General features: G+C 42.6%; 1 protein-coding gene across 3 annotated transcripts; it reads right to left on the bottom strand.

The window, feature by feature from the left end:
• Nucleotides 1–16,377: 16,377 nt before the first annotated feature.
• On the bottom strand, nt 16,378–202,880 carry Col14a1 (collagen type XIV alpha 1 chain). 3 transcript variants are annotated; one of them, XM_038343529.1, is made up of 48 exons: nt 202,671–202,880; nt 183,684–183,808; nt 177,110–177,226; nt 173,313–173,456; nt 169,410–169,499; nt 153,974–154,129; nt 153,015–153,134; nt 150,234–150,398; nt 144,465–144,626; nt 140,699–140,850; nt 139,486–139,615; nt 137,808–137,953; nt 136,116–136,245; nt 133,352–133,491; nt 127,330–127,456; nt 125,108–125,247; nt 124,028–124,160; nt 122,688–122,747; nt 119,452–119,603; nt 113,175–113,304; nt 111,251–111,373; nt 108,861–109,010; nt 107,367–107,483; nt 99,743–99,889; nt 95,022–95,078; nt 91,208–91,347; nt 90,417–90,540; nt 89,967–90,110; nt 88,576–88,740; nt 87,941–87,979; nt 85,992–86,130; nt 84,910–85,052; nt 84,040–84,149; nt 80,807–80,965; nt 72,737–72,814; nt 69,827–69,913; nt 68,551–68,604; nt 63,972–64,067; nt 62,778–62,831; nt 62,425–62,478; nt 48,789–48,842; nt 48,228–48,299; nt 40,427–40,462; nt 39,520–39,586; nt 36,239–36,427; nt 20,951–21,028; nt 18,843–18,998; nt 16,378–17,278 (listed from the first exon to the last, which is right to left on the bottom strand). In XM_038343529.1, exons 2-48 carry the CDS (start codon nt 183,769–183,771, stop codon nt 17,199–17,201), a joined length of 5,394 nt encoding a protein of 1,797 aa, XP_038199457.1. In that variant the 5' UTR covers nt 183,772–183,808; nt 202,671–202,880; the 3' UTR covers nt 16,378–17,198. The 3 variants fall into 3 exon arrangements, with proteins under 3 accessions (XP_038199457.1, XP_038199458.1, XP_038199459.1); XM_038343530.1 differs by having other exon boundaries at nt 119,461–119,603; XM_038343531.1 differs by lacking the exon at nt 16,378–17,278 and adding an exon at nt 17,528–18,094.
• Between the last annotated feature and the right edge of the window lie 36,213 nt (nt 202,881–239,093).

The following is a 239,093-nucleotide window of genomic DNA, read 5'->3' as shown; positions in this document are numbered from 1 at the left end:
AACAAAACAACACAGCAAACTCCCTCCAGTGCTTTCTGCCCTTCATCTCTGCCCTTCCAGGCTGGAGGTAGACTCCGTCATCCGCCATGTGCCTCTTCTCCTATGCTACAGTTGACGGAGTTGTTTAGCCACCTTCTGAGATGGAGCGAGGGGCAGCCAAGAACAAGGCTGTGTCAGGACTCTCCTGGAAAACATTCCCTTGTGGGATAGGACAAGTAGTGAGATCAAGACCTTCAGAGCTTAGAAGACACAGAGGGATTTTCAGCCAAGCTGTGCAGGGTGGAATATGAACTGGATTCCCTCTTTAGGGAAGTGTCAGCTTTCCAAGACAGACATTAAGGCTTCATGCAGCGCACGCCTGTCTGCACTCTATGCGCTACCATACAGTTCCTGAGCTTCAGTCAAGAGGCTGGAGGTTGAAACATAAAAACACACACAGAGACAGCACAGACAGAAAGAGACACGGACCTCTAGTCACTGGTAAGAAGCCCCCTATTCAATAGCACCACGGAGGATCATATACCCAACAGTCAAATGGACCAACAGGTGAAAACCTTATCCTCTGATCCTCAAGGCTAGACAACATGTGCTCGTGAAGCAGAGCTGGTAAACAACTTTGACACAGCCTTTAGTAACTCAAATCAGAAGGAAAGTAAAGGTCACTATCAGGGAAGAGCAGCTGGAGGCCAGGACTCCAAATGATCCCAACAGCTTCATGTCAACATAGGTATGAGCACCTGCAGAGATAGCATTCCTCTTCTCTGCCCAGGGCATCTGCACAGAAGGCCAAGTAGTTTTGCAGCCTCACTACTTTTGGGGGCTTCACCTTGGAAGAACAGGAATCTGAGATGGCATCAGGAAAACAGATGGTCAGCTCCAGCTCAGGGCCAGTTTTTAGTAGGCCACCAGCCAGTAAGTTTCAGTATGTTTTTCACATGAAGGAAGCTTTAATAGGGCCCCTGAAGAGACAAGCGTTTGTAACCAGGCCATTTGGATGACAAAGTACTCTTTGATTTCAAACAAGCCTGACTTAGCTCTGCTTTTGCTACCTTCAGGCTTCAGTTCCAAAGTTAATTCCTAGTAAGCCCTGTCGGATAGTGGCTTGAGAAGACGGTTGTGTTATGGGGGGCACCTGTGCTTTCCAGGCTGCTGGAGCTGGGCTCCACACCTCAGGCTGCACGAAACCCTTGCAAATAGATCCTTTGAAATTCCGTGCCATTTGGCTGCTTCTGCAGCAATCACAAACCGAGAGGAGTCTGTCCAGCTCTTCAGAGGGAAGGAAAATTCACAGAATCCAAATAAAATATTTGGATAGCTTGTTAAGACAATATTGCCAGCAATTTTTCCCATTAGTACACTGTTACCCGCATGGTGTGGAGGCAAAGCCAGGAAAGCATGGCTAAAATGTGAATGCCCTTGTTCTTCAGAAAGTTGACCTAGAAGTCGAAACTCTGAAGTGCTGAGTAAGCAGCGTGCCAGTCTGTGTCGTGCTACCTTTCTGCTCGGTCATCCAGGCGGCATTTTTGACCCAATACTCACTAACCAGAGCTGTTTGCCTGAGATGCATATGTAGGTGAAATAGTTCCTCCTGCTGTGGACACCTCAAGTGAAGGCAGGCAGGTAAGATAAAATCATAATACGGAAGTCAAACCTAAGTTACACATAGTTACATGGTAGACTTTAAGTGTGAGATCTCTGAGCTGTCACCACAGTAACCCTACATAATGACCATCCCCAAACAATATATTTTATTCATAAATGCATGAGACACAGATGGAGTTCCGCTGACTGCAGCTAGGCTTAGTGGGCACTACTGCACCATTTGGTGTAGATTCAAGTCTTGTCCCTGTGTCCCTGGTTATTCTTGCGTCAGCCTCAGGGAAGACAGAGAGATGATGAGTAAGCTGACGCTTGTCAAACCTGTGTTATATGTGTTAGTGGCCACTGACTGTTGTAGGTCACAGTCATGGGCTTGGGAAGTCTTCTCATGGGATGAAAGGGGTGCAAAGGGTGGATGGTTTTGTATTTAATTTTACTCAAAATGAAATAAGAAGAAGGCTAAGAAGCACCAAGAATGTCACAAGTAAGGCATATTACAATGTACAAGAACATCTGAGCGAAAACTTCAAGGAGGGACATTTATCTGGGAAAAGAAGATTCGAGGCATACAGGAGTGACTAGTGCAAGCATCCTAAGGCAGAGGAACATCCAACATCTTCAGAGAACAGAGGTTGAAATGACCAGCCATGAGGCAAGTAGTGGAGACAGAGTTGAGGTAAGGACTGTTGTAAAGCGATGTAAGAACTTTGAAGCAAGACAAGACTTACCTTGGAAAGACTGTCATGGCTGAAGGATCAATAATTGACTATAGGGAAGCAAGGACAGAAGCAGAGAGACTTGTCGGAAGCGAAGGGAGGCATCTTGGGCCAAGGTAACTGCAGAGGGTAGGGGAGAGGCGGCTGGGTTAGACCAGTGAGTTGGGAATGAGGAAGATAAGATGACTGTACATAGATCCATCTTCACCCTCCTGGTAACCCAAAGCTCACCTAGAGCTTTGCCAGGATATACCATTAAGAGGAAAGGAGGAAGAGAAGGAAGCAGATCAATCAGGCCAAACTAACAGAGACCCGAGCAAGATGTAACAAGATCTCCTCACATCCGACCTCGCACACCATGTGCTGTCCCTGAGTTTGACATAGTTCTGACTCGTAAACCCGAGACAACTGGGGTACCATCAGGAGCAGCCAGAGGCCAAAGGCAGCAGACTTATTCACTTACCTGGAAGTGGCCTGTGAACATATCAGCTTAGAATTGGCACTATACAGAGATGGACTGTATAGTGCAACTTAATAAAGATGTGTGTGTGTGTCTGTGTATCTGTTTGTGATATCTGTGTGTGTGTGTGTGTCGTATGCTAGTTGAAATCCATCAGCGCTGACAGTCCTAACAAAGTAAACTCAGCAATAGTGTTGTCTGCACATCCCCAATGCACACAATTCTATTCTAAGCCCTACAGGGAATAGAAGGTGAGAAACTCCAGCCCTCAAAGAGAGCTCCCGGTGCACAGAGGACTACTGACTTGAAAACAGAATTTGTAATACATTATTTATTATGAAAGAAAACTGAGGATAGTGAAAAAAAGAATGAACAGAAACCATGCTGAGGAAGGTCTCTGAGGCCCTGCCTGCCTCCGATTTTACAATATAAAGTGCTGGGGCCTCATTTTATAGTGCTTTTTAAAGCGCTAGAAAACTAAAATGGTGCCCTTTGACTTTGAATATTGGATTAATGACAAGTCAAGTTTAGTTCCTAAGCTATTTTGGCTATTCCCAGTTCCTGATGTCACAGCGTACATGCACGTCCATGAGTCAATCTGTTACATCGTAGATGGAGAACCAGTGGGAAACTCAGCAAAGTCCTCTCCCTTCAGTTGGTCTCTTGTTTCACTGATAGTCCCTGTCACTAACTTCTCTCCTTGTCCCTTAAGTGTCATGATCTCTGAGGTTCTGCCCCACATAGACTCTCCTTGGTCAGTTACCTCTACATATGCATTATTAGCTGTTAGGATGTAATACCTTCAGATCTGCACAGCCTCTCCTGAGATACAGGCTTGTCTTTCTACCAGGCTTCTCTAACTGAATATTTCCTAAGCCTCTCAAATAAGGTATCTATCATATGAGAAACCCAACCTTTGCCTCCACCTGTGTCTTTTCTGTTTGTCATTTGCAGAAGTCAGAAACTTGGAATACTTGCTAAATTGATCATGAAGAATTTGCCATATCCATAGTGAAAAGTCATCTGTTGCTGGTAACAAGTCACCATGAGCTTAGCATCTTAAAGCTACACACATTTATTGTCTCTCCATTGTTGTGGGCAGGTGCCTGGGCGTGGTTATCAGGGTCCTTTAAGAGCCTATGAAGGCCTGGCCGTGGTGGCGCACACCTTTAATCCCAGCACTCGGGAGGCAGAGGCAGGCAGATCTCTGTGAGTTCAAGGCCAGCCTGGTGTATAAGAGTTAGTTCCAGGACAGGCTCCAAAGCTATAGAGAAACCCTGCCTCGAAAAATAAAACAAAACAAACAAAAAAAGTCTATGAAGAAATTCTTGAATTCTTTGGGGTCAGAGTGTTAGCTGAGTGATTGCGGTAGGACCCACTTAAGCTCATTCTGGTTGATTATAAAAATCTTTCAGGAGCCCAAGCATCCTATGCTATGATCCACTCTTCTCCATGTTCTTGGGGTCCTCTGTATTCATTGCAAATGAGAAAGTGACAATTGGAAACCATGCCACACTTTTCACCCTCCTTCATTGTGAAGCCACTTTGCTAGCAAGAAGGCCTCTTGCAGCCATACAGAAGCAGTCTGGGAAGTGAAACCTAATTTGTATCCTAAGAGCAGAGAAAATAAATTTAGCTATGTCCAGTCAGTCTCAGACATGGAACCAATAGGCAGCGGTTTACTGCCTCCACTTGAGGGTCTCTGTGTGAAGTGAGGGTAATGAGAACTCCAGAATCATGGAGTTGAGAAGGCAAGGGAGCAGCGGTAAAGCTGGCACATTCCAAGGAGAGCAGAGCAGGTGAGGGTCTCCAAGCCCGTACGTCGGCATGAGCTGCAGTCTGCCTATCTGTAGAGCACAAGTGTGAATATGGGGCCGGGCGTGTAGCTCAGTGGTAGCTTGACCTCACCAGTCTAGAGTATGTGGGGCCCTGGGCTCAATCTCTGACATCATACAAATATCATAAATGTACAACTGGCAGCCTTTTTACCAGTCAACTATGTCTGGAAAAGCGATAGCCAAAATCACTAGCCTGCTGCTTCCACCCTGCCAAGGTGCTGGGAGCATAGACTGTCCAGTGAGCTGCCAGCTGTTTTCCCTCTCCAGCCTTGAAAGTCGTCTTTAGCAGGTACAGCTGCCGTTCCTTCCCTCTGAAATCAGCCCTGGGTATGGACGGTGCCGTCTTAGAAGAGCCAACTTCCCCAGAGCTGTAAAATAAATCGCATCGCTGCTTACATAGGGAGCACGAGAACTGTATCAGCTTTAGAGCTTTCCTATGGTTTCCAGTCTCCAGATCTGGGAGCTGGTAGATAAGAGATACCCTCAAGAGGAACGGACATAGATGCTGCGGTGACACCCCAGAAATACAGCAGACACACCATGGCAGGGAAGTTGCAATAGGTGGGCCCTTCTACTTGTCTTGCCCAAATTTGTAAAAGGAACTTTGTATGTGACATTCAATTCTGTCTGCCTCAAAACTTCCCAATTCTTAGGCCCAATGGAAAGGTGTGTATGAAAAAAGATAGGAAAAGGGGAAATGTGTGAACATTTGAAAAGCCCAATTTTCTTGACTAAGCAATAAATACATTCAAGTACCAGTGATTTTTTTTTTATAATGAAAGACGATTTGATTAATAATGTATAGGACATCAATTTTAGAACAAAATCAGGATATCATCTTATTAAAATTCACTGAATTGGGGTCAGTTGACTGCTGAAAACTGAAGAGAAATATGTTTATTATTTATACTTCTCTTTCTGCCTTACTTGTTATTTATACTTTAAAAACACTCAGTGCTCAATTTTGATATTTAAAAATAGTTAAGATATTTTTATTGTGTATCTTTCATTATAAAAATTTTAAGCTAGGTAAATAACATGCACTGTTACTATATTAGTCATGCACATTTTTTAATCAGCAAGAAAAAATTAACAAGAACACCAAAGCATAGCTATTCATATTACCATCTGTTTTTTATCACAATAAAATACAGAGAAAAATCAAACCATCAGTACATTCATAAGTACTGCCAAAGCAAACTATCCAACCAGTCCTGGCAGAGTGCTGAGCCTGCTGCCCCAACCTGTGTTTAAAGATGTCCAGCATCTTTCTAACTATCAATGGGTTACTTTTTTCTCCACTTCATCCCTATCGTAATGATAGTATTAAAAAGAATATATTCTCTTGTGAAGTTGAGTTGCATTCTGTAACCTTATGTAGTTTTTTCCAATAATACCCAAGGTTTTGAGAGCACAAACCTGTTGCAAAATATATTTTCAAACACTACAGAAATAACTAAATGTAACGTATAAATCATTTCTTAAAAAACAAGTATTTCCCTCAATCCCAAACACAAGAGGCAATCACAGCCACTCCAGAAATAAGCAAGACTGAACATTTGGCATTTTTAGTATAAATTTTTTAATCTGGATAGGTGAGAATAAGAAATTAATATATTTCCCTAATGAAATTACCCAGCCAGATAAAGAAAAGCCATTATAAGTATAGTCATTTATTTATTTTGTGTTCGGGATGTCCTAAAGAGGCTAGCAGTCTCTAAACTGAGTTTGAACCCTTCCTATCCTTAGTGTTTTTAACGCCACACCAGATTTGAATCGATAGCTATGCTTTCTTACACCAAATATTTTGGTTGTACCTTGGAAACCTCCACTGTTCACTTGAATGTCACTTCTTGGTGAGAACAGGCCCCAAGAGATTAAGCCCGGACTGGCAGTCCGAGCCTCCATGAGTCATCCCAGCCCTCCATCCCATTTCCCCCTCCGCTAATAATCATGCACCTCCTCTGGAGAGAGCAGGAACCTTGGGGATAGCGTCGTATTTGAACAGAATCCTCCTCCTTCCTCACATTTCTGCCTCCTTCTGAAATCACCAGTCACCCCAGTTTCTCAGGCTTCAAATCCTGAAGCCCTGCTTGCCTTTTCCGTATTTCTATCCCATATCCCATCAGACATCGTGTTCCACCCGTAATCCCTCTTAGACTGTCCACAGAGAATCCATTATAGCCCCACCCTGACACTGCTGTTATCCGCCCCCTTATCTCTGAAATAGAGCGGCAGGCAGCATAGTATATCGAGGGAAGGGCTCAAAAACTATGGAAATAAATCATTCACAATGAAAATCCCTGCTTCGCCTCTTCCTGTTTCTACATAGAGTCCCATGCTCTCCTTGCTTTCTGTATTCTAACACTTCAAATGAAGGGAATGCTTACCTTGATCTCTGGCAATCAACCTGCTGCAATGTGCCCAGAATCTAAGCTCACGTGGGAGTTCCTCACTGAATGTTCCTCCTCACCCCAGTCCACCTTATACGTGTCAAAACTGCTCCCCAGTAATAGTTCCAATTAGTCAGTTCACTCCTTGGCTTAAAACCATCCACTGACAGAATTCTTGTTGCCCTTAGGTAAAAATCTGAACATTTTAGCATGGAACAGAGAGAGCACCTTTCAGAATCTGGTGGTGGAGGTTTGAACAAAAATGGTTCCAAAGGTCCACAGCGAGTGACACTAAAAGGTACGGCCTTGTTGGAGTAGGTGTGGCTTTGTTGAAGGAAGTATGTCACTAGGGGGTGGGCTCTGAGGTCTCAGGGGCTGGAGCCTGGACAGAATGTCACTGTCACTTCCTGCTGCCTGCAGATCCAGATGTAGAACTCTCAGCCACCTCTCCAGCACCACGTCGGCCTCCATGCCACCACGCTTCCCAGCATGACAAGAATGAACTCAAACCCCGAAATCTAAGCCAGTCCCAATGCAATGTTTTCCTTTACAAGAGTTGCTGTAGCCGTGGTGTCTCTTCAGCCATAGAAACCCTAACTGTGACGCTGGCCCAAGCTGTCATCCCTACTTCCCTTAGAACACAAATCAAGGAGTCCCTGCGACATAATTCTTGTCTTATTCCTTAGCACCCTAAAGTGGCTTGTTGTAGACTATATTTTCAGGTGTGTGATTTTTTGTTTACGCTGCATTTGTTTAACTCAGTGTTACTGTGCCTGCCTAAAACACCTGATGGTCCTAATAAAGAGCTGAACGGCCACTAGCGAGGCAGGAGTAAGGATAGGCAGGACTGGTGGGCAGAGAGGATAAATAGAAAGAGAACTCAGAGGAGGAGAACAAGGAGCAAAGAGGACAGCAGGGCCTGCCACCCAGCTACACACAACAAGCAAAAGAGAAAGAAGTAAAGAAAGATACACAGAACTAGAGAAAGATAAAGCCCAGAGGCAAAAGGTAGTCAGGATAATTTAAGTTAAAAGCTGGCAAGAAACAAGCCAGGCTAAGACTAGGCGTTCAGAACTAAGAATAAGCCTCCCTGTGTGATTTATTTGGGAGCTGGGTAGTGGGCCCCCCAAAAGCCAAAAGCATAAAGTAACCCCACAATATTTGGCCGCCCATGTTGGACACCAATCGTCCTCTCTTTTGGTTGTCTGCCTTTTAAGCTACAGCTATCCTAGTCAGCAACTACAATTCCGCCATTATTAGCAGCGGCTAGGCCGCAAGAGCCGCAGCCTGAAGAAATTCTGTCCCTTCAGACACGGACTCTTTCAAAACTCCTAAGAGAACTTGTCTAAATCTCTGTTTCACTAAAGAACTCAAGATTCAAAGGTTGAGGTAGAATCCTGCTTCCCAGACAGGCTGAATAGCAAGCAGCTCACCTACCTCAACTCCTCATGCCTCCCAAGAAGTTCTCACCACGCTGTTTCTTCTCGCCCCTTCTTATAAACCCTTCTCCACGGGCTCCTTCCTACTTCCTGTCAGCTAGCTGCTGACTCAGCCTCCAGACCACAGGTGAATTTTATTTCATCAAACACATCTTTGCATCATTAAACAAAGTGTTCCAGAGCATAAACAAAAGTAACACACTTTAAAATAATATTCTCCAACAGTGGCAGAACCCATGGCAGATGATGATTAAAAGTTTGGTGGCTGGAATTTGCATGCAGGAAGAAATGAATACATGCACACACAACTGGATAAACTTAAGGGAAGATAAGATTAAAACATTTCCCCCACATCCTGAAATGTTTAACAAAACTGAATTCGCAAGCTGCTATAGAAACAGACCTTTCATTTCTTGTCTCCAATATTTTCTGCCTTCGGTCTAAGGAAAAATGTCCCTGCTTTAAGTAGAGGGTGTGATCTGGCTCATATTCTTCAGAAATGCATCCCAAAATGAGGTGCTTCTGAGAAATATCCCACATGTTTATGGAGCCTTTTTCCGGTGACGAACAGCTGAAACACATTGAAGGTTGTATACCATATGGGAGACCAGATGTTAAGAGTTGCCTAGAAAGTGGGACTCTGTTACTGTGAAGAGAAGGAAGGGTTCAGAGATGACAGCATATGAGAAAGGGGTGGGCATTGAGTGTGAGTCTAGGCAGGTCCTTCAACCCGGGTGAGGCAAAGGGCTCTCTAATGGAAAGCATAGTATGTCAAAGACACAGAATAGAGAGAACATGGATGAAAATTTTTTGCAATGGTTTCACTGCAGCTGTTATTGCAAAATCTTTGGTGGAGAGGTGTATTCCTATTTTTTTCTTTTAAATAATTTTATTATTATTGTTTACATCCTGACTGGTTTCTCCTCCCTGCCTAGTAACGCCCCGCCTTTCCTCTGCCTCCCACCCATCCTCTCCTCCTCCGTTTCTCTTCAGAAAAGGGCAGGCCTCCCATGGATATCAACCAAACATAGCATATCAAGTTGCAATAAGGCTAGGTACCTCCTCTTTTATTAAGGCTGGACAAAGGAACACAGCATGAGAAATAGGGTCCCAAAAGTCAGCAAAAGAGCCAGAAACAACTCTTGCTCCCACTGTTAGGGACCAAGCTACACAACTGTAACATATGCAGAGGGCCTGTGTCAGTCCCCTGAAGGCTCCCTGGTTGTCAGTTCAATGTCTTTGAGCCCCTATGAGCCCAGGTTAGTTGATTCTGTGGGTTTCTATGATGTCCTTGAACCCTCCGGCTCCTACAATCCTTCTTCCCCTTCTTCTGCAGGTTTCCCTGAGATCCGCCTAATATTTGGCTGTGGGTCTCTGCATCTGTTTCCATCCATGCTGGATGAAGCCTGTCTGATGACAATTGGGCTAGGTCCCAACTGACCACAGCAGAATATCATTAGGCATCATCATATTGACATTCTTTTCATAATTTTTTCCAGTCATGATCTCTGGGCTATCTAGCCTCTGGATCCTGGCCCTTGAAGCAGTATCAGGGGTGGCCTCTCTCCTGGGGCATGGGTCTCAGGCTGGGATAGTCATTGATTGGCAACTCTCATAATTTCTGTACCAAATTCACTCCAGCACATCTTGTAGGCAGGACAAATTGTAGGTCAATGATTAGGTGGCTGGGTTGATGTCCCAATCCCTCCACTGGTTACAAGAGACAGTTAGTCCGAGTTACAAATCCCCTATTGCTAGTAATCTTACGTGGGGTCACCCTTGTGGATTCCTATGAGTTTCCATTGCAATGGGTTTCTACCTCAACTCAAAATATCTCTTGCTCCCAATCGACTCTTCCAATCCTGCCCAACCTTCACACTCTCCACACCACACGATGTCTTCTGATTCCCACCCATCCCCAGCCCAGCCACGGAATCTATTCTTTTTCCTTCTCAGGGAGTTCCATTTAAACCTCCTCAAGCCCTTCTTGTTAGTTTCTCTAGATCTGTGGATTGTGGCATGGTTATCCTTTTTACAGCTAATAAACACTTAGAAGTGAATACATATCATATTTGTCTTTCTGGGTCTGGGTTACCTCACTCAGGATGACTTTTTCTAGTTCCATTCATTTGTCTGAAAATTTCACTATGTCATTGTTTTTAACAGCTGAGCAGTACTCCATTGTGTAAATGTACCACATTTTCTTTATCCATTCTTTGGTTGAGGGACATCCAGGCTGTTTCCAGTTTCTGGCTATTATGAATAAAGCTGCTGTGAACATAGTTGAACAAGTGTCCTTGTGGTAGGATGGAGCATCCTTTGGGTGTATGCCCAGGAGTGGGAGTGCTTTGAGGTAGATCAATTCCCAGTTTTCTGAGGAGCCACCACATTGATTTACAAAGTGGCTGCATGAGTTTGCACCCCCAACACAATGAAGTATTCTACTTGCTCCACATCCTCTCCAGCAGGAACTGTCATTTGTGGTTTTGATCTTAGCCACTCTGACAGGTGTAAGATGGACTCTCCAAGTCGTTTTGATTTGCATTTTCCTGATAACTAAGGATGGTGAACATTCCTTTAGATGTTTCTTGGCCATTTGAGATTTCTCTGTTGAGAATTCTGTTTAGACTACGCTGCATTTTTAATTGGATTATTTGGGTTTTTATGTCTAGTTTCTAAAGTTCTTTATATATTTTAAAAATTCTCCCTGTCAGATGCAGAGTTGGTGAAGGTATTTTCCCTTTTTTGTAGGCTGTTGTTTTCTCCTGTTGACAGTGTCCTTTGCCTTATAGAAGCTTTTCAGTTTCAGGAGGTACCATTTATTAATTGTTAATCTTAGGTCTGTGCTAGTGCCAGTGTTCTGTCCAGGAAGTGGTCTCCTGTGCCAGTGCATTCAAAGCTAGTTCCCACTTTCTCTTCTATCGGGTACACTGTATCTGGATTTATGATGAGATCCTTGATTCACTTGGACTTTAGTTTTGTGCAGGATGATAAATACAAATCTATTTGCATTCTTCTACATGCCAACATCCAGTTAGGCTAGCACCATGTTTTGAAGATTCTTTCTTTTTCTTTCCTTTTTTTTTTTTTTTTTTTTTTTTGCATTGTATGATTTGGTCTTTGTCAACTCAGGTCTACTTAGGTATGTGGATTTATGTCTGGATCTTTGATTTGATTCCAATGATCTACCTGTCTGTTTCTATGCCCAAACCATTCTGTTTTTATTACCATAGCTCTGTAGTAGATAGAGCTTGAAATCAGGGATGGAGATAGAGAGGTACATTCCAATATAAGTAAAAACAAATATGAATAATCAAAGTTAGATAGTTTGTGTCAGCAAAACTGAAAGTGAGAAATCCCCCAAGTGATCGCACACATTCTTCCTACCTTGTCACGCAGCTTTCAGCCTGCATGCTGAGAATTCTTAAATGTTTATCTCTGATCGTGATTTCTGTCCCAAGCTTCAACTTGCTTACTTAATGCCTGACAAGTCAAATTTATCTCCTAAAATGAACTCTGCAGTCTCTCTGCTTCAAACCTTTGATTCTCAGCTGAACAAAATTATCTCATTTACTCTGTTGTTAATGCCAGTACTGTCTAGCCTAACATGACTTTCTTCATCTCCGCTCGTGTTGACTAGCAAGCCACTGATTTCAACAGCCAACATGACCTTTATTGTCTGTCAGTGGTCACTACAATGGTTTAAGGATTGTTTGCTTGTTTGCTCTGATCCCCTCCGATCCATTCTTCACCACAGGATGGTTTCAAACTGCTATGTCTCAAGTGGCTGTCTACTCACTGCCTGTGATCCTTGTCTGTATGTGCTGTGTGTGTTTATGGGCGTGTGTGTGTATGTGTGTGTGTGTGTGTGTGTGTGTGTGTTTGGAGGGCAGAGCATACATCAGTTCTCAAGTCAGACAGCTGAAAGGGAATCTTTGGAAACACGTCCGAGTCTTGGGATCTTCGCATCCCTAGGTTCCACTTCCACTTTTTTGCCATTTTAAGAATTACCAACCCACAGAGCCAAGTAGTGTCTGCCAGTTAGGAGGGCATCATATCTTCTGCCAGGATGTCTGGATTTAAACTCTATCTGTGGGTCTTTGGGTAATTAAGTTAGTTTTTCTGTGCTTCTGCATCTGCATTGGGAAAATCAAGATGCTTTCAACTAGCTCTTGGATTTCCACAAGGCTCAGATAAGCTACAGCTGAAGAGGCGGCCTTAGCACACCGTGCCACCCATCCCGGCTCTCTTCTGCTTTGTTGGCTTAATTGTACTTCTTTCATATTGAAAAATGCTCACTGGGTCGTCTTACGTCAATGACACCTGAGCACAAACACAATGCATTGCTTCCATCAGGATTAGAAAGGGGAGTCTAAATGCCATCTTTTCTGCTGCCATGACAACCATCGAAGGTGCACGTTGAGACTAGGAATGTCTAATGTAGAAGCTGTACAGAATCCTAGATCAAGATATGCCAAGCAGCTGCCCTGAAGATCGAGAAATAACTGTTTATCACTCTAAGCTCCCATGATGCTTTTTTTCTTTGCCATTAAGATTTGTCAGCACACAAAATACAACAGTAGGGTAAGAGTATGTATCTGCTGGCAACATGACCAAATTTGAACTGTCAGTGTGTGCATTGGGTTTTTAACTAATTATTTTGTGCTTCTTCCAACTTAACTTGACAATGCATACAGCGTCCTTTGGGGGCAGGCCTTTATTTAGAGCTAAGAGCACAAACTCAAATGATAGCTTCGGAACAAAAAGCCCAGAAATGTGGCCAATGGAAGAGCTATTTGCCTTATATTAACTTCAAACACATAGAAGACTGTTTAGTTTTGCCTTTGACAGCGTCTGGATTGATTCCAGTGGGATTCAATTTAAATTCTAAGCCACTAATTGCATGCTTTGGTCTCCAGGTTTATCTGGTGCCCTCTTCCACTGACTTTTATCAACTGGTTTCCTCTCATGTGACAAGTTGGTCCATACAGAGGACACTGAACTCTGGGCTTCCCCGCTCCACCAGCATTCTGCTTATCTCCATGTCTCCGCTTATTGGTCAGAGGCATTTTAGGTCCACTCAATTAGAAGCATTTGCTGCTGTATTCCTCTCTCTTTCTTGCTCCCCCCCCTCAGCACTTTTCCTGTCTCTATGTCATGGATGAGTTCTAATTATATCACTGGTCTACTCATGCACTTTTGTTCTTTCTCCATAAGGAAGGAACGGAAGCTCCATGAGGTCATAGTTCACATCTCTCTTGTTCTTGTTTTCATCCTCGGAACTAAAAGAGCAATGTTAGGCATAGAAAGATGAAGCCATTTTTTTTCTCATTTTTTTTTATTAAAAATTTCCATCTCCTCCCCTCCTCCTCCCCCTTCCCTCCCCTCCCTTCCAACCATACCTCCACTCCCTCCCTCTCCAGGCCAAAGAGCCATCAGGGTTCCCTTCACTATGTTAAGTCCAAGAAAAAAAAGAAAGAAAGAAAAAAAAAAGAAATGAGGTCAATATCAGCAATCACCAAAACAGTGAGTGACTGGGCACTGATGGCCTACAGTCTTCTGCTTAATTCAACTTTACTACACAAATACTTTACACTACACAACTTTACTACACAGATATGCCATATTATGCTGGATCAATAATAAATATATCACTGCTGCATTTCTAGAAAAAAAAAAAGAAAGATGAAGCCAGAAAGAAAAGGCAAAGAAGAAAGAGGGAACAAAGTCATCCTGGAGTTAGAGTCTTTCTGAGATTAAAAAATAATAATAAAACTGTATTCTAAAATGACTATTATATTCTCAACACAAACAGAAATTCTAACAAACATGATGAAAATTCTGAGCAGTAATGTTTTCTTCTCATAATAAGATAGATGTCCTATTACTTTCAGAAAATGCCCTACATCTATAAAGAGAGAAGTACATTCCCACCAAGATAAGCGAGTCTGTAAAAAAAGCTCTTGAAAATCAGCTTGTATTACAGTCCATGTATTATAAACACACAAATCCAGAATTGTCATTACACCTTCTATTCTGAACATTTCACTCAATAAAAAGCTGATATGCTGGCTCCAAGCAATGACACATACTAAGCAAATGAGACTTTGCTGTTGCTTACGCAAATGTATTCAGGTCACCAAACAATATCAAAGCCAGGATATTTTTGTGCAACCCGAGAATGGCGTGAATGGATTAGAGCCTCTAATGGTGTCATCATCCATAAAAACTGAGTCTTTGCAGTGACATAGTGGACCATTTCTTCTCACCTAGCTCATCTAAAACACAGAGAGTATTCATCTCGATAGTCACCATTAACTGTCCCAGACTGAGGACCTCGAAAGAGAGCTGTTACGAAGCAATGTGTTAGCCTCCCAGCCACTTAAGATGGAGGAGTTCCCCCAGGGGATCCTAAGTCAGACTCTGTGGATTTGCTATATGCTATCAAGGGTTCCTCTTCCTCACTGGTCCTATTTTTCTGCCATAAATTTCAGCCAGGACTTAACGATGGATATGGGCTACTCGCTCACTGACTTCTTCCTCTGCACCAGGAAGCTATTTGTCTGGATCCACAAAGACACACACAGAAAGCTGCTGGTTGGATCCTCTGTTATCCAGAAGATGCCTTCTTTCTAGTAACAGGAACCAAATGAAGTAATGGGATGCTGAGGAGGAGGACAGAGGGTGAGAAAACGTGACCCGACAAACACTCTGCTCCTCATGAGTCTTTTCCTGATCCAGGCAGAACATACATTTGGCTGACATGAAGCCACCCAACTTTCTTAAAATGGTTGTTAGAGGGGCCATGCAACTGGGGAATGGGGGCTTACAGAAAGATATAGTTTTCTTTCCTGATTTCAACCAGAAATAAAAGAACTTGCGGTGGTTTGAAAGAAAATGGCCCCCAAAGGGAGTGGCCCTATTAGGAGGTGTGGAGTGGGTGTGGTCTTTTTGGAGTCTGTGTGACCTTGTTGGAAGAAGTGTATCACTATGGAGGTGGGCTTTGAGGTCTCATATATGCTTAGGCCATACCCAGCACCTCAGACCACTTCCTGTTGCCTTCAGATTCAAAATGTAGCTCCTTCTCTATTCTCAACTTCTCCAGCACCAAGTCTGCCTGCATGTTGCCATGTTCCGCAATGATGACAATGGACTGAACTTACTGGAACCTTAGCCACCCAACTAAATATTTTCCTTTGTAAGGGTTGCTGTGGTCATGGTGTCTCCTCACGGCAACTGAAACCTTCACTAAGACAGAAATCAAATTATTTTTTTAGTACTTTGATTTTCCTTCAAAAGAAAGTGAGAGAACTTCTAGTTTAAGGGCTAGAGTGTGTGGGATTCAATTTAATTTCCTCTTTACCATCTAGAGTGGACGTTCTCAACCAGTGGATCACAACCCCCTTTTTGTGGGGATGGGGGTGTCAAATACACCTTTCAGTGGGGTCACCTAAGGCCATCAGGAAATGTGAATGTTTACATTACAATTCATAACAGTAGCAAAATTACAGTTACGAAGTAACAATGAAAATAGTTTTATGGTGGGGGTCAACACAACATGAGGAACTGTGTTAAAGCGTCAAAGCATTAGGAAGCCAGAGTGCCACTGCTCTAGAGATGTTTTAGGAATGTCCTCATACTAGAAGACAGAGGAGTTCTTTGGTCAACCGCTGTGTTATCAAGCAGAATTAATATATTTGTGTTGCTTTCACTGCCTGGTAAATTATAAGTGATATTAAAATGATGCCAGGCTCTGCGCTCATTAGTTTGGGTAAGATTTCTCCTCCACTGAAGGTGAGGGAAGGGATGAAGGAGTGGGAATTGGAATGTTACCTACAGGGCCACGGCTGTTTCTCTTCAGATGGGCACACAAATAGAAACACAAAAGTTGAAGGTGACATTCAGAAATACACTGAAAAGAATCCACACAGATTGTATTAAGTTTTTTTTATTTGCTTATAAAAAAGAATAAAAACAAGTCTTCAAAAACATATTTGCATTTACAAAGTAATCCCTGTAGTCAAGGGGAGGCAAGCTCTGAAACACACTGCTGGACAATTATTCATTTAAAAAAAAAAAGGGTCTCTTTTGCATCGGAGCTGGTAGGAAGTGATTATTTTACATGGATCAAAAACTTCTGGAAATTAGAATCTGTTTCTTTAATTATAAAATTCAGAAAGGCAATAGTCTAGTTCTGATTTCTGAATACCCGTGAAACCAGTTACTGAGTGATCTAAGAACTGGGCAGATCAATTTCAACAAAAACGAGGTAGTTTCCTCAGTGATGGCGGTATTTTTAATCATCAGCAAGGTCGTTGCCATGGGTACAGTTAAGTGGCACTATCCATGGACCTCCAAATTCATGCTTCTGCGACTGGGGCCCTAATTCCCTCCAATGTAACCACACCTCTCTCGTTTATTTTATAAATTGAAACGATCTAACAGAGAAGAGATCCTGGGGTTCAATTTATCCTTTCCGATTCCTCTCTCACAGTCTTTGGAAGACCATCAAATTAACTGGCATGCAATTCAAACAGCAAAGGGACAGGACTGCAACTGTGTCCCCAAAAGGGGATGGTTTCAAAATACAAGTTTTCAAAGCAACAATTAACGTTACCCATAGAGGAAATATCGGCCGATGACACGAGCCCTGCCTCCCCCTACAAAGTAGCATACAACCGTGTGACAACATCTTGTAAGTTAAAGCTCCGGAAGAGGGCCTGCCACTGCTCCTCAGACATCTCCTGAGGCCGTCAGATGCTCGAGCTCCACAGATCCATGGCCTCCTGCTCGTCCTGGACCGGGGTGAACTCAGGCTGATCCGGATGGGACACTAAAGAGGAAAAGTGGGGGTGGGGTGGGGGACCTGATGGGACCCAGGAACCAGAAATGGATACTCTCCCCTATCTGAGTCCTTAGAGCAATACAGATTTGGTTGGTAAACCACAGAGGTGCCCTGCATGAGGAGAAAGCACTCACTGCCGTGCCCCCATGCCACTGCCCCATGAGGCTTCATCGTTAGTACTAGGAGCAAAGGAAAAGACAAACTAGAAAAAAAAATGTTAGAAAACTAGAAGCGTGACCAGTTGTTTAAATAGTATACATTTTATTTACAAAAGAAACCCTGCAACGAAGTAGAATCATAAAAGAAAATATAAAATTAAGAACCCAATCTTGTGTTACAAGCCCGTCACCAGGAGAGAAGGGGAAGAGGGTGATCAAGAGAAGAAGGTGAAATGGAGAGCCAGGAGGGCAGGTGCTCATCATCTTGTAGGGTAGGCAAGAGGGACATACAGTTAAGTTACTGTTACAGAGCCTCAGTATAGAGGAGGTTGGGATGAAGTCTTGACGCACAGTCAGAGAACTCCATTCAGAATGATGTGGGATGTCAGTTTCTATTACAGTTGACTTATATGTCTTTGTTACGTGTTGATGTTATCACTCATCGTGTTTGGAGCATGATAGGCAGGGGACCTGAACATGGTGAGGTGGGGAAGGATGGAGGCAAGAGAGGGGTGACCATGGTTAAGGGCAGGAGCTTAGCAGTGGTGGTGAACAGGTTCTGTATCCATAGCTAAATGCCCAGGTCAACTCAACCAAAGTGCCAGATCAGCCCTTTAGCGCTGGTAATCATTGTACGGGATGAGATCTGAAGGGACGGGGGACAGATTTGAGAGGGCAAGGAGGGAAAAGATGAACAGAGAAATAGACATCAACAAAACTTTGACCAATTTCTCAGACAACTAAGGTTAAATTTCTCTTAAAGCAGAAGAATTTCCACGCACTGATGACGCTGGGCACTGGCCTAAAGCTGTCTTTGAACCTCTCTCTCCGTGACTCAGCAAGGCCCTAGCTGGAGTACTGCTGCTGTTTGTGGGTGCTGTCTTCTGTCGGACTCTCAGTCTAACGCTTATTGATGAAGCAAAGACATGTCTATTTTTATTCTTCAGATCTCCCTGGTCATGTGGCGGGCAAGATGCCCTCTGAAAGGATTGTGGGGCCGGTCTAAAACTAAAAGTGAAAATTCACAGGATGATCATGGCCACACCATGACAGGAACACCATGGAGACACTAACATGTTCAACCACACGTGACAAATGACCCAGTAGGAGGCCAAGTCTATGTGGATTACCATTTGGCAAATATTCGACCACTATGCTACATCCCCTGCCCAGGGATCAGTACTGAGAAGCAAAGGAAACTTGAATGTGGTGGTTATTTGAATCTTCCCCCTGGGGGATTTAAGTAGAGTGGACAGTAAATTGCACTCTACAGACAGGGGCTGAGGCGTCCAGCCTCTGCTGTCCTCTGCTACCCATTGAATTTCAAGCCCTCCCTCCACAGGTTAGTAAGAACCACTGCACAACTGCACAGCCCGCAAGCGGCTGGTACTTACCTCCAACACCGTAGGCAGAACACGACGATGGGTCACAATATCCAGGCTGGCCAGAAGGACCCTGTGGTCCAGGCACTCCCAGGTGGCCTGGGGGACCCCTTGGTCCAGGAGAGCCAGGTGGCCCAGGACTGCCAGGACGACTTTCCCCTGAGGGTCCTGTGAAGCGACCAACAGTGAAGAGTTCGTCATTTACTACAATCGAGCGACTTTGGAGACCACCGTGAAGTAAGTTGTTTTTCAAAGACGCAACAATGAGGAGACTCATCCACTCTACTCATTGTGTGATTTTTCCTAGAGTCCCTGAGTAAAGAATCATACCATAATCACGTGTTCTCCTCAGAGACAGTACTTGTAATCAACTCCAGCATCAGAGAGCAAAATGAATTCTTCTCCACGTCCTCTTGAGCATTAAAGGGAAAGGAGGAGGCCATTCTCAAAAACCTCATTTTCTCACTGGTGCTCTTGTTTTCCAATACAACTCCTCACGAATCCAATGTGTAGGCCTCCCCATATGTACACGCACATGAACACGTTCAAACCATAACCTCATAAAGCTAAAATTGTTGTGTAAATTAGTACCGGCCTAGGTTTTCAGCTAATTAAATTAGTCTAGGGCCAAAAACATTATCCTGGAAAAGACAAATGGAAAGTAGTTTAAAATTGGACCCAGGACATTAGTCTAAATTGATTTAGGCCATCTTACATCAATTAAAAACTTTGAATAGAAATAAGGGGTGATTAAACATTTTTTTGAATTCAAGAAATTTGTTGGGTTTGGTTTTTTTTGGTTTGCATGCCTATTGAATTGAGGCCTGGCTTTCCTCTTAAAAGACATTTTCAACTAGAAATAAAAACCATTCAACTACATAGGGAGAGGAAGGGGCTCCGGAAGTCCCACCCCTAGCTGAGCAGCGATTGGAAATGGATGGTTGCTGTGAGAGAAGTCAGCTTTCTTCAGGGAAGTGGCCCCTGAGAGGCTCCCCACACTCTTGTGGATGTTCCTGCTTCTGCAGCACTCGGGGGACTCGGCGGGTTTCTTTTTTTAAGAGCACATGAAGTTGGGAAAGGAAAAGTGATGTGTAGGGAGTAGGTAGGGCAGGGATCTGAGAGGGGAAGGAGATGGATTTGATCCTAATCAATTATGTGTATGTGTGAAATATTAAAGCTATAAAAAAATTACAATCCCACTCAACTAACATTGAAACGAGACACAGACACAAGTACCGCTTGCTGCTTGAATAATGTGAACCTACAAGGGCATTCAGTTTCCGTCCGTCAGTTCTCACAGACCACCAAAGACATGACGTCAAACATGATGTCAGTTCCTCACACAGCCGCTAGAAGTAAAAGTGCCTACCATCAAGACGGACCTTTTGATCTTGGGCTATCATTTAAAGACATGGTCTAAAATCACCGCTACACTGAAAAGAAAAATCTGTACACATTTGACTCCCTAGGGCCAATAAGGGTTGTAAATACAACAGGACACAAGCTCATGTTTCCGGTGACAACTCAGCTCATCTGGAGATAATTTGAAAAACATGATATTGTACTCAAAACTTCCACAAAGCTCATTTGGCAGGACAACCACAGCAGGAACTAACAATGTTCTCCAAATCCCCTTGTGTTTCGCTGGATTTCACGCTTCCCTTACAGTTCAGCTGAGGCTGTGTGACTAGTTCCCATCAGAGGAGTAGGACTGGATATTAGACATCCACCATATTTAGGAAACGGAGATTGGTGGGCCTTCTTCATTTTTTTTTTCTTGGAGGGTGTAGAACTCACAAGGTCTAACATGGCAGAGTCTTTACCGCAAACACCGGGAAGTGTGCAAATGTGTGGTAAAGGTTCATTGTATCACCAGGCCCTTGGGACTAATGTGTTACTGTAGCCTCGTCTAACTCATCCGATCAAAATGAACCCAAATGTACTGTAGCATAGACTGACATCAGAGGTGGATTGTAACCAGCGCATTGGCCTTTCAATAAAATAAATGAGAAATGCAGTTATTCCTGTTGATACAAGGGTAGAATACAGTTATTTTCTTCACCTATGAAGTGATCATAAAGATTTATATCTTATCACTGTTGTTAGGTAGAAAGATTTACCTGCTGGTCCAGGGGGACCTCTTGGGCCTTGAGTTCCAATGCCTGGATTGCCTTTCTCTCCTTTAAGACCGGTTAGACCTGTTTTTAAAAAGGGAGGGCAACAGAAATTCTCTTCAGAATCAAATCTTGGAAGTTCAATTTTCAGACGTTACAAAAGTTCTTTTCCAGTGAGGACAATGAAGTTGGTTTAGGGATACAGGTATCAAAGGATTTTAGGTTAGATTCTGACATGGCGAGATTATACAAAAGATTCCAGAAGATCAGCCCTGTGATCTTCTGCTCTTCCTCCTGCCTACTGAAGTGGCTCAGCCGGCCAGGCACCAACTGGTCATAGAAACCACGAATGGACACGTCTAACATTTTCCTTTTGGTCCACCCCATAACACATCTGCAGAAGGCATGAGTTATAATTAAACAACAAACTTCTGAAGAGCATGACTTTCCATTAAGAATTTGGAAGCTTTGGGGAAGCCTGGGTTTGATTTGGCTGATTCAGTCCCATAAAAAAATCTAAATCAATTTGGGCTTCTTTTCCACTGGGTAGACCTTTTATTCCAAACAATTTACAGGTTTCTTTTTTAAACCATGCTCTGACTAGGTAGCCCTGACTGGCCTGGAACTCACCCTGTAGACCAGGCTGGCCTTGAACTCACAGAGATCTGCTTGCTTCTACCTCCTGAGTGCTGGGGTAAAAGGTGTACACCACAGCACTTGGCTCAGTTTTCAGTATTCTTAACAAAGGACACATTTACACAGGTTAAACAACAACAACAACAAAGAGACGTATTCTCTGACACATCATTATCCAGTCATATTCTATGAGACCACTGGATGGGTGACAGCAGCTTTAGGTGTCCCTGCCTCAAACCAAGACAGGTTAGCATTACATTAGAATCAGATCCCATAGCTCAGAGGACTCAGTGTCTCAGCTATAACAATGCTTTGAAAGATTGGAGGGCAAAATAGCATCTCTCTTTAACAAAGTTTACTGAGAAATTATGTCAAACTGGCTGAGACTAGAAGAAAATGTCTATAAATTAGAGTGGCAAACTTGAGAGGTAGGAGTACTATAAAGGATTTTCAAGTTCAAAGTACAGTAACTTTTTCCTTAGCATAAATACAATACATATTCACTGTAGACAAATTTGAAATCATAATAATCAAGAATTCTGACAGATGAGAATAATGTTTTAACATACTAGCTTCTAAGTTTTAAAAGGAAAAGGTACAGTGTTTGTTCTGGAAATAATGAGGAAGGATGGAGGTAGCTAGCGATACACAGTCTTTAAATGATGCAAATATTAATGAATGACTATGCAGCTTGGATAGATTCTGTAATCCTAGTAATTATCTCCTGGGGTCAAAATACCATGGCATCTCTGAAATAAAAATCTTTTCTTTCTGGGCAGCTGTTTACCAATGAGTCGACTATGGCAGCACTTCCCAACCCCCATCCCTGATGCACACAGCCTGGGTAGTGCTACGTGAACCCAACAAAGGTCAGGGTTTCTATCACCAACCCAGGCAAAGGCTCCACACCCTCTCTGTATGCATCCAGTTGAGATCTGGCAATCCATTCGGAAGCCCACAGGGAGGCAAAGATTTCTCTGAGGTAAACCTGTCCTCTCTGAGCTTTAATGGCACGTAACTAACTCCAGGAGCCTTCGTTTCAGGCTCAGCGACTAACCAAGCTGCCAGACGAAAGCCACCCTACACAAGTGTGCTTGGTTACTTTTGTGTCACAATGACCAAAATACTGACCAGAGCACGTTCAAGGAGGAAAGGTTTGTTGAGGCTCACAGTTTTGGGAGTTTGGGTGCTGAGGACAGTGGACCCCCAGACCCTTGATTTCCTGTAAGCAGCTTGTTTTCCTATCCTTGCAGCTGTTCTGAGCACAAGACCCTGATGGCAGGGGCGTGGTTTCTGGTGGCTTGCAGCTGAAGGATCTCGAGAGCTAGGGCATGGCCATTCGTCAGGGAAGGCTCTATATAAGCTACCCTGAAACACAACAAAGCTGGCCTTCTTGACATTTTTGGGGAATTCAAGGATGACCCATGTCTCTGTCTCTGTCTGTCTCTGTGTGTTTCAATCTACAGCCCCTTGCCCAGCTCATGAACTGTACCGTGAGCACAGAACAGGTAGTGCCTTACATTTGGGTCCTTTGCAGTGGAAAGGTATGGCAGAATTTATGGTGGCAGCAATATGTAGCAGGGCCTGCTCACACTGTGGTGAATCAGGAACCAGGGGTAGATATAACCTCCAAAGCCCTACCCGACTCCTAAAGTCTCTACTGTCTTCAAAACTGCACTCACTGCAAGCGGCATCCAAACACAGAAATCATGAATCTCTGGAGACACTGCAGATCCAAACCGCTTGCAGGCTATCTACTGCGTAACTAGAGTTAGTCCTTTTCATCTGATAGGGGTCCCTACTTGTAAATGCTTTTGTCCTAAAATGTATCTTGGTATTTAGTGACAATCCCTGTTCTTCTGTCAGAAATCACACGACTTTCCCTGCAGGGAGCCTCTGAGTGTGAAGGAATTAGAACATAATAAAACCCTCTGATGACTAAAGCTAGGCCTGCTCCTCATTATCCTCTACTGTGACTCAGCGACCTCTTGTGACCTTATGCTACCAGATCATCTGAACTCGCTCTCAGCAGAAGACACAGATTAGCTTGAAGGGGCCTCCAGGAAGGTACCCTCAGGAGCAGCTCTGCAATTTCCTGAGTTATTTACAAGAAAGGAAAAGGCAAGGGGTGTTAAAAGTAACCACTCTGGTTACTTTGATTTTTTTTTAAATCTATAGAGAAAAGCAGGTATAATTGGTGCCGTTTGCAATGTAAATAATAGCAACTGAGAGAAAACCTTATAAAAATATTCAGCCCATTGAAATGGCTCAGAAAAGATGAAGACTGCAAAAATACAAATCCATATTGGTAGGGAAAATTGGGTTTTATTGTCCTTGAAGTTATTTTATATTCCATACTCATAGTATAGGCTAATATGTTAATATTTGCCTGTGTACATATATGATTCCCATAATGGGGATTATCCATGCTCATCACACCTGAGCTTAACTGTAGGTCTCATTCATTCTCTCTCTCTCTCTCTCTCTCTCTCTCTCTCTCTCTCTCTCTCTCTCTCTCTCTCTCTCTCTCTCCCCCCACCCCACATGTAAAAATTAATGAGGATTGAAATTAAAGGGCAAGTTATACACAGATGTGGTGAGACCTGGAGATGCCTTTGTATGCTTTATAACCTGGTTAAAAAACAGAAGAATCAAGCATCCTAAAACATGAGTCTGCAGCTGCTCATCAGGTGATTAAGTCCAAAGCTGGGTACGAAGAAATTCTTTACAGAAAAAACACAGTCACAGTTGACAAAAGAGATTTTTGCAAGGACCCAAGGTGAGGCCACTTGATAATGAGATGGGGCCACCCAAGCTAGGTGCCAGCACCTTTCTAGGAGATGCTGGGATTCCTTAGTACAGGAAATATTGCCTTCTGAATCTCCTTTGCCCCTGTTTGCCTCTACCACTGTTCCTCACTGTTTCTCCCTTTGTTGAGACAGCGTCTCGCTACATAGAACTGGCTGACATGAAATTCACTGTGTAGACCAGACTGGCCTCAGACTCACAGAGTTCTACATGTCTCGACTTCCAAGTGTTGGCATTAAAGGTGTGCATCAACATGCCTAGCTATTCCTCATGTTTAAAGTCCCAACTCAATCCTTCAGAATTGTAACAAGCAGAGCCGCAGTGTATCCAAGAGATCAAGGGCTACCCATCTTATCTGGAGTTCCATTCCAACACTTTCTTGTAAATTTAAAAAAGTGTTTGTTGCATCAACTAACAGATGAATGGATGAACTTTCTGCCCTTGTGGCTTTCTCATGGCCTTTGCTATTTCTGATGCATCACATTGTTTATTCGCATTTCCATCGTGTCCCTAGACTAAAAGGCTTTTGACTTTGGCATCATACTTTATTGAGCACTCTTGAATCAGACCAAATAAAAGCCTCACAATGAAGAGGCGGCCCTGTATATACAGGACGACACCTAAGTGAAGGTATGTTTAGATCAGCATGCAAATATGTGTACTAAGCAAGCAAGATCTCTGGAGGATGAATAGTCAAAATTCCTTAGGTTGAGGCTTCAACTCTAATCCTCCCACTTTTAAATTCTGTAAAACTGATTTTTAAAAATCTAGTCCCTGCTGGGTGGTGGTGGTGGTACACATTTTTAAACCCAGCACTTGGGAGGCAGAGACAAGCAGATATCTGTGAGTTCAAGGACAACCTGGTCTACAAAGTGAGTTCCAGGACAGCCAAAAATGTTACACAGAGAAACCATGTCTTGGAAAAGTATCTAGTCCCCTATATGCCTGTAATCCTAACATTTGGTTTACAGATAGAATGATCATAAGTTCAAGACCAGCCACAGTGACACAATGAGTTTGAGACAGTCCGGGCTATATGAGACAATGCCTCCAAAATAAAATTAAATTTTATATTATATATAAATTTAATAAAATTCTGTGTAATTCATATCCATCATAAAATATTTTAAAATGATTGTTGAACTAGTGGGTGAATGATTGACATGTCAAGTTCCATTGTAGGCTTTGATAAGGAAAATGTGGCTGGCAGTGCATCAGGTATTCATATAAGCTATTTCACTAGGTCATAAACACCATGTGGTTTGCATCTGTAAGCTCATTTTCAGTCTTCACAAGAACCAATAGGGCTGATGCTGATACTATCCCTGAAAGAGGGTTATAAAACCGAGGCCAAGTTACCTGTCCTTAAGTAGGACAAAAGAACACAAAACCAATGTATTGGCGCCTCTCCACCTGGTGCTAGTCCTGTAGCCTATGGTTGTCCTCATTTAGGTTGTGCTTTCTCAACTGTCTGCCAAAGGGTCTGCCTGTCCTCCCTTCCACCAACTCAGCAATCAGCCTTGAGTCTAGTACCCTGTTTCCTCTTGCTCACTTTGCCCTCTGCTCTGAGCAAGACGCAGGGCTGAATTCAAAAGAATTTAACTTACACTGACTACACGCCCTGCCCTGTGTCTGGCCCTTTGTTGTCTGTTTCCTATTTTCTTTGGCCCGTTGGCCTTCAACTTGGAATATTTTATTCAGTTCTGTGCCCTTGGCCACCCCAAGCACTCTAGGCAGAGATCTCAGGCAACTCTAAGGAGCAGATTCCCCTTCTTCCTGAGCCGAAACATTGGGAGAAACTCCTGGGATTTCTGCCTGGGCAGATATGCAAGGCCTGGGGAATGCTTTCCATGTCGTTATATGAAAAGCCAGAGACTGTGAAGCAAGACTTCAGCTGTGTTATATTTGTCTGTTGCCTGGGAAATGCTGGCAGTGAGATCCAAGTGTGGTCTGTTCTTCATGTGGTGTGGGTCCCAATGCCTGAAAGGTACAAGGTACTTAGTAGCCACTTACAAGAAGGCAGGGTGACTGATTCAGGTCCATGAGTGTCCGATTCATTTTCCTAAGCTCTCATGCTTCTGTGTTGGTTCACAGGATTAGTTAAGATCATACAGAGCTCTATATTTTATGCGAAAGTATAAACACGTATACAGAAAATATGGGATTGTTTTAGGTGTAAATAAGCCCAGCAAAAGTATTTCCTGTTGTCATTTAGATGTTAGCAGCTGGCTATTTCCAATGCTGTTATAATTCAGGACCCTGCCAGGGAAATACAAACCACTCTAGGGCTCTTTGGGAAAGTGAATTTCACAGAGACAGAATTTCAAAAATATGATGGCATTGGAGGGCCTTAAAAGCTACAATGGAGATGTGGCCTATAAATTAACAAGAGCAAGAAGTCTCTATTAATCACTAAAGCGCAGGGACAATAGAAAAAGATGGTGTGGGGAGAGACACAGCCAGAGGAGGAGAGAAGAAGGAAGAGAAGGTCCACAGCGGTCACCAGGTACCAGTCTACTGGAGCGCTGTAGATTACCTGCTCACAGCTACAGGTACATGGATGGCAGAAAGGAACACACATCATGTCAGGTAGCGGGAAACCCAGCTTTCTGCTCACGAGTTTTGGATACTCACACTATGACCCCCGTGGGTACGTACAAATGCCAGAGCAAAGGCCACTCTGTCACTTTCATCTCCAGAACATTAACATCCTTCCTTTAATGATGCTACATCATCTGCAGCACAAATCATCAACAGCTCACGTTACTTATAATTGGTGGGAAAAACTGAACCAACTATGAAAGCTTACAAAATGAATATTTTAGGCTCAGCATGAATCGCCAACCAATCAGTGACATTTAGATGACAGTTTGGTCTCCATGCCTTGTAGAACTGAACTGAAAAAATGATGCAATGGTGCCTACCCCCGGGGATGAAAGAGAACTATATAAGGGGGTTGGGATAAGATCAAAGTCTGCAGAATTTAAAATGAAAATGCTTTTAAAGTCAACAGGACTCCTTTTTGAATAAGCGCATTTTGTGTATGAGGACTCTCATTATGTTTTCCAGGTTTTGGAGAACTTCAGAAAAGTCAAGCTCTTTGCTGTATTTACCTAGTAATCTCATGCCAGTATTATATCTAGAGCAAAATAAAGTTGGAAGGGCCAATGCACATGCCTTCTCTATGTATGTTTTAGTCCATTTTTTAAAAAAGTACATTCTGGGATACACTTACTTCGTCATTATTATATTTATTTTTTGAGACCCCATGTTCAAAGACCCACAAAAAATAGTTGATCACAGCTAAATAACTTTAATTATATCATATAAGTTTGGATTTCTTATATTTCTAGTGCACTTATTTATTATGTTCAAGCCCTGGAAATCTAGAAGATGGAAAATATAGCTTAACAAAAAAGAATTCCTTTGTTTCTGCCTCTGTTCCTCCTTTCCTTCCCTCCTTCCTGTTGTACACTCCCACTGCTAATATCCATTGTAATAAAACCTCCTTAAAAACAACCTGAATGTGACACTCACAGCATTCACCTATAGCAATGTTCCATTGACACGGTGTCTCAGACACACACACACACACACACACACTCTATAACTGTTTGTGGTATGTTTGTACACTGTGTGAAGGTGCATTGCTGTGATTGGTGGAATAGAAAGCTGAATGGCCAATAGCTAGGCAGGAGACATAGGAAGGATTTCTGGGGAGAGAAAGGAAAAGCAGGAGGAATCTATATGTACAGGAGAAGCCAAGAGACACAGAGAAGAAATAGGAGGTACAAGATGGAAGAAAGGTAACACCACATGATAGAATGTAGATTAAAATAAATGGGTTAATTTAAGTTATAAGAGCTAGTTAGGAGCGAGCCTAAGCTATAGGCTGAGCTTTCATAAATAATAAGAAGTCTCCATTCATTATTTAGGAGTTGGCTAATGAGCCAGAAAAAAACTCATTACACATAATGGCATGGGCTTCTACTCTTATCACGATGCTCAATGAGTGATTGAGAAGTGGCAGTCACAGACTGGAGAAATGACTCAGTTATTAAAGGCTATGCTCAAAACAAAAATATAAGAGAAATGGCAGTCATAAAGCGAGCCAACAGCCAATCAACGCCATTTATCATTTATGGTTTATGAAAGAACTATTGTATTTCAGGTAGTTTGGGGAACTGAAACATGCATTCTATTTGGCCTTTGATGGACACATGGTCTCCTTGGTGAGACAGAATTAACAAAAGTGAATTCATTAAAATCCAATTCAAGATAGTGAATTCCACCTGGCTGCTAAATGGTGCATGCTACACACTAATGAGGTAGGCATTAGTCTATAGATTTATTAAATATTTGTTTGGAACTGCTCTGTAGATGCTAAGGTTTTTAAATTTTTAAAAAATAAAGAAATAATTATATTGGCTTCCATGCCAAAAAAAGAGAGAGGCTTTTATATGTACTGCTTTACAGCTTTTGTTATGGCAGAAAAGACATAACTTAATCTGATTTCAATTTGACAGTGGCCTTTGTTTAACCTTCTTGCATTTGGAGAAAGGTTTTGTCTCGATTACAATGCATCTCAGAAACGGGATTATAAAAGATGGTGATATATATTAAAAAATCTATCCTGTCTTATATTTCCTTGAAGTGCTTAAACCCACATATTCTACCTCCTCTAAGAAGCTACATCTGCTATTGAATGGTTTGAAAGGCCACAAGAGAGAAAAACACACGTGAAGGGTGAAGGCTGGCACACTGGACTGACCCCCCCTTCTCCACCCCTTCATTTCTAAGTGTATCAGAAGTCACACCCTGTGCGGGAGAGGGGAGAGGGTCACACTACTGGACAGAAGCATTATGCTTAGGTTTGAGCTGGAAGGGTGATGAATTAAATCGTGGCTCATAACTGTCTTCTTTGCCTTGCTCCAAAACGGACGACACACGCTCTCTGTACTTGAGTATGAGCTGTGCTTTCTGCTTCCCAACGCTGTCTTGGATAGATGATGGTAGAAATAAGAGCTTGAATTTCCAAAACTAAGTCCAGAAAGACACTGTGAAGTTCCTGCATCTCTACTGTTCATTACTGGCTCTGAGGACAGGAACGGCCATGCTGTGCACCACTTCTGTGGAGAGTTCCCAACCACAGATTCCCCTCCCTCTTCTCCCAGCCCCTCCCCACCCATCTCCCTTCTCTCCGAGATCCTCTATACCTCCATTTCCCTTCAGAAACGAGTGTGTTTCCCAGGGATACAAAACAAACAAGACATAACAAGTAACAACAAGACTAGGCACATCTCCTCATATCAAGGTCCAACAAGGCAACCCAAAAAGGGTTCCAAAAGCAGGCAAAAGAACCAGAGCCACTCTTATTCCCACTATAAGGAGGACCACAAGAACACCAAGCTACACAACCATAACTAATATGCAGAGGACCTTGGCCAGACCATACCATACAGGCTCTCTGATTAGCACTTCAGTCTCCGGGAGCCCCTAGAAGTCCTCGTTATTTGATTATGTGGGCCATGTTCTCTGGTGTCCTTGACCCCTCTGGCTCCTACAGTCATTCCCCCTCCCCCTGGGATTCCCTTAGCTCCGCCTAATTAATGTTTGACTGTGGCAGGGGAGACACCATGATCAGTCGATTCTCAATAGCAAAGATTCTCAATAGCAAATAAACAACTAACATGTGCCATGCAACTGAATAGCAATAGCAACATAAAAAATAACCACAGGCAGTCATAATTATTCAACTGCCAAACGGCAAATCATAGTGAACCTTATGTACACACTCTCTAATCAAGTTGATCTGTCCTATAAAGGTCCTTTATTCCAGAACCAAACCAGGATAAACGGGCCGTTAAGAATTCTCACAAGGATCCCTACCATTGTTACAGTCTTGGCTGAGAGTTACTGCTGTGTTTTCATTCTGATTAATAACCGGCACCATCTGCCAAGCTTCTCTGCAGCTCTCACAGTTAACTTTTAAACCACAGGACTGCTGAATGCAAGAAACCTCCCCAGCATCAGATCCAGGGCTCTGCTTCCTAACAGTTTATTGAATGAGTTATGGACATAGGTTATCTTTGTATGGGGCAGCAATCCCTGCCTTCATGCCATTCCTTGATCTCTTGGATGGACTGTCATTTACTGGAGCAAGGTCACGTTATTCAGTTTGTGTTTGCTTGGGAACGTTCCCTTGGTCCAGTCACTGATGACTATGTGCATGGCAATCATGCATTTCGTGTCTTAGCAGACCTTCACTGTGAACAAATACTGAATAATGACATCCCAAATGGGAACTTTAGAAAGTTTCCGTGTTCCTAGGAAGTAGTCCAGATTCCCCATCCAGACCCAGCAAGTGTTAATCGTATCACTCCCTCTCACCTCACCTTTCCTTCTGCTGGTTTCTGTCTTTTACTCAGAGTGCCACCTATACCAGCTACCGGAAGCAGTGAGCCTTGGTAATGCCATCCCTGGGAGATGGTCCTGATGTAGGGAAATTTCTGTTTAGTGAGATGATATAAGTACAGTGTGTTCATACACAGAGGAAAAAAATCACTTCAGTGAAATATAGACCCCAGGTCACCTGGTTCCCTTGTTCTCAGTGACTTTGAACAATAAGTAATTCGTTTTAGACTCCAGGTCCTGGTCCCCTTGTTGTTCTCAGTGACTTTGCACAATTAGTAATTCATACTTGGTGCAGTTTCATCACCTAAGAGAGAGCTTGGCCAGGTGTAATGATGTACTCTGTAATTTCAGCGCTTAGGAAGGCTGGGAGTCCAAAACTTGCCCCAGCTACATAGCAAGTTAAAGCCAGCCAAGGCAACATTAAGACCCTGTCTCAAAACAAAACAAAATAGGCTTGGGAACAGCTCAGTCAGTAGAGTGCTTGCTTTGTAAACACAAAGATCTGAGTTGGATTTACAGAACTCAAGGAAGAAGAATGAAGAGAAGACAAAGAAGAGAAGGAGGAGGAGGAAGAAGAGGGTAGCAGTAGTAAGTGGTGGCATGCACTAGAAATCGCAGTACTGGAGAGGCAGACACAGAGGATCCCTGGAGTTTGCTGATCAACCAGCTTCGCTTAATTGGCAAGGCCAGTGAGATGTCTCAAAGGTGTGTGAGTTGGTACCTGATTAACACATGCAGCTCTTGTCTGGCCTCCACTTATACCTGCACACACATGTATGTGTACCTGCAAACACATGCATACACATACATGAACACATACACACATGCACACACAAAGGAGGGTCTAATCCAAGGCTGGAATGCACACACATGAAGCGTACACACACACACACACAAAGAGAGAGAGAGAGAGAGAGAGAGAGAGAGAGAGAGAGAGAGAGAGAGAGAGAGAGAGAGAGAGAGAGGTCTAGTCCATGGCTAAAATGTTCTCGATGATTAAACACCTTTCTGGCATATGGAAGACCCAGGATTTGACCTTCAACATCACAAAAATAATGGGACTAATACTGATCTTATAAGGTTTTGATTTTTAATGAATATCATACTAGCAAATAACACATGGTATTTTTTCCATATACACCAGCACTCTTTCTTATCAAAGCCCACAGTTACATATTCCTCTAACTCCTGAAACCATTTACTTTCTACAATTTCAAGGCATCTGCCATCCCCCAGCCTATAAACTCAGTAGCAGCTCACCCTCTTCCCTCTCTGAACCATTCCCCAACGTTTTAAATAAGGTAGTGTGTACGCCGGTATATGACAATAGTAGGTAGAGGTGTTTGATGCTGAATAAGTTATAGCCACAAATAATAGTATTATCTCTCACATGGAGAAGCCACAAAACCCTACACAATTCCTGTACTAAATAAAGTTTTGATGATTTATTATGAAAAGCAAAGCAAATATGCAGTTCAGCTGTCACTGATATAAAGTAAAAAATGAAACTATTGAGTTGGACGGTGCATCTGATCCAACTATTTTTGAAGAATCATCGGAATTGGAGGAACTGTCAAGAAGACAGAATTTGGGAGATTTTATTAATTCTTTCTGAGAAAATTAAAAATACCTTATTCCAAGTAAATAACTCATATCAAGTAAATAAAGAATCTCATTGTTGACCTGGTTAGATTCTGCTTTCAATTCAAGACACCGGTGTGGATACAAACATTTCAACAACTGGAGTAAGAAAATGGACAGATGAATTGATGGTCAAGGGGATCTAGGTGGAATCATCCAAGCCAATGACCAAAGAGGCCTGCAGGGTCAGAAGGGTCAGCACATGACTGGCAGTTCAGGGAATCAAGGAGGAAGGTGAAGTTTGATCCAGAGCAGTACAGGGCATTATAAGAGGAACTAAGCAAGCATAGGAAACGTTAATCCACAAGAAAAACAGTTTTCTCTTATTGGAAGATGGTAAGAAAAGGCAGGGGGAAACCAGGCTATATAACAACAGCATAATGAAGGCCCTGAAGTTCTGAGTGCCAGCAGCGGGGGAAACCAGCAAAGGAGGGTGTGAAGGAAACCTCAGCTGCACGGTCTCTTTGGATCCTCCCATTCTGAGGTCTCTCTGCATGTTACAATCTAAGAGAGAAGAGAGCTGGCAGAATATTGCTCCACATAAGTTTTGAGTATGACTTTCTAGACTGAAATGAGACAAAGCTTCAAGGAGGAGAGAGACAGCAACCAGAATAAGCAAAAATCGTCTCTGAGTTATAAGGAGAGCTGCAGAGAGCCATGCATGCAGCATTGCTTAGACCAAGGCAGCGTCTGTCATTTTCTTCTGTTCTCTGAACACAAAGAATGTTTGGCCAGTTCTCAAAGGAAGGAGTTAAGCAGAGATACCATTCTAAGCATTCTTCAAACTGAGATAATCAAATCCAAGATCTCCTGCGATGGTTAATGTGCGAATTTGACACAACCTAGAATCACCTGGGAAAAGAATACCAACAAGGGACTGTCTAGCTCAGCTCCGCCTATGGGCATGTCTATGGGGGACTGTCTAGCTCAGCTCTGCCTATGGGCATGTCTGTGAGGGACTATCTTGGTTGCCTTAGTTGCTGTGGGAAAACTCAGCCTGAAAGTGGGTTCCCTAGTTTAGGTTCTTGACCATATAACAGTGTAGAAAGCTGGTTGTATGTGTGCATTCATTTCTCTCGCGGCTCCTTACTGTGGAAGTGGAGTGACTAGCTATTTTAACTTCCAATTTCCCTGCAGTGTGAGCTAAAATAAGGAGTCTTTCTCTGCTAAATTACTCAGTGAAAGAATATTTTATCACACCATCAGAAAAGAGACTAAACCACTCCCCCCGGGGGGAGGGGCTTTTAATGAAAGCAGAAAACAGAGTAAGACTGCTTTTCCACTTACTCCAGCTTCACGTACTTGCATGGCTACTATACCAGCATTCCACGTCAGCCCTCTCCCACCCTGGCTGTTCTGGACTCTCTCTGCAGATCAGGCTGGCCTGGAGCTCAGAGATTTACCTGCCTCTGCCTCTAAGTGCTGGGATTAAAAGTGTGCCCCGCCATACCTTGTTCACTCACATATCTCTCTGATGTGCCCTTCTGTATGCTGTACTAGGTCTTATTATCATTGGTTAATAAAGAAGCAAATTTGGCCAATAGCCAGGCAGAAAAGAACCAGGCAGGAAATCTAAGCAAAGATAAAGGGAAAAAGAAGGTGGAGTCTGAGAGATGCCAACAGTCACCAGGGAAGCAAGGCATGAGGTAAAAAGCTACACGCCTGTGGTAAAATACAGAATAATAGGAATGGATTAATTTAAGTTGCAAGAGTTAGTTAACAGTAAGTCTGAGCTAAAAGACCGAACAGTTTGTAATTAATACTAAACCTCAGAGTGGTTATTCAGGAACTGGCAGGCAAGACAGAAACATCCAGTTACATATTTCTATATATTTTACTGTACAGCATGTTTTTAGAAGCTTGAAATACTTTGACAGAGAAACCAAATGGGGGACTTCTGATGAAAAACTAGCCAGATTAAGAAAGCTGTGAGTCTTCAGCCTCTGCCAGAGAGTGAATTTCATTTGAGTACTATTCCAGAGACTGTTCATCAGCCATGTTTTTTTATCCTGCTTTCATAGTTTATTATATTTCTGACTAACAATACTTATTTTTCCTCACTATGAAGTAGTGTTGTCATAAGATGGTCTTACTCAGCATCATGATGGTCATAATTGATGCAACAGTGAAAAAAAAATACCTCCTCTGTTTCTTATTACCAGTCCTGACGCTGACTGACTGAGCCCAGTTTGGCTTCAGTGCCCTCATATGCTTTCTTTTATATAAAACGGGAGGGTCAGAGAACAGATGGATGAGGACTTCGGTTTCAATTCAATTACACACACACACACACACACACACACACACACACACACAGCGCACGCACATGAATGGAGCTGTGGAAATTCATATACCCAACAGTTGTCTAGCCACCATTTGAAAACTCCTGGGTAATTTTTCCTTCTTTGAATCACTCAGTTATCTTGCTGTATAGGAAAGACTCAGTTTGGCAAGAGCAGAGAAAGGGTTTCCATAAAGAGCAAAGCAACTTGTCTCTTGCTGGGAGTGGATCAGGCACTGGCTCTACACTCTGTGAGTCACTGGTTCTCCATCCTCAACACCACTGAAGGGTGCTCTGCTGCCAGAAAGAGATTCCCTCCGGGTGTCCAGACCTTTAGGGCATTGGAAGGCCTTAGCCCTTCTTTCTGATTCTGAGTACTGCTTGACAATCAGAACCAGATACTAATCAATGTGACAGCCTTGTAGGAAGCAGAGCTAAAAGCATTGTGCACATTGTCACAACATGGTGACTCTCACTCTCAAGAATTTAGCTGTCAACTAACGTCAGAGGCACACACAACTGGGAATAAGAGGCAGTAAGTGTACCACCTCTCCAGGGGTGGCAATATTTCTAGTCTGGGGTGATCAGGGCGAGGTTCATGCACAGGGCAGCATTAACCTGAACCTTGTACTAAGAGTAAGATGCAAGGGAGCAGGAGGTGGGGAGGGAGTGGGAACTGAGGTAGGTATGTAAAATGAGAAAATATCATTTTTTAAAAATTAATTAATTAAAAAAGAACAAGATGGAAGGAGGATTTTTCTAGAGGTAGAAAAATCCTTTTCTGTGATACCAAAGCCCCTACAGGTAAAGCTCAGGGAAGACCACAGAAATGCCTGAGGATTGAGACAACTGTTGCAAGACTGTCTCCTCTGGACGTGCCAGGGATGCTGCACCCATGAGCTCTCAACAATACGGTCGCTTGCACAAGACCACACCAGCCGACATACCAATCTGAATGAGGGAAAAGTTGACAAGACCCTACTCCTAAATGAAAGCAGGAAGTTAAGCGACTGCCAAGGTAGGGAAAACCAGTTTTTTTCACTAATGAGCGCTGTGGTAGGTGCCCCAATCCTAGGCTGCCAGCCCTAAACATATATCCACATGGGCAAGCCTAACTGGGCTCGGTAAGCTGTATATATCTGTGTGTCTTTATTTATTGTAGAAGAGGTCGTGAATTTGAGAGGCTCTAATGGGGGGACAAGGGAGAGGAGGGAGGTGTGAAAAAGACACAAACAGTGTACTCATATACACAATTCTCAAATAACTAAACAAAGCCTCTTGGCGGTGAGTTGGGGCTTCTGGTCCTCCTCTGTCACTCAAGCAGGTGAACTCTGGTTAACAGGTATGTTCCTTCATTTCCTCAATCTCGGGACATATAATAAATTTAGTAATACAGGGAGAATTAATCTGGTTCTGTTGTTTCAGTCCCTGTCACTGTATAAGCACCACGGTCACACTCTGGTCCACCGTCCCCTCCTCTGGGGATAGCCTGTGAGAGAAGTGGCCCAGCTTACCTCGTTCTCCTGGGGTCCCCGGCACACCTGCATTACCCGGGAAGCCTGGGGCACCTGGAGGTCCTTGGTCTCCAGGGGTTCCAGGTGAACCTGGTCTCCCAGGCTCCCCGGGAGGGCCCTGGATGGTCCGGATGGATGAGGAATGACTGGGAATCTGGTTGAGAATGGCCGTGTACCTGGCCATGTGACCTGAGCAACGACAGATAAATGAACTGTCACACATTGAAAGGGGAAGCTGGGGTGTCACTCTTGAAACCTCCAAACAGTTCTGTCCGATGTCCGCTGAGGAAAAGGCACACCCTTCTTGATTTGTAACTTAGAATTTTTTTGCATTTTATCCTGGATGTTATTAATGGCTTGGCTTCACTCAAGTCGCATGTCATGTGTTTGGAATTCCACACTTCGCGTCAGCATCGCCATGAACATCACTGAACAGGAGTCATAAATTTCTTCATCACCCCAACACTTATCTGACCCCTGATCCCTCACCAGGCTTCCTTTCTCCCCAGCAATTTCCCTCTACATTACTTACTTGTCTTTGTTCCAACTCACAAAGCTTGCTCCACCCTCTTGCTCTCAAATTCCCGGACAAGACCTATGTCTGCACTCAACTCTGGTTGCCAAGACCGTTTTTTCAAGAATCTTTGCTGTGCCCTAGCTGCAAACTGCCCCTGTCCTGGGTTCAGACAGACAGACAGACAGACAGATAGATAGTTAGAAGAGATAACAAAACCCTGATGCTCTGGAAACCCCTTAACTCAGTGACAGTAGGAAGAATGCATTTTAACAATTACCCATAACGTCCTACTACTAGAAATACTTCATTTTCCAGCATCTTCGAAAGTGAGATTTCTCCATATAGGTCACTATAATTCATCTCCTTTTAAGAAATGAGCGGTTTATTTATTACTCCAGTGTATAGGGTCACCCACTCTTTTTGTGGCTTTTTTTTTTTTTGGTTTCCTTGTTTTTGGGAGGCAAGGAGATCTCATGTATCTCATGCTGGCCTTTACTAGCTTGTCGCTGAGGGTGGCCTTGAACTTCTCATCTTCCTGTCTCCACAACCACAGTGGTAGGATTACAGGCATGCATCACTAAGCCTCGTTCACAAAGTGCTGGGGATCAAACCTAGGACCTCACACATGTAAGGCCAGCACTCTTCCAACTGAGCTACATCCTCAGACGTATTTACTTCCCTTTTCATACTTAAATCTAAATAAAAGCAGCAATCATATCTTGGGAGGTACATATAAATACAGCCAATGCATTCTTTCCTTAACATTAACCATGCCTGTGATCCAGGAGGCTCTCCTGATTCAACCAGCAGGCATGTCTGCTGCTGTTTGAGCAGGTGAAGCATCCGTCTTTCCCACTTCCCATATTGACAGGAGCTGGCATTTATCACGTCTGCAGCTGCTGTCACTCTGCCGTCTCTCCATTTCCCACCTAACTCTTTTTGACATCATTCTTGCGATCTACTAAGAACTAAAACCCAGATGATCAAGCTTGTGCGGAAGCATATGCCAGCCCATAAACGGGGTTCTGGGTGAGAGTTTAAGCAGCACAGAGGAAAGCAGAGCTGGGTTCAGGGAGCAGCCAAGGGGTGGCAGATGTTGCCATTTCCTCCTATCACAGCTGCTGTGGCAGATCCACCCCCACACCACCCCCTCCACCACCACCATGCCACAGTTTTCGTCTGGCTCTTGGCTCCTTTCTGACTCCACTCCTAGAAGCCACTCATTGAGTCTTGAGAATTTCTAAGGGAGAAAACTCAGCTTTGAGAGCAGATTTTAAAACGTCACAAAGCCAAGGTTTTCATCCTCAAGCAAAAATAAGGCATCAGATACGGTGACTTAGTCTTCCCATTGTGTGTAGGAGGCCACAGTGCATTTTCATACAAACTCGATCTTCCACTCATTTACAGTGTCCGTTTGAGAGTAAGAAACCTATGAAATAACGCAGAGCTTATATGAGCTCTGGGTGCATCCTACTCTAACAGAGACTAAAGTCCAGTTTTTCTTGTAGCATGTATTGTTTTTAAAGACCTCATTTTGTCACTAATTGGAACTGTTTAGTTTCATTGGTAAATTTTCTCTTCCACACACACCGGCTGTGGGCACTACAGAATTGAATCGAATTGAATTTGGATTGAATACAGCATACAGAGAAAACAACTGGGCTTGATGATAGTGGTTTGCCCTCCTTCTGCTACTGATCATTTTGCCTGAATGAAAACCCCCCATCTCTCCATCCACACCTCCCCAGGGCAGGACCTGGGTTGATCCCAAAGGAACAGGTGGAATTTGGGGTCTTGCCAACGGACCTCGGCACTTACTGGGTTACACTGGCCCGACTCCCAAACTCCTCTAGGTTAAAGTAAATACAACCGTGAGACAGATAAGGTAACTGCCCTGAAAGTGTCATCCTTGGAGGAGGAGGTTGCTATCAGCGTGGGGAGTGCTGGGCAGGAGAGCTTGGCGAGAGCTGGGTGGCTCTGAGAGGAATTTTTGTTTTTACTTGGCCTCAGATATTCTGGAACGAAATACATTCATGGCAAACAGGAGGACCCACCCTAGTAACCTTGTGGTTAGATGTTTGAGACAAAATATATAAAATAAGCAGGCATGTGTATAAAACGGGTGAGTACAGGAATCTGTTGTTGAAATAAATGCTGCTGAAACGTTCAGGTCTGGAAATAAATGGGTGGAATAAATGTTGTAACGAGTACTCTCGGCTATGATTTTAGGAATGGTGCCCAGCTGTCATATCCGATGTCCCATCAACCCTACGTATACGTGTATACTTTGGCTTGGCATACAGCCTAAGGAATCAAAGGAGGGGCCTTGGGCTGACCAAAGGTAATGGATATACACCGGATAAGAAAGGGAAAGTGATTAAAATATGTGAACCAGTAGAAACCAGCACTGTGGTCATCTTGATTCTGATACAGTCTAGTAGTCTTCAAGTGCTTAACACTTAAGAAAGGATTTATCCACTTGATGGGAGAAGGAGGAATGGGAGATCGAATTGGAGCAGTCAAGTTAAATGTTCTTTTGCAAACCAAGGGCTCTTGGATGAAGGGCATGGGAGTCTGGCTCCTGCGCCATGATTGGAAAGCTCTGGAGCAATCTATTGGGCTGGTAGGTGGTTCAGCGAGGGGGCTTGTAAAGCTATGTGTATTCAGCAAAGCTTCCGAGGGGTCTTCCTGGGTTTCTCTAGTCCTGGGAATGGGGGCTTCATTTGGGCAGGAACAAGACACAGTGACCAGTGTGTGTACTTACTCTGGATGAGCTGCTCACACACTTGGCGTGCCACTGCCCTCACCATGGCCTGAGATTGCAGGTCTCCCTAGATGGGAAGAAAGTACATTCCTCAAACACAGCCATATGTGCAGCCATACAGCTGGGGCCATAGCTGACCTGACCCATGGCTCCCAAGACTCTAGGCTCTTAGTGGCAGGGAGGGCTAACTTCTGTTGTTAATGCAGAAGAGGCAAATTGTATTCCTGATTCAAGGTTTCTCAAAAGTCTTTGCTTATTAGACTTACAAGCTCAAATAAATATTTTGGGTCCAGGATTGTAAAAACAAATATTAACGATATTTAAATATACTCATACATAGCTAATGCCTTCTCAAGTGATGGTTCACTTAATGCTAATAACAACTCATAGATAGAAAAATTATTAAGCCATGTTATAGCTATTATAATTAAATTAATTATAATAATTAATTAATATATGCTGAATTAATATATAGTATTAAATTCACTGCCTAGGTTTTTGCAGGGGGAAAAAAAACCTGTTGAACCTGAGACAGGTGCTGCTCCTACCAGTCAAGAGCGCTGAATTTCTACAGGGAGTGAGCACTGAAATTAAGGTGATTTGAATTACAGGATCTGTTCTGTGAGTCTATGTATTTCCATCTCAGGTCCACTTTGTAGGTTAGGTTGAGTGCGATTCTTCCTGTGTTTATCCATAAGGAGTGGAGCCCAAGTGCAGCAGGTACAGGGCTGGAAATCCTCTCCTGGCCCCCGACCCAGCCCGATGTTTTCCCTGGGAAATGTGCTTCTAAATGAAAGACCGTTGGGACAGCAATGAATCCTGCAGTTGGCAGCGACCGTCACTCAATAGGCGGAGGCAAGAGCTGCGTGCAGCCACCTATAACCAGCAGCACCCTCAGAAGACTTACTCGTTCACCTCGCTCTCCCTTTGGTCCAGGGACACCCTGTAAAAGTGAAGAGGAAAAATTTCAAGTTACCCAGGTTGCTGCGCTGAACTGAGTCATGAGAACGGGCCTTTCTGTAGTGGACAAAGGCATTTTTCCCAAACTTCCGTGAAAATGGTGGGGAACAACCTGTGGCCCCACCAAGCAGAACGGCTTATTTGTGCACACTAAGTGTCTGGATCTTTCCCGGAGAGATGCGGCAGCTTGGAGCCACGGAAGTGGAATGGCACAACTATGTCTTCCCCAATGATACCCTCCCAGCACCACGCAGTGTGTGGACCTCTATAAAGTGCATCATGATTCCGCAAGCCCCTTCTGAAGAAAAGCATATCTATAAGGAAGGCAAAGAATTCCTCTCAACCTAGCAGTCAGAGGAACTGATGAGATCCATGAAAGTCCACGGCCTCAACCTGCTTCCTCTCCAGTGACGGCATGAGGCTCTGGAACATCAGAGCTCAAGTGTGCCTGCGTCCTCAGCTTTACTACTTTTGACAGTAAGAAACTTTACTATTACTGTAACATATTTACTGAAAAAAAACCCACAATGTTTTCAGTGTTTCTGCAATAAAGTTATGCTATAATGGGAAGCAGGTGTCTTCAGAAGGCTGTCATATTTCTGTGTCTACTCACAGGCAATATGGATACGACAGCAACATTTCCGTCATTCCTCCTGGGAGTGTGGACAGAATCCACGAGTGGAATATGCCACATTGTCAGAAGGGTTCCACTTGCTACTTCAATCTCACTGGGTCTCAAAGCAAACACAGTGTGGAATCCGAACTCTGCTGTGATAAGTCGCCCACGCTCAAAATTCTTGGTTCCTTTCATAGGGCCCCGGGAATGCCATGAGTTGTAGTGTGTGCACAGGTGGGCAGCAGAAAGACGTCTTCCCCAGTTGATTTCAAGCTACACACACACAGTCATAGTTGAGGTGGGCAGGGGAAGGGACCAGTAGTGACCTCTCTTGAGCACGTGGCAGCAGCCCACTAATTCTCTTGTCTCTTTTCCATCTGTGCCCTTCCTATTCTATTACACACACACAAAATCACACACACACACACACACACACCCCTATATTTCTTCTCATAGTTATTCCTCCTGTGTTTAGCATCTCATCTCAGGGCATTTGCAGAATTTAGGCCTCCCTTCCACTCTACCAAGCACACAGTTACTCGTGTCTTGCTTCCCCAAAGCCACCAGCACATGACTCAGGAAGCCCAGGGACTTGACTTATGGCAGCTCTCCTTCCTTTCTAACTCACTCAGTGATGCTTAAAAACATGACAAAGTCCAAGTCCTTAAATATAAAAAAACAAATAAACTTTCATAGTTTGGTTCCAAGCTCCTTATGTCTTGCTCCTGAAAATTCCACCTTCTCCTTCTCACAGGTGTGGTCTATTATAGATATGAAAACTTGATATGGGAGAAAAATACTAACTGTAGATCTTATAGATTAAGTGTCATCAGCAAGGATATTTCAATATAGTGATTAGAGAATCAACTCTCCAACACTAAATCTTTATCACTGTATATGTTTAATGAGTTAACACATGGATTTCATGATTAGAGGTTTCTAAAAACTACCATAGACTTCATTTTCTCAAATAACTGAGCTTGATTATGCAAATCCTTGCATAAAGCTGTCATTGCCTACATCCAATATTAAACTGAAATCTGGGACTGACCTTGCATTTTCTTTTATCTTGCTAAGGCAACAATGATAAAATATTGACTACATTTTTCGACTATAAGAGGAAATATATTCTTTACTCTGCCACTAGATAACGTTCCAAGATTGCAAACTGGATCCAGAATCAGCTAAGCACAAGAGAATTTTCCTTTAAAACACATGTGTGTCCCATGTGGAACATTCCAGAATCTTGGTATTGCTATATAGATGCTCACTTGTAAAGTCTTTCAATGCTGGTTGTGTTTGAAAAACTTGGGAGCTGGAGAGATGGCTCTGGGGTTACGAGAGCACACTGCTCTTCTATAGGACCCTAGTTGGGGTCTCACAGGGTGAACCACCTGTAACTCCAACTCCAGGGAATCTGGTGTCCTCTTCTAGCCTGCAAGCTCTACACTCATGTGTGCAAACCCACACATATATACACACAATTAAGCATAAAACCTTAAGACATCTTTTTAGATAAGAAGAGGAAGGGTAGGTGGGCACCAAGTCACATCCCCAGCCAAAGAGAACCATTGACAATCAATAGCTTTTGAGAGAGAAAGTGTCAATTTTCTTTAAAAGGGGAGCCTCTGATAAGCTGGGTGCACTCAATCAGGAAACCTCACATCTAACAATAAACAGACAACACAAACTGATGGGTATATGGTTTTTTAAAAGACACAGAGTTGTGTGGGTAGAAAAGCGAGAGTGGATCTGGGAAGAGTTGGAGGAGAAGGTGAATATAATCAAACATAGAAAATTCTCAAAAGACTAATAAAAGTAAAATAAATAAAAAGTTTTAAGAAGAACAAATATTAGGGGGAAAATGTAAGTTTTTGGCTCATCAATCCATTTAAAGCCTTGTGTTTCCTCACAAAGCAGGGCTGTTCAAGGAAGAGAATCTCTCGAGTGGAAGGCTCACGACACCCTGATGGTCTGGAGACAGGTGGACAAAGGATTCCTTTGTAAATTCCTTATAAAAGGATTCCAGCTTCTAGAAAGAAAGTAGCTCCTGAGCTCCACAAGGCTGGGTCGTGTCTAGCTAAGTGATTTCCATATGCCTATCTCCAGAGACTGTCTGGGACGTGGCAGGGGCTCACACATTCGCATTAACTGAATGAATGAGTGGTTGGGTTTCATTTCAAGTCTGCATTACTAAGCAACCTGCACTTTGCTTCAACAGCCTGGATAGAAAAGACACTGAAGAAAAATAGTGAGAATACACTACAGTGTATTGCTCAAGGGCTTGGAGAAAGTGCTAGTTCTGTTGAAAAATACCCAACTTTCACAAGAAAACTTGTTTTTAAAATTAATATTTATGCATCTCTCTCTCTCTCTCTCTCTCTCTCTCTCTCTCTCTCTCTCTCTCTCTCTCTCTCTTTCTCTCCTCTTCCCTCCCATCTTCCGCCCCAACCCCTTACCCAATAAGGCCTAAATTCATTTTGTAAATAAATTCACAAGCTATGCCTTCTTCCCTTGGCACTCGTCACCCCTGCTTTCACAAGAACAAAACCCCAGAGAAGGCAATGCCTACTTACAGGTCCTAATGGAGACAAGACGTATTTATGACACCATCAGGTAAAAGAAGAAACAATTCTGGGGGCATTAAATATAAGCCAAAACCCAGCAATAAAAGAAAACTAACACTTTAAGATATTTCAAAATTATAAATGTTAATAAGGTATATTTGGGTTGCTTTTGCTAGCCACTGTTCTGGGTCCTTCTTAGGTATTTCACTCAGTTAGCCCTCCCAATAGCTTTGTAAGGTAGTTCTTTTTATCTTTAATACTCCTGTGAGATTAATTCATGCAGTCCTTGTAACAACTGCAAGGGACGCTCCCAGTTACAAATTAAGAAAACCATGCACAGAGAGTTCAGATCATTTGCCCAAGATCACACAATAAGGGACGTAGAAGAGCTGGAACCCGAGGCCAATTTGTAGACTTCTGGACCTGGTCCTCTCTGCTACTTGGCTGGAAGAGGATGCTGTTCACAACAGCCATGTGCCAGAATCTTCTAGTCCAATTAAAAAAAAAAACATTTTTCCCATTACAAACAAAAACAAGCAGGCACGCCACTACCCACCCCCCCACACACACACACACTTAACACTAGGAATTCAGAGTGAAGTCCTAACTTGAGCTATTTAAAAAATTGATTTTGAGCAGTGCAGGGTGGCTCACGTATTTGCAACCATAGTACTGAGGCAGCAGCATTGCCCTGAGTTCAAGCCTAACCTGACTACACAGTGAGATCTTGTGTTTAAAAAAAAGTATTTTGTCTTCAACTCTTCAATTTCAATGCCAGCATGCCTTTCCACATTTCCTTTGCTGTCATTTATTATCTTAGCATGTTTGAAAATATTTCATATTTAAAGAAAGAAATTAGAGCAAACTTGGTTGTTGAGGAAAACAAACAGCATTAGCTACTGGCAGTTTCTGGTATAAAGAGATGGATGTGTTTAATTAGGCCTGAAATTTCCCAAACTCAGGCTCATGATGCCTGTTATTAAGTAGTTAAAAGACACAGCTATGCAGTCTCAATGAAAGATCTTTTTAGTGAAATATTAGCACAGCAAGTAATTATTTTTGATTCCAACTTCTCTGACATATTTCCTTTGATTTTTGCAAAGTAAAAACAAAAAACAAAATAAAAATTCCTGAGCACATGAAGGCCCATAACTCCACCAAAGTATGCTTTGAAGGGAAACACATAGTCCCTGTAGATGGAGGCAGGAAAAGGCGGCGTATTTTCCCTTCAACTTTAGGAACACTTGAAATGTAAAGAAATACAGTAGCTACATTCATACATTCATAGAAGGTTGGGGCTAAAAGGGAGAGCCCCATCTCATGGTCCAAGTCCCACATGCTGAAGAAGCCTGTTATACAAAATCCAACCTCAGCAGGCCTCAGAGATCTTCAGTGACCTGACCTCGAACCAGTAATAGTAACTTAGCCTTTCTGAAAGCAGCCTAAAAGAACACAAATGCCTGGTGCTCTCTTTTCCTCTCCTTCCCTACCCCTGTCCCCCATCCTTTTCTCCTCCCTTCTCTTTCTTCTTCTCCTACTCGTCACAAATATGTAGAAAGCATTCTATGTCTCAGATGACAAAGAGATATACAATCACAACAATAAAATCCCTGACTTCCAGAAGCTATCTTATAGTTACGAGACAGACAGCAGGAACCAGAAGATGTGACTGACTGCCTGGGACCGGAGGATTTACCGAAGATGTAGTAGGCTAGAAAATTTGGTTCAGTTTGTGGCTCCTATTGACAGGTAGATCTGTGCCAAAGCCCCCACTAGACACCGGGTATTTGGACATTTTATACAGGGCTCTTTAAATGATGGGCTTACCGACCCGAAACACGTGGCCTCGGCAGTAAGAAGGGCCTTCGCCAGCCTCATTATGCGCGTGACCCATGGCAGGGAGGCACTACATTGAAGCCAATGTCCAGGGAGAAATTAGAAGCCTGGCAGTGGCCGTGTTCATTTGCCTGGAGGAGCTGGTGGAAGAAGCTAGAGAGCAGGAGAGCAAGCATCGCTGGCAGCAACCGTAGGAAACACCCTGCCATTTTCTGCAGCACAGTCTGTCCTTGTTGGTTCCTTTCCCTCATTTTCCTAGACAGATATCTATGGGAAATCAATCAAGGCCTTAACAGCACAACATGGAGCCTGCTTTAATAATCATACCAGCCTGGCAGCCGGCAGGCGTGTGGGAGCTGGCGGCCTGGACACAGGGAAGAACTTGGATTCTAGTGCAGAGAACAACTTGCTTTGGATGGGGAAATACATGAGCGGACTGTGGCATCCCTACCAAGCCACTACAGACCAGTTCCGGCTTCTGGTAAGAGGCCGTGGTATGAGGCCTCTCTTGCTGCCACCAAACGCCATCCTTTGTTGATGGGTGGTAAAACTAATAAGAAGTGATTTATTTGTGGAGAATGCATTGATATTTAGTATGTCTCAGATGCACGCTAGGCCAGGCCAGTAAGTGAAGAAGCATTGTCTGTATCAATACATTCTGGCCTTGCTCTGTCCCTTCCTACCCTGTTTAAATTCTCCCAAGACCTTGGTGCCTGATCCTCCTTCTGTCCCTTTTTATCCCAACCCCTTGGCTCAGGACCAACCATGGTTTGTATTCTCATAGTTTAGGCAAGAAACCTTAATTCTGGGAGACATCAATAAGAAAGAAAGGCCCCCTTCTCCTCCTGCTTAGTGTATGTAACTATGGTAAAGCAACTTCTTCCTGGTGTCCTACTGCATTTGGGATGCTGCAACCTCTTTGATGCCCTAAGTGCTGCCATGGTTCTGCTGCATGGAGCATGCGCTATCTCTGAAACTGCTTTGATGGAAGGACTTAGGCTCCCTAAGTCCCGATGATAAATTCGGAATTTCTGGTACTCTAAACCATATCTTGAGGAAGGCTTTCTGGTGTGGAATGGATGAGTAGATGAGCAGAGATTGACATGGAAGGAAAGATGAGAGAGGGGCAAGGAAGGAAAGAGAGAGAATAAAGAGAAACAGAGAAGCAGTCTATGTGCTTACTTGTAATAGCGTGTGTGTGTGTGTGTGTGTGTGTGTGTGTGTTTCCAAACACAGGATCAAAAGTGGCAATGCCTTTTTGATTCAAGAAAATGTCTGAAGACGAGCTCATTCAACTTCTTCTGTGACCCAATACTCGTTTGATTTGAAGGCAGAAGTCAGGAGTGTTTCAGACAATGGGAAGACAGCTGGGGTACAAACACAACTCTGTAAAGTGACTAAAGATCGTTTCTGAGGATGAGCAAACCGTGATGTAGTTAGGGTTTCTGGGTGTGTCCCAAGTGCGTCTAGGTATGTGTCGTGTGCACCACAGTGTCCTTTCTAATCCACCCCAGTGTTTCTGTTGTGCCTTTTCCCCTATGACAATTGGAAAAGGTTCCCCACCTACCCCACATGTCCAAGTCGAATCCAAGAACTTGTGAGCATGTCACTTTATGAAGTCAGAGGGACTTTACAACGAGAACTTAATTAAGGACTTAGGAATTATCTAGGGAGATTTTACAGACTGGTCCTTAAAGGCAAGGACCTTTCCCACCTATGGAAGAGACAGGACTGTGGAAAATGGTACTGAAAGATGACATGTTACTGGAATTGGAGATGGAAGTGGCCACAAACCAAGGCATGTGGCCAACATGTAGAAGAAGCTAGGAGAAGTTAAGCAACTAGATTCTTCCCAAGAGCCTTCAGAAAGGAAATTCCAGCACCTTGCTCTTAACCCAGTGAGATCAGCAGCAAACTTCCATCCTGTGGAACTACAGGATGATAGCGTTGTCCCGCTCTGAGACACTGAGGTAGCGGGAACTTGTTAGGCAGCAACAGAATTCTAATTCCTACCCGCCTCTGCACCTTTCCGTCACACATCACACCCAGCAGGTTTGCAGCGGGACAGAGTTTTCAACAGTAGAGCTGCTTGAGTTTCCTGGTCACTCCGTTCAGCACAGATGCTGCCAGAATGCTGACGGCTAAGCCTACAGTGAGCGTCTTGCAAGTCAAGTGAAGTGTGGTTCTCGTGGGGGCGACACTGCATCCCTTGGTTCCTGACCCTTTTCCACTGGTCATATTTAAATGCCTGTGAAGAGTCTGTCTGGGCTTGTGAAAAAGGGGAAACAGGTCTACTCTTTGCACTTCCATTTGTGCTGTTTGCTTATGTGTGCATGTGCTTTACTGTGCTTTCTGACTGAATATAAGGTCTGACTGAATATAAAAATATATTCCCATTTGCATTAAAACCTTGATTTCTCCAATTTTATTTTTTTTCCTTCCCGGGAGACAAGCTTGATTGACACTTAGCTGTTTCATCCAACCTTCACGGCTGGTACTGAGTTCACTTGTGCAAACCCAAAACAAGCCACAGGGACACGTTTGAGCACCAGCATGGCTGACTATTCTGGTAGGACCATTTAACCTTACCCATAGCATATGGACAACCTGATCTTAAAACTCTAACCGCTCTCAGTCATGGAATCCTGAATAAGCATCCTTTATATAATGTTTGGGCATATAAACAACGACAGGACATATATCCTGACCCGCTACCATAAAGTACTCACAGGCGGCCCCGAGGCTCCTTGTGGTCCCATGCTCCCTGTGATCCCTGGGACACCAGGGGCTCCAGGAATGCCCTAAAATAGAAGTAAGAAATGGGACAGATGAAGATTCGTATATAAGACGGATCATAGCCAGCTTTCAAACAGGGATAACAACGCATGCCCCAACAGCTTCCCTTTCCCCCCAGTGTTTCAGGAGTCGCTCATTCCTGAGCCCAATGACCAAATACAGTTCTTAAGTTTCTGTAGAACTGGTCAGGTGTGGTTCTACTGATTCCGAGTCTTATTTATAGGTAACAACAGCATAAATGCAGATGATCTGACAGAAGATTGGCTCAGTGAATAATCAACGCCTTGGTCACTTTTAAAGGGTGCTTGCTCTAGGTCTATAGCAACAGACAAACTATTGTTAAATAACAGTCCCTTCCTCCCCCCCCAAAAAAAAGGCAGCAGGAAAGCATGGCGGAAGCAGAAGATTTCTACAAAACAAACAAACAAACAAACAAACAACAAAAAAGATGCTTTAAAGCAGAATGTATTGCAGAAGTTTTTAGAAATACTCACAATTGGCCCAGGTGGCCCTGGAGGACCAGAAGAACCATCCTTTCCAGGAAATCCCTGAGGAAAAGAAACGGTGTGTCACCCAAGTGGTTGCTAGATGGCTTTCAGAAGAGACTCGTCAAGTTCCTTTCAACATCTGAGGGACCAGTCCTGCCACCTGCTCTGGACTACCACGGATGTGTTGCTGTTCAGTTCCTGTGGGACTTGTTCTTGGAAAGTGGTTTGTGTCTGTTGGCTCCAATAAGTGGCCCAAGTGCGAGGATTGTAGGTGTGAGAAATGCCACTTACAAACTTAAATAGGAACTTATTTTCAGAAAGTTTATTAAACTAAACATGACAAATAAATAAGTTCAATTCTTTTAAATTAATATCCAGACCAAAAAAAAAGTGGATTCTAGTCTTTCAAGACCTACAAGTCTTGGGTAAGGAGTATGCCCTCTAGGATGTCTATATTGCAATAAAGGAAGTGCAATTATCTGCAATACATAGCTCTTGAGATGCAGATTGGAGGAGAATGTGGGTGGGGTGGCCAGCTGTGGTGACAGGTTTGATCTGGGAAAGTTTCACTGAGTGTCTACTGTAGTGGGTCACCACTGGGTACATACTTGCTTCCCATTCCATTTCTTAAGAGTATAAAACAAACAAAAACCTAAAACAGTCCTCCCCGACCCCCCCAAAAACCAAATGATGTCCCTTAGAAACTCCTCTCTCCAAGACATTGGATAAGTGTATATGTGCTATTTTTATGAGTGTAAAAGACAGCCGGGCGGTGGTGGCACATGCCTTTAATCCCAGCACTCAGGAGGCAGAGGCAGGCAGACCTCTGTGAGTTCAAGGCCAGCCTGGTTTACAAGAGCTATTTCCAGGACAGGCTCCAAAGCTACACAGAGAAACCCTATCTCGAAAAACCAAAAATAAATATATATATATACAATTAACAGTTGGGATGGATTACTCTTAGCACAGTTGTGAATGCCGGCCTTTCTGATGCAGTTGGCATGAAAGGGAATCTTCAATCTAAATGTTATAAGTTCATAAAAATTTTCACAATACCACCTCCTACTTCAGGGACAAATAAACTTCTCACCATGAGATTTCATACAGGAACCCTCTGTCCCAGCCCAAGCCACCTTGACTAGCGAGTGTCCCTGCTACATCTCTCCACTCCGTTTCTGACAATTCCCCCAACTTCTGCAGGAGGCCGTTCTTCCCCTCTCCTAGCTCACAAGAAGCAATCTGATCTGCACAAGGAATCTCCGTGGGCATCATCTCCTCCACCTCAAAGTACCAAGAAGGCTGTGAACGGGTGTGAGGAGGGACAGTCCGGACAGCCACAGAGAGATGGCACAGACTCGGTGTGTAGGAGAACGCTAGGCAAGCCAGGCCCTTTCATCCTGTTCTCAGCCCTTACGATGCCAACGAGGCTTAGCACAAAAGGCCGCCAGGGGGGTTGAACCTCACCTCTATTTCAGGTTTCCCTTTTTTGCCTGGCACATTGCTTGGCTTTATTTTGCAGCCTCCTCAAAATCTAGTTGGAGCCCATGCCTGAGTACTGGCCAGGACAGAGGGCCCGTTCCAGCCCTGGATCACGGACAGTTCCTGTGAGGGATCCTCTGCTTTCTAGTCCCCTCCTGCAGCAACTTTAGAGACGGAAGAGTTCTCCAAGGCATAAAGACAGCGGAAAGATTACAGGAGACAGAGGCTCCTTCGCTCTTTCACCCCGCCCCCTTGCTGGTTGCTCTGAGTTGTGGAGAAGAAATAGCCACGATTTGACTTGATTTTATTGCGCTGCATTATATAAAGCCGCTTATATGTTAGGGTCATTATGGCCATTATCCGAGACTGATACATATGGTATTGCTGTTGTCATTTTATAATATTTCTGGGTTTTCACTTTAGTCAGCATTATTAGAGTTAGAACCCGGCATGACGGTACGCAGCTGTAATCTCAACACTTAGGGCAGGGTCTGGGACATGACGAGTTTGAGGCTAGTCTGGGCTATATGGTGAGGCTTTGTCTTGGGGGAAAGGTCTGAGAGAGCTCTAAGGGTAAGTCCTGACACAGACTGTTACACACATACACACACGCACCTGTATGCACACCTTCCTTGGATCTGTTAATCAAACAACAAAAACTCATTTTGCTATAAGGGTGGCAAATAACTTATTTTAGCAGCACGTGATGACGGTTCGGGAGACTGAGGCAGGACGATTGTAGGAAAGTTTGAAACCAGTCTTGGATGCAGAGTAAGATCAAGAAAGCCCAATGAGGTTTTGTGGCAAACGAATTATCGTAAATGGAATTTAAACGCAGCATTTCCTGGGGAAAGGACATACATAAACCAGAATATGTGACAGGCAGGACCTCACAGCCCAACAACCCCATTTCATAAGTGAGAAAAGCTGAATGTAAGAAAGGACAGAAAAATCTTCATGTAAAAATGTTTTAATTTTTAAAAAAAATTATTTATGTGAATGCTTGTGCTTGTGTGTGTGTGTGTGTGTGTGTGTGTGTGCATGTGCGCATGCGTGTGTGCGCTACCTGTGTGGAGGCACTCTTGGAGGGAAAGAGGAGGACACCAGACCTCCTGGAGCTGGAGTTACAGCATGGCTGGGGGAAGGGCTTATGAAGTCCACCCTTTGCTGAAATGGCTGCCTGAGATGGGAAGAGAGTACATTTCCTCAGGGATGTAACCCGCAGAGGCTACCCATACCCCTGTAGGTGGTCCCACACCATTCACAAAAAGCAACAGCAAGTTGCCCAGTGGGGGGAGGAGCTGAAAATAGAGTGCACAAGTGGAGGGGGTGAAGGGGAGAGATTTGACCAAAACACATTGCATTGATGTATGAAATTCTCAATCAAAGGTAAAATGTGAAAGAAAATTTAACATTTTCATATAACCAAGGTGGACTCTCAGCACATAAAAAAAACATTTTTGAAAGGATTCCTCTTGGTTCCTGCCTTCAAGGTCTTCTAGTGCCCGACAAGGAGAAGCAGCCTGGGTCAGGACGGCCCCCTTGCAGCAAGCTCCTTCCCTGCCTCAGCTCTCACAGTGCCCAGAAGAGCTCTAATTCAGAGACGGGCTTATTCAAAAGGAGAGTGGAGCCATGACATATTTTCTAAGAGGAGAATAGCATAAAACTGCATTATTCCTCAGAAGACTGGCAGGAAATAATGCATTTACACCCTGTTCCTCGCCACAGGGGGAGGAGTGTGAAAAGGGAGCAGTCTGTCTGGGCTCTGCCCTTAGCTGACACAAGCTAGCATTCGCCTGATTTATAGTCACAATAGGCTCAGCTGGGAGCTAGCCCAGGGAAACGCGGTTTTTACTTGAGAGCTCAGTTGGGTTCACAGTGAGAAAGATGTTTGTTAGTTCCGCGTTCTAAGCCTAGGCAACGTGTTCAGGTGCTGACAGCTGATTCCTGCATTGAAGGCAGAATGTATGTGCTACACAGCTGATATTCCTAATTCCCATCTGCTGCACAAAACAGCCATTGGTAAAAGCTTCCAGAAGTACTCCACTCATGTTCAACAAGGAAGTGTAGGTTGGAGTTACACCGAGTCTGGCTATGGGAGAGAAGGAAATGCTGGTGCCATTCCTTCACGGTACTTTTCATGGTTCTCACGGGGCTGGGGGTTAACCCAGGGCTTTGCACACACCAAGCAAGCACTCCGTGGCTGAGCCGCATGCCCAGCCGTTCCTATTATTCTCAGACACACTCATCTAACTTGACTCATCTAACTTCGGAAGCCGAAATTCCATTGCACTAGCTCTTGGGGGCAGTTTCTTAGAAGCAGACCTACATCTCTGGATGACTGATTTCTTCCTGAATCGATCTTGGAGAAAAATCTGAAAGGCAGGGCAAGGAGGGATGGAGGATAAGGAAGCCAGGTATAAAAGTAGCCATCTCAAGTCTGGTCTGTCCGAGCCCATGGAGGAGCACTGGCGTGTGAATTACACATAGGAGTCAGCTCAGGCTAAGATTTTACATACCCATATAGTTAGCTATGGCCCAGGGGCTGACATGTCATTTCCAAGGATAACTGTCTAGGGAAAGGAAAAGTTTTCGGCAGCTGTGGGATGTAGCACATTTGCCAAAGGAAGCGGATCTGGATACCCGCAGTACCCAATACAGTGGATTTTAAATCTGATCTTAACCATAAGGCCCAGAGGTGATCACAGTGGATTTTTAGTCTGACATTTTCTTTCATGCACTAAAACATTTGAACAAATGAACAACTGAATATTCGTTTTTAAGGCTGCTGTGAGTTTCCTATTTCTATCACCCCCCCCCATTAAATTTTACATATAAAGTGAAAGAATGTTAGCCTTTAACATCATATTAGAAACAAAGTCAAAGGCATTTTTCTCACCCATCTTCTTAATAATCCTAGATAGAAAATAAAAGCTATTCACAACTTTGACTTCACATTTTTTTAAAAAAAATTAGAATCATCACCAGTCAATTTATCTCTACAATAGTTTTGTTTTTGTAAGCTTCTGACTTACCACACATTGAGAAATACTTGCGCGGTTGTAACATGCTAGGCATTCTGTCAGGTTTAGATTGGCAGCACAAAGAATAAGTACAAAGTTTTGTGAACTGTCAGACAATGGAATGTTATCAGCAGCATCGATGCTCACGGGAGTTCCAAGGGGACGTGAGGGGACATGAAGGACAAGCAGCTGACACTGACTGCAGGTATGGGGGTGGTCGTGAACGGGACACAGGGCAGCATTTATAGAAGAGCAAACATCTAGACCAACTGAAGGTGAGTGGTTGATCGGCAGTTATGATTCACCAGACTAGCTTTAATATATATAATTCAGTTTTAATAAAGGAAAGAAAAGGGAACTTACAAATCCAAGGTTCCAGCGAGGAGCGCAGGAAAACAAAGAGCAGGCGGGCCACAGGCCCGCAAGATTTTATAAGTCAATATTAGCCTAAGGGGGACACGCCTTTAGCCGAGGGGGACACGCCTTACAACACAAGGTGATTGGCTAGGCTTCCCCTTCGACCATCGATCTCAAAATAGTTGGACCTTGCTGCGGTTTGAATTATTTTGTCCCCAAAACGCATGTCTTAGAAACCAAAATTCCCTTTGCATCTCTATTGAGAGATAGGCCCTATAAGGGGCAGTTAGGTCATGGGGTTCTGACCCTGTGGATGATAAACACGGTCGTGAAGGAAATGATCTTGTTAGAACAATGAGTCACTCTCACTCTTGTTCACGACTGTGAACGTGGCTTCTGTCATGTTATGCCTCAGGCAATGTGACCTCACACAGTGTGGCCTAGATCTTGGACTTCCAAGCCTTGAGATCCATGACCCCATTAATCTACTTTTACAAATCATCTGGCCTTAAATGTTCTGCTACAGCGCCTTCAACATCAACAGATGCGCTCAGCTGTCATTTTCCTCTCCAGGTACCCCAGTATTCCCTGATACAACCCGCTAGGAGAAAAATCTGTTACCTCTTTCTTATTAGGGCAAAGATCAGGTCCCCTTTCTCCCGCTCTATCTCAGGAAAGCAACAAGCCCGGTGAAATAAAACTTTTGGAAAATGTGGGTACTTTATAAGATGCATTTTTTAAAAAGTGCATGAAGTCAGCCAACCGTAAACAGACATGTTTGTTGACATGGCTTCAAACATTTTTTTGCCTTTTTGATATTCCTACCTTAAAATACTAATATATCCCCATGGCCCACATTAAAATAATTCTTGCTATTAAAAACTTAAAAGGATTTTTATAATTTGCTTTGGAAATATTTGGCTATGAACAAATTACTAAGCTATGATTGGCTTTGATTTACCAGCAACAAAAAAATCTAATTTACAATTTGCTTTCATCATAACTAATATTCCAATGAACATTAAATGTGCTTCTACATAAAAACTGCAGGCAGCATCATTGGATATTTACTAATTTCCATTTATACTTTTCTTTTGCATACATTAGAGCAAATGTAGATGTCTAATATATTTATAGTTTCTAGGCCAGAGCCTGCAGCATGTGTAGGATGAAACCCACCTACCCACAGCTACACTTGAAACTGATGTTAAAGTCAGAAGCCAGGTGTATGTGTTTACGAACCACTCAGCAACATCTTACAGAACTACTGACTCACTAGTGAGGCTTGCATACCATTTCCGAAGCCTGCAATGGCAGATCATGGGCGTAAGCTGTAAGATTCTGAAATAGGGCTGATTGTGAAGGTCTCTTGATTGCTGGAGTAGGCTCTGTGGGCCGCCTGGATTCACTGAGTTGTCAAGAAGCGAGGGCTAGACCATCCTATGATGCATGATTTCAATCCTGTGGTCTGGTTCTGGACTGCCAAGACTAGTATGGTAGCTGGCCTCTAGAAATAAGGCTGCTACTTATTGTAAAGGATTACTAGTAACTACCAGACAAAAAGGCCAAGCAGCCCAAAGCTACAAGCTATGCAAACACTGGCTTGGGACAGAGATTAAAAACCAGTCCTTATACATTGTACCATGCTAGGTCTCATTGGAGAACTTGCAGCAACACAAAATACATTAAAACTATGTGTGTTATGCATAGTGTATGCGTGCACATTGATAAATATGCATATATGCACCATTTAATATGCTATTTAATGCAATGTAGAAGAATATAATTGTATAGATTTTTAATATCTCATACTTATAACTTCAGATAATTAAAAAATAGCACATCAGCAATATTGTGCCAAAGAACTGAATTGGGCATACAATAGACCTTTTATAAGAGACTATTCAGTGATTCTAAAGCTTAGATAGGTATAGAATCATTAGACTTTCTAAGTCTAAACATTGCTACGTTTTGTCTAAAGGGCTTTCTGCACCTGAATATCTGAGGTTAAAACACTGGATCTGTGCATTAAACAAAACAAACATCACCTGATGACGGAGGTACTAGATCGGTTGGTTTACAACAATTTAAACATCTGGCCCTTCCCTGAATGACAACATTCCAAGAGGAAGGCAAAGTCAATAGTCAAGAATGGGTTTCATCAGAGCCCCTAAGAGCAGGAGGCTAAAGACCCCCCCCCCAAAGCTCCTCCCTCTCAAATGTGCACAGATGAACCGTTATCCAAGTAAAAGGCTAAGAGGCTAGAACCACGGCTTTATAAATGATCAATTCCTGCCTTATTAAGTGAAATTGGATTCCAAAGTACAAGGTGTGACATCTTCGTTGTTAGAGTTCTGTTACTTAAATGTCTTCTTGGAAGATCTTCTCAGCCACAAAACTTCACAGTAATCCTTACATTCAGAATTTTATGGAATAAGAAGGCACACTGCTGGACCCAAAGAAATGAGCTGAACTCCTGGCTCCTGCACCACCTACTTCTGACCACTGTGTAGTTCCTCCCACTTTCAGACCTTCAGGTTCTGCCTAGAGCAATGGGGGTGCCATTGCCTAGCATTCATAGATCTCCTGGGAGTTAAGGAAGGAAACACCAGACATCTGCATAGATCCCATTCTTGGTGGTGTGGTTTACTGACATTTTAACAAAAATCAACAGCCAAGTCCCAATTGCATAAACTACCCTCACTGTAGTTAACTGCGCAAATGTTTTCCTGAGATTTTATAAAAGTCCTTCTGGAGCTGGACCCACAAAGAAGACGATCCAATCCTTCTGGCTACCAGTTTTGTGGTAATAGCTTACTCTGCCCTTTCTGAGGGAGGAAGATGCCCGGGGGGCTCATTATCATGAACCTAGTATTTCAAAAAGTATTTTTTTAGATGACTCGTTCATCACTGCCTACTATTCATGACAGGAATGAAATTCATCCAAAGAGTTGACTCAAGCGCATTTTAAGTCCAACTCATTTTTGATGAAACAGAACATTCCACACAATATGGTCTTTGTGTATCTCAAAGCCACAAAATGAAGAAGCATGCTTCAAGGGTCCTTTCCAGGCAGAATGAAAATTAAAAAAAAAAAAAACCCTTACACTTTCTTTACTTTTTGTATTTCTTTACCATCTTCTAAGACATCTTAATTTACATGGGCATTAGAAAAAGTTCTGACCCATTAGGCTGACCTCAAAAACAGTGGATGCCAATAATATTGTCTTAAGATCATATCAATAGAAATGCTTCATATGAATGAATCTCCACAACGACTCCATATAGTGCAGGATTATGCTTTGACTGACAGGTGCTGAAGGTGAGTCTTGGCAACATGAAGTATCTGGGCCCACACCATACAGCCCTAGATTTAAACCTGGTTAGCATTGAAGGTGTGTACCCATCCGCACAGAGCTTTTCATCCACATGCAAGTTCAACAGGGTCCAGGGGCAGAACACACTCTGCAACCGTTCATCCTTTATAGATACAGAAGGCCAGCTATTGCTGAACCCTGAGGGGAAGGGGAGCAGAGCAGAAAGAAGGACCCCAACACAGATGTGCCCTGAATTAAAAAACAAACACACCCTGCACATTGAGGAACTGCTCCCCAACAGGTAAAAATATGTTTCCTCCTCATTAGTATACGTTCTTTCTCTCAGGTTTTGGTAAAGACAAGTTGGAAGATAGGAATAATTCCAAAATTTTTATTTAGGTGTTGGCCAGAAAATTGGACTTTGGAGGAACTGGAACTCAGAAGTAAGAAAGAGGCTGTCTTTCATTTTTCTTTTCTCTGTGCTATTTTTAATTCTTTCACGACCTAGCTATCCAATCTGTCATCTACTTATCTATCTCGCATTTAGTAATAATCTATCTCTCTCCTTAGGTCTATCTTTATCATCTGTCTCTCTATCTTTATTCTCTATCAACTATCTTCCTATATTTATATAATTTTCTCTCTAATATATTATATTTTATTTCTATAATTGATCTCTCTTCCTCTTTCTACTCCTGTATTTATCTGGCCCTATTCTCTATCTATCTATCTATCTATCTATCTATCTATCTATCTATCTATCTACTTACCTAGCTGCCTTACATCTGTCTTCTATCTGATTTCCCTAAGGACCATCTGAATGTGTAGGATGGAGACTGAGAAAGCTACCACACACCAAGAAGAGCTTGAAGATCACTTGAAAGGCCCTGTACTCAGACACCAAGAAAAGAAGCAGGCAGGCGGAGGGAAGATGGGTGAGGGTCCAAGATTTATAGGAAAAAGAAGGAAAGGATCAGAATGTTTTAATTGGAATGGCTCAGAGTAAAACCTGGATGCCTGAGCGCATTAGCTGCAAGTTTAAGTTTGCACCGTCACCTTCAACAAGCTAGTCCGTTGGCTTCCGCGGCCCGGGCGGAAACTTACTCCGGGAAGTCTAGCTAGACTTGCTTATGGCTTCAGGCCCAGAGTTGAATAAGACTTGTCTCCAAGAGTCCAAGATTCCCCTTGGGAAAAGCCAGAATAAGCTGGAAAGAGGGGAAGAGGTTATATTTTCTCTTTTTTATTCTTTCTTAAGACCTTCTCCCCTCTCAGTAAATTCAGAGGCAATGTTGGCACCAGAGTCATAAAAGAGGTCTCTCTTTTCCTAAGCTAACAACCAGGTGATGGTGTGAGGCTTGGCCCATAAGATAAGAACTTCTAAACGGGACTGTTCACTCTCGGCAGAGTGCCGTGATAACAGCTATTGTTGATAGCATCCTACAGCAGAACAGGGAGAATCAGGAAGTGTCTGTGCTCAGTATTCTTTAAGTAGCCCCATATCTACCAATGCCCAGCCAGTCAGACCTGGTGCTCCATGTATCCTGAGAGCGTTCTCAACCTATGTCTGTCTACTTCTTTCCAAACTGGTACCCGCAAAGTCGTTCCTCAGACCTTTAGCACCCTTGAGCCTTCAGATCACCTGACTAAATAGATCAGGGTCCCCCAAGTGACTCCGCTTTAACCAATCCTTCTTCCTGCCTCCTCTGCTGCCTCTGAAAGACTCATTGTTTTCTGTGCCCAGGAGAGGAAGCATGTGAGCCTGCCATGCCTTTCCCTTCTATAGGTGGTCTGCAGATTGCTCTCTTTAGCGACTAAAAGTATTCCTGCTTTTATAATCTTCTCTGCAGAGGATGACGGGGAAACTCTCTTCAAGCTCAGGGGAGGGGGTGGGGGTGGCGTGGTGCAGGCACTCAGATAAGACACGGCTGAGGGAGAAAATGTGTCTTGTTCTTCCTTCATGCAGAGCTGTTACATCATAGTTCCACGGCCCTGCAATTTTATTTCATGTGAATGGTATCTCCTTAATTTTATGCCAGGTGGCAGTCTTCAAATAACTTTCCTAAGGTAATAGTCACCGGATCCACACAACCTTCTTTAAAAGACGTGTGGTTCCATACTGAATGAGTTTCCCTCACAATCAGATTTTAAAAAGAACTCCATTCCCATCCCAGAGGATTTCATAATCAGCATCAGACACAGCCTCAAAACTTGATTTCCAAATAGAGGAAGAGGGGAAAACAAAAGCCAAGAGTGGATAGCTTATCACTTTGTGATAGCGCTAAACTTTTACTACTAAAGTTGAACACATGAAAATACAAAAATTTTAAAAGTCTGATTTTAAACATGGATTTTAGGAGAAATAAACCAAAGGACTAAAACCAAAGCACTCAAACACTAACCTAACAGGTTTGGTTCTGAGCTCTTCGCCAAGACTGGGCTCTACGCATAGATAAATCAAATAAACTCGCTCAACCAAATCTTCAGACTTGCTGTTTCCAGGGCCTCAGGAATCATGAAGGAATCTAGCTGTGTAACCACACAGAATCTTAGCCTATGTGCCCGGCCAAAACATATAAATATTTCTGGCCACTCCTCCCACATGCACAGGAACCCTACATAAATCTAACTCTGAGAGAAGGCCTTCCTCAGATGCGCTAGCCTAAACATGCTCTATTGCCCGGTCCATTTGGTAAACAGAGACTGCACTGAGATTCTATATAAGTGTCAGTATGCTGTTAAAGGGGGGTTAAGAAGAGATTTCAAATACCATATCTCTATACCCATAAAAAAAGATGAATTTCTTCTTTTTTTCAATACTGGAAATTGAAACTAGGGCTCCATGCATACTAGCCAAGGACTCAACCACTGAAATGTATTTTAATTCTCCATTTTGAGAGAAGGAGTCACTAAGTTGTCCAGATTGACCTTGAGCTCACACTGTGGCATAGCCCAAGATGGCCTTTGACTTGCAATCCTCCTGTCTCAGCCTCCTAGGATTGCAAGCCTGTTTCCCCATTTTCATATACTTGAGCAGATGGGTGAGAGGAAGCTACAGTCAGGCCTGACAGAGTAGAGAAGTCAGCATTCTAATAAGTGTTAGCCTCCTAAAGTCTATCGGCTCCCAGGGAATGCCATGCCTGTTGATCTTTATTGAAGAAAACGCAAGTGCTTGGCGCTCCCTCTAATTCGGAGATTAGAGAAATGGAGGGTTCCTCCCAAGTCCAAACCAGTGATCATTTAGGGAGACAAACCCCGAAGGGATACACGCTTAGGTCATAAGACATGAAGCAGTCAAGCTGGTACAGACTTAGTTGCTCCCTCCCTATTGTCTAGCTTTCATGGTGCTAGAAGGTGCCGTGTAGGCTGTAGGGAAGAAAAGTCATCAACACTCCGATCCAGCTGTGAACTCTGCAAGCTACAATAAAGACTGGCCTGACAAAATACACCACCCATTGGGGCTGGAGAGATGGCTCAGAGGTTAAGAGCATTGCCTGCTCTTCCAAAGGTCCTGAGTTCAATTCCCAGCAACCACATGGTGGCTCACAACCATCTGTAATGGGGTCTGGTGCCCTCTTCTGGCGTGCAGGCATACAGACAGAATATTGCATACATAATAAATAAATAAATAAATAAATATTTAAAAAAAAATACACCACCCATGCATGTGATGGCAAGCATGAATGTTACTAGGGTAACCAACTATTTCCTGTTTGGATTTAAGCCCACGCGACAGGATGGAACTCAGGCCTGCTATTGTATACCGGACCAAGAACCCATGGCTAGATAGACCATAGACCCTAGGGTAGAACCCACTACTATTATCTTGCTAAGTGGACTCAGTATCAAAGTGTTTTATAAATATATATCTCTATGCCCATAGATTAGTTCGACACATAACGATCATCAGAGAAGTTTCATTTTGCAGTAGATGCCAATGAAGACGGATGAACAAGTGGCCAAAATGCAGAGAGTAAACGATTGTGGTGTCCAGATCTAAACTGAGTATCTTTGTCACACTCCTTCCGCACAAGGCTCAGGGGACATCATGGAAGGGGAGACAGAAAGATTGGGATAGCCCGACAATGGGGAAGACTGTTAGAAAATAATGTTTTCTGGAACGTGCCAGGCCTGTGGGCCACACAACCTCATAGCAGGTTTAGTGCTTAAGACTTACACATTATCAAGCCAGTCAGAATTTCAATGCATTTCGTGGAGGGGCTTACAGAGCCCCACTCCTAGCTGAGGGGCTATTGGGAGTTGATGGGTGCTGGAGAAGAGAAAGTTTTGTTAGGGATGAGGCCTCTGGTAGGCTGCCCATGATCCAGGGAAGGGTCCTGTACCCACGCATATACAGGCCACACTAACTGAACTCAGTAGATTAAAACAAGAGGCTACGAGCATTGGTGTTGAATATCGGGAAGAGCTGAAGGGGTGAAGTGGGAAAATGATATCACCAAAATATATTGTCTACGTATATGAAATTACCAAAGAATAAATAAAAACATGTTTTTAAAAAATCAAATAGCTTTTTTTTTTTCCTCTTAGAAATGCAGTGGATTTTTATTTCCTTCACGTTAAAGTTCAAAGTTTTAGGTAAAAATAAAATCAATGTTTTAAACAATTCAGATTGCATCCCACAATAAACGTGCATACCTGTGCATTGTAGACATGTACATACATGCTGACAGTCGCACACACGGGTTTACGATCTCTAGCCCAACATACCATATTAAAGACACCCCACTGTTTCCACGTTCCTTCTTTATATAAACAGCTCTCCATGTTTGCAATGGTTTTCTTCTCCTCACCCACCTGGCCACCTCTGCCTTTCAATCAGGCAGCAGCCTAAAGGGCACCTCCACGGAGAGTCCTCAGACCCTGCAAGCCTGGCTTGATTTCCCAATCTTCTGTTCTGACAGGTCCCTGAGCCCATTGTACCACGTGACACAGTTTTAAATTTGAATTTCCCCCCAATAAATTATAACCCTCCAACCCTGCCTTGGTCAAAACTTGTCAACAAAACAAATGTATTTCAACTTATGCCTCGCTTGGTGATTTTTGTACTTATTTTGCTGCTGTCTGTTTGAGCCAGTGAAAAGAAGAGATAACTAAAATATACTAAGCCAATGGGAATTCCTTTATAAGCCATACTACTTTTCTTTTAGGTCTGTACTTTAAGGATTTAAAACAAAAACAAAAAAACCCTAGAAAAATCTACTAAGTCAATAGATGCAATTTAGTGCAAATAAGAATCAGACTTGGGAGCATTCAGAATGGGACACTGCCAACTGGGGTAAGTTTGATGAAAGAAATGGACATAGAAGATGTGGCTGAACGGAAATAGACACAAAATAGACAGAAAGGAGACTGACGAAAGGAAATTCGCAGACCCCGACTCAGCGGCTGCAGCAAAGTGACCAGGCACGAAATCTGCCTTGCCACAACCAATATTTCACAAGTTCTTACCCTCTGGCCTGGTGAGCCATCACGTCCTGGTGAACCCACACCTCCAGGGACACCCTAGGGAGATCAAGAACAGAAAAGAGTCAGAGTTGTAGAAACAGCTGCCTGCTTCCCTGGGACAGACCAGGGCCTCCACACAAAGCCATTGTCACAGTGGGAACCCCCTTGTGACACAAAACTGAGACCCAGAAGCTCCTACTGAGAAATCAGTGTTCCCAGCCTCAATCATTTTGACTTCCAGACAGGTCAATGAACAATGGCAGATGTCATTAACGGACAGCCCTGACAAGGTCACAGCTGGTGTAAGAAGCTGAAGGCTTTAGTCGTTGGCAAAAGACTAACAGCAAAAATAATACCTGTGGACCAGGAAGGCCAGCATCTCCTTTATCTCCTTTGTCACCGGGCATACCCTGAGTGTCCAAAAGTTCAGAGTCAGATTCACAGACATAAGTCCTCAGTCCCTCCGCCCACCCACCCCCTGTTATTCTCAACAGTAAACTGCCTTGGCAATAACACCCACAGGTCATATTTCACTTCTTACATACGCTAAGCCATCATGTAAACATTCCTACAGAACTGAATGTGCACGTCCAAGAACAATTCCAACGCACCATGTGCAGCCCCAGATGGCCAAGCTGATAATGCTAACACATGCGGGGGAGAGAGCTCTTCAATATTTAAATGTTATACGTAGTTCACGATTTAACGATCACATATATTTCTGTGAGTTAAATTTCTTTTCAAAGATACCAAATATTTTAGAATAGCCATTTAATGCCTACAACTAAAATGCTAAAATTCACTCAGTGAACTAGATTCTCGTGGCAGTAGCAACAAGAAAGTATATGATGCCTTTGATTATTCTGTGTGCACAATGGCTGCACTTTAATAGTAAATTGGCATAAAAGCTGTTACTTTCTAGATGTTAAAAGTTCAGTCAAAGGGAGGGGAGGTAGATCAGTGGGTAAAGTGCATGAGGACTTTGATCCTCGGGGGTCCATATTAAAAACAAAAATCTGACCATGATAGCATATGCTTGCAATCCCAACACTAGGGTGGGGCACTGGAGACAGGTGGGTCCCTGGGCCTTCCTGGACAGGGTAGCCTAGACTATTCATCATGTTTTAGGCCAATGAAGGCAATGCTTTGTAGGTGACTCCTGAGGGTGACACCAAGGCTGACTCTTGCCTCTTCTTGCATACATGCACACATGCACCCGCATCCCATGTGCACAGTGCATGCACACGCAGATGTGCACACACACACACAAACAACAACTGCACAAAGGAATCTCGATGAACAAGCAAAGGCTGCCCTTGTTGACCCTGCCATCCTCCTCAGGTGTGACTATGCTTACTCCCTAGCCATGTACCTGTTTGTTAAAAGACCCCCATCACTGAGTAAACAATGGATTGTGGGCTGAGTTAATGTATGGTCAGTCAGTCATGATTTTCTCAGGGACTGAGACCCATTGGCACAACACAGAATATAAAAGCTCATTCTACATGCAAAACAGATAACAATAAAACCCTTCTGTGCACACAACTCACAGGCATGCCTTGAATGGACAGACCACTGGGCCCTTGGGGTCCAGGAGGACCCTGGGGTCCTGCAGGACCTGTTTCCCCTCGAGGGCCCTCTGGTCCCTAGAAGCAAGAGAGAAAAATTATTCCAGAAGTTAGAGTCTCTAGTACCTGAAAGACATCTCTGCATACAACACTTATTTCTTATTTCTTATTACAACTACTAAGATATGAAACACTCAGAGGGTTAGCAAGACACCAAGCTTCAAAAGATTTACCTCCCGGGTAAACTGTCATCAGTAAGCTATAAGAATAAATACAGCAGGATTTCATCAGCTATATTAATTTTGTTTCTGCAAATAAGAATGCCGTGCCAGTTATATGAGCAAGTAGTCCCCCACAAATGCCTAACATTTCCCCAAAGAGAAAGCACTGCGGGACCACCCTCCTGGTTCAGGAAGGAATCTAGACAAACAGGCTCCTTAGACATCCTCCCTGCTCTCAGTTCCTGCCCCAGTGAGCCTCAACCTCTCTCTGAGAACTTTATGTCAGGCCCGTTTCCTCCCCCACCTCCCCGCAATACTCCAGGGCAGTTCATCTGCAGCACCAAGTGCCTCTAACCCAAACCATCCTGCCTTTCATCCAGGGTCAGACATCCCTTCCACATCAGTAGCTCCCACTTCGTCCAGTTCCTACTGGGCTTTAAACAACTCAACGAGTAACCTTAGTCTCAGAATATCTATTTATGCTCAATTTCTTCTTCCCTGTTTTGAGCACAGCAAAGGCCATTCCTTGATTAAATTGATCTCCTATGCCTGCATAGCATATTAGTCTAGTGGATATGCTATAGTTGTGCATATTAATGCAATCCTACATGGTACCTCTTCTCACGGGATACCGACCATGCATGTGCCATATAGGAATCGATGGTAAGAACATCTAGATCCTCAAATGTGTGTGTGTGTGTGTGTGTGTGTGTGTGTGTTGAAGACATTCGAAGTCCTTTCTTCTAACTCTTTGAAATAGAAAATATGCTACTGTTACCTATAGACCTTATGTGCAGTGGAATATTAGAAGCTCTTTTCCCTATAACTTACATATTAACCAATTATGCCTCATTCTTCATCCCCACCCCTAAGCCTTGGGTAACCACTATTTCACTCTTAATTTTTTGCAAAATGTTTAGATCCCATACATACATAAAACCATTCATGACTTTCTCTGCCTGGCTTATTTCATAATTATTTCATAATTATCTCTAGGTCCATCCATGTTTTCACAAATGACCAGATTTGACCTGTTCTTACCCACTTGTCTTTTGATGATCAGTTGAGTTTTTTCCACTTTTTAATCTATAGTGAATTCTTTTGCAATAAACCCAACGGTATATATGTTTCTTCAACATACTTATTTCTTTCGTACATATAATTTTGTGTGTATAATTTGTAAATTGCCCCAAATGTAAAATTGCTCAATGTATTACTTGAGTCCAAGAATATGGAAAAAAAAAAAACATCCTAGTGGAATAAACTGTAGTTAAGTCATCAGAACAGACTTAAGTTTCCTTAAGATTTAGTGTATGGGCAAAATCACATGGAAAGGTCCAGAAGAAGCTTGAGGAAACGCGGGGCCGTGTCCCGCCACCCGGCAGCGGCTAGCTTTACACCCGAAATAATTACACGGAAACTGTATTCTTTTAAATACTGCCTGGCCCATAGTTTCAGCCTCTTATTGGCTAATTCTCACATCTTCCTTTAACCCATATTTAGTAATCTGGGTAGCACCACGAGGTGTGGCTTACCAGGAGAGATCTTAACCTGTGTCCATCTCGGAGAGGCGCAGCATGGAGACTCACTATGGAGACTGCCTGAAGCGTCTCCCCAACTCTACTTCCTTGTTCCCACAATTCTGTTCTGTCTGTCTCTTAAAGGGCCAAAGCAGTTTTCTTTATTAATTAACCAATGAAAGAAACATAGACAGATAACTCTCCTCCATCACATGTTCATCGATAAGGTTGCAAAAAGTGTATTGAAAGAGGCTGGAACGATGGTTCGGTGTTTCAGAGCACTGTTTGCTCTTTCAGAGAACTCAAGCTCGGTTCCCAGTATCCACATGGTAGCTCCCAAATGTCTGTAACTCTAGTTCCAGGGGATCTAATGGCTTCTCCTGGTGCCCACAGGCATCAGACATGTACATGGTGCATAAATGTGTATGGAGGCAAAATACGCATACGCAAGCAAATACAATCAAATTAAAATTAAATATTTTTTTAAGCTACACATTGACAGTAGAAACTGATTAAAATTACATGACAATTAGAGTGAAGAGGAAAAAAGCCTGGGACAGAATATGAAAAAGTCAAGAAGTTAGTACCAGAGCAAAGATAGAATGGCAAAGCAGAAACAAATTCCAATAGAGAGCTGGCCAAATGAGTCAACTATTGCCGCGATCTCAAGGGAGATAAACATTAAACAAAAGCCTATGGACCTCATCACATGTGGTGACTTCAGTGAGAACAGCTTCACAGGGCTCGGAGATCAGAGATCACGTGTGATTTGAGAACTGTGCAGGAAATGAGACTGTAGAACATCAGATTATAACTATCCTTATAAGAAGCTTGCAAGGTATGAGGAAGAGGGCAGGAACATTAAAAATGTGATGTGCTTGAGAAGGGGCAACTTACACAGAATGTTTAACGGTAACAGTCTAGTGCTATATCATTCTGTATTGTCGAAGAGTAGGGAAGAAAGTAGGTGGCCCATTTTATTCTTTAAAATAGAAAACAGACTAGAAGAGACCAGTGATCATTGCTTTCCAAACCAAATTCTTATCCATTTGGTGTTAGAAATGAAAAAAGATTACATGTCGGGACTTCTCCTAAATGTCTATGTGTACAAGGTATAGTTTATCTGTCCTCATACTGTCCACAAGGGTGGCTATGTGATTCTCTGTTGTCCAAAATCCACTGCATCACAGTATTGGGTTTTGTTTTGTTTTGTTTTGTTTTTTGTCAAAACTGCCACACAGAAATAACCATACTAGCAACAATCCTGTGTGGGTGGATAATTATTAGAGAAAATGGGCTACCAAATATCAGAATTAATTTTTAGTCATCATTAGAACCATTGTCCACTGAGAATGTTGGAAAATTTATTGAGGTCTTGCTGGGGGAGGCCCTGAGAGGCAGAAACCCACAAGCATAGGAGCTTCTGGGTTCCGCCATGGGTGACCCAGAGAAAGAGCCAGAGAAAGCCTGTTGAGAGGAGGCATTCAACTCTGGCCTTTCTTACAGCATGGTTAGAGATGGAGACAAGTAAGGGCCAGAGAGCCTGTCTCAAAAGATGAAACAGATAAACCACAAAGGATAGGTCCCATAGTCTTTGAATTGGATAATGATTGATTGATTGGCTCCAGCTTTCTTTCATTTATCTCTTTTTCTTGCTCACTTCTTGTCCTACCTTGCATCATCTGGTTCCAATTTTAAAGCCAAACTCTTTTTTAGTGTAATGGTCTCTTCTAGATGAATAAACAGGGTGTAAATCTAATATTTTAAAGCACTAAATCAGTAAGACAGATGGTGTGGAAATTGTGAGAAGCAATGTCACAAGAATGAGAACTGAGTTAGAAAGGGCCTGGGGGGGCTGGAGAGATAGATGGGTCAGTGATTAAGAGCACTGGCTTCTCTTGCAGAGGACCTGGGTTTGATTCCCACTGCTGACATGGTGGCTCACAACCGCCTATAACTCCAGTTCCAAGGGATCTGATGCCTTTTTCTGGACTTGACAGTGACTGCACACAAGTGGTGCACAGACATACATGCAAAACACCCATACACATAAAATAAAATCTTTTAGGAAGGAGAGGCCGTGACTATGATGCCAACAATGGCCAAACCATGGTCCATGACTGTACGTTTTAAATAAGCATCAATCCAGCATAGACTCTCAGGAAATTCATCTCAGAACAGATGTGTAGAATGAATCAGAAAGCCAAGGCACTGGACATAGGAGATCAGTTAAAGATTCTCCAGAATCCAAAGGAAAGAGGATGAGGCCTGAACTCAATTAGTAGCTGGGCTCCTGCCAGTCCTCTGGATGCCTTTGTGCAAAGGAGAAAATTGTGTTTTGATGTGGGCTGGCATGACCTGGTCATTTTGGCTGGCCGATGCAAGACCTGGACCCTCATACTTGGTGGCCTTGGGTACTCAGAATAGAATGCAAAGCTCGCTGTTGGATTAGACATAATGCAAAACCGGAAGAGGAATGCAAAATGTGGGAAATTTTGGAAGGGACAGAGGCAGAACTGTGACTATGTGATTCTGCTTAAGACAAATTTCTGTTACCCATGCAGAGAGCGAAGCATGCACCTGAGAAGGCCCACCTTGCAGACCAAGCCAACCAGAACACGGGCATTCTTGTCTGCCCAAACAATCTTCCATTTGGCTGAGTTGTTAAATACTTGTTTGGGTTTAAAAGCACACATCTGCATTCTAAGTCAAAATTGTTAGCCCCAAGTGTCACAAACACATTGAGATGCTGTCAGTCACAAGGATAAATGAAGTGCCATCTAACTCCAACGTGATGGCTAGTTGAGATAAAGACGTTACCTTTGGACCCTGTTCACCTTGTTGGCCTTTAGGTCCTCGGAGTCCTGGACCACCCTGGCAAACAGATGTTAAGTATTAGCTCAAGAACAAATCTCAAAACAACATACTTTATTCATCTTTCTTCATAATATGGGATTAGGTCATGGCTATTTTATATGAAGCCCACACATTGTGTACCAGTAAATGTGCATCACGATCTTCAACTGGAAACTCCCCACCCAGTTCTGCTCCTTCCTGTAGATCATTTCAGAGCCTCCGCAAACCTTGGCTGCCACATCCTTTTAAGCCTTAAAAATTCTTATATGACTTGCTTATTTAGAGCTTTATATAATGCTACTTTTGCTCACATATAAAAGAATAAAATATTCAGTTGGCATGGAATTATGTGTATTATATACCATAACTTCATAAAAAAATCAATGAAAAATCAACAATTCAGCTTCATCTATTTATACAGAACTAAAAACACTTTAGTGTTTCTGAAATCACAATCATTTGTATTTCTTCCCAATATGTTCTGACATGTTGATGTACTATTATAGTGGCAATTTCATTTATTAGACATATCTATTTACACAGCAGACATGTGAATATGTTCATGTTTGTAAACACACATCTAAAGACAGTGCATGTATCCTCTGAATATTTTAATTGGCTAACACATTTAAATAAATATATTTGCAAAAGCAAATATAGAATTACAATCAATAGAAAAGAGTATTACTAAAAATGATAGATCACTTAAAATAAATACAGTGCAGATGATGTCTTTCAATTTACTTAGGTTTTGCTCTTACTAAAGTCTGGCCAGAAAAACTTTCTCTATAAATAGAGATGTGGTGGACAGTGTTAGTAAGGGTGACATCAGACAGCTTCTTCTTCAGTTGAACAAAAGGGCTGAAGATCATGGAAGCTGACTTAACGCTCTCCCTGTGTAACTCCAATTTATGTCAAGAGATGTGCAGCTTTACTTGAAAATGGCTGGACAGCATCAACAAAACACACAAATTTTGAAAGAGTGGGCACCAAAAGGATACGCTGATCCTCTAAACTGAGGGCCAATGACTGAAACTCACACTGAAGATAAACCACAGGGGCTTAAAGCAATGGAAAAAATGGATGGAAAGGCAGACAACGATCGTCTTGTAGATGTGTCTAAGTTCACTACCTAAGATTCAGGGGGTGACAGCCAGAGCTCAGTAGGCAGCGAGAGGGAAACCCCAAGGTGATGGTTACGCTATTCAAGAGCATTCAAGGCTGAGCTAGTAAGACTTACTGGGGGGCCAGCTGGTCCTAGAGCCACTTCGTTAGTTTCTGAGCAAGAGCAGGAACGTGGGAGGTCTGGGCAAGCCTCTTCATCCCTCTGAGTAGGAAAGTAAAGGGTAATTATGAACAAGACAGTATACATAAATTGCTTAACTAAGTCTCAGAAGACACTTTAGGAGATGTTTTACAATTTTAAATGAACATTATGCTATAAGGCCGCCAACTACACCATCTTCTCTGTACAGAGACAGCATGGGCACATATGGGTCGTTGATTATCCCACCTAGAGAATGATTCGCTATAACTGGCTTAGAAATCCAAACGAAGAAACGAGGTCAGAAGAGAACAGAGGGTATTTTCGGTTTCTACCTTATTAATCTAGAATAGCAATGCCCTTTGAACTAAAGGCCTTAAACCCTTTCATTATGCTGCATTGCTTTTCTGTTTTAGAGAACGAAAGAAACCTTGTTGAAAGGCCCAGTCGAAACTACTGCATGTGAATTAAAACAAAGAACTAAGTCTGCTTAAGCACACCTGTGTCCTGTGATAATCCCATCAGGGTTTGTAGCTGACACTAAGGAAACACTGTGGACCTAGAGCTTCAGGGTAGGGGTCATTTTTCTCCTCTCTTGGGATCGTTGCTGACACGCGACAGGAGAAAATGACTGGCAATGTCAGGCTGAATAAATCCAAGTGAGCTGCCCGAATGCAGGCGGAGCGAGGCAGAGTGCCTGGTAGCAGCCTCGTACAATTTTTCAATATCCCGTTTGGAGCAGCTGCCAAAACGACCGCAGCACTGCAGTAAGAAACTCCAGGACTTAGAGTCCACCAGTCCCCATGAGGAGATGGGAAGTGGCTTCATTATTGAAGACCTCGCAGGACAGGGAGGTGGAGAGGAACAGAGCACAGACAATAAATACTAAGATATATTCAAAACAAAAACCCACACACAGTTGAACAAGTGACCTAAATACCCTTTACATCCTTTTCTTTAAATGGTAGACAATAGGAAAGATTTCCATTCAAATCTCCTGCTGGCATAGCTCATCTGCTCTAATATTTGATTGGTTAGATTAAAACGTAAATCGAAGTATTACGAAAGATCTCCCAAATGAATTTGGCACCAGGCTTCCTGTTCCAAGACTCAGGAGTGTTCTTGCTCCTGTTGAGGATGTGCATTCCAGGTATGGAACTTATAAGCCTGCAGTGACTAAAGCAATGAGAAAGATCATGAAAGGGGCTTGGTCCTTCCTAGGAGAACTGGTGAGGACATCTTTGCTTTGCTTGACACAACATGAGATTCTGTTTCCTCTTCCTTTTCCCAACCTATCTTTTTTTTTATGTCTAACACTAAGATGTCTTGTTCAATTCACTACTAGTTTAGAGACTTTCTTTGATGAAGAAACAATGGGTTACTTGCTTCCCCCAAACTGGTCCCCAGGACTTTACTGCCTGTAATAAATGTTTTAATCTGGATCTAAAATCAAATCCTCTGGATTTCGTGAAGACTTGACTGTGTTCATTCTATGAGTTTAATTAGTGAGACATGCTAACTGTCCAGCTACAGGGGTCTCCTGTGCCAGTTTGCTTTCTATGAGGATCCTACGAGATGGATCTCCCCTGTCCATTTGTAAACATATAGCTACAACTTTATGAGAGAATAATGGGAAATGCTTAGTTTTCTAGTAGTGTCAAATAGATTATATAGATTATGACTACAGTTCTAAATCTGTGTGACAGGATAGCCTGGGGGCAGTCTATTAAATTTATATTGACACCGAATGTTTTAAAAATTCAATAAAAATAAAGCATCATTTGGCATCCACTGGACTTCAAGTGAGCAACAAGCTCAAGACAGCTCGGAGCTTCATTCTGGGCATGGTGATGCTACCTTGTAAACCCAGGACTTGGGAGGCAAAGGCAGGAGGTCAGAGTTCAAGGTCATCTGTGTTCTAGCTTCACCTCTGCCGTTGTGATAAAACACTCTGAACAAACCAACTTAGGGGAGGAGAGGGTCTACATCAGCAGACTTCAAGAGACGTCAGAGCAGGACCTTGACTCTGAAACCAGGCAGCAAGTCTGCTCATTGGTTCGTTGGCAGCCCTATGTCTACCCTGAGAGGACCTAGTTTGCAGAGTTCGGGACTTGCTGGGTTAGGACTGCCTTTAGTGAGCTTGGTTCTTCCAAAATTAACAGTCAAGACAACTCCCGATATATATGCCCTCAGGATAGTATGAACTAGATGACTCCTCTCTCAGGTGACTGCAGGCTGTGTCCAGGTGACAATCAAATCTAAATAGGCTGTCTAGTTAGTTTCAATACAGCAAATCAGTGTGTAGAAGGAAGTGAGGAACAGGCACATGCTGACCTCCGGATATGGAAACACTGCCATGTTCAGTAGACATACACGTCTCATTAATATGTAATCATCATTAATCAAGAATCAAACAAAATGTCTTATTTCCCATTCAATTCGTGCATATTACACTTCCATGGCTGACAACTAAACCCTTCATAGGTGGAACTTTGAAGTATTTCCTTTGGCGTGGGAAGCTTTGGGAAGCAGGGCGTTTGGAAGCATCTGGAGTATGTATCAACAACATCTGTGAGACACAGCTCAAACCACATTGTCATATGTGAAGGCCTCATTGATTTCTTCTTGTCTATTTAACACAGTTCAAACCACATGGTCATATGTGATGGCCTCATTGATTTCTTCTTGTCTGTCTGACACAGCTCAAACCACATGGTCATATGTGATGGCCTCATTGATTTCTTCTTGTCTGTCTATTTATTAAAACTTCCTGACTTTAATTAGCATCACAAAAGGAGTTGCCAATAGTATGAATATTGAGAAACAACCCCTCATTTCCAAAGCAATCACAGATTTTAATTTTTAGAGAAGTGAAAGAATTCTTACCAGGCCGGGAAGTTCACAGCATCTGTCTTTATTGGCCCACGTTGTAGAGCAAATGATATCAAACATCTGTAACTGGAACTGATTCAGAAAGACAGTTGTCACTCAACAAGGTAAACACGGAGAAAATGTATCCATAGTTATAGCTGCTTCATCAGAGATAAAATACAAAAATATTTGTAACATACTATTCCAGAAAGTAAATTTAAAAGTAAAGTCAATTTTTAATTAAACTTAATTTTAAGTTTAATCTTGCCCCTGAGACTCAATGTTCTAACTTTCTGTCTGCAGTTGCTCCATCTACTGTCTAAATCCTCCTCCCTATCATAACTTCCCCTTCTCAGACCAACTACAAAAAAACTTAGTTCCATGGTCAAAGCCTTCCTTGGAAGCCCCTCTTGCCTCCCAAATGACCTGTAATCATAGATTACTCTAGATGACTTCATAGATCACGTCTTATCCACAATTCAGTGGTTGGTATTATCATTTCCTTAAATTCCTCAAGGTAAGGAGAAATGCTCACCTCTGAGTCACTTAGCATAGTTTGTACCACACAATAAGCATGCAGAAAGTCTGAAGAACTAACTCTTAGTTCATTCCTTTGTTCAGTTGTTCTTACTGTAAGCAAGGTATTCTATAGCCTTTTCTGGGATGATAGTAAAATCAGAAAACAAAACAGTCTTGTGTTGGAAAAACTTATAAAGAATATTAATATGAATATAACATGATATTCATATAAAATTATACTAATTATTGTTATATGATTTAGTTAATATATTATATAAATTTTAGATGTACTTAATTTAATTTATTAATTTAGTTATATGAATGTATGATACAATCTATATATTATGTTAAATATCAATATTCTATATAAATATTGTACTCAGAGAGGTGTTGTGAGAGAGTCACAGTGAGTCCCATTGGGGCGTGGACTTGCTGTGTTTTATTTAAGCCACTCTGTAAATATTAAGTCTTCTTTCACTCACATATGTTGGTATAATACAGGGTACAAGGTGAAATATACATAAATATCTCTGAAACAATAGTGAGGACTAACACTAACTTAATTACCTAATTATTTCTACTTATTTCTTTCTACATTATTTTGAAATACTTAAGCAGGGCATTAATAACAGAACTGGGAAGATGATAATATTTTCCGTTCATTTCATTCAACCTTCCTTCAGCAAGCAATGCATTCAATAAGGCCATAAATATGGCATCCAAAGAATGCTGCTCATCCTTGGCCCAGAGCCCTCCGGGTGGGAATGACAGTGTTCAAGGAGCTAGCACTTTTGAAACAGGCTACTGAACGCTTGGGAAGTCTCACCAAAGAGCCACTTCTAACAGGAAGGAAATGAAAGCAGGCTTTCTGTCCTCATAACTGTGTACATGACTGGACCGTTTATCCTAACAAATCAACAGAATAACTTCTGGGTTTGAAAACAGCCTCATTATTCAAAACATCTTACTTTATGAACTTATGCATAGCAGTGTATTATTTGTCAAAGTACAAGTAAAGCATATAGCTTTGGTTCCCTTAGATATTTTAACATGCAGGCCCCAAATGTATAATATATGAACCAGAACAGGGCAGCCATATGACAAATAATGAGCAACAACAACAACAAAAAAAAAACTTAAAAATGAAAATATTTCCAAAAGCATGCTACAGAAGACTTTGGTTAATAGAGATATGATAGCAAGAAATAGTTCAGCGAGTACCAGGATTGGAGCCTGTGAAGCCAGACTCCTGGGGTGAGGATCCTGACTTCAGCCCTAATAAGTTGAGTTATTTAGAAGAAATTAGCTTCTGTCTTGAACTCTCATTTTTCTCATTTGTAAAAGTGTTTGAGCTGACATGGGTTGAACTCCCCTTGTCTGAATATGTGAAGCTTTCTGATGGTTGAAATGATGCCATGAACGGGAAGTTCTACATCTGGCCTGGCTGGGTGGGTTGCATATAAAATGCAGGCACATTAACGATGTCTAAGGCTCCTGCTGAGTCTGTGTAAAGGACATACACAAAGCATAAATAGATCTAGTGTGTAGGCTTGGATTCCGTCCTCAAAATATCTCATTGTGTATATTCAAATAGTCCAAAATTCCAAATACTTTGATTCCAAGTATTTCAGATAAGGGATGATAAATTTTATTAGCTATTCATATGTTTCTTGGGAAGACCAAATGAGCTAATAAGGAGATAATATTTAGAACAGTGCCTGAAACACAACTGCAATAAATAACAAATATCATTTTAAAACTCTATACGTGACGCTCTCATGATTGACTTTTAAAATATAGAAGACAAAACTGTCGAATCAATATAAAAAGGATAGTAGCAAGGGTCGAGAGAGAATAGCTTTCTTCTAAAGTATTATTTACTTTTAACATTTTGTTTGGAAAAAATAATCTTAGCAACAAGCAATATCAGCCAATAGGCTTTGAAACTTTGTTCTGTGCCAGGTACCGTTCTAGGCACTCTATGTCTATCATTTCTCCTCAGACCATTACCATGGAGCACAGCGCTGGTAATGTCCACTTTGTAGCCCAGGTCAGTAGGTCTAAGTAATTGAAGTACATCATGAAAGTTCTATCCCAGTTGAGAGTTGAACAGCACAACCAATGTGTGGTCTAACAAGTGTGGTTTATTTTGTAATGAGTGGATCTTTGGGTAAATGCTTACAATGAATTTTGAATGTCATTGCATTCGAGAACATTATTCAGTGGGTCTCATTACAGCAGCATCAGCTAAAGTCAGCTACGTCTGGAAATCATTCGTGCATTAAGAAATTTAACATTCCTGGGTAAAGTCTTCCTGTCAAAATATTTCAGGCAATGGAAAGATTTACATAAAGCAAAAGCCCTTCACCACCCCTAGTATGCATCAGGCTTTCTTGAAGTTTTTCCAATAAACACTCAACACTCAGCCACTATTACTGCATAATGTCAACCTATAAACCTTTGCCTAGCTCTCTATCCTGCAGAGTGATTAGGATTTGTATGAGCTCAATTTATCTACGGGAGGGATCAAACATCCACTAAGTACTTAATGAAGCCACTGCTATCATTTGAGGAATGCTACTACGTGGGCTGCCTTTTCTTTCGCAAGCTAGATGAAATCAGCAGCTTTATTGCTGAGTACAACACATTTATTCATCGTCGTTTTTGTATTTGTGATAGCTTAGATTCCCTAGCCTGGACTTGGGACTTCTTTTTCAAGGCAGATTTCTGCAGACAGATTAAACAGCAGCAGCAAAATTTAAATAGGCGCCTGGCTTTTATTCCAAAAGCAATGGCATGCATAGCTGTACAGCTTACACAAGGGATAACACAACACAGCAACACTGTGTCAAAACATCTCATATGTGGGGGCCTTGGGATGCAAAACAACATGACTCAAAAGAAGTCATAGCTCGGGCAGTTAATCCAAGAGACCACTCCCTTTTACTTAACTAACCCCCCCAAACATAAAAGATAGAGATTTTTAAAGACACAAGGAAGGACATGTAACCTTCTGCGTTTATACTTCATAATTTCTCTAAATGGAATACTTAGCCAATTACAAATGCTCATTTTCCATCACTGGACATTTTGTCTGGGTGTAGTTACAAAGGCAAGTCATTTGGGGTCAAATGTTAGGAAGAAAATAAGATTAAAATATTTCTTGCCAGTTGAGTCATTTTGATCCATGAATGGGAATTTCAAAGTTCTCTTGGCTTCACTCTCCTCTCAGTACCAAACTTTCTGCTCTGAATTTTTCTTGACTCATGCAAGAGTGGTTATGCATTTGTCCAAACAGAAAGAGCTCTGTGTATAAAGTGCATAGGTAGAGCTGCAGAGACCTAAGCATCTTCCGTTTCTCATTAGGTGCCCAACTTTTCATTGACCTCATTAACAAAGCAAGAAATACTTAACATCTGCCATGGGTACAGCTTGGAGCTTTGACTTACTTTGAATTTATTAAAATTTGGAAAACCCATGACATTCTAATTAAATTCTGAGATGAAAATTAAGAACCTTTATATCTGTTGCTAGAAATTTGAACATTGAGGTAAGGAATATTTTGAGGGTAATATTTGGCCACAATTATTTGCAAGTTTGTAACTCAAATCGTGAGTCTTTGACACTGTGAAAGAATAGATTAGGCACGTGATCCCTGGATCAGACTAGACTTGCTTCTCTGTCTGAAGATCCATAGAGTTAGAGTCTGCTCTAGTGGAAGACAATGTCGGAATGGAAGGCAGACAACCCTGGGGAGGGCATATAGAGTCTCATATCTCAATTTCATTTTTTGAAACAGGAGCTCTCATTGGCTTCAAGCCTCAGTTTTAGCATCAATAGAGGGAAGATAGTATGAGTAACTTTTTTTTTTACATTTTAGAAGATTAAATTAATATTTCAGGGTAGCACACATTCCCCCAGACCACAGCAGACATACCTATCAGCTACTGTTATAACTTAAGGATTTTTTTTTTTTAAAAAAAGCAGCATATGGAAAAGCTCCTTTTAAAAATTTGGCATTTGTTGTTTGTTTGTTTCTGTTTTGTTTTGTTTTGTTTTGTTTTGTTTTGAGACAGCGTTTCTCTATAATTTTTAGAACCTGTCCCGGAACTCACTCTGTAGACCAGGCTGGTCTTGAACTCACAAAGATTCGCCTGTCTCTTCCTCCAAGTGCTGGAATTAAAGACATGTGCTGCCGCCACCACCCGGCACAGCACTTGCTTTCTTAATGTCCTGCTTTATATTTTAGTTACTTGTATGTTTTAGATATTAGTCCTCTGTTGAATGTGTAGTTGGTTAGAAAAAAAATCTTTTCCTATTCTTTAGCTTGTCATTTTTTTCAAATGATGGTTTGCTTATAAATTATGGTTTGTTATCTTGTTTCTACAGGTTCTCTCTATCTTTCTCTCTCTTTCTGTGTGTGTGTATATACCTGTATGTGTTTCTTGAGTCTTTTTGTTTGTTTTTTTTTTTGGTTTGTCCTATCATGCTTTGTTTGTTTTATTTTTGTCTTATTATTGATGTTCTGGAAAGCTCTTTGTATTCTAATGGGTAAGAGAGAAAAAGGGTGTGGGTATGGGTGGGTGGAAAAGTGGGGAGGACCTGGAGGGAGTTGGAAAAGGGGAAACCGTGACCAGAATATATGTCTGAAGGTAAGCCTGTTTTCAATACAGAAAAAAATTTAGCAGTTGGCTATTGAAGAATCATCAGCCAGTCTACTGTTGAATTCGACACCAAAAACTTCTACTCAGTGAATAAAATTATAGGTGGCTCCTTACATATTTCTCTTTTATTTCAATTGCAGGAGGCTGAATAAATGCCAATTGAATAACTGCCTAAGTGTTAGATTAAAAAAAAGTAGAAGAGAGACTTTAAGAAACGTAGCTACATGCCAGAAGTTCAAACTATTTCTAGAATCATCCAAAAAAAAAAAAAAAAAAGTAACTAGCAAACCTCTCAGAGGAAAGCCTGGGAGGGAGCGGCAGTTACTTCTCTTTCCACATGTGTTCTGACAGCTAAGCTAAGCCTGTTTATTTAGTTAGCTTCCCTGGGAACGGCCACTGCCATAGAATCCAGCGTTTCTGAGCATACGTTGTTTTTGTTAAGACTGTGAGCAGTTTCTATACAGGAGTCACTGTGTCCCTGACTCCTTTTCCTTCACTCAACTATGGTTGGAGAGGACACGTTTTCTAGAGAGGCAGAATCTGGAGTCTTCTAACGTTTTGAATTATTGCAAGTTTGGCAGGTGACGCTGACCTGTGAGCTAATATTATAATTATTCCTCCTGAATTATCTGAACTGTGCCTCTTACACACACACACACACACACACACACACACACGCAGCCTGGAATTATCTGAGCTGTACCCCACACATCCCTCCTCCTGGGTTTATCTGAACTATGCCCCTTACACACACACACACACACACACACACACACAGCCTGGAATTATCTGAGCTGTACCCCACACATCCCTCCTCCTGGGTTTATCTGAACTATGCCCCTTACACACACACACACACACACACACACACACACACACCACCTGCAATTATCTGAACTATGCCCCTTACACAGCCCCTTCCTAGGATTATCTGAACTATACCCTCTTACACATGCCTTTTTTCTGTGATTATTCAAACTGTGCCCCTTACACATTTCTTTTTGCGGGTTATCAGAGGAAGGGCAACATTGAGATAGGTATTTTTTTGAAACCGAAATCCCAAGGCCAGGACTTCTCACACGTGGTGCTGACACCATCAAGCAACCCCTCCCCCAAAGGAAGACTGACTTCTCAATTGCATTTTTACGATCTAACCTAATATTATCCAATTCAGCATAAGCAAATTCTTTAGTAAGTGGGATGACTAAAAATCTATTTAGTAGCCCTTCATAGACTTCTAGATTATCAGGGAAGCTATGGCTTTTTGTCCTAGTAGCCTTACAAAGAGCTCTTTAGTTATTGGCATCTATAAATTCCCCCTTTGTCTACTACTGGCTACAAGCTGCCACAAACAGCCCTCTGTTTAACTGCATTTCTTTGGTGTCCCAAAGTGAAAAATCACCATCAGTCCGTCTGAGACGGACAGGTTTTAGAAATCAATTTTTTTAATATTTAATTAGTTATGCACATAGGGTATATTATTACACATGGTGTAATTTAAAACACAATTACTATTAAGTTGTAATTATACACTACAAATAGGGGGAGAATGGGATGTGTGTAAGAGATTGCAGTCAATGCCACACATGGGGTCTACTACAGACAACACCTTTTAAGAAGAGAAATTATGCCAATCAAATAGTCTGGCTCTAGGGATGTAATTCAGTCAGAGGTCTTGGTGTGGTATTCACAAGGTCCTAGGTTCAAGTCTCTGGACCACAAACAAAACCCTGTGTGTGAGAAACAGTCCATTTCTGTTCACGTTCTGGCAAGAGTTCCTCGGCCACTCATTCTGCTTGTAGGACTATGTTAGACACTGACGTGGTTTTGAAAGGACGCCCATGCTATTGTGTTATCTTAGGGAATTTATGCTGTCTAGAGAGACAAGAATAAATGAAAAAGTAAACAGATGTGACTGTCAACAACCAAGCTGTAAATGAGCATTTACTTGTCTGTGAAAGACGGGGTGGAAGATAGGAAATTTGTTGTTGTGAAAAATTTCACTTCTCCAATAATATGGCTGATCACTTTTGTGCACTACTATCAGGGACTTTAGATGCATCATTCCTAGAATGAAGAAAATCACAGTAGTTCTCAGTGATTGTTGATCCAGCATATTCTTATTTTACTAATTCTATATTTTTACACTCTCTGAAGAACAGTTTCTGGTGTTATAAAAAGAAGAAATATAGGGAAGAATAGTCAGAGTTCTTTTTTTAAAATGTTCCTAGCTCTACAAGGACTAAAATGAGAGAGAGCTACTAATTACCTGTAAACATCTGCTGTTAAAATAAAACCCTGTAGACACTCTTCTTTTTTGTGGGTAGTGATTGAAAGGAATGTGATTTCTGTGCTCATTAAAAGTCTCCCAGACTTAAATTCCATTTTAGTAATGTAAAAATTATTTTAGGATTGTTACATAAATAATAACTAGTAATTAAAGGGAAAACCACATTACTGATAGTGAAAATAGTTTTAAAATATACAAATCTAACCCAAATCATAGACATTAGCCACTTTCCTAGGTATAACGTTGAGAAACTTTGTTAAGAATTTGCATTTTCTTGCATTAATTTGTACACATGCAGTTTTGAATTCCAATAACAAACCACTTAAGTCACAAATAAGGTACGGAATACTACAATATTCAAATCCTAAAATGTATTTAGATAATTAACTAGCCTGGTTCCTGAAGCATTCTCTTTATAATATACCAGAAACCTACTGCCTTGAACATTCATGTTTGCTTAAAGAATCACCATCTATCTATAGGTCTGTCTGTCCATCCATCTATCCATCCATCCATATCATTGCTACATTCCCTCCCTTGAAACGAGCTGAATGTGTATGAAAGGAATTTTCCCCGTAACAGACACACAGTTTTACTTCCTTATCTACTTACTGGTGCAGAGTTTCCATTGGGTCCTCTTGACCTGACCATTCTCCCCAGTACTTCCACACCATCCGACGTGATATTGGAGGATGCGTTGATTGCCTTCTGGCCCACTTCCTTACAGTCAACGACCACTTTGGCCAAAGTCTTGCTGATAACAACATGGAGCTAGGTAAAAGAAAAGATGTTTTAGGAAGTCCTATGCAGGGAGAAGGATCAACCAATTTGTGTAATTGTTTAACTCATTGTTAAAAATCAGAGAGAAGGGAAAGAATTCTGGCTCTGCATCCTTCGCTAGACCTTGAGTGCTTGATGGCTCAGCACTCAAGAATCAGGTCTTTAAGCCGGGCGGTGGTGGCGCACGCCTTTAATCCCAGCCCTCGGGAGGCAGAGGCAGGCGGATCTCTGAGTTCGAGGCCAGCCTGGTCTACAAGAGCTAGTTCCAGGACAGGCTCTAGAAACTACAGGGAAACCCTGTCTCGAAAAACCAAAAAAAAAAAAAAAGAATCAGCTCTTTAAAATACTTCTCTCTGCTGAAAATGGGTCACTTTTCAATAGAGATTTTAGCTTACTTTTTTCTGCTGTTTTAAGTTAGTATTGTATGTTATCATGGAATTTTATATGTGTCTTTTTAGTTAGTTAGTTCTAATCTGTTTCCTTCCCCCTCTGTCTTCTCCTGTTCACCCCAACTCCTTGCAGCTGGAAGGAGGCGCAAGAATGAAGGACACTGCCGAGCGGTGGTGGCGCACGCCTTTAATCCCAGCACTCGGGAGGCAGAGGCAGGTGGATCTCTGTGAGTTCGAGACCAGCCTGGTCTACAAGAGCTAGTTCCAGGACAGGCTCCAAAGCTACAGAGAAACCCTGTCTCGAAAAAACAAAAACAAAAACAAAAACAAAACAAAAAAAAAAGAATGAAGGACACTTTCTTCAGGGTTAGGAAGGGAAGCATTGGAATACAAGTGAGAGGAAGCCCTTTGACTTAGTGTCTGATGCCGTTTTCTCAAACGACAATCTCAAAGACATGCAGGACACAGTTTCAGCAGTCACGGTTCTTCGTGAGGGTTTGGAAAAGGCAGATCTTTTGAACCTCTATGTAAGCATATTGTAGATAAACCAGGTAACCACATTGTATCCAAATTTACGCATAAAAGTGTCTGGGCCCACTGTACATTTTGATTTGGACTGAGTTTGCTTCATGGATACTATTTACCTGTGACAGATTAATGAAAGGAAAGTAAAATCCATACTCCAATGATAATTTTGCTCCCAAGGAAAGCAACTCCATGAAGAGGCTTGGGTGATGTGAAGCAAGGTTATAAAAGCTCTATCAGCTAACACCGTGCTCAAATCATGAGCAGACTCAGCGCGCCAATGACGTGATGTCTTTTATAGTAAGACAGTTTAACTTTTCAGATTTTGTTCGATGTTGTTTTGTCCAAAGGTTAAAGAAAAGATGAAAGTACATGGGATCCTACCTATATTTATTTAATGTTTTAAGATACATCCGTGTAAAAAGCAATTCCAGTCAGTAGAGCAGTTCATTAGAAATTTTCCCTCTCAAACAGCAACTGTTCGTTAGTCAAACAGAGACCATTCGTGGGGAAATGCCACCACATGGCTTGCTCCTGGCTAACGTTGTCATTTACAAGAGTGGAAAATGGCTTCTGTGTGTCCCAGAGGTTAATCTCATATTTAAAAGAGCATATTGCTTTACAAAGGACATTGAACCATTTTCAAAACTAGTTTGCGTCTTTGGTTACACATATAAGCGGTTATTCCAGTTATATCATGACTAACACTTCAAAGCAGATTTTGGACTATATTTTATATCCAAAGTGTAATAGACATAGCTAACTAATAATCATCAGGAAAGAAGCTGCTTGTTTAATTGTAATGCTTTGAACAAATAAAATCTGATCTGTGAGAACTCAACTTTACTGACACCTCCGATCAATAGCTACATGCTGTCTCAGTTTATCACAGGGTTGGCCTCTCCTTTGATTTTGTTTCTTGTTTAGTTTTACTAACACATAAGCCAGAGGGAAGAGGGAAGTATTTCTTTATGCAGCTTTTAAAAACTTAAAGGTTCATACATTTAAAGTCAATCAGTAACAAACCTCACGTGTGGCTCCTTGAGTTCCGGTCAGGGAAATAAAGCCTCACACTGCCTAAGACACGTAAAGAGTTCCATGAAGTGAGAACACTTGCTCACGCCTAAGCCACAGGTGGTGGTGACAATGACTCTTTTGACACAGATGGATGTGGTAAATGCTTTTCATCTCCTCTACACTTTTCCCTGGCTGCTTTGCAACGCTCTCCACACAACTAAGAAAAGCATCACACCAGGATTCTAATGAATTTCAAAGACCTGTTAATGGAACTTTTAATTAGTAAGCCTTCATTTCTAGCCTGCCCAGTCACACACACACACTTTTCAGATAGGTATGCAAGCCTATCAAACAAGAAATAGTAAGTTTTCGCATGTAATCCTTCTTAATTATACAGTATGCAGTAAAGATACCAAAACCAACAACAACAAAAGAATAGAAAGTTCCAGTTGGCTAGAGAGACCAGGAATCCTTCCCCCCCCCTCTCTGTACATGTTCCATAATGTGTGTATTGTCAGAGAACAACTTTGTGGAATTGATTTTCTGTTTCCATCTTTCACATGGGTTGCAGGGATCAAACTCAGGTCATTAAGCCTGCAATCTTTACTACATTACATGCAATGCAGCACTGAGCACTGGTCTAACTACTAATGCAGTGCTTTCTTCTCAAAAAGGGAATCGGGACCAAATCTGTCATCATCTCCTGCAGCCTACCATATATGCACATTCCAGCGTCCCAGCTCAGAATCTTGGGTGTTATTATCAAGTCCTGGAGGAAGAAATTCTTACTCTATTTAAATTCTGAAATCCTAAGCTCCATGAATTTTAAGAAATATCTCTCTGAGCTGGGCATAGTGGAGCATTCCTATAATCCCAGAACTCAGGAGGCAGAGGTTGGTGGATCTCTGAGTGTTTGAGTTCCAGGAGAGCCAAGGCTAGGTATTTAGAGACACTGTCTCAAAAAACAAAACACAACCAAAAATAAAACAAAACAAATGAAACAGCAAACAAAAACAATCACACACACACACACACACACACACACACGCACACGCACACGCACACACGCACACACACACACGCACATTTTCTGTTCCTCTTTCTAACAGAAAATGGAATTAGATCCTCACTAACCTTGTGAAAGCTTCCATAGAACATTTTCCTGATGTCAGGTCCTTCAAAAGTAACAGTTTGAAAATCTCCAGTATAGTCATAGTTGAAATAAGTCAGAGTTTTCCCTCCATCTAGTCAAATAAAGAAAAGTCAAAATATTTCAGAAATCCTTAAATTGGTGGATAACTTTTTCCTAAAATTCAACTTGACAGAAAATAATGAATCCATCATTTAGAAATCACATCTAAAACAAAAGGAGAGAAATGAGACACTGAACAGTCCTCAGGTGGTTACAGGCTTTCGGGAGGCTAAAGTACTTGTCTCCAGGACGTGACGATGGCGAGACCAGGAACCCGCATGTTCCCTTCCCTCACACCTCTCTGCCTAAACTCGTATACACGTCATCTCTGCAGAGAGGTCATCAGAGCTCAGAGTAAAAGAAGACAATGAGAGAGGACATTATCAATAAACATTAGGAAAGAAAAGCTGGGCACTTCGTCTTACTAGCCCACTACGGACAGTTGCCTTCCCAGGACGTGACACATTACCACACTGATGTCTGCTTTGTTATGAACACACAGAGGCAAGCATCCTCATCTCCGGTCCTTTGTCCTTTAATAATTTTCATTATTAAAACTAAAGTTTTTTTATATTAACAGTGCTTCCCCTTACTTACTATTCATCTGAGCCTAAGGTTTGAATAAAGCGGGAACTCAACAATGACCATTTCTTGAAAGAACAGGTTAATAAGAGGAATGAATCAATGATTTCATAGTTCATTGCGTGTTGTTTATACATTGCATAAGTTATGTTGCAACATGAGAGGGCAAGATGGCATGCCACATGCGTGATCGTGTATGTAGCAAATGTGACACACATAAATATACTTACTGTCTAAAATGATCCCAACCAGTGGGTCAGAATTTTTATTTAAAATCTCCCAAAGAGCAAATGGCTCCTGTGGAGTGTCAGGAAGAATCCGGAACAGGAAACTCATTGTATAGTCAGATGGCAGCCCTTCCGGATGCAGATACCTGAAGATGGAATGAAAATAATGCCCTCTTGTAACTTAAAAAAGTCACCCTGTGCCCATAGAGTCACATATTTTCACCACAGAAGCTTTGAAAGACAGAAGGAGACCACCACAAATTCCCATCAGATCACTGTTTAGGTTCCCTGGCTCTCCAGTTTGGGAGAGTTTTCCCTGCTTCCTCCCCCCAATTCACTTTGGGAGCGCTTGTATTAGAGACGTACACTATGGCATCCATGATTTCCCATGGCTCCAGGTATGTAAACTCGGCTCATCCGGCTTGCATAGCAAACACATTTATCAGCTGAGTCATCTCCCTGCCCCAACTGTGGATTTCATGCCAAGTCATGGGTGTCTCTAAACTTTCATTTCAGAGTTTCAGAGCTGTTTAGAGGCTTGAGACTTAGTACAAGTCAGGATTCATGGTCCATCCTATTACCATGTCAGGATTCATGGTCCACCCTATTACCATGTGTGTATCCATTATATTTACATGCCTTCACAGATGATACCATGCTAAGCTTCACCCAGCATTATAGGAGGGGTCTGATGTTTTGGGTTAATTTTTCAACAATTTTATGTTCTGTGTATAGATGCTTTGTAGGTCTGTGAACACACATGTGTGTGTCTATTGCCCAGAGGAGTCAGAAGAAGTCACCAGATTCCCTGGAAGTGGAGTTACAGAGTTGTGATCTGTTAAGTGGGTGCTGGGAATTGAACCCAGGTCCTCTGGCATAGCAGTTTAGTGCCCTTAATTGCTGGCTGAGCTACATTTTCAGTCCCAGGGCTGTTTTTAAATAAAGAACTATAAACATCATTTTCTCTAAACATCATAGAAAACCTTGCCAGAAACTATTACAGTAAATTACAAATTGACATCATTTTTCTATTGAGATACAATAAACATATAATTAACTTTAGCATCTTGCCAGAAAAAACATACTTGGTTGGCTGGGAAACCAGAGCATCTTTGTGGATTTGATAGCACGGGAACAAATTGAAGGTGCCAGGTTCCATAGAAACTCCTTCTACTGCAGAAAAATCCTTTTCAACTAAACCAAACATTTCCATCATCTTAAATCCTAAGGTGATGAGAGAGGATATAAGAACAAACAAGAACTTAAATTATTTTAAATTTTCTACTAAATGGTTAAACACAGACAGATGTACCCCAAACAAATATTAATCAATAATTGTATTTAAAATGTGACAATGATAAGGATTTGCTGAATCCATAGATTGCTTTTGGTAGAATGACATTTTTACTATTTTTAATATACTAATCCTACTCATCCATGAGCATGGGAGATCATTCCACCTTCTGATATCTTCAGTTTCATTTTGCAATATCTTAAGGTTTTTGCCCTGCAAGTATTCACTTATTTGATCAGAGTTACCCCTTGGTATTTTTTATAGGCTACTGTGAAAGATATTGTACCCCTCATTTCTTTCTTAGTATGTTTGTCATTTGTCTGTACAAGGGTTACTTTTTTTTTTTTTTTTAGTTATTTTGTATCCAACTACTTTGATAAAAAGTGTTTATCAGCTACAGAAGTTTCCTGGTGTAACTTTTGGGTTACTGATATATGTAATAATATTGTCTACAAATAAAGATACTTTGACTTCTTCCCTTCCTATTTGCATCCCTTTTATCTCCATAAGTGTTCCATAAGCAAGATATAATCCTTGTAACAAGAGAGGTTAAGTGTAGAGCAAGGGACTAAAGAAACGGATCTCCCTAGGAAGGGAGATTAAGAAATTTGGATGGATGAGGAGAACAGAAGTGGGAGGACTGAATGGGGAAGCGGAGGGAAGAAGGGAGCAGAGGAGTTGGATACAGAGAGGAACAGCTGCAAGTGAGGACCACTGGAGGAGTCATGTGGAAACTTAAAGCAGTAGAAGCTTCGCGCGCGCGCGCGCGCGCGCGCGTGTGTGTGTGTGTGTGTGTCTGTCTGTCTGTCTGTCTGTCTGTGTCTGTGTGGTGTGGGACAATTGTCTGTATTCTGTCAATTATATGTTAAATAAGCACTGATTAGTCAGTAGCCAATGGAATCTCACTGGAGACACCCTTGGTTTTGTTAATTTGCATACTCCCTCTCTGTCATTTGGTTAGTTTGGATAAAGGTTCCTCTATTTTGTTGATTTTCTCAAAGAACCAACTCTTTGTCTCATTGATTCTTTGTATTGTTGTCTTTGTTTCTATTTTGTTGATTTCAGCTCTCAATTTGATTATTTCCTGTCCTCCTGGGTGAGTTTGCTTCATTTTGTTCTATAGCTTCCAGGTGTTCTGTTAACTCACTATCGCGGCCTTTTCCCAACTTCTTTATGTAGTCATTTAGGCTATGAACTTTCCTCTTAACACTGCTTTTATTGTGTCCCATAAGTTTGGGTATGTTGTGTGGTCATTTTCATTGAATTTTAGTCACTGGAAACACTCTTAAGGCCAGTCCCCATGTTCAATAGCAGATGCCAAAACATATGTCTTGTCAGGGATTCCCCCCCCCCCCGCAAAAAAAAAACCCAACAATAACAACAACAAAAAACCTTACAAGTCCTTTGCATTTATATTAAGATATATTAAGACTTCTGTTTTTTGTGGGATTCCTGTGTATAAAAACGTGTGTGTCTCTCTTTGCACCTATATGTGCCTCTTTTTCTCATGTTCGTTTGTTTTGTCCCATTTGTCCTTATTTGTTTGTTGTTGTTATATCTTATTTTATTTTATTATTGTTCTTTAGATGCCTATTTGTTCTGAGACAGGCACAGTGTGGGTTTCAGATGGGAGGGGAGGAGGGAAGATCTCGGAGAAGTTGGGGGATGGGAAACCATCATCAGAATATAGCATATGAGAAAGGTTATTTTCAATAGAGGAAACAGTGTGACGGTGCATACCTGCCAGGTCAGTTCCGTCCTTGTGCACCATTGGGCAGGCTGGAAAACAAGGCAAGCCGGGTAAAAGCCTAACTCATGTATCTTCCAAGCATATGGTTTCACTGTAACATTAACACAGCCTTTCCTAAGCGTCCCACACCTGAACTCTAATACATCGTGGCTGTGGTTACATAATATCCCATTCAGACTAAAGGGCCACACCTTCCAAACCACTCTCCATTAAATCAAGGGATGTCACTTGAAAGCACAAGTTGAGAGATGTTTTGATTAAGACATCTTTGAAAATGATTTCCTACATTTTGTTTTAAGACAAGGTCTCGCTATGTAACCTTATCTGATACTAAGTATTCCAAATTGGCCTCAGACTTGGGGCTATCATCCAGTCCCCCACTCCTGTGTTTAATACAAATTGTCATCAGCTTGGGAAGATTTTCATCAACCTAAACCTCTAAAGGGAGGCGAGAAGACATTTACCTCATATACTCAAAACCACAGGACTTGACACCTGCATGCTAAATAGCCCTGGGAGCCAATAGTGCTTCCTCAGGTCTAGATGGGACTCCTTAATCAACCAGCATTAGCTAATTCAGATTTTAAACAACACCCAGTAGTAATACGAGTTCTAAAGAACTAACTTGCTGATGCGGTTTCACAGACAAAAGTAATTAATTCATCTTCAATTTTCTTGAAGGCATCAAAGTCATCCACAAAGAAGACATGGCGTGCGCTGGGTTTGCTGCCAATCCGAACCAACTCCGCATAATCGGCATCGGCCACACCAATGGCAAAGATGTTGTAACCTAGGAACGACAGCGAGCAGACTTTTGATTACTTTAAGCTTCACAAAACACAAACAAGGCAAGATGCTGGATAGCCAGATGTCTAAAATGTGCTCCTTTCGGAAGCTCATTGGGAGTGGCTAATTCATTTCTTACCATTCAGCAGAATTCTTCATGCGTGTATTTCATTATCTGAGAATTACTCCATCATCCGCTGAAGAAACTTTTCCATTTTTAAAAAAATAAACTCAACAAACCAAGAGCCTTAGCTGGTGCATAAGCCAGAAAGGTTCCCATTTGAGCAACATATTTACAGTTGCATATTTTTATTAGTTATTCTGACATCTGAGGCATGAGATCCTATTTAAACAGTAATGGTTTGGTTTGGGTTTGCTGTTGTTGGGGTTTTTTTCCCCTTCAGAAGTACAACTGGAGTTCCAGCACCCTAAACTGGGTCACCATGTAAAAACTGACACATCGGTATTAAACTACTGTAGGCATATCGTCTCAGTTTCTTTCCTGTGACAAAATATCTTGAAAAATGTCACTTTAAGGGAGAAGGGGTCACGGTCAATCATGGCAGGGATGGCAGGGATGTCACAGCAGCCAGAGCATGAGGGAGCTGATCACATTGCATCCCTCATGGGGAACTGAGAGCAAAGAATGCCCATATGCTAATAAACTCACTCCAGCCTTTCAGGTCAGGGCTCAGCCTGCGAAATGGCCCCACCCACCTGCAGCTTGAGCCGTCCCACCTCCATTAACCCGACCAAGAAGACCCCTCACAGGCACATCCAAAGGACAACCTAGTCTAGAGCTTCTGTCATTGAGACTCCCTTTCCAGATGAGTCTAGAGTATATCAAATTCACAGCAAACAGAAATCATCATATATATTTCATATAACTGACTCTCCACAGCCATTCTGCAAGAATTCTTATTTTACAGATCAGGAGACAGGGGACTTTCTATAATGAGCCCCTTCCTCTCCTTGGCCCTTCAGAGGGGTCCTTCCAATAGTATGAATAGTAGCGAGAATCAATACTGGAGTTCCTTAGACAGGGAACCCTGCCATAGCAAATCATATATTTCTCTCCAATAAAAACATCTAATTACAGAATTGTAAATATATGCAATTTCTAAAAACCATCTGATCCACTGGGGAATATTTTATTAAGCCAATAGGAATGTGTGCTTGGTGCTAACATTGTTCTCAATAGCCATGAGGGTGCATATAGGGGAACCTTACCATCGGCCTGCATCTCCCTGGAGATTTTGTTGACATCATCTTGTGATCTTCCATCAGTGATAACCACGATGACCTTCGGGATGCCTCTTCTTGTACCTGACTCCGCAGTGAACAAGGTATCGCGAACGTACTTAATAGCTTTTCCTGAAACAAAGAACCAACAGCTCCGTTTCACTCCTCATGTGCTTTCACGGACAGAAAAGGGTGGGACAGAGATGTTACATCAGTGAAAAGTCCTTGTGTCTTGGCAGCTGCGGCTGCACGCAAGGGGAGTACCTGTGAGGTTTGTGTAAGGGCCTGGATCCCATACTCTTCACCAAAAGAAACAAACACGCCTTGTGACAAAAGTCATTTCTAATGACTACAGTTTGTCGGTGTTTGTCTGTTTGGGTCTTACTGTGAGCTTTCGCTGGCTATTATTATGCAAATGTTTGCCTGCTTGGGTCTTACCTGTTTTAGTATTTCCGCCTTTGTAGGAAATGTGTCTGATTGCGTCAAGAAGCGTCTCTTTGGTTTTGTAAGCATCGAGTTTGAATTCTGTTCTGGGGTCATCAGTGAACTGCACCATTGCCACCTGGAGACACATGAAATCAAGTAACAGCGTGAAGATCAAAAGCTGACAGCTTAAGCCAAGTACATTCTATTTCAAAATCTGTGCTCTCACTCATTGCTGCATATATTTTTCATACCTTAATTTTCTACAATTTACTTCTATTCCTGAGGCACTACGGGACAGTTTGGAGTTGATTGCTTCCCTTTTTTATTTTGGGTGGGGGAGACAATGAGCTATGAATATCTGTTGGGTGAATGAAATAGTTTCATATACTTCATGATCCTTAGAAACATGTGACCATGGCCTGGCCTCTGACTTTCAAGACTTCCGTGCCCTTCAGTGCAGGGAGAATAGGATGTGTAAAGGAAATTCTCTGCCTTAATATAAAATAAATGCCACCTAATATCCTTTCTACCATCTTTAATTTGCTACTCTCAACAGCTCTTGCAGGGACATCTAACTTTTGGATGTCGCAGTATGAGGCTGCCATCTACAAATGTATTGGGCCACACCCTAGCAACCTAGGATACATGTATCCATGGACAACAGGTTGGACACACCTATAAAGATTAGCATTCCTTCATCACAGTACTTTGACTACGTCCCCTGACAAAGTATCCGCAGTAAGAGACTAAGAAATAATTCCTGGATGCATAGGATAATGTAATGATTGACTGGTTAACCTCACCTGAGTTCCATCTGCACCAATCTTGTCCAGGGCTCCCACAGTGCTACACAGAAAATTGATGATCTTATTGAAATTGTCATCTCCAATACTCCAGGATCCATCCACCATGAACACTAGGTCTGCCTTGGCTGCTTTACATACTGAAGACCAAGGATACATTATGAGTCAGAGGGAAGAGGAAAATAACATCTTCATCATGCCAGAAGACAGGTAGCAGATGCCTTCTGGTAACTAAAGTGCTTTCCCAAAGGAAAAGCTATTAAGATTTCCCATCCAGGCTCCTAAAACTTTATTGCCATTGCTTCCCTTTGATGCCCATTTGAGACTGAAAAACTTCTGCTGAGCACGTGGGAACAAGGTGGAGAATCAAACCAGCCATCACGGTAAGAATGAAAATGAGGAATGGGAGAAATGGAGGTGATTAGGGTACAGAGACAGAAGCAATCAGCAAGCACTGGCTAATGGCCGCAGACAAGAAAAAAGTTTATGCAATTGTACTGTGCACCCTGTCTCCACTCTGTGGAGTCTGAATCAGTACCAGAGGAGTAGAGTTAGGGAGGAAGCCATGCGATATGATGGAATCAGATAAACTACAATTTGGGCTGGGGATGTGGTGGCGCCATAGCTAGAGTGCCCACCCAGGATGCCCAAAACCTTCAGTTTGATCCCACTGCACAAAACTGAGCATGGTGGTCCACGCCTATATATCTGGCATTGAAGAAGTAGAGGCAGGAGGTTCACAAGTTCATGGTCACCCTTGACTAATGACAAGTTTGATGTCAGCCTAAGCTATATGAGAAATTGTCTTTTTAAAAATCTGCAATTCATTGGCAATAAGCACAAGCAAACTTTAATTACTGCATTACTCAAAAATTCTTCCTATGTCCTTTTACCATCCACTGACATGTGGCCAAAAAAAGGTGCAATTAATACTAGTAGAATGACGCCATCATCAGCAGTTACTATGGATACCATTAAAAGGCCATACAGTACTATAACCAAAGCTCTTCTCCTTTCAAAGTCCTCCTTGTTTCTCATGATCCAGTCCTCTTTCTCTATGTAAGTTTGGATCACTATGATTAATTATATTTTTATAGTGAAGTACACAGTTTGCTATTCAGTAAAATATCTTCATCTTAGTTTGCCTGCATACAAATATTCTATGAGATAATTCGCCTTTCTCCCTGCTTAGAAACAAGAGCCTGGATACGACTGTAGCAACTTCACCATTGTCTGCCATTCATAAGGTGAGATCAATTATCTTCAAGTGAGGTCACACTCAAAGACAGTGAGGATCTGGCAAGCTTGCTTTCATGGTCTCTGGAACCTACACAATTTTATAGATTCATAATCTGGCTTTAAAGTTGAAAAGAATCCTAAGCCTTCTAATTATAATAAGGAAAGTAAACAACATCCTCTGTTTCCAAGGAAAGATGAAATAAACATTGTTCCATCTTCAAAATAAAAGCAAAATTAATTTTAAATTTTACTAGTGAAACATTTGCTTAGAGTAAAAGAAAACTCATCAACATGCATGAAGAAATTATATTTAGGATATAAAATTGTTTTTTAATTTTCTTCTTTAAGCATTTTTTTCTAATTTTAAATACTTACCTAGTAAGTATCCAGTATAACTTTGATAATAAAAAAAAAACAACCCTATACTCTAGGCTTTCAAATAAAAAGCCCAGGGCCAGACGTGGGATACCTCTCCTCATGGTGTTAGTCAAGGATGTCCTAGAAATCTCCAAAACAATACAGGCTATTCCTGTTGTTCCTGGCTGCCGGCCAGAACTTGACAGTAAGACCCTATTGCTGAAGACACCACACCCTTTGGCCACAGGACACGGAGAAATCATATTTGTACTGCCAGGAAGCTTCCTCCCTGCTGGTTAGCATTCGCAGTACCAGAAGGTGCTATGTGGGCCTGCAGCAGGGGAAAGTCACCAACATTTTTACCCAGCTGGGGATACTATGTACCGTAACATATGTGTATGCATGGGTTCATTCATGTGTCTGTGCATGCAAGCATGTGGAGGCCTGAGGTGGATGCAGGTGTTTTCTTCAATGGCTCTCCGCCTACAGGGTAGCACCCTGATACCACAGGGTATCTCCCTGGAGCTGGAACTTGACTTTTTTGTTAGACTAGCTGGGCTACAAGCTCCAACAATCTGCCCTAGGTTCCAGACATCCTACCGAGGTTCTGTGTTGATGCTAGGGTCCAAATTCAAGCCTTCCATGGTAATGCAGTGAGATCTTTACCAACTGAGCCACCTCCCTGGTCCAAAGTTATCTTTCCTAAGCAACGATTTTATTAGATCATCCTTCCCTTAAGGGAACTTCCTGTGCACCATGCTTTTGAAGGACAAATCCTTTATGTTGGCACATGATTCCCTTCATAACTCTATCTTTACTCTCGTCTGTGTTTCTCATTAAAGTATTGATGGTTCTAAACACAACATGGACCAGATCACTCTATGCCACTGAGTGTTATTTATTCTGTTATTTATCTCTCAAGTGTAGCGGCATTTCATTTGTATTTTAATAAATAAAGCTTGCCTGAGGATCAGAGAGTAAAACAGCCCCACTGGTCAGCCTTACAGCCCAGGCAGTGGTAACACACACCTTTAATCCCAGTAGCCACACTAGTTTGCCATAGAAACCGGGAGGTGCATGCATTTCATCCCAGTGGTGCATGCCTTTAATTCCAGCCCAAGAAAGGATTATAAAGCAGGAGGAGACAGCTCACAGTTTCAGTTTCATTCTGAGATTCTTGGAGGCAGAATCGCCTTTTTGGACTGAGGTTGAGGTAAGAGCCAGTAACTGGCTGCTTTGCTTTTCTGGTCTTCAGGTTGAACCCCACTATCAGAGTTTTTAGTAATCGTGCTGCACTCAAGCTTGTTCAGAGATAGATGAAATTCCCCCCATTTATCAGTCACCAACCAACGGAGCATTAATTCGCTCCCTGGCTATCAGAATCCAGTGTCTCCTTTAGAACTCACGCCATTGACAGCATTAGCTGCCTTAGTGCACATTTCTCTTACAATACTGAAAGTAAACACAGTGTAGCAGCCATGTGCTGTGATGGCATTCCTCATGCCCAACATGACAACTTTGAAAATAAATAGTAGAGGTAATAAACGCTTGTTGATGGGATAAAAAAAATTATTGAGCACTACGTTGTTTAGAGGCTTAAATAGTTACCGTGGCAACTCCAGCTGTTGAGATGAGAAAGGAACCTGGAGAGGCACTTGGGGGGTAAATTGGAGACCCTTCCCCTTGAATTCAAAATTATACACTAGCTTTTCACTTGCATTATTTAAGTATATAACTATTCTTCCTTGATGAACAGTGTTTATTCTGAGATTTTTCAATGAAATCAACATTAAGCAATTCTGAAAGAAAAATCCATTCTGTGTATATAATTTATTATTAAGTGGGTTTGTTTTAATTGTCATGGTTTGAAAAACATGAATGTATGTTAAGAAAAGAGTAGGTAGGACAACAAATATTATGTATTAATACTTTGGTTTTCTTCTAAAATTTATATTATTTATTAATGGTGTGTATTTGTACATGTGAGTGCAATACCCAAGGAAGCCAAGGGCTTTGGATCACCTTGAAGCTGGAGTTACAGGCTTGGGAGCTGCTTCATGAAGATGCTGGGAACCAAACTCGGGTCCTCAGCAAAAGCAATGTGTGTTCTTTACTGCTGAGCCATCTCTCCAGCACCCACTTTGGTTTTTCCCAATGAACCACTAAAAGCAGCAGACATCTCGGATGGAGAATCACACTGCCCCTACTGTTCGCTTACCTTCCTTTGCTGGTGGAATGGTTGGAGCAAACGTTGGTGGCTCGGTGGGAAGTGATTCTGTGTAGGAAAAGGACAAAGAGCGCCCATTAGTGATCTCATCGCAGAGAAGAGAGGAAAGTAATATAGGCAATCTTTTATTCAAGGTTATCAATGATGTTGATAACTGGCTTCTTGGAGAATTTTATGGCTGCTATAAACTAGTCCCAGCCTGTGAAAAGTGGTTTTATCCATCCTTTCTTTGCACACCAAAGGCTTGAAGTGCCATTCTGCCCCCATTCAGTCTGCCCAGCAGGAGTCGATGTAATCAAACTGCCAACTACAAAGTGGTTCTGATGCTGATTTAAGGCAGAAATCCTAGCCTTTATTTGAGATGTAGGTTCTGGCTCTTTTCACATGCACAGTGAACTTCATTTTCATTCTGTCTTCCTAACCACTGACCATCAATCCTTGATCCCTGACACTTCTAACCCTTCCCATCCTGTGTCCCCAAGGAGACCAGCTACGAATGAAATGTGATTCACTCTCTATTCTGTTCAGTGTGCATCTGAAAAAAAAAAAGTCTTACAGTTCTTAGGCCCAAGAATAAATACTTTGTGTGTTGAGATAGTTTCAGCCTACACCATGACGATGACCTGGGGAAAGTTAGGAAGAAGAGTGGCAAAGGACCACGGAGTTGTAGTAACATTAGGTAAAGATAAAGTAATATTTTATTGTTCATTTTCATTAAGACCTGACACTGAAGATTTAGGGGAAAAAACAGTTTTTTTTTGTTTTTGTTTTTGTTTTTGTTTTTTTTTTTTTTGGTTTTTCGAGACAGGGTTTCCCTGTAGTTTCTAGAGCCTGTCCTGGAACTAGCTCTTGTAGACCAGGCTGGCCTTGAACTCAGAGATCAGCCTGCCTCTGCCTCCCGAGTGCTGGGATTAAAGGCGTGTGCCACCACCGCCCGGCTTAGGGGAAAAAACAGAAAGGCCTTACTCTCCCAGTTTAATATTTGGGAAGTCCCTCTACTAATAATGGCCATTCACAAAGGGGAAGTTCAGCTTCAAGCAGCCAACAGCTGGAAGAGTTCAAGCTCTGACAGATGTTACAAAGAGAATTCCTTCATTAGAAGTGATGAGTTTTGTAGTCTCTTCTAATCTGGGGCTCAATAAAATTAAATTATCTAAGCGGCATGAGTCAACGCAAGAGTATGAGGTAACTGTACATTACTAATAAAGAAAAAAATCCATGAACTAATTTTTAGTGAAACAAAGCAAATTATAGGACGCCATGGCAGGAGCCCATTTGTGGGCCAAGTCCAAAGCGTTTTGTGGAAGAAACGACAGTGGTAGAAATATGTCTTTCTAGAAGACAATATGAAGGAAAACCCTTTGTGTGTTGCTGCTGTTCTGTTATGGATACATGAATCACTGTTGTTTCGAAAGGTTTGTGATGCTTCTTTGAGAATTCTAAAATTAAAAAGGAGAGAGAGAAGAGATAGGGAGGGTTTTTAATACTAAAACTATGATTGCGAAACTTTCATTAGATCACTGTATAAGCCAGGCTTTAGAAGCCTGGCTTAAACACTCTAAATAACTTGGGAGTCATGGGTCTTCTTTACCACTAAGCATTTTCTCTAATACAGGAGGTTGAGGCATATCCTCAGATTCATAAGTAAACTCAGAATCAAATCAAGAGGCAGTTTGTTTGGACAGAACTTCTAGCCAAAGAATCTCTTGGGTATGAAGAGCACACACACGGGTGCCATGTGTTTATCCTCTTTACGTGGCACACAGATGGTCCCTATCTTCAGCCATATGAGGGGCTGCCACAGAGCCGACAAACTGTCCTGATCTGCATTGCCTCAGAAAGTTGAACTAGAGCCAGTAGATGGAAGCTACAAGAAGACCGATGTTTTCCACATCAGGGAAATATTTACATCAAACTAAGAGATCCCAATTGAAATTAACCCTGGGTTAGTAGCTAACAGTTGTTGAAATTAAAGTTAGGGGTTGCTAAAGTAGACCAGAGGTCACAAACTCAAGCGTTTTTAACAGTCAGACCATCACTGAGGATGAACAAAGAACTCAGCCTATGAGCCTGGGAACACAGCAGTTAACATCTTTGAGCAGATTGGCACCAGGAGGTATCTCCTGTATCTGAAAGATTGCCAAAGTTTACAAAATGTATTTTTTTTTTTTTTGGTTTATCGAGACAGGGTTTCTCTGCAGCTTTAGAAAACGTTAAAGTAAAGGTCCAGAGAAAGCACATGATAGTGAGATCCAGCTCCTCTTTGGCTCTGAGTTGTGACTCCCAAGAAGACAATGGTGAAGATAGAAGTTTGTGTCCAATAAAACACAAGCTCAAAGGTCTCGAATCTCTCCTGCCAATATTGGTAATAAGAAAATAGATATTTAATTTTACTGAAGAGTAAAAAGAACCTCGGAGGTATTGAACTACCCAAGACAATGATAGTAGAAAGTGGTCTCTCAGAGATCCAATAATATATCCAAGTCGTGTATACCAAAGACCTGTTAATGTCAAAAATTATGTGATGCACATCTACAAAACGGAATTCTTTTTATTTTTTAATTGTTTTTAATTTTCTCTGTTCTCCTCCTTTTCTTTCCCTTCCCCTGCAGCCCTCTCCCATGGTCCCCATGCTCCCACTTTACTCAGGAGATCTTGTCTTTTTCTACTTCCCACTTATTAGATCCATGTATGTCTCTCTTAGGGTCCTCTTTGTTGTCTAGGTTCTCGGGGATTGTAAATTGTAGGCTGGTTTTCCTTGCTTTATGTCTAAAATCCACTTAGGAGTGAGTAAATATTATATTTGTCTTTCTGGGTCTGGGTTACCTCACTCAGTGTGATGTTTTCTAGACCCAACCATTTGCCCAAAAATTTCAAGGTGTTATTATTATCTTTTTTTCTGCTGTGCAGTACTCCATTGTGTAAATGTACTACCTTTTCCTTAGCCATTCTTCAGTTTAGAATTTAGGTTGTTTCCCGCTTCTGGCTATTTCAAATAATGCTGCTGCTGTGAACATAGTTGAGCACATGTCCTTGTTATGTTTGAGCATGCTTATGGTTGAGCATCCTTTGGATATATACCCAAAGTGGTATTGCTGGGTCTTGAGAAAGATTGCTTCCTAATTTCTGAAAAATTGCCATACTGATATCCGAAACAACCGTACTAGCTTGCACTCCCACCAGCAATGGAGGAGTGTTCCCTTTACCCAGCAGCCTCTCTAGCATAAGTTGTCATCAGTGTATAAAACAGATTGCTAATCAACAATAAGAGAATCAAACACCAGATGCACTTGATGGCCTTCGTAAATTTCAAAGACATGCTAATCAAAATGTGGCAGATACAAAAGCTTGTTGTATATTTTTATTCTTATGAAGTGTCCAGGAAAGGAAAATACAAAATAAAGGGCATTACGTGGAATTACATATGGATGAAAAGGGAAGAGGGTATGGTTAAAATGTTTTTGAGTTGATGGAAATGCTTTAAGATGGGATAGTAGTGATGTCTAAATGATTCTTCAAATGTACTCAAATTAACTGAATTGCCACATAAAATGGCTCTTAGTGTTTATGATATATAAATTATATGTCAGAACATATATACGTATGTTAAGTATATTTATTGTGAAATACATTTTCTATATTAAAACTTTAGATGATTTTCCTTATTATATTTAACCAATTTCCTAACAAAGCATCTCATTGTGTAGTAATGGCCAGACTGGAACTCACAGAGAAACCCCTGCCTCTGCCTCCTTAGTGCTGCAATTAAAGGCATGAGTTATTTCCTATCTTCTTATCAGGTGTGTTTTAACGGAATATGTTGATTTAACGGAATATGTTGTTCTTTCTCCATGGTCCTGGAAGCTAGAAGATCTATGCAAGGTTGTAGTTCTCCATAAACGCCAGGCAGAACCAGAAGGAAATCCCATCACCCACCACCTATTCAGAAGTTCATCCTAAGGAATTTGAATTTAAATTAGAGATATTGAGCTAGGCACATAAACAGCACCGCCCTCAACCTGCTACTATTAAATCTACATTATCCATTTTAATGGCTGTGGCCTTCAGGTCAGGAGCTTCGGATTAAAAGTCAACCCAAGAAGCTGATACCATCCATTCCTTGGAACATATAAAATGTACTTCGTTCTAACTTTATACTTTGCTCTTCCATTCCATGCATCAGAGCTGGGCTTCAACTTGAAAAACAGCACAAGGACCTCCTGTTAAGGAGGCAACAACTCGAGGGTCAGCCGGTTGGAACGTGTTGGCTCTGAGCCTGCCCTCATTGCTGTGGTAAGATGGTACTGTCCTCAAACTCAATTTCACACACCACATTCCATGAATGCTTCTTATGCATTTGGGTCATAATGTAAATCATTGTTTCGAGTCTTTTGCTGTCAGATGTTCACACACCACATTCCATGAATGCTTCTTATGCATTTGGGTCATAATGTAAATCGTTTCGAGTCTTTTGCCGTCAGATGGCCTTGTGGTCTCTTGTGCAACGTATAGAGAATGGAAAAAAAAAAGCATGCTGGTGACAGTATAGGGACACTGAAAAGAATTTGGGGTGGATTAAGGAAAAAAAGTGTATTGCCCATTCTCCTGGGCAGCAATAGCTATGACTTTCCTAAATAGAGGGAAGATGCGGAGCCATATGAATGTGCTATTTGCTCATAACCAGGGCAATCAGGAGAAGACATTTGACTTACGTGTTCTTTGCATGATGCTCACACTTGGTCCCTCGATCTCCTGGAGCTTCGTGTAAACACTGATTTTATAGTCTGAATCTGGCTGAAGTCCGTAGAAGCAATGCCTGTTTACACCTCCCCCCAAGGTAGATTCTTGTGCATGTGTATCTACAATCAAAGCGAAACAGAACACACATATATGACTGGGAAAAGACACAGTCATTATTTTAATTATTGGCTTCCAAAATGCATAATAGGGATTGTCTCCGTCAAGTAACCCCAGCATTTATGTTCATTTGCAGTATTGTATCTCCAAGTAAAGGTTTTATAAATCCACTGAATTTTTTTCCTGTTAAACATTACATTTAATATGGAGTAAAATAAGGCTTATCATATTAAAAATTGCCAAGTTCAAGCCTTTATTCAAAGAAGAATTATATGTATGCATCTTAACTCATCTGGGACACTAAATTCTCTTTCAACTTGATTCACCATAACATAGTCACATGGCCACAAAATGACACAGAAGAACAGATCTTTCGCTCCTTACAACTTAGCATCATCTAAGACACTGCAATCGAAATCTGTTCTCAAAGAAACATGCACAAAGGCTTAGGAAACTACCAGAACAATGTAGGACAATCTAGGAGTTCCAGAAAGCCCACTCTCTTCTCTGTCACTCTTGGGTTTTTGTTTGTTGCTTGTTTGTTTTTTATTAATAACTTAATGGTCAGTTTCATCACAGCATTTCCATGCATGCTTCATTAAATTTATTTTAAATAATTCCCCTTCCCCATTGTCCTTCCCTGTCCTCCTTCTTGTGGTCCCCTTTGTCTCCTCAGATTGACCCCACTTTGCTTCCATGGCACATGTATTCCATCCCCCCCCTCTTTTCCCCCCTTGTTCCCACGGAAGACCTCTTCCTCCTCTCTTACTACCCGTTACCCAGACCCCCAGCTCAGTTTGACCTTGAACTCATTATGTAGCTAAAAGCAGCCTTGAATTTCTGATCCTCTGCCTCCACCTTCTGAATGCTGGGGTGACAGATGTGTGAGCAACCGTGCCGTTTTATGGGGTGCTAAGGATTGAACCCTGGGCCTTGTGCAGACCAGGGGAGTATTCTATCCACAGACAACATCCCCACCTCCAGTCTTGATGTTTAGCTGACACCTGTGTTGTGTCTGTCATCACATGTCAATCATGACATGTCACCTCTATCCTGTCTTATCTACCATGAAGGAGACTCAGCAAGCTTAGACGGCCATTTCTAAACTCCCTGACCGCACAATGAAACCCCTTTCTATTCTTTCAATGTGGACATGATGTTTAATTGGTTTTAGGCCACAGAGACAGGAGTCCTGTCTCCCAGTCACTGGTTCACAGGCCCTTTGCGTTCAAGGATCTGAGTGGCATACACCAGCTGCACATCATCACATCTTCTGTCTTCACTGTGTTGAAGACACAAAGAATGGTGGAAAAGTAACTGTTGGTCCCCTTCTCTTTCCCCGCAAATTCATAGTAATATTGCTACACTTCTCTGGAAGAATAAGTGCTAGCCCTAGGGTCTGGAATGAGAGGAGGTGGATTCACCATCTGCATCATTTATTTTATTTTATTTTATTTTTTTTTGGTTTTTCGAGACAGGGTTTCCCTGTAGTTTCTAGAGCCTGTCCTGGAACTAGCTCTTGTAGACCAGGCTGGCCTCGAACTCAGAGATCCGCCTGCCTCTGCCTCCCGAGTGCTGGGATTAAAGGCGTGTGCCACCACCGCCCGGCTTTGCATCATTTATTGACAGTCTATTTTATTTTATTTCAGGTTCCTTGAAGGTATCCTCTTCAGTGATAAGCCCCACCACAAATGACAACTGACAAAAAACTCAATGAGTGTTTATCATGTGCCAAGAACTATCATAAAGATTTTTATGTATGTTAATCCACTCTAACCTTACACCATTTGTAATTATCCCCAATCTGAAGACAAGAAACTGGAGGGCCAGGAACATTAACAAGTTACTGCAGTCCCTAGCTCAGTCACTGAACTGAACTCGAATCCCAACTCTAAATTCAGATCATAGAACTGCCCATTACTATATCATAAAGCAATGCAAATTAGAGACTCAGGACTTCAAAATGAACAGTCTGAAAGTGGTATATGCTCACTAGCTAGAGACCAGGTGAGGGGTCCTCGTAAGTACGTGCTGGCTTTTGTTGGTTTTAAATTATTGAAAAGTTTCAGAATTAGTAATACCATTTATTTTTTGCCATAATGGATGTCAGGCTGGAATGAAGCATCAGCATTACTACAAAAAGAACAATTATTAAAATTTCCCTCTAGGGGCCAGCAAGATAATTCAGTGGGTAAAGGTGTTTACCACCATGTCCAAGGACTTGAGTTAGATCCTTGGAGCCCACATGGTAGAACGAACCCAGCTGCCACAAATGGTCTTCCACACTTGCTGTGGCATGCACTTCCCCCTCCCCCATCACCAAATACCCAAATGAAATGTAACTTTAAAAACTTGCCTTGGGATTAATTCTAGATTCATTTCCATAAATCGCGTCTTTGTTTTTTCTTTTTTTTTGTTTATTTTTATTTTTTTTTAATGTTTTTTCTGAAGTTTTTTTTTTTTTTAATTTGTGAGTATGTCTACGGGAGGGCTTATCACATTTTTGTGTGGGTACTGGAAGAGGCCTGAAGAAGGTGTTGGGTCCCTAAGAGCTGGAGTTATAAGAAGCCATGAGCTACCCAACAAGCATCCTGGAAACTATCCCGGGCCCTCTGCAAGAGCAGCAAGTGCTCTTAATGGCTGAACCATCCCTCCAATTCAAATTGCATATGCTTCATCAAAGTCTTATAGCTGCTCATTGCTAGGAACTTAGAAACTGCTGTCCAAGGCTTCATGCATTCAATTTACTCATTACACATTTTGTTTAATGGTTAATAAGAACCATCTATTTCTCCAAATATATCACTTCAGAAGTCTAGTTTAAAAAACAACATATACAAAATAGAAAAATAGATGAATTAATTATTAAGTGAAAACATTAGAGAATTTTCGTCTTTTGAAAAACATGACATCTAGATAAGCTTTGATTTTATATTTTAATCTGCATCAATATTTATGTATCATATAAACATTTTGAATTTTGGCTATGGAAAAATCTTGGCCTTTAAATTAAAGTTATTTGAAATTCATTTTTGAATTCTGTAAATATCAAAGAATTTCAGAAGTAAACTTTACAAAGTAATATTTGTAAATATATTTGCACTGGGCTGAGATATAACCTAGGGCTTCTCCAGCTTGAGTGAGGCCAGAAGTTGATCAGCATTACAAAAAAGAAAGTCAAGTATATTTGCTCACAATTAAATACTCCCTACCTTAATTATTTCTCATACATCATATGTAATGCTGAAGTGGAAAGCGTAATTACTTGGCCAGCAAGATGGCGCCGCTGGATAAGATGCCTTACCCAGCACACCTGCTGAGCTGACTTTGATCCCTAGAACTCACTGAAACTTGGAAGGTGAGAACCAACTCCACAAAGCTGGCCTCAGACCTCCACACGGCCTGCCCTGTGACAATAACACTAAATTTAAAAGCTGTTGCCATTTTATGAGATTATATTTTACTGTGAAAGAAACAGACTTCAGAAACCCAGTGCTTGGCTTTGCTAACAGTCAAGTTCACTCTGGGGTTCCAAGGCTCAGAAACCCCCAATAACTGTTTCTCTGTGTAGGCAGTCTTTGCAACTGCCTGGAGGTCTCAGTAAGTTGCCCATATAGAAGCATTTCCTGATCCTACGCATGAAGTATAAAGGTCTATGACCACAAGAGCTCTCCATGGTTTCGCCAGGGAATGGTCTCTAGAAATGCTCTGTCTCCACCATTTCCCATTTATCATGGACATCTGTGTACTTTAAAGACCCTTGAAAATGGAATATTAATGGGCTTTACTGCAAAAAATAATAAATCCATAAACCATTGGAAAATTGGAGTGGGCACATTAAAATTAATGGCAAATAGTATTAGTTTGACTCCCAACACTAACAAAAAGGGGTTCCGTGAGTTGGGATGTACACATGTTGTTTTTGGCATGTGCCATTCAAGTCTAATGGCTTTGCCTTAAAGGAAAACAAAATCTAGAATGATCGCATGGTGACTAATTCTTTCAATCCCTCTGCCCACAGGAGAAAGATAATTTAGTTTGCTTTTCTGGAACGGGATAAAATGTTCCATCTTTGTGTATTTATTTCTAAGAAGCAAGATAATCTAAATTCTCTGGATTGTTATCATGTTGGTAATGACGTCACCATCTTGACTCCCCCATCCAATCCCCAAAATGCCTTGAGAGGCTGCTGATGGCCATATGTAGAGACACTATGAGGGACTAGGACAAGAATCATTTGAGAATTTTATGACATAAAATTGTATGGCATACTCTCTTTTCTTGGGTTTCTCAAATACTTGACCTCCAATACCGTGACTCTGCATCAAACAGTTTGATTTTGCAGTGGGTTCTGTGTACATTTCTTTTGAACCTTGGTCTTTGGTGAGGTAGATAGCTACTCCAATACACTGCAATCCTCTCTCCCAGAAAACAGACACTACCACAAAGTTGGCATCTGAGCACCTAAAAGGAGAGAAGAGGGGGGTGCGCTCTCTGAACTCTTTCTTAGGTGGTCTACAGGAATTCAGAAAGTTCTACAAATTAGAAAGGACACACAGCATTGAGCCTTCATGGCAGGAACGCAAAGAGAAATGCTACATCCCACCTTAGCTGCCACGTCAGCCTGAAAGCAGATGGGGAAGGAGGGCAACTGGGATGTCATGTGGGCGCTCACAGGCGACTGAGTTACCAATTCAAAGTCTCTCACTTTGAACTACGCCAGATTTAACCAAAGCCCATGCCTGAATTTGGCAAATGGGTAACTGGCAAGTTTCATTTCAGTCTCTTTCCCAGAGGGGCCTTGTCCTGCTGGTGATCTTCTCCCCCCTCCTAGCCATAAAAATGTCAGAACGTTCACACAAGCAGATGTCTTATGTCTGCCAGCCTTGAATGACATCCTTCTTTCTTTTGATCCCTCCCCTCCCCTCTTCGTAATTATAATCTGGACAGCATTAAATACCACCCGGATACTCCTGGCCATTGCCACCAGACACAGTTAGTGAAAGGGACCAGGTCCAGCCAGTCTGTTTATTTCATCCCTGTGCACTCAATGACAGATTTAGGGGCATGTGATCAAACCAGACCAGGATGACTCAGTTTCTGGACTTCTGTTGGAAATATTGGGAAAGAAAATTCTCTTTTCACCACGCCTGTGAAGCTAGGAGCTGGAAGGATGTCACTCTGGATGTGACTGGAGCCCACTCACAGAGTAGGGCAGAGAATTAAAAAGCAGACTAGGAGGGAGCAAGGCTCCATCTCAAGGACTCTTTTCAAACACCTGATCCAGATCTGCCTGAAGCCAGACTCTCCAAGCCTCTCTACCATTAGTCAATAAACTGACCCTTTGTTTATCTCCCTTTCTTTAGGTGTCTGTAAGTATAATAAACAAGTTTGAATCGTGCGACCTGGAGGGTTTGCTTATACTTGGAAATGGGTGGGTAATTGCCACAGTTAATGATTTCAAGTAAGGTCATTCTGGAGAAATCGAAGCTTAGACTTAGCTGACAGGAAGCTGAGGCCCCAGTAGAAACATCTCTACTGACGTCACACCAGAATAAAGGTGTACATGATCAGGCCCTGGGGAATATATGAGGGAAAAAGAATATATTCTCATTCAAGGCTAGAAATATGACTGGGGCATGATGGGGAAGCTAACCAATCCCTTGTTTGAGGGGCGTGACTCCTCCGGGGCACAAAATACCTTTAAAAGATCTGTGTTTTATTTGTTTTCCTTCTTGGTTCCTTGCTCTTCACTGGAACTCTGACTCTGTAAGTTTCTCCCATTTTCTCCTTTTATTAAAGCTGAGTATTTCATATAAGGCTAGTTTGATTATTTTCCATTGCCGGCCGACCACACCCGCTACAGGGGCATTCAGGAGTCAGTGGACCCACCCACCATAGGACTTTCTCCAACACAGGAGCAACCAGGCCCCATTTCTCCCTGTTAGCTCCTCTGGCTGGGTCAGAGGGAGAGAAGGTCCTGCAGAAGCAATATATTTAGCTAGTAAAATATGTCACTTGGTCAAAACCTAGGACTCATCTGCCCACTGGAAGGACGGGCATCTTACCACAAGTAAGGGTAGGCAGAGGGCCAGAGCAGCAATCATATTTCTCTGTAAGATGAAGGTGCTTCACCCCAACCCTCCCCCTCCAAAGAAGAAACCCAATTCTTTGAACTAAATTTCATCAGCTGAAATATCAGACCTACATTCCCCTCAGTTACCCTCACCTTCACCTCACCAAACATTCCTTTTGACAGCTCTTGATTAGAATCTGTTGCTGATAAATGTCATTGGATGAGAGGCAACTGAGTTAACTTGGCTTCTAAATCCCTCAGCTACAAATGTTGATGGCAAGTAAAAGAAACAGCACTTCTGTACATTCTTGTGACTATAGTGATTCAATTTGAAAGGTTTCTGGCAGTCTGAAAATAATTCTGACTCGTTTTGTGGCCACCAAAGGCCTTGGCTTCAGAGAGAACACTCTGTGGTTTGGGTTTACAAGATCAAGAGTTATATCCACTAATCCTATCTTTTGATAAAGAATCTCAGTGCTTCTCTGCAAATATATTATCCTAAAATCTTGAGCAAAAAATACCTTTAAATGGTATTAATTCCATTCATTAAGCTAATTTTCCTACATATTTTATCAACTCAAGCGGTAAATTATGTTTTTATAAAATATGACTACCTACAAGAACTTAGATTTTCTTAGTAAGTTCTTAAGCCACACAAAAGGATACATTATTGAGGTTCAGTCTGGCAGGGTGGTTATTAAGCTTAGTATCTTTAAGCCTAACAAATGCCAATAAATATCAACCTTGCTATATTAAGTGTGATTATAAAGGGATATGAAATAGAGCTCAAATTGTGCAGTTGTTTTTCCACTCGGTGTATCTTTCATCTCCTTTGGCATAAACATCCATAATTCATATTTCATACAACCACAAAATTTATATAGTTTTTTAAACCTTTTCTTGTCGTCTCTGTTTATTCTATTTTAAATTACTCCTATGAAAGTAGACAACGTCAGGCTTCTATTACACTAAGGGAACCAAAGACATGGTGGCATAAGTCTATGGAGACACTACCTTGGCTGGAGCTGACAAAAAATTGTTCTAGAATGTTCCTTCTACTGCAGCTCATAATCTATAGGAGAACATGCTTCCAAATGGTCACAATTAAACCATATTTCTATTTTATGGGTTGAGTCAAAAGTGGTATTTCTTTATTTTGAAACTAATCATAGCCAAGGCTATAACTTCCCCCAACCTCCCACGGGGGAAAAAACAATGCTATGGTAATATTTGCTAACAGATGAGGGAAATTCAAGAGTTAAGGTCAACTAGTCTGATGTCACATGCTGCATCTCTGAGCCCTGAACCTGCAGTTTCCAGAACAGAACTCTGCTGTGATGTGGTTTGTCCACCATGGTTTGCATAGAACCAAGCATGTAAGCACTTCACAGAATTGTACTTACCCTGAAGGGATTCTAGAACTATCCTATAGGCGGTGGCATGGCGGTGTATTTGCCACCGAGCACACAAGCTTGTTGTTTCAACCTGATGGGCTTGGAGATCCGTCACACCTAAGAACACTGTAACGAAGCAGAAAAAAAGCTATGTCACACTGCAGACAGCGCCACAGATTATACCCGGTTCTGGAAGTAACTGATGGGAAAATTCTCAGTCAGAGCACTAGACTCAGAAGCGGGAAACTTACCAACCCACAAAAAATGGAAGAACAGAAGAAAATTATTTTGTCACTTAAATAAATGTATCCAAAACAAGACCCATGAAGCAGACTGTCTAATATTCCTAAATGAAAAAGACACATATATTCTTAGGAAAAAGGTAAGATGCAACGAGTACTTTGCATACATTAGCTCCTTCATCTTCGCCATAGCTGCTATAGGACAGTTTCATCTTAGAATTGAGAAGCTTTGGCTCTGAGAAGGTAACTACATTGTCCAGGGCGATCACTAATACACAGCTCAGTTAAGTCTCCCGTCCATTATTCTCTGACTGTAAGTCTAAGAGTGAGGTTCATGCTACTGCTAGCACACGGGCTTATATTCCTGAGCGTTGTATCATGTCATCTTGATCTGTGCATTATCTTCTTTTGTTCTGCTTGCTTTTGTGACAGGGTCCCTGTATTATGTAGCTGTGGCTGTCCTGGAACTCCCAGAGACCTGCCTGCCTCTGCCTCCTGAGTACTGAGATTGAGGTGTGTAATCCCTATGTATAAAAAGTATCAATCTTGTGTTTATCATAGGTATATGGGTTTTTTTAAAAGTATTTGAACCTAAAAAATGTAAGTTGATCTAAAGAAATGCATCCAACAGGTGATGTGGACGTATATAACAAATGCCAGAACAATAGAACACATCTGTTGAAACCTGGAAAGCCCTACACAATTCCGTTTGTGTCTAGGAGTTCTGGTGCCAATGAGAAATTACAATCTGAAATCTATACAAGAATATAAGAAGTTCTTAGCGTGCTGTGACATGCACTTTCAGTAAATAGTGGTGGTGGTGGTGTGTGTATGTATGAGAGAGAGACAGAGACGGAGATCACGTATGTGGATGGTGGGTGGCAATACTTTGAGAAAAAGCAAATTTCTCCTTGGCCCAGCTTTAACTGGCACTGGCCATGCCAAACTACAGGCTGCTTGGAAAAATTCACCTAATTTGAAAAGGGCCAACAAACTTTTCCAGAGGAAAATCCCTATCTGCAACCATCAAGCCGATTGGAAAAGCAGCTGCTGGCATCTGCCTGCCAACTAGGACTCTGGACAGCCCTGAGAAACTGCCACATCCTTTTTTCCACAAAATGCCATCCAGAGAGGGTAACAAGGAGGCTTGAAGAAAAGTCAATGGTTGCACTAAAAATGGAACTGAGAGACGAGACGCAGGTGAAACCAAGCACAGAGCCACTGGCTGGGCTGAAGCGAGCAGACGTCAAATCAGGCTTACGGGTTTTCACGAGGCCAGTCAGAGCGTCGCTGAAGCCTGCGGCCTGGGAAGCAAATATCTTCACGTTATAGTCCATTCCACTGAGGAGATTGGTGATAACAATGGTGTTAATGTCAGCGCCCACGAACGTCTCCAGAGTTTGACCAGGAACTGAAAGAGACAGAGTATATACTCCAATCACAGCACACACGCCTTCTCAGAGAGGACTACTCGGCCAACTCTTGACAGTTGCCCAGGATGACCCAGCAAGCAAACAGTGAGGCTGAGGCTGGAGTCTAGTATCATCTGTCTCGAAAGTCCCATCTTAGTCCTTTTCCGGCAGTGTTTTATCCTTTGTAGTCCCAAAGCTGGTGTACCTCACTGATCCACCCATCTCCTTCCTACCTTATTCTGCCTTCTGCATTGCAAGAAGCGATCAGCACTTGCTCAGTTGAGGTAATTCCTGTCTGCCTCCACTTAGTTAGCTGCCTTGTTCCCAGCATATGTCAAAGAAAGCTCTGTCCTGGACACCAGACCACACCTTGTCATAGGAAGATTTGTGCAGAGGTCGCCACTGTAGCTCCATCTCCTCCTATACCATGGCCAGATTTTGAGGCCTTTGTGCCTTTGACTGGATTCAACCCTCTGGTATCTCAAGTGTTAAGAACATTCTGTGCTACATCCTATTCTAATTGTTTACCTGGCTGTCTTTCCTTTTATGTGTCTACTCTTTAAAAAGTTTTGAGTTAGTTGTAATTTCTAAACACTCTTCACTTTCCCCCTGATACCCGCTTCTAGCAGCCTATTTATGCATTTCTGGGGGCATGTGTTGTAGCAGTAATATTTTCCTATGCTAAAAAAGATCACATGTAGCTGCCTCTCCAGGAAAACCCCAAGACTACTGACATCCTGGACACAGAAGGACAATTTATGCTGAGGCAGAAGAGTGCTGTGAACTGAAAGATATTTGTACTCAGAAAATATGATACATATTTTTCAAAGGACCCAGAAAGCCATACATAAGGATTTCTACAGACTGGCATACACCTTAGACCTATAACAAAGAGACAAAGGAAATAAAATCAGCGATGAGTCTGGAAAGAGTCAGGGCAGAGCAGGCCACTGTCTATGGCCACTCTTTTATTTTCTTGGTTCATAAAGATATTTTTCCAAGAGAAACTGGAAATGGGACTACTACAGTCACATGAGCTGGATAATGATCAGAAGAGGAGAAATGAAGATTGAAGTAAGGACAGTGGTAATGTCTAAATTGACAGATTGGGACCATTGACGTTTTTGAGAGAAAAAGCAGTTTTCCATGGCCCCCAAAGAGCTTTTAACTGTTTTTTTTTTCCTGCCAATTAAGAATAACTGGATTTCAGATTCCTGCTGAACAGCCAGAGTTCTGAAGGTCAGGTCTAGAAATTTGAAAAGATATTTATAATACATATATTTTTCTGTTTAAACCCCATGAGAGTATGAAGGTTAGAGAGGCAGAATTGTAGTGGGTGCTGCTACCCAAGTTCCCCTTCACTGTCTATAGACCAAGGGTCAAAACATTCCCTGTTTGAACTGTTCATCTGCCTTTAAAATATAATGATGTAGGGGACATACGTTGGATTGGCAAAAAGTAGTGGGAAGAGGGAAATGGGGGCAGATATGATCGAGATACACTGCATACATGTATAATATTATCAGGGAATAAAGACACTTAGAATATAGAGTGATCCAGAGGTAGAAGAGAGTCTCTCATGAAGTCATTTCTCACTTTGATGGCTTTTTAAAAATGAAGACAAAGAAAAGTTTGTTGATGGAATTTATCCAGCTGATCCAAGAAGAAACAAAAGGAAAATTCCAAAAGTATAGATTTTAAATTCTAGAGCTTACACATCTGTTGAGCCACGAAGCCTCCTACGCCTGGAGAGCCCAGCTTTCCTTAGACTCATTCTCTATCTAGGCTGAGATGAGGTCACCAGGTAGATATCGACTCTGTTTGCTGGTCTGCCTGCGAGATTTCTACCTGAGGCCATTGTTTCACCCTTCTAATGAAATCTACCCATCAGGTAGAGACATTATGCGAAAACACCATTCTCCTCAAAAAAGACAGGTAGCAATTCTCAGCTGTTTAATATATAGATCAAACACCTGATAGAAACAGGGACCAAATGTTCTTAAATTATACTTGGTGTCAGTGATTTGCTGTCAAGCCTGGCCATTTGTGTTTGACACCTAGAACCCACGCGATGGATGGAGAGAAGTGACTCCTCCAAGTTGTCCTCTGACCTCCACTTGCATGCTCTGGCAAAGGAGAAAACACACACACACACACACACACACACAATTTTTTAATGTAATTAAATTTTTTAAAAAATTTTCTTGAGCTGTCTACTCGTGGTTCTAAGAGGACCTACCGCTCACAGGTTTGTAGACAATCCTATAGCCCTTCACGGGGGCAGATGGTGGGTCCCATGTAATGCGCAACCGGTTGTACCATTCTTCCGAGACCCGTAAGTTCTGAGGTCCAGAAGACGGCACTGTGCAGACAGAGGAGGGAAAGGAAGAGGTTCAATATAGCTCCCTTCTTGCTGACCTTCTCTTGTTGTCAATGAAATCAAAGTTGTTTCCCTACAGAGCTAAACACGTTCACAGTGATAAAGCATTAAAGCTCACAGTTGGGGGTCTGTGGGTGTTTTTTTAAAAATACATATGTGGAAAATTACTTTGGGGATGAATGAGTTCTATCTGAGATCCGGAGGTTCATTCAAAGTTCTCTTTTTAATTAATCTTAACCAAAAATAAAATTGAATAATGCTTATTAAAAACCTCTAACTTTGCACCAATGTGGTCCACGTACACCAAATGCACCTGTCAGTCCGTGTTCAGGATGCTACCCATACAATGTGACTGGTAATTATCCCTGGTGGTGAAAGGTGGGGAAATTTCTTCTTCCTTCTTTATACTGAATAAAACCCACATACGGGAGTATGACATTACTGTACCCTCGACCCCATGTGACTCTTTGTCAATGATGATGGGTTCAAATTGTCACCAAGTTTTTAGACCCTCTTTCCGGTAAGAACTGGAAGCCATCAGTCTCTTTTTGGATTTGGGTGGATTCTCTGACTACTCTGCTAGCCACAGACTTTGTGGCAGTGACCGCCCCCTTGGAAATCTTCCTCTTACAGTGCAGGGTCACCATGGAGAGCCTCTGACGTGAATGGGTAGAGACAGCTGACTCTGTAGCTGTCCTCACCAAGATGTCAGGCATGTAGCAAAATTGCCTTAGACCTTTCAGACCAACTGAGCCACAATGTGAATACCAGTGGATAATGATAATTTACATCACTATTATTATGAATGTATACATAATTTATATCATTATATGGTGCAAAAGAATTTCCCAGCAAGCCCTGATTCTGACAGTGTCAGAAAATATAATAAGCACAGCTACCGTTTAAAGCCACTAAATTCTGGGGTGGTCTTTATGTAAGAATAGACATTAATAATAGCAAAAAAAAAAAGGCAGATAAGAGTTAGGTATGCTGGCTCCTCATTTAACCATAATCAATGCGTCTTTAGGATGCTTCCTTGGGACCATGTGGTACTGCTGGAGGTAGGCATACGAAAGTGAACTGTATAGATGGGCTCCCCAACACTGGAACCTCTGAAACTGTGGAAGGAAGTAAACCTTCTCTCTTTTCAGTTGATTGTCTCAGTTAGTGCGTTACAACAACAAAAGTCTGACTAATTTGAAACAACAGAGGTTGCTAGGGGGTGGGTATACGAGCAAGCTAGTACTACAAAGGGTATTACCAGCATAAGAAACCAAGGAGAGAAATAATTGTTTTCTATTTTCTACTGTAGTGGTGATGATTGCACGAACCCATTCATGTATTGAAACTCACAGAACTGTAATAAAAAGAAGACACATTTGCCATGTGCTTATTTAAAAAAAATAAATTATTCCAATAAAAGGAAAAGAGTGGGGGAAATAACAGAAGGGCACCACGGAGAGACTTAGATTGTCATGGTCCCATGAAATGAGGAGAAAGTTCAAGGGCCTGACGACTCTGCCTTGGTGAATCATCAGGACTTGAGATGAGTCACAGGGCAAAGCCGATAGATCACTTCTGTATTGCATGGCAGCTTTCACAGAAAATAAAGCTGCAGCCCACTGACGCTAAACGGCTTGCCCAAATCACACTGTTCATGGGTGTGGCGTCAGGATTCTGACAGATTTTCTGACCCCTCATCTTTGGCGCTTCTATTGCCCTATACGTTACCCATCACAAGTGATAGGCAATTGGGTGTCCAAGGAGCCAAATATTCACTTACAAGTTCTCCCAGGGGCGGAGACGCTGACGCCTTCTCCGGTTGTGTAGATGGGAGTCACGGTGACTTTGTATTCGGTGTCTGGAATTAGAGTCTTCAGAAGGATATTGTTCTGCATTCCAGGCACCAGAACCTGAGCAGGAAGTAAAGTACCATGACCTTGTAAGACCTCCTATTCCCGCTGACCTACTAAGGAAGCGTGACTGTAGACGTTTTGAAAGCATTAGGGGTGAGACAAGTTTTGAAGGTGATAAGAAAAGGAAAGGCATCCACACAAAAGCATTTCCCATGTCCCTCACAAAACACTAGCCTGTAATCTCTACTACAGGAGGATTAACGCTGCTCAATGTCTTCTCTACATTTGTGGGGAAGACAGAATGAGCATCGGCGTAGTCAGCAGGTGCTTATGGTTAAAACATTTACTCTGCAACACAGACTGGTGCTTATCAGCTCTGAAATGATTTGAGCAGCCTCTGGTGAAGCCAGCCTCCCCTATTTTCCTTCCTCGGTGATAACCTGACCCCAACATTTTATTCTTTCAATTAGAAGGGATGGATGGCAGCCAAGAGCAACAGAGCCAAGCACTGGGAGCCAAGTTTTGTTGAGTTGAAACATATTTAACCCAACACTAAAAACTGCTGTCGCTTTCTTACTTCTGAAAGGCGATGTCCTTCCTCCATCTGGATCCACTAACCTGTCACTAAAGATGCCAGAAAAAGAAACCCAAAGGCGAGGGGGACCCCGCACCCAGCTGGTCCACGTGGCACCCAGTACAATTTTGCTGTTTCTAAGAGACTGCTCTGGACCACATCCTCACTACAAAATCCTGTGCTTGTGTTCCAGCAGTCAAATTCTGGCACTTCTATGGACTGCTGGGAACTTAATAATCACTGGGAAAAAAATGTGAGGATGTAGGAACTGACCCAAGGGGGCTTAAAAGAGTCACAAGACCAGGACAGCCAGAGAGGTTTTCCATTCCACGGCTGGGTGAGATGCCAACAAGCTGAGGCCATACTGTCTCCTTCTGAGTTGAAGGAAGGAACCCATCCATCTTGAAGTAAGTCCGAGAAAACCTTGTGGTGAACCCAGAAGCAGCTATTGCTATGATACAGCTGAGTTTCGACATGCCACAGTCTTTTGTGTATGATAAAGGAAGTTGGCCTTTGGTGACCATGGCTCTACTCATCTAGAGTAGGATACTGGACTGCACAGGTTGCATCGTGTGGGATCTTGGGAAGTAGTTATAAAAATAGCAGCTCTGTTTTAATCTAGAATGACTTAGTCGACCCTGGCATGAAGGAGCTGAAAGACAGCCTTGGGTGCCCTGACATGTATTGCCCCATTAGGGTGGCTTCCGGAGGAGTGTCTCTCTTCAACAGAATGCTGGAGCAGAGCCCAGACTTTCATTCCAAGCTGTCTAGCAAACCACCCATGTAGATCCTCTTTAAATAAGGTCAGGTCTCACACTGAGAAGTATATGGCATTGTTGCCGGTCAAATGAAGCCTGTAGAATACTGTAAAGCAGCGCGATCCCTCTGGAGGATTCCCCACTGCTTGCCAGGAGGTAGCTGCAGAAGTTTATAACAGCAGCCCTTATTAAGCACCAAATATTTTGTGCCAGGTGCTACTAGAAGAATCTGAACCCATGACGTTATTTCATCATGGCCATAACTTTTTAAAACAGAGACATCACACTCATTGTGGAAACAGACCCACATGGCCCAGCAAAGGGGCTACATTGAAACCTCAGAGATCTGACCTAGGCCTTGCTTAACCTTTGGGGCTTATGCCATACAAGTCCGAAGAACAAAACTTCTTTACACTGCTATTCATTCCCAAGAATAAATGGAAATTCCCTCTAGGGTATGCAAATTTCATTCTATTGGAGCTCTGCTTGTTCAAGTAGAGTAAGATTATGTATATTAACAGAAGCTCCTACTTAACAACAAAAGCTTCAGTCATAGCAGATGGCTCTTTTTATTTTTAAGACAAATCTATGAAAGATGTTCGTGATTAAATGGGACGCAACCACCACTAGGGAGTTAGCTTCATGTTCTTAATTTTTTCTGGCATGGAACTCTTTTGTCTGGGTCTACCAGAGATGTCTGGATCACATGCAACAAGCTGAGACCCGCAGAAGAAACTAGAGTTCCTGCATTTTGTTGTGTTTCCCTCTTACAAAATTCTATTTTAGGTCACGGTCTTCATATGGTAATGAAGGATGCTGGAGAGTGGTGTTGATGGCATTGCTGTGATTCCAATCTGCTGCTGGGTGTGCATATCAAAAACAATAAAGCTAAGTTAATAGATACGTAATGACACTCTTGGATTGTTGCAGCAATGTTAAATGGCTGTCAAGGTCAAGAAAACCTTAATCTTAATATCTGGATTCAGCCTGTAGGACACTAAGGACACACTTTAAGTAGCTCCCCCTTTTTTAAAGATTTATTTATTAACTATGTATACAGTATTCTGCCTACATGTGACCTTGCAGGCCAGAAGAGGGCATCAGATCTTATTACACAGGTGGTTGTGAGCCACCATGTGGTTGCTGGGAATTGAACTCAGGACCTCTGGAAGAACAGTCATCGCTCTTACCCACTGAGCCCTCTCTCCAGCCCTACGTAGCCCCTCTTTAAACACTGTCCACCAGCCAGAATTCAGTTTGTGGTTAACAATGACACACAGGCCATAGGATGCTGGAATCCCAACCAGCCGTTTACAGGAGAGGCACCTCTACTCTGACAACAAAACCGAGGTCACAGCCATTGCTGCTTCTTCGTGTTTTTAAGCCCTGTCAGAGTCAATCCTTATGAAATATGCACAGCTGCTTTTATATGTTAGAGTTCAATCTATTTTCTTTGAAGTATTTGGTAGGCTTGATTATGCTTAAGCGGACAGAAGTAATTCACCTACGCTAACTGGTAAATTTAGTTCCTCTTGTTTTCATTTGGTTTACAACACTATATGTATTTACTGTTCTCCATCCTGAAGATTGTCTCATCCTTTGCCCATGCAAGTACAATCAGCTTTAACAGTCAAAGAAAACTTGGAAAAATGGTAAGAGAAAATATGTCTGTTATCAGGGCACATTTTCTTCTTCTTTGATTTCATAGTATATCTTTGTCATCCATCTTTCCTGAACAAGCACTGTGTGTGTGTGTGTGTGTGTGTGTGTGTGTGTGTGTGTGTGTGTGTGTATGTTTGTTTGTGATGTATGGTTGTATGTAAGATCATACATGTGTAGATATATATGTGCATGGATGCACATTGTATGTATGTGTATATGTTGAGGTCAGAGTATCTGTCATTCCTCAGGAAATCCACTGTTTTGTTTTTGAGTCAGGGTCTCTCATTAGCCTGTTACTTATGGAGTAGATTAGGGTAGCTAGTCGCAAGCCCAGATATTCACCTATCTCTCCATCCCCAAGACAAGAGCATCACCACACCCAGGGTTCCAGGGTTGATCTTCTAAACATGGCTTTGGGAAATGCAACTCATTCCTCATGCTTACAAGGCAAGTGCTTTTATGCCTAAACTATCTCTTCAGTCCAGACATCATTATTGTAAGATATCATTTGGTCCACATGATTTCATGGCCTTTCGACTTTGTCCTTGGCCTGCATCTCCCTGTCCTAAACTCAGATGCATCCGACTTCTTACCTCACTAATGTAGTGATATTCCATTTGCATTTTAATAAATAAAGCCTGCCTGAAGATCAGAGAGTAAAACAGCCCCACTGGTCAGCCTTATAGACCAGGCAGTGTTGACACACACCTTTAATCCCAGTAGCCACACAAATTTGCCATAGAAACAGGGCAATGGATGCCTTTAATCTCAGTGGTGCATGCTTTTAATCCCAGTCTTAGAGAGGAATATAAAATGGGAGGAGACAGCTCTCACACACAGTCTCATTCTGAGATTCCTGAAAGCAGGATCGCCATTTCAGACTGAAATGTTTCTCTTTTCTGACCTTCAGGTTGAGCCCCAATTTCTGTCTCTGGGTTTTATTAATCGTGTTACACACTAACGATGCAGGATGGGGAGGGGTCTCAGTGGGGAAAGCACTCACCACCCAAGCATGAGGGTATGACTTCAGAACCCTACAAACATCTGGGCGTGGCTGTACATGTCTATAACCCCAGCTCTAGGGGAGTGGGGACTGGCAGATTCTGGAGGTTTGCTTGCCATCCGGTCTAGTAAAATGTCAAGCAACAGATTCAATGAGAGACCCTGTCCCAAAAATGGGGTGAATGATAACCAGAGTTAGCCCCTGGCCTCCACAGGAAAAGTGCCTGAGCCTCTCTCCCTGTCTCTCCCTCCCTCACCCCCATAATTATCTAATTAGCTGAATAATTAAAAGAACACATCATCACATTTGTGTAGCAGTAGCATTTGGTAAGATACATCTATAAATTATCAATCCTCAGGTCAGTCTATTAATTCCTAAAGTGCCTGTAAGTTGCACGCACACATCTAACTTTTAATTAATTTAGTGAATTAGAATTCACTAAAGGTGCTTGGAATTTGCAGACTCCCGCCGGAACTCCTCTTCCATGGTAGAAAACAAACAACTCCGCTGCACAGTAAACTTATCAATATCTTTTCGCTTTCTTTACAGCTTTGTTTCACTTGGACAGACTGGGACTCTTTATCTTTTTCCCTTCACTTGGGTGTCCAAGTGTTTCAAATATAAGTAGTGCTAAATAAAAGAAACTCTCGAAGGTACCACAGTCTAGAAGCCACCCAACGTCAATGTTGTTGTTGTTGTTGTTATTATTATTATTTATTATTATTATTATTATTATTTTATTATTATTATTATTTCACTTTGCAGAGTTTGCGAGGGCACATGTGAGATTAAATTGTTACCTTTTCCAAATCAGCAGGAATTAGCACCAAGAAGCTAAATGTGCTTCTTGAAAACTAAAAGGAAAGCATCACGTGCTGAGAGGTCTCTGTGGGTCCTTATTTTTAGGAATGGAATTATAGTAGTGGGATAATAATAGGGAAAATAAAATGCCCAAATATCATATTTAATTGGCACATGTAAGCTTTTCACTTTGCCAATCATGAATCATGTGGAATGCAGTTATTATCAGAGTGAAATTACAGTGCAGTCTGAATTAAGTGTCCAGTAACTTTCCAGAAGCACTCTGAGACCCACAGCATGAACCTGCTGTGATCGGAGAAAGCCCTCAGAGCAACGGCATGAGCCTGCAGGCTATCCACCATGCACAAGGCCCTGCAGGCCATCACTGTGCCCTGCAATGATTCTTCCATCACCTGGAAATAAATAACATTAAGCTCAGACAATTTTTTTTCATCAAAGTCTTCATAAGTTAAAAAAGGCGGGGACAAGGCAATGTTATTCTTGAGCAACGATGAGTTTTGGAGACTCCTCCCTGGAGCATTAAAAATGACATAGCAAAAGAAAAAAAACGTTAGTAATGATATATTGTAGTGATAAATAGAGCATTGCTGTGAGTAAGAAGTCAAACACTTTCTGCTAAAAACTGGAGCCCTCTCCTGTGTCTGGATACATGTATAAAAAATAATACCTAAGGGGACAACGTAATATAAACTAATGAAACCTGGGGAGGCCATGATTGAGAGAAGACCAGCTTTGCCACCCAGCAACTCAAAGGAAATGCATCACAAATCCCTAGAAAAGATGCCCATGGTGGGGAATAAATAGAAAATAGTTAAAAATATGCTCAGAATGAGTTGATGTCAGTGACAAATTGGTAAACTGTTAGAATGCCCCTCTGTGCTTTGCTGTAAAGCTTTGCAGTAGACTCCCAACAACAACAACAAAAGTTTAATCCTTTCCTTGAACTTTTTACATAGACATCTATGTACATGTATACAAGCACAAGTGTGCAATGGTCCTTGGTCTAATCTTGATTTCAGGGTTTGGCTGTGTTGCCGGCTGGTCTCCAGCTCCTGGGTTCCGGTGACCCTCTTGCATCAGCCTCCCAAGGAACTACAGACCCGTGCCTCTACGCCTGACCTAATGGCTATTTTATAACCCAATCTAGCAGATGGACGAGGAAGCAAACGCAACACCAGAAGAAAGCAGCAGAGGCTTTGATTAGCTTGAAGCTGACTGCGTGGGGAGGGTTTTAGAATTAGACCGGACATGACGAAACCAAGAGAGAAGTTTGGACTGAGCAAGGGCATCCGTTTCTGCAGACATGGAGTCATCAAGCAATGAGCAGGAAAGTAGCTCCACCAACAAAGGCGGTGGGACTCCCAGTCAGCTGTGGTTATACAGACCGTTCCTACCACTTCTTCCATAGGGTCCCCTTGGGCTGTCAGGTAGGTCACCCGAAACTGCTCCACATTGCTGTCAGAAATGTCCCATGTGACCCGCAGGCTAGTAGAAGTTTCATCATCTACAACCAGGTTTCTGATTCCCGTCTGGAGAACTGGAATAAATACAAGCAGAGATTAAAGACCTTGTAGCCCGTCATAACCCAAAATGAGACACGGATACCATCTGTGGGGTAGCACCCAGCATCATTCAGCGCAGCCTTATGAGGGACACCCATGTGAAGCAAAGCGCTCCACGTTCGTCGCTGACAGAGAACCGAAGGAGAGCCACTGGACTAAACTCAAGAGGGGGCACGGTCCTGGGGGCCTCAGACTAGTTACCTCTTGGAGAAGTGGCTTTGGAATACCAGATCTCATCTCTCTCTGGTGGGATGCAGCATCCAACGCACATCCACTCACCGCCCCCATGCCTATTTTAACTGTACCCATGCAAGCGTAGTTCCTCAACATAGACTGACTTTATCTTTTCAGCCCACATAAGTTATCTTTTCCCATACACATTTTTTTCCTGGTATATTTGCCCAAATTTCTTCACCTCTGTTCACTGGAACATGCATCTTCATCTACCAAGGTGTCTCTTCCTTTATATGCTCCTTTTTTAAAAAGTTTTCCTTTCTACACTGACTTCCTCTCCTCCTCCTGTCCATCCCCACTGAACATTTCCTTTCTCCTCTTTCATTCACTCATAAAAACACTCACGGAACCTGTCTTCAATCACATCATGTAGATCTTTGACACATGCATGATTAAGTCTTAAGAAAAAAAAGATAAAAACGACACAGAGTTGCCAGGAGACTTAACTGGTGTACCTATGGTATACTACCTTACAGGGGAATTGTGGGAAATTCTCAGATCAAGTCAGAGTTCCAGAACTCGGGTGCCAAGAACGAAAACAGGAACTACCAAGAGAGAACTTGTATGTTCCAATAGAGAGAGCTTAAGGCCCAAATAAAGATTAGCTGAAGAATAAATAAATGAATGTGTGGGTGAATGGGTAATGAAGATCTCCTGAAGTGTTTCAGATGTAGAGATAAAGGTGTGTCTCACTTATTTAACTCAGACAGATAATTGGGAGGTCACTGCAGTAGAGAGAAAAGCTTAGCTGATACAGAATAAAAGTCAAGTCTCAGGTCCCCACATATGGCGCCAACGTGGACGACTACATTCACATAAAACCTGAGAGTGCTTGGGAAGTAATTCTAGACTCAAAAGAACAGAGTTAAGCAGGGCTTCTTAGTAGCAGCCTTTTCTCAGGTGAGCTCTGTTTGCTAGAGGCAAGTGCATCTCATTTAAGAGAGGCTTCCTGACTGTAGCTGCAAAAACCTTGCAGCTCTTTTAAGAGGTCCCGCCACCAAACACTTAAATGGTGTTTATGAATAGCCAACAACATGATTCTTGGTGGCGGCTGGGACCATGAAGCTCCATAAAGTTGTGGCAATAAACATGGCTCCCACCAAGCTAAGGAATAGAGTGAATCCATCCATCAACGCCATGGCTTATCAAACTAAAGACTCCATGTAGTCTGAAAAAGAGAGATAAACAGTAATAAATAAATTCAGATAGATTTAGATGAAGAAGAAAAAACCTCTAAATGGATTACAGTATGTTTAAGACTATATGTAGGCTTGGGAAAGAAAAGAAAAAGGATAAAGTCTTTTAAAGAGAGTAGTTGGGTATGTTGGCACACACCCTTAATCCCAGTACTTGGAATGCAGAGGCAGGTGGATCTCTGTGAGTTCAAGGACAGCCTGGTCTACAGAATGGGTTCCAGGATGGCCAAAGGTACACAGAGAAACCCTGTCTCAAAATAATCAAAAATTAAAACTAAAAGAAAAGAAATAGAGTGTAAAATAAAGCCACATAAAGATGGAAAATACACAGAGACACTGGGATACTGTATGTTATTGTGTTGTCTTTGAATTGTTTGGTGGCTGAGGAAGGAACAGCAGTTTTATAAACAAAAGACATTTGATTATAAGTGCTGCTGGATTAATACAACCTGTATATTTTGAAAATGCCTTGACTTCAAAATTTAAGTCAAAAAATGTTACTTTGGAGAAGAGGTTTTGCTTTTGTTTCCACAGGAAAGGAGAGGCTGTGGATTCATTCTGGGTTAAGAAAAATCAGGTTTGATTAAGAAAGACTCCTGAAAAATCTCCAATAGGAGCAGATGGCCCAAATGTTCCAACATTTCAGAGCACCTCTGTTGCAGTTTCCTCTGAGTTCTACATCCAGAACAGCCTCAAGACTGCTGGCTGAGATGATCCAGCTTCACAGAATACTCCAGTCAGGACTTGACCACAATCCTAAATTTTCTTTAGGTCCCCATAAGATTATCAGCACCCCCAGTCAGCAGGAAGTAGCCTAGAAAATAACACCCATATTCCCCAAAATTTAATTATGGATGTTTGTCTTTGTTTAGAGTGTTGGTTACAAGTTGTTATGGATAGTGGCCAGGAAAAAAGCTAAGCAAAAGAGATTACATTTAGAGTTCTTGTTTTGGGAAAAAAAAAAGGGTGGGAAGTGTTGTGGGACACTGGTCTTCTACCCTGTAAAGATTTGTTACTTGTAGTAGTTTAATAAAATGCTGATTGGCCAGTAGCCAGGCAGGAAGAATAGGTGGGGTGACCAGAACAGGAGAATTCTGGGAAGAGGAAAGGCTCAGTCTGCAGTCACTACCCAGACACAGAGGAAATAAGATGAGAATGCTTCACTGATAAAAGGTACCAATTCATGTGGCTAACACAGACAAGAATTATGGGTTAATGTAAGATGAAAGAGTTAGTAAATAAGAAGCCTGAGCTAATAGGTCAACCAGTTCATAATTCATGTAGACCTCTGTGAGTTTCTTTTGAATAATTAATTCTCTAAAGAGAGCAACAGAAGCACAGGAGACAAAGACCCCTGTGGGGGCTGCTTTGTTAGAAACCTCAGAAAAGTGAATGAGAATCGAGGATGAAGGTAGAAAAGGCAGAGTGATTTCATGATGGTGAGCAGGTGACTGAATGGCGCTCAGTGGAAGAGAAGATGTAAAGCTCAAAAATTGGTGAGCTGTTTGCAAGAAAATGAGGCATGAACATATCTTTCCTAAATAATAACAAAACCTAAATACAACTAGGAAATACAACTTCTGTTTAAATCAAGGTTATTGAGGATAAACCTCCCCCAGGTGTCCTCACCTGAAGTCACAGGGCTGGTAGGTTCTACAGTTGTGGGTGCTTGTGTCCAAAAGTCATCAACTGAAAGAAAATCCATTACTTAAAAATTGTGTAAAGACCATGTTCTATACGTTTGTATAAACTGCTGTAGAACTTTTGAAGGAAGTTGCACCAAATGTTATCCAATTTCTTCCCACAACAAACCTGACTGTGACTTGCAAGAAAAGGTGAGCTGTACAGCAATCATACCTGCTGTTGCAACAGACAGAGACAAGGAACTGGAACATTATTAGTGTCTCTTCAGAGACTTCAGATAAATGCTTGAATTGCATCTACAAAATTATGAAACCTTGCAATTATTTTAAAGTAGGGGCATACCCATGATTATTAAAGACAATTAAGTTGCAGACCAAGTTATAAAAAGGGCTACCCAAGAAAAGACCACCCAAGAGAGCAACTTGCTCGGGCTGGCTGTGTACCTACCTTCTGGGCCCTGAATCTACCATGAGTGGATGCTGGGATGGAGGGGCTGTGTGCTGTGCTGCATTCACTTGCCCATCAACACATCCATCTAAGAGGTCATCAAATACTAGCCTTGGGAAGCACCTCCTCTGAGACACAGCTTCTTATGGATAGTCTTTCCCCAGCAACTGAAGATTTAGAGGTACTGGGCCCAGCCTCTTTGTCTCATTTGGATACAATTCAGAAGACTGGTTCTAGTTCTGTTGGACTAACAGGGCTCAATCGGACTCCCCTGTGCAGGGCCATGCTCTCTCTAGTTTATAACATCAGGGTCTCCCAACCTCACTCGTCAATACATCTTCTGAATGCCATTTAAGAAAATGTAATGCATGGTTATACCTCATTTTTTTTAAAAAGTAGGATGTGGTTAATATATGATTTCAAAAAGAAAAAAAGAAGGGAATGTTAATCAGTAAGCAAATTCCACAAAAACTTCTTGTAACCAAGACCAACTTGGAAAATTCCAGAAACTCTTGGCTACTTTACTATCTGGCTTATTTTCCAATTTGATCATTTACAATTATATCATCTCTTCATCTGTCTTTCCATTCCATTCACTACAATTAAGTACAATTGCTTATGGTACAATTAAGATATGCCAAAGACGGCGTTCCTTGCTGGAGAATAAAATCATGGACAAGACAGAAATGTTCCGTGCCTTCACTGTGATGATGTGTCACTGTGGGACGTGTCTGAGAAATTATGATTCACACATGAGTGGCATCATTGACTCTACGACTAAAGACCCATTCTGGAGGATCAAAGAACAATTGAAGCCCGATGGGGGAAGATGGGCTGTCCGTGTGGATGCTGGACGCTGAAGCTCGGCGTGGACTTACGTGTGGTCCCCACAGCAGTCACCACTTCGCTCTCGCTGCCGTCATCGAGCACAGCTAACAGCGAGACTTCATACTCAGTTCCAGGGTCCAGGCCTTCAACAACGTAGGAGTCCTGCTCTTCCTTGAGGGCAACCTGCAAAGCACTTGATGCTTAGTGACTGGAGATTGACCACTTGATGCTGAACAAACGGGTGTCTGCTTCCCTGGGGAAGACTGTCTCTCCTGAACCCAGCAATCCTTAGTTGCCTGTAGCTCCTTGTGTAGGGCTGACGACTCACAGACCTTCCCCTGTCTGCTTTGGAATGTCTACTATTGTCTTCCTCGTTCAGCTCATGTTTAGGCAATCACGTTGGTGAGACTTTATGGGAGTAGCTTCTAACATTACTAGGAGACACGATCTTACAGCTAACTCCCTGGTCCTGCTTCCTAAGATCTTTTCATTTCACCTCCTGCAATGATCCCTGAGCCTTGGGTACAATGTATATGCATGTATACATACATGTGTGTAACAATAATTAATAAAGAGAGGCCATGGGTTTGAAAGATAGCAATGAGGGGTTTGGGAGGGTTTGGAAAGGGAAAAGAGAAGGGGAAATTATCTCATTACATTATGAACTCAAAAATAAACAAAAGAATTTTTAAAAAGAAAAGAGGGAATGAAAGTTAAAAGAAAAATATAAAGGAAAAAAATCCTTATGTGTGCAAGACCTAACTAGCTGAATAAAATAGTAAAATGCTGAAACCATTTTCAAAAGCAAAGCCAGACCTTATTGCCTTTACTTCCCTCAACAAATATATTATTAATACTGCAAAAGGAGCATTGCAAAGTTTTATTAGATGATATTTGTGAGGGTCGAGGAATCTGAGATACATAATGAAAGCCCTGGTAATGATATAAATTTATCTTTGAACTACGGTATTATTTGATGCTTATGAAATGCCAAATACCATGCCGCATCCTGCAGGACGTAAGTTCTCAAGTCCGTTTTAAAATGGAGCTCAACCTGGGTGGAGCAGTAGGCACCCCACTTCCAGGGAACATGTTTGGGATCAATTTTTGCTGTCTTTCAGTCAACTCACCTCCTGAGTCTTCCCGCCATAGACTGGAATCCACATGAGTTTGTGTTGCCCTTCCTCAGCCGAGAGCGGATGCCAGGTCACCCGGAAACTGTCTGTCTTCACCTCATCAATTTCCAAGTATTGCTGGGCGGGAACTTCCTCTGTGAGCCGTGGAAGAGATTGAGTTCGAGAAATGAGAAGGCAAGAAACAAAAACTCAAGCAGCTCCCAGGGGCCAGAGGATAGGACCACTGAGGGAGCTTTTGGTTTTGGAAAGCCATTGGAAGAGCGGGGACCAGCCTCCACCCATCCCATGTATCTTTAATGTCTGTTTCCTGCGCTTTCCAATAGCATACATTAGGGAAACCACGGAAATAATGTTCTCTAAAACGTTTCCAGTAACTCCAGAACTCTCACACTGTTTATATTGGGCCTTTTTCATAAAGTATTAAAAATAAAATAAAAATGGAATTGGGAGGATAGCTTACTCATAAAGTGCTTGCCTCAAAAACAGGGGGACCTGAGTTCGCACCCCACCCCCACCCCAGGACCCTTGTAAAAGCGCTGTGTGTGGTGGTGGGAGATTGTAAACAGCAGCTCTGCACAGGCAAAATGGAAGGGCCTGAAGCTTGTCAGTCTGCTGGTCTACCTAGTAGGTGAGCTCCAGCCAATGAGAGCCACGGTCTCAAAGAAAGTGAATGATCCTCTTGAGGATGGCATGCAAGACTGTCCTCTGTCCTATATTCTCTCTCTCTCTCTCTCTCTCTCTCTCTCTCTCTCTCTCTCACTCTCTCTCTCTCTCTCTCTCTCTCTCTCTCTCGTGCACACATGTGGACACACATAAACACAATTTTAAAGTTAAAATGTCATATTCATTACTTTGGAAAGGCATTATACTCCAAGTATTTTGAGGAAAGGGCACCTTAAAGCCTAGAGAGATGATCTCGACAGTTTGGTATCAAATCACTCCGCAGCAATGAATGAAGTCCTGGAGGAAGAACCCTCACCTTTATAACGTGAAGGTGTGGGCAGCACCAGAGCCAAATCATTTACTATTTATTCCACTACCTCACACCATACACACTTTGGTGATGTACCTCAGAAAGTATGTTATCCAAAGGTTCCCAAAATAATGACTCAAGTGGAGGTTTCTTTGAAATCAGTGGTTTTGGAACTCTGTTAGGACACCACGAGAAATCCAAGCAGAGTCCCCATAAGGGGATTTTAGTTAATTTTCATTTTTTTCTACTTTACCTTATTTCCTCAGTTTAGAACTAACTACATTTCTTTCCAAGTGTGATAAACATATTCAGAAATATAACGACTAAATTGTTGCTTCTATAAGGCAGAGAAAGGTTCTCTGTCTGCAGAGGAACTGCAGACTGCACTGGAAATATTGTATTTGTGTCTTCTCTTCGATTTCAGTATTCCAATCATTCCTTGCTGCATTAAGAGTTCTAGGCTCCATTACAATCCAGCTACATCACAACACGCTGAGTAAAACCATATTAAAATGCCATCTCCATTGGCAGAAAACTGTCTGATGCCAGTAATTTTGGAGTTCAGCCAAATCACCCCCAGACACAGGAATGGAGGAAAAACATAAAATCCTTATGTTGAGAAATAAGAAAAATGGGGCTGAGGGTTAAGAAAACAACAATGTACCCCTTTCTGTGTTTTGTGCAGTTTTGTAATTGTTGAAACTTTTATCTATGAGCATAATTCTATTTTATCATATTCATTCCTCACCCCAACTCCTTCTGGACTCCCCCACTACATACTTCGCCTACCTTTATGTCCCCTTTGAACCCACTGAGTCTGATTGGTGCTTCTGGTATGGACTGAGGTAGAGGGAAATTAACCTTTTAAAATGAGATGGATAGGGGGAGCTGGGAGGACCTTGGACTTAACATAGTGAGGGGAACCCTGATGGCTCTTTGTCTTTGGAGAGGGGTGGAGTGGGAGTGTGGGTGGAAGGGAGGGGAGGGAAGGGGGAGGAGATGGAAATCTTGAATAAAAAAATGAGAAAAAAAAAGGGAGGTTAAAAAAAATAAAAAAATAAAATGAGATGGCATTTTCTCTCTTTTCCTTATTCTGATAGAAATGAATTAGTTAGCGTGCATGTTCGCTATTTCATTGCTCATCTGTTAGTAATATCTTTTAAAAAAATCATGGTTGAGGAGGTGGCTGCAGGTTTGCTAACTAGTTGCATCTGATACCCTTTCCATTCAAAACAAGGCTTACCTGTTGTAAAGTCTCCAACCAGAGGCAGGGACTGCCCCTCCTCATAGATGGAGAAAATGGCAACGGAGTACTCCGTGAGGGGGGTCAAGCCTTTCAGGGGGAACGTAGTGATGGGATCAACTTCAACCTGCAAAACAGAGTTCCCAATACTCTCAAACTACACAAATCATCTTGTCATTGCCTACTGTTTGGCTGGCTGAAGGGCTGTCACTGCTACAAAGCACAACACGGAATCATGAAGCCAGAGAGTATCGGAGTGCATATAGTATAGCCGTACTTGGACGACTTATCAGCTGGTTCTCAGGATGATTCTCAGAAGGAATGTGAAGTGTGTGCCACTTATGAGGCTGAGGAAATGCTATACCAAGTTTGCAGCTAAGTCCACTGGAAGCAGACAGCTTTGACTTCACTGTTTGGGCTCTTCCGACTAACTCCAGAGCTGTGTCACACATAACAAGCTCTATCATAATTGCACAATAACCATCGTGCAGAGAAATAGTAACACCAAAGGAAGCAGTAAGCATTCAAATGCTCCTTTATATTTCACAGAAAAACGTAACTGTGGGAGTGTGAGTGTGTGCATATATATGTATGTATGGTGTATATATACATATATATTAATATGATTAAGTCCTGAAGAAAGAGAGTAAAGCATACTATATTAAAAGCTTTGAAGAAAGAAAACACCAAGAGGGGATGAGGCCTGGATCTAGACCACAAATCTCCACCCAGATCATCCTGAAGGCAAGAGAAAGAGTGGACATGGCTTTATCACTGAGAGGATGGTGCTGAACTGCCAGGCTGCAAAGTCTGGAGATCAAATTATAGATCTTGGCTATGGTACCCACTGTCGTGAGCTTAACTCATACATAGTGTCATAAAGTAAGACGCCTTAGTTCTGGTATTCCAGGAAACTGGAGAAATAACCATAGTTACCTGAAAGCAGGCTTCTTAAAATCAGAGGCCACTTAAAGCCTCAAAAGGTATTTTAAAGCAATACAACGCAATCTCTTATTTTAAGCGTTGTCAATAAGTAATTGTGATGTCTAATGTCAAGCAAAGGTTGATAACTCCATGTCTGCTCACAGTAGCCAGTGTGACCTTTACCAAAGTCGGACCTGCCCCTTCACCACTTACCTGCTCATTAGCTGGCCTTCAGATCAAAACCACACATCCAAGACATCACCCTGACTTCGTGTATTCTGGGACTCTACCCTGTACTCCCGATGGTCCCTGGGTCTCAAGCTTTACTGTCACGCTCTCATCTTTTCTACCTAGGGTCTTTGCACATGTGACCCATTTTGTCTATGTCTCTACTACTCAGTTCTTTTCAAAACTCTTTTTTGCCTCCTTCATCTCTTCCAAAAATGCTAACAGTGCCTTCATGACAGGTTTTCTTTTTCCGCATTTCTCGGTAGACTTGTTCTCTACCACTGCTTTTTCCGTGTCCTTCCTGGCATTAGCCACACCTGAACTTACGCTATGTGTATTATTCTGTCTGTCTCCTGCATTCGGTGTGAGCCCCCGGGGGCAGGACCTTCACTTTGGTCCCCTCACCTCTCTATCTAATTGTGGGATGGCCTGGGACTTGGCTCTTTTTTTTTTTTTCCTTTTATTAAATTAAATGGGCTGAGTAGGCAGAAATTAAGATGGAAGCGCCTCAGAAACTCTTTCAAAGGAGAAGGACTCCTCCAAACCAGTTCAGAAACCCTATCTTTCTCTGAGGAATCAACTGTAGACCAAAAGAAAGAGCCAGCCTGGAGGCTTCTATTTCACCATTCTGCAACCCTGAGACGCTCTGCAGGAGGGGGACCGCCAACTGGAGTCTTACAGCCGCCAACTAAGATACCCAGCAGCAGTGAGCTCATTTTGGCAGCTCCATCCCAGCCAAGCTCCTGGAGGGAGGCAAGCCCCGTGTGCTGACACCACGTGGCAGAGGACCAGCCGCACTGCACAACCACGGGCTGCTTTGTTGCACGGCAAGAGTCACTGGAAATAGGAATTATCCCCTGCCGAAGGATCAGAAATACTCTAGATGGTTCTTAGAACTTAGTATTTAATGTTGCCTGGGCCTTGACTACATCTACTGTATTAAGTAATCACTTGATCCTCCCCAAATCTCTAGGGATAAAAATTTCCATGCTCAATTTGAAGATGAAAAAAATCATACCCAAGAGCATACAAACTAGGACCTACGACTTAGACCCAGATGTTCAGGCTCTAAACCCTATTGTCTTAAATGCATTTTACCACATGTTTCATTATTTAAATCACAAATTCATATTTAAAATATTAATTCATACAAATCTCCCAAAGCAGTGTCTATGAATGGTTTCTTGGTGTTGTGAACTGTTGCAGGCAAATCTGGCTATCAATCCATTTCATTTAGAGTCCCTTCCCTCCCCACACTCTAGGCACTTATAAAAATGGTTTCCCAAAGAAGAACCTGAGGCTAAGGAGTGTAACTAATTTGTTCTGAGCCATAAAACTTTTAAATGTGAGGTTGGCATCGTCATCTTGACTGTTTTCAAGTCTCAAATCTGTGACAAATGAGAATCTGGTATGGATATCAAACCTACGCAAAAACAAAATCCAATTTGTTAGGTTCACTGAGAGTCTAAAGGGAAAAAAAAAGAATAAGAGCATAAAGCCACCTGTTGTATATGTAGTATAGGTGTTCATAAAAAACGATCCTGCTCATTGCTAAAGTGTTTTATTTTTCAGTTTAACAGATGACACTATATGTAACTGATGAGTTGATTAACTATTCCAACAAACAGAAACCTGCATTGTCATTTTTCATTAGCTTCTTTTCTTGTGTTGCTCTCGTTGGGGGTGGTTACGTAGCTGAGGATCACCTGGAGGTCTTTCTGCCTCTTGGATTACAGGTATGTGCCGTCACGCGTGGTTGATGCTGTGCTGGAACTTGACTGAAAGCTTGCCTGCATGCCACGTAAGCACTTTGCCAACTGAACTGCCTCCCACGCCAGCCTGTACAGCCATACATTTTTTTTTTAAGTATTAACTTCGAAACTGATTCTACTGGTAGCACCATAGGATATAAGACTTAAGAAATGACAACAATGACCGTTGTTTTGCAACTATTTTGAGAAGAACTTTATGAACAGTCTCACTAATCATCTCCCTTCCACCTTCTTTGGGGGGCATGAAGAAAGAACACTACCGAGGACTGAGAGGTGTGGGCTGTGCCGCTGAATGATGGCTCTTGGAAACTGACATCTCACAGTCTAAAACTGGTGGCTTTACTTCTATAAAACTCAACGGCAGAATTTAATTCTCCTTCTCTCCTTAAATGCTTCCACAGTAAATGCTGAGATGGTGCCCGTCCTTCAATTGACAATCCGTGCTTTGCTCTCATTTGGTGGTGTGAAAACTATATGAAATTTTCTCTGGAAAAAACTCAGAGTGGTGCCTGGCTTGCAGCAGGGACTCAAGATGCATTGGATACCTTAGCATCACCACCATCTTCCATAATCATTAAGGCCCATAGAGGGTTAGGAAGAAGACTCAATTCTGGAGATAAAGCAGCCGAAGCATAAACTCAACAATCTTCCTCTGTATTCTAGCAAAGCTGTCACGGAATAGTTGAGTACTCAAGTCTCAGGACCAGAGAGGAGACGTATGATCTCCTTTTTCATGAAACCACCACATGTGCTTCATGTCTTTCTTCCAACATGAGTTTTACATCCACACAGAGATCCTGGATGGATCCTCCAAAGAAAGGAAAATAGTGGTCATGTTTTACCCTTATTCTGAATGTCTGAGTGACCTGATGGCTCAGTTGAATAACAGAAGTGTACTCTGAGGTAGGTAATTGTAGGGAATAGCAACCTGGAACTCTGCTTGGCTTGAGCTGTCCACACAGCCCTCTTCTAACAATGTACCTAGGAACCTTGGATGTCCACACCTACAATGAGCTGCTAATGTACCCCACTCCAGACAAAGAAATACATTACTCCACGCTTCCCAATAACCATCAAACATAGATACAAAAACATAATACATTTCAGTGGAGCGACAGAGAGAGGGGGAGGGAAGAGGAGGAAAAAAGGAGAGGGAGGAGAAAGAGGAGGGAAATGAAGGGAAGGGTAGGTAGTTTAGGGAAGGGAAAGGAAGAAGAAAAGGAAAAAGAAACAATGAAAGAAAAAAGAAATCTCAGTGGTGGAGCACTCTTGGCAGAATAACACTTATTGCTAACAATAACAAACCACCTATAGCTCAGGGATTTTTATTTTGATTGTTTAACTCCTCGGGGCTATTATCTTCAAAACCAAAGCAACTTTTACCCAATGGCCCCAACCTCATTGGAATTATTTACTCTTCAGATTTATGAATGTTGATGAGGGGGGCTGAACATTATTTATCCAGGCTAGGAAATGTGCCCTTGTTGACATTCCATTAGACAATAACTCTGAGAGCACATGCTGCAAAATATTGAGTTTAATTGTAGGAAAAAGTTTGTCCCAACATATGAAAATACTTATTGTATTTGCTCAGAAAATAGAAATGATGTAATCCAACATATTTCCCTCTCTTTCTTTGCTTCCTGGACCAAGATAAGGGAAAATCAAGCAAAAACAACCTTGCTATCTTGCTAAAACATGTTTCTAAGAAAAGAATTCCTAAAAGTATTAGTCACCACACACAAAACACTACACTTTCTTGAGTTTTAGCAAGTTCCATCCTTTCTGAGTATCTTTCTACAAAAGCCGAATTGTTGCCTAAATCAGAACTTAGTCATGAAATCACCTACCTAGAGTCTTTGAAGTGCCCACCTCTTCAAGAACAGAGAAATAAGCCAAACTTTGGGTCAGTTTGTTAACACATGAAGACACACCCTCCCAGTCACCTGGGCATATAGTGGTCTTCAGAAATAACCACACTGCTGTACCTCCCATCCACAGGCTCCTCTAGTATGACCACCAAGCTGCCCATGGTGTTTAACGAACTGAATTTAGGAAGGAAATTCTGACGTTTCTATCAATGAAATGTGTCATCAATGGTATCAAATGTCTTTTCTAAAAAAAAAAAATGTTAAGATATGGAGTCCACACTGTATTTTCTGCCTCCGTTTCCTGATGCAGTGATTACATGTGTGTGACCATGCCTGACTTTAAATGACTTCTGAGTCTAGATCATTAAGGTGATACAATCCCATTTAGTACTTTCGGGCTTCTTTGGAGAATGTGGCATGGGACTCTTGAGCCAACACTCTGAAGCTGTGTGCTGGAAACCTCACATATGTGCTGAAGGGTAAACTCAGAGATGTAGACGTCAGTGTTAGCTGTCAACTGCACCAGCCTCCCTAGACCATGCACTGGGACACGGAAAAAGTCACTGAGGTCATGCCAGCTCAGGCCATTTACATGTATACATATACAGAAGTATATACAATCCCCACCTCCTGGGCCCCACAAGCTATGAAAGGAATTAAGAATGATATATTACATATATGTATGTGTGTGTGTGTGTGTGTGTGTGTATATATATATATATATATATATATATATATATATATATAGTTTGTCTGTTTGCTTTGCTGAAGTTTAAGGACAGTTTTATTAGTTCAGAAGAAAAACCTCCAAGGCAGACAAGCTGTACCTCTCAGCAGCTGCCTGGAGGAAGAGGCAGGAGGAGAGGAGATTTAAAAACAAAACAAAAAGCCACACCATTTGGGCTACCAACATGGAGGCCAGCAACAGGACAACAGGCAGCACACAGCAGCAAGTGGAGTGTTAGAGAAAGAGTAAGGTAAGAGAAACCACAGACAAAAGCATACATCCTGACCATCACCCAAAAGAAAGAGACAGAGAAGGTCAAGGAAAAGATCTTCCAGAGTCAGAAAAGAGGAAGACCTAGCTGCCCCTCGAGACTGTTCAGCTTGTGAGGACTGCACTAGAGGAAGGAACGTTAGCATGGTCTCAGTCCACAAGGCTTTGATGCCGATGCCGTGACCAACGACTACACAACCACCCAAAAAATACCAGGCACCACTACTTACCTCGTTGATTTCTGTCCCATCTGCACTGGTATACACAATTCTGTAACCATTGATCTTTCTTGATGTGGGATCCCAGGTTAACCGAGCACTATTAGAGCCAATGTTGGAGATTCTCAAATTTCTTGGTGGGGTTAAGGGCACTAAGGAAATAGAGCGTAATTAAAATTTTAAAGAACTAAAATTGCTTAAAATAAATAAAAACTTAAACGGCACCCTTGACTTTCAAAGACTTCTTATTGGGAAAAAAAAATCATTTAGATAATCCGAAATACTCAGTGAATTGCCTCGTAAAGATTAATAAAGTTGCCTAACTAACCAAGAAACTCTTTTCCTTGGCGAGAACGAATGGCAGCAGAAAGTTACACATGCTTAGAAAGAAGCAGGATTTGGGTAACTCCCTGTGCGTTTTTTATGCACGGGAAAATGGTGACGTAAAAACAGGACACCTAACACACCAACTCTGAGCCAGTCCATCAGCTGTCATGTGACTCTGGAAAGGCCACACGTCTCTCTGTATAAAAGGAGGAAGGTGCTCTCATCTATCTGCATGTGGCCATAGCTTTTGAGACTTTCTCGCGTGTCCACCAACACATAGAAGTAATAACTGCCATTGATTAGGTGACCCCTATCAGCTTAGGCAGCAGTAGTGGCAGTTATCCCTATGGTACCAGCGACAAAACTGAAGTAACTTAGCCAAAGTCACTGTTACACTGTGACAGTGAGACAGAAGAGCACTGGGAGAGAAACCCAAGACGATCAACTGATGGCAGAAACAGCAGCATTAACCGGTATGCAACTTATGTGCACGCACAAGTCTGTGTGCGTGTGCACGTACACACACACACAATCTCAGCTATGGCTCTGTGGGAATCTACAGCATAAAAGCCTTGGGGATAAAGTTTGCCACTTTTCTCAGCCACAAGGGATAATGCTTTCTACTCCAAAGGTCAAGATTTTCGTTGCCTCTGCATACTGATTTTTGGCATTACAGAGCTCCTAGGAGTTAGTGATCATTTTGATACTTTAGGGGCTAAAAACCAAGAGTAAGAAGTAAAATAAAGTGATATGATCAGGCTTTATGCACGCTTGGGTTGACATCCTTCCAGAATCCAATTGTATTTTGGTGACATGGCAGGAAAACATCTATTTTCCTTAGGACATAGAAACACCACTTAGGAACATTTTTGAATGGGTCCTATCTCCTTCCTTCTATCCTGCAGCTACCAATCTCAGGAAAGAGCTAGATCTACTTTAAGCACATGGATAAACGAGCATTCTTCATGACCGACAGTTGGGTTTTTCTTTTTCTTTACAGATAATGTCCTCAAACCCCTCAAGTGGTACAGAGATACTTTCTGAAGGGATTTAGTTTTTTCCTTCTTCTCTAGATTTGATGTTTTGATTACTACTCTGCAGAACAAGAACAGTACAGCCTGAACTAAGAATGGACGTGGGAAAACGTCTTTATTATTAAACTTCTATTATGTTTTCATCTCAAGTCGAGTCATAAAGACGAAGAAGCGTTGCTACTGTGCTACTCATCTCTTTCCGAGGAGCAGTGTGGGGTTTCCTGCACTTCCATGACATTCAAAGGATCATGAGCAGAGCCATGTTTATGATGGCCTGTGGCAAACCTTGTTAGCACACATCAGACTCTGTAGTGATATTTCATTTGTGTTTTAATAAATATAGCTGGTCTGAAGTTTAGAGAGTAAAACAGCCACACTGGTCAGCCTTACAGACCAGGCAGTGGTGACACATGCCTTTAATCCCAGTAGCCAGGCTAGTTTGCCATAGAAATCAAGTGCTGGTGGCATATGCCTTTAATTCTAACGCTAGGGAGGATTATAAGACAGGAGGAGACAGCTCACAGTCACCGTCTCATTCTGAGATTCCTGGAGGCAGGATCGCCATGTCAGACTGAGGTAGAGGTAAGAGCTCATAGCTGGCTGTTTTGCTTTTCTGACCTTCAAGTTGAACCCCATTTTCTGTCTCTGGGTTTTTATTAATCGTGCCACATTACTCTATTATCATATTTTCAAAACAGTTAAATTTATACATTTTCTTAAGACATTAAGAGTAATTTTGTCAAAATTAGCCTCATGGATAGGGGTGTCTCTCAGTGGTAGACCACCTGTTTAGCAGACATGAGACAGTACACCAGAAAAGGCAAAATTAGTCTTCTTATTAAAATTATTATTATTAAAATTTTCATTAATATTTCATTTTTAATAAAAACCCAATAATTGAGGGCTCATGTAAGAAGGACAGAAAACACTTTTAGAAAAAAAACATTAATTTTAATTAGCATAAAACATATATTGAGTAATTATATATTTTCACATGGATTTAATCTTATAGCAACCACATGACAGACAAGAAACTGTTCCTTCCTTTGCGGACAGAACTGACAACATTGCCATTATCGTCTGGGTCACCTGAGGTGAGCTCCCCGCCTCAGCTGCTATGATTCCAGAAATTTCTGGAGTTCCTCCCTTTCTAATCTGATCTGGTACATGGCACATTTAGATTTAGAGAGAGGTAAAGGTGGACTTACGGGAAGGATGCTAAAGTCCAGTGCTAAAATCCAAACTTTTGAAAGATCAAAGGAATACAATTCTCTCCCCAAGTAAAATACACATTTTCCTAAGTCCCAATGGCTTCTCAAGAGGCTTTAATCAAAACTGGTATTCTGGATTCAGAATCTCAAACATGTATCTGGGCTTTTGTGATAGTATTTTATATGTATGCTCTGCCCACTCACGGGTTGTCGCTTGCCCTGTAGCAGGGTCGCTGGCCTCTTCTCCAAACATGGCGTACACGGTGACTGTATATTCTGTGTTGGGGAACAGGCCGCTCAGCTCAATGTCTGTGTGGGTCTCTCCAATTTTCATCTGAAAAGAACACATGCGATTAGACCACTCTCTAACGGGTGTTATCACGGCTCAGCAGAGAGGAACCGAACCAAGGTGATACAGTCCTGAATGAGGCTCTGTGACCTCGCACGGCACCTACATCAAACAGGCCTCAGCTGGAACTGTGTGTTCGCCTCAAGTTGTTTTACGTTGGAAGCTGATAACATAGACCCACATAAAACTTGAGCGTCCCCCCACATGCTGTGTTGGGATAATGCTTTTCAGCTGGGCAAATGGCAACCACAGCCAGAACAATGATGCTGTCTGGTCCCCAGGAAAGTGGGGTGGGAAGTGAATTAGACGTATTCTCTAGATCTGTGCCTCAGAGCAGCATGCTGGAGGCAAGGCCAAGTGGGCACTTGTCACTGCTCGCTAATTCTACCCAGCCCTCTGGCCGGATGCCCGGGTTCTGCTTCAAGCTCGGCTGCACTGGGCCAGCTTTGTCACCCCATTTAACAAGGAGGCCATTTGGAAGAATTGCAAGTCCCTTCAGGTACTCAGAAGAGATAGGCTTAGCATGATACCCAGCTTGTCAACTTCTCTCTCGATTCAGGGGTAACTTTTCTGACTTTTGGAGTTTGTCAGACTAGTCATATGACAAGTGGCTTGCTTGAATGACAGCTGGACATTAAATTTATGACAAGGCAGTTTTAACTTTTAGAAGAAAGGGAAAAACATCTCTATAACCTCCAGTCACACAATCCAAGTTGAGTGTCTAAATGCTAAGCCGTGTGAGCACACATCAAGACGCATGGAAGGGAAGCCTGGAGAGATGGCTCAGAGGTTCCTAGTATATTTTATTCTTACAGAGGGCCTGGTTGGCTCCCAGTGCCCACAGAGTGATTCACAACTACCTAGAACTCATGCTCCAGGGGATCTGGTGCCCTCTTCTGGCCTCCTTGATCATCTACACACACATGCACATACACACATATACATATACAAAATTAAAAATATAAAGGAGTGGTGCACACTCCTTTAATCCCAGCACTTGGAAGTCAGAGGTAGGCGGATCTCTATGAGTTCGAAACCAGCCTGGTCAACAAGAGCTAGTTCTGGGACAGGCTCTAAAGCTACAGAGAAACCCTGTCTTGAAAGAAATATATATCTTTAAAAAAATATACTAAAGGATATATAGCTCAGTGATAAGGCACTTATGTGTAAAGTTCTGGATTTGATTCTCAGAATCATAAAAGAAGGAAGGAAAGGAAGAGGAAGGGAGGCAAAGAGAATGGATGGGAAATCAAAGAAAACCGAATACATTAAAAAGACTATAGATAAAATTTCATCAAAAGGGATGAGGCTGCGTCTCAGCAGAGCAACTTGGCTAAGATGTGTGAGGTCCTGAGTTTAGACCTTAGCACTAGACAACAATGAATAGCTGCTTCAGAAAATATGGCTATGTAGAGGTAGCAAGGTTACCACCTACGTTTTTATGTTGGCAGTTTGAATTTTCTGAATTTTCTGCCATCAATTTTTATAATAACAATTTCATCCAGAAGTTAAAGGTCCTAGGGCTGTAACTGGAAGCAGGGAGTTACCTCTTTTTCATCCCCAGCCAGCCCTTCAGTGAGAGGAGCATAGAGGATCAGATAGCCCGTGGCGCCAGGCACCGCGTCCCACTTCACACGCATGCTGCTCTCGGTCACATCGTACAGCTCCAGGTCGGAAGCCATGGGTAAGGCCACTGCAAGAAAAGGCTCTTTGTCATATCCATTTACAACTGTCCTTGAGAAAAAAAGATGGAGTCACAAGGGCTGGAGAGATGGCTCAGCCTTTAAAGGCTAGGCTCACAACCAAAACTAAAAATGGAATAATAAGAAACAAGAGGCCAGGTCTGATGGGCTTAGTTTGTAGTCTCTGTACTCTGAAGAAGGCCAGAAAACCACTTCAGGTTCAAGACCAGCCTTGGGCTACTGAGTGACACCTTTTCGAGAGAGAGAGAGAGAGAGAGAGAGAGAGAGAGAGAGAGAGAGAGAGAGAATTCCAGCCATATTTCCAGACCTGGGAGAAAGGAATTAGGATAAACCTCTAGCTCAAGGCTTCAACAACACCAAGAGCAACAGCAAGTCCCTCCCTGCTATATGATGAAGCCTCATGCTTCTCTAACTACGCTGTCCATTCCAGGGCTTTGCTTGCATGTTTAACTCTCTGCATATGTGTTGTTTGCAGTCTCTACAGCACTTCATGCCTCAAACATGTTCAAGAGTCCCTGGTTTGCAGACTCAGCTTGTTCTAGATCAAAGCATCTCGGAGAGGAGAAACGGCCATTAGACTGTCTCTGCAAAGGGAGACTGCTCAGGGAGTGGAAGGGGAAGCAGCTGGGAAAGGCAGGGTAAGGAAAGTCATGGAGAAAGGGGGTGATCTGAGATAAAATGTGATGCAGATGTTGGGAAATGCCACAGTGGGAACCAGTGCTTCACATGCTAACTGAAAGCTAAGTTAAAGGAGAGAAAACACATTTCCACAAAGCAGAAGCATCAACACTAGCCTTGCGAATTACTGTCATTCAAAAGCCATCCCTGCACAGGGGGACAGTACCATCGTCCTGGGACGTTACACATTTAGTGTTGATTAGACAGCTATTCTTCTATAAGATGCAAATCATTCAGTCCAGTTTGGCACAGTGCTCAGCTGCTATTAAGAACACAATCTTTAAAATGTCTAAAAGATGAACGTTTTAAGATTATCTTTTTTTGATTCTCTGAGTATGTGCCTGTATGTATGCATGTATGTGTGTGCATGTAGTAGGCATATGTGTCATTGCGATCGTGCCCAATGAAGGGACTATCACTACCCAAAAGATCCTTTTAACCATGACGAGATGAATGAAGAAGGAAATACGCTGTCATTCCCTCAATACTACCCTGGAGAAAACAAATCCTGAACTTCTTCTCGATTCTGACAAACAAACTGTGGCCCAGCTCTTGGCTCACAGCAGACATTTGCTAAAAAGATGTTTGGTGAATGAGTGACTGAGTCTGCCTCCTTCACCCGGTTGTCCTCCCTAAAACATGCAAGAGATTTGGCAAATCCATTCCGTACACACAGCTGCAAAGCGGAAGCCACAGCACCTTCCTCTCCTACAGACATCATGACAGCCCCTTCCTGTGAACTTCAGTCAGGGCGTCTGTCCACCCTGAGCAGCAGCCCAGTTTAGGGATAAGTTATCTAAGCATGGCTGTGCGTGTTGAAAGTAGAGGGGAATCAAATACACACGTGTGGTTTCCGTTCCCCGCAGGCCTTCACTGGCTGTGTGGGCAGATACTGCGAACACTGCTATCTGGTACTCAGTCGATGACATCAAGTTTTTCAACACTACAGAAGACACACTTCCGCCCACCACCACCTGTTGAAAGAATCACGTGAGAAAAAAAAAGATGAAACATCTCATGTGCAGAATTGAGACTGAAAAGCAAAGAATGTTTCCAGTAAGAACATCTCATTAAATACTTTATCATTTGTGCTGTGTCTTCATTTCCACTGTAGAGATCAATTCCCCTTGTCTTTGTACATAAATGAATGTACTTTTATGGAATGCGTCCAAAGTAATTTCTTATTTCATATATAATGCCAATTGTGTCATTCCTGGGCTAATTATTGTTCTAGTCACATCCATACGCTAATCCCCCCCCCCCATGGAACTTCAGAAAGTATTTAAAGGGTTTGTTAGTCACGAGAGAAAATGGAGCCACTTTGGAGTCCACAAACAAGGACTTTGGTTTAGTTTTCTCTTTGAACCAGAGGACTTGAAAATCCATGATCAATTTCTGTAACACTTGAAAGTAAAAAGGAGCCCATAAACCCTGCCTTGGTACAGAAGAACATTGTAAAATTATCTGAGGTCAACCAGAGGCTAGAAGAACAAAAGGACGTGGAGATTTCATCACATCTGAACTCTGTGACTCTCTGCACCCAGGCATTAAAGGCGAAGAGCACAGTCGCTGGCATTAGGTGCTCCCTTCTAGCTTAGCCATGATGGAAATCACTGGCCACAGCTGCAGGGTGGTGGCTTTCCTTTGTCCTGACCTCTACAAATGCCCAGGAAATTCTGAGTCCCAGAAGACTAGCTCCTCATATGACCACAAAATTTGGAACATACGGTCTTCACTATGGTAGAAATACCTGGGCACTCCCAAACAGGAAAAGATGGATTTAAATCTTAGTCAATTTAGAACTTGCTAATTTCGAGAAGAAAGGTAGACTAGGATGTAAGTGCAGAGTTGATCCATTCTGAGGATGACTGTAGGATGGGATGAGAGAAGGTGTGGGTACCACAACTTGGGGAGATGGGGGAACAACACAGTCATGTAGAGATCCATTTCAAATCACTTGCAGTCTTTAAGCAGATAATGTCCTATACACACACTTGCATTTTGTGCCCACTATGAGGACTTCAGGGATGGAGAATTCGGGCAGGCTGCCACATTACCTCTTCCGGTTTCCCACCTCGGGTGGGATAATACACCACTCTGTACTTTTCCACTTTTCCTGGGGTGTGAGTCCAGTTAACCATAAAGCTCCTGGCGGTAACTTCAGAAGTCATCAGCTCTGTAGGTGGCCCAATGGTGGCAAGGGCTGAGGCTAAATAAAAGAAATACACCAGATAAACCCGACTTCCCAAGTCATTCCTAGGAGCCTAAGAAATGTCACCAGTCACAGTGCCCTTCAGAGTCTCCTCAGTGGGTAAGTGGGTACCGTGGCTGAGTCTTGCATTCATTCAATCAAGCATTTAATGTTCATTAGAAACCCGTCCACTGAGGCAGAGTCTTAGGACACAGACTGAAACATAGCTTTCAATTCTCAGAACCTTTTACGAGAACTGTTAATAAACATGGAAAACAATCAGGGAAGTGAATGCGCCCACATCCAAAGATGCTCCTCTGAGGGATTTAGAGGTGCCATTTAATTCACAGCTGTTGCTACTACTGCCCATGTGCTGCAGATGAGAAAATCAAGGCACAAAGAAAGTATCGAAAAGACAAGAAGTAGCTCTCAGAGCTGAGACTGTTTCTGGCTTCTCATGGATATAAAGACATAGTGTCTACACAGAAGATGACCAGTCAACAAGGGATCAGTATCTAGACATAAAAGTCTAAAAGAAACTGGAATATGCTGAATACCCACTCCGTATCAGACGTGTGTGTCTTATACATGTTAAAGAAAATGGTTTTATAAAGATTTGGTGTGTGTGTGTGTGTGTGTGTGTGTGTGTGTGTGTGTAAAAGAGGGGGGAAGCTGGGGATGCAGCTCAGCTGACAAGAACGCTGTCTATCATGCATGAGACCCTGGGTCTAATCTCCAGAACCACACAACCTGGGCATACTGGTACACACCAGTATCTGCGCACTCAGAATGTGGAAGCAGAAGGGTCAGAAGTTCAAGGTCATTCTCAGACGCGTAGCAAGTACAAAAAGCGCCTCGAGCTATAGGAGATATTGTCTCAGGAAACTGTTAGGTGACTGAAACAAGACTTATAAAATCTCTAGTGTGACTCTATCCTACACAGAGAATAGAAATAATGCACTTTATGATACACAGTCATCAGGGGGAAAAAATGGCCGAAGGCAAGAGAATTTTGTACATGTTACTGACTATTATCAGGAAGGAAACTGAAGCCATTATTATAGACCCTGCAGACATCAAAAGAATAATGGCAGAGTGGGAAGAACAATACACAATTCTCCAACATTTACGAAATGGACGACTCCTTGAAAATCAAAGTGCTCTTTCTGCAGTATGGAATAAGACAGCAATATTCCCCTGCAATAGTTACAGGCATCTTGGTATGGAAAAGTATAGCAAATGCAGTAAGGCAAGAAAATGAAAAAGAAGTCAAAGAAATAAAAAAAGGGGGGACAAATTATTTCTATTTGTAAACTATATAATTTTCTATATAAAAATTTAAATCCAGAAGAAAACCCCTAAACTAATAAATAATTTCAAGTCATGTATATGGTATATATAGTAAATGTACAAAAAATCAAATGAATTTCTATCTCCAAGAAATAAACATGTGGACACTGAGATTAAAAAATTCAATAAAATTCATTCACACAATGTTGAATAGTTTGTACAATTCTAACAAAGCCTTTATAGTAAATGAACCGATAGGACTCATAAGTCCTGAAAACTAGAAAATGCTAATGAAAGAAATGAAATCATATCCAAGCACGTGGACAGGTGTACTATATTCATGGACTGGATACCTCCAACAAAGCAAAAATGATTCTTTCACCAAGTGGATATTTGGTTATTGATAATTCTTATATGATGCACTTCCTATCAAAATCTAAGTGACGTCTTTATGAAATAAAGATATGCTAATATTTAATGGAGTAATAACGAAATGGAAAGAGTTTTTAAAACTTGAAAAGAATAAGCAAGAGCTGTGAAGATGGCGCAATGGGTAAAGCAATGGCCTCCCAAGCCACATGCTAGGTTGGAGCCCCAGAACCCAAGGATGGGGCAGTATGTGCCTGCAACCCCAGCATTCCTGCAGGAGGATGGAGGTGGAGACAGCAGCAGGGACTGGAAGGTCTTGCCCAGCCAGCCTCAAATAGCACAGCAGCAGAAACAAGAGAGACATGGTCTCAATAAAGTAGAAGGAGAGGAGAGGATCAACTCCCAAATGCTGTAGTATGATGTCTACACAGAAGTCATGAATTTGCAATAATAATAATGATGATGATGATGATCACAGAACTCAAGTTTACACAATTTAAAGACTTACTATATAGGTAGAGCAAGTTAAAAGTTATTATTGTAAGAAAATTAGACAAGGTGACCTAAGGGAACAGGCCAAAGAGCCTGAAATAAAACTTCAGAATTATACCTAAGAGATGGTGGCACACAACGTTCAACTAGAAAATGCCTCATGTCTTTGTAATAGATGTGTCTTTAGAGGACAAACAGAAGAAAATGCTCAACATTACCATCCAGCACAGAAATGAAAACCAAAACCCACAACGTGTTATGACTATAAACCTTTCAGAATGGCTTAAATTAAAACAAAGCCTAAAAGCACATCAATACTGGGGCCGATACAAAGGAACCGATACACTCACATGCTGCCACTCAGAACATAAAATTCTAGACTCGAGAAACAGTCTGGCAGTTTCTTAATGACAACCAAGCTGAACTAAACATGCACTCGAGATACTGTTCAGTCGTTGCATTCCTGGGCATTATTCCAGAGAAATTAAAGCATATATTTACACAAAAAAAATCAATAAACAAATATTCACAGAAGCTTTATTGTAGTATCCTCAAGCTGGAAAGAATCCAGAATCTGAAAGAGCTTAAACAAACATTGGGCCATCCAAACCACAGAAGATAACCCGGAAGAGCTGTTGATACACATAAAATATGGACCGCATGAAAAAAAATCCAATCCCCAAAGGCTGAATATTCGATAATTCCATTTGTATAATAGTCTTGAAATAAAAAAGAATGGAAACGGAGGCCACTCTAGCGGCCGTCGGGATTCGCAAGAGGGCGATGAAAGGATGGGAGACCGGGAAGAGCGGCAGGAGCATTCCTGAGATGGGAATGACTTTTATATCGATTCTATCATTGCTCATCGCATGCTGGTGTTGATGCTGGCTCTCCAAGGTGCTGCCATGAGGGTAGAGCTGGAAGAGAAGACGCTAGCTCTGTGCGTACTGTGCTAGTGCACGTACGTGATTGCACAATTATCTCAAAACTGAGCACTTTGTTTGAAAAACAGAATGTTTTAAACGTTAATACTTCAGAGAAAATCCCCTACTGGTCAAAGAAGGTGTCCCTTACCCTCACACGGCTGCCAATGTGTATGTCTCTGTTTGACTGATGACTCGGGCACCAGAAAGAAAATGAAGTATTAAGAAAGTCAACTTGAAAGAGAAATAGGGATTTTTTTTTTATAGTCCATGTACCCACCATGACTGATGTGTGAACGTGGTGATGACCTATGTGCATGGTAACAGACCTATGAGCGTGATGAATCTGTGGACATGCTTTCTCTCATTTATGGTTCTGTGTCCACAGTGATAGCGCTGTGTGCACTGTGTGTGTGTGTGTGTGTGTGTGTGTGTTTAGAGACGTGTGAAGACAATGACAGACCTGGGCATATTGTGCTGTGCACATGCACTGGACCACCCTGGCCTCCTCACCTTTAATCTCCGCCCATGTCCACTGGCCTTCCCTGTCCTCCTCACCTTTAATCTCCCTGTCTTGCTCTTCCACTCTGGAGCACACAGTCCTGGTCAGGCTCTCCACTACTGTGTGCATCAGGTCGAATTCAGCAACATTGTAGACGTGAGTGCTGTCTGGCTCAGAGGCGATCTCCTGCAGCTCATTCAGGTCAGCATTTTTAACCCCTGCCATTGAGAAGAACAGGGAGGATGGTGATCTCGATGCCGCATCAGAAAGAGCCACTCTAGTGGAGTTGACCAGTCTTCACCACAGCCAGAGCATCCTCCACCCAGATGGCTGGACCGCATCATGTGCCCAATAGCATTGAAGTGGATCAAGAAAATGGGGCATATGTACACAACAGCATAGGTTTTCAGCCACGGAGAAGAATTATGTCGTTTACAGGAAAGTTGATGTAAATGTAGATAATCATATTGGTTAAGTAAGTCTCTGAAAGGCAAATGCTGTATTTTTTTTTCTCGTTTATTGTCCTAGCTTTTAGGTACATATATAAAATCTTATTCATAAACATGACATGAAAGCACAAACCAAACTTTTTAGGGGAAGAAAGGAGACCCACAAAAGGAGAAGGGGAAGGAAAAGGCAGGGTGGAAGGATTGGGAGGAAAGATGGGAGGAGGGGGGCACAGTGCGCGCTGCGCGGCACCAGCACTTGGGAGGAAAGGCAGGTGGCAGGTGGATCTTCGTGAATCCAAGGCCAGCTTGATCTATAGAGCAAGTTCTAGACCAAATAGTGCTGCATGGTAGGACTCCATCTCAAAACCCAAAGAAAAGTGTGAGAGTTGTTTCCTGAGTAATCAGCTAAGGATTTTGTTCAGTACACCCCCAACAGGAAGGGAACTGGATAAACTGGATATAACTTTCATATTGCACAAATATTACAGAATCAAGAGAAACTAAACTAATACTGAAATTTAAAAAAAAAAACAGGGCAGTGGTGACACACACCTTTAATCACAGCACTCAGGAGGCAGAGGCAGGAGGATCTCTGTGAGTCTGAGGCCAGCCTGGTCTACAAGAGCTAGTTCCAGGACAGACTCCAAAGCTACAGAAAACCCTGTCTTAAAAAATCCAAACAAAAACAAAAACTATCAATCTTCAGGTTGAAACTTCTACAAAGTAAGTTTCTTTACATTCAGAATCATGCTTCTGATCTCAGCACTCAGGAGGCAGAAGAACTATCATGAGTTCAAGGCTAGCTTGGGCTACATAGTGAGTTCTAGGCTAGCCTGATCTAAAATGTGAGACACTGTACCTCAAAAAAAAATAAAATTGAGAAAATACTGCTAGAATTCAAACTTTATCTACATAGCCACTTAATACAGTGCTAAACCAGAGGGAAACATGGGTGAAGATACTTTTTAACGGACTCAAACACAATTTACTGCCCAATGACTCTGCAAATTTTGGTGGATCAAATAAGGAAGTTCTGTTGCTTCCACTGTCTCTATTGAATTCCATCACCACAGGTCAAACAGAATGCCGAGTGTCTGGAAGGTGGTACAAATGAGTAGGAGAAAGGGCGGTAGCTGGAGACACTAGCAGTATGCTTACTCTACCCAGCCCTGGGTTGTTTGTTCCATCAATACATTCAACCCTCATGACAACCACTGCTGTTTCAGCTGCTTTACACGTGCATAGGTAATGAGCTTGTCTGAAGGACACGTGACAGGAAAGGGTTGTCGCGGTGGCTCATCACACCGTGCTGCCGCTCCCGCGGCACATCACCAAGATGCTTCTTTTTTTCACATTGCATAGACTAAGTTTGAATTTTACCAGCAAAACTTCAAAATTTCACCTTAAGTATATTAGGGTAAGGTACAGTTCGCTTTCATGTGCTGTTGTTGTTGAGGTTCTTAGATGGGAAAGGAAGGGCACATGACAAAAGTCAGCAAACAAGGAGGATTTCTGTAGAAATCCCCGTAGCGCCAATCATCTGAGGGGAGTAGATGCCCATTAGGGAGATGTCTGCCGTAGCACATATGCCGGGCTGCGCCAAGGCGCCAATTGAGTACCCTTCCAAACTCAACACGCTAAATAACAACGCTTTCATAGCCACTGAACTATGTGATTGGAAGGCTATATGATGAAGAATATTGCTCATTTCCAGGTAGTTTCCAGAGAAGCTCAAATAACATCTAGATGAATTCACTAAATTTTGTTTAAACACATTTCTAAGGATTATTTACAAAACCATAAAATTTAGGATAAATACCCTACATAATCCTCCACTAGCTTAATTCTTCTGCATAGACTTTCTTTACTGGATGAGAGATTTAAAGAATTGTGTATCTGAAGTTTCTTGCCCAAAGGACTTCTAGAACACACAACCGAGTCAGTACCACCTTGATTGCGTGCTGAAGCGAGAGCTTCGTGGAGAGACTGCTTTCTCATGCAAGTCTACACTTGATAAAATATGCAGCCAAAGATTCTGTCTCTCTCCCCTCCCATATCTTTGCTTCCCCGTCTTCATGAATAAAATAGTTTCACTGTTTAAAATGCATGGAAAATAAAGGCAGTGGCGGCAATGACTTGGAAGGAATTTGTGCAGTCAGGAGATCTGTTCCAGTCCGCTTTGCATCCCAGAGTTCACCACAATGCCTGGCACACAGTGAAGTGAGTCAGTCCTGAATAAAGCATTCTATAGCCCACAATCTCAGCAGCACGTCTAAGAATGGATTATCGGCATCTTTCCTCTCATTGGCCGCTCTGAAAATGCACTGTTCAACTTCAGCGTAATAAATGTTAATGCCTAGTACAAGCAACTGAATCAATTCCCAGGACCAAAATGATCACATAGCTTATTGCCCTTCTAAGATCCAGGCGTATAATACTTAACAGTCATATTTCTGCTCTCATTTCCAGTACTTACCATTTCCTACTGTATGGGTACCTATGACTTGTGGGAAACACCTATGTGAGGTCCAAAGGTTCAGATGAGGGATGCAATGTGTACAGCTGGCTCTTGAAAACTGGTATGAGATGGTTCCTTCACACCATAATACAATACTCACAGACAAGCGAAATAGCAAGACTATAAAAATACTAAAGCGAAGTTTGAATATGATGCATTCTTAATTTTTCCCTAGAGCCTCTTTCATCCTCTCTTCTACAGATGGAAAAACACAGCAGTAACAGTTGTATGGCTCAAAAACAATATCCCCTGGGGACTTGAGCAAAATCTACTTCTCCTAGATGCACCATTTATGAGCATCTTGGCTTTCCATGCTAAGGCTGATAGTGCCATCTTTGAAATAGTTTAGATCCCCAGGTCATTTACAGAGGACTTGGCAAGTGTCAACACTGGGCAGGGCTGTGGGAAGGAGAGGTGACAGTACAATCTAACCCTCTAGTGACTCACTGTTTAGAGGGGTTGCAGGGAGTAAGGAAAGAAGGGGAGAAGACAGTCTCTGCGGTTAGTGTCAGAGGCATCAAATGCTAACAAGCAATCAGTTCTAAGCCGGCAGTGGTGGCTCACACCTTTAACCCCAGTCCTCTTAGAGGCAGGCAGATCTCTGAGTTCAAGGACAGCCTGGTCTGCAGAATGAGTCCCATATGGACACAGAGAAGCCCTGTCTCAAAAAAAAAAAAAAAAAAAAAAAAAAAAAAAAAAAAAAAAGCCCTGCTCCTGCTGACCCAGATGTTGAACTCTCAGTTCCTTCTCCAGCACCATGTTTGCCTGCATGCTGCCATGCTTCCCACCATGATGAAAATGACTAAACCTCTAAAGCTATAATTTAGTCCATATTAAATGCTTTTCTAAAAAAAAGAAGTTCTTTTAAAACGATCAATCAGCAACCTACTCTACTATATAAAATAAGAATAAAAAGGTGTAAATAGAAATTTTTTGAGGTCTTTCTCTAAGAAAAAAAATGTGTCAGCACTCAAAGAGAGGGTCTGTCCATAATGGGTCTGTCAATAGTTCTAAACACTGAAGAACATTTTCAAAGTACAGAGGTACTTTGTACAGGTAGCCCCGGGCTGGTGTAGAACTCTCTATATGGACTAGGCTGGCATGGAACATATAGTAATCTGCCTGCCTTAACCCCTCAAGTGCTGCAGTTAAAGTCATACATGGCTATACCTGGCCTGATCTGAGCAAGTTTTTAAAGTATAGCTTGTTAGACACCTTCTCGCTAGCTATTTTGACTTAGTAGGTACGGTAGTTTGGATAAAATGGCAGCCATATGCCCATAGCAATTAGTGCTATTAGGAGGTATGACCTTGTAAAAGTAGGTGTGGCATTGCTGGAGGAAGCGTGTCCCTAGAGGCGGACTTTGAGGTTCCAGAATTTCAACCGAGGCCCAGTGGCTCACTCTGCCTTCCTGCTGCCTGAGGATCCAGAAGTAGAACTCTCAGCAACCTCTCCAGCTCCATGCCTGTCTGCATGCTGCCATGCTCCCTACCATGACTAAGACATAAGAGACTAAACCTCTCAACTGTAAGCCGACTACAACTAAATGTTTTCCTCTATCAGAGTTGCTGTGGTCACTGTGCCTCTTCACAGCAACGGAAACCCTAACTAAGTCAGTAGGATTAAAACAGAAGCTGGGAGTCCATTTCAGTCCTGTATCCACTGTTATCTTTTCTGACCTCTGCAGAACCTGAAAGTATTCTCTTCTGATGAAGACTACAGAAAGGTCATAAAAGACTCAAGTATGTTCTTGATAAGCACATCTATATGAGACTAAACTATATGGACAACGGAATAATTCACCGTGGAAACTGTAACTAAGTGGGCCACTCCTAACAAGAGACTTTTAAGTGTCTTCAGAGCCCTGTTGAGAGATTTGCTACCCCGTTTGGCTAATGTTTCTATGTCTTGAGAATCAGGCTGTTGTTTTGTTTTTGCTTTCTGCCAAAGTTTATTGGTCTCTACTAAGCAGAAGACCTTTCTCTTGCCGGGGAAACTGTAAACATTTTCATTGAAGGCAAAGCTTATTGTGTAAATATTTGTAATTATGCTGGAACTGTTGTATATATCCTTTTTCATAAAATGATAGCTTTCTGAGCGCTTGATTCAAGTCAGCAACACCACGCATCTTTAATAGCTGCAGGGCCCTTAATTCCCTGAATATGTGGGGCGTGATTTCTCCTCATACAACTAGCAAGGAGACAGCTACAAACTGGCCCTGAAGAGCAACCCAAGACTGATTAAATGGAAGCAAATGTGACCCTATCTTTAGCACGTCACTATATGTAGCGAATGTGACCCTAACTTTAGCATGTCACTATGCCTTTTCGAAAGTTTTGCCCTCAGTATCTGTCTCAAAGTTCCAAACACTGTGGCGTACGTGAAAGAATCACTCTTATTTTCAGTGCAAGGGAACTGGACTCAGCTGGCAAGCCTGGTAGAGAGTGCTCTGGCCTCTGGCTTTCAAAGCAGTGCGTGTTGCATGTAGTGGTATGTTCTCACGTTCACAATGGAAGCGGAACCATTAGAGACACATAGCAACATACTGCAGCTGGGTGCATTGGCACCTGTAAGCCCAGCACTCAAACTGAGACAGCATCACAAGTTCAAGACCAATGTCCGCTATTAGCCAGACCTGTCTTAAAAACAAACAGGATTGGTTAGATGGCTGAATGGAGAAGGGCAATCCTGCCAAGCCCAGTGATTTCCATTCTTGAGACTCACATGGCAGGAGCAGAGAACTGGCCCTCACGAGTTATCCTCTGAACACCACACACACACACACACACTTCCACAAACACACACATTAAATACATAAACAATAAATAAATAAATAAAATTTTAAAAAGACAGCATACCTATGGCAAAGAGCTCTACACCAGACTCCCGGAGGTTTCTGGATGGTGGGATAATATCATCTTGGGACTTTCCATCTGTGATTAAAATGCCGATCTTGGGAACTCCACTCCTTGACCCTGCTTCTGGCTTAAAGCTATTCTCAAAAATGAAGTTCAGAGCAAGGCCTGGGAGGAAGAAACACAAACCAAACATTTCTAATTAAAATCTTCAGTTTGGACATCGTATCCCTACAATGAGTAGAGTTAAGAGGGTTTTTATTAGGTCTAGGCCTTCATTTTCACAACAACCTGACAGCAGCTGATGAAAGACCCAAATCCACTAGAATAAAGGTAATAAAACAAAAAAAAAACTTGCTATTGCATCAGGGTATATAATATAGATGGTAACGCATTCTAGATTCTTCCTTAAACTTCTTTGCTTCAGAGAATGGAAAACACAGCAATAATAGCCGAATTACTCCAGAATAGTGCTTTTCATTCATCTTACTAATAAATACACTTCTCTTGGATGAATTTTAGTAAGCACTTTTGTCTCTCACAATACTAATTAAGAAATATTTTCTTTTTCTTTTTTCTTTTAAAATGAATATACAAAACAACAACCTTCTTCATTGCAAGAAAATTTTGAGACTGCCAAATCATTCAACAAACATTTACTGTCATCTTAAGCATCAAGAATTAGAATTTAGAAGATAAAAACTCTCCCTTTCTCTCTCTCATTAATCTTATTCATTCATTTTCTTTATTTGGGGGCCAAGACTAAAGATTGACTCTAGGGCCCCATCCATGCTTCCCTGAACTAACCACAAATCCACATGCCCAACTGAGGTCTAAACTCATGCTCCTGGCTTTTGAGAGGGGTTTTACCTGGAAAGGAGTAAGAAAACGTGCAATATTCCATCTGTGTTTAATAATTTTTTACAAGTGTTAACAATTCCACTAGAGTATGCTTCCAATTGGCAAGGCGATTAATTATCAAGTTGCCAACAGTTTCCCTAGAAGTCCATAATAAGATCTTCATGGCTAAAGCTGAGCATCCAGGCCATATGCTAGAGGAAGGCAATGGCCGCTCTAAGTTTAAAATCTGTTCAAATAGTGCTGGAAATGTGGTTCAGTGGTAGAGGCCTTTTCTAACCTGTTGAAGGTCCTGGGTTCAACCCCGGAGTGGGGGAAGCTTGAATCTAGAATTAGGTGCTTGACATTAATTTGGAGAAAATTCTCATCATCATTTTTATTTCAAGTATTATGTCTTCCTCCTTCTCCCTTGTCTTCTGGAATTCCTGTAATCGTGTGTGTCTACACAGCAATTCTATAGTACTTGAATTTCTAGTTTGGAAGGCTTTTCCCCCCTTTTTTCTGTTACAGAGTTCATCAAGCTTAGAGATTCTTCATGAGTTCTGGCCAGGCTACTAAGCCCATCAAATATGTTCTTCATTTGTTTTATAGTGAGTGTTTATTTGGTTTTTGTTCCCCTCCTACAGCTAGTATTTCTTTTGGATCCTTTAATTGAATTTCCATCTTCCCCCTTGTATGGCTGCTTTGTTATTGTATATTGTCTATTTTATCCATTAAACTCATTAGTGCACTAAAAATAAAATAATACAAAATAAACCACATCTACATAAACCATGTATGTTCGTGTCACAGATATTTTTAATGTAAATATTGTTATAATAACCACTTATAATACTAGTGGGTCAAAAGTCTTCAAAAGTTAACAACTAGTAATTGAAGTTTCAAATAAGGGGGAAGACTAAAAATCGTTAATTAAAAAGAAGATAACATTGAGTGTGATGACACACACTCAGAATCCCAGCACTCAGTAGGTGGAGGCAGGGGACTGATGAGCTCCAACCCTGCCTATTCTCCATAGCTAAACTGTCTCAGAAAGGGGAAAGGAAGGTTACAGAGACGGCAAACACTCTGCAGTGGCTGACAGCCATTGGCTTCCATGATGGCTTCATTTCCTTCTAGGTTTATTAAACTGTGAGCCACATAATCCCTGTATATCTGGAATCATGAGGCTGGCAAAAAATATATCAACAGTTAAAGGTTACTAAATAGAGTGGACCACAAATTAATTCAAAATCAAATGTGCAATGAGGAGGGAATGATGGCACACACCTTAAATCCCAGCCCTGGGGAGGCAGAGGTAGGATGATCTGAGGCCAGCCTGGTCTATACAAAGAGTCCCTGACCAGCCAGGGTCACACAGTGAGATACTGTCCCAAATAAATATAAATAGATACATAGGTAGATGAATAAATAAATAATACATAAGGAATTCAAGGTGCTGCTGGCACTCACCCATGCTGCATCATGCAGTGCATCTCTGCAGCCTTACTTCTGGATGCATAAAATGCACACTGCACTGCATGTACCACCATGCCACACAATGCCCATGAATGCTGCCAACACCTGCGTTCAGATTCAGGCCAACCGTGTGCTATGAACTGCACTGTTTTACTGAACATAGCAAGCTTTCTACTTGTATAGAAAATGTAGATGTGTAACTGTGGGAAACAAAGAGTTTTTTCATGCTTTTCTATCATCGTCCTCAGAATCTAAGTATAAAACCAGTATTCCTTTGAATTGAAGTGGAGTAAGTCTTAACACCGCTTGATTTAAAAAAAAAAAAAAGTCATCTAAGAACTTTTGATGTTACATGGTAAAAAGAAAAAGAACCATATGCCTCCTCTTAAAAAGGAGCAAAATAAGGTAATACAATAATTGCTCTTCAGCAAAATAGTTCTCTAAGAAAGCACATTGAAGAAAACAGACCTGTTAGAGTGTTTCCTCCTTTGTAGGGAAGGCTTCGGACAGCGTCAATCACTTCATCTTTTGTGTTAAAGGCATTCAAGTGCCACTCTATTCTGGGGTCCCCACTGTATTGTGCCAAGCCTGGAAAGAAGGAAGAGAGAACCGGAAGTTACCCACTGTGCAGGATCGCATGACCACTCAAGAAAGCAGGATGACCTATGGTGTAATCTGTCTAGCATTCTTCTCTTTGCCTGGTGATGTGCTTCCAAAGAGAAGCCCTGACGTCAGGAAAAGGAGTCTAGTTGGATTTCTCTAGGAGTGGAGGGAGTTTACATATTTTCTAGTTCTTTGGACATTATCGAATAACAAGCTATTTAGCATTTAAAAACAAAAAAGGCCGATTGTGTTTAGATAAAAGATCTAGATTTATTTGCTGTCATTTTATTCTCAAAGGAATGATGTTCTTAATGATTACTTAAAAGTTAGTACTTTTTATAGAAAATATACTATTTTATTGCTTAGAATAGGACACAAAGATTTACAGGAGGTTTTTTCTCTTTTAATTATAATTAGAATTAATTTGACAAAGATTATAATGTCAAAATATTATTTCCAGCTTTTCAATTCAACATTTCCCCGGACTTGGCTGCTTCTTTTAAACACAGATGGCTGTTGATGAAGTCTCATGCAAGTGATATTCTAAAGCTTTATTAATATCAATATTAAAAGGAAAGCTAAAAAGAGAATTGGTGTATTCAATAGTCAAGTGAACGGCAGCATGAATGAGAAAATTTAGTAGGGATAATATAAAATTACTAGGGAAAAATATTTATTGATGTGAACATGTGCTTTCAGGAACAACAGTGTAGTTGATCCTTTGATAACTTTGAAAGCAGCTTTGTAAAGGGTTTCTGAGTTTTGGAAGAATCTTCCCAGACATTTTGCAGTAGCAACTAGCTTCTATGGGCCATAGGGTATACCAATCCGGGTCTTCTCTGAGCCCACGTTGAACGCTGTGACCAGGTTTTCCAAGAAATTCCGCACCAGCCTGAAGTTGAATCTCCCAATACTCCACGACCCATCGACCAGGATGACAATGTCAGCGATGGCTGGAGTCTCACAAAAGAATTTTATCTCTGCAAAAAGTGCAAACCACAATAGCACACACGTTACTGTCAGAATCTTTCAAAGCGCGAGTCAGTTTCAGCGCCATTCAGACAATTTAGTGCTAAGAATACAATAAAATTCCCATCAGAGCTGCCATCTTTTTTATAACTCTTGCCTTAAATGCATTCTTCCAAGGAAAAAAAAATGTAGTAATGGTTGGCGGCAGACCCGAGGGTTCTGGAAATAGTTAGCAAAGGGCTGTCAGGTTCAGGCCAACCTAGCAACTCATCCGCTGTGTGCTTTAGAAGGAGGTGTCTGTACAGAATCTTCCAGCCTTGGGCTTTGGCCTGCAGAGTCTTTCCAGGAAAGGTCTCAACAGTGTCAGTCAGGGCCATCCTCCCAGGATGGGCAGATGGCCAGGAAGTGCAAAGGCCTCTTGCCCTATGCTAGATAGGCCAAGGCTAGGTATGTAAAAATGGTGCAGAGACCTTTGATTAAGTATGATGTTCATTTGGAAAAAGAAAATTGAGGAAGGGTTCAAGGACTTCCCTAAGTCTGTTTTGTGCTTTGTTGTTACTGTTGTTGATTCTCATATTGCTTCTATGTGACAGAAAGATTTCACTCCTAAAGATGAACTAGTAACTGGAGTTCTCAGCAGTTTAGTTAGTACTGCACATAGTGATCCAAAAGGGAACCAGGTTTTTGGCACGGTCCCTCCAGTGCCTGACCATCAGAGATGGTGCCCACTGCAGAAATGCTGAGAAAGAGGAGAAACCTGTCTTCACAATCACTGATTTTTTGCCTGAGGAAGCACAGGTCTGTGGATGATCACGTGAAAGCCCCTCCGCTCACACAGAGCCAAGATGGTGGGGTAGTCTTAAAGTGGTTTATAAATCCTTGAAAAAAATATTATGGCATTTTTACTGTCTTAACTGGTATTGCTTCATACTACAGTTTATCCTTCAAATTAAATAGAATAGGATCTTCATACTAAAATAGAAGTAATTGTGTGTGCGCGTGTGTGTGTGCAAATATGGACATTCTTATTAATTTTAATTTTTGCCAGACCAGAAAAATACCAACTTGGTTTATGTTTTAACATTAAAATGACAACATAACAATATTTAAAATATAATTTGCACATTGAAAACCAAAAATACAGAAAATCACAATCAGAAAGAACATGAGTCATGGGCAAGATGTGCTCACTGGCACAACACTGGCAAGACTATGGTGGTGGAGGGGGGAGAATGCTATCTTGATTGAATTTCAGGTCTGCTGCACAGGAGGGGATTCATATGGAGTACTGTAAGCATGGTCAAAACCCATGGAAAGTCATGAGCTCTGGGGGAGAACCTATTGGTGTTGTTTTGTACACAGTCATGGTGTCAAACTGCCTTGTAAATATTCATGTTTCTAGCCATAGATTTGTGCTCTCTCATCCTTGGTTGGGGAATGGCTAATGCAGAAACTCTTAACGGTTCAAAGTGCAGATAATAACCGAGAATGTGTGCTCAGCCACAGATGGAGCATCTCTATCAACCACCCTCTCCAAGGCTCACGGAATATCATGGATGAGAGGGCAGAAAGAATGTAAGAGTCAAAAGATGGGGCCGTGGGCTGTGAGATGCTGTCTTCTGGAAATGGCATGGCAGTTATACACACATAAACTAATAGCAGTTATGATCGCCTGCACACGATAAAGCCAGAACAAATTCCAGCGTTAAGTGGGGAGGGGCTCCCATTTTCCACTCCTCGCTGAGGAATTACAGACAGTTGGTTAACGGCTGCTGAGGAAGGCAGGGTCACTTTGAATGGGTGGCCACTGGTAGGTTGCCCATGCCCCAGTGGTTGGCACTACTCCCACGTGCAGAGGGGCAGCACTAATTGGATTCAGTGGGTTATGACAAAAGAAATGAATTTTGGAGAGAGACTTATTGAGGAAGGTGGTGGCTGAAGAGGGAGGGAGGGGGATATGACCAAGATACATCATCATGCATGGGTACGAAATTTTCAAAACCTGAGGAAACAAAATGCTTTTATCATCAAGACAGCTGAACTACTGTGGCTGACAAAAGAGACAGGCAGTTGAATAAATTTGTCTTTGCATCTACCACACCACATTTGCTTAAAGGAGCTGGATTTCTTTTCCAGACATAAATATGCATGAAAGACCCAGATTCTTTTACCAGATGGGGGGAAATGTGCTTGCCAAGGGAATACTCCAGCCTTCATTGTGGAAGCTCAATAGGACAACTCAATCCAGAGCTATTTTTTACATTTTTGGCCCTAAATTCCCCTTATTTAATAGAAGAAAGATACCAGCTCTGCACTTATGACTCATCCCCTACTGGAACTTTACAAAATCTAAACTAGATACTACCACAATCTATGGCACAGAAATTCCTTAAGTTTTGGTCATAATTTGGGGAAATTGTTATCTTATTATGCTTCGAGAACTCATTTTTATTAGTTGTTAAATGAAGAACCCCTAGCTTCCAAATGGTGTGGTTTTGTTTCTTTCGAAACTTCTAGAAATATTGTCTAATAATTGAGGAAATGTACAAAAGATTTTTCTAGAATTTTTCCTCTTGCTTACACTTTCTTAGGTTTCCTGGCTGCTTGATTTTTCAGTGCTAGAGAGAGGCCCAGGGGCCACACCCATCTGAGGCAAAGACTCTGTCACTGAGCTATCTTCCCATGCTCAGAAAAGATCATAGGCTGAAAATCCCTTCTTATCCCAAAGAGTAGGGAAGCTTAACTTTTCTATTTCAAAATGATTTCCAATAAAAAAAATTCTCTCGATTAAGCTCACTCATAAATAAATATCTAGGCCCAAAGTATAATATAAAATTGATTGACTGTAAGTCAAAATATTGATAACTTTAATAGTACTAAATCTTGAAAAGTTGTTCACATAAACAAAAACACTCTAAAGAGAAATTCAGAAGCCATGCGTGGTGGTTGACACTTAAAACCACATCATTAGGAAGTCTGAGGCAAGAGGATCACCAGAATTTGGGGCTATAAGGGGAGACCGTCTCAAAAAAACAGAAAGAGAAGAAAAATGATAGATTACAAACAAGAAGAAACATTATACATTAGGGGAAATGGAAAGACATTTCTTTCAAAAGTAAAGAATCATGAGCAGACACTTTAGAGGACAGGAAATAATGGCCAATGAGTGAACAAAGAAGTATTTAATTATATTAGTGGTCCAAACAAGATCATAGTGAAATATAACGTGTTCATTCAACTGGCAAAAATTAATAGATGTATTGCCACTTACGATTGCCCTAAAGATGAAAATATACTGACGTATGTATTTGCCAAAACATGCATGGAAACACTGGTGAGGTTAGAAAACAGCAAAGGAAAGCTGCCACTTACATACATGTAGAGACTTCCTATGTTCATAAATTGGAAGAGTCAACATAATAATGATTCAATTCTCCTGAGTTGATCTGCAGATTTAATTTTATTCCCAACAAAGTCCCATTAATACACACCCTGGTTTGTTTTTCATGACTGTGATAAAAACACTGAGCAGAACCAACTTGGGGGAAAAAGGGTTTAATTCAGAATACTGATCCCAACCCATCACTGAGGGAAGACAAGGCATGAATTCAGGGCAGGAACCTGAAGCAGAGACCATGGGAAAACACTGTGTACTAACTCTCTGCCTTGGCTTGCTGAACTAACTCTCTTCCATAGCCCAGGTCCACCTGCCCAGGGATGGCGCTGCCAACAGTGAACTTGGCCCTCTCACATCAATCAGCAATCAAGAAAACAAACAAACAAAAGGCAAAAACGGCCCACAAAGAAGCCTGTACACCAATCCTATCAAAGCAGTTTCTCTGTTGAGATCCCTCTTCCCAGGTATGTCAAGTTGACTTTGTTGACTTTGTGGAAAAAGCACGGTAGGGCAGATCAATTCACATCATGGAGGCCAGGATAGGCAAGAAGCAACATGATAGAGCCCAGAACAAGACTGCCCCATTGAGCTACCTCCTTTAAGGCATCCCTGTCTCTACTTTCTACATTTGGGCTCCTCCCAACCATGCCACCATATTGTGAACCCATCGAGGAAGTTATTTATTGATTAGGTCAGAGTCCTCTCCTTATCTGATCACCTCTGAAATCACCATAATGGACATTCCCAATAGAGTGCTGCAGTAAACTCTTGGGTGCTTCTCAGTCCAATCAATACAAAATTCAGTCAGTTGCCACAGCATCCTTGATGGGCCATCTAGCACAACGCTCCCCAATATCCCCTTCCTAGCCTGCTCTTAGTTCTTTCTGGGATGTCTTACTTCTTAGAAAAACTGTGCAGAAATGAATAGTGATTGTTTAATGTCTATTGTGTTTTATGTCATTAATTCTGACTGAGCTATATTATGTGCACCTATACATTTGACCAAACATTAGTCTAGATGTGTTTATGGACGTGCTTCTTGGTGAGACAGAAAAGCAGGTTGCTCTGTCTACTGAGTTTGAGCCTCACTTAATCAACTGAACATCAGTACCCAAATAGAGCCAAAGTCAATGGAAGAGGGAATTCCTGCCAGCTGACTGGACACCCTGGGACAGCTGTGTTTCTTGCCTTGAGCTTGCTGGGTGTTGGTCTGGAATTGATGATGCCACAAGTTCCAGCCTTCCAAATTGAACTAAATCTACACCGTTCTTGTCTCCTGAGTCCCCAGCTTGCTGACTGCCTCCATGATTTTGTAAGCCCTTTCCTTATAAATCTCCTTCCTTACAAATATCTTTTCAATTAAAGAAAAACAATATCAACCCTACATGATAAGTGTTCTTCAACTTCATAGAAAAGAGATTAAGTAGCTAGAGAGGGTAGGAGCTCTGCCCACTCCCCCATACACTGAGAAAGTGCAAGGTCTAAATTCAAAGAAAGGCCTGACTACTAACACTGGACTCCTTAGCCAAATACGCTTCAAATTCTATCACAAAAGAAATAAACAGAAAGAGACAGGCAGAAAGAGAGAGAGATGGAGAGAGGGGAAGAGGCAAAGCCGACAAGCTGTGGAGTTACGCAGAGCATGAAATCAAATCTATCGGCATTTGTCCTGTAGTCGACCTGCGGTGCGTACAGCACAACTTGGCAGAATGTGCAGCCCCCGTCACTGCGCCACAGCCAGGAGAACATTGCAGCTGTCACTCAGAGCTCGGATCATAACAGTAACTGACAGTCCTATAAACAGCACAGTCATCACATGTCTCCCCCCCTCCCCGGCTCCGAGGGCCTGGGAGAAGGCAGCTGCTTCCATAGTTAAAGGGCTGTCAACTTGGAAGGAGGATCAGAAGCTTCTGTATGCCCGAAGGAGTCTATGGCTGACAGATTTCAACTCAATCATAGACAGGATGTCTGTTCTGGGGAGCCACGGCGTCCCTGTTTAACAGACACAGACAAGCTAGTGGTGGTGATGCACACCTGCAACCACAGAACCTGAGAAACTGAGGCAGGAGTCCTCCCATCAGCTGAAATCCTAAGATTACTGCTCTCTCCCCAGCCTACAAAACGAAGCTAAACCATTCATTTTGCTTTTCAAAGCTTTATTAATTCTACTGCTCTTGACTCGTCTATATGTAGTCCTCATTTCATGCCAATACAGTTATTATTCTTGCCCCCAACGACTCCCACTTTTACCCAATCACTTTTCACACACACACACACACACACACACACCCCTTATCCGCCTCTCAAAAGGGAACCTGCGGTAATCAAGATATCAAAAATAGATTGGAATTCCTTTGAAAACACATGGTGCTGCCTAATAATATTTGTATGAAGCCAGTTTTAAAATTTTGTTTAAATAGACCCCTGGTTACTTCCAAGTTTTCTCAACAGCGACTCAAAGAAGGCTAATCTGTCTTATCAGGTCTGCTCTCAGATAAATGTTTTGCAAACTCTAAAGCCAGTATGGACCAGCCCTATTTGCTGTCAGCTCTTCCTGAAGTATGCAGTTGTACAGATGTGTTTGCTGAATATCTGGCCATGTGCTTACTTTAGTTGTCCTAGGTAAATGTCTATGAACTCAACAGCTCAGCCATCTCGGTGGCTAATGACAAGTAGTCCCCAGCAACTCTAAGTCCAAAACACCTGTGCCTTTTGATACCAACAGTTAGCTCTGCAGGGACAGAGACAAGGAGTTCTAGAATATTCTTAGGCAAGAACTTAAGAACTGACCAGAAGGGCACCACCATTCTGGAAAGAGATGGACTCTGCCAAAGTCACTAACATTACGCATTGATTTAAAAAAGCAGCTGATTTATTTAAATATTGCAACTCATTTTTCAAATGTGAAAATTTGAAACTTTACTTTGGATGCAGCTAAGAATTCTTACTATTATAGAAGTCACAGGCTGAAAATGACAACTTTTACTGGAGGCCAAGAAGGAAAAAACAGATGTCCACAATTTGTTAAATTATCAAGGGCCGCAGAGGAGGAAGAAGACCCTCCAGACACACTTTGGTCTAATTGCCTCCTCACGAAGTGTGGATGTCATGTCCTGGGTATCTGCTTATGTGCTCATGTATATCTAAGCTATGAACATGAAATGAATGAACAATGCTTTCCACCTCTACCCCAAGAACCAATTTTGCCCCTTTGAAGATTGCCCTGCTCCCACTGAAAATGCATTAAACCACTGTTTTGCAAAGAACACGTCACTCTCCTGAAGTCAAGAGCATGGAAGGCAGAAGCAGCTCTAAGTGGGCAACTTACACCTTGTAGGAGTTTACTTTGTTGTTGTTGTTGTTGTTGTTGTTGTTTAACCTTCAACTCTTTCATGAGGTGACATGGGAAATGCCCGCCAAAGGCTGGTTTGACTTTGACTTGGTCCCCGCTGGCTAGGCAGTTTGGGGAAGTTTCAGGAACTTTAGGAGGCAGAGTTACAATGGAGAAAGTGAGTCGCTGGGAGCAAGTTTGGAGGATTATAGCTGAGCCTTGCTTCCTGTCCTCTCTCGGTTTCCAGATGTGCTACAGTGTGAGAAATAAACCATTGCATATTCCCACCGCCATAAAGCCGCTTGCCACTATGCCATCCCCACGGTGACGGCCCGGATCCCCTCAGACAACGAGTCACAACAAAGTCCTTCTCCCTCAAGTTTCTTCTTGTCAAGTATTTAGTCACAGCAAAGAAAAGGAACTAACACAATGAAAGAAGTGATTTCTGTAAGAGGGCACATTTATGAGAAAATCCAGGCGAACACAACTTTCTGTAGTGAATGTGCTGTGTGTGTGTATGTGACAGAGAGAGAGATAGAAAGAGAGAGAGGAGGGGAGGGAGAGGGAGAGGGAGAGGGAGAGATAGAGGGAGAGATAGAGAGAGGGAGAGGGAGAGGGAGAGAGAGAGGGAGAGAGAGAATGTTCCCAAGTCTATTCTGAGGTCATTTGTTTCAGTTAGTTGGTTTGGTTTTTATTTGTTTAGCTAGAGTCTTGTGTAACATTGCCTGGCCTTGAACTCCTTATATAGGTAAGGATGGCTTTGAATATCTAGTCACCCTCATTCTGGAGTTCTGGGATTACAGACATAATTCTCATGCCTAGTTTTATGAGGTGCTAAGGACTGAACCCAGGGCTTTCTGCCTTCTAGGCAAACAGTCTACCCTCTAAGCTACATCTGCATCTCCTTTTTAGTTGCTCCTGAGTCAGTCTTTGTGAGTCAAACCTGATGGGGCAGGTCAGATTCTCGCGTCTCCCTGCTCATGGCACTAGATTCAGAAGCGATCGTATAGACCATTACAACTGCTCTCCAGGCAGCTTCTGAAATAACCAGGGCTAAAGATGCGGTTCAGTAGCAGAATGTTTGTCTAGTGTGCATTGGTCCCTGGGTCTGATCCTCAGCGATAAAATTAATTAATTAATTAGTTAATTAATGATGCATTATCCAGAGCATCCCCAGGCCCTCTGTTATTGTCTGGGGAAGCTTGCTTGTGAATAAAGCCATACCAGAAAAAAACAAAGTCAGCAAGCAAGAGAGAGCAACTAATACCAGACCAAGACCCTAGGTGTGACAATGACTGAAACGCAGGCCTGCAATGCACAGTGACACTTCAGTCTATAGCTGGCCATATATGCAACAACGGCCCCATATCTACAATGGTGCCAAAATGCTCCGGCCCCCTGGTGAGAGCAGCCATCGGAATGTGAGTGTGATGCATTGACCATCTGTTTATGGTCAATGATACAAACTGACCGTGTGCCCAGTCTTACAAAATACAGCACATACATTAAGTACTGATCACGCTATTTGAAAATGACTGGGTTAGTGGTTTGTGTTTGCTAGGAAGTTTATCAGTAACTGACAGTGTGTTCCTCCTGGTCACATACATTGACCATAAAACATTTTGCAGTGTCTTGCTAGCCCTGCCTTCTGTGTCCCTTGCTAACTGCACCCATCAATTGCAATAGGAACCGGGGTGAGTAACAGACCTACGCCTCCAACATTTGTATAAGTAGCAGCGAGGAAACAGCCCAAGGGGTCAAGCATTGCCGCCCAAGCAAGAGAACCTGAGTCTGAATCCCTAGAACCCAGGTAAAGCCACCATGGTAGACAGCACACATCTGTTATCCCAGTTCTCGTATACCATAGAAGAGACAAATACAGAATAATCCACGGATGCTCACCAGCCACATAAGCTGGCATGCACAGACATGAACAAGAAATCCTGTCCCTGAGCTCCCAAGGTCCTGATGAGGAGCAGAAGGAGCGAGAACATGAGAAAGAAAGTCAGGAACGTGAGGGGTGCGTTCACTCATGGAGACGGTGGGACAGAACTAATGGGAGATCACCAACTCCAGTTGGAATGGGACTGATGGATCATGCGACCAAACCCGTCTCTCTGAATGTGGCCAACAGCGGGGGCTGACAGAGAAGCCAAGGACAAAGGCGCTGATCTTTGACTCTTTTGCATGGACAGGCTCTGTGGGAGCCTTCTCAGCTTGGTCGATCACCTTCCTGGACCTGGGGGGAGTTGGGAGGACCTTGGACTTAGCATAGAGTGGGGAACCCTGATGACTCGTTGGCCTTGAGAGGGAGGGAGGGGAGATATGGGTGGAGGGAAGGGGAGGGAAGGGGGAGGAGGAGGGGAGGGAAGGGGGAGGAGGAGGGGAGGGAGGGGGAGGAGGAGGGGAGGGAGGGGGAGGAGGAGGGAAGGAGATGGAAATTTTTAAATATAAAAAAAAATAAACCATGAGAAAAAAAAAAGAAATAGAAAATAAAAATCCTGTCCCAAACAAGGTGAAAAGTGGCACACGGGCTGTCCTCTAACATCCACATGAGAGCTGTGGAGATTATGTTCACACATATATGTGCATACACACACACACGTGCACATACACACACATATCACACACATCCGAAAAGATTTAAGACCTGGGTGAGTATACTTTAGGATGTTCCCAAAGCAATGAAATTGCCCACTGACAAATTTCTGAGGCTGTTTGCTGCTTCTGGGTGTGACGGTCTAGTCCGTATCTAAACCCCAATACCACACTTCTGACAATGCCGAGCTTTCTCCCTCGTTTATAGGAATGGATTCAGGAGTTAGCCAGGATTTGCCTAAAAACACACCTATATCCCTGTGTTTTAACTGATCTTCTGACCCCTATCTAACTAAAGTTTAAATCCCAAATAGACCCAACTGTTTCCAGGATGAATCCACAATCTTGAATTTGGCATGTGTAAGTCCTAGAAAACTAGTGGGGAAGGTGATAATTTTTTAAATCAGCCTCTTAGTTATGAGTTAAGAACCATGAACGTGTCAAAGTGATGGTAAGAAGTGAAAATATGGCAGGATGGTAGTGGCACATGCCTTAAATCTCAGCACTCGGAAGACTTTCAGGCCAGCCTGGTCTACAAAGCCAATTCCAAGACAGCCAGGACCACATGAAAACCCTGTCTCAGAAAAAAAAAAAAAATAGGAATGAAGAAGGAGGAGGAAGACAAAGAAGAAGAGAAAATATGCCCTGAGCACCATTATAAGACCTAGCTACATGCAAACATAATTAATATGCATAATTCGGAGCCGACTTCTCATGGAGGGAAACCATTTGATACCGATGCTGAGCTGCACTGAACTACACAGGCTTCATGAGGGTAGACATCTATCAGCCATGTTCATCAGTTGATCCTGGGAGATAACTCAGTGCTTCTCCCACTAGGGGATGAATATCAAATCTCATCTGTGTGGTCACTGTCAAATCAATATAAAAGACAGGACTCTTAGTCAAGTATGAAACACTTAGAAACCCAGCACTGAAGAGTCAGAGGTAGGACGGTTAGGAGTTCAAGAACAGCCTCAGCAAGTTTGAGACTAGCCTCCAGTGTATAAGATTTTGTCAAAGATAGATAGATAGATAGATAGATAGATAGATAGATAGATAGATAGATAGATAGAGATAGATAGGTAGATAGGTGGATGATGGATAGATAGATGATGATGATGAAGATGATAGATAGATAGATAGATAGATAGATAGATAGATAGATAGATAGATAGATAGATAGAGATAGGTAGATAGGTGGATGATGGATAGATAGATGATGATGATGAAGATAGATAGATAGATAGATAGATAGATAGATAGATAGATAGATAGATAGATAGAATACTTCCTAGTATTTGGAGGGTCTTGTTTATTTTATTATTGTGTTTGTTTTTTTAAAACCAGATACTCAACATGTAGTCAGGGTTGCCCTGTAGCTGACTATGTAGACCACGTGGCCTCAAACTCATCCTTCCTGTGTGTTGAGATTACAGGCTTATACTGTTATGCTCACTTTCAGGCATTCTAATATTAATAATAAATGTTTCAAGAGTACTCACTGTGTTCTAAGTATTTAGCTAACTTACACTAATTCACTCAGTCTTCACAACTAACACAGAAGTTCTCATGTTCCCAGTTTTTTTTTTTAAAAAAAAAAAGGACAAATGTGGACATAGAAGAAATGGAATCTTTTGCAGATTCACAAATGAGATTACATCCTAAGCAGTTCTGATTAGGAATTGCAGAACAGATCAAATGTCCTTAGAAAAGAAACCAATTTAGTGAGGGATTCAGTCCCAACACATCTGAAAGCTTTAAACACTCTAAGGCAAGAATCAACAGCCATATTCTGAAGAGTTCAAGATAGGGAATACTTGAGTCTTTGCTGGCCATGTGATCTCTTCTTGGAACTCTTCAATGCTGACATTATGGGAGAGCAGCCATAGACAATAGTCAGGAACAAGCAAAGCTGTGCCCGGATAAAACATTATTTAAAAACTAGTAGACGGCTGGGCTGGCCCACAGAGTATTGTTATTGTGGAAAGAAGAACAAACCCATCTCATGCTTTTCGGGCTTTTTCCTTAGAAAATCAGAGCTCTATTGTATGGAGGAAAAATTAATAAAAATTAGAGAAGAAAAGGAGAATTCTAGCCTCTAGTCTCCAGTTCTCTCGTTAGAGCAGAGAACATAAGGAGAAAAAGGAGGGCTTTTTCTAAGCCTTACTGTCTAAGGCAGTAGTGTGGGAAAGCACCTGATCTCACGTGATTCCAGAAGCTAAGTGGATCCAGTCCTTTAGTACATGGTAGGGAAAGAGAGGCTAGATGGGCTTAATTGGGGAAAAAATGAGCAGAAAAGAAAGAAACCTTAAGTTTCTTTTCCTATCTAGCCCATAATCTTTTCCAATCTGGTTCTGCTTTCTTACACAAAATGCCAAAAATAACTAGAGAAAGCTGTTTGGACAGCCATGGGGAAAGAACCATTCGTGTCAACGAGCCAGCGCTGTGCTCAAAGGCAAATACCACTGCTGTTTGCAAGCTGGCTTTGGAGCATTAAGGGGATGTGTGCAGCGTATTAAAATTAAGTGACTACTTCACAGCACAGGAGTTTCAGCTAAACATCCGAGCTCCTTGCATTTAAGCTAAAATTTTGACATATGCGAGAGAGAACTGCTTCTGATATACTCTCAGCATAAATGCTCACGCGGGAAGAGTGTAGATTGATGGGAAAACAAGAAACGACATAGTTCGATGTGAGTCGTGGACTATCTCATCCTGAGAGAGGCGTAAGCTAAGTCTTAAGAGGAACCATGAGTGGTTAGTGCCTCCCCCCCCCCCCCGCTCCCATTTCTCCCCCTAGAAACCCTAAAGCTGGCCTGCATTGTTTTTTTTTGTTTTGTTTTTTTGTTTTTTTGTTGTTGTTGTTGTTTTTGTTTTTGTTTTTTGAGACAGGGTTTCCCTGTAGTTTCTAGAGCCTGTCCTGGAACTAGCTCTTGTAGACCAGGTTGGCCTCGAACTCAGAGATCCGCCTGCCTCTGCCTCCCGAGTGCTGGGATTAAAGGCGTGCACCACCACCACCTGGCTACTGGCCTGCATTGTTAATAACCTACTTTCTTTCCTTCTTCCCAAGCTCCATTTGTCTTTTTCTCACCCCGTAGCCCACGCTGACAGGGAACTCGTTATGTAACCCGAGGTGGTCTCAGACTTTCGGCTCCTTCTGCCTCCACCTCCCTGAAGCATTGGGACCTCGAGGGTTTCTGGCATTTATTCCACACAGAGACTATAAGACAATTCTCTCCTACAGTCTGAGCTTTGCTAGAGTCCTCACAGGCCTGCAGGCACCTCACTTGAGAATAATCCCACCTGTCTTCCTTCGAGTCTCCCAGGAGTTCTGGCCCCCACATGGGTCCTGATTGCTACCATACACCTGCCTGACCGTGGCTTCAGGAAAGTCACTCAGGAATGTATCTCCATAGAGATACATAGAGTACAGGCACTGTGGCCGGTACAATCCTCAAACACTTCGCATATTTCTCAGAACATGTCACCCTCAGTCTTTTGTTATTGTCTTCTTCGTCTTCCATTCCTGTAACTCAGTCCTGGGTTTTGAAAGGACAAGAGGAAGGTGTTTAAGGCAGAGAATAGAAAGAGTAGAACTATGTAGTAATATGCAGCTAAAGTTAATAAATTCTGAAGCCAAATGAATGCATAGATTTTTATCTCAAATATTCTCTAAGCATAAGCAGGCAAAGAATGCTAATCCAAATCTTACCTGGGAACTTTAAAAAAAAAAAACCCACCACATTAAAATATTAATGGATGTACTTTAACACAAAGAAACAGAAACATGCAAGTCAAAAACTGATGGATTGGTAGTACAGGGTATCTCTTAGTAGTAAAATATATGCCGGGCGTGGTCAAGGTCCTGGGTGGGTTCAATTCCCACTGTCCCCACGTCATCGCAAAAAAAAATGATTAAGGAAAAGAAAGACTTTGTTTTTTAAGGCCGAATAATGTTGGAAGGAAGGATACTTTACCAACACCCTTTGTTTAACTTTCTCATTTCATGTTGAAGCACACTAATATTTTGCATTCTCAAGTTAACCTACATTAAAAATGAATGACAAAACGCGGTGAATAGTGAATACGAGCCCTAACACAAGCTTTCTTCATCCCAGGACAGCTCTCTCTCCCTGAGCTACATCCCGACCCCACTCTCCTTCGTGTTACAGCTTTTTATTTTGAGACAGTGTCTCGCTAAATTTCCCAGGTTTGCCTTTTACTCATGATGCACCCCGGGCAAGTCTTGAGCTCGCAATCCTCCTGCCTCAGCTTCCAAAGGATCTGGAATGACTGATGTGTGAAATCAGGCCTGGTTCCCAGATCTTTCTGGATCTCATTTCTATACCGTACGCTACAAGCAAATATCAAACCGTAATTAGCAGGCTGTGTGTCTGTCTACTCTGCCTGTCTTGTAATATGTACGGATGAGCAACTCTAAAACGATTTCTATGGTTGCACATATAAATAGAAAAATTTAGGATACTGAGACCCGTGTTTCTCACTTTGAGGTTCGAAACATTTTTTTAAAAAGCAGGCTTAAATGAGCTGTGTGAAATGGGCTTGAGATAAAATACAAGATGTAACAAAATAAAATAGGAGACATAACTGGTAGACAGAAAACAGTGTGATACCCTGAAAGCATTGTAAGGATTGTTGGCATGTGCTACAGCGATCTTGTAGACTTGTAGACTTTGTTCAGTTTCATATGCATCTTAAATCTTAATACAATCATATCAAAGAAATACAAAAGAATGAACATTCCCCAGGTTGGTAGGAGGGTAAAACAAATATAAAGAGAACAGAAACCATAAAGGAAAAAGAACATGAAAACTGTGGATATATATATATATATATATATATATATATGAGTGTGTGTTATATAGCATAATATAAATATATACATATATAATACAACATATAGAAAGAAAAGAAATAAATTGTACATCCAAAATGATCAGTAATCTCAGCAAATTTTAGCAAGCACAGTTATAAATAAACATAATGATTGTGAAATAGAATATTCAAATGCCGTGCAATCTCTCCATAAGATTCCCCGGGATAAACCTAGGAACACAAGTATAGTGACAGTTAAAAACAATGGATTGTTTTGTGACTATGCCCAGTAATGAGGGTACGATGACATTTATTTTAGACACTGCAGCTTTGAGACAAATATTAAATGACTAGTAACAAAAAGGATCATTTGAAATAACAAAAGTGAATTTTCCCTAGAAAAGAAAACTCTCATTATGTGTCACCAGCGTTACAAGTATTTAAAATAGCCAGTTTCAAATAGAAGTGGACAAACATTAGTGAGGGAAATTAAAATACATTTTTCTCAAGGACATGTGGATTGAATCTAACTGCTGGCCATATTTAAGTAATAAAACACCTCAACAAACTTAAAAATATCCCTGCATACCACATTCTCTGAACATAGTGCAATAAAGTTGGACACTAATAACAAATGAATATGTTTAAGATCACCACATGTTTGAAATTAATAACTTATTTGAATTAAGTCATGAATTAAAGAAGACAACCTAGTAGAAATTATAAAATATTAATGCTATACGTCAAAATATGGGATAGGACGTAAGCAGAATTTGGTTAGTTTTAAAAATACATAGCATGATGGAGGAAGGGCACAAATGAGAACGTAGCGGAAGAGACCACAAACTCCTGCCCCCTGGAAGTATCCACAAGGGAAATCGCTAAAGTGAAGGAGCAGCAGACACAAGGAATATGTCAGGACAGCTTCCAAGTGGATGCTTGTTTAGTTGTAGAAAGGTGAACGGAAGAACCCCAACCAAATGCTGACAGCCATTGGGAAGGCAGAGAGAAAAGAGCCAATGGCAAACTTTATAACAGATTGCATGAAACAACAACATATGTTTCATCTGCACAATTAAGCCAACCACGCTGATTATTAAATTAATTAAACACATAAATGTCCTACCTTCTGGTGAAGTTGATTTACTTCCATTTCCTTTGTCCACAACCTTGACTCTGGGCTTTGTCGGATCCTTTCTTTTCTCTAAATCTTTAACTGGAAGAAAAAAGAAATACAGGAATGTGTGGTATTAATGGTTTTTTTTTTAAATGTGGTACATTTACACAATGGAGTATTACTCAGCTCTTAAAAACAATGAGACCATGAAATTTGCTGGCAAATGAATGGAACTAGAAAAGATCATCCTGAGTGAGGTGATCCAGACCCAGAACAACAAAGGTACTCACTCATGGGTGAATATTAGCCATAAAGTAAAGGATAACCATGCTACAATTCACAGACCCGGAGGAGCCAAATAACAAAGAGGGCTTAAGAGGTAACACATGGATCTACCAGAGAAGGGGAAATAGAATGGGCATCACAGGTGACTGGAAGAGAGGTGTGGATGAGGGTGGATGAATGGGGGGATCAGGAGGGAGGAAAGGCAGAGGGAGAGTACACGGAGACTCAACTGGAACCTGGGGGCATCTTTGGAATAAGCTAGAAGCCTAGAGCAAAGGAAACTCCCAGGAATCTATAAGGGTGAGCCTACCTAAGACTCCTAGCAATAGGGGATGCCAAGCCTGAATTGGCATCTTTTGTACCCAGGCAGAATTTCTACTGGAGGAATTGGGACACCAACCTAGACACAACCCCTTAGATCTACCATTTGTCCTGCCTATAAGGAAGTACTTGGGTAAAAGATGGGGAAGAAATCATGGGCGTGACCAATCAATGACTGGCCCAGCCTGAGACCCATACCATGAGAGGGAGCTCACCCCTGAGGGCCAGGAGCCAGAAGCGGAATACCCCAGAACCCTAGGATAGAACCAACACGACTAGAAAAAAATATTAAATGAAATAATTCCTAATGATATTCTGCTGTATTCGTATATTAGTGCCTAGCCCAACAGAGAGGCTTCATCCAGCAACTGATGGAAACAGCAGAGACCCATAGTCAAACATTAAACAGAGCTTGGGGAATGGAGAGGAAGAGGGGGAAAAGGAGTGTAGGAGCCAGTGGGGCCATGGCCACCACAATAAAACCCATAGAATCAACTAATCTAGGGTCATAAGGGCTCACAGAGACTGAACTGAAAACCAGAGAGCCTGCAAGGGACTGACCTAGGACCTATGCATTACTGTCACAATTGTGTAACTTGATCTTCTTGTGAGACTCCAAGCAGTGAGAGAGAAGCTATCTCTAACTATGTTGTCTGCCTTCGGGACCCTTTTCTCCAACCAGATCGCCTCATCCAGCCTTAAGAGAAGAGGGGATACCTCATCTCACCGCAACTTGATATACCACGGCTGGCCCTTGATATCCATGGGAGGCCTGCCATTTCCTGAAGAGAATCAGAAGAGGAGGAATAAATGGGTGGGGGAGTTGAGGGGGAACTGGGAAGAGAGAAAAGAGGGAAAACTTTGGCTGGGAATGTAAAAACAAAAAAATAAATAAATAAAATATCCAATGTGTTTATAACTAAAACCCCTGCAAAACCAAAAGGTATGAATAGACACTAGTACCACAGCACAAAGTCCTTTCCAAATGTCGGACCTGATATGTTCTTCAACCTAGTCACAAGGTATGAAAAGTCCTTAGGGCTTAGGTCAAGGGTGTACCATAGATAAATGTATCAGTTTATCACTTTGACACTTCAGACAGCTGTACAACTGATATCTTCCTCCCAAGCTTAAAAAAAAATGCTTCTCTAACATTTTCTTCATAGCTATAACCCACTGGTTAGGTGTGCATGCTTACTTATGATAACGTAAGTAGGCCTAATGAAACCCACCGGGTTGTCAAATGCAGAAATAAAATTCAATAAAACATCAAAGCAGAAGGGGGTCCTGCAGGGATGAGGAAGGGAATCAGTGGGAGTGGGGTGGGCCATGAAAAGGTAATGAGACGCTGATATGATAAAAATTATGAACATGTATGAAAATGTCACAATGAAAATCATTTTGTATAATTAACCTTTACTGATAAAAATGACAGAAATAGTCTTGAGAGTTAGATGGTGTGCTTGTCACTTTAAGGAGACAGTATTCAGAGGCTGGAAATGGCCCCCATTCCTTTGGTACACTCCTGGCCACCTGCAACGTTAGTTTAATGCCCCACTGCTCTCTAGGCTGGACACTCTGTAGCAACCCGCCTGCCATTCCTCGGTTCTTTAAGCTTCCAAAGCTTTCAAGACCACCACCAAACATCAAGACAATGACAAGATCTGCCATTTAGTTGTTTCATCTGCTTGAAGGAAGTGAGCAGATGTGTTGGCAGGGTCAGCTGCATAGGGCATATAATTTTGCCAACCATCCTTGCCATCCTCCCCAGGAGATGGTCCCACTGGTCCTCACTCTGTCTTTCCCCTGCCTTTCCCCTGGCTTCTTTGCCTTTGCTGAAAGGGTCCCATTTTCATCTGCTCAGGGCTTACTGCCTCTAGTAATTCTGTCTTTAAAACCCTCCTTGTCTTCCTGACACCAAGAAATTTAATTTCAACCTAGGAACAATAATTTAAATTTTAAGATACTTTAATCTTACTAGGTGCATTAATCGAATTTTACACCCGTCTTCAGACCCCATTCTCTGGATTCTTAATCAAGTGTACTGACTTTTTAAAAAAAAAAAAATCTTTGTTCTCAGTTTTTGCAAAGATATAATTGCATTTTTTTTTCCTATTTCACTACCCTATCTTTTATATTCCTGTCTTTGGATTCTTTTTCTCCTTTCATTCCTGAAACATGACCTTATACTAAAGCGGCCTTGCATCTCTGCCTATAGTTTTATCGTCCAACAATTTAAAATCTCATCCTTTCTGGGCTAATTTCCAAATCTACATCGTTCACCCCACCCACACTTGGGCTATGACCCAGGCCACTTACATTTTCTGAAATAAGATGCATCTGTCGGTTTAATGTGAGGGAAAACTGCGTTAAGAAAGGCTAGCGGGTGTACAGGAATCCGGGAAATAACAAGAATAATTCCAAACATGGGGATCTGCAGATCTGTTCCTGGAAAGGGAACACTACCGTGCCACTATTTAGATGGGCAGGCTGATTGGAGCAGAGGCCAATTTTTCTCCTTGGAACTCCAAGGAGAAAAGTTGGTGGCTTGGAAGCGCTCCAAACAGACCACAGCTCCAGCTTATATTTGAATTTTGAAAATCAAGTCTCGGGGGAGGTTGAGCCACAAGGTCGCACAGAAAGTGTAATGAATGTTGCGACCTTCAAGTAGGAAGAGAATCAGAAATAAATTGTCCTGTCAGGTGTACTGCTACCGTCTCCTGCCTCCTAAATTGTTACAGAAGTACCGGAAATGACGTCATGAGATGGTCTCCGCTGCATTTGCCTTTCCCTCACGCCTTCTCTCTCCTCCATCTCCCTCTTATTCCTTCCCTCTGTTTTTCTTTTTCTGAGACAGGTTTTTGTTTTGTAGATTAAGCTACCCTGGAGCTCACTGTATAGCCTAGGCTGTCCTGGAACGTGTAAGTCTCCAGCTGTTTGTTTGTTTTTTTCCAAAAAAAATGTGCTGCTTCTTTTTCTCCTATTTCCTGTTTCTCATCGACCTGAAGAGACATCATTTCCGGTACTTCCAGGAACAATTTCGAATGCTGGTGACTGGAGTACCAACAAAAGTGTGGGGTGGTGGGACTGACTTTAAACCGAAAACCTAAAAACCTCTAGATACCTTTTCGATGATGGGGGAAATCTCAAACAGTATTCCATGTCATCTGCACCTGAGGACAGGTAGACTCACTGAATGTCTTTGTTCAGAAGTCAAAAAGGCAAAATATCTCAAACACCTCGCTCATGCATGGAGTATTTTAAGCCCAGAGCCCCTGGTGGTACTTCAACACTGTCAATACCCACTTCTGAACTGGCCTTGAGCTGGTTTGCTTTCTTTGTCTTTATTGTAGGCGATAAGTTGAACCGTGTAATTCTGCTCTGGCAGAAGGCCTTGGATAATCGCTTTTGTTGCAGCGTTCTGCAGATTCAGCTGGTTGGTTTTCCCCCCTGGAATGAAATAGAAAGGTGAGTTCGTTTGAGGCCGCAAGTAATGACATGCTCTGAGAGCTTTTATTAACCACAATTTGAGACTGTTGGAAGGCAAAGACATTAATATTTTTAATTTTGGTTGTATATATTTACCAGGCACAGCGTGCTTTGATAGATATCAGACGGTAACACCGCTTGAAACACACATACCTAATACATGTGTGCACAGAGCAATATAATTTTCATCCTCATGTCCAACATATCCTGTCTGCTTTAGATATCAAATGGTTGCCCACGCTAGATAAAACCCAGTCACAAAAGACATTCATCAAATACTCAATCCCATTGATTATCTAAGGGAAAAGGTAGCACAGGATTGGAAAGCAGATTCTCAACATCAGATAGTCTTCAAAGAGAAGAGGAGTGAGTGCCTCTTGAAAGTGTGGGGTGTGTGGGGGGGGAACACAGGAGCTGGCTGAATGTTAGTAGCCAGGCTGGCATTGTTTTCCTCTGCTCCCTGGAGTGATACAAAGCATCCTTGAATCACCAATCATAATCATAAACTTAGTTATCTGAAATCTGGCCATCACTGCCTCAAGATGCAGAAGGAAGTACTCACTGACTGGCTACTTAAAAGACAGTTTGCTTCCTTAAAAAAAAAAAACTGCAAGATCCCCATCAAACTATACTGACAACTAAGGCTTTCTTGAAAATGTTTTTGGTTAAATCCTTATTTTTTATCAAAACTTCAAAAACACCTTTTTTCCCCCTAGAATTTCTGGCAGTAATTAACAACCTGAAATAAAGGGAAAGTTAATTCAAAATTCCTGTCCCTCTAATAGCCCTAGGAGAGGTATAAATTAATGTAGCACAGATTATAATAAATTTTAATTAAATTCCAACCAAATCTATATCTAGATCAGAAATGTTTCTTGCTATTATCCATGCTGCCTGCTGCCAAAGGACAAAACTGAGTTTTCTCTGACCAAAGCCCATTTCCTTAAGTGTTCAAGGTGTTAAGTTTTGTCTCATAAACCCTCATCATTTGAAACTTTATCTGTTGGAGCTAGTGAAATAGCTCAGTGGTTGAAAGAGCTGGCCGCTATTCCAGAGAACCAAAGTTTGAATCCCAGCACCCACATAGCAGCTCAAACCTGGCTGGAACTCCAGTCCAGGAGGACCCAGGGTCTCTTCTGGCATCCATGGGCACAGTATGCATGTGTTGTACAGACAGACACACATACATTTAAAACGTCAAAACTTAAGTCTCAAGAAAACCCCATCTTTTATAAAGTACACAAATAAATATTATGTAATCTATACTTTGCTAAAAAGAAGGTTTTTAGAAAGCTTTGTATATTACAGTCTCTCTTTGGAAGGCAGATATGTTGTTTTATTAAAAATTGTGAGGCTCCTATGATAAAATGAATGCTTTAAACTCTGTCTAGACCAGCATTTCCCAAATTTATTTGACCATTAAATCATTTTATTGTGTCACTGCTATTAGCACCCTGCAAAATACTATGGAACATTCTTTGGGAAAGATTGGCATAAAAAGAACTTGGACCATGATCCACAGTGGTAAAATCTCCATGAACATTAAATGTATTTATTATACTTTTTTATTTGCAATGTTAATCAGGTAGATTTTAGTGTATCTAAATGAACTAGTTTGCTTTGACCACAGTAATAAAGATAGTGGATAAAATAAACCTAATAGTCATTAAAAAATATTAAAAATTTAACTCACAATTTTATCACTGGAGATATTTCAATAAAAGTTAGGCATCTAGCTTTTGAGTGCACTGTCTCAGAGGGGATTGGAAGATCATGTTGAGGTTTGGTTCACAAGGCTCTTGAGTCAATTCTAAGGTCTGTGATCCCTCAGTGATGAGTGTTTGGGGTGCTTATAAATTTAGTATAATTAGCAATTAATCAGGAAAAATTAAAGTACTGATTGACTAAGAACTTATTTTCAGGGCCTGACACAGGGAATCCCCCAGTTCCTGAAGTTAATAACTTGTAATGAGTCTAAAGTGCTTAGTATTAGTGACTAAGCAAGAAGCTAGATGTTTTATCTACCTAGATTTGTTTTGAGATTTCTAAATCAAATCACGGATAATATGACACATTTGTGAATACAAAATCAGTTGAGAAATGGTCCTCCACAGAAGGAAGTCTAGCTTTCTGTACCCATCTTCATCACCTGTTATAATTATATTTATAAACACGTGTATCATGGCTAATCATTGTCAAGATGACTAGATCACAAAAGAGCTATGTGAGGCCCAGCTCTGTACACCTATGTGCAGATGCCTCTGTAGACGATTAACTGAGTTGGGGGGGGGGGTGGTACTTTAAGTATAGGAAGCAGCATTCTACGAGCTGGGGATCCAGGTCAGAATGAAAAGGAGAAAAAAGAGAAAGCAGCGAAGTGCAACATTGCCTCTCTCTCCCACTCTGCCACCAGGGCAGCTGGGAATCAAGCCGTTTCTCTTGGCAGCCCATGCCAACTGCCATGATGGACAGGAGTAACCAGGGACTCACCCTCTGAAACTGGGAGACAAAATAAACCTTTTCTCCCTTGAATCGCTTGTGCCAGGCATTCTACCACAGCAGCTAGTAACCGCTACGTGAAGGTCATGAGGTTACCAAGTAACCGATGCATGGAGGTCATGAGGTTTCTAGAGAGTTCTCATGTACTTGTGTGTAAGGATGAGAACTGAGAGACTTCCTGAGGAGCACCCCTGCGGCGACGGTCCCTTAGCAACACTCTATGGCAGGACTTTCGGTATGTGTGCTTTTTAGTTCCTTTGGCCTTCACAATCAGGACTCCCCAAACTCCAGTTTTACAGGAATCCTTCAGGGGAGGTTTTAACAGTTCAGATTGAGTCAGAAGTTTGGGGCTGGGATCTCATATTTTGTATTTGAAATAAGCTTCTGGGAAATGCTGTGTGCACGACCACAAAGCTCCAATGTTGTTTCATACATCCTACAGAAGAAACTGGGGCTCTCAGAGGCTAAATAACCCGTCCAGACATCGCTATTTCTAACAGAAGTATAATTAGAGCTTAAGAAATCCACTGTGGATTCTCTGAATCTCTGTGACACCCATTCAATTCCCCTACATGCCCTGCCTTGATTGACTTTATCTTTATAATAGAACTATAAAACATGAAAATGAAAACTTTGCCCATAATTTAATCACAATTTTATAGCACACCTTTATGTAATGACCAATAAATCTGTTCAGTTGGTGTTTCTCCTGTTGCACTGTGTTTTCACAATGTCTAGTTGACCTTTATAATTTTTATGTGTAATTGCTAAGTATCATTCAATAAAGTTCATTAGTTATAACCTATTCAAACAGGCGCAACAATTGTACACTCGAGTGTAGTGTATCTTTACAGCATCCGTGGATCAAAAGTATTTATTATATGTTGAAATATGGGTGGGGGGATTTTTGATGTTCTGGAAATTCTGACCTAAGGAGACTCAATCACAGCTGAGTCCAAGAGCCAGCCCTTATATTATTTCCTTGATGAGAGGAGAATTGCCCAGTTCAAAAACTAAACCACACACTCCTAAAGCAACACTCAGCACTACATATTTTTAACCATCCGTGTGTAAAAAGCACAACCAGCCCCAGATAATAAAGTGGTTGTCTTTACCTGAAGCTGGAGCCACGAGTAGTTTGTATCCACCAAATTTCCCTCTGGGAGCTTTCCATGAAATCTGTATACTGTCGTGGGATATTACATTGTATCTTAACCTTGTGGGAGGAGCCACTGAAAAGGAAAAACAAAATGGTTTAGAGGTGGAAACATTTAAGTTAAAATTGAAAACTCAAAGCAGCATGACCGAACCACACAAGAATTCATCAGCCTCAAAAGCTGTTCTTTCTACAACCCCAGCAATGAATCACTCAGCGTGGGAAATATGACAACGGGGAGAGTGTGTGCTTTTTCTCCCAAGGGACACCCGTTGGTCAGACAGCACCGACCTGAGACATAGGGTTAGAACTGAATATATCTCGTCTCCTTTAGAAACCAAAGCCAATGCTCCAAACTGATTTCATTTTGTTTCAAGGATGTATTTCCCTACTTGGAACATGAAAACTTCTCTGCCTTACTGGGACCATTGAAAGTATGACTTTACGTTTTCCGCTATGGGCATCAAATGGTTTTAATGATGCAATATTTGAAGAAACTATTTCAGGCATGTTATGGTAATAAAATATTCAATGTAAAACATTTGAGAGGGGCTGGGGACGTGGCTCAGTGGTTAAGAGCAGGTGCTGCCTTTGCACGCGACCCAAGGTCAGTTCCCAGCACCTGTATCAGGTGGCTCACAACCACCTGTAACTCCAGCCCCAGGGGATCTGAAGGCATTGTCTGACCTTGACAGGAACTTGAACTCATCTGTACACACACACACACACACACACCTAATTAATTTATTAATTTATTTTAATATAATAAATAAAACATTAGAGGTAGGGATCATAAGGAAATGGTTCAAATGCAAGATCAGTTTTTTGTAAGCTCTGATCTACTCTTCTGGAGAAGCTGATTTATGCGGATCAGGTAGGTTGCATAGATGATTCAGGCGACAATATTTGATCTTTAGTAGCCTCACAAAGGCGTTTAGATCTCTTTACTTTCACGTAAATCATTAAAACTTTATAATAGGTTTCAAAACCCTCTGTAAATGCCCCAGGGTTCCAAAAGAAGTCTTTTGGCATGGGGATATGTGCTATATAATATCCAAATAAAGTTTTTCACTAGTAGAATGTCAGGATTCATTATCTGCTTTGTGCCCAGCCTTCTTTCCTTTCTTTGGGACCCAGGGTTAGGGAAGGAGGCAAGCATTCATAGAAGACATGAAACATAATACGAGCTCAGACATAAGTTTGATTCCCAGTTCTGTCATTGATCAGTTAAGCAGCCTGAATTCAGTGATCAGTTCCTACAAAGCCAGTTTCCTTACTTTTAGAAAACGTGATACTTTCTACAAAGCCTGGACCATAACTTTAAATAGATTAATTGATTCATTACGATGGTCAATAAAAATGTCTTCCCCTTCCTCTCCCTTTAGCTAATGATGGAGTTTAAAAACTCATTTAAATCCTCACAAACATTTGTTACCAGTCTGACTTTAGAATAAAGGAACCAAGGAATAGCTGCTGAAAACTTTGTTCAAGTTCACACACTGGGGAAGGACAGCCCCAAGTGAAATCTATGCACTGCTTCACACACACACACACACACACACACACACACACACACACACATATTAACAAATCACCCTCTACTGAGCTTGATGAACAAAAATTTAATTCTCATCCTGGTTAGTTTTTTGTCAACTTGACACAAATGACAGTCACTTGGGAAGGGTGGGCTCTCAATTGAGAACATGCTTTCATAAGACTGGCCTATGGGAAGGTCTATCAGGCATTTTTTTTGATTAATGATTGATGTGAGAGGACCCAACTCACAGTGGGTGGTACCACCTTTGGGCTGATGGTCCTGAGTTCTATAATAAAGCAGGCTGAGCAAGTCATGAGGAGCAAACCAGTAAGCAGCACGTCTCCATGACTTCTGCATCAGCTCCTCCCTCCAGGTTCCTGCCCTGGGTACCTGCCCCGCCTTCCCTCGGTGATGAGGGAATGACCCGAGAGTTCCAAACTGAAATGTTGCTTTTGTCTGTGGTGTTTATCACAGCAACAGAAACCCAAGCTGAGGCACCATCCTCAAACTACCCAGGCATGTGGAATCAGTGAGCCCTGAAGGACACGTCTCAAGAATAAAACATCTTTAGACTCATCCTTAACCATGTATAAGTAGAGAGCGCCATTTACAGCGCAACAAAAGCATTAGTTTCATAGTTTCAACTTGAGACAATGGAAAAAGTTTGGCTAATGGGAGAACACGATTTTACCACAAGAACAGCTCTTTTAGTGCTCAGCATGTTAACGTACAAAGAAAGTCTTTTTCTAAGTCTTCAACTCAGAAGCAAAAATCTATGTGTAGCTGCATTTTATCACCTATGAGAAACATTACAAATACGAATTAGAAGTTTGAAACAGCATTTCTGAGTTCAGTCAAATCAGTGGGTTTCATTTATCACTCAAAAGCTTTCGCATGACTGTACCGGTGAGAAAAGCTACCTGGGACCCAGGAGGCTAGAAAGGACAGCAAGCAGCTGGGAGCTTTGATCTAAGCCAACCAATCCTAAGCGGTTCCGTGGACTCTGCTGGCATGTCAAGTGTGCTGACATCTCAAGGAGAGCAAAGAAGCTAACAGCGATTGGGATTGCTAGGCTAGACAGTAGATATGTAAAAGAGTTCCTGTGTAGGCCGCTATCCTTTGAATACTGTGCGAGTTCCTGGTCCTCGGCATCTCTTTAGACAACAGCTAAGTTTCTAAGCTGCCAGCGGAAAACAGTGGGGAGAGCATGGGCTGTGCTGTTTATGAAATGCAGATGGTCGTCTAGAAGCCAAAATGACAAGGCTTCCATTGACCTTCTCAAGAAAACGAAATGAGAGGCAAATGGCACAACGAAGTCCAGCAAAGGTCAGCTCTTGAATTTAATTTAAAAGTAGATCACATGACCACCATCCCATCATGACAGTTAGAAGTCAGATCACACCTAGTGCCAACAGAAGCATAAATATTCTGATAATCGCGAAAAAAAAAAAAAACCCTTGGATAGACATGAAGCACACAGTTTTGCCTTTGGGGAGAAATACAGTGCAAAGAATAAATACGAATTAAGAGACAGTTCTAGATTTCAAAGTCAGCTCCCTCCTATCCCCAACCCCCACCCCCCCCCCTGCCTTTGGAAGGCACTGGGACTTGAGCCAAAGCAAGGGCAAGTGGAATTGACAGAAACACTGTAAAGAGTCACAGAAAAATAATTGCTCTTATCTCACACAACAAGAATCTATGTGGGTCTTTTTTCCCTCTACAAGCACAAAGGGCGTGCTTTCTGTATCATATACGCTGTCCTTAACTTCCAGAAGATGCTTGAGTGAGCTTCATTAAAAAGTTAATCTGTGTCGGCTCAAATACTAATCTTTTCAAATAGACAAAATCAAGTGTAAAGTTTTGTTTGGAGCACACACAGGGAGCGCAGAGGAAGCAAACAAGCTCTTCCATGGTGACATGAGATTAGGCTCAACAAAAAATACTTGTGTATACATGAGTTTCACCCCAAAGAGGAATGAGCAAGGCTATCCACTTATATCTTCTTCTTACTGAGGCTTGTTACCAAAAGCTCAGAGTGCTTTGTCTTACTGTGTTGCACTGTGCTTTGTTTGAACACAAGTTGGCAAACTTTCCATAGGAATCCATGGGAGGAAGGGCAATTTTATGTTATTCTATAATCTAATCTACCTGCTTATCCAATGAATAATTTTCTGCTGTTTCCTCTCTTCCTTCTCAGGCCTCTTCTATCTATCTATCTATCTATATCTATCTATCTATCTATCTATCTATCTATCATCTTTCTGTATGTCTGTCTATCATCTATCTATCTATCAGTCTGTATATTTTCAATTTTGTTCAAAGGAGGTTCACAATGTCTTTATGACTTTTAAGGGTCATGTCAAACATGGCCAACTCATAGAAGCTCATAGAATATAAAATCAATACAGTAAAGCAATTTGCATGTCTTTGCCTTGCTCAAAACATGTAACTGAGTGGTCATGGTAGAAATAAGATAAACTTTCTGGAAGTTCTCATGGATTTTCAGACACCAGAGTCCACGTGACATCTGAAGTTTTTTCTAACCTGGCTGTCTTAGCATGCAGCCATAATCTTCCATCCTTCACTTCCAGATACTGGAGCTCCCGGACTCTTTTTAGAGTTTCCTTGATTTCATCCTCTTCCTCTTCCTCTTCTTTCTTCTTCATTGGATACTTTTGATCAGCTATTTTTCTTCCACTGAACTCTTGTCTGAGATTGTTCTGCAGGCTTCATCGCCATCTTTCTGTGGAGCTACCCCTCTCTAGTAACACCTCAAGGGCCCCAAAGGTCTCTAGTTCTAACCATAAAGTACAATACAACTCAAGTAAAAACTCTCCTGTCCTAAAACTTTTCCTATAAACTCCATTAACTGTGTACCTACCAGGCCCAACTGTATGTCTCCCCAAAACCTAAAACCCCACATATTTGTCTAAGGTTGAACTCAGTATCTTGAACTTAAAATTCCCCCTTTGTCTGTTAATCTATTCAACATAAATGCCTTCTAAAATTCAAACCTTCTCTTGTAACCAAACATATGGAAGCAGTAACAACACAAGGAACAGAGCCAAATGTCCCATCCACTCAGGTCTCAGCCAAGGAGTTTCCGCATCACCTTGTGCATCCCCTCCCTCTCTTCTGCCTGCCTGCACACTTACTCAGCAAACCATCTCTGCTTACTCATCCCTTCTACCACTGGTTCCTGCATCCACGCTTTTCCCTTCAGCCACATCTCCTGCTTCAGACACCAATGCCCAGTTTAGGAACAATTGGATATTTTAGCAGCCAGACCTTCTTAATTATGCCTATGCCTGAAATTCATATGAGTCACAAGCACAGGTAGTGCTGTTACCAACATTATCATCTCTACAAAATAAAATTATTTGAAAATTAGCAACAGCTTAAATGTCTGTTTGGTTTCTGGCCTTTGCTTTTTTGTTACGGTCCCATGGGACATGCACTGTGATTATCCGTTAGTACTTCCATCTAGTGGCCAGGAAACTTCTTGATGAAGAAAAAAACTGTCTTACTCAGCAGAGCTCGTGAATCACAGGCACATAAAAGATGCCCCTTAACTGTTCATCTGAAGCAGAATCTGGCTCACAAGGTGGATCTGGTAGTTCATCCTTGAAGATACTGCATAGAGATGTCTACTCCAATCCACAAATGCAGGTTCTAAATTAACCAAAATCGGGATGGCACTGCTGAATGTTTTCATGACTTGCTTCGTTTGGACCTGGGTCTTGCATCGTGGAGTTCAGGGAGTAAGTTGCCTCCAAAAACCTTCTTTTGCCAGTGTACATAGGACAAGCAGAATCTGTCTCAGCTGTTCACTATGTGTTCGATGAAGTAGATGAAAATACAGTCGTCAATCCCAGGTGCACGACAGCTATTTGAACTTGCCGAGTTCCATTCCTTTTCAAACAGGTGTGCCTTGCTTTGAAGAAGCAGGGTGTGGTGGTTCATGCATTTGATTTTTGCAGCCAATTGCAGATATGAGACATTAACATTCCTAAAACTACCTCATTGCCTTCATGCATTTTGCTCTAGTGATGGATATTTCAGAGGTGGCAGTTAAGCTCCTGCAGAAACGTGTGTTTGTCTAGTTAAAGAGGCATTCATCCTGTGTGTGATGTGCACTGACTTCATGGATAGCACAATTCTGTGTAAAAGGCCAGACAGCAGTATCTTCTGCCACCCGAACGTAAAAGCAGCCATACACAATATGTAAACAAATGTGCATATAATACAAGTTTATCCAAACAGATAGTGGGCCAGATTGAGCCCATGGATGGTAGTTTGTCAACTACAGACTTAGAAGAAAAGGGGTTTGAAACAGTACATATCTTGCTAATATAAAGAGTAGATTTCACAAACTCTTTTTTTTCCAAAAGGCCAAAATAAAGTCACATAGTGGAAACCTCTACTAGACAATTAACAATCTTAAACTGTACTCAGTTTTAAGGAAAGAACTAAAAAAAAAAGGAATGAAACTTAAAGTGATATAAATATACTATAGGTCCCAGGTATGACAACCAGAACTCAGGAGACAGAGGAGGGTGAGTCTCTGTAAATTATAGGCCAGCATGGTATATAGAGAGAGTTCCAGGCAAGCCAAGGCTACACAGGAGTCTAGGTCTCCAAAAAATAAAATATATTATAGACTCTATGGGGAATAGATGGGGATACGATACACACATACGTAGAATCTATTGCTATTTATTAACCTAGCTGACCTGGCAACATGCAGATTTGATTTTCACAGATTCATCTCTGATGGCCTTCCAGCACCCTCTCTTCAATCAGCTTCTCCATAATGGCTATGCCCAGTTTCTGGTGACATGGTAACCCTGTATGGTTTGTTCCATTGCTACATTGTAAATAGTTGGTAAAAATGAATAAAAGCTGACGTATTTCCTGCCTGGGAAGACAGGTGAACCAACAAAAAGATAGTGAGGATGGAGAACCCAAGAGACCGGCTCCCAGGTCTTTCAGTTACCTTGACTCCGGACGATGGTGCAGAAGTAAGCAACCGCCAAAAAAGCCAGAAGCAGCCAGAACCGCATCTCACGCTGAAAAATCTTCATCTTACTTTCTGCCTTTTACATGAGGTGCAACAGCTGCCTGGAAACAGAGAGAGGATGGAAAATAAGTCTGTGTCGTCACCCAGGAGAAGCAAAAGGACCACTGTGGCTTAGAACTGTCAGAAAGTAATTAACTCCCTACAGTGCTGAGTATCTCATTCTCAAATACAAACTGACAGAAGAATGCTCTTTTCCCCCGGAAAATTCTATATTGTAGGTAATAGGAAGAGCTGGGTGTGGTGGCGTATACCTTTAATTCCAGGACTCAGGGGGCAAAGGCAGGCATATCTCTATAGGCTCAAGGATTGCCTGTCTACATAGTAAGTTTCAGACCAGGCAGGGCTACATAATGAGACCCTGCCTCAGAAAAGGAGGAAGAGGAGGAGGAGGAGGAGGAGGAGGAGGAGGAGGAGGAGGAGGAAGAAGGGGGAGGGAGGAGCCAATGGTCACAGAGTTCTACCCATAACCAAGAAGCTATCTGTAATCAATAACTGCTGACAAAGAAAAATCAGTTTTCTCCGATGGAGTTTCAGGGCAGGTCCCATGCCCAGGAGTGGTTGGCCAACACAAGAAAGATTTCAAACTGTTAATTTTGTAGATTTTTCTTGCTTGTTTATTTTGATTTGTTTTTATGGAGGTGTGTGTGTTTGTGTGTGTGTGTGTGTTGGCTTTTGCAAAGAAAGAGGGAAAAACATACATTTTGGTGGAGAGGGAGGTGGGGAGTACGTAGGATGAACTGGGAGAGGGAAAACATGATTAAAACATATTTTATGAAAAAAACAATTTTTTTCACTAAAGCAAAACTTTAAAGAAAAAGAAAGAGAGGTGGGGGCATTAGAATGGGGTGAGCGGCTCGGCTGTACTGTGTCTCTTCGGTAAGCATTATGTGGATTGGCTAGTCTGGCTGAAACAGGGTCTTTCCCAGTCGCGTGTCCGTCCTGTACCACCTCGCCCGTCGCCTTCCATCACCTCCAGAGCACAAATGAGTTCTACCTTTCTACCGGTGATCAAAGAGAGCTTGCTAATATGAGATCACTGCTCCATTTTCCCTTCATGGGTTGAATAATCTCCAGCCCTTTGATCTTTTCTTGCCGCTCTCTCATTTTCTAATATACACGAATCTGAAACTCTTCCAGATCTCTCTTTTTTTTGTGTTAGTGAAAGACGACGTACAAAAATAGAGGAAGGAGGGGGAATGTAGAGAAGGGAAGAAGGCAGAGGAAAAGGGGGGCGGAAAGATGGAGAGAAGGGATGGAGGGAGGGGAGAAAGGAGCTCTACTTGGTATTAATGTAAAAGGCCAGTCTATTGACCACAATTCTATTTTTGAATTATTACACTGGGGAAATTCTTAAGAGATTAAGGCAACATTCGTGTAGCCCCTGGCAAGATATCCGTGTGCCTATAAATAACCCCCCCCACCTGTGCTCTTGTAAGTAGTCATGATTAAACTAATTGGTTAATTATTCACAAGACATGATTGCAAAAGGGGACTAATTGGGTAGAAGGAGATCAGTTGGAGTGGGGAAGGGATCAGAGAGTGTAATGGGATGTAAAGGTGATTGAAATGGGTACGGTTATGAAAACATCATAATAAAAATCTCTTTATATACAATTTAAATGTGCTTTTAAAAACTGTAAAAAGATGTCTCAAAAGCCTTCTTCTGCTAGGGCATCTTCAGTCATCTATCCATTCACTTACTTTCTCCTCCATTTATTATATAAAATTTGCTCAGAAGAGCAAAGGCAACTTAACAATGCAAAGAGTATAAGATAAATATAAATACAGGCGATGGTGGTGCACGCCTTTAATCCCAGCACTTGGGAGGCAGAGGCAGGTGGATCTCCATGAGTTCGAGGCCAGCCTAGTCAACAGGCAGAGTTCCAGGACAGACTCCAAAGCCACATAGAGAAACCTTATCTTGAAACCACCACCCCCTCCAAAAAAAATACATATAAATACAGTGTATAAGATAAACTTTCCAGGTTTAAACCACACAGGCACAAAACACAGGGCTCTCTTTCCATTTCAATTTCAGATAAATAGTAAATAATTTGTGGTGTGTGTATGCTCTGTGAAATAGTTTTGACATATTGAGGAGCACCCTGAAGGTGTAGGCAGGGGAAAGAACCGTGGAGAGTTTTAAAAAACCTAGTTTAGATTCACTTTCTCAATCTTGATCAAGCTTCAGGGAGTCTGATGCCAGGCAGTGTATTGCTAGTTTATTTAAACACAATATAATTTGGAAAAAAAACTTGTTCTGGTGTAATACAATCCCCGGTGCACAAGGAAGTGCAGTTACATCAAAACTCAACTCAGTACATGTCATTTCTGGTTTGGTGATAAAATATCCTGACCAAAGGCGGCTTATGAAGAAAGGGTTTATTCAGTTTACAGTTCCGGATTACTGTCCATCATTGGGAGGGAGGTCTAGTCAGGAACCCAAACAGTTACATCACACCATTTCCTCACCTGCCTCCTGCCTGCTGGCTCTCATTCAACTTTCCCTGCCCTGTTGTAGCACAATTAATAAAAACTCAAAGACAGATACTGGGGTTCAACCTCAAGATCAAAACAAAACAGCCAGCCACTGGCTCTTACCGCTACCTCAGCCTGAAATGGCAATACTGCCTCCAGGAATTCTCAGAATGAGACTGTGTCTGAGAGCTGTCTCCTCTCATCTTATATTCCTCTCTTGTGCTGGGATTAAAGGTGTGTGTCACCACTGCCTGGTCTGTAAAGCTGACCAGGGCAGCTGTTTTACTCTCTGATCTTCAGGCAACCTTTATTTATTAAAATACAAATGAAATATCACTACCCCCTGTCTAGTTCAGGCCCTCGGCCTAGAGAGCACCAATGCCCACAACAGGCTAATCTTCCAATATCCATGTGCAGTCAAGACATTTCCAGAAGACAGTCCTGACCTGGTAATGTCTCCACTGAAGCTCTCTCCTCATTGGTTCGAGGGTGTAGACACAGGCTTCCCCCTGCCCCAGCCAAAAAGCTATCTGCAACTGATACCATTAGCAAAGAAAAATCCGTTTTCTCCAATGGAGTCTCCCTGAGTATATGGATCACACTTTCAGGGCAGGCCCTCAAGTCCAAGAGTAGCTGACCAAGGCAAAACAAACTCATTGATACTTTTGTGGACTTCTTGTCTCATTATGCTGAGGGCATTTTTTTTATCTTATTGGTTTCTTGTTTGCATTTTCATCTTGTGGAAGGAAGTGTACCTGTATTTCATTGTTTTTGTTTGTTTTAAAAGAGAAGAAAAGAAGAACATAAACTTTGGCAGGTAGGGAAATAGGGATGGTCTGGGAGGAAGTGGGGTAGGAGAAGAACATCAAAACATATTAAATAAAAATGTTTTCAGTAAAAAGTAAAGAAAAATCAGGACTTTAAATGCAAAAAAATAAAAATAGGTGTCACAGATACCAAAAATAATGTTTTACTGTAAGAAAACATAAGACTATAAACTTTTGCTCTTCTTTCTTTAGTGATGTATAAACATTTACTGGTGATAATAAAAGTCCTTTTTTAATACATTTGTGACAGGATCACAATTTATTTGTCAGTATTTGAAATTTTTAGGTTATTTCCAGAGTTCTCAAACATATATAAACATTGCACTCAACATCCTTTCTGAGATTGGTGTGCTTCAGCTTGACATAGAACATGGAACTGCTTGTTAAAAGAAGATATAAGTGTTATTTTGTCTTTTGAGACAGGGTCCCAAGAGGCTGGTTTTGAATTAATAATCTTCAGTCCAGGTTGGCTTTGAACTAATAATCTTCCTGTTTCAGGCTCCAAAAGGGTGGGACTGCAGGCACGTGCCACCACCCCGCCCTAAGATAAGGGTTTTTTAAGCTAATTACACATTGTTGTGTGGAAAGTTACACTGATTTCCCACTCCCACCGGCACCGAAGGACTACGCTGTACCGCTCCTTCAGTCCCAAGGGTTGTGTGTCGTCTGATTTGAGAGTAAGTGTGATTATGAGTCTTGTTTTCATTTGATTTCCGTAGCCAGTGGGGCTTAGTCACTTTTGCACAGCTATAAACAAAACATGGGGCAGAATAACTTAGAGAAAGAAATTATTTCTGCTGAGTTTCAGAGGTGTCAGTCAACCAGTACAGACAGAGGATGACGAATCAGAAGAACTTGATCACAGCAACAAAGCCCCAATAAGGGGGCAAGGGGATGAATGGAAAATTCCAGGGAAAGACAGAGCACCGAAGCACACACCCCAGGAACCCACTTCCTCCCACCAAGCAGGAACTCCCACCATCGCCCAGCCATCCATTTAAGTTTTAAATGTTCCAATGTATTAAACCACTGATTAACTCAAGGTCCACATGATCTAATTATGTCTGGAAACATACAGACACACCCAACGGTTGTTTTATTGTCTCCAGGACATTGTCTCAATACAGTTAAGATTAACATCTAACAATTAAGATGGACTATCTTAGGGGCAGGGGAGATGACTCAGTGGTTTAGAGAGCTTGTTGATCTTGTAGAGGATCTCGGTGCAATCCCAGAACCTACATAGTGGCTCACAAATGTCTATAAGTCACTCCAGTTCCAAGACTTTGGATGCCCTCTTCTGACCTCTTGGGGCACATGGTGCACACGTATGCACGCAGGCAAAACCCTCATACCCATAAAACAAAATAAAGAAATCAAAAAAAAAATTTTTAAAGCTTGACTATCATTTTAATGCAATATTTGGCATTCTTTGGCTATTTAATTTTTTAAACAAAATTCATGTCTTACACTTTTTTCTGAATTGTGAGAAACTTTTACCTACTATTTATTTTAACTGATATCACTTACACCATTTTTCTAGGTTGTTTTTTAACCTTTAAATTTTATTTAGTGGGTTTAGGGTTTGTTTGATGGTTAAGTTAAATCATCTGACCAAATGTTTTTCATCATGCTGTTCAATGTCACAGGGAAAATGACCTCTCTCAATCCAAATTTTATTTCTAGTTAACTTTTTAGTTCCAGGTAAGAAGGGACTTTTTTCATACTGCGAGGCCTAATGGGCTACTCATAACACACACACACACACACTACATTGTTTTATAATGATCCAACAGTCTAGATGAATACTACCTTTACATCTTTTTTAATCTCATTTCATGTGTTAAATACACTTGTAATTAATGCTTCTTTTTTTCACATTGCATAGACTAAGTTTGAATTTTACCAGCAAAACTTCAAAATTTCACCTTAAGTATATCGCTGGTTACTAGTTAGGGTAAGGTACAGTTCGCTTTCATGTGCTGTTGTTGTTGAGGTTCTTAGACAGTAGTGCGGGCTCAGGGCTGTGATCCTAGCATTTAGGGAGTAGAATTAGAGAGATCAGGAGGAGAGGTTATGTGAGATTCTCCATCAAAAACAAACCAACTCCAGGGTGTGGGAGCCGGGAAGATCATTATGAAAAGGTGAGAAAAACATGGGAGTAGGGGTACAAATGTGAGCAGGATACATGATATTTATGAATGAAACTATACAACGATGCCCATAATTCCATATACTAACTAAAAAATGGACGCTATTTTAAAATGTATTTGTGGTGATGACTTCATAACTACACGGCTCTACTAAAATTATTATTTGCAATACTGCTTGGCCAATAGTTTAAGCATATTTCTTTTCTAGCTCTCCCCGAGAAGCCCAGGCTGACTTTGATTCTCTTTCCTAATCCTCCCAAGTGCCAGTGATACAGGTGTGAGCCACCATGCCAGGTTTATATAAACACCTCCAATATTTCTACTTAGAGGCCTTTGATAGCGGGACATCTGGATAAAATCCCTGGTGGAGCAGGAATACACTAAGTTGCCCTTTATGTCCCCTGGTTTACAGAGCTGGGCCAGAGACTATGGCACGTAAGTGTTTAATAGAACACATGCTGCTTACTCAGTCCCAAATGCCTTAAATTGATCTCATGATCCTTCTTCCAGGCCCGAATGCTCTGCTTCTGAAGACTAGCTCAGTCTTTGGAACAGACCTAATCTATCAAGGCACATAACAACCAAGCTGTAGGCTAGAGGCAGGGACGAGAGATCATTTTTCATCAGCGCTGGAAAAACTTCATCGAGTGAGAGATAAGGTCCCTAGGAGACTTAGTCCTCTCCAAGGCTATAAATACCATAGATAGGTAAGAGATGGGGGCAGCCATGACACTAACTACTGACACTAAAGGCCCATGACATCCTTAGAGGAGCTTCCTAAGGTTAGGCTCTAGCCTCATTCGTGGGAAGACCTGGGACGCGGCCTTGTTAGTGGCAGCCACAAACGGTCTGCTAAGTTTTGCTGGATGAGGAACGTCAGGCTCACTTGGATCTGAGTCAGGGCTAATCTAGGGATTTTCTTCCCATCTCAGAGGCATAGATCTCATCTCGCTTTTCTGGCTTCTTCCAGAGCGCTCCAGGGTCATTCTTCTTTGTGATCTATTCTGGAGCCTTCCAGATGGAGGCCTTTTCATCGGGGGACTGAGGATAAAGGAGGAATCTTCCTGCTTGAATCACTGTCTCAGAAGAGCTTTAGAGTGGGCGTCAGCTCCTCCAGTCCCGGGGACAGATGGGATGCGATGCTAATATTGGGGCCCTTACCCTCACTGAAAATACTGTAGGGGACTGCTTCTTGCATGCTTCCCACAATGCAGGAATACTTTGGTGATCACACAAACAAAATCATTTAGTTGCATCCCGAGCACCCTCTGCTCTCCTGAAGCAGTGTCACGTGCTGCCAGAGTGGCTTCTCCTAGGATTGCACAACACACTAAAGGAGATCCAGGAGACAGTCTCAGCTTGCACCGCCACTCGGGAACTAGCCCTTTGCTACTAATTGCTTTATCCAAATTCCTATAACAGTGGCTTTGCATCCAAGGTTTTGAAGACTAAACCAGGTCCCCATGATGCAAGACTTGGGCAATGCTTCATCTCAAGGATCCCAAGATTCTGTCCATCTGTGTGAGCCTCCTGCAGAGTTCTGGTGCCAGAATCTCGTCCTGGACTGAATTCTTGCCGCCCACTGGTGCACTGGCTTACCACAGAACCTCTTTCAACGGCTGCCAATCAGGCACCCCCAGTGCAAAGTCTCCTCCGAGGAGCTTCCCCCCAGGCTCGTGTATCTTCTTGTACTAGTTTGGTGTTGTTTTAACACTAATTCCAATGCGCACAGCTGAATTTTCAAGCTACGTCAATAACCAAGGTTGACTTAGGGTTTGCTTAAGAAATCTTGGTGTCAAGATTTTTCTAGCTTTTTTTTGTTTTGTTTTGTTTTTGTTTTGTTTTTCGAGACAGGGTTTCTCTGTGGCTTTGGAGCCTGTCCTGGAACTAGCTCTTGTAGACCAGGCTGGCCTCGAACTCACAGAGATCCGCCTGCCTCTGCCTCCCGAGTGCTGGGATTAAAGGCGTGCGCCACCACCGCCCAGCGGATTTTTCTAGCTTTTTAAGGAAAACTAGAAAGTGTCCTGTTATCACCTTTGTCCTGTTCAGTGATCCTTTCCCTCCTTGATGCTGATTCATGCACAACTTTTCCCTGCTCTCCTTTTCACTTGCTTTAGATCTAGTTGAATTTTATACTTCTTGGCTCTGGCTGGGATATTTCCCCATAATTTTTTCTTTACATATCTAGATTTTCATATATTTTTGTTTTACTCACACGCTGTCGCATTATCTCAGTTCCGACTGTTTCTTTTCCATTTATAAGGACTAAATCAGTATGTTTCCAACACAAAATTCACAGGCTAAGGATTTGCCCAATTTGAAGTTTTGAAAAAATTGTCAAGCCTATTGCCTTTTTTTTTTCCAGCTTATTTCTGTATTTGTCATTAATGGCTGCTTTCTGTTTTAACTGTTGTTGGATAGCAAATGTCTTTCTTTGTTGTTCACCCATTGTTTTGTCTAATCCTTCATCAGTACAACGTTATCCTTTCTTTCCCACTGTTTGACACGTTTTGACAGCATCACATAAGCTTTCGTTTCTCTTTTAGTCCAAGATACTACAGTGAAGGCAATAAAACAAATCTTTCTTGGTGTGGCAGTGCCAGCCTGTGATGCCAGCACTTGGGACGCAGAGGCTGGAAAACCAGGTATTCAAGGCTGAGCACTGCTACAGGACAGGTTTGAGAGTAGTCTGAGCTATAGAAGGCTTTGTCTTCAGACTTAATAATAAGCCATAATGCTCTAAGCTGTTAACATAATATAACTTATCCACACTTCAAACTCACTATTCTGGTTTTATATCAGAATGATAATGCATATCTGAAAGAATATATAAGAACATATAACTATTTTCTTTGTGTAATTCACTCATAAAGAAATCATAGAAAAGGCAGAATGTTCAGTGGTATTATCTGCATAGCATTTGAAGTTGAATTAATTTATTACAGGTTAGTTAAATAATCCAAAGGGATTGAGCAGCCCTTAAGTACAAGGACTTGAGAAGATTCCAATAGACAGCCTCATTCTCTTCGGATTAATATTTCCCTCAATCAACTAATCATCCATGGATCTGCCCATCACACACACACACAAAAAAAAAAATATAGTGGCAAAATCTTTCCCAAATGAGATATATTCATTCTAAGAATTCCTTCCCAAACATGACAATCCTAGGCTTCAAGTAAACAAGTCAAGGAAACAGACCACATCTGTCCCATAGGCTCTTTAATACCAGACTGTGTGCATCGGATCGTGTGAGTCTATTCTAACATAGGAAGAAAAGATCCCTTCCCCAGTCGTATCAGGGCAAGAGCCTTTTTGTATATTTTTTACCAATTGCAATTGCATTGCAATTCCTGTGCCCTGGTGTTGCATAACAATAACTAACATGTAGCATTGGAAGTGAATATATTTCAAACGCTGTGGCTAATTAAGTACCTACTGCACTCCTTCATTAGTCTGGGCATAAACAGTCTAAGTTATTAGACTGAAGATAAAGCAGTATACAGAGACTGTTTTTAAATTCTTTTTGTTGTTTGCTTTAAATTAGGATTAGCAACAGCATGTCGGGAGAAGTAGAATCTTAATTTTCCCACGCTTTTCTGCCAAGTCACCAAACTTCTGGACAGAGAAGTGGAGACAAGAAAAGTCTCAATTTCTATTTAAGTGCCATGAGATATTTTAACATTTACCCAAAAAATGTCAAAGTTTCTTTTGTTGAAACTTTGCCTGAGAGTCTGAATAAACAAATAACTCTGCTTTGATATTTCTTTTCTTCTTTTCCTTCTTCTCAAACATGCCATGGCAGAGATGGCTACTTAATTCTGAAAGCAGAAGACACCAATCAAATCTGAGGAGAGATGATATTGCATTGCATAAGTGTGGTCAAAGCACCATCATAACCTGACAAACAGCTTTAAACCAGTCCCATCAGTGCTAATTCAGCCTGATTCTAGCTTGTGTATTTTTTTAATCAAATCTCATTTGTGCAGTTAAGTTTAATAAAGAGCAAAGACTCAAGTGAAGCCATTAGCCAGTGCTTACAGGCATTCAAAGAATTCTCAGCTCGGCACACAGCTGGTTTTATCAAAAAGTCCTTCAAATGTTTATTCAACAGTTATATCTCTTGCCAAAACTTACACATATACACAACCAAATCTTGAAAAGTATTCCCACCAATCGTTGTTTATAAACCTTACAAACTTACACAGAATTGTTCTTAGCCACTTGGTACACAGATGCTGGTGACCCAGGCTGTGAGAGAGAGACAGCTATTTATGACACTGGAATTATCATCCCAACACTCATTGAGAGTCCTTGCTATCTAACCAAAGTAGAGTCCTTGGCGCTAAAGAAGGTAGACAACATCACACTGTATGTTCCTCTTAGGGAGCTCCCTTACAATTCCATTATAGAAGAAGATTGCTAAGCTAACAGAAGTATGAAGTGGCATGGAACATTAGCACAAGCCAGGTGGCATGCCAGACATTCTATGTTCTTCTTCAATGATATATGTACGATAATGTCTGTCTTTGAAAAATGAAGTCATGACATTTGCAGAAAAAAATCAAAGAAAATACTCCAATAAACAAGCACCTTAGACCTCGAAAGACAGATGCTGTATAATTACTTACAAACTTACACAGAATTGTTCTTAGCCACTTGGTACACAGATGCTGGTGACCCAGGCTGTGAGAGAGAGACAGCTATTTATGACACTGGAATTATCATCCCAACACTCATTGAGAGTCCTTGCTATCTAACCAAAGTAGAGTCCTTGGCTAAAATTTAGTTTTAATTTTCATATATGTGTGTGGAGGATGGAGGATGGATCATAAACCCAGAGAGGCAACCGTGAAGTGGGAAATGATGTCTTAAGAATGGTAGGTAAAGCTGGGTGGTGGTGGCGCACACCTTTAATCCCAGCACTCGGGAGGAAGAGACAGGTGGATCTCTGTGAGTTCGAGGCCAGCCTGGTCTACAAGAGCTAGTTCCAGGACAGGCTCCAAAGCCACAGAGAAACCCTGTCTCAAAAAATCAAAAAAAAAAAAAAAGAAAGAAAAAAGAATGGTAGGTAAGAGCTAGGAAGTAGGGGCTCATGCCTTTAATCCCAGCACTTAGGAGGAAGAGGCAGGCGGATCTCTGAGTTTGGTGTTAGTCTGGTCAACAAAGTGAGTTTTACAACAACAAAGGCTACACAGAGATACCCTGTCTCAGAAAAGAAAAGAAAGGAAAAAAAAGAAAAAGAAACAAACTTTCAGGCTGGGGAGTTAGCTCACTTGTTCTTGTGAAGGATCAACTTCGATTCCCAGCACCCAAAAGACATAGATGGAGGCAAAGCCCTCATATGCATAAAATAACTCTAAAAATAAAGAGGATAAGTAGGAGAGAAGAGAGGGTAATAGAATACATGCGACATGAAGGCAGGAGGGTGGGGGGAAGAAGGAAGACCAGCAAGAGTATGGGGGTGGGGTTACAAAACAGTATGGAAATGCCAGGCTGAAAACCATTGCCTTATACACTACCTTTTAAAAACTAATTTAAAAAGAAAGATGATCACCATAATACACAGATAGACTCAGAGAGTTCTGATTTGGGCCCCTGGGCACCAGGTTAATGGAAAGGAAATGGAAACAGTGATAAACAGTGATTCTGCTACTTGGGCAGACGCTAAAGGAAGAAGGCAAACAAAGAACCTTCTATCTCCCCCATAGGAAGGGTGTAAGGCCAGCCTGGCAGAAAGGTTGAAGCCAAAACTGAAGATCCAGATAATTACAAAGGCAGCCAGGACTCGCTTGTGTGGACTACTGTAGACAGTTCCGAACACATCCCTATCCAGTTTTTAATCTCAGAAAGAACTCTGTGCAGGTTGAAATGATCAGCTCTCTGTCGATGTGACCACCTGACTCAAGAGCCATTCACAGGCTTCTTAGGGGAGAAAAAAAAGGGCTTTGCAGTTGTGGACAAGTTTGTGCAGAGCAGCTTTGAAAGATTGGGGATATTTGAGCATGGTTTAGACCCAAGAGAACAGAATAAGAGGTATGTAACAGATGTCTTCCTGTGTTATATTTAAAGAGCCTTCATGCAGAAGCTAAAACTGGGTTCTTTGGCGCACCTTCTGAAAAGAGAAGGTTTGAACTGACGCAAACTCACAGTCCAACATTGAGAATAGTTCACCTTCTTCTGTAAAGTGTGGGATCATAATCCGAGTGAGTTTTCCAACTTGGGGGATCAGTATAAAGTGGTTTTTAGGATGTCCGCCTCAGCTCTATCTTTCCAATATTGTTTGTTCATGGTTCTTTGTTTATTTGTTGTCGCGGCCCCTTGTTTTTTTTTTGCTCATTGTTTGTTTGTTTGTTTAAGACATGGACTTCAAGCTTACGGGGTAAAGCAGTTGGCGATTTTAAGGACAAGAGTTCCAGCACCCCCAAACGGGGTAAGAGGGTATGACAGTGGCCTTTAATCCCATCTTGGGGAGAAGGAGAGACAGTGGAACCCCACAGTAAGCTGAATAGATTGAATAGCTAAGGCCACAAGATCTGTGTTCAAGTTAGAGACCCTACTTCAATATCCAAGGTAGAGAATGATAAGGAAAATGCCTACAGTCTACTTTAGACCTACATACACACATGCATACGTGCATGTGAATACACACACACACACACAGGTTCCCACATACATGCAAACATGGATACACACATAGACAGGCGTATTATACAATTATACACCTCAAGAAAAGACAAATCTTTGCATGTGTACAGGCCAATCTGATATAAAAATCCCTCAGTAAGTTCCTCTGATTCTAGCCTGTGTTGAGTTGACCTGTGAAGCTAACCTTCACAGTGAATCCTTCATGAGGGATGCTTTACTGAGAAAAATCAGTCTCACCTGAGGCTGAGAACAGTTTTATGGGTGGCACCATCAACCAGGCCTCCGAGAACAGCAGCTCCTCAGCTAGATTGGTGGCCTTAAGAATTTTTTGCCTTTCTGGATATTGGCACCAGAGGACATCTGGATGACATTTAAAAGCACAGCTTAACAAATTCAATACGCTTAATAAGCAATCGATAAATACTGATTAATTATCATTGAGTGTTTAGGGATAATGGATGTACAGTTTGAAGGTGAATATGGTACGTGGATTACAGTTGGCTTCAGGTAACCAGGGCTTGAAATTAGCGGTCACCTGCCAGTTGTGAGCCGCAGGGGCAGATGACCCAAATGAAAGTGCAGTTTTCTTCTCCCATAGTAGAGGGTTTCCCAGAGGGGTCACTTTTCGCTAATTCGTCCTATGAGGTTAGCAACAGCGTTGTGAGTCAGTCAGCTGCCTCTACAAGAGCCGGTACAAACCAGTCTCAGAAGCGCAGCCATTCTGTGGGTTGGAGAAATAGTCACATAGATGAAGTGCTTGCCACACAAGCAGAAGGGTCTCAGTTCCAGCCCCTGAACCCACATACGAAAGCCAAGCATGTGCTTGTAATCTCAGTTCTGAGGAGACAGAGACTGGAAGGTGTCTAGCCAGCCAAACTGATGTAATTGGTGAGCTCTGGGCCAATGACAGACCGCATCCCAAATAAAAATAAGTGTAGACTGTTCTTGAGGAATGCCATCTACACACACACACACACACACACACACACACACACACACATACGGGGGGGGGGGGGGAGAAGGGGAGTGCCTTGACACTCTTAAACTAGATATGTAAATTTTGAGATGGAAGCCAGAGCCATTCCAGAAGCACAGCAAGTTAGTGACAGCTACTTGACACAAGAATGTCCCGTCATCTGGCTTCCGTCTTCCCTCTCAGCTGGCTTTTTAAGGACTGCAGAGCTCCTCCACCTTCCTCACAGCCTATGGCCATTTTCAGTCACGGACCAGCTCCACTTCTCCTGTTAGATACCTTCCATTCAGGAGGCTTCCCTGGTCTCCCCACTGAGAGCCACGAGGCTTCCCCCTGGCGCCTCCAATGCTAACCTTTGTTCTCCACTCTATATGCTCATCATTGGACCGTAGTTATTAACTGCATTTCTGCTTTCAAAAATGCATTTGCAGCACTGCACCTTGAATATTTAGCACAGTGACAATACAAGGCAAGATGCTGGGCTGGAGAGAAAAACAATCTCTTTTTGTTTTTGGTTTTTCGAGGCAGGTCTTTTCTGTGTAACAGTCCTAGCTGCCCTGGAACTAGCTCTTGTAGACCAGGCTGGCCTCGAACTCACAGAGATTCACCTGCCTCTGCCTCCTGAGCGCTGGGATTAAAGGCGTGCACCACCACCGCCCGGCTATTTTTTTAACCTCAATTCAGTGTGCTCCTCGCCACAAAAGCAGAGGCAGAAAGCCATCCAGGAGCATATCTCTTCACGAATGTGTCTCCTGACTGCCCACCCAGACCTGCCCTACGTCATTCTGATGGATTTAGCAAAGGCTAGCCTCCTTCTGCTCAAGGAAAATCTTGGAGAAGAATCTGAATACAACTCCCTAAACATTTCAAGTTAGGGACATCTGCCAGGGCAATTGGAGTAGCCACTAACAGAAAAATGCAAGCTGAGAGAGAACTGATCTAAGAACCAGGCATGGTGGCTGATGCCGGTATTCCCAGCACACGGGAGGCTGAGACAAGAGGGCTGTTGTGAGTTCGAGGCCAGCAATAACTACATAGGCGGCGGCAGCTGAGCTACACAGTGAAACTCTGTGGGGGCAGGAGAGTGGAAGCAAGATTGCGCAACAGGTGAATGTATGTGCCGTGTAAACCTGGTGACCTGAGTTCAAGCCCCAGGACGGACAGTAAAAGGAGGGACTAACTCCAGAAAGTTGTCCTCTGACCTCCACATGGGTGCATGGCAGATGTACACCCACACACCCGAACATGCACGTTCATACACAACACTTAAGGGGAAGGTGGGAAGGAAAAAGGGGAAGGGTTGCAGGGTGCTTTCAACCTTGGTGGAATTTGGGTCTCTGGGCTCCATACTCCGGCTTGTACTCTTGCCTCTCATAACGCCCCACAGACGTGCCTTCCTCGTCATGATTCCCACAAAACAAAGGAGCCCCCCCCCCCAAAAAAAAGAAGACTGTGGACCTTTTCAAGAGGGAAAAAAGAGAAGAGAATGAAGCAGGAGAAAGAAGAAACGACTTTTGTCAACCAGACTCTTAAGCTCGGTCCTAAGCGGCCCCTAGATCCCTCTGCCTCCCGTCCTCTGCCTGCTTCAGCACCAGGGCAGGTGACCTCAGCTTACATCACCCACTCCAGTTCCAGACACACGTCCTAGGGCCTCCCCCAGCAGAGAAACTGGAAGAAAAAGTACCCAGGGTGGTACAGACACTGCGGGCTCCACTGGCCTTTTCTCTAATAATTTCCCTGTCACTTGCTAGATTTGTGACCTCAGAGGAGGCCATATTTCCCTGGAGCTCAGGGGCCTTGTCCCAAAAAGGGAAATCGCATTTACGTCCCAATATAATGAGAAGATAGTGTACTTTTTTACAGAGAAAGGAAGAGATACCGGAATGTGCCAGTATCTCTGCTATAGTCTGGGTTATAAATGTCACCCAAAGGACCAATGTATTAAAGGCTTGACCCTTTGGGAGGCGGTAGAAATTATACGAGGGGTCTACAGAAAGGCTTCTCAGAAAGCCCCTTTCCCCTTCTCTCCTTTCACTCCCTGGTTCACAATGGAAATGACCTCGCTTCACTGTGTGCTACAATTTTGATGTACTGCGGGCCACGGGCCCAGAGCGTCAGAGCGTCAGAGGCAACTCATCATGGACAAGACCTCCTCAGCCATGAGCCAAAGCACATCTTCCTTCATTATAATTATCTCAATTATTTTGTTTTGGTGACTAAAAGCTGAGTAGCACAGCTTCTAACAGAGACAGATAAACAACGCACAGGGATCATTATCCCCGTGAGAACAAGCAGCAGCCTACACTCGGAGTTCAGTGTATAAAAGAGTGACTGGACCCCTGCCACTGTTTATTTACTTATATGGAGTAAAAGACAATGATTGCTTCCTTGACATCCAGCACTATCGGGCGCGTATTTTCCACAACAAACGTAAACTTTTATCGCTTCCCTTTAAACTTGCTTCCTGACATCCCCGCCCCAGCCGCCTGTCCCTAGGGCGATCGTCTAGAGTGTCCTGCACCGATGCTGTAATCACAGTGTGTTAGCTCAGTGGTGCTCACGGCGCAGCCCCAGTGTGCAGCGATTCAAGAAGACTTAAAGAAACCGTCGCTTTTGCTCTGCGTTCCAGGGAAGCAGAGGTCATTTGGCTGAGTTTGACTGAGAGTGACTCCAAAGGAGCTGAAGTCACATCTCCACGGAGATGTCAACTGCAACCAGGCCAGAAGAAAAGAAAAGGCGGCAAAACAAAAGAGAAGCGATCTCCGTGCATCTTAGTAGGGGACGGTGGGAAGTGAGATCTGAAGGGAGTGTGCCCTGTGGGGTCTTTCTAGTAAGTTAGGGGCTTCCCAGAGTTGCACATTAATCCTCTCATTTGCTCAGCCCCCAGTGGTTCTGGAAGGCATGGAAGGCCAGAGACTTCTCTGCAAAATTCAGCTGGACTGTCAGAGCACCAGGATCTGGGCCAAAGAGCTCCTCCCATCCATCCTGAAGCCTGGGAGCCATCCAAACTACTCCAGGAACACTGGCAGGTTCCAAGGAACCCTGCCCAGAGAATTAATTATTAAGAGGCCTCACAAGGGTGGCTCCTGTCCTTTCCAAGGGACCTGGAGGAGGTCAGGGCTGCAGTGGAGATTCGGGGTTGTTCTGGTTCAGAGTTCCTCAAGCAGAAGGAGAGTGTGCCCAGTGTCTATTAAAAGACTAAGAAGATACCCTATGCACCATGGATAAAACCTAAAGATATCTCAGTGGGTGAAAAGAAATCAATCACAAAGGGCCATATAAAAGCTCCATTTATATGAAATGCCCAGAAGTGGGGTGATAGGCCAAAAAGATTGGGAGTTACTGACCATAGGTGTAGGTTTTCTTTTGGAAATTCTAAAAGCATTCCATCTCTTTTTAGAATTTAAAATATGTGTATATAGTGTTGGGGGTACATGTGTGCTTGTGGGGGACGCAGTGTGTGGGGATGTGATGTGTGGGGAGGTGTGTGTGTGGAGGTGTGGATATGTAGGGGGATGTGTGTGTGTATGTGGTGTGTTGGGAATGTGTGTGTGTGTGGATATGGGGTGATGAGTGTGGGTGTGTATTGGTGTGTGAGTTTGTAGGGAATGTGTGTGGCTGTGGGGGGATATGTATGTGTGTGTATCTGTGAGTGTAGATGTGATGTGTTGGGGATGTGTATGTGTGTGCAAATATGTGTGGGTGTGGGAATGAGTGTATATGTGGGGTGTGTGCTATGGAGTGTGCAGGTGTGTGTGTGTGTGTGTGTGTGTGTGTGTGTGTGTGCGTGTGTGTGCAAGTGCCCATGAAGACCAAAAGAGACTGTCAGATCCTTTGGAGTTGGAGTTACAGGTGACTGTAAGGCACCAGATTTCCCTGCTGGGAGGCAAACTCAGACCCTCTGAAAGAGCAATGGGTGCTCTTAGCCACTAAGCCATGTCTCCAGGCACCTAAAATCATTCTTAATTTGTAATGTTGACTGCCCTCTCTAGATATACTAAAAGCTTTTGAATTATACATTCTGAATGTGTGGGCTGCATCCTGTGTGGAATGATCGTCGAGAAAACTGTTTAAAACACAAAGAATCGGACAAGGTGGTGTAAGCCTGTAATTCCAGCACTTAAGGGGCTAATGAAAGATGGTCCTAAGCCAATCTGGGCTATATGATAAGAAGTTTCAGGACAGCCAAAGCTACACAGTGACAACCTGCTCCAATAAAACAAATAACAAAACAAACAAAAACCCACCAAAGAAAGTTACTCCAATAATGGCATTGAGCCCAGGTTCAAATAAAGCCCATCTGCGTTATTGTCTTAACCTCAAATCTAAATCTCGTCTATCCGTCCACCCACCTACCCATCACTAATGTAACAGTAAGGCTGCATGCAGAGCTGGATCCCTCATCAGCAACAGTATCCTCATTTCAGCCACCCTGAGTCGGCTTGCTACTTCATCCTATAAAGAAGTGCCCTCTTGGCCCTTGATGGAAGCAGCATTCCAGGGTCTCCAACAAATGAGGATGGAGACAACTCCGGTTTCATCTCTCTTTACTGTGAGGCCACAGAAGGCTGACTCCTATGTCCCTCCCTCCTGTCCCCACCCCATCTCTACTGCTGCTACCAGTCAGGAACTCTCCAAATCTTCCAGCAGAGTCTAAAGCCAGGTGTTGGCTCACACCTGTCATCCCAGCTCTTGAGAGGTGGAGACAAAAGGAATGGGAGCTCAAGGCCTTCCTTAGTTACGAGGAAAATTTTAGACCAGCCTGGACTACATACGACACCGCCTAAAAATAAATACATCTTTCTTGGGACTCGAGACAGTTCTAGAAGTCATTTTCGGGCGGAGGAGGGGTAAGGGTGGAGGATGGAGGGGAGATGAGGCCAGTGGGGATCCAGACTCCTGTGGGAACTGCATGCAAGCTTCTTCAGGGGTGCTCTTCGTGGCAAGTTGAAAGCTCTCCTGGACCTAAGCTAAGCAACCCTGAGCTCTCCAGCAGCAAAACTAGCTTCCCACCGAGCCCACAGGAACTCAGCACCAAGTCTGCATAACTCCAAACGTTGGCCAGTCACTAAGGCTACCCTAATGACGTAACCTCGCCCTGCCCCTGCCTGTGCACACTGGATGGCAAAGCCCAGCTTCTGCAGATGCCTCGGATGCCCAGAGGCGGAGCGCAAGGAGACGTAGAGAGGAGTTCGCAAAAATAAAAGGAAAATTAAGAAGGTTCACGAAGCATCTTAGCAGCAACCCAAGGAGCGTGGTAGCCCTCTACCCTCTATGAGCTCTGCCTGACTGTTCCCCTTTCTGTTCAGCGCCTGGCCCAAAGCTGCTAGCATGTGCAGGAATACCTGGGTAAGTTGTCTCCACTGACAAGTCTCCCAAAACCACTACCAAATAGAATCTAAACAGCGTAGTGTTTTATACACACACAGGGCTTCCAACCAAATCCCTAAGCCCCTGTCAAAAGATCACTCCCGCGCCACCACTGCAGTAGAGCAGCCAAATGCAGCTAGTTCCTGCCCAGCGCCCACCGCACCCAGACTTCATGGGGAAATCCCCAGAGAGAAACGGAAGATTCCTTCGCTCTCCGCTCACCGGTCACCCAGCGCCTTGCAAACTCTCTGCCCCGTGGTCCCAGAGAGGCATCTATCTGTGTGCATCTCCTATCTCACCCCTAAGGTTCCCAGGCTGTCCCGTGAGCACACGTGCGGCGGGCCGTTCTGGAAGCAGCATTCGTCTACAGGTGGCTCACTTTCTCTAACTTTCTTTCTTCACCTATAGACTTTGCAAAGCCGAACCACAGAACAGTAAAGAAAGGCGGACTGACCTGTGCAGGGCAACTTTCCAGCCCAGGTTGGGACCTCTTGGCGCCTAGGGAGGGTTTGCCGCCGGTTGGTTCTTAGCGGACCACTGCCCTGGCTCACTTCTCTCGGAGTACCCTTTCTTAATTACCTTCTCCTTCCTGTCGCTCACTCTGTCCTCTCCTTGTCCCTCTCCCGCCGCCTCCTCCCCTACAGAGCTATCCCCTCCTCGCAGCTCGCCCGGGATCAGATAAGAAAAATGGAACAGCAGTGCGAGCCAATTATAAAGCCGAAGGTGGCCTCGGGGGAGGGAGGTGGGGGGAGACAGACCCCCCCACTTTCCCTCCTCCTCTCCAGCATCTCCGCCCCGCTCGAGTTGCAGAGGAGCCCGCCCCCACGCCTCCTAAGTCCTCCCCCCCCCCTCCGCCCAAGGCCTGGCAGCCGACCCAGGTGCGCGTGGCAGCCGGGTGCAGAGCAGAAATGATCAGCCTGCAAGTGACCTGTGTCCCCAGATCCTAAACCAAAGCCCCAGGTCACTTTGAGAGAGCTCCGGCACTCCTGATTTCAGCCGACTCCAAAAGATCCCATCCCCAAAGATGAGCCTGGTCATCTCCTCTGGGATCCTGCTGGGATCCTGCTGGGATCTCCTCTCCTTTGTCCCTCAAGTCCAAGGGACCAGCACAGCAAGGCCCCCACGAGCAGACTGATGAGCAGGGGAGTCAGCTGGAGGAATGTTAAATAGGAGGGTTTTCTTCGTTGTAAAATCTACATATGAACAGTTTATTTCATGCGGTTGTACCTTCAGATAGATTTTCTTTCCCCCCATGCAGAGATTATAGTCAGTAGGGTTGGGATCCCAGGGACTCAGCGTCTATCAAAACCCTGGGGCCCTGGTTCGCGCAGGCCACACCCTTTGAGAAGTCCTGCGCTGGGACGAGAGGTGCTCCCGAGCCCTGGGTGTCTAGAAACCTGGGCCTGAGTTCTCGCCTTCTGGGTGCTCTTTGAAAAACCGTCTTTCCATTTTTGTGTCAGGCTAGAAAAAGCCCAGACATTCACCTTCATACTAGAAGTTGTTGTTGACCTAAATAGGGAGGGGGGGGGGCTGCATACACGCCGACTATTTAGCAAGACTTTGCGAGAAAAGACCAAAATGACTATGATTTCATCAGTTTCCAGCGCAGAGGGTAGAGAAAAGTAAGAAGCCCTGTCCTACGTTCCCGGACGGCTTCCAACGTGCCCTGCTGGGAGCACACGCGGAGATGCTTGACACCTTTCAAGGTGATTTCTGAGACGTTCCAGCCTGTACCGATGCTTTCTTCAAACTCGCGTGCGCTTGGCCTCTCTGCCTAGTTTCTGAACTTCACCTTGGAGTACTAAGAGCGGCTATAACCTTCTCCCTGAGACCCTGGGACGGGATCAGCCCTGGCCTCAGGACTAGGCGGCCGCTGGGTGAAGTTGCTCCTGCGTTTCACGGAGCCTAATTCTCCACAGCTTGGATACAGAATACAGGTGCCAACGCTGAGGACCTGCACGCGGGACTACTGGGGTGAGAGCGCCACCTGGTGTTTGCCACGGGCTTGAGACCTGGAAACAGACCTTTAGACTGACAAGCCTGAATTCAAGAAGTCATTTGTTCCTTGGTTATATCTCTTTTTCTCAGCCTTACTTTCCAAATGTCCATTATGGTCTCATTTTAATAATTCATCAGGGCGCCGATAGCCACTATAAACCTTTCCCTCTATTCCCTAGGGGGAGGTAGCTGCGAGCTGGCACAGGCTTAAAGGTAAGAGACCAGAGAGGTTATGGGTTTTATAACTATGAAACATTGAGGGTGGAAGACTCTCTGAAGGTCATAAGAGATAAAACATGTTCATAAATATCAATACAAAAGAAACGTACACAACAATTTTTTATTAAACTTTAATATGAACAGCCAGGGAGGTCATGCTGATCATTTGGATTTCCGGAGTCCATATAAAACCAAGCAAAGTTGTTGGTTCAGACATAGAATCCCATTAGTAAAGAGGTGAGCTGATAAGACCAAGTTGACCTCTGGGGGTTTGGCTGGCCTAATCAGGAGCTCCAGGTTCAGTGAGACTGTCTCAATAAATAAGGTGGAGAACTGAGTAAGGAAGACGGCAGACATTGATCTCTGGCCTGCACACAGACAGAGAGACAGAACACAGAGACAGAGATATACATACACACACAGAGAGAGAAAAACACAGACACTGGCACACACATACACACTTACGTGGTTTGTAATGATTTAGCATCCCATGTGAAATGTTCTATTTTTTAATTCCAACTGAAACTTCTTTCATCTCTTTAACTTTTGAGTTCTGTTTGTTTGTTGGGGTTTTTGTCATTTTCGACTTTTTGAGACAGGACCTCACTCAGCAGCTCGTGCTGGCAACAAACCTGCTACAATCCTTTGGCCACCGAGGGCTGGAATTACGGAATTGCCCCAATAGGCCTGGCTTTAGCACTTGAATTATTGCATATCACTTTCAATTGAGATAAACATCAGTTAATGCTGAAACCCAAAGGCTGGTGTCAATCTGTGCTGCAGTTGGCAGTGAATTTCCAGCTCTTTTGAGACTATTCATTCAATGTGTATCTTAAGCAATCAGCATCCAGTGGAATAATGAGAGCTGAATCATAGGAACATGTCAAGAAGACCCCATTTCAAGTCTTCTCCTTCACTCCAGAAAATACTATATAGGAATACCTGGGACACACACACTGCAGCACACAACCTCTGTCTGCGCTCTATGCACTACCATACAGTTCCCAAGCTTCGGGCAAGGGGCTGGAGGTTAAAACACACAAAGACACACAGACAGAGAGACAGACCTCTAGTCACTGGTAAGAAGCCCTTTATTCAGTAGCACCACGGAGGCTTCTATACCCAACACGGTCAGGTGGGCCAACAGGTGAAAACCTTATCCTCTGATCCTCTAGGCCAAGGCAACACGTGATCATGAAGCAGAGCTGGTAAACAACTTTGACACAGCTTTCAGTAACTCAAATCAGAAGGAAAGTAAAGATCACTAGCAGGGAAGAGCAGCTGGAGGCCAGGACTCCAAATGGTCCCAACACATACAGAATGACCCTCCTCCTAAAGCCTCCTGAAGCCTTGCACTTTGCAAAAAAGCTTTGATTTTAAAACTGAATTTAAAAGCTCTGTCCCTACTGCCTTGGAAAATCTCTTACTTCTGAGCCTTTTTTTTTTTTACTCCTGTGTAAGAAAAGAGTATATGTTTTAGAATATTATCATGTGAATTAAGTGACAAGTGCCTGTGGATCTAACTTATAACATATGGAAGTTATATTTTACACTGGGATTGTCATTTCCTTTTTTAAGATCTACTTTTATTCTTCTGAGTGTTGGTACTTTGCCTGAAGTATGTCTGTGCCTATGGAGGCCAGGAAAGAGCACCGTATCCCCTGGAACTGGAGTGATAAGCCCTTGCGGGCCACTACGTGGCTGCTGGGAATCAAACCCTAATCCTCTGGGAAAGCAGCCAGTGCTCTTAACTGCTGAGCCATCTCCAGCCCCAGGGTTTGTCATTTCGGGGCCACTCCATGGAGATGTTATTGGCATACGGGGCAGGACAGACTATTATAAGCCAAATTCCAGCATCAACCACCCCATCTCCCTGTTGTAGGTTAATCTTTTTGTACACTACGAAGATGTATCTCAGCCAAGGCACCTGCTGACTGGTTTAATAAAGAGCTGACCAGCCAAAAGCTAGACAGGAGAGCACAGGCCTGACTTCTGGGAACAGAGTGGAACTGGGGGGCGGGGTGGATAGAAGAGGCAGGGAATTCACCAGGCAGACATGGAGGAAGTGGGATGCTTAGTACTGAGCAGAGGTAACAAGTCACACGGCAGCATGCAGATTAATATAAACAGGTTAATTTAAGTTATAAGCGCTAGCTGGGAACAAGCTAAGCTTTCATAATAAGAGGTCTCCATGTCATTAGTTCAGAGCTAACACAGTACAAAGAGAAGAACTGCTACATCTCCTAGTCATTATGAAGACCAATAACACCCTGACACCTCCAGCATGCTACGTAAAACCTGTTCCTGGCTGAATGAATCACGTGTGTCCTACCATATCTCCTCTGCAACAGCCAGCTATAACTCTTCCCCTAACACAGCATCCACTTCCCCTTCATATGCAAACAGTAGATGGGCACCAACTGGTAAAACCATGCCATGCCTGTCATAAATACCCACGGCACAAGCCCCTAATGCCTGTTTCCATGTCCTCTCTCCATGCTGACTAGCTCATTGCGCTCCTGAGCCTCTTGAGTTCGCTGCAATCTTGCATGAGCACAGTTACTCACAGAGAGCTAACCCCAGGTGAGGATGCTTTCCAGACCCTGCCCCCATTCAAGGGATCGTGTTTCTTTTAATTGACTTGTGCTATACCAGCTGTTAAATACTTCGTGTCGCTCCCTAGAATAATGGAGTCCTGAGCTCCTTTAGAAGATTGTTTCAGCTGCCTTGGATGCAGGTAGAGTGCACACTGTGATTCAGGGTTCCTTGTTTTCCCCTAACCAAAGGTGATTACAAGCTCCAAATAAAGCCAACTGTGTAGCGTTTGCCTCAAACGTATTATATTGTCTTAGTTTGGGTTTCTATATTGCTGAGAGGAAACACTATAACCAAAGAGCCAGTTAGGGAGGAAAGGGTTAATTTGACTTATACTTTCATACTGCTATTCATCATCAAAGGAAGTCGGGACAGAAATTCAAACAAAATCCTGGAGGCAGAAGATGATGCAGAAGTCATGAAGGGGAGCTGCTTACTGACTCGCTTTCCGTAGCTTTCTCAGGCTGCTTTCTTATAGAACCCAAGACCACCAGCCCAGGGGAAGGAACCTCCACAATGAAGCGGGCCCTCCCTTACTGATCACTAATTGAGAGAATGCCTTACAGCAGGATCTTATAGGGGCATCTTTTCAGTTGGGGTTTCCACCTTTCAGAGCACTCTAGTTCATGTATCAAGTTAATGAAAGACTAACCATTTACGATAGGGTCCAAAAATGAAAAGAAAATGCCCATATTTTAAATTAATTATTTGAGCAGCATAGACACAGTGCCCCCCCCCATCAAATAGCTCCTCCTTCTGCTTTCATGATCTTCCTCCACAGTCCATCACTCATGTCCCCCTGGCCTTCCCTTTAGAACTCTTCTCCCCCCTCTCACATTACCCTTTCTACTTTCGTGTGTGTGTGTGTGTGTGTGTGTGTGCGCGCGCGTGTGCGTGTGCGTGTGCGAATCTCATTCTTCATAGGACAGAAAACCTGCTCTATTTCCACTGAGCCAGGCTTATTTCACTTAACACTATGACCTCTGGCTCTATCTGTTTTCCTGGGACTGTTACTTTCCTTTACAGCTAAATAGACTTCTACCATGTGCATGTACCGCATGTTCCTTATCCATGTGCCTGTTGATGAGCGCTATACTGTTTGTTCAGTTTTTATCTCATTGAATCCAAACATCGAGGCCTGAAGGAACAATAGACGTGTACCCAGCTGTACCTCCAGCTTCCAGCAGGAGTTTGCCAATGCAGCTGCCTGCGTGCTGAGAAGTATAATGTTTCCTTGTGGTGGCCGAGTAATAACTGCTGCTCCACAGCCCACAATGGCCTCTCCACCATTTTCCTGGAATCATGATCACGACTTCCTCTTGACCCAGCAACTGTGCTGGGGGCCTCCAGATCTCTACTCAAGTTGAGCTTCTGGCATCCATTCTGATTAAATTGCCTCTGTGGCGTGCTGGTTGTTCAATGTCTTGCATAGCAGCCTTGCCCAGCTCTCCCATGCACCTGTCCCTCCCTTCCTGGAGATTCTGTCTCTGCTACGAGCAACCCTCAGTGTGCCAGATTGGATTTCTTTCCCTGCTAATAGAAGAACTTCAAAGAAGGCTGCTTTTAGTTGAGCAATCATGAGGAGCACCAAAGGTATAAGAAAGCTTGCCCAGATTCATCCAGAGTGTCAAGAGAAGGTCAACACCATATTTTAACTGTCTAAACTCCTAGAGCTGAGCTTGTTTTATTGTGATGTGCTGACCCCTTCCAAATAACGAGTGATACCCTTTGTGTTTTCATTGGCCTTTGCTTTACAGCATGCATTCAAGTTCAAGTTCATTAGCCGAGTTGAATACATTAACATTGCAAGATTAAAGTCACTCCAGAGGGTCAACTGATGCTGACTCATTCTGTCCTGTGGTACTACAGTCCTCGGCTTACAATCGCCATTCATACTCTTGAGCACGTGACTTAGACATTCCTCATCTTTTCAACCCCATGGCCCAGATCAAAGTCATGACGTTAATAGCAGCCAAGCTTTCCATGTGTGACAGCAAGCTATCAGGGTGTGCATGTTACATAAAAGGTTCTATTCATAGCACAACTGTGCTAGACCAGGCCTGCAATTATGTGTAGGCCAACCCCCACCCCCTCCACTTTACAGTGGATTGGTGACCCTGTCGCAATCCCCCAAAAGCCAGCGGCAGATATTGCTAGATCAAATGCCACATAACAAAAGCAAGGCTCTCTGAAATCGTAATAATATTATCATAAGAAGAAGGGGCCCTACTTAGAGCCTTTGACTTTAGCCATGCTAGAAGACCTCATGTGGCTCACTTTTGTTTATTTTGTCATTATTTTATTAAAATAATTCAGGTCTGGGGATGTCATTCAGTTGGTAGATTACTTGCATAGCATGTCCACAGACCTGGGTCCATTCCTTAACACCAAATAACTCGGACAAGCTGACACACATTTGCAATTCCAGCCTTTGGGAGAAAGAAATAGGAAGATCAGTTCAAAACCATGCACAGCAAGTGACCCAGTCTCCAAGTGTTCAATCCATGTCTTCAAATTGTAAAGTCAGTAAGACTGACAATGTGTAAAATATAAATAATATCATCTTGCTCTTCTGAAATAACATCTTTTACTCCTCCATTTCATCTGACATTTTCGGATCTCTGTATTTCTAAATAACATGCATGTGCTGACTAGGTTTTTGCCAACTTGACACAAGCTCTGGTCATCTTGGAAGAGGGAACCTCTTTGAGAGGACATTGAGAAAATGTCCCCACCATGTTGGCCTGTGGGCAAGCATATGGGGCATGTTCTTGATTGATGATTGGTGTGGGTGGCCCCATTCCACAGGAGACAGTTCCACCCATGGCAGGTGGTCTAGTGTTGGGTGAGAAAGCAGATTAATTAGAGAATGGGAAAAGATTTTTAGCACGCACACATCCAATAGAGGGTTACTATCCACAGTACATAAAGAACTCAGGAAACTAGATATCAAGAAAGCATACAATCCAATTTAGAAATGGGGTACAGAACTAAACAGCGAATCCTCAATAGAAGAAACTCAAATGGCTAAGAAACACTTAACGAAACATTCAGCATCCTTAGCACCAGAGAAATGCAAGTCAAAACTACTTTGAGATTTCATCTTAACACCTGTCAGAATGGGTAAGATCAACAAGACAAGTAACCGCTCGTGCAAGCAAATGGATGGAACTAGAAAAAAGTCATCCTGAGTAAGGTATCTCAGACCTCGAAATACAAGTATGGCCAGTTCAGCCATCATCAGAGAAGTGTTCTCCTGCAGGAGATGGGAACAAATTCATAGAACCACAGCCAGACATATGGGGGGAGAGGGAGAGGGAGAGGGAGAGGGAGAGGGAGAGAGAGAGAGAGAGAGAGAGAGAGAGAGAGAGAGAGAGAGAGAGAGAGACCTTGGCGCCCTAAATGGGATGTCTCCATCAAATTCTCTCCTCAGAGCTCAGGGAACTCTGCACAAAAGGAGGCGGAAAGGATGTAAGGGTCAGACGAGATGGAAGACACCAAGAAAGCAAGGCCCTCAAAACCAACACGAGCAAAGCTTGTTTGAACTCAGAAGCTGAAGCAGCATGCACAGGGCTTTCGTGGGTCCGCGCCAGGTCCTATTATGGCTTCTAGTTTAGTGTTTTTGGGGATTCCTCAGTGTATATGAGTGGGTATCTGAGTGGGTGCCTTCTTGTGGGCTCTGATACTCCTGTTGGTTTGTCTTGCCTGACTTCAATGTGACCGTTGCTATTTTATCTCATTAGATTGTATTTTGTTATATTTTTAGGAAAATGAATGACTGCTTTCTCCACTGGGATGACATGGGTTTATTAATCACTCCAGGGCAGATCTCATGTTCTGGAGTAGTTAACCAACATGTGCTGGACTCCACAGTTTTTTTTTTAATGTGTACTTTTATTTATTTACAGTTTGGTGGTTTGCTTTGCTTTTTGTTTGTTTTTGTTTTCTTTTGGAGCGATGTTTTTTTATTTCCTAAGTTTGAAGCATTTTGTTGTTGTATTGGGTTTTTGGTTTGTTTGGTTTTTTTTTTTTTTTTGAGAAAGAACTTAAAAGTTGGGTGGGAGGAAGGAGGAGATCTTGACGAACTTGGGTCAGGGCAAGAATATGATCAAAATACATTTAAATTTCAACTTTTTTAAAAATTAATTTAACTTTATGTGAATTGATATGAGATATCAAATCTCCTAGAACTGGAGTTACAGACTGCTGTAACCTGCCATGTGGATGCTGGGAATTGAACCCAGGTCCTCTGGAAGAACAGTCAGTGCTTTTAACTCATGAGCCCCTCAACTTTAAGTCATAAAAAAATACATTTTAAAAAACTCAAACAAGCCGGGCGGTGGTGGCGCACGCCTTTAATCCCAGCACTCGGGAGGCAGAGGCAGGAGGATCTCTGTGAGTTCGAGGCCAGCCTGGTCTACAAGAGCTAGGTCCAGGACAGGCTCTAAAAAAGCTGCAGAGAAACCCTGTCTTGAAAAACCAAAAAAAAAAAAAAAACCTCAAACAAGCAAGCAAACTGAGCAGGCCATGAGGAGCAAGCCAGTGAGCGGCATTGTTTGTGGTCTCTGCGCCAGTTCCTGCCTCCAGGTTCCTGTCTCAAGTTGTTTCCCCACCCCCGCCCGCATTCCTTCATATTGGACTGTGATGAGGACATGTAAACCAAAATCAACCCTCTCCCCCCAAGCTGTTGGTCTTTTTCCCCTGCATATTAGATGTGTCATTCTTTAAAGGAAGAAGATGGGCACTGGGAAAGCATGTCAGCAGAGGTCACTGTCACCTCAGCGCCTGACTCACAGTGGTAGGGCTTCACAAAAGGCTTGTCAACTTCAGCTTACATCAACAGGAGCCAGCAGAGAAAGTGCCAGTTGGATGAGAAGGTCAACTGGCTTTGTAAGTTTCCATCTACCATCTAGTATAAGCCTTCAAGGAAGCAGACGTGGCCACTGTCAACTCCGGCATAAAGCTGCCACATAGTGTTTGCCACATTAATTTGAATAAATTCGGCCAGCTGTGCCCCATGTGCTTGTCTTCAGGTATCTCCCATCTACCGTAGGTGTGGCACACATTTGGTTGTCTAAAAATGCAGGTGGCACAAGGTTCAGGCACAGCGTGATTACTGGGCTATTCATTCAACCAACAAATACTCATTTGCCACCTCAGTCCTGCCAATTGAGATTCTGGCAATCAGGGCCAGGAAGTGAAGAAGTCCCTCCTACTTGGAGTGTAACCATGGTGGAGGTAACCAGAAAGCACAATAGAGAGAAACAACACAGTTTAGCTGGGAAGAAGAGTAAGACCAAGGAATTGGAGACAGACACAAGCTGCTGATGCCAGAGATGGTCCAGGGAAGGATGTGGCAGGAAGCAGGGAAGCTGGCTGAGGGAACCACAAATGCAAACCTCTTTGGAGTGAGTACCAAGGTTTCCGATGTATCGGAAAAAGTGAACTTGACCAACCAACCCGTACAGTCCTTAGAGAAGTCTAAAGAAAAGGTCAGAGAATCAGCTGGCTCCACTCACTTCCAGTACCACAGCTAACTGTGGATATTAGAGGGGTCTTGGGGTTTTGTTTGTGTAAGAAGGTGAGCTCTGGAGAGAACAATGGCGTGGTCAGTGTAACTCTCAGGAGCTCCAGAGCCTGCAGCTCTTCTTGTGTGTTCCCTATGGACACGTATTTCTCAGAGTGATACACAGAGTATGGTTATCACTGTTTTGCTTTCCAAGCTTCATGAAATAAACACTCAAGAATGATCCTACCCATAAACATGCACCTATAGGAAGAGCATAGAGTGCCCATTTAAGAGTGGGGGGGATGGAAGCATAAAGAAATTAAACGGATCTGGTAATAAATTCCAGCAATCCCAGTAACTTGGGAGGCAGGGGTAAGAGGCTCACAAGTTTGAGGCCATGAGTAACATGGTGATACCTCATTTCAAAAAAAATTAAATATAAATTTAAAGAGAAAAAAATTGGTATTTCATGATCATTGTGGCAAACTCCCAAAAAGTAAGACCTCAACAATTATACAATCAACTTTCAAGGTAATTGATTCGATTGAGTCCTCAAACAAGACAAAAACTTCAACTAGAACTTAGAGGAGGACCCGAGTCCTCTAAGGGTTAGGTACATTCCTTGCCCAGAAGCATCTTGTCCAGGGACCCAGCCCTAAACTAGGAAAAAATGCTTACAAACCTCTAGCACATTCCAAACCTCCCAGGAAGCACCGTGCCAAGTCTAGTCCGTCAGCGCTTGAGATAATGAAGTAATTTATGGCAGCCCGTCGTGATGGAATTGAACAAGAATGGAAAATCTTTTCCTTCTACACAGATCAAAAAATGCATTTTTTTAACCAAGAGAGTTCAAGTCTGTGATTGAAAGGGGCGTGCGCAGCAGAGCCCTGCAGCTACCAGGTGGCGTTAACATCCATTAGTAACACCAGAGGAACTGTTTCATTTGGAATCAAGCCCCACCCACATCTGAGAAAAAGTAAATAATTCTGTTGCCATGGTTGTGAATTTTACCAAACCTTTAATCTGAAGGAAGACGGTTTGCCTCTTCACAGGATTGAACTGCACAATTAAAATGATGGCCAGTATCACCACTGCAGTTTATCTGAGCAAAAGCGATTGTCTTGGATGACCTTACACATTCTTTCCTTTTTGCTTTTTAAATACAAATTGATGATGCGTACAAATGGAATTTCCCTGGAGTCTCAGTCGTGTTCTGTTTCCCCAAACTTGATTGTCCTACAGCAAACTTGGTTGTTATTACACACAGCCTATCTGGCTAGAATATTCCCCACCCCCATCCCCATATCTACCCAGCGAAGCATCTGTGTGTCCTCAGATCTATGTGTAGGACTTCATAAATGTCCTCTTCTTCCTCTGTCGGCTCAGGCAAGGTCATGACTCTGCACTGGGAACTGGACTTTCTGGAGTCAAAACGATCAATGTCCTCGTTCGTTTATATTTCCACACTGAATTTTAGTTTCCTGAACGATTCCCGAAAAACCCATTGACAAGATAAATTTTTAAAAAGCTGTCAAATTATTTTTCATCTGGAATTAAATTTGCTATAAGGACGCAAGTGAGCGGACAGGTAGTTCAGCCAGAGGACACATCCACAGGATGGGGGTCCATCCTCTGCAAAGCCCTGGGGAGATTATCAGCTCTGTTTCTTGCCTCCAGGCAAGATGTCACCGAAACCATTTTAACTCCTCAGACTAAAGGATCCCTGGTGAGCTAGCCACAGCTTTTCTTCACGTGCACAGCCTCCTTATTGGCGAGAGCTTTTCATTTCCAGAAATTAAATAGCTCCGCAGAAAACTAAGTCTCTACCCAACTGAATTTTCTCAAAGGCCAAAACAAACATACAAACAAGCTAATGCTTTTCTACGCACATAAGGTGGGTTTTATGTCAAAGCTGGTAAATCATAAAAAAAAAACCAGTATTGAGACTCAGCATTTCTGTGAAGTATTAAAATGCTTCATTTCAAATACACAACATTTCAATAGATATTAACGTTTTAGCCAATAATATATGTTGATTATGGGAAATTGTAAAAGGAAGAATAAAAGAATCACACAGAATTCAGCTCCCTAAGCAGACACTAGTAGTCTGGCATAAAGCTATTTCCTCTGCATCTAAGGAACTCGAAATATTTTATAGTGCTGAGCTCACACTTCAACAGTTTTACAACTATATTACCAGTGACTATTTGGCATCACTTTATCTGTTTATAAATGGGTGTCTTATAATTTAAATTGAACATATATTAATTGTACAAAACGACGGCTTTCATTATAACATCTTCATACTTTTTATATTTTTTTCTAGCTTAAAATATATTTTAGGGGTGCTGGAGAGATGGCTCAGCGGTTAAGAGTATTGCTTGCTCTTCCAAAGGACCCGAGTTCGATTCCCAGCAACCACGTGGTGGCTCACAACCATCTGTAATGAGGTCTGGTGTCCTCTTCTAGCCTGAAGGCATATATGCAAACAGAATATTGTATCCATAATAAATAAATAAATAAATATTTTTTGAAAAACAAAATATATTTTAGGGGCTGGAGAGATGGCTCAGTGGCTAAGAGCACTGACTGATCTTCCAGAGGACCTGAGTTCAACTCCCAGCACCCTCATGGTGGCTCACAACTGTCTGTAATTCCAGGTCCAGGGACACAACGCCATGACAAAACATCAATGCACATAAATTAAAAATAAATATATTATATTTTAACTAATTTTTCTGTTTTGTTTTTTGAAACAGGTCCTCAGACGGGATATGATGCCAGAACACTTGCCTAGCCTGCACATGGTTCTGGGCTTAATACCAAAAAACATCAAAAAATTAGAAAGAAAAAGAGGGGAAAAGAAGGAGAAGAAGAAGAAGAAAGGAAGGAGGGAGGAAGGGAGGAAGGAAGGAAGGAGAAAAAGGAATGGGGATGAAATAAAGAAATGAGACACTCTTATTTAACCCAGGCTGGCCTTGTCGAACTATGTACCTGAGGCTGGCCTTGAACTTCTGATCTACAAGTCTTGTCCTTGGCATATGCTAGCATAGGCTTTGAAGTAACCAAGGTAGGACGGTATGAGTGTTAGCAACTTTCCCATTGAAAACAACCCCAAATCTACAAATAAGGTCTACATAAAAGACCTCAACATTTTTGAAGATGGTAAGAAAAAAAATTCCTTAGGAGTAAAAGTTAATAAAAATCAGGACTCATAAAAGAGACATCAATACTCAAGCACACTTTGGTCTCGAGCCACCTGCCAGATTCTGGAGATTTGTCTTTGTTTGACAGCCTTTCAAGTTCAAGGCTAGGGACCCCCACAAAAGAATTCTAGGAGACCATGGCAGAGTACTGACGACCTGAGAGGCTCCACCGATGAAAGATCCTCACAGGGCTGCTCTGAGCACACGATAAGGACTGAAAGGGTGATAAGAGATTTCTCCCAGGAAATGTACAACCATTAGAGGTTGTTGGAATGGCTCAGTCAATAAAGGGCAAGCACAAGGCCTGAGTTCAGTCTTTAGGTCCACATGAAGAAGCTGGCCACAGCCCCATAAGGGTGTCTGCATTCCCAGCACTGAACAGAGGAAGATGGGACGACCCCTAGGGTCATATAAGGAGACAAGAGAGTATGAACAATAGCCAGCAGAGGTCTAGGGCTGCAGCTCAATAGTAGAGAGCTTGTCTGGCATGCTCAAGTCTGAGTTCAGTCTCCATATGGAAAAAAGAAGGAGAGGAAGCCAGCAGAAACAAATCAAGGGGACAATAGCATTCTAACCGCAAAGACTTTGCATACTAAGATTAATGAGCATACAAACTGAAATAAAAATATAATAAAATGTGAGCAAGTACAAGCGATAATAAAAATAGGGAAGTAACTTTGGAAGAAAAAAAATGGAGCTTCCAGAAAAGAAAAACCTGATGCTTTAAAAAGGTTAATCTTTGGGGTCTGGAGAGATGGTTCAGCCGTTAAAAGCACTGACTGCTCTTCCAGAGGAGTTGGGTTCAATTCCCGGAACCCACATGGCAGCTAACAATTATCTGTAACTCCAAGATCTGACACCCTCACACAGACATACAAGCAGGCAAAACATCAATGCAAATAAAATAAAAGTTAAATTAATTAATTATTGTTTTTAAAGTTAACCTTCCCGGCGTAGTACTACAGACCTGCAAGCCCAGCACTGGGAAGCTGGCAGAGGGAAGGCTGGTGTTTATGTCCAACATGGGCTATAGAGAAAAACCTTGACGCAAGGGGGCTGGAGAGATGGCTGCTCTCACAGAAGTCCCAGTTCAATTCCCAGCATCCTCAAGGTGGTTCACAACCATTTATAATGCCAGTTCCAGAGAATCTGGTGCTCCATTCTGACCTCCAGAGGCACCAGGCCTGTGGTGCACACACACAGACAGAACACCCATATTCATAAAATAGACTTATTTCTTTAAAGGAAAGAAAGAAAAGAATCCTTCATTAGAAATGGATTTTTATGAATGAATCTAAAAAAAACATTATATTGAGTGAGGTAACCCAGACACAGAAAGACAAATATAATATGTACTCTCTCATAAGTGGCTTCTAAACATAAAGCAAAGAAAAACCAGCCTACAGTTCACAACCCTAGAGAACCTAGACAACAATGAGGACCCTAAGAGAAACATACATGGATCTAACCTACATGGGAAGTAGAAAAAGACAAGATCTCCTGAGTAAATTAGGAGCTGGGAATCATGGGAGAGGGTTGGAGGGTAGCGGGTAGGAAGGGAAGGGAGTGGAGAGAAAAAATATAGCTCAATAAAAACAATTTTAATAAAAAAAAAAGCCCAAAGCAAAAACCGAGAGCCCTTGAGTGTCTTCACTCCTGTGACCCTCTGCTCCCTTGCAGTGCCTTCTGATTTTTTGTGTTGCTTTACTTTAAATAATAAAGGGCTGCTTTTTAAAAAATGGATTTCTAGAAGAAACAAAACAAACAATAATGCATATATAGACTATCTTTATAATTATAAAATGGTATAGCTTGGATGAATGGCCCTCAAGGGTCCATATGTAAAGGTTTGGACTCAGATGGGGGGTACTAGAAATTGCCATCGGCCTTTCAGAAGTGAGGACTCCTGGGAAAGCCTCGGGGTTTTGTGGGTGTGGCTCAAAGGAAACTGTGACACCCAACCTGGGTCTCTGGGTCTCTGGGTCTCTCTCTGGGTCTCTGGGTCTCCCACACCCCACCATTACCTTGGCACGGGTGTGAGTGTTCACAGCAAACACACTCCTATCATGATAGGCTGTTGTCACCAGAGGCCAAAAACCAGGAGGCTGCATTTCCCCCAACTCGAACCTCCAAAACCTTAACTAAATCAGCTTTTTTCTCTTTATACGTAATGTATCTTGGGTATCTTGTCACAATAGTATAAAGTTGTTCAATACAGAAATATAGTAGGAGAGCAAATTAACATATAAAAATCAATATCCTTCATATATGGAAAAGAAAGTGTTTCACGGTAGAAACAAAAAAATCTGATTCTTAGAAATAAATCACATGAAACTCTTAAACTTGCATGAAGGAAATATTAACAATAATCCTAGAGAATTTAAATTGTGGACTTAAACATCCTTGCTGCACAGAATGATGTCAGTTCATCCTCACCTAATTTCTACCTTAAAATAAGACAATAATAAAAATCATATAAAGCTGGGTGGTGGTAACCCACGCCTTTAATCCCACTACTCTGGAGGCAGAGGCAGGCCAGTCTCTGAGTTCAAACTCAGCCTGGTCTACTAGTGTGCTCCAGGACAGCAAGGACCATTATAACTCTTTAAAAAATGTATATTAATAAACTATTTATGAACAGACATGTATATTACAGCCCCCATACCAAACAAACAAAAAATTACAAAAGCAAAGCAAAATGATAGAATCTAAGTCCCACCCCCATCCCACCCCCCACACACATCCTCTCTGCCAGACTACTGGAAGCTGAACTCTTCCTTGGAACCCTTGTGGAGAGGCCCTGGCTGCAAAGCCCATGCTGACACATCCTCACCCTCCACCATGTGGTTCCAGGAACTGAACTCAGTTATTCAGGCTTCTCAGCTCCTGCCTTTACCCACTGGGCCATCCCATCAGCCAGACTGTTTTTAAACTTCTTCTTTATATTTATGTCATTTCCGAGTTTGAAAGCAGTTTCAAATTTTCTCTTCTCCACAAGCAGAAGTTTAAGCCCCAGAAAACAAAGCCTCTAGTTCCAAAAGAAAAGGTTGGAGAAACAATGAGGAGAAGTTCCTCTCCATCCCTCCTGCTCTCTGGTCTGACACTGCATCAGCTTGTTCCCCTGCCATGAGATGACTCCCTCCGTGCGCCACAGACACCTGCAAGAGGCAGGCTCCTTCTCTGTTCGGGCAGCGAGCCTGGAAAAATGGTAGGTTCTTGCCAGAAAAGGATTAATCTTCTTTTGGGGTTTAATCTTTTTCCATTTCACACTGACCAGATGACACCTTTGTCTCCTTCATGAGAGCCTCCCTGACACTTGGGACCCTCGTCACATGTCAAGTATGGACCATCTGGAAAGTAATGGCATCTTCCCCACGCTCCAAGTCAAGCGTCGGGTCTATTCCCAGAACAGCTCTCCCATTCCCCAGGTACAGAAAGATCAGAAAGGCACTGTGCTGGTGGTTTGTGAGAACTGGCTGAGCAGGTCAGCAGAGCCCACTCCCCCAGGAGCATGTGTCAGATGCACATTTCTAAGGGTTAGCCAACACAAGCTTCCCCCTGACAGGAAACTTCTTCCTTCCCACTAGAGAGCAGCGGATGAGCAAGCCAATATGTCCAGAACTCGCATAAGAATCTCAGTTTGGCAAGTAGCTTAGCTGTCTTGGTCTCCAAAAATATTGTCTTTCTTTGCTTATGTTTAAAAAATGTGCTATTGTCACCAAATGTATCAGAGCTTTAACAGCTTTTGTAAAATACACACACACACACACACACACACACTATTTATGGCATTACTTTATCAACTCTCACATAAACCCTAAGACACATTTAAGAAAACCTTCCCCAAACAAGTCACACTTTTCCTCTTGGTGACTGGAATGAGAATAGCCCTCCATGGCTTCATATATTTGAAAACTTAGTTCTCAGTTGTTGGAACTGTTTGGCAAGGATGAGGAGGTGTGGCCTTGTTGGAGGAGGTGTGCCACTGGGAGTGGGCATGAGGTTTCCAAAGTCATATGCCATTCCTAGTGTGCTTCGTGTCTCTTTGCTGGTGGGCCAAAATGTGAACTGGGAGCTGTTGTCCCAGTCGCCTACCTGTAACATGAAATCTAACTGGTCTTAATAAATAAAACCAAGGGTCAGATATCAGGGGGTGAAAGCTGAGAGATCAAAGAAGCAGTGCAGCCAGCCAGTAGAGAGACCTTTTACCTCTACCAATGCTCAGACTGAAGGGGTGATCCTGTCCTCAGACTGCATCCTCAGATTGCATTCTCAGATGGCAGGGGCGAGCCTCAGACTACACTGAACTCTTTGTCTCCTCCCGCCTTATGTTCCTCTCTCTATCCAGCCATATCCCTTCCTGCCTCCACCTCCCTAGTGCTGGGATTAAAGGCATGGGATTGCAAGTGCTGGGATCACCTTTGTGTGAGCTCTGTTTCTTATTTAGACAGATTCAATCCTAAGTAGCCCAGAGTGGCCTTCAACTAACAGAAATCCCTCTGCCTCTGTCTCCCAAATCCTCTAGTGGCTTAGCTCTACACTGTGATCTTCAGGCAAGCTTTATGTGTTAAAGCTCTGCTGACCCATACTCAAAACCTCTGGAGTGGGAAGCCAAATTAAACTTCTGATTTTAGGAATTGCCTTGGCCATGGTTTTTTATCACAGCAATACAAACCCTAAGACATCTTCTGTGCACACAGATGCTTGCTAGTTTAACCTCCTCCTGCTTTTTAATGATGCTGTTTTGAGCCCTCTGTGTTTTCACAACCCAATAATAGATTAAAACCTACTTCCATTTGCATAAGTTGCTGTAGGCATTTTTTTTCTGCAATTAAGTTTGAATTCTCCATGAATGTGTCGTTACACAGTTATTTTATCTATTTATTTATTTATTTTTACTAATTTCTCCAACAGTATCGTTATCACAGGGAAAAAGACCAGAGGGTTTGCTCTATTTATGTGCATAATTAATAAGTGCTTCATTCACACAAAACCTACTTAAGTTTTTTAAAGACTGAATTTAATTATTTAAAAATTTTTTATTCTTTTATTTTTCATGAATTTCTTAACAAGGTATTTTGATCATATTTACCCCCACTCTAGTCCCTAACTTCTATCAGAATCACTCCCACCTCCTTACTCCTCCCAACCTCATGTCTTTGTTTTGCTGTGTTTGTGTTCAATATTCCATCAACTCCAGTTTGTCTAGTGGGTGTGGGACCATCTGCTGAAGCCTGGTCCACCCAGCAGGAGTCACACCCTTAAAGAAAACTGGCTCTTCCTGCCCCAGAAGGCATCAAGTGTTCACAGCTACTTAGTTAGGGGCTCATGAACACCTTCTCACTCCATGCTAAAATGTTGATTGGCTTTATAGTGTACAGCTCTTGTGCGGGCAACCACAGAGACTAGGAGTTCGTGTGTGCAGCAGTAACATCCAGAAGACACTGCTTTGCTCCAGTTGTCCCAAACCCCTGACTCGGGGCTGGAGAGATGGCTCAGCGGCTAAGAGCATTGCCTGCTCTTCCAAAGGTCCTGAGTTCAATTCCCAGCAACCACATGGTGGCTCACAGCCATCTGTAATGGGGTCTGCTGCCCTCTTCTGGCTTGCAGGCATACACACAGACAGAATACGGTATACACAATAAACAAACAAACAAACCAAACCCCTGACTCTTAGAATAATCCACTCCCATATTCCTCAATAGTTTCTAAGCCTTGGGAAAGTGCTATGTCATAAATGCCCCATTTGTGGTTAAGAAATCAACAGATATTCGTCATCAAAACCAGCTGTGAGTTTCTGTTAACCATCCACCGCACGAAGAAATTTCCCTGATGGGATTCTGAAAGCTACATTAATCCCGGTTTAAGACTGGTTGGCCCCCTGGGGTCTACAGCAAGCCCTTTCCAATGTTTTATAATGAAATTTGGTCTTTCTCTGCTTATGTAGAATGGTCATTACATCTAAGCTCATTACAGCTATTACATCTAAGTCATTAGCATCTGTGGCTCCAGGAAGAATTGAGGTCAGTAAGAGGCTAATTGCTCCAAGCTTCCTGACTGTGGTTATCTAAGTCTTGGCAGCCAGTGAGGAAGTCAGAACTTTCGTCATTTGTTAGTGTCTTGATATCTGGGCCAAATGAAAGACCAGCTGACTCAGGTAAGGTAGATGGGAAAGCAGAGGCAATGGGCCGTGATATCTGAGAAGGCATGGAAGGCCCGGTGCTCACCATGAAGTAATCTTGCTGTTTTCCTCTTAATTCTTAGTTCATGCCACACCATCATTATCCTATGCATGCCCATGTCTTTAGTATGACGAAATAAAATGACATTGTGATGGTTTATTTCCTTGTCAGTTTGATACAAGGTAGAATCACATGGAAAAGCACCTCCATGAGGGAGTGCCTAGATTAAGTTGCCCTGTGGACATACCTGTGGGAGAGTGTCTCGATGCTTTAATTAATGAGATGTGGCCTTGTTGGAGTAGTTGTGGTCTTATTGGAGGAATGTGTCACTGGGAGTATGCTTGAAGTTTCCAGAATCCATGCAAGGCTTAGCGTCTCTCCCTTCCTGCTGCCTGCCTATCCATATATAAAACTCTCCGCTCCTACTCCAGTAGCGTGCCTGTCTGCTTCTCACCATGATGATCATGGACTAACCCTCTAAACCTGTAAGCCAGGTCCCAGTTAAATGCTTCCTTGGTCATGGTGTCTCCTCACAGCACTAGAAGAGTAACTATGTCATGTTGTAGGAGGCCACTTGTTGTTCCTGGCTTCCCAGACCCAAAATAACCACACAGAAACTGTAATAATTAAATCACTGTTTGGCCTATTAGCTCTAACTTCTTATTGGCTAGCTCTTACATCTTAATTTAACCCATTTCTACGAATCTGTGGATCACCATGAGGCTGTGGCTTACCGGGTAAAGTTCCAGTGTCTATCTCCTGCAGGGCTATGTGACTTCTCTCTGACTCTGCCTTCTTTCTCCCAGCATTCAGTTTAGTTTTCCCTGCCTACCTCTATTATGCCCTTCCAGGCCCAAGACAGATTATTTATTAACCAATGGTATTCACAACATACAGAGGGGAATTCTACATCCCCTCTGTATTCTACAGAATTTCCCCTTTTCTGTTTAAATAAAAAGGTTTTAACTTTAACTTAGTAAAATTACGTATACCTTAAATTTGTATCAATAAACCAAGATCCATACCAATGCAAATCTCTATAGCAAGGTCAATGTTAATAAATTTTGAGTATGTATCTATGAACATGGAACCAAACCAACTAACAACCCAACAAAAGTAAAGGGAATTACAGACCAATTTCCCTGATGAACACAGATGCAAAAATTCTCAATAAAATAAACAATGAATCCAAGAACACATCAGAAAGATCATCCACCATGATCAAATAGGTCCTAAATGGAATATATCTCCATCAAATCCCTCCCCTCAGGGCTCAGACTACCCTGTGGGATAGGAGACAGAAAGATTGTAAGAGCCAGAAGGGATGGAGGACATGAGGGAAACAAGGCCTCTAAAAATAGCAAGACCAACACAAATATGAACTCACAAAAACTGTGGCAGCTTGCACAGGACCTACACAGGTCTGCGCCAGATAGGGTTCCAGCACTCATAGAGGTGGGCACAAGCCCCCACCCTAGTCCAGAGGCTGTCTCCGATAGATAACCACTCACAGTTGAAAAACTAGTTTCCTCCAATGGCATCTTTTGGAGGTTCTTTGTCGCATAACATTTCGTCAGGGCATTTGCATAATTATTTATTTCTAATTCCTGTCTTGTTTTTCATTACTTATTTTGCCTCGCAGGTCCTTTCGTATGTTATGGCTTCCAGTTTTGTGTTTACATGGGATTCCTGTGTTAGTGAACATGTGTGTCTCTGCATCTGTTTGTGTTTCTTCTGCTTTTTCTTCAGTTTGTTTTGCCCCATTCCAATTTATTATTGTTTTATCACATTTTATTTCACTATTATTCCTTAGATGCCTATTTGTTTTCTAAGAAGAGATAGGATATGAATTCAGTTAGGAGGTGAGGCGGGGAGGATCCAGAATGAATTGGGGGAGGAGACCCCCAATCAGAACATATGAAAAAAAAATCTATTTTCAATTAAAGAAAAATTAGTAAAATAAAAAAGAAGCCTAAATATAGGGCTGTTAAGACAGCATACACAAACTGAGTTCCATGGTTATTTACAGTCATGACACAGTGTTCGCACACCAGTTATCTCTCTTATTTTTGCTATATTGTTACTCTCTTTATGCTGTGGGAACACAGAGGCATAGTGCATATGTAACGTAAAGTCTGTACAATCATAGCCAAATGACACTTAGCTGTCTACCTTAAACAAATTGTTTAGCCTCCCCCAGGTTGCTCATTTCTAAGCAGATTCAATAAAGTATTTTTGTTATGTAGAATAGCTAGGAGGGTTCAATGGCAGGGCATTTATAAAGGATCTAGCACACAGTAAATCGTAAAATCAGCTCAAGTTGTCTCTTTGCCACTGCCTTTCCTTGCTACCTTCCTCATGCCTATATTGTATTTTCTAAACTATGGTCAGGAATCCAATTGGTGCTGATCTTGTTCAAGCCCATATTGGAGGTACAGAGGGCTTTCCCTCAGGAGTGTCCATTGTGACTGTCACCTTTGTCATTACACAGGAAACCATTATGTTTTCTCTAGGGGATGTTATTTTTAAAAAAATCTTTCAGAGTCATGAACTATATTAGTAGCTATAATTAATGCTGCTAAAAATTATCAGAAAAATGTTTTAGTTCATCGGGGGGCATACTTGTAAATCCTAGCACTAGGAAGGTGCAGGCAGAAATATCAGTAGTTCAAGGTCACCCAATGCAGCTGGCATTCAAGACCAGCCTGAGCTACAGAAGACCCTGCCTCCAAAAAAAAAAAATCACAATTTGAACATGGTAGCTCACACCATTAATGCCAGCACTCTGGGACAGGAAGATCTCCTATGAGTTTGAGGCCAGTCTGGTCTATATAGCAAGTTCTAGAACAGCCAGAAGTACATAGTAGAAAGATCCTGATTTTAGCAAAAAGCAAAACAAAACAAAATAACAAGCAACAAAACAAATTTTAAAATGTTTTAGCTGCCAATACATTCAAAATTAAAAATTCCTGTTAAATGTAAAGCAAAACCAACACCAGCAAACCACCAGGAGGCAGCATTTCACAACATTACAGATGAAGAACGCCGAGCAATCATGTTTCCTTTTGTAAAGTGAAGAGATTTTTAAAGAGAGTATTTTACCTTAAAAAGACACCTCAGTCTGAGAGGAGAGTCTCTGTGAGTCGTCCTGAGTAACCTTAAGTCCTAAGGCTCGAGAACAGCCAAGCAAGGAATGTAGCTAGTGACACACAAACACACACACACACACAGCTGTTGATTTTCTTTGAACCCTGTGTTTGCTCATAAAGTCTTCCTGGGTTGCATGCCACGCACAGAAAATAATTGACTTCTCACCGAAAACTCGATGGGAAGGGCTCCATTACCTGTAGACACAGATTTCAGGCAGAAGTGCCTGCCATCTTGTTCTTAGAGGTGAATTGCCCAGTTAGAGTAAGATATGACACGACCTCCAGAGCAGAACCAATGGTGATCTAGTGCAGCCATGTGCCAGTCCCCACATACCAGAGGACTGGAAGAACAGGCAGGCTATGCCAGCTCTAACCATGTTTGCAAATGTTAAAGCTGCATGTTTTAATTTCTCCCTCTGAATCACATTTTATTGTGATTTTGGTAATCAATCGCTTTGAAGAAGATCCATTCAGAAGGTCCGGTGTGTTAGACACGGTGGGCTTACTCTCCCTAGGAAGACAGAAGTAAAACTTGAACCTCTCAGAAAAGAAAAAAGGAGGATTCGTTACAGTGTTTTCATCTCCCGAGCCTGTTTGTGACATCAAAGGTAGGTCTGATGGACTGGCTGGCAGAGTTCCTTGTGGGAACTTCCCTTTCATCCGTGAAATCCACTCAGCAAGGCTTACTGCTCCATGCTTCAAGGCGGTATTGAAGTTGGAGGAGTAAACAAAAAATACTAAGCGAGGACCAGCAAGAAGGCTCGGCAGGTAAGTGTATTTGCGGTGCAAGCCTGAAGTCGAGTTTTAATTCTTAGCCTATGTAAAAGGCTGGTGAGTGGGGGCATCTGTAATCCCAGCACTCCTATGAAGTGGAGGTAAGTCATTGACCAGAATGTCTTGGGCCAAGTCCAGCCTGGAGTATACAGCATAGCAGGAAACAGCGAGACAGACCCTGCCTCAGCCAGGTGGAAAGAGAGAACCTGACTCCTGAAAGTTGTCCTCTGACCTCTGCCACAAGAAGCATGTTTGCTCCTGAATTCTCATTCTCTCTCTCTCTCTCTCTCCTCTCTCTCTCTCTCTCTCTCTCTCTCCTCTCTCTCTCTCTCTCTCTCTCTTTCTCTCTCTCACATACACACACACACCCAATAAATTAATAGATAAATAAACAATATTTAAGGAATTAAAAATCTTTTAAAAATTGCATGGAGATGCAATGAGTTTGTGTCTTGGTGAGTTAAGATCCGAAACAAGTATAGCTAAGAAATAAGAGAGAAGAAGAAAGATGCATTGCCTATGGTGAATAGAGCATGGGATTTACTCCCAAAGCAATATTCTCCAAATAAGAAAAGCACTGGGGCTAGCTCAGTGGGGAGGGAAAGCACATGCCTGGTGGCACAAGTTTTGATTCCTGGACCCATATCAAGGTGTGACTAAAAAAAATAACAGTCTTCGTAAAGTTATTCTCTGGCCTCCACACATCAGCCATGACACGCCATGGACTCACGCACATATAGGAAGAGGATGGACATATGGTCAGGAAATTTTTCTCTCCCTGGGGTAAATCTTTGCAATCCAGAAGAGAGGCTAATGGCAGGAAAGTATTTCTCCACCCAGGTAGGGCTCTGAAAGCGATAGTCACCCCTCTGCCTGCCCACCTTGGCAATGGACAGAACAACGGATACCTAGAAGAATAGAGAGTAACTGGCATCGAGGTCCTCAGCCAAAGTTTCCATTGGGGACCCAGTCATTCCTGAGGCCTGCAGGTGATGGATAGGAAACTCCTTCAGACATTCCACACACCACTCCCAGCAAAGCACGGGTTGCTCCAGGACAGACCATGTGCATGGAAGACAGAGCCGTGGGGGTGATGGTGGAAGATGGAGAGGAATTCGGGTAACCTATATGGCTAGAATTAGCCAGCGTGATAACAAGACAGCCAAGGAGGCATCCGGGCCCTGGCCAGGCAAAGCAAATACAGATTGCAGACGATAATCACCACAGCCTATTTAAAGGCTGGAGATGTAGAAACGTCCTCCCACTTGGACCAAACTCTTTCATTAAAATCACAGGCTGGACAGCGTTACTACCTCCCCTTCCCAAGGGTGCCTATTAGTCTATCTTCTCTTTCCTGTCGAATTCACTAGAACTCTCCTTCTGTTTCCCTAGAGAAACGGGACTTAATATCAAGCCCCCCCCCCCCCCCCCCTTGGCAAAAGAAAACGACATACTAGGAACAGCCACAAACTAAAACCTTTTCTTGGTTATCTGCCGGATGGTATCCCACCACCAATATCTTCATCCTTCAACACACACCGTACATCTGTCATGCCACGTGGCCGGTCGATAGGAAGCCACTAGTCCACACACCATCTGGGAACTCAGCCACAGGAAGGAGTCAGAGTTCTTCACTCATAGGCCCCGGTGCGGTACGCTGCCATGGTAACAGGACTCGCTCGAGGTCTGCTACCCACACATTACCCCAGCCTTGCTCCAACGTGTCCAGTGAGACTGAGTCTATAACAGGCAGTTAGACCTGGACTCTGAACCTCCCCAACTGTTGTTCCGCCAGTACTTCAGGGAAAACAATGATGTTGATAGTAATGATGCCAATAACAATGTGTAACTGATGTGGGATTGCCCCTCTGTATGCTATAAATACGTTTTATTACCATTGGTAAATAAAGAAGCTGCTTTGGCCTATGGCAGGACAGAATACAGATAGGTGGGAAAACTAAACTGAATGCACGAAGAAAGAAGGCAGAGTCAGGGAGCCGCTATGTAGCACCCAAGAAGCAAGAGCCTCATGGTAAAATAAATAATAGAAGAAATGGGTTAATTTAAGATGTAAGAGTTAGTTAATTAAAAAGTCTGAGTTAACAGGCCAAAGAGTATGTAATTAATATTAAGCCTCAGGGTGGTTATTTTATAAGCGGTTTTCAGGAACAGGCTGACAGAGAAAAGCCCAGTCCAGGGGGGACCAAAGGATGGAGAATATTTGGAGCTACAAACCTCAATACCTGGGAGAGACTTAAGTCTGCAGAGTCAGGCAGACTTAAGTTTGAGGTCCATCCTGGGCTACCTGAAGAGACTGGATCTTAACATCCATTGTCCCATCCATCTGCCTGCTGGGGAAAAAAAAAAAAAAACTGAAGGAGGAAAGACCACAAAAGAGAGTCCATGAGATAACCGAGATTCCCATCCCTGACCCTCTTCCCGCCGCCACACAGTGGGACTAGGAATACCTAAGGGTCTCAGGCTCGGGTTAACTCCCTCCACTGGCCCGGGAAAGAACTCAGGAGTTCAGTCTCATGGGAAAGAATGAGAAATTTGATGTTGGTGATATGCTTGAATGTGAAACCTCCCCCACAGTCTCGTGTGTTTGAACACTTGGTCCTAAACTTATGGCCCAGATTCTGGAGATTTGGGTACCTTTAGAATATGGAGCCTAGCCAACAAAAATGGGTAAATGAGGAGCGTGAGTGGGCCCTGTGCCTTATGGGTTATAGCCTTGCCCTTCTTGAAGCTGGAGCTCTCTACTTCTGGGTCAGTACCATGCAGCCAGCAGCTTCCCCATGCACCATTGCCATGCTCTCCCAGCATACTAGTCTGCCTCCTGCAGCTGGGAAACAAAGTAAACCCTTCCTCCTATAAGTTGCTTTGGGCCAAGTCGCTCATCACAGCAATTAGAAAGGAAAATAGCGTCAGCTAGCTACTTAGACTTATAGATGGCAAGTTGGCCATATTCCCTGGCTTTTCTCTGCTACTCACTGAGCCACGTGGGAGATTCTCTGAACCCTGCTACATCTGAAGATAAGAACACCATAGACCTCCAAGGGCTGCCACAAGGATTAAATGAACCAGAAAGAGATGCTCCGGGTATAGGGTACCTGGCAAGTGCTAACCGCTATCACTGGCTTCATGATGTTAGCTTCCTTAAAGAGGAAAGTTTAAATCATGGTTTTTAAGGAGATTTGCTTGAGATTGAATCCGGGGACTTCACTGTGCTAAGCATGTGTTCTCATGTGAAGCTACAATCCCAGCCCTTGAGGCTCTCTAGAAATAAATGTGTTTTCATACTTGATAGAATTGATCAGTACAAACTGATACTGTATGATTACTGGTGTCCATTCTGCATGCCAGCCTATAGCATAGCTGGCGCTAGTGCGGTTCATTCCTACCCTCCTCTCTAGAAAGACTTGTCACTGCAAGCCTTGGTAAGCAGCACCTAGGGTACCCTGGCAAGAGAAGGGCGATTCCTGACCTTCAGAGGTGGAAAGGCAGGTTTGGCCAGTCTGTCAATCAGGGATTAGCAAGTGAATTGAGGGGAGGGCGGGGCCTGCAAGAGGTGTTCTGTTTCGCAAGGGCAGTGAAATTGTTGCATTTTTAAAGAAATATTTAATGTGTAGCAGCATACTCGGCTAACCCTGGCCTCAACCCTCACTATGACTGAGTCCCTGTCCCCTTCAACACTTCTATACTCCCGCGCTATTAAAGCACTTGAATTTTCCAGTCTTCTAAGCATAACGTGCACCCACGGCCTAAGGCCACTGGAATTTCTAAATCAGTGTCCTCTGCAGACACTTGTTCTCCTGCAGATAGAAGTCACAGGGAACAGACAGCCTGTTTCCCAAACCTGCCCAGTTCACTTTCTGCACCCCAGGGAGTGTGCAGGCTGGACCCAGCCAAGGGGTGCGGTTCTATTAATCTTTGCCTTTTCCTTGCTTCCCAATCTTCAAACGGTGATGATAAATTACTTGCTTCTTTCCACAGTTCTGAAATGGGGGTTAGACTTGTCCTAAGTAAACCGTGTGTGGTGGCACATGGCATTAAGCTCTTAGGTGTCTTCTCATTCACTTGGACAAAGCTCTGCAGGCTTGGGAGAAACACACACACACATATACATATGTGTGTGTGTGTGTGTGTGTGTGTGTGTGTATGTTTATATGTTTTTCAGGACAGCTGACTTGGATCTCACTCTGTAGACCAGGCTGGCCTTGAACTCACAGAGATCCACCTGCCTCTGCCTCCCAAGTGCTGGGATTAAAGGAATGCACTACCAGTGCACAGCCAAAACATACCTTAACGGAGGGCTTTGCTTTTGTTTCTGGTTTTGAGGGAATATAGTCCGTCATAACAGGGAAGACACGGCAAGGAGAGCACAAAGAGGATGTTCACGTTATGTCCGCGGTCAAGGAAGCTGAGTGATGAATGTTGTCCTCTGCTCACGGTTTTCTTTTTATTTGGGCTTGAATACCAACCCAACAAAATAGTGTCACCCCATTTAGACTGAGTCTTTCCTTCCTCGGTTAATCTATTGTGGAAACACCCACACAGATGCATTCAGGAGATTTGTCTCCTAGGCGAGTCTAAATACCGCTAAACTGACAGTGTAGGTTAGCCAGAGCCTAAATAAATAATTTCCTTCCTACAGTCTCTGTCTCCAACTAATAGACATATCCTTTTCACTCCGTCTCTAAGATAAAAATGTTCTCTCGGTGGCCCTGTTGCTGCAAAGCAAGGAGGGCATCACCCCCTGGGCAAGTCCTCAGATGGAGGTATGAAAGGGTAACATGGGAGGGGTCCCCATTCTCAGGTCAGCCCTGGGGCCTGAGAGCCAACATGAAGACTCTTTTGAGATCAAACTTGTGGAAAAGCAGACTCTAGATAGCTTCACAATTCATCGGGGCAGCTAAGGGCAGGTCCAGCGCTGGGACTGGGATGTGGGGAGGCCAGCGCATAGACAGGTGACCAGACAGCAGAGCCTGTACAGGGGAACTCCGGGCCCTCCTGTGGCTCAGGCTTGTGGGCTGCTCCTCAGGAACACAGCTGCCTGGATAAGGATGTCTTTGTGTCCCAGGTCACTTTGCCCTTGTCATTTCTCAAATGGGCTGTGGATTTCCACGGGTGTGAGGAAAGTCTGTACCCGGTGTTGTCTGTTTTCTCAGCTAGCAACCCAGGCCTGCATTCTGTTTCCTTTTCGTCTCTGTTTTGGACACTAGCCAGGAAACACGACCTTTTCTAACAGTGCCGGCAATCAGGAAAACATCTTGTGTACGTGGCGTGTCATCAGCTGAGTGACTCTTGGGATTCGTGCTGGCATCCACCCAGAACCACCACTTGCCTCTTCTAAGTGCAACCAACGGCTGAACCCTATCTATCCTCTCTTGCTTTCTCTTCCCTGCTTCAGCTTCCCCTTCCTCCACTGAGCGCTGGTGGAATATTATTGAAACTGAGCAAAGATGTGTGACCCTTTGTTTATGCTTGCAGACTCTTGCACTGTGGGAAGGTGTGTTACTTTTGTTTATGCTGCGTTTTGTTTAATTACGGAAGATGTGTTGCGTCTGTTTCACCTTGCCTGCTTAAGGTACCTGATTGGTCTAATACAAAGATGAATGAAAGGCTATAACGAGGCAGGAGAAAGGATAGGCAGGACTGGCAAGAGAGAGAAACTAGGAGGAAAGCTCAGCTAGAAAGAAAAGAAGGAACAAGAAATGAAGGAAGAGGTGCGAATAAAGGAGACGCCCTAGAGCTGGAAGCCAGGCAGCTGCCAGCCAGCAGACACAAGAAACAATGAAGAAAGATATACGGAAGGAAAGAAAAAGTTTAAAAAAAAAGCCCTGGGGCTAAAGGTTAATAAAGCTAAAGAGTCAATTTAAGTTAAAAAGAGCCAGACATGAGCCTAAGCTAGGCCAAGCACTCAAAACTAATAATTAGTCTTGGTCTGTCACGATTTGGGAGCTGGTTCGAGGCCTAAAAGAAAAAACCTGGAACCCATGAGTCCAGAGCTTTGTTGCTGTGGAACACGTCTCATTGTATGTCCCTTTTTCAGCAAGCTTGATGCATGTGCCCGTCATCTGCGTGCTCCCGTGAAAGCTCTTATTACGAGCAAGTCCATTTCTTGTCCTTGAACAACAAACAAGCCCTTTTCCCCTCTTAACTGAAGGTGGACTATGTAAGAGTTCCCGACAGCCCTTGACAAACTAAGACTACTTCACGAAGCCAGGAACGGCAGCTCGTGCCATGTTCACTCCAGCACTCGGAACACAGGGGCAAGAGAATCACGGAAGGTGTAAAGTCAACCTGGCTTATGTGGTGAGTTCCAAGAAGGCACAGGGAGACCCTATGTAAAACAAAGACAAAGAACAAAGATTCAAACTCTCCACGTGTCCAGTAAGCATATAAAAATGGGCTTTGTGTCAATGATGCCAGGAAAATGCAAATTAAAGCCAGAATATAGAATTGCTACACATTTGCCACAGTAGCTGAGATTTTAAGAAAATGGATAAAACCCAAAGGTCAGTCTTAATGCTCATACTACAGTACAAATGAACACAATCACTTTGCGACAACTGGTAGTGCTGTACCTAACAGAACTAAAATATGTGCGTGCCATACAGCAAGGGATGCTAATGACCATCCAAGGACATTTCCTAGAGTATTCATTGTGGTGTCATTCACCATTGCTTCAAACAGCGCTTACTCAAATATTCATCAGCAAACACATGAAACAAGAAACTGACACGGCCACAGTGGCACGTTCCTTTAATCCCAGCACTTGGGAGGCAGAAGCAGGCGGATCTCTGTGAGACTGGCCTGGCTTACACAGAGAGTTCCAGGACAGCTGGGGCTACATAGAGAGACCCTGTCTCAACCAAAACAAATTGACTTAGATTCTCAGAAGGGCGAAACCCTATCTCAGTGGGAGTGGGTTTTACAGAACCTCTGGTAACAGCATGGGCAAATCTCACAAATAAAATGCTAAGCAAACAATGTTAGAAGAACACTGGTTCTCCCTGGTGATGACGACATGGTGTTTCTTGATGTGGGTTACTAACGGTTGCTATGTAAGTGGGTTCATTTTGTAAAAACTCACTAAGTTGTGCAATTACAAACAATGCACTTCTCAGTGTTTGTGTTGTGTGGTTCAGCGGTCAGGTTGCCTGGAAGCAGCCTAAGATGGCCATCTGTGTGCATGTTTGTGGGAACAGGTGCTCCTCGAGCGTTCTCTCCAGAGAGGAGGAAGGAAGCCTTGAGTGGACCAGAGAGGGCAAGAGAGCTATATGACAAAGTCCCAGACCATTGCCCTGGAAGCAATTTCAAGTGGGGTGGCTCTATAGGGGTCACCCTATATTGGAGTTTTGCACATTCCCTCTCTGTCTCTCTGTTCCTCTCTCTCTTGTGTGTGTGTCTGTCTCTCTCTCCCCCCCCTCTCTCTCTCTCTCTCTGAGACAGGGATTCTCTGTGTAGCCCTGGCTGTCCTGGAACTCTCTCTCTGTGTAGACCAGGCTGGCCTCAAACTCAGATATCTGCCTCTGGAGTGCTGGATTAAAGGTGTGCCCCGACCTTCACATTCTCTTTTAAGCAAGACAGTCTGATTCTTTGCGATTTCTGTCAAATCCATCAGTCCATTGTCTTAAGTGTGGGTTGCTATGGGGGAAGGGAACCTGACTTGGATGTGTGTTTCTCTTCAGCATAGTACGCCTACCAGAGAGGGAACCAGCCTGGAGCCACAGGCACCACAGAAAAAGGATCTCTGCTTCAACGGGAAGTATAAAAACAAAGATTCTGACTTGAATCAAAGATTCCCTTGAAAGAGGAAGAAGCATGAGAAAGAACAAGGGACAAGATAGAGGACATGCAGTATGCACGCCGCCATACACTGCCATGGCGTGAGCCTCTCTACTGCTAGGTACTTCTCTTGTTTTCCTAATGCTAGGCTGAAGCTCATTGCTGCATTCTGTAGCAACTTAGCCCAAATCAAATGTGAACATGTGTTCATTCTTAGTTCCTGGAAACACTTCTGTGGTTAGCTCAGCCCAAGCTAATAAACTCTACCTATTAGAAGCCCATTACGAGTCTCTCACACACACTCTGGAACCTCAAAGAATGGTTAACGCTTTCTGCTTTGATATTTCCAAAGAGCGGGGCCTGCCGTGGACAGTTTTCTTGCTCAGTGCTGTGGAGGGATACGGCGTATCTTCTCCAACAAGGCTTGGGCGGAGGCTGTTGGTTGGTTTATTGGAGTTAAGGCTGCCGTTTTCTGGAACGTACAGCTGTAAAAAGGTTTTAGCGGCTCTCTGTGGCAAACAGAGCTCGCAGTAGGTAGAAGAGGGCCCTATTGCAAAAGTCACAGGCCCCAGAATCTCCCTGTCCCCTCTGCCTCTTGGAAAGGCAGGTTTCAATTCTCAGTTTTCCTTATTCCTTCCTTTTGCCTTGGAAGGGAGGGCTGTTCAGGGAGAAAGGAAACTGCTCAGAAAGAAGAAGGTGGCTCAGGGAGGAGAGTACCATCTCTTTCCGGTTCAGGTTTCTGTTGTAAATTCTTGTGCATTCCAACAGTGAAGCTGGAATAAGAGGCAGCAGAGGCAGAATCAGGACCTTGGCCAATCTGGGCAGAAAGTGACCAGATTGCTTCTGGCAACCCGCTCTCTCAAATACTTTGCTGTGGATTCCTCTCTCTCCCTCCCAGTTCCCCAACCTCCGTTTTAAAGCAGAAGGTGTCCCGTGTCTTCACAGCCCTAGCAGTAGATAAGGACTAAGCTAAATGAGGCAAGAATCATAGAACTGGATCGGCCGTCCTTTTTTTTTTAATGTTTATTATTTATATGTATACAATATTCTGTCTGTGTATATTGCCTGCAGGCCAGAAGAGGGCACCCAGACCCCATTACAGATGGTTGTGAGCCACCATGTGGTTGCCGGGAATTGAACTCAGGACCTTTGGAAGAGCAGGCAATGCTTTTAACCCCTGAGCCGTCTCTCCAGCCCCTGGATCATCCCTGCGTCATTATCACTGTCATCCATTACGTTCATTATCACTGTCATTCCTTACGTCATTATCACTTGTCATTCATTCGTCTGAGAGGTGCCTGTCGCTTACAGAAGCAGTCTTGGGGCCTTGAGGGTCCCCAGAAGAGCGTTCATCTCGGTTTTGATGAAAGGATACAGAAGCCTGGGGAATCTGCCTTCAAGCAGACTGTAGGACTAAGGTGTCACTCGAGGGAAGGGCCACATGAGTGAGGCCCTAGGTTCCATCCCCTAGTATCTCCCCATCCAAAGACGAGAGGATGCAAAAGGCACCCCAGATCCACGGCATGGATTTTCCCGCTTTCCCGCATAGTCCCACCGTGTTCCGTGGACACAGTTCCCACACTGCCTGTGGATTTGGTGGCAGGGCATGCTCTAAAAACAGCTTGTTGCAGTGGACAAACTGTGGCTTGGCTTCCCAGAATGATCTTTCTCTTTGGGGGAAACACTGTTTCGAAACTATTGGCACTATGGATTCGCAGTATTCACGCTCCTTCAACCCAGGAAGAACATATGAATGACCTAAGATGAGCCAGTGGTAGGAGCCCACCCTGTCATCACAGAGATGGCCCCAGCAATGCTCGGTGGTGTCGGCCAGATTACTAGACATTCGTGGACAAGGTACTTCTTGTCAAAGCTAACAGACACAGTATCTTTCTTTTATAATGGTAAGCTAGAAGAACCTGAATTTCTGGGTAAATGGGTTGTGTACACCTTGTCTAAGTAAAACCTCCTCAAGATATATCGAGGGAGAGGAGAGAGGGAGAGAAAAAGATTTCTTTAGAGGGTAGTGTGGGAGCTGCGGAGCTATCATCAGCAGTTAAGACCACTGCTCTTTCGGAAGGACCTGGGTTCAAATCCCCTCACTACAACTTTAGCTCCAGAGAATCTGGTATGCTGGCTCTACTGACCCTCTACAGTTACCAGGTGTGTACACGGTGCACACATGGAAGCAAACACTCATAAAAGATATATAAATCTATTTTTTTAAGTTTGTGTGTGTTTCAGGTATATGTGTACATACATTTTGTATGGGAGCACACGCAAACACAGAAACCTGAGTGAGGATGCGGGGGGTTGACATCAGGTTCTTCTCTCAGTTGTTCAGCATCTTTTTTCCCCACACAGGGTTTCCCACTGAACGTGGGAATTGAGTGGGACTGACTCCCACTGAGTCAGCTAGACTAGGCAAACTCTAAGGGTCAGTTTGTCTGTCCCTGGCCCTCACTGCCCTGGAGCTAGGTACAAGTCACAGTCACACCCAGCTCCTTGCGTGTGTGGGTCTTTGTGCTGGAATGGCAAAGCACTTTCAGAGAGTCACTGAGTCTCAATTTTTGTTTCTCGACTTTTCTCTTTGACTAAGTGTTAAAAGTGACTTTATTTATTTACTTATTACTACTTACTTGCAATGCTGGTGATGAGAGCCGGTGGTACCGGGGTATGCTTTACTGAGCTTCAGCCCCACTGGAGCTTTTCTATGGTGGCCACCCTTTGTTTTCTAACACCGATGAACAGACCTCCCAGCTTGCAGAGGCAGCCCCAGCCTAATCAGTAACAGTTACCTCCTCTCTTCTCAGAAATATCCCAGTGGATGATTGCAGCGCCTGCACTAGGGGAAGGTACGCCAGCCAGGAAACTAGGCCTGGAGATTTCAAAACACGCACACAGAGAGAAACACACGGATCATCCTTGATTAACAAGAATGACCCCCTTATTGTGTTCCAGGGCCCGCTTAATAGGGAGCCTTAACTGATTCCACGCCCAGCTATTGGGATTTCCAGCTGTAAAACCCACCAGAATTTACTCCCCTACCATCAGGAACTAATGAGGATCTCGTTGCTCAGAACAGCTGCAAACACAGGAAAACAAGTTGTTTTGCTCAGAGCAGTGCAGCATAACAAGCTGTTTACAAGAATTCAGGGTCTGGGTCCACAGCCCCCAACAGATGATGTTATTTCTCGTTTGCTTGTATTGCATGTGACAATAAAAAAAAACAATTAAAATCCTGTCTCTCTTTTTTCATTGCTTTATTTTCTTTTAAATTATTGGGGTTTTTTTTTTATTAAAGTTTTTTAAATTTATGTTTAAAGTTTTATATGTGTGTGCCATATTCAGGATAGGAGACCAAAATCATATTCAATGAAGTACATTTCCTAAATCAGTTATGTAACTAAGCTATTCACATGCCTATCAACGAAGGCAAAAACGAGCTCTTAGCATCTATGAGCGCGCGCATGAGCTGAGCGCTCAGGGCTGAAGGTGAAGTAACTGATCTCCCTAGAGATCTTGGTCTCCCCGTCCAACCACTTAGAGTGATAATGGGGTTAGTCTTTATAGAGTTCTTGTACCACGTAATACAACCTGTGAGGGTAGAGCTAGAATACTCTGGGGTTTTATGATGCTTTTACTTCTTGCCTGGCTTCTATCCATCAACATTGCCTCTTAGCCAATGTCACCTTAGAGTCAGATTCCAAAATCCTCCCATGACTCAGTATCTAGCTTGGTGACTCGTTCTCCAGCTTGGGTCCTTTTTCTTCCCCTTTTCCTTTCAAAATGAATGTACATTAATTATTCAAAATAATGATTGCTCTCTCTGGCGTGTGTGTGTGTGTGGTGTGGTGTGTGCATCCATGTGCGTGCGTGTGTGCATATGTGTGTGTACATGTGGAAGCCAGAGGTTGTCACTGGGAATTATCCTGTCCACTTTCCACCTTATTTTTTTGCCACAATCTTCTACTGAACCTGGGACTCACGGATTTACCTAAGCTTTTGGTCAGTGAGTACCAAGGATCTGTCTGTTTCTGCCTTACCACTACTGGGGTTACACTGAGTGTCGCTGTGCCCAGATCTTGTGTTTTTTAAGTACATGTGTACTGTGCAGATCTGAACTCAGGCCCTCCCATTTGCACGACAAGCACTTTCACTATGTCATCTCCCTGGCTCCAAAGCAATGTCACATTCTCCTACATGTGTGCAATGCACGTAGGTCATCTTCGCCCCCATTGCCTTCTCTCTTCTCCCTCTCCCTTCCACCAGTCCCCACTTCCCAAGCAGCCTGCATCCACTTTCAGGTCATTTCCTAATCTAGATGCCACCTTTGAGACCCTTGTCTCCGTGTGGATTTCATGGCTCTATAATCCGCTTTGTTCTTTTGGTTTCCGAGTGTGTGATTTGTTTTTGTAGTTCTATGTAGTTCACCATCGCTCTCGCGGCGCCTCTGAGCACTGTATCGTCCTTCCCACCAAACGTCCTCAATTAATATATGATTCAGCTTGCGTTGGCCCCTGCGACCTTGTGACTTAGCAGAACTGATGGAAAGTATAGTGCCTTCAGTGGGGCCCACCGGATCTGTGTCTCAGCTCTGCGACAGTCACTGCGTAAACCTGGCTTCACCTCTCAGCAGAAGGATATGCTAGAGAGTTCCAAAAACTCCAGTTCCACATAGCTCTGCAGATATTGGTTTCTTGTGTGAGTCTTCTGCCTCACTGGGGCTGTGGCACAGTGATAAAAAGTGCTAGAAGCAATTTCTAATACACACACACACATATACACACACATACATATAGAGATTTACCATATATATATATACCATATATATATACCATATATATATATATATATATATATATATATAGAGAGAGAGAGAGAGAGAGAGAGAGAGCCATTGTGTTAATCAGGATATGATCAGGGTATGCTAATATAAGCTTCAATAACAATTTCCCAACTCTCAGTGCCTTGATACATAGAAGCTTGTCGTCTGCTCACAGCATAGCCTCGTGTAAGTCAGGTACTCTCTTCCACTGATGACTCTAGCAGGGATCCAAACTCCACCCACCATGTGGCTCTTCTGCACAGAATCCTTCCACTTGCCCAGCCCCATGGAAGCAGAGAGGGGGAGGACGAGATCTCACAGGATTGTGTGTGTGTGTGTGTGTGTGTGTGTGTGTGTGTGCATGTGTGTGTGTATGTGTTCGTATGCTTGCAGGTTTATGTGTGTCCAAATGCACATGTATGCAGGGGTGGGGGGGTGTCAAAGATCAACCTCTGATGTCACTCCTCAGGAACTGTCTGTCTATCTGGTGTTTCTCACTGGAGCCTGGGTCCCATCGATTAGGCTAATCTGTCTGGCCAGGAGCCCTTCCTGGGATCCTTCTGTCTCTATCTCCCCAGCACTGGGCAGGATTACAATTGGAGTCAAACTCAGGTACTCAGGCT

Source organism: Arvicola amphibius, chromosome 9 (assembly GCF_903992535.2).
Source record: "Arvicola amphibius chromosome 9, mArvAmp1.2, whole genome shotgun sequence".
NCBI lineage: Eukaryota > Metazoa > Chordata > Mammalia > Rodentia > Cricetidae > Arvicola > Arvicola amphibius.
Note: the sequence above shows the minus strand (reverse complement) of the source record. Positions and strands in the feature narration are given on the sequence as shown.

Coding starts and splice junctions, on each gene's coding strand:
- Col14a1 (XM_038343529.1), bottom strand. CDS start 183,771: ATGAAGATTTTTCAGCGTGAGATGCGGTTCTGGCTGCTTCTGGCTTTT. Junction 68,605..69,826: donor TAGGACCAGCTGGCCCCCCA/GTAAGTCTTACT, acceptor TCTGTTTGCCAG/GGTGGTCCAGGACTCCGAGG. Junction 64,068..68,550: donor AAGGTGAACAGGGTCCAAAG/GTAACGTCTTTA, acceptor TCTTGCTTCTAG/GGACCAGAGGGCCCTCGAGG.